The sequence below is a fragment of the Folsomia candida genome, unplaced genomic scaffold (assembly GCF_002217175.1).
Source record: "Folsomia candida strain VU population unplaced genomic scaffold, ASM221717v1 Fcan01_Sc032, whole genome shotgun sequence".
In the NCBI taxonomy this organism is placed as follows: domain Eukaryota; kingdom Metazoa; phylum Arthropoda; class Collembola; order Entomobryomorpha; family Isotomidae; genus Folsomia; species Folsomia candida.
In genome coordinates this window covers 1,293,996-1,582,353 of record NW_019091224.1, presented here as the reverse complement: position 1 = coordinate 1,582,353, position 288,358 = coordinate 1,293,996, and the positions used below count along the sequence as shown (strand labels likewise).

Genomic DNA, 288,358 nt, shown 5'->3' with positions numbered 1-288,358 from the left:
GAGAAAGTAATAATATGAAAAACCTGTCTCATTTGCACATTACAAGTTGATCATCGTGGCTTAAAAGTATATTGAGGACATACTTAAATATTAAGGTTTTCGTTCGTGTGATGAGGTACGGTATGCATTATGAAAAAGCTGAACCCAGATTATGTCATACAGTAAATAAGTAATTTTAAGTCCTATAAAGAATGTATCTCACCTAACCCTTCCGATACGTAATGTGTGATCTTATTAATCAGTGTGGTTGTGGGAAAATGAGAATCGGTTTGGCATAAGCTAAGTGTATAAAGTGCAGTCACAGTGGCACTGTCACACTGCATGCATGAGTATTATTAACCCTGTGCCTCATGCCTATGTACACAAATTGAAATAAAAGAACGGCAAATCCTCGTCAACTTTACTCGTCTTTTTTTTGCGAAGGGAAGAAACGAGTGAGTGATAATCTCTGGGCCTAAAAATAAATGCTACTTTCTGGGTTTATGACGTAGTCGGATCCCGGATCACTTACCACTTTGTAACTTAGTAAGTAGTACACTACAAAGGTATATATATATATTTATTTCGTATAGAGTTGTTCGTATTTGTGCTAGTAGTGAAGGCTTGCTAATGCTAAATGTATCAGCCTGCCAAAGTTTACGGAAAAATTCATGAGGTAATTCCTTTTCTGGACATGGACAAAAATAAATTCGGCAGAACATCTGCTAACCTCCGGAACTAAATACATGCACTACCTCGTAACAATAGAAATTGTCAAGGTGCCCTCAAGAAACAGAATTTGCAAATAACTTATTATTTAGGGTGGCATACTAGTGATCTATTTTTGTGTGTGCTGTGAAGGTTGCGATGCATTTCTTGGCTGCGAATTAACTCAATGATGGGTTAAATGTTGGTCTCCTGCTGCTCTAAGGTCGAATTGCTTATGCAGGGAAAACGGATCATATATTTTTAACTTTCCCCATTCAGTTTTATTTTTGGGCATAGAGATGCACCCGGACATACATCGAATATTTATCTACTAATATTTATCTACTGCGTTAAAAATTTATTCTCGCATGACTTGAAGATATGACCCGTACACACGTATTGACATGATTTCCTGAAGTTTTTAATAAATTATTCGCATAAATTCCTAGAAATGGGATGAAATATGTAATCGAATTTTAAATAATACAATGAATTATGAGATTCCAAAATTTTGCTGAAGTTTTCAAACATTTCCGTGTACACCTATATATGCATAACAAAATTGGCCAATAAATTTTATCCCTCATTTGAGATAGTTAAAGATGAATACCTAACCGTGCTCTGCTCATTTTAATGCAGTAAAAGTTAGTAACACACTTGGTTTAGCATTATTATGCAATGTGTATTACACGAGTTAGTTAACCACACTAAAAAATACGGGGTGACAATGAAGGCAATTATTTTTCCGAATAAACTACCAATTCGCTCCAGGTAAGTTAGCTGCAGCTGACTGGTAGGGCAGTACTATCGAACTCCCCACCAGACCAGAACAACCTCCTCCCCCAGAACGGTTTAAAATTAAAAAATGAGCTAGTTCCTGCCAATCGCACTGACATGAATAGCGAGACTATATTCGTCAATACGATTTTCCAGAACTGCTCATAGATCTACTGAACAATGCCAACTTCATACCCGTACATACCGATTATTATCGAGTCGAATTGTAAGACAATTATTTATTGTTATGTGTTAGTGCAATTTAAGGAAGAATGAATTTTGATACCCGAACCTGAGGTAGATTTCCCCACCGCAGTAGATTCGTCGCGTCGCCAGACCGAGTCCGAGTTGGAGTCCTGAGGAAACGATGCCCCCAGAGGTACGTCCCCTCAGGAAGGTCCAACTGGGGTTGAGCCCCCATGTTACGCGATTTCGATGGTGGTGGGTGGAGAATTAAGGGGTCTCGGGCTATTCTTCCTTATAATATTCCTTTATTTCCATTCCACTTACTGACTACTTATCCTAACTTAACCACAACTAACTAATACCGTGGTCCACACCACACTTATCCTAAACTCATACTATCTTAAATTCTCCTCTCCGTCTCTCTCTTTCTCGTCGTCGTATCAGCCTAATTATAGATCCTTGCATGTCCCACATGTCGACTGCAATAAGCCTTTAGTGCTTGCGCAGCTGACGGTCCTGTCCAACAATGGCAGGATCGTCACCCCACCAATACATACATGTCCCACATGTCGGATCGTTTGGCATAACAACATGGTCGGATAATATCCGATCCGATCCGACGGATCGGATTGGGTCGGATCGGATACATGTTATAGTAAGTGGTCGGATAATCTCGGATAATCCGATCGGATCGGATCGGATCGGATGACCAACTCTAGCTACAATTCTATATGAATGCTTTCTTTCATTTGATACGAATGCAATACAAATAACATTCACACCATAAATACACATTTAGGTCATCGTCAATTATTAGTGACGTAATCCCTATTTATTTATTTTGAACGTATTTTGAACGAATATGTAACACTGTCTCAAAATCTTTATCTGTAAATTGGAAATTTTTGTACTTTTTATAAATCGTACTACCACAGTCAGGCAATGCAAATTCTAGTTCCGCTTCAAGTGGCGAAGGAATTACTTCGATTGGTGAAGGATCGTCTTCGATTATCTTCTCGCCGTCTTGTCCAGAACAATTCTGGAGTCAAAAACATGCAAAGGAAACTTTTGATTAAGGGAATTTTCATGAAATGCAATAAATGTTCATGAACAAGATAAGAGTGCGGTTTAAAAACCCTAATGGTTAGGGTTTTTAAACGTATGACACCATAATCTATTTTTAGGCATGTTTAGTGCACAAAATACAATTTTGGAATACGGTGAAAAATCGGATACAACCCGGTTTTCATAAACCATTGAAGCAAAAACTTACTATGGTAGTATACAGCTGAAAAATAAGATTTCAGGTCAAAACCTGGGCGCCTAGATGTTTTGCCCGGGTAAGATTTTTGGCAAGATCGGGGCCTGCCATAGATTCAAAGAGGGTAGTTTTGAGTTGAAATTACAATTTAACTTATTTTATTTTGATAGTTTATTAAACTCTTCCTAGTTCCGAGGCTGAGCTCCATAGTGACAGAGATGAACCAGACCAAGTGTTCCATAAAAGCATTTTCCATATTTCGCGAAAGAAAGTGTTAAACACGGGTTCTGGTGGGTATCAACTACCATCGCGCGTGAGTGTCGTATCCGTCGCACTTTGTCGCGCTCACCCAATCATGCGTATAATTTAATTAACTATACTGGGTTACTTAAATGTTAGCTTATCAAAATACAAAAAAATTAAATGTTGGTATATCATTAGCCCTCGTTTGTTACGGCACTTGCCGTATAACCCCTTCCCTCAGAAACTTTGACCCCAAAAAACTCCTTGTCCCAGCCATTTGCTTCGGACAACAAAAGCTGAAAATGTAGCTCTTCCCAAGAGGAAAAATCTGGCATCAGGTTGTCAGAAGCAAATGGCTGGGGCAAGGAGTTTTTTGACGATTTCTGTGTACGCAAAAAAACCGCCAATTTTCGAATTTTGAAACTCTTGATGCATCAAAATGTTCGTATTCCAGGGGGAAGTCAAATTGCAAATGCAAGTATAGGTCTAACTCTTGTTCTACAAGATCTATATAGACTTTCTAATTTTTCCAAACTTTCTTTTATTTTTACAGGGGGTGTGGTTGCACGTTATTCAAAAAATTCTATGGGACATTACTCATTGTACCCATAATTTCAGTTACAATTAATTTTATTTAATTCAATGAAATCGATGCGAAAAACTATGGAACATATCCGTCATTTTATCTCTACATCATGCAGCATGTCATAATTTATTTATTAATTAACTTATGTACTTTAATTTAAATAAGCTTTGTCATCTTATATACTAAATTTTACATTAACAAATCTTGATTTGAGTTCTGATTACAATTATTTGCGAAAATTCATGAGCATTACGTTGCTATAATTTTACAAATAAGGGTTAATAAGTTAAATATTATATTATAATTATTGTATAATCAAATATTATATTGTTTTTTATTGATTATTTGACGAAAATTTGTTTTAGGGTAAGTTCGCCATTTCCACAATTTAATTAACGTCAAGCATCATGATCTGCAGCAATAATCTTTCTTTTATAGCTAGATATGTAGGATACTTCATCATTTAATGCATTTTTTATGCTTAAATATTTAAATTACGTTTGCAAAGTTAGGAGGCTAGAATTTTGATTTAATTCTTCCATGAAAATGGTAAAAACAAATTAAATATGTGCTCTTGGAAATCAAAATTATAACCTTTCCAAACCTTAAAACCTTAAAATACCTTAAAATTATTGATGTTTAGATGCAATAAAATCTTCATTTTTTAAAAAACCTTTTAAAAAATGATGATTGATAAGGATATCAATTGATAAGGATTGACAAAAACCCTTAATTTTAAGACTGTCCCCGAGAAATTATCTGCTTGCAGAATTGTTCCCAACAAGTGTCTAAACTCGTTTCAAACGTAAATAAATACTTGCTCACTTACATACATACCTAATTTATAATTAATTGGTCGATAAGGTTACCACAAAATTGTACTACTTCAATGTTTGATAAAATTTTTGTTAATAAAAATATACATTTATAAAATCTCATGATGCAATATGTATACTTACGTTCATCTAATTTACACGTATGCAGACACGGCCAAAATTTAAATCTTCAATCAATGTCGCATCAAATACGTTCCCGTCGCAATGATACGATACGTTCTCACAAAATTCGAAAGGAACCCAGATATGAAAAAAAATCTCATATTTTTTTTAATCTGAAAAACAACTCTACTAACGCATTCCATCTCATCCAAAAACCAATTATTTTTTCTCCCACCTCAGTGACCTCGAGGAATGCATAAATTTCGCCAAGACCTCTGCTTCTGCGGGTGGAGTGAACCTCACGTTCGAAATTTTCTCCAGGGATGGTCAAAATACTTTGTTTGCGTCAGTCATGCAGAAATCGGGATAACTGACTTTTGAATGAATACTAAATTTTTGAACAGGTATGGCAGACTGATAGAACTTTGAAGATGTGGTCCACAAGTTGGTTGGGCATGAACCAGATTGAAACCTTGGCTCTCCTGGGATCTTACGTTGAAATGGAACAGTATGCAATTACACAGGTATTTATTTACATATATAAATATGCGAATTTTACTCTTAAATAACCAAATTTTTGATAAAAACTACGTATGTAATTCTGATCCTCGATTGTTTATATTTTTTAAGAACCACCAAATTGTTCGAAAAATGAATCTCCAATGTCCCTCAGTCTCAAAGGATAACTTGCGCCACAATATTTACTTAAGTATAAAAAAATATATCATTTCGCTCGGAGCCAAGATTAATCCAAGCCTTCATTTCCTTAAAGGTGACCACGGTGCAGCACGTTTATTGACATCTACCACGCCATAATTTTAGAGAGCACGCTGCCATCCACCACTTCATGATTTGCTTTCCGTCTAAACAGTGTCCGCGGAAGGGTGTGGACAGTGGGACAATGTCCCCATGGACGGCTTCCGCGGCCACTGTGTCCAAAACCGATGTCCTTCCACACCGAACTTCCAGTGGTCCGAGACGGGTTTTTTGAATCATTAGAAGACGCCCTTGGTGTGAGTCAATTTTCCAAAAATTTATCTTGGCATTTATCTTGGTTTGCATTTTTCTTGTTTTTGTAGACCGTTTTTTTAGTGTGGGTTTCATAACTTTGACCTATGATGACCTGGTGACTATGTGCACCGAAACCGACTTATCCTATTATTTTACACCAGTTCATTTTATTTTGGCATTCAAATTATTAAATTTGGATAGTTGAATGATTTTCACGCCAAACTAAAATAAACTGGTGTTAAATAAACCGTTACAACGCATGTAACCAAGGGGTGAAAGGAGTGTCATACGTCAATGTGAATATCAAATTGTTCGAAAATTTGTTAAGATTGACACTTCTGACGTGTTTTCGACTTTTGTGTCTTATTTGTGTCAAATTTAACAGTTGATAACCCTTATGTGACCTTTATATGACCTCTGAGGTCAAAATGGAGGTCACCATTGAATTCGGGGTTAAATTTCAGTTGAAATTGAAATAGATATGTCCTATGACCTTTACATGACCTCTGAGGTCAAAATGGAGGTCACCATTGAATTTGACATTGAAAAATAGTTAAAAATGATGTGTCACATGCCAAAACTGACCAGTGACACTTTTTCGTCACCGTGACGATGTCATCGTCACAGGTGACGTCCAAACACAAAATGACATGAATTTTCGAATTCCTCATTGAAAAATAGTTAAAAATGATGTGTCACATGTCAAAACTGACAAGTGACACTTTTTCGTCACTTTTCGTCACCGTGACGATGTCATCGTCACAGGTGACGTCCAACCGCAAAATGACATGAATTTTCGAATTCCTCGTTGAAAATTTTGTGTTTGGACGTCACCTGTGACGATGACATCGTCACAGGTGACGTCCAAACACAAAATGACCTGAATTTTCGAATTCCTCGTTGAAAATTTTGTGTTTGGACGTCACCTGTGACGATGACATCGTCACAGGTGACGTCCAAACACAAAATGACCTGAATTTTCGAATTCCTCGTTGAAAATTAGTTAAAAATGATGTGTCACATGCCAAAACTGACAAGTGACACTTTTTCGTCACTTTTCGTCACTGTGACGTTGTCACAGTGTCCATCTTCGAACTCGTCCTGTCCATTGACGTTAGGAGTTTACGTTCAAAATTTCAAGTGTCTATGTCTTTTCGTTCAAAAGTTATCGGAGCTACGGACAGACAGACGGACGGACGGACGGACGGACGGACGGACGGACATAACGATCTTATAAAGGGCTTTCACCCCTTAATAAAATTATAAAACTTATTCAGTTTACGAACATCCACGTGAAGGAGAAATCTATTTCTCATGATACCCCCAAGTAAAACCCGGGATCCAAACCAACACATTGTAAACCAAACTCATGTTTCATTAACTTGGTTGTTGTATTCTGTTGGAAATTAATTATTATGTATTTCTTTTTGTACAATTCTTGTACTTATCATCATTCGGTAAGCGTACTTATCCCCTCAAACATTGGCACATAAAACTATTAAAAAATTAGCCTGTTTAACTTTCCTTTCCAAATTTTTAACTTAAAATTTCTCCTCATTTAAATCAAAATTCTTAATTAATCAGCTCATCTTCTTTTTTGAAATTGAAGGTTAACCATGACCCACAATTCGCAAGTCTCCAAGTATCAGTCTAACACGACCAGGATGATGTTGGCGTATCAAAAACTCGACTTTTCCCAGTTTGCGGAGCTTCGCAAAGCTGGAGAATTCCGGCGCACGGACGTCGTTCCGTTGCTGGCGAGGTATACTTATCACAATTAATTAATTGCCTGCCTAGTTAGTTAGTTCGTGAACTAATTATGATTATTTTTCTCCAGCCCGGCTGACCTTGAGCGCGAGATGGCCGCGTTTTGTCAAAAGAGAGCGGATTCGATGGCGGTGAAGATAGAGAAATACTTGAGAGAGTGTTTTCTCGACAGGAAATTTAACACTTTTTCCATCGATGAGCTTTTTGTCGCTCTAAAGGAGACGAACGTCCACCCGGAGGCGAGAAAGGTATGATTTTTTGGGGGGCATCGTAGTTCGGAAAGCAGATCAAGTTAAATTGCCAAATTTTGTGAAATTTGTCGGATTTCTTTTGATAAATTTCCTGCTGGAAAAGGATCAGATTTTTATTTTGAGGCAATTGACGCAGGCAGGCAGACTTGTAAAATCGGAAAATCCGTAAATTCTGTAAACTTTTACAAAATTTTACCCATTTTTCTGAAGAAAATTATTCCAAATTATAAACTTGCTCAGATCAATGACGTCTTTTTACAAACTACGAGTTCCGATGCGAAATAAGTCAATTTTGTGTATAATTAAATTCTGATTCTGATTATTTTTTTCCAGATTTTGTTGGACGAAAGTCTTCCCAAACGGCATCCTCGGATCAAGATCGACGCCAAGGGTCGCTTATCGTACATTCCGCCATACAAAATTACTGCCCTCACCGATATGGTGGATATGATTAAAGATATGTCGAGCCGGTTGGAAGGTGCATAATTCATTTTTTAATAAGTTTTAGAAAGAAGCTAGTTTTTGGAAATTTTGTAATAAAAATTCCATCTTTTTCAGGTCTATTCGAAGATGACATTCACGACTCGACCAAGCTGAGCGATTCAATCATTCGGGTAAAAAGATGAACACGTATTTTCAAAAACGAGAAAAATTAACAAATTTATGTGTCCAATTTTAATCGAGCTTCTATCTCTAATGCCAAGAAATAACCAAACTTCCCCACGTTAGAAAAATTCCACCCACAATTTTATATTTTTTATTTTCCTTTTATTTTTCCAAAATCTCCAAAACTATCTCCAAATCTATTAGAAAACACCTATTTTCTACTAATTTTCTCCCATTTTTCCAGGAATTGCACGAATCTCAACAAGTCTTCGCTATAAAGCGTTGGGACAGCAAGGCCACGTTTTTCCACTCAAACGTCCATCCATCCTCCACCACCAGCGATTTGCCCTCAATCAACGTGGAAACGGAACTCGTCAACATTTTCAAATCCATCGACGTCTCCCGACTGGATGCCGAAATTCATATAGAACGTGCCGGACTCAACCCCATCAAATCGGAGAGGAAACTGTTTCTCCAACCCAAGAAAAAGGCCGTGGTCAAGGTAGAAATCAAGAAGAAGGCGAAACCCCTCGTCCTGCGACACAATCAACACATCGAAGCCGGCGTGATGAAGCGTTTCGACGAAAATGGTGTCCAAGACGAGGAGGAGGAAGGTGGCAACGACGATGTCGAATATCTGCCACAGCCGGAAATCAAGAAAAAGAAGAAGTCCGTGACCATGAAAGACAAAACACCCAAAAAGCGTCCCGCATCCGAAAAGGAGGAAATTCCGCCCAAAAACCTTCGCGATCGTCCCGTCCAAGACAAGGAACAAGATCTGCCACAACCGGAAGTTAAGACGAAGAAGAAATCCGTCAAGTGTGAAGGGAAGAACACCGCCCAAAAAACAGCGGGGTCGTCCCCCATCCTGCAAGAAGACGGAGAAGAAGATGGTCAAGAAGAATCTTCTTCTTGACCACCATGTAAATAGAATTTAATGCAATAATTAACATACTAATATGCATAAAAATTTACACTTGAAAAATATCAGGGATAAAAATAAACCGTCACAACGAATGTAACCAAGGGGTGAAAGAAGTGTGTTATCCGAATTTTTTTTCAAATTGTTGCATGTATGCAATTTGACCTTTAAATGACATTTCATGACCTTTTGACCTTGATGGGTGTGACCTACAGTGCCCATCTTCGAACTCGTCCTCTCTATTGACGTTAGGAGTTTACGTTCAAAATTTCAAGTGTCTATGTCTTTTCGTTCAAAAGTTATCGGAGCTACGGACAGACAGACGGACGGACGGACGGACAGACAGACGGACATAACGATCTTATAAAGGGCTTTCACCCCTTAATAATGCATATTAATTTCTACGGAACGGAATATTCCATGAAATTTATTAGTAACAAATTAATTGTCATAAATTGGTTGTTGTAATCCTTTCTAGTTTCAAAAATAAATTGAGCCAAATATTAAAAAAATGTTAAACGCTTGTAGTGGAATTTATTTGTTTAAAAGTTTCAGGACAAATCTACATAAGCTCACTTTGTCAAGAGAAGTCCAAGCACTTACAATGCAAGTCTTTTACGTGTACAACTCAGATCTGGTTGAGGCCAATTTTATTTTATTCACCACAAAAAATAAGCAAACCCATATTTTTTAGTTTTTCATAATGCGCTAATTTGAGCGCGAGGTGCGAATTTTTAAACATTTTTAAGCCAAAACCTCGGTTTTTAAAAATTCTGTAAATTTTCGAATGTTAGTGCGAATCCAAAAATTCGAAAACATGTCTCTTCAGAATGACTTACTTGACTTATACAGGGTTCCGTTTTTCCCGTCAAAATTTACTTCAATTACATTAGCCGAGTCATCCGAATTATCCTATTATTAAGGGGTGAAAGCCCTTTATAAGATCGTTATGTCCGTCTGTCTGTCCGTCCGTCCGTCCGTCCGTCCGTCCGTCCGTCTGTCTGTCCGTAGCTCCGATAACTTTTGAACGAAAAGACATAGACACTTGAAATTTTGAACGTAAACTCCTAACGTCAATGGACAGGACGAGTGCGAAGATGGACACTGTGACATCGTCACAGTGACGAAAAGTGACGAAAAAGTGTCACTTGTCAGTTTTGGCATGTGACACATCATTTTTAACTAATTTTCAACGAGGAATTCGAAAATTCAGGTCATTTTGTGTTTGGACGTCACCTGTGACGATGACATCGTCACAGTGACGAAAAGTGACGAAAAAGTGTCACTTGTCAGTTTTGACATGTGACACATCATTTTTAACTATTTTTCAATGTCAAATTCAATGGTGACCTCCATTTTGACCTCAGAGGTCATGTAAAGGTCATAGGACATATCTATTTCAATTTCAACTGAAATTTAACCCCGAATTCAATGGTGACCTCCATTTTGACCTCAGAGGTCATATAAAGGTCACATAAGGGTTATCAACTGTTAAATTTGACACAAATAAGACACAAAAGTCGAAAACACGTCAGAAGTGTCAATCTTAACAAATTTTCGAACAATTTGATATTCACATTGACGTATGACACTCCTTTCACCCCTTGGTTACATGCGTTGTAACGGTTTATTTAACACCAGTTTATTTTAGTTTGGCGTGAAAATCATTCAACTATCCAAATTTAATAATTTGAATGCCAAAATAAAATGAACTGGTGTAAAATAATAGGATAAGTCGGTTTCGGTGCACATAGTCACCAGGTCATCATAGGTCAAAGTTATGAAACCCACACTAAAAAAAACGGTCTACAAAAACAAGAAAAATGCAAACCAAGATAAATGCCTCGACTGGGGTTCGAACCCTCGACCCCAAAAATTGGAGACTTGCCGTGAAGATCACTGTGCTATATGGGCTGCTTGGGGGGAGGATGGGTAAATAACTCGACTCACAAGCCTCCCATTTAGCTCGTTACATTAAAAAAACCACTCTAGAAACGGTACGGTAATAAATACTTATTTAAACTACTTAAGTAACTCAATAAAAATGGCTGGTGACGGTCCTATCGACCCACCCATCGCGGGCTTCGTGCTCGCCGTCGCATACGCTATTTTTCCCCATCTCAGTGACCTCAAAGCGCGGAATTTCGACGCATCCTATCCAGAGGTCGACACCGACAAATTTTCGGCGGCGGCGGCGCCAGTTTTCGGTGATTTTTCGGCGGCGTCGCAATGTTAAAGGAATAGGAAATCAAATTTTTCGGCGACGACGGCGCGTAAAATACTACCGGCGTTCGGCGGCGTACGATCGGCGGCGTCGACCTCTGATCCTATCCCGACGGAACAGAGCGAATAAACGAGCACGAACACGACGTGCTGACCCGCCTCGATAAAATCCTCTCCTCGCCACGCTGTCTTCTTCCCGAATAAGATGCCATGGTCATCTCGACAAATGCGTGCCAAGACCTATCTCCAGGCCACTCCGAGGTTCCCACCGTTTTTAGAAAAGTACGGCAACTACCTGAAGGCCGTCGAGTTGCAAAGATTTTTGGTGAGAGGGGACGATTCTTTGATGATGAATGAGGTTACGACGATTCTACAAAAGTGCGCTAATCTCTTGGAATTTGCGTTTTTACCATACAAGGCAACCTTCTGGGAAGATCAACAGGTGGGAATTTTCCGCAAAAATAAATTGTACATGTTTCCCGATCATGTTCTTTTTTACGTGCAGCTCATCCCTTTTCTGCAAGCGATGCGGTGGACGCCGACTTTACCTGCGAACGACTTCTCGGCGAATTTGCAACCTCTCAAGGTCACCACGTTAGTGTTGCAAATTTGTCATCCCCGACATCTCGCAGTGGTCATTGCATCCTCGCCAAGTCTGCGAAATCTGACCTTCCTCGCCCCCAAAGCAGAAACGCGGACGGATGCGGAAGTTTTGGCAAACTGGGAAGACTTCCAAGATGTGGTGGGGGGCATGAATCAGATTACAACCTTGGCTCTTCTCTCCAGGATTGGGATCTCATCCCCAACGTTGAAATGGAAAAGTATGCAATTACATACATAAATATGCGAATTTTACTCGAAAGTAATCAAATTTCTGCTAAAAATGACGTATGTAATTCTGATCCCCAATTGTTCTTTGCAGTTTGAGAACGGTCAAACTTTTCGTGCGAGGAATCTCCAACGTCCCCACAGTCTCAGAGGATCACTTACACCACGTGTATCCTCAAGTATAAAAAAATATATCATTTCGATGCGAAACGAGTCCTTAAATTAATCCAAGTCTTCATTTTCTTAAAGGTGACCACGGGCCAGATTTATTTGCGTCTGCCACGCCAGAATTTGAGAGAGAACGTTGCCATCAACCGTTTCTTCAATCCACGACCACCGTCCTTCTTCATTACCACGACGAACTTCCAGTGGTCAGAGCCGGGCGTTATGAATCGTTAGAAAACGCAGTTGAATTGTCCAAAAATATGAGTTTATCCCAAAAAAGAAGTACGTACATATTTACGAAAGAAAACGTCAAAAGCATTCTATGCTCAATTTTTAATCAAATTTTTGATCATATTTATTCGTCTAAAATCGGTGAAATCTTGGTAAAGTTTATGTATTCAAATGTGGCTAAAATACATTTGCACACAATTTTTATAAAATAGTTATATGAAAAAATGTAGTCAAATCGCATCAAAATCTCCACAAGGTTTGACCATTATTCCTCATCAGTTTAAAAACGACTCAACTAATTGTAAGTACTTGGCTTAAATAATTAATTGTATTTTTTTAGCACCTCGGTGGAAGGAAGCGTCGCCTTCTTCAACCCCACGGACTGTCTCGTCAATGAGAATGTCACAAACCTGCAAATCTTCCACGTGCAAATGATCGCATTTAACCGACCGAAAATCGACTGGATACCACTCACAAATTTCCCAAAGGTTTTTTTTCCAAAAGTGAAGATTAATAAGAACGAGTGTTCAACAATATTGTATGCAAATGTAATGTGTATCAATTCTTTCATCGTTTCCCATCCAAATATGATTAAAATGGGAGGCAAATGTTTATGACACGCGTTAAAAAGGGGGTGCAACGTGTTTGCTGACAAGTGGGGAGGGTCTGAAAAATCGGCATTTTTTAGTGACATAATTTATGGACGTTCCCTTAGTTGGAGACTTTTTTAATATACATATTTTTAACCCAAACTATTTACTATTTGGCACTTTCATTTCAAGTAAATGAAAATTTGTCATACAAATTGTATCATTACATAATTGTAATATTTGTAATTTTAATACACTTTCAAATAATAAAGCCTCAATATTCTCGCCTCGCCCGATCCATTGAATTTTGTCAAGCGGGACGATCAAAACGAGGAGTCAGGCACATGTTCAAATTTCCATGCAAAGAGTAAACAAACACAATTAAAATTTTATTTAGCACTAGTCTCCAAAGCCCGCAAGGCGGGCTCCAGCATAGACAGGATTTTAATTCATAAGTCAGAAACGTTTGCTGACAATGGAGGCGCAAACCATGTTCAGCCCAGATAATTTTTTGACCTTATTAGTTTGAAAGAGCAAGTCTTTACAAACAACATTTGGTTCGGCACTTGGGCAGATGCGCAAATTTCAGCACGTTATGGGCGCCGCAAGTTCGCAAAAACGCACAAAGTTGAGCTCGCGCTGGGCATTGTTCGAAAAATCATGCGTTTTTGCGAACTTGCGGCACCCATAACGTGCTGAAATTTGCGCATCTGCCCAAGTGCCGAACCAAATGTTGTTTGTAAAGACTTGCTCTTTCAAACTAATAAGGTCAAAAAATTATCTGGGCTGAACATGGTTTGCGCCTCCATTGTGAATGACATCCATACAAAACAAAGCGCAACAGAACGTGGACCTTTAGCATGTACGATTTGCAAAAATTCCTAGGCCTGAACTAAATTTGTCCAATTAGAGAACTTATGAGTAATAGCGTGGCGGCGGAAGCAGGGGGACAGGGGGACGTTGTTCCCTCAGAAATTTAGCAAAATCGTATCTTGCCCCCCTTCTCCTATCCCAGAATGTTAATGTCCCCACATGTCCACCCAACTTCCGCCGGCATTGAGTAACATAACAATAACCCGGAACAAATCGTTACGTAAGCAGTAAGAGATAAATTGACGACTCTAAGGGGTGTGTCGAGGTTACCTGATGACTTTAGCGTGTGTCCCAAGTTATGTGAGGACTATAAGTCATTTGCCTACATCACAGGTTTAGCAACATTTAAATGCACGTAGGTCACACGTCATGTGATAAATCTATGTAACTGTATTGAGGCCAGAAGTCACCTATGGGTATGGTTAGGTCATAGGTCAGGTGATCCCTCTAAATAATGTGTCCAGGTTATAGGTTCATAAGCCAACCATAGCGAGTTTGCCCAGGTTCAACTGTGGGTCAACTGTGACCATAGGGGGTGTGCACATGTTACGGCTACTGCCGCCTATAGGGAGTGTGCGCACGTTATGGGCCAACTGCTGACTATAGGGAGTGTGCACACGTTATGGGCCAACTGCTGACCAGGCTTCACTCACTCTCTGCCTGGACTTTTCCCATCTCGTTATGTGAGGTTGCCAGCTAACTTCAAATATTTTTGAATGAATGGAGGGGGACATACGCACAGAATGTGGCACTATCTTTGACCAATTATCTCAGTAATTGTCTAACAACAATATGTTAGACACATATCGAAAAAATTAATTTTGAGTTTTGTACTTTTAAGTCCCTTTTTGATGACGCCTTATGTGAACGTCCCCTTGTGACTCGCAGTACGCAGTTCCACATAGTTAAAAGTCTTATGGCATTCTGGTCGGACTGGAGATACAGTGGTCCGGGCAGAGAGTGAAGGCTGCTCCTGACTATAGGTAGTGTGCACACGTTATGGGCCAACTACTGACTATAGGCAGTGTGCACACGTCCCAGGTCCACTATTGACTATAGGCAGTGTGCACACGTAACGGGTCAACTGCCGACTAAAGGAGCAGTTCCCAGGTCACGGACTAAATCTTAGGGGTATACAAATTTTTCTATTAGTGACGTATCCGGTTGTTCTGGGGCCATTCAACGTTTGGACACTGTCGGCGAAAAGCGCCCTCTAGCGGAGAAAATACAACCTAGTACCTAAAAATGTTGATAGGTGGCGCTCGGTGAAAATTTTTAGGACTATGGGGGTAAGGTGATACAGCCATCGAGTGAAGCGCTTGGTTCAAAAGGTAAAGGTAACACACACACACACACACACACACACAACTTTGCACAATTCTTGTTATGATTATTATTATTGTCCTAAGCCAATAAAATGGAAGGGGTAGACGCAGTTCTTCTTGAACCACAGCATCGGTTCTGTCATTCATGTCGGGGGCATGTGTGGGGGACAATTTGTGGGTGTGTCACTCCTCCGTACACTGAATTTAAGAAATATACCACCTTGCCGTACATCGAAAATCAAAAGGTAAACGAATAATTCTTATCTTTCTCTAAGCAAAATTGCGTCACTTTTTTACCGTATTTTTTGCTAGTACACTTTCGGAAGCAAGTACACCTCCAGGGAGGACCAAGGCGAGTTCATCTTTGTCCAGACCAAGAAAAACCCCGGAAATTTGGCCGAAATTACATGTTCAGGGGGAAATTACTGGATCACACCAGCCGGCGTAAGATAAGTGATTAGTTTTATTGCAAAGTAATGGAGTAATAAACATTTTATCATTATATTATTTATTCTTGTAATTTGTTTTAGAAACGAGTTGTTTTTGTCAATGATAACCCGTTGGAGAAAAACTGTCGCACGAGACTCAACTATGGAGACAAGATCGCTTTACTTGGCAAAGTTCGACCGAGACGTGGACCGGGGCTTGCGACTAAACCTGAATCTCTTGATGGATTCTTTGTAATTAAAGTAGGATTTCAATATATTATGGTTTTTATAGGTTAATGATGAGCGAGCGAACTAATTTATTTCTGATGATTAGGAAGGTTATCGCGCTATTGGATGGCAAGAGGGAGAGGATGATTCGTGCACGTCAGAGGACGAGGATCCAAGAATGTCAGATGACGAAAATTCGAACATGTCAGATGACGAGGAGAACGTAGCCGCCTTCAAGGCGTTACTATCTTAATAATATGGAAATTGCAATTATTTTGCAATTTTCAACCAATTGGAAAATTGGGGTCAGAAATCAAGGCAGCGGCCAAACTCTAGTTCAAAATTATTTTAAAAATTATTTCCAGTCATTTTAAACCAAAGGTTCAGTCACAACATGAATATATCAAAATTTGCAAAAAATTCGCACATTTTGGCATTTATCTCGAAAACTGGCTAAGCGCCCCCTATTTTTATTACGGATTATTGATCTACTCAATTTTACGCAACTTTTAAGGTATCTAACTTGAAAATCGTTAGAGCGCGAAAAAAACACTATTTCATTGTATATATCTATCTTAAAAATAGAAAAACGTGCAATTGTCAAAAAATTTTGAATAAAAAATTACACTGTTGAATACACATACTAAGCTGTCCTCTCCATACCCGTCGTCATCATATACCGATTTGTTGATTAGCTTATCGAAATGAACACAACCATTTTATATTTGTAGATTTTAGCCTTATGTAGGAAATCATGAAAATTGTAATTGTGACTACCAACATCGTTATCAACGGAAATTTTATTTTAAAATCATACGTTTAACGAGATTTTTAACCCCTTTTGAACTTATTTATTTAAATAAATATTTTACTCTAAAAAAGGTGAGTCGATATGAGTTGAGTTTGAGTCGTTAACATTTGAGTTGAGTCGAGTTTGAGTTGAGACTAATTTGAGTCGAGTTGAGTTTGAGTCGGTGATTTTTCTTATTGAGTTGAGTTGAGTTAACCCTCAACTCAGCTCAACTCAACTCATTGGCAGTCCTAGGCAAAGGTAAAATTTGCTCCAGTTTGAGTAAAAATCTTTCAAATTTGAATAAGTTTTAACTTTTCTTGGGTAAGTTTTACTCAATAGTTGTGTTAGTGGCAATTATATGTACTCAAAATTGAGTATATCTTAATCAAATTTATTTAGGGTGTACAAATAAAGCCCTCTGTACGTCCAGGTAAACAGGAACCATAGTTTTGTTGGGTCTTGAGATTTTGCATTTATAATTCAAAAAGCCGAAAGGAATCAAAAATCAATGACTTTAAAATACGACGAAAATTATATTTTAGAATAAACCTTGAATGTTCAAATCAGGCACATACATGTTTAGATGGCTTGAAATATTGCAAAAATCCGGAAAGTTATGGTTTTCTTAAAACTTTTGGTTGAAAATTACGAATGCATATATCGCCTTTTGATATTGTGATCCTATTTGAGTAATCAAGAAAGTGCCAAGGCACGCAATGACACGCTGTCATTTCTTTTTTTATCTCATTTCCAAGTTCTAGGAATTTGGTAAGTTCACGTGTGTTAAATATCAAAGCAACCCTGCAAACTGTAATTTTGTGTCATTTTAAGAATAAAACAAGACCACGGTTACATTGAACTAATTAAAGTCTTCATAATCATATCATGTTGATATTTAGGTAATCCGTTTGTTATGGATGTACATACTTATTTTTCCGGGGAATTATGCAGAGGAGGGAGTGTTTCAGAACTAGCTTGACTTTATTGTGAATCTTTCTCCTGTATGGAGAAAGAAACGGTAAAAAGTCGAATAAAACCCGGTTTTCTTAGAAGGTTCCGATTCTGAATCCCCTACATAGAAGCAAAACATTACTACTGCACTAGTAATTTTTAAGCTTTATGCTACCCTGGTAGTATACAGCTTAAAAATAAACTTTCAGGTCAACGCCTGTGACCCTAGACATGGCCTGCTTTAGAATTTTAAAAAATAAAAATGTCATAGAACCACAATCTTATATTGACTGCTACCCTGCAAATTTCTAGCAGATTTTCTATCGAACAATTTATTCTGCTACCCAATGTATAGGAATCGATTACTAATTACAGATAACCCTGATAACCTTGATTTATATATTTCTTAACATAATAAGGATTCACAGTTGCACGCATTAGGCCTACATAAATATTTGGTTGAGTAAAGAAACCCACTGCGAGCGCCAAAGGCGCGAGCGGCTTGGGGCGCCTAAATCTTTTGCCCGGGTAAGATTTTTGGCAAGATCGGGGCCTGCCTATGTGACACATGTTAAAGGGGGAGGGGGGGTCTAGAAAATCCCGATTTTTGCGTGACATAATTTATGGATCTCCCCTAAGTCACCGTCCTATCCCGCTTCCGTCAGCTTGTAAAAATTCGTAGAGGACTTCCTAATCGTCATATTTTGTCAGGGCGGACAAGTCGTCGAGGCCTGTCAAATAAAAATAGAAATTATGAAAAAAATTCAAAATATTATTATGGCAAATAAATATTAACATGGCGTCAATCACAAAAAATTTGATAAACCTCAAAGGAAGAAATTTATCGTGAATTCAATTTACGCTGGTCTTGGTAACATTGTGAAATTCATAAATTCTATAAACTTTCAAATTTTTACAAAATCTTACAACTATCCTCGAGCTTCTAAATTTTTGCAAATTTATTCAGATCAAGGCGTCTCTTTATTTTTCAAACGTTATTTTACAAGACGCACGGATTTTGTAATTGTTTTTGACATTATGCAATTTTATGGTCAAAATTTATGTCAAAATTCCATTTAAAAAAGCAGAGGTGGGCAAGATCATTATCTGAGATAGCAGATCAAGATCAAAGATCAAGATATTATCTTGATCATTGATCTTCCGCCAAAGCTTTTCATCTTGATCTTGATCTTGCACTGTTGGATCTTATATCTTGATCTTGATCTTGTCCTGTTATGGAATGTATAAGAAGATAAATATATGTTTATGTTATGAGGATAAAACCATGCACTGACGCAGAAAAACCCGTCATACCGCGTTTCTTGAATTAGAATGGATATGAGGGTTCTTATTGGTTGTAGTCCAGTCGTCTTATTTTTGCTAATGGATGGATAATTCTATTCTCTTTTTATTTATAAAATAGTCAATCTACTTAATTTCATCATTTTGTTTTGTTGATAAATCGTTAATCACTTACTCATTAGCAGATTTTGGAAAAATTTTAGTTAACCGAGGGTCTCCAATGGGGTAATGTGATACGTCATTTTGTTTGTCTCGGCGAGCTGAACAAGAATATCCAAGCGCGAAAGAGCGGAAACGCCCCGTTCAAAAGTTATGGCGGGGTAAAGTTTGTAATTTTTATTGCATTTCTGGACGTTTCAGAGAATTCTAAGACTTTGTCTCACTTTCCCCCGTGGCGGGAAATTTTTGGGGTACCGTGAGATTTGCGTTTTTTTAGCGGGGCGGGGCCTAACCAACACCTTTTACTAGCTAGCACTGCTAGCTAGCTCTTCTAGGTAGCACTTCTAGGTAACTTTCCTAGGTAGCACTTTCCTCGTATTCTATCTAACCTAACCTAACCCAACCTCGCTTCGCTCGCTTAAATACCAACAATACCCCAATATTGGACATAATTACTAAAAGTGCGGGGCCCCTGCTTTCGCACTTTCTAGGCTCACTTCGCTCGCGGTCTAAAAGTGCGGGGCCCCTGCTTTCGCACTTTCTAGGCTCACTTCGCTCGCGGTCTAAAAGTGCGGGGCCTCCACTATCCAATTTTCTAGGCCCCCTGCGGGGGTTAGGTTAGCTTAGGTAATTTCGCCCCAAAAAAATTCCCGCCATGACGGAAAATGATTACAATTCGATATTCTACAATAAAAACTTGAAATCTCATGTTACCCCAAGAATCTCATTTCGCCCCAAAAAGAGTCCCGCCATGGGGGAAAGTGAGACAAAGTCTTAGAATTCTCTGAAACGTCCAGAAATGCAATAAAAATTACAAACTTTACCCCGCCATAACTTTTGAACGGGGCGTTTCCGCTCTTTCGCGCTTGGATATTCTTGTTCAGCTCGCCGAGACGAACAAAATGACGCATCACATTACCCCATCGGAGACCCTCGGTTAAGTAAAGTCTAGCCGAATTTAAATTGGTTTAAAAACGTTTATTTTAAGTAGAAACAAATTACAATTCCTGATTAAATTTAAATTTATACATTATCATAGATTTTTTGAACAATGCTGACATGGATGGATACAAATAAATAATGATATGAATGTGGAATTAATTTGTTTCATTTAAAATACATAAGTTCATTCCATTTACATGATTCTCAACCATCCATGAAAGCGGGAGCTGAAAGTTGGAGGTGGAAATAAAATTTACACAATAACACATTGCCGAGTTGTTTCTTACATGCAGCAGTCTGCTCTATTCACTATTAATTAATTAATTAATCTAATCACCTAAATAAACGTTGAGTTTATTTGCGATTTATTTATTTTCACCATGTCCTCTTCCTCCCTCCCTCTCGAACGATTTTACATCCATCCTCACAACACTATTTGCCGTTACTTTTCCCGTTCGTTTAACGTGTGGCGGACGCGGTTGAGTTGGATGATAAGGTCAAGATCAGGGTGGGAAGCTGGCCTTAATGATTCGTCCACGGTGAGCGAATGGTTCCAAGATGCGAAGAACGAGTTGCTTGGCGATTACGTGGCGTCAATTTGGGGACTAAAGAAGACTTTGGCGCAAGTCAAGAAGGATTGGGCGGTCGTGATTAGTAAGTAATTAAATTAGGTCACAAGTGTACTTATTTATTTATTGGGGAGAAATTATTAGTTACAAAAATTGCAACGTTAGAAATACTGTTCAAATTACAAAATTTGTAATTTTACACCAATTTTACAGGTAGTCTTCCCCACTACTTGACTCTGGTGGATGGTAAAATGTATCCTGGCCCGTTGGATGGTTCCTGGGTGGCAGATGACCTCGTGGACGTCGCCCTGACCCAGCGGCTCGTTGAGGAGGGAGCAGAAGTAGAAGAAATCGCCATTAAGGAGAAAAATTGGCAGCCAGGTGAACTTTTTTATATAAAAATAAAAAATAATTATTTTGACTACAATTTATGATTATTTATGCAATGTCGCAGGGTCGGAGAATCGTGTAATCAACGTGATCAGCCCCTACTTGTATTGTTACTTAGCAGAGAGGGCGGGGAACGTTTTGAAAGAGCCTTTTATCCCGAAACCACAAAAGGTTTGTGTTTAAAATACTGATATTTTTGTCATTTGATGCATATTTGAACCATAATCATGATACCTAAGCTTACCTTAAAAATCGAACTAGTTGAAATTTTGGTAAAAATTGACGGATTTCAGGATATCTACGATTACAATCACCTCTTACATTTCCACTCCGACAAAGTCGACAACTATGCCTCCAGCCTTGACGTGAGGATGGCAACGGCAGCACAAATGCCCCCGGCTGAGATGACATGGCCAGCCAGGGAATGGGACCCATATTATCAAATACTTCCCGCTGACGTTTCAATCGACTCGGATGGAACGTCACACTTCACGTCGTATGTGAATGGTCTAAATCCATCCGAGCATGGGGACTTGTACGCAACTCTGGAGCAAGTTTTGAGCAAGATGATTCCACTGTTTGAAAAGACGCTGACCGAAATCCGAGTCCAGAGACGGGAGGTTGAACAACCTCGGACGCGCAGTGAGATTGCGAAGCAGGCAAGTCTTCCTCCTGCCGTCACCTTGGGCGGAAGGAAGATCCAAGTCGTGGTTAGGATGGCGACAACAATTTTAACTCCGGACAATCCGAGGCATCCGGGTTAGTGGGAAATATGTTAAGAATTGTGGTGGTATTGCTAAATAAATATGATCACAAATAGTCTTCATGATGATCTGTTAAAAAAATGCAAACAAATGTGTTTCAAAAACCTTTACGTGTAAAATTTTACTTTTTGAAGAATTTTAAAAACTCTGTGTAGGCGGACGGTGGCACATTGAGGGGATGGCGAACGAACAAATCGTCGCCATTGGTCTGCACTACTTCTCCAATGAGAACATTACCAAGTCAAAATTGCGTCTTGCTCCTACTCAGCGGGGATGGGATGGGGTTACGAACGCCTTTGAGGATGGGAACAATTCCTTCGCGATCGAATCGGTGCCGGGGAGGAGCGTTGTATTTAAGAATTCCATCTCTCACCGTGTGGCTCCTTTTGAACTGGATGATCCCAAGAAATCCGGACATCTCAGAATCCTTGCGTTTTTCCTTGTCGATCCAGGTACTAGGATTTTGTCCACAGCTCGCGTCCCATGTCAGCAATGGACGTGGTACATCGCCCAAGTGAAGGATGTCTTGGTGAACTTTTTACCTCCAGAAATGGTCGAGCTCGTGGTCTCATTTCTACCTCCGGGAGGAGATAAGTATTTGGACCCCGAGGATGCGAAATGTTTCCAGGAGCAGATGCGAACTGAGAGGATGGCACGAATGACGGGAGATACGTACTGATCTAGCCTTCCATAAACTTTTTACACGCCGGCAAAATCACCGAGTGGATAGCGGTGACACTATTTTATTAAATTTATTTACTCGTTATTATTGATCAGAATTGCAATACTTATACAATTAGTTGATGTTGAATTTTTTACATGTGTACATAAATATATATATGAACATATGTAAGTATTAGGAATGATGATGTGTAGTTGAATATACAGTTGAAAAAAATTTACTCGTATTTTAGATCACAATTTTTGCCTCGCTTAATACTTTGTCACTTTTTGGCGATTTCGTTGCTCGGTAAATTTGTAACCTGGTCATGTATGTATTCATGATGCAAGAATTAATTGAATTTCTGGTAAATAAAATGGATTAGTAATTGTAATTGATGGTACTATGTAGTAGTCCAAATATGTATGTATGTACATATGCATTTTACTTTGGGTGAGTCATAAGAATTTACTGTAAAGCCGTGAGAGGATAAATATGTACATACTTAATAAGCACCAGAGCTGGCCAAATTACTTGGAAGTCAAATTACAAATTACAATTACAATCTTAACATTGCTTCAATTACAATTACAAATTACAATTACTCAGGAAAACTCAATTACTAATTACAAATTACAATTACTTCTCTAAAAAAAATTCGCTTCAATTACAATTACAAATTACGTAATTGAATTACATCACAAATTACAATTACATTTGAGATTTTTTAATAAAAATTCATCATTTAATAGTCAAATAATTTCAATACTTGTTCACTTTTAACAATGTAAATGCCTTTACCTCAAAATTTCCACCTAGAAAAAATAATTTGCAAAGGCAAATTTTGCAAGTAAAAGCATTTATCAGTATGTGTATTGTTCGAAGTGAACAAGTTGAAATTATTTGAATATTAAATGATGAATGTTAATTAAAAAAATCTCAATTATAATTAGTAATTTGTCTTATAATTCGATTGCGTAATTAGTTGAATTTACTTATTTTCATGAACAAGGCCTTTATGCATGAAAAAGCACACTAGTAATGCATTCTGATGTAATTTTAAAAAATTGCGAATGCGAAAGAATATTTATTTGAAACCAAAAAGTGAAAGGCAGTGAAATATTCACGTATGAAATACGACAAATTTAACAAAAACGTTGAATTTTGATTTGTTCTACTCACGATAGATGGTGATTTAGTAATTGTAATTGAAAAAGTAATTGAATTACAATTACGCCATGCTGAAATGTGCAATTACAAATTATCAATTACACTTAGTTCAATTACAAATTACAATTACATTTCTTGAATGAAGTAATTGAAATTACAAATTACAATTACTAATTTGTAATTTGTAATTGTAATTGTAATTGTCAATTACTAATTTGGCCAGGTCTGATAAGCGCATACACAAATATGTATGTAAGTCTTAAAAAGATCCCATTCAACCTCGATAATCCATTCCATTCAACTTAACAATTACTTATCCTTAAAATTATGCAATTCTCATGCCTACTTGACTAAATCGTCAGGTATATAATACATACTTTTTCAAGTTAACCCCCACCCACTATCTTTCGTACATTCACAAGTTGTGAATCACAACCATTCCGAACGAAGAACAAGTCCAATTTATGTGCATACATGCATAAATTCGAAGTTTGAAGTAAAACTGAACACACGGATTATAAAAAAGTATGTATTTCCTTCAATATTTAGTTTGAAGGATAATAATGATTTCTTACATTATATTGGTTTTTATTATTCCGGAAATAACAATTATATGTACGTATTCATATTTGTTTTTGATTATGTAAAGTGTGTATCACAGTTGCTTGCACGTAAGTTTGTACAGAAGGTACGTATGTAAGTACACGCACAAAATGGTAATACAATTTATACATATGCTTATTATGTAAATGTGTGTGCATTCTTGATTACACGTATGTCAAGGAGCATAAAATTATTTTACAAATTACTTATTTAGATCCGCATAATGAACAAGAGTGGAATGAATGAAAAGAGTCAAAATATTCGGGTTCAAATTTCGTCCACCACTTCCCATACCAAGACCTGTTAAATTTTAATGAAAAAAAAACGTTGTTGGTAAAGGTTTGTTTTAAATTTGTATTGAAAAAATAAGTGAAATCTTGTACAAATATTGTCTTCCGGCGGATTAACATACTGCTCAAAAACGGGAGGATTTTTGATGTACTCCTGTAAACAAAAAAATTAATAAAAGTCGTAGTTACATGTTGAATGAAATAAAGCACTTCAAACTAATGGAAAGATTTGTTTATTGGAGTAAATTTTCAGTGGCGACCGGTTTCATAATCTTTCATCAGGCTGCATACATACAATGTGAAAAAATAGTAAAAAATTAAAATTAAATTATTGTAAAGTTATTGTAAAATTATTGTAAAATATATAAAATGACTTGATACCTTTACAAATTGGTAAATTTGATAAACGAAGATCTCTACTAGATAAAATAGTTCAAGTTCATCCCTAAAAGTATATATGAATTAAATTCTAATCATGACAATGCAAAAATGTATAATAATAAAACGTCGCTACTAAATACAGTAAAATTTACCTGAAACGGAGTTTTTCTTAAAATTATTTATAAAAAAATATTTAGTATTTAGAATCGGAGACTAAAAATCCATGTGATTGTGTCAAAGTAAAAAGACGGAGTAGTTTATTGAGCAGAAGTTGGCGTCCTCGGTGATGATACGTACATACATATACATATTACATACTAAATATTATTACACAGTTGTCTCGTAAGGGAATTTACCTTTCTGTAACTTACTTTAACATTGACAAGGGAACATACCGAGGTGTCCAACGAGTTAAGGGTCGACACCTATACCAAAATGACCACAATACATGACTTATTAAACAAACTGAAGGAATTTCCGTGTAAAATTCACTTTTCGTCAAGTTGTGACGATATTTGTGACGAGCGCATGACCATCGGGTTACCAGCGGGAGAGGTCGGCCGCTGAACGACCAGGTCGAACACAGAGAAGCGTCGTCTTCTCCACATCGTCTTTAGAGATTTCAAATTCTTTCAAATTGTGAAAAAGATTTGAAATTTCTTCAAAATTTCAGAAATTTCCTCAAAATTTCAAAATTTCCTCAAAATTTCAAAATTTCCTCAAAATTTCAAAATTTTCTTAAAATTTCAAAATTTTCTCAAAATTTCAAAATTTTCTCAAAATTGTTTCAAAATTTCGAGATGTTTTCAAAATTTGAAAGAATTTGAAATCTCTGAAGACGACGACGCTTCTCTGTGGTCGACCTGATCGTTCAGCGGCCGACCTCTCCCGCTGGTAACCCGATAGCCACGCGCTCGTCACAAATATCGTCACCACTTGACGAAAAGTGAATTTTACACGGAAATTCCTTCAGTTTGTTTAATAATTCATGTATTGTGGTCATTTTGGTATAGGTGTCGACCCTTAACTCGTTGGACACCTCGGTATGTTCCCTTGTGAGTGTATTTAACATGTGTGTATAAATACGATCACTCTCCTTCATAATAAACTCAATGGTGAGACTATTTAGCGTTGGTAAAGATTTGTAATATGGCATTACAATATAGGATCTATGTAAAATGGAATCATAGAAATACTTAACAATTACGTAATGAGCTGAACCAGACCAAGCGTACTACAAAACTCTTTTCCATATTTAGCAGAAGCAGAGTGAGACTCGGACTCTGGTGGGTATCCACCACCACCGCTGACTGTCGATTTGACAGTGCCGTATGGTGGTCTGTCTCACGTGTCACTTCCTGCAAATTGTTGACCGGAAATATAAATTCAAAAAAGCTTAAGTTTTAAATTTTGGGCGAATTGGTAATTCAGCATCACAAATTTTAATAACTTCAATTATATGTCTCATTTTCTCATGAGTGACAATAGTTTGTTACGGCTCTTGCAAAAATAAGTCCCTCCCCCAGAAACGTTGACCCAAAAAAACTCATGGTTCCCACACTTTGCAGTCTGACAACAAAAGCTTAAAATGTTCGTCTTTCGAAGGAGAAAAATCTGGCATTAGGTTGTCAGACTGCAAAGTGTGGGAACCATGAGTTTTTTGAGGATTTGTATGTATGTAAAAAAACCGCGAATTTTCAAATTTTGAAACTCGTGATGCATAAAAATGTTCGTATTCAAGGGGGAATTAGAATGTCAAATACAAGTCGATGTCTAATTCTTACTGTACGCTGTATACATTGACTTTCTCATTTTTTCAAATTCTATTCCCCCATTTTTGGAGGGGGGTTAGATGCACATATTTCAAAAATCGTTATGTTATATATATCCTTGCACCAGGAATTCAATTTACAATTTTTTAAATTAAATTCGGTGACATCGACGCGAAAAGGATTTGTACAGTACACTTGGTCTTTATCTAATCCTACTTAATCTAATATCTGGACAAACCTTTAAGGGAATTTTCAAGTGAGCATGTTCCGTGCAGTAGGCATAGTTTGGAGCCTTTTCCAATTTTCTGTTGACCGAATTCGCCAACTTTCCACTATCCCGACCCCACTCAAGTTTGGTTAAGTAGTCCCAAAAGTTTTTGGGACCGGAATGCTTCCCACTATCTGAGATGGTCAACTGGGTGAATAAATTGGTGCTCAAATTATGTGCGAGCAAGACCAAAAAAAACTTGGTCTTCGGGGTCATATTTATCCTTCGGACTGGAACAAAAATGTGTAAATGATTACACTTAATTAATTAATTAGTTCCATTTCAGCTTTGTGAGACACGTTTCGAAAATCTCGCAAATTTAGCATAAAGCTGTTCTGATTTTGCAAGATTTCGCAAAAAAATCGTGGAAAGTTATTGGATTTTTGTATCCACACAATGATTATCTCTATATCAGATTATATGTACATTTCGCAAGATTTATTCGCAAATTAGTTGCTGGATGAATTGCTATTTGAAGTACTTGACGTGAGTATGTATGACTAACACTTGAAAGGTTGTCAAAGTTTCCTGAAAATTTTCCTCCAAAATGTGCAAAAAAAACTTACTTTGGCTTATAAGGCGTTGACACGAGAGGGAGAACGCTACCTTCGAGTCTATTGATGTCCGGAGAAAGTCGTATTGTATTGTATTGTAAACCTTTATTCAACTGTCAACAAATATCAGCTAATATAAGCTGGTTTCCAATTCATGACAGAATTGCTATAATTTAAAAGCACTAATCTAATCGTCTATAAATTAATAATAAGTGTAACAATTCTTGTTTCTTGACAAAAGCAATTCTTTACACTGCTGTACGAATTTAGGAAAGGTTACGTTACTTTCCCAGTTACGTGGGAGAGAGTTCCATAATTTTATGGCACAAAAATTAATTGAATTTTTTGCTATAGAAGTGCGAACACTTGGCACTTTAAGGAGTGGGAAACTACGCTGTGACCTTGCAGAACTCTCACTTTCTCTCAGAAATTTAAAAACATATTTAAGTAAATATAAATCTCTACGTTCTAATATTGGGAGAATACCACACTTTTCTCTTAGTTGGACAATATCTATCTTATTTCTTAGCTCTTTATATCTACTTGCCTTTCGCGCACGCTGTTTTTTGGCAATTATTGGAAGGTAGAAGTTTACAAGATATTGATCTATTTTACGTTGTAATCTACCAAGTTGCGAATCTGGGAGAGTGGCCCATATAGTTATACCGTAATCGATTATTGAATGGACATAACAATTAAGTAATATAATCATAACCTTATCTGTTAAATAACGTTTTATACCATACAAAAACCCAATACTACTAGAAACCTTTTTTGGACTTGTTCAAAGTGATCCTTGAAACTTAGCGTGGAATCAAGCTCAATACCTAAGTACTTAAATGAGGAAACTTGCTCAATTTCATAACCATTTTCAAGTAACAAAGGTACGTGTACATACTCTTCTGGGATTTTATCATTCGGTTTGTGAAATATTTGATATTTGGTTTTTGTGTAATTAATGACCATGTTATTTTCAATATACCATTGCTGTATTAGTTTAATCTGAGCTTTCAATATATCAAATATTTCCTCCAAATTATTACCTGATACATACACACACAAATCATCGGCATAAAGCAAGAAGGGAACAGTGATAATTTTTGCTATATCGTCCTGATAAGCTCAGTAAAGCATTGGACAATTGACCCCCCTTGATTCAGACCTGACTCATTACAATAATAGTTAGTTGATAATTTGCCCCCATTGTTAATATTAAATAACGTATTCGTCAAGTAATTATTCAAAGTTTTAACATAAATAGGGTGTAACTTATACTGATCCATTAGTTTTATAATTAATAAGGATCGATCTATACTATTGAACGCTGACTTTGCATCAAAATAAACAACTACACATTTGGCTTTCGTCTGGTCCAAGGCTTTATAAATATAATTGGATAAAATATAGCTTGAAAAAGTAAAAAGTTCTAAGGTGAGGAAGTGCACTAAAAAGTATTAAACAAGCTCCCTCCGCCACCCAGATAATTTTACTTCGCCTGGGCTGTCTATCGCATGCAAAATATCTATTGCAAATAAAAATATGCAGGTCATAAAAAAGTCGCTCATAGGGTTACCTAACAAAAAAACAATGGTGGTCTTGCATTGTATAGTATATAATATCGTTTAATATAATATAATATAACTTAATATAATATAGTTTAAAATATAGTTTAAAATATCGGTTTATCAGTACAACGAGCACGATGTCGAGCTCATACAAATAATTAATAAATATTTAGGGACGGGTGAACCATATGTAATAATAATAAGCTCCAAATTATCATAATTGCTAATAATAATAATGATACCCTTACCACCAAGTAATGTTGATCTGGATATTAACCAATTCAAAAGTTAACTTTGGATCAAGAAATTAATTCTAATTCTTATTTTCTTACGTTACGCCGAAACATTATTGTCGATATTTTGCATGCGATAGACAGCCCAGGCGAAGTAAAATTATCTGGGTGGCGGAGGGAGCTTGTTTAATACTTTTTAGTGCACTTCCTCACCTGAGAACTTTTTACTTTTTCAAGCTATATTTTATTTAACTCTTTTTTAGGTTTGAATTTTAAAAGCAAGTATAGAACATAACCATTATTACACGCTATTTGCAACGAAACATTTACACTGTTAGTCTTACGCATATCGTGGCCAATTTTTTAAAAGTTCCAGTTGATAGGTGTCAGTTCCGATATTCCTAACCGACTCAAATTAGCTCTTCGACTTATCCTTAGAAAACCATTTGTGACAATTTCTAAAAGGTATGGGTGACTTCAAAGGGTCCCTCCACATAAAAATGTTCCCAATTTCAGTTCATATTCTTCCATTAGGTGCGACTAGAAAACGCTGTACCAAATTACAACTCGATTGGATGAGTTTCAAAAATCGGTATGGGTCATCCCAGATGGTCCGTCCAGATGAAAATTTTACAATTTTACTTCATATTACTTCATTAGAAACTATTATCAACCTCTGTACCAAATTTCAGCTTTGTATGATAATTTTGAAATCTAGTGCATAGCACCCCACTCACTTAGATGACCCCTACGGGTCAACCATTTGACCGATTTCTCCCACCATCGAACTCGTTTCCTAGCTTTGTTGGATATGCATATGGTAAAATTGTCGTGTTCACGGACGGACATGACGGTCCCATAAGTCCGGGCACAGGCTAAGACTATAAACTACTCCATAGCGAGGGTGTAACTATATAGTTACTATATAGCAACCACCCGGAAATTTTCGTTATAGGGAAAAGTCGCTGGTTTCTCAACCAATCGACCCAATTCTTGTTTCCGCTTATAGTAAAGTGGGGGCGATCTTTCATAAATTTAGATACCCAGCTATGTAAGTAGTCTCCTTGGTACTTAAATTGAGAAACGCAACAATTCACCACCATCAAAACTTTTTCCTGGGAGGTCATATCGAAAAATCCCTTTCAATAGCACTAGATTATGTCCGTAATTGATTTTTCGGTCTCTTTATTTTTTTCTCTAAAACGCACCCCCTTGGCTGTAGGAGGCGGTCAAGGTTTTCGGAGGGGGGGGGGGGGTGAATGCATACTAAGGTGTAACTGTAACTATAGTTTTTCTTACCTCACCTTAGAATAATTCAACTATTGCAGTATGACAAGACCGATTATTCCTAAAACCATGCTGTTCATTACATAATTTTGCATCTATTCTAGTTTGTAATCTATGGTATAATACCCGTTCAAATATTTTGCAGTAAACAATAATACCACTAATCGGTCTATAATTTGTCGGATTAAATCTTGAACCTTTCCCCTTAAACAATGGGGTTACATTTGTGATCTTAAAAGGCTGCGGAATTACACAATTAACTAATATTAGATTAAACAAAATTGCAAGTTGAAAATCCACAATATCTATACATCGCTTCAACAAAACAAGTGGTACATACAGTAAAGATGGACAGTCTTTTTTTACATCATTAACTGCAGTGTTGACTTCTTCCACCGTGATTAATTGAAATTCTTCAGCCGAGTCAAATGATGGGTACTCTTTTTCGTATTTTGTGATACTGTCTGTTAAAGAATCAATTGGTATTAAATTATCATTACTAATTACAAATTGCGAGGCTAATGAATCATTAATTGTGAGTTCTGTGTCATATAACTCATTTGTTACATTGTCATTTAGTCTTGTGATGTGATTGGGATTCTATTACATTTACGATAACCTGAAAGAAGGTTTACATTTTGCCACAAATTACTCGTATTACTGATGGACTCTACAAAGGATTTCTTAAAATAGTATTTTTCGCGTTTGATAAACAAGTGTTGTATTTGTTTCTCGCTTTAGTATAATTTACAATATCCGAGGGAAATTGCGTCTTATCACGCACGCTCTCTTAACTTATCCCTGTTCTTACGTAATAAGGCTAAATTAGAAGTATACCATTTGTTTAACTTCGGTCTAATCTGCCTTCTCTTAAGTGGAGCGTGTATGTCCAGTAAAGACATAAAGAAGCTGTTATATCTATAAAATTCATGATCAGGATCTGATTCCGGATCAAATGTGAATTTTGAGAGTTCTTCATTAAAAATCTTGAAATCACAGGTTCTATAACATCTATATTCTATAATTCTTGGCTGGAATGTTAGTGAATTACATTTCCTTACTATAAATGTCAAGTCATGGTCAGAGCTGGTTAAGGGAAAGTGACCAGTTAAACATTAATTTTATTACTGGAATAAATGTGATCCAGCAAAGTTTTCCCTTTGCGAGTGGGACCTACCATATGTTGTCTCAAACGAAATTCTCTACAAACATTAAAAAGTGGAGAAGACTCTTTGTGTTTTAATAAGTCAACATTAAAATCTCCTAAAATATAATATTCAGTGTCAAAGGATAAAAGAAAAGTATTAAGTTCACGAAAGAAATCAACTAACTTATTAATTGGAGTGGAAGGGTGGCTATATAAGATTGTAACTAAAATTGGCTTTGAACTTTTCAAGCCAATTTTGATTACTTGAAATTCCGAGTTACGATAAGGCTGGATTTGACAGTCTATCTGTTCGAACACTAGACTTGACTTGATGTAGATAATTATACCTCCACCTTCATTATAAGTACGATCTGACCTTACAAAATTATAACCATCGATAACATACATACCGTCCTTATTCCTACTAGGTTTCAGTTTTGATTCTGTGATTCCGTACAAATCTGGGTTACAATGTGACATAAAACTAACCACATCATCAAATTTGTTATTCAAACTATTTAGATTCTGATGGCAAAATTTTAGACCTTTAGCTTTACTTAATTTGGCAAGTTGAGGACGATCCGGAAGTTAAAGTTGACGTTGAGGACGATCCGGACGATGGAGCGACGAATGTGAAAGTCTTGAGTCGTCGTCGTCTTGTAGTGATAATGTGTCTTCATTTTGTGTCGAAAGACCAGTGAATGGAAGTTGTTGAAGATTCCCTGAGAAGTGAATGGAATTGTCAGGTGCTCCACTATCATTGATGAGTCGTTTTTGTCGCCGTGTCTGCACAGGCATTATTCCATTAATAAAGAATAATACAATGATGAAAATTGGAAAAATAGACCTCGTAAAATCTCGAATGCTCGAGATTTGGCCCTCAAAGAGGCAAGACTTTTTTATCCCAAAGGAAGAGACTGGGAAGAGACTGGAATGTCGACATGACCAGGACAGGTCCGATCCAGTGAGTCGTTTGAAATCTGTCTTAATCCAAAAATCCCCCGAGCACCGTGTGTAGTAGTAGACATTCAGTAGAATTAAAAAAGTACGTAGTATGTTTGAAATGTGCTGTGTTAATGTACTGTGTTAAATTTGTAATGTGTTAAAAGTCACAATTATATAAGATTTCGTCACTCTCTCTTATCTAACCGAGAGATGTGAGAGGGACACTAATTTACAATAAGATGATAAGAGGGTCGTAAAGTGTCAACTTGTGACCAAAATTTATACAATTGGGTCACTAATTATTGTTAAATTATAAAATTTCCAAAAATTATAAAATGGCGGAGCAGAAACAACATGCTCTCAGGGCCGTAGCCCGCCTCTTTTTAGTCGTCATACTCGATTTGCCATTGACGCACGTGGCTATCTTCTGTTTGGGATAATAAGTCAAAAACGTGTGACACATTAATTAGTTATCAATTTAATTAATGCCCACATAAACTCTGTTACCGATTACTGTCTTAATATTTGGGGTCCATCGAGAATCAAGGACTTCTGCGTGATCCAGAAGGTCACAAATAATCTGCTAGCCATGCATTTCTACTCATATATAGCGAAATATAAGAAAAATTTTGAGATTTTGGTGTAATAGAAATTCAGATAATTTGATTGCTGCCAAAAAAGAATGCTTTACAGCCCACAGTAAAATTAAAGTTTGAGTTAGGGAACAGTCTGGGCATCCTAGTGAGCGAGTTGACTTTTTCTCCTCGCCACTTACCAGTAATGTAAATGATTTTTGTCACTAAGACTTCTAATTTGCAGCTAATACAAAATGGATTGATTTCGTTTTGGTGGCAATAAATTCCCAAGTTTGTGCTTTACAATTGCCATGTTGCATAAATTCCATAATAAATCTCGGTGAAAAGTATTGGACTGAAACATGATATGAGTCCATGTTTCAGTTCAATACTTTTCTCTGAGATTTATTATGGAATTTATGCAACATGGCAATTGTAAAGCACAAACTTGGGAATTTATTGCCACCAAAACGAAATCAATCCATTTTGTATTAGCTGCAAATTAGAAGTTTTAGTCGAAATTTTTCTCCTTTTCTGGTTCGCGATGCCCCGTTTGGAGAGTGGGAACGGTCACTCTCAAAACCCAAAGCAACTTTTTACATGCAACTGCCTGCATTGTTTACATGAAAATCAGCTGCTCTCTTCGCCCCGCCCCCCTCATTAGCAAAAAATCTCTCGGCACACAAGGAGACGCAACCGTCGTCTCTGTCTTTTAGTTATGAGATTTTTTCAACGTATATGCATTCTTAATTACTTTGAGCTGATGGAAAAATGATGTAATCTGTTGACCATCACTGAACGGCTTGAGTATTATAGTTTATGGAATATTTTTAAGATTTGAAAATTCGGTTCTAAAGTCGTAGCCATGAATGAACTATTTTCCCCACGCATTAATCACTGTAATATGGTAACACGTAATAGTAGTAACTGTTCTGTAATCACACATAATAGTAAACTCTATGAAAATTCTAATCTGTACTACTCTTCTTCTTCGCTCTGGAATTCCCTCCCCAAAGAAATTGTTGAGTTAGAAAATCCAAATCTGTGTTTTAGCAGAGTGTGCAAAAAGGCGCCTTTTTGGGAAAAAATTCATGCCTTTTTGCCGGTTTGCCCGTTTCAATGCCGAATTGCTGTTTTGCGTGCCTTTTTGCCCGTTTGATGCCTTTTTGCCTTTTTGTGTATGTTTCTATTGGGTATTGCCTGAACCATTTTACAAATTTTTCTATGGACAAAAAAGTGTGACAACAATGTAATTGGCTTTACATTTCGGTTGTTCTAAAACGTTGCCAACCTTACACTTCTGCACAATTAATCCACAACATTACTTCCTTATACACGCAGTCATGGTCATGATAATTTAGAGTATTTGTGAATAATTGTACACCTCAAGATGTGCATAATTTTTTTAGTGGTGTCGACGATCATCTAAATCGGGTTAATAAACATAACTAAATTATTCAGTGCATAATTAAGTTATGATAAATCCTGTGAAAGATTAAAACTCATGGGATCGTATTATCACATTGCCCCGATTTTACCAAAAAGGCAAAAAGGCATTTCGGGCAATCGGGCATGGCCAAAATTCACGTGCCTAATAGGCAAAGAGGCATTTTAGGCACGGCATGCCTTTTTGCCCTTGCACACTCTGTGTTTTAGAGCAGGCCTGAATAGTTGGCTACTTGAGAAGTGGAGCGACGACGACTTTGTTTATTAATTTAAAATATGTAACGAAGAACTTTTTTTATTATTAATTATCTTATTAGACTGTTAGTTTAATTTTATATTGACGGGTCTTGTTTGTCTTCGCGTCGTGTCTCTCCCGGGAGTCCAGTCTTAATTGTACTGTGGGTTTTTTTGACACTTGAATAAACTGGATGGATAACTAACTAACTAACTATTTCCGTGTCGTTTGTCGTAATTCCACCCGAAATACAAAATTTTAAATGTTGTCATGATTTGCATAAAAAGTTGGAAAAGTAGCGAATTTTCTACTCAGAGAGGAACTTCTCGGTCACCATACATAATCGTAGTAAGTGTAGAGCTCGTCACCCGGTAAGATTTTTCTCGGGGGATTGATGATGCGGGCTTGTTGGTAATTTATGTCGTAATTTGTCTATCCTAAGTTAAATACGGAAATTTTAAAAAAAGTAGGAAATTTTCGCATTTATTCATGCTGGGTAATTTTGTAAATTTTGAGTAAAACAATAATTTCTGAAAATTAACTTACCATTGCAATTGGAGGCAATTCTTTCCCATTTCAGATGTGTCGTAGCATGATTTTCTTGGTTACTTGGTGAGCATGAAGTAACGCGTGGGTCGCAGTGATTCCAGTTTCCGGAATGGCCTAATTTTAGTAAATACGAAGCACAAATTTAGTAAAGTCTTTCAATTATTTAATTTGTTTTGTTTACGAAAATGCAGATTTTATAATTTGATTATTTTTATTTAAGTATTTTTTACCTTCTGCGTACATTCAGACGTGCACCATCCACCAAAAGCTTGATACCCGACGGCCCTTGGCGCAATGAAATGGAATGTAGAGAACCTTTTTCCGATGAAAAGCGTCGACAAGTCTTCCGGTCGGGGTTTCTCGGTGTAATAGATACGAATTGCAGAACTGTCAATAACTGCAAATGTAAAAAATTAAAAATCTAAATAGAAATGTAGAAGCTTTGTATACACAAAATTTAAAATTAAGTTAGAATCAACTTCAAATCGCTACAGTTTAAATATGTTTTGTGCACAGTTCTAGCCTGAGAATTATTAATTATTATTATTTACATATGTAGTCTCAAACTGCCTCATTGAAATATTTTAAATTATCCTAGATTCCCGCGGTTAGCCAAAGCTTAAACTTTAAATTTAAATTTCTCTTACACGGAACCAATTCCGGAATGTCATAATGCATCTCCATGAAAAAGTAGGTGGATCCTCTATGCTTTTCACCGAGTGGCATTCCCGTATGTGTTGCGAACATGTCACTATTTAAAAATTTAAATTTATTACTATGAATATTTTGACCGGATTGCACGCATTTTTTCTCACCCTTCCCCTCCAATGGTCCACACAATGGGTTGCGTCCAGCAGTAGGGGCTGCATTCAGGCGGCATGTTGGGCGTGTAGCAGGATTCCACACGGCCCACGTGGCTTTCAAATACGTCACTCGAATTTCCCTCAGGAACGATGCACTCGTACAAAACGATGTGATGCACCACGGGAATGTTTTCTTCTTGAATTATGGGTTTCCACTGAAAATGTCGGAAATTTGAAATTATAAATCAAACTCTAAATAAAATATTATTGCATCTCACACCCCAACGATCTGTGCCTTGTTGTATACACGATTTTGTCATGTTTTACAATGATTGATTTTTTTTCAAGGAAATAAAATTATTACGTTGGTAAAGAAATTGATAAATTGAAAAAAGTCATTAGCAATGCTCAAAACTCTTCAGCAATGTTAAACACTCTTTCGCAACCATAAAAAAATATTTGGCGACATTAAAAAAAAGTCTTTAGCAACGTTAAAAACTGCTTAGCAACAACAACAAAACTCCCTAGCAACATAAAAATGCCTCAGGGGCACGGGAGGTCAAAGCGGTATTAATTTTCGAATTCCATACGCCCCGGAACATAAGAATCGATGGTAAAATTATTACTGAACTTTGACCTTCCCCACACCTCAGATCACAGAACGCTTCAATTCTCCCAACGCAAGGTTCAAAATCCTTCCCCAAGGATTTGATCGCATGTTAAAGTCACCCAGTGCTGCAAACGGACAGACAAGATAGGAGAGGACATGTCAAAGTTCCATTAAGCAATATTTCGACTTGAGCAGACACGAGTGACTGGTGAGCTCAGTCGCCAGTTGCCAACCTCCGACGAGCTAACATCTCCAATTTGAGCTGGTGAGTTTTTTTTATTTTTGCTGGTTTTCCTCTGGGGGTGCCCCAGTGGGTGAGGGTTAAGATTAGGACTTGCATCCTGGGTGGGGGGAAGGGGGTGGGCCCATAGCGCTAGTTGATGGGGTCAAAGGAATACAGACAATATGCGGCCCCCCTCGGTATAGTGGTTTTCCACTTTCACTTGACCACCTGTAAACTGCTAGAATCGTCCGTTTATTGGGTAAGGGGAACGATTACTTTGGACGGCCCGCGGATACTCATGGTTGGAACCCACTACGTACAAATGTATGTGGAAAAGGCAGTGCATCTGCCGATGGTGGGTGGATTGCATGCTTATTCAATCATCAACCGCAGATGTGCGAACAGTTGTCGCATTAGGGGATGGCTATTAGGTAGCCTAATTAGCATTAAATTTACGTCACGGGTGAATGTGTGTATGTTTCTGTGTGTGTGCATGCGAAAGTTTAAAACCCAAAAACCCCCAAGAAAAGTTACAAAACGTCCTCAATCTTTTATTGCATAATAATGGGCCAAATTAATTAGGAAATACATTAGACAAAAACTACATCTTTAGACTTTTTAAATTGGGCGTCCCATTTTATTCCTCTTGGGCTAGATTAAAAAGGCCAAAAACAGACTGGGATATTAGACAGCAAGGTTTTTAACAAGTTTTTCGTTACCTGGGTGATTTTCTTCATACCAGTAAGGCAAATTAAAAGCAGCCCGCCCGGGACACTAGTTAGGCAATTACAGAGGTATTTTTTCATAACTTGGGCCAGTTTCTTTTAATTTTCAGTGAGGCAAGTTCAAAACAGCCCGAAACATTTCAAAACAGCCCGGGAGACTAGGTAAGCTATTATATAAGCATTTTTCTTTACGGGGTGATTGTATTAATTCCCTGAAGGTAAATTCAAAATCGCCAAAACAGCAGCCCTAAATTGCAGGGACATTGCCTAGGTAGTCAGACATATTGGCATTTTATAATTTATTAGGCACCAATTTGACATTTTAATGGCAACGCCACTCTAGATATATTAACATTGTATCAAAGAATATTTGCCTTAATAATAAATTAACATTAATGTTTTGTTTTGATTTTTAGTTATTCGACTTCTACTCTGGTCTCGTCCTACTTCTTCGTTAACTACTCTTCCTCGACAACAATCTTCAACAACAATGGGTGAGCAACATTATTTTATGTTTATATATTAGTATATTTTGCTCCTTTACATTTGTATCACAGACAATTTTATTGTTTCTTTCTCTCTGCCTTGTAGTTCTACCAGTTCGGCGGTTGTTTAAGACAAAGAAGCGACCCTCCCCGGGACCACTCCCAAAGTTTTGAGTTTGAAAAGATTTTCTGTGTCATCGGTGAGACGTCGGAACAGCACTTCTGCACCAACTTTGTCGTCGTCGTCGTCAGGGTCATCGTCAAGTTCCAGCTCTTGTTGGCGCCGCCAAAACCAAAAACCAAAGGAGCTCGGGAAACGGCGACTCAGGAGGTGGACCTAAGTGAAGATGAGGAAGATAATGAGGTAACCCAACCACCACTTCCACCTGGCCCACCCCCCCACCACCACCACGACCAAAAGACTATGCTGAGAGTTTCTTTTTTGAAGCAGCCTTTGGCTCCATGTTGTCCTCGTTGGTGTCGGGTTGTTCCCCGGGTATGAAACGTCAGTTTGACGACGTTTTGAGAGACTTTGGTAAGAAGCAAACCAACCAACCTTTTTTTTACTAACTTCACACCATCGCATTGTTAGTGATTTCGAAGGGGTTAGTATTTTAAGTTTTTTTTAAATAAAAAAATACGTTCCTCATTTTGGAAATTATTTTATTACAGCATCTCTTTTTAACTCGCGTGGCCCTACTTTTGCAAAATTTAACGGTGGAGAAGCAAAACTTTGACGAGTTGTCGCAGACGGGATCCACTATGGGGAAAATTCTCAAAATAAAATTGTAATAATTGACCACAATTTGGCTAAAATTTTTTATGTATTCCAAAATTTACTGAATCTCAAATGATCGGTTTTCCTTCAAAGCAATTCTCATTAAAAGTCTGAAGCTAATTAATAAAATCCGCGATTTAAATGTATCACTTTTACCTGAAAATTCCTTCCCTTCAAGAAAATTCGGAAAATAATTGTACCCCAAAATTGCATCCATATAAAGTAATAAAATCAATCCATTGTGCCAAAAAAAATTCCCCCCAAAAAATGGCACCCTCTAATTATCTCATCGCACTTTTGCATTCACGATTCAATTTCTTACCATTATTTAGGCCGTACATGCAACTAGCGACCCTTAACTCATATACTTTCTTATTTACCGTCATTTTATTTACCGTCATTTGTAATGGGTTCAAATCCTCTCGAAAATCCGACATCTTTGCCAGCGCATTTTTATCATCGCGGACTTTAATTGTAGGAATGTGGTTGAAATTTTGAAATTAGGTACGTTGTCCATGTCAATACAACCAACGTTTCATCAGGGAGCGTCCATAAATCACGTGATCGATTTTTTGACAATTTTGACCCCCTCCCCCCCCCTTGGTGACCAATGGTGATAAATTCATTACCCCCCCCCCCCGCGGTCACGTGACAGCATACCCATTAAACCTATTTTTCGCCAAGTGCGATTTTTTGTGATTTTTTTTCGAAAAAAGCTTTTTCGCCAAACTGACCTATTTCCGACAGGAAAACACATGGCACAAATTAACCCAAAAATAATATTCCTCGGCCATTTCAAATCCGTAGTTAAATTAAATTTTAAAATTATTGAAAGAACTATTTAATACTAATCAGTAAGTATATTGAGTAATTCAACATTCTTACTTCTTAAGGACAACTGCGTAAACTTATTATCTGAAAGAATATTGAGAGTTCTATGAATGTGCACTGAAATTTGGGAGAGTGGTATATATATATGCAAACCAGACCTACATAAGATTATCAAGTAAAAATTTAAAAATATGCCGTATTCGAATTTAAGATAAAAGAGATTAACGATTAAGTAAATACATACTATCAAGTTTAATATTTACATCCGAAGTTAAAAGAAAATTTTTCGTGGCATGTCACGTGACTGCCGGCCATTACCCCCCCCCCCCTTGGTGATAATAGGTGACAAATTTCAGACCCCCTCCCCCCCTCTGATCGATCACGTGATTTATGGACGCTCCCTCACGCTGTTTGTAAGATGATCAGAATTTCCCAAAATATCTTGGGGCAAAGTTACAAAAAATACGGAATTTTTAGCACGGGAAAAGAATTGAAGTTAAGTTTGCTTCCTCCGCGTGGTAAAAATCGCCCATTTTTCAACTTTTTGTCCTCAAATATTTTTTTGCAAATTCTGACCATCGCACAAACTGCACGAAGAAACATGGACCATGTAATTTCAAAATTTCCATCAAATTAGTACACTCTAAATAAAATCATTACCAAATCATTACCAAAATGCACACGTATATGACTCTGCAGAAACGGTAATAATAACCACCAGCTGGTAAAGAAATTGATTGAACCCGAAGTGGTAATAAAGAACACTTTTCGGATAAAATTAATACCGTGATGTATGACAGATGTACTACAACATGTAGTAAAATGTCTACCGCCCGGTAATAATCCATACCACTTTGTACACGGTGTGCTATTCATGCCGGTAATAATGCTTCTTATTACGTATACCCCATTATTACCACATTTTGTGCAGATTTCCACCGAAAAGAATAGATTTTTTTGCTTTTCTTTACAATAATCTTTTAATCAATTATATTTGTTGTAAAATCATTTTGAAACATACTTACATAATTATAAAATTTAAGTATAATGCAAAACTATTGAGTTACACATACATATACATATTTACATATTTATTCTTCTATTCCCCCTTCAAATTCCGATAAATCGTCGATTTTGGATGAGTCCACATCGGTTGACGTCATCAAATAATATGTCCTGTAGATTAAAAATTCACAATTTTTAGAAATTCTCAATACAAGAGCACATTTAAATAATTCACGAAATTTTCACTCACCAGACCCTCCCCTGACTAGAGCATCTCAATGAAGGCAGTAGCTTAATTATTGCAGCTGTAAGTGTTTCTGGTCGGAGGTTGTAGGAGAAACTCTGAAATTTAATTGGTCAAATTAAATATATTATTAAATATTAAGAATGCTTTAGCAACTCAAACTCTAACCTCTATTACATAACTATGCAATAAATGCATTAACTAAAGTTGTCGACGACGGTTTATCGACGCAGTTTTTCTCATTGCACTCTGCTACTAAACGGGAAATTTCGGCGCTCTCAGTCGTTGCAGCGTTTACAATCTTCAAAAATTAAAATTAATTGTATATGATTATTTTCGGATATCTAAGAATATCATTAACTGATTTTAACCCGAGAGAAAATATGAACTTCATTGGAAATTTTGGTTCTTCGGAAACCATTACTGGACATCGGCGACTCATCAGGACGTGCAACTACAAAAATATAGGATATGTTGCAGACTAGAATATTTAATTTACTTAATTTAAGATTAATAAATTACTGACCGTAAATTATTGATGAAATTGGAGAGGCAGGTTCCAATTCTACTTCGGTTTGTATTTCGCCTTTGACAAAGAATTCAATATTTAGGGTGATAAGGTTTTCCGCATGGAGAGGGAATACTTCGTCGTCGATCTTCGCCCCCTGGTCGTCTTGCAGAAAAATCTCTGCTCCGATTTCCAACTCAAATTTTCGTTTCACTGAAAAAATGAACATAAGGTTGTTATTTACTCGTTTGTATTAAGATGGTGCTCGATCACCATCTTGATAAGACACCTACATATGATAATTTTATACTTACCGATTTACAAAAATCCTATTTAATTTGCAGTTTTTATCAGTTTTTCCCAAATGCGTCATGCTCATCAAAGTAAACCAGCCCAATTAAAAAAGTTTCCAAGTGATCATTATAAATACGACGATGAGACGAAACGTATCCACATAATTCAATCTCTTATTAATAGTGACGATTTGTAGAAACAGTTGGTGCAAAATGAAATAAATCTCATCAGTCAACATCTCAATAATTGATTAAAAATACGATTCAGTCATTTTCAACTTCGTCTCACTGCAAGACTCATCGCTATCATTTCAGAATTTCATTATTTAGCAATCTACGCACGACTGGATAAAAAAGACTCTACCCAGAAATTGTCTCACTTTGCCACACAAACCAAGATCGATTTATTTCCTTCTTGGAAATATTCACAATAAAAGTCTCACTTTTCCCAACAAGTCTGTGTACGTCTCAAGTGTATTCACATACATATATGTTCACCTCAATTTCCATGTAATTAATTGGTCAAGAATTTTAGCACAAAATTGTACCACTAGAATTTTTGGATGATTTTGTCTAAAATATATTTTTATTATAAATCCTCATAAATACGGTGACATATATGTTCGCCTCATTTATGCATTTATGTCTAATTTAACCAAAATTGAAATCTTCAAAGTCATAAAATCCGTTCCCTTCAACGCAACGATACGATACGTTCTCACAAAATTCGAAAGGAACCCAGACATGAAAAAAAATCTGACAAGAAACTCTACTCACTCATCCATCCCATCTCACTTCTCAACCAGAAACCAACAGTTTTACATAACTTGATAAAACTATTAAATAATAATGGTTGGTGGGGGTGGTGGTGGTCTACCTGTCGACCCACCAATCGCCGGCTTCGTGTTTACCGTCGCATACTCAATTTTTTCCCACCTGAGCGACCTCGAAGTGCGGAAATTCGAAGATCCGGGTGGAATGATCCTGTCTCTCCGGAACGGAGCCAATAAACGAGCCCACCTCACTATCCTGCCTGAACACGACACGGCTGGCCCGCCTTGACAAACTTCTCTCCGGCACGACCTCGCCACGCTGTCTTCTACCAGAATATGGTGCCATGGTCATCTCAACAATCTGCATGCGTGCCAAGACCTATCTCAAGACCACTCCGATCTTCCCAACGTTTTTAGAAAAGTACAGCATCCATCTGAAGGCCGTCGAGTTGCAGAGATATTTGGCGAGAGGAGGAGATGACTCAATCATGATGAATGAGGTCAAAACCATCTTTCAAGACTGTGTAAATCTAGTGGAATTCGCTTTTTTTTACCATACAAGGCAACCTTCGGGGTAGATCAACACGTGCGAATTTTCCGCAAAAAATAAATTGTACATGTTTTCTGATCATGTTCTTTTGTACTTGTAGCTCATCCCTTTTCTCCAAGCGATGCGGTGGACGCCGACTCTACCTGCGAACGACTTTTCGGCGAATTTGCAACCTCTCAAAATCACGACTTTGGTGTTACAAATGTGACATCTCGCCGTGGTCATTGTTTCCTCCCCAAGTCTGAGAAATTTGACTTTCCTCGCCCCCAATGCGCAAACACGGACGGATCCGGAAGTATTGGCGGACTGGGAGACCTTCCAAGATGTTATAAACGAGTTGGGGGCATGAACCAGGTTGCAACCTTGGCTCTCCAGGACTGTGATCTCATCCCCAACGTTGGAATGGAAAAGTATGCAATTACATACATAAATATGCGAATTTTACTCGAAAATAATCAAATTTCTGATAAAAAATTACCTATCTAATTCTGATGTCCAATTGTTGTTTTTTTCAGTTTGAGAACGGTCAAACTTTTCGAAAGAGGAATCTCCAATGTCCCTCAGCCTCAGAGGATCACTTACACCACCGTGTTTTCTCAAGTAAAAAAATATATCATTTCGATGTGAAACGAGTCCTTAAATTAATCCAAGTCTTCATTTTCCTAAAGGTCACCACAGTCCAGATTTATTTACGTCTGCCACTGGGATAATTTTAGAGAGAACGCTGCCATCCACCGCCTAATGATTCGCTTTCCTTCCAAACAGTGGCCGCGGACAGAGGGACAATGTCCCCACGATTATTCGATGTCCCCATCTTACATATATAAACCCATCCACCCCCTATCCTACAATATTAATGTCTCCACGGCTTCCGCGGCCACTGCGTCCAAAACCACTGTCCTTTTTCACTACCGCACCCAACTTCCAGTCGTCAGAGACGACGGAGTTTTTGAATCATTAGAAGACGCCGTTGGTGTGAGTCAATTATCCAAAAATATAAGTTCATCCCAAAAATAAGTACATATTTACGAAAGATTTTTAAAAGAAAACGTCTAAATATTATTTTGCCAAGGTATTCCGCCCATATTTTTTTAATTAAAATTTTTATCAAATCTTGGCAAAGTTTATGTATACAAATGAGGCTAAAAAAATACGTATATACACAATTTTTAAGTGTAGTCAAATCGCATCACCATCCTCACAAAGTTTTACCATTATTCCTCATCAAGTTAAAAAAACGACTGAACTTACTTAAAGTACTGACAATGCGATGGTGTGAAGTGTAACGCTCCGATTTGGCTGAAATTTTGAAATTATGTGGTCCATGTCAATACAACCAACGTTTCTTAAGGCAGTTTGTGCGATGGTCAGGATTTGGCAAAATATTTCAGGGCAAATTTGGAAAAAACGTGGGATTGCAAACTCAACTTCCATTCTCTTCCCGTGCTAAAAATTGCACATTTTTCCACTTTAACCTCAAATATTTTGCCAAATTCTGACCATCGCACAAACTGCCTCAAGAAACGTTGGTTGTATTGACATGAACCACATAATTTCAAAATTTCAACCAAATCGGAGGGTTACACTGCACACCATCGCATTCTTAATAGTGACGATTTGTAGAAACGGTGCAAAATCAAATAAATTTCATCAGTCAGCATCTCAATAATTGATTAAAAATACGATTCAGTCATTTTCAGCTTCGTCTCACTGCATGCAAGACTCATCGCTATCAGTTCAGTATTTATTTATTTATTTAATTAGGATTAGCAATCTGAGCACGACTGGATAAAAAATACTCTACCGAGAAATTATCTCACCTTGCCTCACAAACCAAGATCGATTTATTTATTCCTTGTAGGAAATATTCCAATAAAAGTCTCACTTTTCCCAACAAGTCTGTGTATGTACATGCTAAACCCGTCTCAAATGTATGCATTTACATGTTCACCTAATTTTCTATGCAATTAATTGGTCAAGAATTTTAGCACAAAATTGTATCACTTGAATTTTTGGATAATTTTGTTAAAAATATTTTTTTATTTCAAATCCTCACAAATGCTCATAAATTTATGTTCGTCTCATTTATGCGAGACACAAATTTAAACAAAATTAAAATCTTCAATGTCATAGAATACGTTCCCTTCAACGCAACGATACAATACGTTCTCACAAAATTCGAAAGGAACCCAGACATGAAAAAAGTCTCATAAAATTTAAAAAATCTGAAAAACAAGTTCACTCATCCCAATCCCCAACTTGATAAACTGTTATAACCAACTGTTTTAAATAACTTGTTAAAACTACTTACAATGCGATGGTGTGAAGTGTAACCCTCCGATGTGGATGAAATTTTGAAATTATGTGGTGCAAGTCAATACAATCAACGTTTCTTTAGGCAGTTTGTGCGATGGTCAGAATTTGGCAAAATATTTGAGCTTAAAGTTGAAAAGTGTGCAATTTTTATTACTGGAAGTTGAGTTAGCTGGCTTACGGATCATGGCCTCCCCCCAATAGCCTCCCCCCAATGGCCTCCCAGTAATAACCTCCGACCAATTGCCTCCTGAGGAAATTGGCCTCCCTTACCAATGGCCTCCTAACCAATATCCTCCCAACCAATCTCCACCCAGGCCAATCGCCTCCCACCCAATATCCTCCCATGATAAATACACCCATTGTTTTTTTAATACTTAACTTATCCAAATCTTAATTGTGTCATCACCACTATTTAGTCATCAGAAAGAGAGCGTTACTCATCAATATGTAACTAGAAATATGCACTTTTACATATTAGTGAAGAAAACAATGTACGCATACGAACCAGTGTAAAAATCTCCAGTTTCTTTGTTCTCGTCACTAATATGTAAAAGTACGTATTTTTATTTACTATCATCCAACATTCATCATTTTACCTGCACGCATGCAAACGACACTGTACTTTTACTCTAGTGAAAGTGGAGAAAGTTAAGTTTCGAATTGCGCGAAAATTCAAAAATTGTAATTTAACAAAAAAAATTCATTTACAACCACTCCCAAATAACCACCCAGGATAATCTCCATCAGACAACCACTTCTACATAATCCCCGTAGACAACCACACATAGATAATCACCGTCTGACGGTGATTTTCTGTGTGGTTGTAATAATAATCACTGTCTGACAACCCCCCAGATAATCTCTCTCGCTGATGACTAAATAGTGATGATGACACAATTAAGATTTGGATAAGTTAAGTATTAAAAAAACAATGGGTGTATTTATCATGGGAGGATATTGGGTGGGAGGCGATTGGCCTGGGTGGAGATTGGTTGGGAGGATATTGGTTAGGAGGCCATTGGTAAGGGAGGCCAATTTCCTCAGGAGGCAATTGGTCGGAGGTTATTACTGGGAGGCCATTGGGGGGAGGCTATTGGGGGGAGGGGATTTTCTGCAATTCGAGTTAGCTTCCTCCGCCTGGTAAAAATCGCCCGTTTTTCAACTTTGACCTCAAATATTTTGCCAAATTCTGACCATCGCATAAACTGCCTGAAGACACGTTGGTTGTATTGACTTGTACCAAATAATTTCGAAATTTCAACTAAATCGGAGGGTTACACTTCACACCATGGCATTGTTAATCTATTTCTCACTTATGTGAGGTTTGGTTCACTTGTAATTCAAATGTAATGGCTAAAATTGGGAATCAATAAAGACGACCTTTTTTTTTTTAATCAAAATAGTCGGTTATTGTGGTGACACTACCGTCGACCCTTCAATCGCGGGCTTCCTGTTCGCCGTAGCATACATACTTGTTCACTTTTATTCATTTGACTAATTATGATACTGCATGAAAATGAATTTCCCGTGGTTTGAATGAAAAGGAGTGAAAGATTCCATCATTTCAGACGTGTGACTATGAATAAAATTATTTTTCACTCCTTTCATTTATGCTTAATACATGGCGCGAAGTAGGAAATGAAGTAAGAAATGAAGTGAAGTGAAATGAAATGAGTTTGAAAGCAAATGAGTGCATGTGAATGAAAATCTTCAGTCAGAAATCGGGATGACTGACTTTTGATTGAAAACTAATTTTTTGAACAGGTATGGTCGCTTTTCTCTATTTTTGCTCACCTAAGAGACCTAGAAATTCGGAAATTTCGACGCATTTCCAAAACCTGCCCTTCTGCCGGTGGAATCATCCTGTCTCTCCGTAACGGAGGGAATAAACTAGCCTACCTCACCTTCGAAGATGAACAGGACGCAACAAATAAAATCGCCCAACTCCTCTCCGGAACGACCTCACCACACTATCTCCTTCCAGACCATGATGCCATGGTCATCTCGACGTAGAGGTGAGCGCGGGTTCATGTTTTGAAATCACGCATTATTGAAGAGTTAACAAAGTACACACTCGTGGGTTTGTTGTCAAGTTAATACCGTGTTTTATTACACTCTGTCTAGAGTTCCGGGAGGTGGGGAATTCAAAAATTAATACCGTTTTGACCTCCCGTGCCCCTGAGGCATCTTTATGTTGCTATGGAGTTTTCTTGTTGTTGCTACGGACTTTTTAACGTTGCTAAAGACTTTTTTTAATGTAGCCAAATATTTTTTATGGTTGCTAAAGAGTGTTTAACATTGCTGAAGAGTTTTGAACATTGCTAATGACTGGTTCCAATTTATCAATTTATTTGCCAACATAATAATTTTATTTCCTTGAAAAAAAATCAATCATTGTAAAACATGACAAACATCGTGTATACAATAAATCAATTTATTTACAAAATCTCATCCAAAAGTTTCGAAATGTCGGCAACTTCAGCCTGCGTCATTTCCAGTCCTTGCGTTTTAATAGCACGTTCCAAGCATTGCTTAATAATTTCCAGGAAATATCCCGCCATTTTCTTGGAGTATGCGTATGTCTGCGCCAGAAGACCTTTATCTTCGTTTGCCTTCCAAGCAGTAAGCGCGGCAGTGTGCGCCTCAATCCAGACACGTTTCGCGGAAAATATGGTCTTCAAAAAGTGAAGCAGTGTCCCAACAAGGGTAAATATCAGTTCAGAAACCGTAACGGCAACCCTGGACGCCCATGTTCCAATGATCGGCAAATGTTCGAGTTTTAGGACCAACGTGTTCCGAATCATGTCTCGAAACATGTCGATAAACTGGGAAATCGCGTCCCAAAACGGGCTTTCTTCACGCAGAGCAGCCCGTGCAGATTGAGCAACGACGAGATCCAAAAACTCATCCTGTTCGGCCTGGGTAAGAGGTGCCGTTTCGGTAGTCGTAGATTGGGCGGCCATGATATTTCTAGAATAATAAAATTAATTTGAATTTTAAAATTAATTAAATTTTAAATAAACTTAATTCAAAATAAACTTAATTAATGTAAACCATTTCGAAATAAACTTCAGCAATAGATATAATAAACTTGTGGAGTGCATTGTGATGCATACACTCTAAATAAAAATAAGCAAAATTTACTCAAGGTTGTGTAACAAAGAGGATGATATAACAAAAAGGTAAAATTTCCCCAGCGTTGTGCAAGATTTGTATAAAATTGTGTAAAATTTTGCTAAAGACTGAATAAATTTGGCACATCGTTGGAGATGGTGTCATTTTTTACTCCGTGCTGAATAAATTTGACTAATTTTAATTTCGAAGAAAAGCTGAAATTTTTCTAGTTTCGACATTTTATAATTTTTATCCTAGTCTACACAGTTACAGTCGAAATGACGGTGATTTTCCTAAATCCCTGCCTTGGATTGTCGAACAGATCAAGACAAATCGAATATTTCTCATAAATCACGTTCCTCTCACAAATCTCTCATTTCTCCCTTAGAATTAAGGTCTCCTATCGTACGCTCTCAAATGTTGACCAAATTAGCGTCAAACCGTCACAAATTTAATTAGGATGAAATTTGCAAAGGAGTTGAAATTTGCTTACAATAGCTATTGATTAGCCTTATTGAGATAAACTGGTGGAGAGAGGGGAAATCTATAAGGTAGTTCTACACCATAGATATAGAGTAGAGTAGATTCGGCTACTTTTGAAAAAAGCGTCTCGGCATGGAGGAGAATTTGGGGATAATTTGGGGATAACGCATGGTTGCACGGTAGCGCATGGAATGCTTAGCACGCTTGCACACCATTAAAAAATTATTATTTGACACCTGTTATTTTTATTTTGGCGTTTAAATCATACGAAATTGAATAATTTAAACGCCAAAATAAAAATAAGTGGTGTCGAATAATAAAATACGGAGTTTAACAAGCTTGGTTTGTAGACACAGGCAGGGTTTAGTCCCACCTCAAAAACATTGCCGAGTTTTTAACATTGACAATATGGAAGAAGCTTGATCTATTCTACTCTATATCTATGTTCTACACCGTGGTTACGGGAACTGGAAATATTGTTGTATTCAATTTGACAACCAAATCTCGACTGGGATTGGAGAGTAAGTACTTTAGGTATTTGATGATAATATTTCTCGTTTCCAATTTTATCAGCAAGTAGATGACTGCAACGAAGTATGTACAAGTTATCGAGTGCATAATCTAACTAAATGCAAATATACGAACGTCGCCCAAATTTATAGCACTTCAGTCATATTTACACATTGTACCTGTGAATTTGAATAATCAAGAAAGCAGGTTGTATGCGCACATTGCACAGTGTGATATTGGGCGAATCAATTATAAGGTCTGAAACAGAGGTCGACGCCGCCGACCATACGCCGCCGACGCCGAAAAATTTGATTTCCTATACCTTCAACATTGCGCCGTCGCGCCACGCCATGCCGCCGAAGCCGCCGAAAAATCACCAAAAACTGGCGCCGCCGCCGCCGCCGAAAATTTGTCGGCGTCGACCTCTGGTCTGAAATTCTCCAACTGATTCAGCTCTACAATAAATCGTACTCTTATCCATAAAATGCGTCCAAGTATGCACACGTTGTCTTGTCTCCGCACTAAATTTACGTCAAACGTATTTTTGCAGACGGCCCTAGTTGCACTTAATTAACGAGGATGAACTGGCTGGTTATCATGGCGTGTCATGAAAGTCAAGTATGCTTTATAAAACACAGTGCATTATGAAACTGGTAAGCATTTACAAACCGTTTGTTATTTAATAGATGAAAGGAGTACGTTTATACGTATACGAACCGAAATATGTGCACCCTAAATAAAAATTTCCCATATTTATTACTAGCTCGCGTATTAGTTTAGTAATTCGCTTAAATTTATATGGCTATTCGTGTCATACAATTTAAACCAGTTTTTGTAAACTGATTTCTATTAACAGTTGAATAAAGGTTTAAATCAAATCAAATTATAATTAACTTTCAATAATGTTTTGTTCAATTCGCAATGGACGTCGAGCAGCTTATGCTCGACGACCCGACTTTGAGCAAAATGTAAGTGTCAATCGATCCTAAATTTAAACTGCACTGCAAAAGACTATCTCCCCATCTGCACGGTTGGCAGAGATATTTACATCCGAAGAAGAGAAAATTTGCCGTACTTTGTCTTCTTTGGATGCAAAAATCTCCGTCAAACTTGCCCATTGCGAGATCATGTCTTTCCTATTAACAGGGCTTTCTAATTAACTAGTGAATTTAATTAATTATCTAATTACATAGCATGTTTAAACTAAGTATTAATTCCTAATTAACCTTAACTAGTAATACATAAGCTAATTTTAATTACTAATTAATTAGAAAATCACTAAAAATCATCCATTAATTTGTCAATATTTTAATTAATTAGCTAATTGACTGGCTTAATTTGTAAGCCGAGTTTAATTACTAACTGCCAATTAATTAGGCAAAATATTTTCCTTATAATTATCAATTATTAATTAATTAGAAATGTAGCTACATATGTAACATGTTAAAGGGTGTGCGATTTTGGCGTTATATAATTTATGAACGGACCCTAAGCACGCGAATATTTTGAATTCCAAGTATTTAATTAAAACAATCACTGCAAGCGAAATGATGAACTCGTACTGCTCAGAATATTGCCGTTTTCCGTCTTCTTAGTTCCCGCTTGACTGTTGCTTGTACCGCCACCAGGGCGGCTACTACTAGGTCCGGCCCCACCCTTACTGCTGGCCCCCGTTGTCGACCCAACTTTCCTTGTCGACATCATATCCGCCGCGGAAAAACTTTGGATAAGCTTCGCCTCGTGGATACTGCTTAGCGTTGCGGTTGCGCTCGCGGCACCGCGCGAACTTGGATTTGCATTTCTTGTCGAACCTGAAGTTAGCCCCACGTGAGTCTGCCCGGATCCAGTAGCTGACGCTTTTAGGGTTGAATTACCTGGGTTATTCTTACTCGTGGTGGAAAGCAGGATATCCTTGTGCACGGTGGACATGGCCTGTTCATAAAAAATCGAAAATTTCCATTTCACTCATCTTCAGATTTCCATTTCACTCATTTTCATCACCAAAATTTTCAAAATCCACATACAGATATTTATAATCATTTCTCCCCTCTGCGAATTTATTTTAAAATTATGAACGACAAATTTGTACTCATCCTCAGTGAGTTTTTTCAGCCAGTTTCGATGAGTTCAAATTTGTCTGAAGATTTCTTAATTTTAAATCTCCTTCAAAAAGTGTCAAAATGCGGAGTGCATATTTATTTTAAATTGGTCGACAAATTCGTCGTCCAGAATTTTGAAATCAATTTCCAGAGCGGAGAAATGGTTCAAAATGTACTGATTTTGACGATTATTTATAGTAATTCAGTCCTAAGGTTAATGACAGAAGCTGTAGCATTTGGGCACGTCCATATATTGCGTCATCAAAAAAAACGTCAATTTTAAGACCACCCACCGCTTCCTTATCCTACTCAAGTTGAGCTTAACACGAGTAAGATAAGCGACCCAAAAGCACTTATCGACATTTTTCATGACGCAATATATGGACGTCTCCAACCCCAAAATCGTCAACCAGCTTACGGATCTTATTCCTTTAGCTGAATCATCCACAACCATCGAGCGAAAAGCATTATTTCCCGTCGCAGTATTTAGGGTCTTTAGGGCACTGACAATCCCCGCATTTCCACCTTTTCCAACTTGAATAAAGTCAAATTTGGAATTCCCGCCCACAATACTTTTTGTCAGTTGGACGATAGAGTTCGCATCGTATTTCGTGGAACAGTTGTCCTCGCCATCCGTGAGCACAAAGATTTTCACGAAACCGTTTTTCAAAACTAAGAACAAAGAATGATAATTTTTCCTAAAAATAACGTATAAAAATCAAAGTGCGGTTATGTATTTACGAAAAATCACCGATTTTCGTATTTGATATTTTTGATAAATGAAACGCCAAAATATTTACCAAACATGCATCAAAAAAGCGATAAAAATTCTTGAATTTTCGCAATTTTTATTTCGTAAATTAATTTCTGTAAGCTTTTTCGAAGTCAAATTTCTTTAAACAAAAAAATTCGCTTTAAATCTTTGAAATATTTATGTAAAATATCTACGTATTTTTGAAAAAATATCTAAAAATATTTCCATATTTTGCAAATATTTATACAGAAATGTCTATAGTTTACGTGCCTAAGAAGCTAGAAATATTTAGCAAGATGTAAAAATATCTTGAAATTTTTGAAATTCTATGAAAACATCCTCATAAAAGGGTTTGACTATTGGTTAGGATAAAATCGGAAACTTGAAAACAGATACATAACCGCCCTCTGATAATAAAAACGGACCAAATTCAAATTACCCGCTTTCGGAATACTAGTCAACATATTGCCCCACGCATCATACAGCGCGGTCATTCCTTTCCGTCCGCACGCCGTTTGAATTTCCGCGATCAGTTTTCCCGTGTTCAATCCAGTTTTTAGCGCCGTCGCGGCTTTCCACGTGGTCGTCGAAAACAACGTGATGTCGAACAGAACATTGTCCGGACAGTCGTCGATGATCCGCTGGAGCGCTTCGCACACTTCGGTCGCCTTGGGACCCGCCATGCTTCCGCTCACGTCGACCGCGGCGTACACGCTCACTTCGCAGTTCCCTTCCGCGCCGCCAGATTCCGACGGCGCGAAGGCTACGGTGCGTGGCGCGGATTCCAATTTGGACCTCGAGGACGTCATAGCAATGCAGATTTATTTTGTGGAAACTAAAAAACAATTTAAGAAAATTATACTGGGACCGTTTATAAATTACGTACTGAAAGAGGGGGAGGCTAGGGGGTCTCAAAGGATATCGCACCTATGCTAAAGGCGGGAGCGTGGGGGGTCTAAAAAATCCTGATTTTTGCGTTACGTAATTTATGGACGGCCCCTATCGGCAATTTGAAAATTTGAGTTATGGATTAATGGAATGCCGATAAGTAATTTGTTTATCTTGGGTATTAATTAATTAACTGGGAAGAGAGGATTCAATTAATTAAATAATGTAGGGGACGGACCATAAATTATGTGACGCGAGAGGGGGCGGGGGGGGGGGGGAAAGGGTGTTCAAGGCTCCAATGATATCGTGCCTATGTGACACATGTTAAAGGGGGGTCAAGAAAATCGCGATTTTTGCGCTCCGTAATTTATGTACGGCCCCTATCTGCAGGATGAAATTTCAAAATTTGTACCCCATGAGTAATGGAATCGCGGTGAGTAATTTATTTGTTATGAATATTAATTAATTAACTGGGAGGTTCAATTAATTAACGATGACTCATCATCAAAATTACCAAATTTTTAATGATTTCTCCCCTCTGGGAATTTATTTTAAAATTATGAACGAAAAATTTGTACTCATCTTCAGTGAGTTGATTGATTAAGTATTTTAAGCGAGTTCCAACTTTTCTGAAGGCTTCTTAAACCTTGAGCTCTCCTCTTTCAAAATTTGTCAAAATACGGGAAACATGTTTTTAAAAAATGTGCACCTCACTACAAATTAGTCGTTCAGAATTTTAAAATCAATTCCCACAGAAATTTTGACTTTGAAAATATAGCGAGTGCGTGCACTGTAAATAATCTGGTAATAAACATTACCGAAAAGCACAAGTATATGACTCTACCAAAGTGGTAATGATAAGTTGTACCGGCTTATTAATAAAGTTTTACCATCATGGTAACGAATTTTTACTACCTGGTAAAATAGTATTACTAAAGTTATTACCGAGAAATCATTACCTGCGTGACCTTACCGGATTATTAAGAGTGTGAGAGATGCAAATTTCATTTACTTTTAGAAAACCTGTGTTAAAACATTACTGGCCAGAGAAATGACAAAAATACTACCAAACTGGTAAAAATTTATTACCAAATCAATCCCAGTACGGAGTATGTCTCCGATTCTTATCCAACAAAAATCCTACACTTTTATCCGTCTCTATTTACGAGTGACCACTAAATTTACTCAGGTTGAATCAAACGTTTAATTTTTTGCGGACGGCCCTAAATAGATTTGATTTAATGCATTTGTTTTATTGCCCTGAATAATTTAATTAATCAGGCTGACTAATTGTTAAGTGGTTATCATGGCATATCATAAAAGCCAGTCTGCCTTATCAAGTATGTAGAATGAATTATGAAACAAATAAATTCCTGCGTATCATAAAAAATATGCAATCTGACAGATGAAAGGCATACATACGTACGACCGAACAGTGGCCGCGGAAGCGGGGGGACAATGTCGCTACGGTTGCATGGCTGTTCATTTTCATTCATGTGACTGATTTTGATACAGAATGAGAGGGAATGAAAATTAATTTCCTGTGATTTGAATGAAAATGGGTGAAAGATTCCGTCATTTCAGATGAGTGAGTGCGAATGAAAGATTTCTCACTCATTTCAGTTCATTTTTCACCCTATGCTTAATACGTGGGGCGAAGTAATAAATGCAGTCAGATGAAGTGAAATGATATGAGTTTGAATGAAAATGACTGAGTGTGAATGGAAATCTTCAGGCAGAAATCGGGATGACTGAACTTTGAATGAAAAAAAGTTTTTTTGAACAGGATGTTCGATGTCCACATGATCATACGAACCACTCATGCCTTGCCTCCCCTACAATATAAATGCCCCCAGAGGTCCACACGGCTTCCGCGGCCATTGCCAACGAAAATATGTGGCTGTGAAGTACAAGGCAAGAGACAACAAGGCCACGTATTTATTCTAAATAGTGATTCAATTGATTCAATCTAAACAACCTGATATATTAATTGTAACGAAATAATGGGGGTATTCATCACGAATTCATATCGCAAGCAGCGTTAAAACAAAGTTGGAACAAAATTTAGGCTTGGAAATAAATTCATTTGCGAACTTGCACATTTCCATGTTTAATCCGCACTTTTTTAAAATTATGTAAATATGTATGTTGCATGCGAACTCGTATATAATGAATACCCCTAATGATCACGTTGAATTCGCAGTTATAAAGCTGGTTGAGCTCTGAAAAAAAGATAGTATAAAAAAAGTATATTTATGACCATCAAATGAAATACTGATAAGACTTACAATGGGTGTGCAAAGCATGTTCAACCCAGATTTTTTAGGGCTTTTAAGCGGGATAAAGTGTACATAATTTCGTAAAAAAATGACAATTGGGAAACAAATCATGTTCAGCCCTGATTATTTTTAGTTATATAGTTTGAAAGAGGAACTCGTTAGAAATGTTTAGCGCCACAATTGCGCAGATGCGACAAATTCAGCAAGTCTTGGGCACCGCAAGTTCGCGAAAATGCTCAATTTCTGCCAGATTCTGCTCGGCAACCGAGCGTTTTCGTAGACTTGCAAGTCCCAATACTTGCTGAATTTCTCGCATATGCGCAAATGCCGGGCTAAACGTTGTTTCTAAAGAATTGTTCTTTCAAACTAACCTGGTCAAAAAATAATCTGGGTCGAACATGGTTTGCGTCCCCATTGTTAGATGAAAATATACATGTACAGGAAAGTCTTATTACAGAATTTGTTAAGAAAAATCGTAAACTTAGGTTAGATTATAAGTAAAATGTAAGTTAGCTTCTTTACTCAATCTATTTTCTTAGTCTTACTTGATGAAAACCAGTCATTAAATTGTACTGATCAAGGAATAACATGTGAATAAATGACTACAAACCAACCAAACCAACAAGGTCACAAAATAATCTGGCTTGAACTTGGTTCGCGTCCCCATTGTGAATCTGTTTGCCAAGGCAGAGGCAGAACGTATGAGCACTGCTTACTTGTTGATGCATAGTTGATTAATTCATTATAAAACCCTTTCAGACATAATTGTCCATAGAGTTACAAAATATTAAAAAATATATAACATCGTTATACTCATTATACTTCTTAAAATTAATGGTTAATTGATTAGTGCACTGGTTAAGTTGGCACTTAATTATAATTAATTACAATAATTTGCTGACCTGTTTTAAATACCTACACCTGCGATGGCTACTGCAAAAAGTAAGAACTTAGCGTTTTTTTTCTAGTTTAATCATACCTGTTCAATTTCATTCATTTGACTGATTGTGTATGATAGTGAATGAAAATGAATTTCCTGTGATTTGAATGAAAACAAGTGAAAGATTCCGTCATTTCAGATGAATAACTGTGAATGAAAGGATTCCTCACTCATTTCATTTTTCACCTTATGCTTAATACAGTAAGAAATGAAGTCAAATGAAGTGAAATGAAATGAGTTTGAAAGGAAATGACGACTGAGTGTAAATGAAAATCTTCAGTCAGAACTCCTGAATTGTGAATGAAAAAAGTTTTTTTGAACAGGTATGATTTTAATACTTTTTTTATCTTTTACCCCCCAGATTCCAGACTTTTGGAGGAAAATAGTATAACCAAATTATTAGGAGCGGGTAGTTTCGGAGCTGTGCTACAAGTTGTGAATCGTCTCGATAAAAGTACTTACGCGATTAAGGTGACCCTCGCTAGTGACGGGGACGCTGAGAGGGAAGTTCAAAACCTGGTTAAGGTGCCATACCACAAAAACCTCGTTCGCTACCACACCTGTTGGAAGGATTCGTTAAGTGCCGCTGCACTCAAAGCGGTGCATGCAAAGATTGGACAAAACTCGTCGGGTGTTCAATTTACGTATGTTGCGTTAACCTCTCCAAAATCATAACCTTGTTTAACCATTTCGTGCCTTTGGGAAATTATTTTAAAATTATGAACAACAAATAATGGAGGTCTCCCAACGTATGCTCACAGATTTAGAGCAAACTAGCGTCAATCGATCACAAAGTATTAAATTTGCAAATGGTACTATCTCCCAATGCTCAAGTTTAGCCAAGATATTTGCATAAAAAGAGGAGAAAACGTACCCCAAGTAGGACTGCCAATGAGTTGAGCTGAGTTAAGGGTGAACTCAACTCATTAAGAAAAATCACCGACTCAAACTCAACTCGACTCAAATTAGTCTCAACTCAAACTCGACTCAACTCAAATGTTAACGACTCAAACTCAACTCATATCATGAGTCCACTCACCTTTTTTAGAGTAAAATATTTATTTACATAAATACGTTCATAGGGGGTTAAAATCTCGTTATACTTTTGATTCTTAAATGAATTTTCCGTTGAGAACGATATCGGTAGCCACCCATTACAATTTTCATGATTTTATACAGAAGATTAAAATCTACAAATATAAAATTGTTGTGATAATTTCAATAAGCTAGTCAACAAATCGGTGTATGATGGCGATGTGTATAGGGAGGACAGTTTAATATGTGTATTTAACATTGTAATTTTTCGTTTAAAAAATCTTTGACAATTGCACATTTGTCCATTTTGTATTTCATCCAGCCCAGCAAATTCAAACTATTTGGAGAGAAAGTGTCTCACATTACATTCACGAGGATTTGAAAGTGAAAAAATCGAAAATGTGAATAATTTTATTCCAAATCGCTAAATATCTCTAGATTTATCAGCTTGCTTTCACCAAGGTGAAAATGTCGAAGTGGACAAACTGGCAGTAAAAAATCCTTAATGAGTTGACTCATGAGTCAACTCGAACTCATTTTTCGTAACTCAACTCAAACTCATTATTTTCTTACTCACTCATTTCAAAGTGAGTCGAGCCATACTCTCGACTCAACTCACTAACTCAATGAGTCATATGAGCTGACTCGAACTCATTGGCAGTCCTAACCCCAAGGCTGACAAATTTTTTGCGCATTTTTCCCGCTTTGCATGCAAATATCTCCGCCAAACTTGCGCATTGGGAGATAGTTCTATTTGCAAATTTCATACTAATTAGATTTGTGATCCATTGACGTTAGTTTGGTCCAACTCTGTGAGCACACATTGGGAGACCTCCATTGTGAGAGTGAGTCAGTTGCTCAAAATACGGAAATATAAGTACCTGTATTAGTGGAATGACCTTGAGCATTTATGTATCTAGTAATACCATATGAATTTTAGCTGAGATATAATGATATACCCAGAAAAGTATACCATCTGTATAGAAATACTCATGAGAAATACCATACAAACACATACCTTAATTCGCAATCTCCCCAATATTTTAAACTAAACTTTGCATCAATTCTATTCAAAATTTGCAGTGTCCCCCCAGGAAAAAGCGCCCTGGATATAATCTGCATTCAGATGGAACTATGTGGTCGCGATCTACGCAGCTGTCTTGCCTCAAGCCGGCTTCCAGACGATCAAAAAGCTATGAATACCTTCATCCAACTTGTCAAAGGGGTCGAACACATCCACAAATACGGAATAATCCATCGAGACCTAAAACCCGAAAATATTTTTACATCATTCTCCGACCCAAAAATCATTAAAATTGGCGACCTTGGAATCGCAACGTCCCATTCCACCTCATTTTCCCTGACCCACACACAAGCCACGGGAACCCGGTTGTACTTCGCGCCCGAACAGGAAGGCCAACGATACGGAAAAAGCGTCGATATTTACGCCCTTGGCATCATCTTCCTCGAGCTGTTACACCCCTCCGCGCAACCTTCGCATAACAATGGCTCCTTCGACAAATTGATAAACCTCGTGATGGAATTAAAATTTAAGAGACAACTTCCATCACTAGTCGGCAGCAAATGGCCTGTCGCAGCTGGAGTCATATTAAGTATGACGGAAGTCGATTCTGATAGAAGATCAACCCCTTCAGAAATATATTCCGCATTTCTAGAAGCGCCACCCGATTCTAGCGCCAAACCTAAATCAAGCGACAGTTCGAATTCATCCGTCCAAAGTTACACAGTTCATTACGGCGTGAGCTGCAAGGGCTGCGGAAACCCGGACATTCATGGAGTGCGCTACAAATGTATCATCTGTTCGGATTATAACCTTTGCCAAAGTTGCGAAGCGAGAACAGGGCTTCATCCCGAGACGCATAATTTCGTCAAAATTAAAACTTCTACTAGTACTTCGCCTCCATCAACGTCAAAAGTTACAGATGGGTTTTCAAAAATTAGCCTGGGTGCGGATAAGAATGTTAATAAAAAGATCAGCGTCAACTTCCAAAATTCAGCGACTGATACACCGTATCATTCTAATACGGCTGCAAGCTATACCGGCACCGGATGCTATAATTGTGGTGGGGATCTTGTTGGACAGGTATTACCACGTGGGGACCGTTCATACAGTATGCAACGCGAGAGGGAGGAGGGGGGTCTAAGGCTCCAATGATATCAGGGTATCAGAGTTGAGTCGGTTATTCGACTTTCGGATAAAATAAATACCTACCTACTAATACATCCATTCAAACTGAAACCGAGTTTTTCGATTCGGTTCGGCAAAACCTTTGGATACGGGTCGGATGGATATTTTTTTCAACCGAAAGGTTCGGATTCGGTTCGGATGCATTAAAAAAAGTGTCGAACCGACTCACCTCTAGTTGGTAAAGGGGGAGGGGGTTTAGAAAATCGCGATTTTTGCGTTATACAATATATGAATGGCTCCTTGACGCGAATATTGCATGTCTAAAAATTGATTGAAATCTTTGCTAGTTCACGATCACTGGAAACAGAAAATGGCACCACCAATGCTTCGTCTGTTGTGTGTGCGGGACTCAGTTGCGCGAGCAAGGGCACTATTGCAAGGATGAAAAATACTATTGCCTGCTTGATTACCTGGATCGTTTCGCCAAAAGATGCACTGGATGCGGGAAAGTTTGCGATAAACAGGTAGGACAGAATTTGGACATCCAAAATCGGTAAAAAACTATAGGTTTCAATTTAGCCAAACCCCGGTTTTGCAATTTAAAAAAACAGTTTTATGATTAAAAGTGTAATGAGTGTAAAAACCGGTTTTTACACACTTGAAAACCGGTTTTCGATTTTTACTGAAAATACACTTTTTCAGACCTAAAATTTAATGTTTTTGTTGTTGTGAAAAGAACTAATTGTATTGGAATACTTTATTCCGAAGTAAATATTTAATTTTTATTGTGCATTAAATCCGGGCTTACTGTACATTTTTTAAATCTGTTTTAAAAATCTGCTTATAGTGCGATTAACATGATTGTACCTATTTTCGAAAAGTGTTTGTATTTTGAAGTGAAAATACATTTTTCTAATTGTAGAATACAAAATACAATTGTCTATATTGGTTAAAAATACAATTGTATTTAAAACATCTATTTTAACCATCCCTGATAATTTCGTATTGTTTCAGGGGGAATATTTTATTTTCTTACATCAGTCTGATTCAAGTGGAACTAACAATGCGATCACGCCAGCGGTCTCGCTCCGATTTTGATGAAACTTGGATAATTATATGTAGCCTTAGCTAAATTATTGAACACATGTTTCGGGATTTTTCATAATGCTCAGTTTAAACAAAGTTATGATGGTATAAGTAGCCGAAAATTCGAATTTTTACGCACACAATTGAATTTTCACGAACACATAATTATTGTGGTTTTATCAAAATCGGAGCGAGACCGCTGGCGTCATCGCATTGTTAGTGCAGGAGAAACGTTACCCAAAAGTTCCCATTCCCTGGGCTTTTTAGGTATGCAAGTTACAGGGAAACGGAACCAACTTGTCGCAGGATTTAGCGGGTGTCGATTCCCCGGTACCCTCTTACACAAAAGTTACGATTCCCCTGAACCCAAGATTCTTCTACTACTCTTTATATATACACATAATAATTGAGTGACGATTCCCCGTACATATTTTTAGCTTGCCGCTCATAAAATTAGTCAGGTATTTCTGATTTTAGGAAACTTTACGTTCTTAATTTGTTAATTTGAGATAACTCAAATTTTCTGCAGAAATTTATCCACTTTAGGAAAAACCCAAGAAAAATCTTGGGTTCAGGGGAATCGTAACTTTTGTGTAATAGGGTACGGGGAATCGACACCCGCTAAATCCTGCGACAATTAGGTTCCGTTTCCCTGTAACTTGAATAAATAAAAAGTCCAGGGGATGGGAACTTTCGGGTGACATTTCCCCTATACTAACAATGGAGGTCTCCCAACGTATGCTCCCAGCTTTGGACCAAACTAGCGTCAATCGATCACAAATTTAATTAGAATGAAACTTGCAAATGACACTATCTCCCAATGCTCAAGTTTAGCACAGATATTTGCATAAAAAAAGGAGAAAACACATCCCCAAGGCTTGCAAATCTTTCATTTTAAAAATTTGCTCCGCATTTTTTCCGCTTTGGATGCAAATATATCCGCCAAACCTGCGCATTGGGAGATAGTGCCATTTGCAAATTTCATTCTAATTAAATTTGTGATCGATTGATGCTAGTTCGGTCCAAAGCTGGGAGCATACGTTGAGAGACCTCCATTGTTAGTTCCAATCCCTCGTCACTTGAACCATACTGACATAATCTAGAGGTTTTTTAAGACTGTTGTGGATGACGCGTTCGCGCGCAATCTCACTCAACCCGTGTTCAATGTCTTTAAATGTAATTTCTAAAATGGCATCAACTTCATGAGTGTTGAGATAAATGGGACTTTTGAAATTTTAATGTAAAGCTAATTTTTTGATACTACAAAACCTAGGTGTTTTCAAAAATTAGAAAATTCATTTTTTGAAAAAATTGGGTGTGCAAAAATAGCAAATGAATTTTCTATTTTTTGAAAACACCAAGGTTTTGTAGTACCAAAAATTAGCTTTACATTTAAATTTCAAAAGTCCCATTTATCTCAACACTCATGAAGTTGATGCCATTTTAGAAATTACATTTAAATACATTGAGCAAGGGTTGAGTGAGACTAAACACTCTATGAAAATGAAATAGAGCCTTAAGTTTCATTATTTTTTCAGCACGCGACTGCAGATGGGGTCGCCTGGCATTATGAATGTTTTGTATGCTGCAAATGCGGAGTACAGTTGCCAACATATAGGAAGAAGGATGGGAAATATTATTGCGTGCCGCATTACCATGAAGCATTCTCTCCTCGGTGTGCAGGATGTGGGAAAGTTTGTGATCAGCGGGTATGAATTTGCAGAAAAATGTGTGCTGAATTAGTATACACATTTTATGACCTGCCCAGCCTAGGGGGCATCCATATATTACGTCATCAAAAATTCTCGATTTTTGGTACCCTTCCACCCAACGTGTAAAATAAAGGATAGGGAATTTTGAGATAAGAAAACCTAAGCCCATCCACCCACTAAAATGATGATGTAATATATGGACGTTCTCTATAAAGGGATAAAGTACTGTTCCTACGATCAATACGGTGTGTCAACGAATCGCTCATTAAGTGCCGTTCATAAATTATGTAACGCGAAAGGGGGGGTCTATGGCTCCGATGAAAATCCAAAAAAATGTTAAAGAGGGCCTAAAAAATCGCGTTACATAATTTATGACCGGCCCCTTGAACAAAGTTAAGGTTAGTACTAACCAGCCTATTACTATATTGGAGGAGACGAACATATATATATGGGATTTCTGCATTTCTCTCTTTATGTAATAGGCAGGGTTAGTGCTACCCACAGGTATGAAAATAGTTCACATAGATCCCCGAACTCTTGAAAAAATCTCAGCATGGAGGACGATTTTGGTATAACGCACATGGACTTTGTTTGGACGGCCGGAGCAGGATTTAGTTTCACTAACTAGGGAACCTTTCGAGATGATAGTCGTGTCCAGGGTACCCACTATCACAACCAAGAATTGTGCAGTGGGTCGTGTCCACAATTGAATTTGGCGCTTGAATATTCGCAGGAGTCTCACATTGCCCCATATTTATTTTAGTTACCGGCCAACGCCACCTAGCGGAACTTTGAGCAACCATTTTGCATTTTTCGGCGCTAGGGGGCGTTCTTCGCCGAAAGTACAAAAACGTTCTCAAAACGTTGCCTACACCAGAACAACCAGTGGCGCCCCGAATTGGACGAGACTTGAAATTCTCACCCGTGGAGTATTTACGTGACCTCTAAGCTCGGCACATTCCTTAAAATTGTTACTCAACCTGGGACCTACACATTAGAGTTGTAACTTAACCTTTGACCTACGCCCTTAGAGTTGTAACTTGACGGTGACATGGAAGGCGCTTCTACCTTATGAAATAAAGCCTCATGTTTGCCTAGAGCCCGCAAAGCGGGCTACGGAGACTAGTGTTTTTAGAATCTACTAGGACCCCATATGAAGGATCCATTCTTATTTCCTTGTAAAACTCATATTTGGCGCCGTAGCGTGGCGCTACATTCGCCAAATTTGAATGTTTTTAATTTTAAAAACGTCATAACTTTTGAAATCCTGGACGGATTTTCAAAATATTTGGCCAAAATCATCACAAAGTGTTCAACTATAGATTTCCATGATGTTTTTGAAATAACGAAAATTTTCAAATTTTTGTAAAATTTCAGAATTATCCTAAACATGGGGATTCGTTGAAAAATCGTCAAAATAACTCAAAAATAAAACAGTTTTTGTTTTTCATTTTGTTCTTAAAATTTAAACTTTTGTGATCATTTTAAACGTAAAATTTTGAAAATCCCACGGAAACTTCAAAAGCTATAAGTTTGAAATTGGTCGAAAATCCAGATTTTTAAGTTTGGCGCCACGCTACGGCGCCAAATATGAGTTTTACAAGGAAATAAGAATGTATCCTTCATCTGGGGTCCTAGTAGATTCTAAAAAACATAGTGGGTACCCTGGACACGACTATCACCTCGAAAGTATCCCTAGTAAGAAAAATCTGTGATCGGAGATCTATGTGACTAAACTCCGTTTCAGCTTGAGTGATCTTACAGCCACACGAATTAACATGGGATTCTCATATTCCTTGCCCATCACTCAAGGTGAAACAGAGTTTATAGTTTGTGCTACCCTCGAATTTTTGTAATGGTCGACTTGTTGATAAAAGCCCGGTCACTGAACGGTGCGCATATGTGACTTCACCAAGTAGTGATAAATCTATCACAAATTGTTACTGGCTAAAGTTAATTTTATTACCATTAGATGAGAAACATTATTTCCTGGTAGTTAAGTCACATATCATGCACACCGTTTGTGACGAGTAATACGAGGTTTTTGCCCACGCATTTCATTGAATACTTTTCTCTTATCTATTGGCAGTACACCACCGTAAAAGGAGCAACCTGGCATCACGAGTGTTTCGTATGTTGTAAATGCGGAGTACAATTACGAACTCATTACAATAAGGATGGGAAATTTTACTGTGTTTCAGACTATCAAAAATATTTCCAATCTTAATTTAACCTAAAATTAACCTTAAAAATTTACATACTTGTGTTTTGAGTGTTGTAAAGCGTTCAGAATTTTATGGTAAAGTTGAAAATAAAATTATCCGAAATTCTGAAAAAATGAATATATAAACAAGGTCCCAAAAAAAGGAAGTCTTACAATGCGAAGACGCCAGCGGTCTCGCTCCGATTTTGATGAAACTTCGATAATTATGTAGCCTTAGGTAAATAATTGAACACGTGTTTCAGTATTTTTCATAATGCTCACTTTAAACAAAGTTATGATGGTATAAGTAGCCGAAAATTCGCATTCTTCTAGTGAAGTTATTTTTTGTTTTTGAGGGAGAAAAATGCGAATTTTCGGCCACTTATACCATCATAACTTTGTTTAAAGTGAGCATTATGAAAAATCCCGAAACACGTGTTTAATTATTTATCTAGGGCGACATAATTATCGAAGCTTCATCAAAATCGGAGCGAGACCGCTGGTGTCATCGCATTGTTAGAAATTTTTGAGTCGAAATTCAAACAGGTGATGAGTTTTGTTTGCAATTATTTAAGAGTTTTTTATATATTTTATTTATATGAATTTATGCATTGCACTAGCGATGCCCTTATACCATCCAGTGCTACAAAAAATGAATTTCTGAACCGATGCAACTTATAATATGGACAAGGAGGATTTGTACATGGTTAGGTTATTAAAGTAGATTTTCAATATTAGGATTTTTTATTGGGTTTATTACCCAAAACCTATTAAAACCCAAAAAACCCATTGGTTGTTCTTTCTTTTTTTAGTAAAACCCTGGATTTTTCCGAACCCTGATTTTAGCCTATAGCTCGCGTAAAAATCAAGCATTCGCTAAGTCGGACCAGATTTCGTTTCTAAATTATGTAACAATGATCGAAGCAAAATTTCATCAAAATCGGTTCGGAAATGACTCAGATGGTCACTTTTTTGGGGTAGGATAAATTCATACTTACAACGCGATGACGCAAGCGGTTTCGCTCGGATTTTCACGAAACCACGATAATTATGTAACCTTTGATAAATAATTGAACACGTGCTTCAGAATTTTTCAAAATGCTGTTCCAATTTTGACCCGATTTCAATCCTCATTTTTACCCTGAAATTTTTCTCGTGAGGGTGAAAATGCTTACGAATTTTGTTACGAACTTTGTTCAAACTGAGCATTATGAAAAAAAATCCTGAAACACGTGTTCAATTATTTATCTAAGGCTGCATAATTATCGTGGTTTCGTCAAAATCGGAGCGAGACCGCTCACGTCATCACATTGTTGGAAGGAAATGGTGGGTAAAAGCCGCAGAAGTAGAAATTACTGGGGACGCTTAGGAGAAAGTTGAACAGAGATGGGTAAAAGCAGCATCTTCTTGGATGCGCTTCGCCACCGGGGCTCTTCGGAGAAAGTTGAGAGATTATGAGTGAAAGGAGTATATAGCGAATATGGGGGCGCTTTGCCACCGCGGCGCTTGGGAGAAAGTAGCTTGGAGAGAAATTGGCTGGACATTGTGGGTGAAAGCAAGAGTATGGCGATTATGGCATTGTTCTCCTTTTCCCCGTTTGTTGGCCGTTGGGATAAAATGATTACGACTTGTAGACAACACATTTTCCACTTTCTCCTCTCCAACCGCACTCCTGTGCACACACATTTTCTTCTTCTCCACCAAAAAATACTGTCAATTTTGTACCGAATTTTTAACCTTTTTGTTTCCAAGAGAATTTAAAAGTTATTATGTATATAATGTCAAATTAAGGTAGTTATTAATGTCATCCAATTGGCAATTATTAATTTTACGAAATTAAAACATGGCCATCCATAATTTAGGGACAAAAATTCCCTCAAAATTTTACGAAATCTCGCAAATTTAGTAAAATTTGACATGCATATGCCCAATTATTTTCTGCATGCATGAGTAGTAAATGTGGCAAATCCCTTAATTTTCTATTAAAAGTTTTGCGAAATCTGGCAAACTTCCCAAAATAAAATTTGGCATGAAGACGCCCCATACTTTTCTGCACGAGTTGCAAATTTACCAAAAAAAACGTATAATTCCCATCAGCAATTAAAATTTGACGTGCCTACGCCCAACATTTTTCTCCACGATACAGCGTCTCACACCATAGAGTAAATTTTTAATGGGGTCATTCACCCCGGACTTTTTTCTCGTCATAAATCCCCCTCATTCCCCAGAGGACCACACCCCCCAAATAATCCCCCTCCTTCCCCCCACACCGTATATGGACAGCCCTCGCCTCCCCGTCTCTGCGGGAAAAGGCTGCCTTTAAAAAATTCTCTCCTGACAGCTCAGCTCAGCCAACTCGTCATCACATTTTGTTAATTGTCGTCAATCCTCCTGCTGTCGTCGTCACCGTCGTCATCCCTCCCGTCCCACTTGATAAGAAGACAGATAAGTGAGTGACGAGCGAGCGAAAAGGTGAGTATCGATCGATAAGCTCTGCTGATGAGAAATAAGTGCAAACTATTTCTTCACTAAAAAAACCGGTGTGATTATTTTAATAAAACTCTTTCTTAGTTTCCAAGCCTCGTCGTCTCATCCCACTTGATAAGAAGACAGATAAGTGACTAGCGAACAGGTGAGTATCGATGGATTGATAAGCTCTGTTTATGAGAAATAACTCTAAACTAATAAATACAATTAAAAACCGGTGTGATTTCGGACTAATTTACTCTTTTGATTCTTTCTTAGTTTGCCAAATCGTGTGGGGGTCGGGTTTTATGTGAATTTTTGCACGTTTTTTTTCCCTCGTGTTGAATGAATTATTAATCTTCTTGCCTGTGTTTGTTATCTGGTTGAGGTTGCAAAATCCGCTTTTCGTCACGTCACTTTTACATTAAAATTGCGAGGAGAAGAAAATAGTTCCAAGTTTTTTTTACCACCCCGTTTGACATTCCAACTTCGAGATGAAGAGTTCCGGTAAGTTTTTGTAATTTGGTATGTAATGCATGGTAATTTGTTGATGTGTGTGTCATATGTATTAATTAATTAACTGGGGAGGAGAGGATTTAATTAATTAATGTAGAACTGGATGACACATCGTCAAAATCAGCACATTTTTAATCATTTCTTCTCCTCTGGGAACTTATTTTAAAATTCTGGACGACGAATTTGTCCTCAGTGAGTTGATTGATGGAATAGCGCTGAGTTTTTTAAGCCGGTTTCGATAAGTTACAATTTTTCTGAAGGTTTCTTAAACTTGAAATCTTCTCCGCCAAAAATTATCAAAATCTGGAGTGTATATTTTCAAAAAATTGAATTCTCCCTGCTCTACAAATTTGTCGGTCAGAATTTTAAAATATAAATTCGAAGAGCGGAGAAGAAATGATTAAAAACGTGTCAATTCTGACGATTTTGGTCATGAGCCTACATTACTACATGGCTCGTGTTGTTTTGTGTCGTGCACTATTAACTAATTAACTGGGATTATTATTAATTTAATTAAATCAATTAATTAATTAATAATTTCCATTTCAGAGTCGTCCAGCATCGGGAACATGAAGGCGTTAATTCTTGTGGGTGGGTACGGGACACGTCTCCGACCTTTGACCCTCTTCCGACCCAAGCCCCTCGTCGAATTTGCCAACAAACCGATCCTCGTCCATCAGCTGGACGCTTTGGTGGCGGCGGGCGTGACGCAGGTCGTCCTCGCCGTGTCCTACCGCGCCCAAGAGATGGAACAAGAACTCAGCTCGTACGCGGAAAAGGTCAGTCACCTCGACCACTCCCAGATTTTTGAGCAAATTAGTGTCAACCGATTACAAATTTAATTAGTATGAAATTTGCAAAAATTTGCAAAAGACACGATCTCACAAAGGGCACGTTTGGCGCAGATATTTGCATCCTAAGAGAAAAAATCGTACAGTAAATTTGCAAAGTGTACAGAATTTGTCAACCTCAAATTGAGGTCCTCAATCCACCTTTTCTCCTCTTCGGATGCAAATATCTCTGCGAAACGAGCCCATTTGGAGATCTCGTCTTTTGCAACCTTTCATACTAATTAAATTCCCCATCAATTAACACAATTTTGCTAAAAATCAGAGACCATACACTGGTCGACGTCCATTGTGAGAGGTCAAATTCCTGGGAAAAAATCGCCCAATTTTCTACCCACGTGGTCAAATTTTTATAAAAAAAGGTTCAAAAACCCCTATTTTTTCCACCTAGGTCGGAATCACTCTGATATTTTCGCACGAGACGGAACCCCTCGGGACCGCGGGACCTTTAGCGCTCGCCCGGGAGATCCTGTCCTCCAATCCGGAACCCTTTTTCGTACTGAATGCCGACATCACGTGCGAGTTTCCGTTCAAGGAGATGGTCCAGTTCCACAAGGGGCACGGGAAGGAGGGCACCATCGTCGTGACGAGGGTGGAGGAGCCGTCGAAATATGGCGTCGTCGTCTGCGCCGAGGACGGAATGATTCAACGCTTCGTCGAAAAACCACAAGAATTCGTGTCCAATAAGATCAATGCGGGGATGTATATTTTCAATCCCTCCATTTTGGACAGGATTGAGGTCAGTTTTTTTCTGAAAGTTTCCGAAAAGTGATGGAAACTTGCTTTTAATATTTCTGAAAAATATGTTTAGGAAAATAATGTATCTACTTTTCGTAGAAACAATAGCCAAAATATTTTGTAAAGTATGAAAAATGGTGGACATTTGATCTTTATTTTCTACAAAAACGATAAAATGTTTACGAAAAGATAGGAATTGTTTCACCAAATTTAGTGTTCAAAATCTTTCCCTTTTTTAGTAGAAATATTAACAAAATTTATATATTTTTGATAAAAGTTACACAAATATTTACGAAAAGTATTATGAATTTTAGTAATCTATTTAAATTATGGATCCACGACAGGCACAAAATTCAGAATCAAAATAAGTACGTATCAAATAATGACTGACCCTTGACCCCTTAGGTGAAGCCGACCTCGATCGAGAAGGAGATCTTCCCTGCGATGGCGGACTCTGGGAACTTGTACGCCTTCGAGCTGCAAGGCTACTGGATGGACATCGGCCAGCCCAAAGACTTCCTCGTCGGCATGTGCCTCCACCTCACCTCCCTCAAAGCAAAGGGCGCAAAACTCGCTACCGGCGACGGCATCGTCGGCAACGTCCTCGTCGTAAGCTCATCATCCCCCCCAGAAAAACATATTTATGGAAAAGTCATACTTTTCTACTAAAAATGGAGCTCTCTTTCAGCGTACGCTCTCAGATTTTGGCGAAATTAGTATCAATCGATTACAGATTTAAATAGTATGAAATTTGCGAAAGACGCGATCTCCCAATGGGCACGTTTGGCAGTGATATTTGCATCCCAAGAGGAGAAAACGCGCAGTAAAGTTTACAAAATTTTACACTTTCCAACTTTACTGAGCGTTTTCTCCTCTTCGGATGCAAATATCACTGCCAAACGTGCCCATTGGGAGATCGCGTGTTTCGCAAATTTCCTACTACTAATTAAATTGTACAGCGATCGGCACTAAATTCGCCAAAATTGGAGAGCGTACGCTGAGAGAGAGCTCCATTCTTAGTTCATCCTCATGAGTATGGAAAGTAATTATTGTGTACTTCTTAATGTGCAGGACCCTACCGCAAAGATCGGGCCGAACTGTCGGATCGGTCCGAACGTGACGATCGGACCAGACGTGATAATCGAGGAGGGCGTTTGCATCAAGAGATCAACAATTATGAAGGGGTCCAAAATCAAGTCACATTCTTGGCTCGATTCCTCCATCGTTGGGTAAGTTACATTTTAACCAATTACTGACAATTACATATTTGGCGTACAATAATCTTCCCAAATTCAGCAGAACAACCCAACTTGCCAAATTTTCCGAAATTTTTTATTCCCAAATTTACCCAACGTTTTTCTATTTCGCAAACACATCTTCTCCATAAAAAGTATAGAAAATTTCGTAGAAACTGAGTCAAAATAGGATAAAAAGATTGTTTTTTTAATCAACATTTTGCAAATCGCAAAATTTTGAACTTACTAAATTTCCAAATAAGATGTCGTCATTAGAATTTTTAACTATGAAATTCGCAAATTCGCAAAGAAACCGGAACTAATTCTGTCTACTTTTTAGTTGGAACTGCGTGATCGGGAAGTGGGTGCGGATGGAGAACGTGACGGTGTTGGGGGAGGACGTCATCGTGTCGGACGAGGTGTACATCAACGGCGGAAAAGTCCTCCCACACAAAGCCATCTCTGCCTCCGTCCCAGAACCACAAATCATCATGTGACCACACCCCCACCAAATTCTTCTCCAGCAAAGTATTCTCGTCTCTTCTTCCAAACAGAAATTCACTCCACGTATTTATTTACTACGTTTGACTTTACTCCTCTCTTCTGCCGGGTCAAAAATATATCGACACCGTTCACGTCAGCTTTCTTCGTAACCTTATAAACTTACCAAAAAACTTTTGACCAACTTCTAGGGTAATTTTTGTCTACGATTTTACTAAAAAAAGTTAGCTACAGATAAAACCCATGTTTTTCCCTGCAGATCTTAGAATTAGAAAACTTTACGGGGTTACGAAAGCTGACGTGAATTGGCTCAATAATTTAAAAAATGCACCAAAGAAAAAAAAATAAGAGAAGCAGCTTCCCAAACAAAATTCTATATTTTTATTGTAACAATGCTCCATTATTATGAATGAATGCAATACATACATACAAAAATCTACAAAGTTTACAAGTTCAAGTCATAATTATTAAGCATCTCCTCGACCGATACACATATTTACACGTGATTTATTTATTTATTTATGCAGATTCATAACAGAGGAATTTTCCGGATTGAAATTTCTCGAAATTTACTGTAATTTAATATTTCTGTTACGATTAAAAAAAAATATTTTCGCGATTTTTTTAAGATGACTAAAATTATGAGGCAGCAATTTTCTAAGAAGAATATCTCTCTTTGGGAAACGCATCTATTTTTTATGGAATTTTAAATATGATTCACATTTTTTGAGCTGAATCACATGAATATTTTTGCATACGGGTTTTCATGAAAATCCAATCCAGCCAATACATTTGTTTAGGCTGCTCTTATTATGTGCACAATTTCATGACGGCGGACGGAAATGCACCATTTTGTACTTTAAAGGACCCCGCATAAAGCATGCTATGCGATGGACTTGGGCGAATGGTTCAGGAATCTCATGGGACTAAGGGTCACCCCTGGAGGTCATGACCCCTGTAAGAAGTTGGCCTCACAAAATGGACCACATCCTTGGCGCAGGGTCTCCCCGCTGCACATGAGATGCACACTCATTTCGTTGGGGTGGGTTAAAAGTGTAATTAATTATGTGTGCATGGAGCAAGATGAGGGGAGTGAGGGAGGAGTCCCCATTAAATTAGCAGAGCGCGGATATATATTTAATTTCAACTTGACGTCCCACGGTCAAACTTTATCCGTAGGTAGTTCCCTAACTCGCATGATTCACAAAAATTTCAAAATATTTCCACATATTTCTACGTTTTCGAACATATAACTATGTTCCTTATTATTTAAAAAAATATATGCGTCTTTTACATGTTTTTTTCCAAAGTATGTAAATCTGTTACATACATATTTTCCAAAAATGCATACTATAGTTTCTAAATATTTCAACGATTTGATGTGACACGATTTTTTTTGCTTAAAGAAATTTGATTATAAAAAATCCACATTCAAAAATGTAAATTTTTGTGGTTCTTATTTTTATGTTCTTTTTTCGAAGATATGCATTTCGTGGACATATTACTTTTTCTGTGAATATTTACTACACATTTTTTCACCCATTTTTCCCAAATACATATCCGCCCTCTGGTCATAATAATCATTACGTTCTTTACGATTACACACGATGATGATGACGGAAAATGTGTCAGCCAGCACGGACTGACTGACAACACATTTTCCGCACAATGAAAACAATTACATATCCATTTACCGGCAACTGCATCTCTCAAAAACTATTTAATCTTGAGTGAACTACATAAATTTAGAAATTTGTTCCCTTTTTCGTCCACCGGAAATTATTCACACCGTTGTCGCGTAAGTATAAGTAAAAACCCTGAAAATAATAATTTATTGTGGTTCGGTTTCTTTATGGTTGCAACCAGTTGCAAGAAATAACGGGGAGAAAGTGGTTTCTTGTAGGGGAACCATCGCTGTAACAGCACGTGGCTAGTGACGCATATTTCTTGCACTTTCTCCCAGTTTCTTGCACCACGCATTTCTTGCTTTCCAGTGCAAGAAATGTAGCAAAACCACAAGAAACGAAACACTGGGTTGTTCTGTATAAAAACGGCAACAACGAGAGGGTATGGGTTGGTTACAATAAGGTTTGCCATACATAGAGGATACCTATTTATGTATACCTCCGTTAGTTAATTGTAATTAGCAAAAAGTAAAACTATTTACTCAAGCGGCACAAGTTCACTATTTACATAAAGATAGGTACAAGAGTCGCATATGTACATATCCTGCCCGATACATAAATCAGCATCATACAGAAATAGTTAATGTACACAGATCGGTTATGTATGTATTTAGTTACCAAAATCGCTGAAATATTTAGAAAAAAAGCCAAAATATTTATGAAAAAATCAGAATAGGGAATAAGAATTTTCCCAAAAAGTTTTAATTTTAATATAATTCTCTAGATTTTTGTGATCTTGGAGGGAAACAATAGTCTCACATCGTTGAAATACTGATAAAATATATGTATTTTTGCAAAACATGAGTAAAAGATTTACGTATTTTTGAAATATTCATAAGTCTGAAAACCTAGAAATATGTGTCAATATGTAAAAATATTTTGGGATATTTTGTGTCATCTATATATTAGAGAATGTTTGACCGTCGGTCGAAAGCAAACGAAAAAATCGAAAATAAATACATATCCGTCCTCTGCTAATGTGGTAACTGACTTGAGTGGTGGTACTGAATGATTATTATTCTACTTATTTTATTTATCCACAACTATTATTCACTCAATTGACTGAAAAATCGGGTGATGATGATAAGACCAGCACAATAACTTATTATCAGAGGACGGATACCCATCCATCCATTCATTCGAAACTTTTCTAATATTAATACTAATCTAACCAACGGAAAAATTTCAATATTTTTTTGACACATTGTCACATATTTCTAGAGTTTCAGACCTATAAAAATTTCCCCTAATATTTCAAAAATACGTAATCTTTTTAACATATTTTTTTTCAAATTATATATATTTATAAAATACATATTCTGTAAATATTTCAACGATGTTAGAGACGAAATTCGAAGAAATTGTACCAAATAGCGTTATAAATATTCAAAAACGCAAATATTCTGCGATTTTTCGTAAATACTCAAAATCGAAAATTTTCCGAAAATTCTTATTTTTCGTAAATACTCTGGCATTCTTTTCGTATAAATATAAAATATGTACATACATTTCAACGATTTTTCGTCTAATAAAAATATATATCGTCGAAAAATCTTATTTTTCCCCTAAATATTTCCTAAATACATATCCGCCCTGCGCCCCTTATCTTATTTGTGAGTACATATGTGTACGATGCGTGGTTTGGTTTGCATATGTAAGTTAGTGAGATAAGCCTGGAATGCATGACCAACCAATCCAACACCACTTTAGTATACTTTGATTACACTCATTTACATATTTATGTATCACACGTACATTACAATAAATGCACATTAATTACTTCATCGTATCCATATTTCCTTCCACTTATCGCTACACCCGACATTAATTGACCATAATTAATTCCTCCAGCCAACTATTAACTGCTGGTGTAAAAAGTTCAGTGCAAAAAAAGTGGAGGAAAAAAGTGTCACAATATTTTTTTGACGTCAAGAAATCCACTAAAATTGAGTAATTAACCGATTTTTACACCATTTTTTTGACATTACAAGATTCACAAATTAGCAGTAAAAACACGTAAACGAGTTTTAAATAAGTTTCCATTTTCTTAACGTCTCGAGAACAATTCTGCACTGGGAATTAAGTAATAACCGATTTTAACCCGATTTTTTAAGAAGTACCAATTCTTTTTTTTTACTTTACAAGATTCGCTAATTTAAATTTGTGAGTAATAGAAATTAAGTAAATAAGTAATCGATTTTTACCCCATTTTTAATAAGTTTTCATTTTTTGACGTTACGAAATTCACTACTTATTCTGTAGTAATGAAATATATGTAATTAACCGATTTAATTTTAAATTAATTACATTTTTACCTTACAAAATTTATTAATTATTCTGAATTTAGGAATAAAAAATAAAATTTAGCATAATTAACCCATTTTTACCCCATTTTAAACAAGTTTCCGTACTTTTTAGGGCTTTTCGTGGGTGCGGTGGACTTGGATGGATTTTTCATACCCGGATGTGAAATTATAAAAATTTCTCCGACCCACAATACCTTTTGTGTTTTACTGTTTGTAAATAAATCCTGAGTGAATTAGCATAAAATACAGAATGAGATACAGAATGAGGCTGTCATTGTCCTGAGTTCGTTGGATGACGCGTAAATAAGGATAAACTCACATTACGCAACTCTATTTTTTAAGGTGAGGCTCTAAAAATTTCCAAAAAAACATTCTTCAAAAGAAAAACCCTCAAAGTTTTCCGTACAAAAAAAATCCACCACATTTTTGTCCACCGATTTTTGTACAAAAAAGTTCCCCAGAATTTTGTACAATTTTTTTTGCACTTAATCAAATAATTTTTTTTACTTATTTACATACTTATATATTTTATTTTGCTAAAAAACACTTGATTTACTCCCATCATAATTCATTTTGGGGCAAAATTTTCTACCAAATTTTCTTTTTAGCCACAAAGTCCAAATTTTTGTCAGTGTACAAAAAAATTCACACAATTTGGATAAATGCAGAATACAAATGAGGTACCGAACATATCTAATTTTGTGTTTCTCTTTTGTACAAAAGTCGTCAGTTTTCAGGCTAAAACTGGGTCAGAAATCTTAATAAATTTCTTGTTTTTTTTAGAAATCGAAAATGTCTCTGTTGAAGAAGATGAAGGAGGCGTTTGGTCGTCGTTCTGGGGAGGAGATCAACATCGGGGCGCCCACGAACGTCAAGCAGAACGTCCACGTCGAGGTCGACTCCAAAACGGGAGAGTACATCGGACTCCCGGAACCATGGATGCGCCTCCTCAACAAAGAACTCGGGTAGGTTACGGGTAACTCGTCGAATCCACTGTCGTCGAACGGACTACTCGTCGAAATCAACTTGTCGAATGGAGAACTCGTCGAATTAAAAAACATTGTTTTCAACCGCTTCTTCTTACGACGAGTTGCCCTTCAGACGAGTCGTGGTCGACGAGTTCTCCTTTCGACGAAAACGTTTTCGACGAGCTGCGCTAGACCCAATAAATCTGAGGTCGACAATTTGACGGAGCCAAGGGTGACGTTTTTTTTGGCGGCGCGACGAGGCGTCGCAATATTGAGCGAATATGTAATCAGATTTATAGGAGGAGGTGCCAATCGTGCCGATTTTTTGGCAGCGTCGGCACCAATTTTGGCAATTTTTGGGGGCACGTGACAATATTGCACGAATATTTAATCAGATTTATCAGCGGCTGCGCCAATTTAGGTGATTTTTTAGCATCATTCGCGTCAATCTTGGTGATTTTTGGGCACAGTCGGCGTCAATTTTACCAATTTTTGACAAGGCGTCAGAATCTTTAATGAATACGTAATCAAATTTATCGGCCGTGGCTATGCACACGTAATATTTTACTGGGGTCGACCTCGGACATACATAAATTTGCCAATTTATCTATTCCCTTATTTGCCAATTTATATTTTTTGTCCATTTTTGCAGTGCGGACGACGTGAAGAAGAACCCGATCGTGGCGGTGCAGGCGTTGAAGGCGTTTCACTACATCCAGCAGCAGCAGCACTTCAAGGCCCCGATGACCAAGGACCAGATCGAGGCCGAGTCCAACGCCATCCAACATGCACTAGGTTCGTACATATAAATTTCCGGCGAAATTCCACTTTCTGGGCAAAGTTTCCGAGAGATCCGAGGGGTTATCTATTCCATTTATGATAAGTTGTCGCATAATAATGGTTCAAGTCCAAAATGTAAATTTATTTCGGTCCTTATTTGTTAAATAATTGCTCAGGTATCGAGTTAAGAATTAAGGGCCACGCCTCGTAAAAATTCTTCCCAACCAAAATTTCCTGCAAAGTTTCCGAGAAAAGTTTCTTAGTAATCTCTCTCCTCGTATTTATAGATTAATTGTATAAAAAAGTTAATGATGGGGTGTTACATATGTAAATGTTTATGATGGTGAATGCAGGTGCACATATGTAAATATAGCCTTGTATTGCATAATTCCACAGGTATTGAATTAAAAAAGGACCACGTGTCCCAAAATTGGGCAGATTTAGCTCATTCATTCCTTTCCAAAGTTTCTGAGCAAAGTTTTCTGGACATCTCTGGATATGCAAATGTGGTGGTGAAGGGCTGATAGTATTGCATAATTGCACAGGTATCGAATTAAAAAGGACCACACCACGTGTCCCAAAATTTGGGCGGATTTAGCGCATTCATAAGTTTCTGAGCAACGTTTTCTCCTGGGGGAGGACCCTCTCTTTCTCTTTCTCTCTGTATTTATAGCCATATTTGCAAGTCTATTCTCGTTATAGGATGATAATAATGATGGGGTGTTGGATATGCAAATGAAAGGCGAGGTATGGCCTGAAGGAGGAGGGAGCGAAAGTCGAGATTTCTCAAGGTTATCCAATTCCCATCTGCATACGGAGGAAAGAGAGAGATCTGGGATAATAATAGAACTGACTTTCTCTTGAGGAGAAAGCATTCCCGTCGGCTCTCGATCCGCTCCACAGGTAGCTCGTCATATTTACCTATGTACGTACCTTCCCCCAGCCAGACCGCCTGCACCCGACACCAAAAGACGCACTCTTAAAAATCACCCATTCATTTCTCCGTATTAAACTTCGTACCGCTTGGTTTGGCAAATACTTCTATTATACCTGTTCAAAAAAATTGTTTTCATTCAAAAGTCAGTCATCCTCATTTCTGGATTTTCATTCAAATTCAGTCATTTTCGTCCAAATTCATTTCATTTCACTTCATCTGACTTCATTTCTTACTTCGCCCCATGTATTAAACATAGGGTGAAAAATGAAATGAGAAATCTTTCATTCACAGTCATTCATCTCAAATGACTGAATCTTTCACTCATTTTCACTCAAATCACAGGAAAATCATTTTCATTCACTCTCACTCACCATCATAATCGCTCGAATGAATGAAAGTGAACAGGTATGACTTCAATTATACAGGATTATAAAACTCTGCTACGGAACTGGCACAATTTTATTACCGAGCTATGTACATATGTATTACTACAGGGTAGTATTACTCAATACCACTCTGGTAGAGTCATACATACATATATCAATACCCCTTGGTGTTAAATTAATACTGGATTTCTAAGGGTGTAGGTCTACCTCTACATCTCTCTCTATCTCTCTTCTTCTGGTGTAGTTCGCAGAAAGCCTGTCATCCATTTGAGGGGGGGGGGGGGGCGTAAGGGTCAAGGGATCCTATCCTTCCTATGCAAATTATAAAATGGCGTATATCCATCAAAATCCTTTATGCACGGCCCCTTAAATCTGGAGGAGACAGGTAGACACAAAAATCACCCTGGTTCATAGATATTCCTCTCGTCCTCCCCATTATTAAAGAGCACGCTCGCCAGCCCCACTTTTTTTAAACGGTAGAGCGATCATCATCCTCATATTTCGCATTGCCAATTAATTTCGCACACTTTCTCGATACAGTAATCCATCCAGACGTGGTGGTGAAGGTATATACTAAAAGTGGTAAAAAAATCCAGTATTTTCAGCTTATTCGAGCATTTCGTCAACAATTTTCATGCAAAGTACGACACAAAATATGCACAAGTTTTCTAAAAACAAGTTTTCTCTGATATTATAAACTAATTCTTTAAAAAAAACTTAGGTGAGGCTTGCTTAAAAGGGGGAAACAAGAGGTTATCATCGTGTAGTAAAATAATATGCTACATCAATGTTCATCTCATGATTTATAATTTAAGGTGAATACAACAACAAATTATATGCGTTTCGGACCATTTGCCTCGCCGTGGGCCTGATTAATTGTTCCATACAAATACATGTATGTATATATATAGTATGTGCACCATATTGATGGTTGTACCTAAATATACATAAGTTGCAATCTTCGTTACTATTCGATTCTGCTTATACTTGATGGCCTACATGAATATATTTCAAAGATAGGTCGAAGTTTTTAAAATTTAGTGTTCTGAAATATAATATTTCATATTGCAAACTAACTCAAACCTCGTACATTACATCATCAATAGATTATGGATAACGAAATTATCTAACTAAATCCTATATCGTTTCATATGAATTATTACTGCATATGTGTATCAAATGCACTGAGCGTTAATAAATTTTCAAGTTATTCTAACTATTTGAATCATAAAATGGCCCACGGCGAGGCAAATGGTCCGAAACGCATATAATTTGTTGTTGTATTCACCTTAAATTATAAATCATGAGATGAACATTGATGTAGCATATTATTTTACTACACGATGATAACCTCTTGTTTCCCCCTTTTAAGCAAGCCTCACCTAAGTTTTTTTTAAAGAATTAGTTTATTTTTTGTTTTTAAGTCTCTTTAAGTTGCCATCAATAATAGATACCAAATTAAATCCTCATTAGCCTGGATGCGTTGCATAATCTGCAATTAATTTTCCAATTGGTGTAGATGCGTGGAACACCAAATTAAATTCCCCTGTCACCCGTGGATTAATAGGCAAGAAATGCATCAACATCATACATATATGTATTTTGTACATGCACACACTTAGAAATCTGGTATAATTGAATTCTCAGTGGTACCTATTGCTTGCAATACGATGACTCCAACGGTCTAGCTCCGATTTTGACGAAAACACGATAATTATGTATCCTTAGATAAATGATTAAACACGTGTTTCAGGATTTTTCGTAATGCTCAATTTAAACAAAGTTATAATGGAAAACGTGAAAGAGAATTTGCATTTTCACATTGAAATTTTTCTCACATGGGAGAAAACGAAACATGATTACGTCAGAGCATTAGTTATGAGTACCATTTTTGTAGTCATTTCTGAATACCGTTTGGTACTTTTTAGCCCGAACTAGGGCTTATGTAATTGTCATGTCCGTCTGTCTGTCTATCCGTCTGTCTTTCGATAGCTCGCGAACGAGTTGACCGATTGACTTGAAATTTTTACCACATGTGTATTGGACAAAGTTAGGAAACGAGTTCGAAGATGGGCCAAATCGGTCAAGTGGTTGACCGGTGGGTGTCATCGGAGTGGGTGGGGTTTGATGCACCAAAATTTCAGAATGGTCGTATAAAGCTGAAATTTGGTACAGAGGTTGCTAATGGCTCCAAATGAAATAATATGAAGTGAAATTGGAAAATTATTCAACCTGAGGTGGCCGAGGGGGTGACCCATACCGATTTTTCAAAATCGTCCAATCGAGCTGAAATTTGGTATAGAGGCTGCTAATGGCCCCTAATGGAATATGAAGTAAAATTGGTAAAATTTTCACATGCCGGGACCAGTTGGGGTGACCCATACCGATTTTCATAACTTGTCGCAAAAAGTTGAAATTCGGAACAGTGATACTTAATGGCTTCTCATGAAATTATATGAAGTCAAAGATGAACAAAAAGTAACCAGAGGGGCACTAAGGGTGCCCATACCGATTTCTAAGAGTTTATATATTCAGCTAAAATTTAGTGAGGAGTCAAAAAATAACTTAGATTAGAATTTAGGACGGTTGAATTTCGAAATTTTTATACGAACAGCTTCCACTGCTCGTGGTATTTGGTGCCAAGCAATACTACCAAGTTACGCTAGTTAATGCAAGAATTAGTGAAAAATAGTACAACATTCTGACAAACATGAGTTTACTAATCAACCCTGGTTCGGGCTAAGCAAAGCTGTACTGATAGGTTATTCAATACTGGATTTCTAAAAGTTCATACATGTACATACATATTTACATGTTTAGATATTTGCATATGTAAGTGCAGAGCTTACATGTTTCTATTGTGCTGGTTGCTAATAGAAATGAGTATTTGTTAAGTAATGAAGAAACATTACAAGTAACGTAACTGGCTGCAGATGCTACCAAGAAAACTTTTTCATTTCTTCTCCGATTTCGCTCGGGTTTGTTTTAAATGACGGGTTATAGATTTTCGCACATTAAAACATGGACGAGTCACAACCTTTGCATGGGAAAAGTGAATTTGCCAGTCGTTTGAAAGTTTAAAATCGATTTAAAATGGGTTAAAATAAGATTGTCAAGTCTCTAGACCTGACGGGCATCATCTACCCAGCAAGGTCTGCACGATTGCCTTTTACACCATTTTGATACGATTAGCCGTTTTGCCACAATCTTGAGTGGAATTTTGGGAGGGGGGGTCTGTTCGCATACTAAGGCTTCGCCGTAACCATGCACTTTTTCATGTGTTCATGGTTACTATGCCTCACCTAAGAAAAACAATATAACAATTCACGCAGTCCTTGGTAACATTGTAAAATTTTACAAAATTTCCGAGGAAAATTAGCTCCCGAATTGTTCTAAACTTCCTCCGTCTCTTTATTTTGCCCCACTTTGCAAGAATTCTCGCCTAATGAGATGCACCCCCAGAAATCCACCCTATTGCAAAAACAGTGCAAACTAAGCTGTAAATTTTTGCAAATATTCTTTTTGCCAGCCCTCCCATCTCTTTAAAAGTCAAGGTCACCCCCAGATTTTTGAGGGGTTGGGAGATTTTGAAGAAATTATTGATTTTGGTGAGGAATCACATGAGCAGACGGAGATGAAAGGACGGCAGAAGAGTCGAATTTCTTCTCCCTTTTACATATCCATCCAGCCAACCATCCATCCAGACCACCAGGCCCCGCGGAAAATCCTCGTGGGGACATATGTAACTTGAAAGTTAAAAATGATAAGTTTTCATGAAAATTGTAGAAAATTTTGGAAAAGCAAAATCCAGCCGATTCTTACAAAATGAATTGCACATTTGAATCAATTATCTTAAAACATTATAAAAAAATTAAACTTACTCACGTCAACTTTGCCATATCTTGCAAATTGAACGAATAAGCAACATAATTTGTGACATTTGCCAAATTTCGCAAAAAGTGTGCTGGATTTTTTGTTCGCAAATTTAGTCAGCAATTCGGCATGCTCTTATTACGCAAACTCATTCTATTTAAGCAAATCCATGGAAACAATGTAGTAAAATAGGGGTTTTATTTAACAGATTGGCGAGATTAGCGAAGTCATATTTTCCACAAATTTTTTGAGCTTTTTAAGTTTCCTAAATGAGTTGCGATGCGGAATAAGACGTTGTCGTGAATACGGTCTTTATTATTTTTCAAGCATTTTTAAGAAGTTTCCAAACATTTTCAGGAAATTTTCAAAGTTTCGAAGAATTTTCAACCATTTTTATGGTCCGTTTTCCCGCAGTAAATCGAACCCACCCTTCAGTCCGACCCTACCACGTGGACGAACACGTGGCATCTCCTCCCTACAAAATTTCCGTGGGGACATTGTCCCCACACTTCCGCGGTCACTGTCCCCACCACCAGGACGACTTTCACTTCCGGTCTAATCAAGGAATCCATATCCCTCTACGAAATTCTCCAACCATTTTCAAAGGCTGTTTGTTTTCCCCACTCGCTTAATTGGACCAGTCCATCGAATCGGAGTCAACAGAGCGCGAAATTTTAATTGGGCTGCGTCAAATCAAAGATTTCGCAAGCATGGCGCTCACATTTTGCAACTTTTCAACTTCTCCAGAAACTCGAAAGCAAAGATCTTGATTTATTTGGATAATGAGCTCCGCTGAGCTGGACGGAAATCAAGGGGAGAGAGGATTTAGTCCAGGGAAGCAATGGCCGCGGAGGAAGTGTGGGGACATCGGGGGACAATGTCCTCCCCACGGGTATTCGATGTCCCATCATCTTATATTTAAACCCGTCCCTCCCCTTTCCTACAATTTTAGCGTCCCCCGATGTCCCCACCGCTTCCGCGGCCACTGAGGATGCATACTTAAAGGGAGAATTCCATTGGCCGTGGAAGCGTGCGGACAATGTTGTCCACATCGGTAGTTTAATGTCCGCATCTTACACCACAATGTCCCCCTCTGTCCCCACATCTTCCGCGGCCCCTGCATGAAAGCAGGATTGATCAGAGAGGTGATCATTTCCTAAGTCGTCTCGTGTCGCTAATTGAATTCCGAGAGATTCCTGATGAATCTCCAAGAGAGAGACCGGATTGCCAATATTTTCGCATTAAGCACGTTTTCATATTTGCAAAGTTGGGTGATTTTCTTCCTCCTTTAATATGCGAAGGGGGATTTGACTAATAGCTTTCAAATTTACGGTTGATAACTAGCAGAGCGCGGTTATGTATTTACTTACGCTAAACTTTTTCATTTCATGCCGAACATATAAATTTCAATTCTTTTTTTTACATATCGTCAAATGTTTGTAAGTTTTCAGTAATATAAATATTTCAAAATATTTCCCATATTTTTTTTCAAAAATACCTACATCTTTCACATATTTTGTCAAAATGTATGCACATTTAAAAAAAAAATATTTCAACAAGGTGAGCGACAATTTTGAAGTCGACCACAAAAAATCTAGGACAAATTATACTCAAAAATGCAAATTTTTTGCAAAAATCCTTGTTTATTTTAGTTTTGCATTTTTTATTAAAAATTAATACAATTTTTCATAAATACATATCCACCCTCTGGTATTACTAACTACGTGACAGAGATTTACACAATTTGTCTTCCCAAATTCCTATCCAATGACAAGTTTACGCTTAATTGTCAATATTTTGGAAAAATATGTATACATACAAACAAAATCCGTGCTTCGAAAATCTGCAAACATCTTGAGCCCGATTGGAATTAATTCCTTCAAAGGAACGGAAATTAAGATGCCGTGGTTTCGCAATACGGAGAGAGATCATCCTCCCCTTAATTAAGACCTTGCTCCATCGTCTCTCAAAAGTTGGGCCGGAATTTATTTCTCCTCATCTCAGAAACATAAATCAAACATCGTAAAATGATTTCTATTGAAAACTTTGGTAGTAAATATTTCCTAAAATTCGACACACTTTGAATTTCAGGCAATTTCTGGTTACCAATTCCAGCCCAAAATTATCCTCAGCGATATATATTTTTACTGAAAATTTGCAAAATTGAGTCAAAATTGAGTCAAATTGAAAACTTGTTACAAAAAATGGGGAACGAATTTGACTTTTTACAAGTATGAAAAAAGTCGCATTTATCTGTAAAATCGTGAAATTTATGGCATTTTAGAAATCTGCAGTTCTAGAGATTGAATTATAATATAATAGTTTATTGAGTCACATTAAAATGTCATAAATTACAAAAATTGCAATGGCCAAACCCCGCACAAGCAGGAAATACTTGGACCATGTTCCGTATTTCATATCAATAATTATAATTGGGGTGGGGTAGTTTGAGATTAGAAACCTGTCCCACATCAAATGTGGAATCTTGCATTGTAAAAAAATACTAAAACCTAATACTTTTTTTGCATTTTCTTAAGATGATAAAACCATTCCGGACACGATTCCTCCTCTTCCTCCGAAAACCACGGAGCATATTAAACACGGAGCAAATCAACAGGTACGCAAATTCACATCTCTTTTTCTCTCTCTCTCGCTCAAATTTGTCTCATATTTATTTTACCACTAGAAAATTAACAGATTTTTGCTAATTTTTTTTCATAAAACAGAAAAACCAGTGGTTTACTATTTTTACCTTAATTTTTTCCATGTTTTACACTAAAATGCACAAAATTCTGTTATTTTTCTAAACAAAATGAAGAATTTGACTGAAAAAGCTCTGATTTCCTTTTAAATTCCCGAAAAATCTTAATTTCAAATTTTTTCGTACTCACGAGTACAAAAGAAATCCGTCATTTTTCTTTCAAATCCTGAAACAAAATTTGCACATGCTTTGTCACCAATCATTTTTCAATCCTAATTGTTAAAAAAATCCTAATATGAAATTTTTATATTCATGAGTGAAAAAAAGAGTTAAAATTGAAATTTCCAAGTAAAATTTCAAATTCTGCCTTAAAACCTTTAAAATCCTGCAAAAAATCCATATTTTTGCACAAATTCCTTGCAAATTTTACCCTTTTATGAAACTAATTTGCAATCTCTTTCAGCCAATCCCAGTTTCCGAACGTGCCGGGGAACCCAAGACGAAGGAACAAGTGAAAGTGGACACTACGACGACGGTCCTCCGCAAACGGGAAAACGAACCCGGCTCCCGACTCTCCGATGAAGCTGTCATGTTCGAAATGAGAAAAATTTGCAATCCAGCCAACCCTCGGGAACGGTTCAAAAAAAGCAAAGAAGTCGGATCGGGGTAAATTTATAGATAAAATCCAGACTAAATATTTTGCACAAATGGCCAACCTTCGCATAAATATTTCGCAAATTCAGTATAACTGCGAAATTTGCTAGATTTCACTAAACTTTTGCTCAGAAACCATGATTTTTTTCCAAATTTACCAGGCAAATGTGCATGTTTTTTCGCGAACGCATCCTCCCAGAGAAATTTCAGAAACTTATAGAAATGAAGTTAAAATACGTGATGTTTCTACAAATAGATTTACCAAATTTGAGAGATCATATTTTGCGAAATCATATTTTAAGAAATTTCCTAACCCCTTCACAACCCAAATTATTATACCTTTTGCGATTTTGCTAAATCAGTTGCGATACAAAACAAGACGTTGTTGTGAGTCCGCCCATCATAGAAAAATACGTATTTTTAGTAGATTTTCGAGATTTGCGAATCCACCCCTCACAACAAAAAAGTTATTTGAGTTTCGCAATTTACCCAAATAATTTTCTATGCCAAATTTTTTCGCGTGCACCCCAATAAAACAAAACTATTTGCACTTTAGCGCTTCTGGGACGGTGTACACGGCGCTGGACGAGTTGACGGGAGACCGCGTGGCGATCAAGGAGATCGACCTGTCCCGCCAGCCGAAGAAGGAGCTCATCCTCAACGAGATCAAGGTCATGAAGGATTTCAACCACAGAAACCTCGTCAACTTCCTCGACTCCTACGTCGTCGATGACCACTTATGGGTGAGCTTTTACCCCACAAAATACCCCATTTTGACCTCACAAGGTTTGCATTTCAAGAAAAGAAGACATTAAAATGGTCCAACAAAAATTCCAAAGATTTAATTTCTTCACGAAACACGGCCATCATTAGAAATTATCCATGTGGTTTCTTATTCATGTACTTAGATTTTTTTACCCATTTTTTTAGTATCTTTTTTGCAAATCTGACTTCAAAATACTATTTTTCCTTCAAGTATAGACGTCAAAAAGGTCACGTTTTGGTTTTATTTTACCGTGTTTTTATTTTTCAAAAATTTTCAGGTGATAATGGAGCTTTTGCACGGGGGTCCGTTGACGGACGTGGTGACGGAGACGATCATGAAGGAGGAGCAGATCGCCGCCGTCTGCAAAGAAATCCTCCAAGCCATCGACTTCCTCCACTCAAAAGTAACGCCACTACATTTCTAATTTCCATTTCATTTCTATGTATCTTAAAGGTGAAAGTTGGTCAAAAAGGGTCGACTCATGTATAAAAATGGTCAGAATTTTGGGCCTAATCCGAATCTGAAAATACTCTTAATCTAAAACATATACATACATATTAAACAGAGTTGTTACCAAGGTGGACGCACCCTTCTTATGAGAAAATCCCCCCCCGTGATATTTGCCCCAAATTTTGATATGTTGTACACCTCGAGGTGCTTATCAAAAAATGTATTGGTCCCTAAGCCCTAAGTGACCTGGTTTGATCGGAAACCGAGGTCAAAGGTCAGTGCACTTTTTCCCTCGAAACCCCACAAACCGTATATTTTTGGAAAGCTACGGACCTCACGAGTCCGAATATACACCATAATATGGTCAAAGGTCAACCCTTGACCTTTGGAGGTCAGCTATTTGGGCAAGGTGACCGTTTATGGACCTTACGGACGCTGCACTCCGGTCAGCCGAGTGCATGGCAACAAGCTTAGTCGACTCTATGGCTGTTGTGTGTGCAACTGTGTTGCAACAGCAACACACATTTGCAACTTTTTGCTTGATCTCGAAAGGTCAAGACTTGACCTTTGACCCTATTATGGTGTTTATTCGGACTCGTGAGGTCCGTAGCTTTCCAAAAATATACGGTTTGTGGGGTTTCGAGGGAAAAAGTGCACTGACCTTTGACCTCGGTTTCCGATCAAACCAGGTCACTTAGGGCTTAGGGACCAATACATTTTTTGATAAGCACCTCGAGGTGTACAACATATCAAAATTTGGGGCAAATATCACGGGGGGGGATTTTCTCATAAGAAGGGTGCGTCCTCCTTTGCGCCATAATCACATACTTATTTCACAAAAATCGCATAAAATCAAATCCCAATATTATTTTCCAAACTGCTGAACTGGCTGAAATAAGTGATGTGATTCTTTTAATTTTGACCTTAATTTTTTCCTGATCTTTACATCAATTTCAAATTTGACCACGTGGATTTCCAATTTTATCCACGTGCCTTTCAAAAGTCTGTCCCGTGCTTTACGCACGCTCCATATTTATCTCTCTACCTACTTGTAAACTTTTCCTAATAAATGTTGCCAAATCCAGGAACGACATAACTTTTTAGTCTTGATTTAAATAAAAATAGAGTAAATAGTTGTACAAAATCCGATGCGAAATAGAAATCCTGCAAAAAACTCGACTTGCTAAATTCAATTTCCAAAGTTATCTAATATTTACGTGTATAGAAATCTTTTAACAAGACGTCGATTGCATAACAGATTTAAATAATGATACAAATTACGTAACGATGATGATGTCGCGTAAAAAGTTATGCAATTTCTCGCCTGAAAAGAAACTTATTTTCACAACGTGCAAAAACTTTGTACAATTTTTTAGCAATTTAAGGAATTTGTTCTATTTTTAAAAAGAACCTTTCGTATTCTTAAATTTCTCAACTTTTTTAAAGTGAATAATTCACACAGTTTTCATGCCTTTATTAATACTTTTCAATTTAAAAAAAATTAAATTCCCCCATTTTTTCCAAAGAATAATCCACATATTTTTTAACTCGCTAAAAAATTGGTACAATTTCACTCTCTCTGTTGTTTCCAATTTTTCGAAATTTATCTACATTTGTATTTTATTTATTTTTTTGCTAAATTTTCCAATTTTATTTATTGCAAGGAATAATCCATACATTTTTTCTATACTAGCAAAAAAGTAGTAAAATTTGTATCTATGTTTCGGAATTTTCCGGAATTTGTTGTATTTACCCATATTTTTCGTTAATATTTAACAAAAATTCCATTTTTTCTCAGGGAATAATTCACCGTGACATAAAATCGGACAATGTCCTCCTTGGTCTGGACGGTTCGGTGAAAGTGACGGATTTCGGATTCTGTGCCTCCGTCCAGGGCGACGAAAAGCGGTCAACCATGGTCGGAACGCCGTACTGGATGGCCCCCGAGGTAACCAATCTAATTTATTTCCCCAGTGGTAATAACATCCCCCACCTCCAACAACATTTCTTCCCCCACTAAAATGATGACGCAATTCACACATTCACTGTAAAATCCGTTAATTCCGCAAACCTAAAAAATCTTACAAAACTTTTCCCATATTTTCAGAAAAATTACCTTTCACATTTTCGTAAAGGGTGTCTCATTAATTTGTAAAAGTTGTAAAATTATGGTACAAAACGTGTCCATTTTACAAAATTACCAATGACTACTTAAATTGCCTCCATACTCGTGTTAATTTTCCGCAGTATTAAAAAATTGATAGTGTACGTTATCGTACGTTTTTGCATGTCTTGTACGTTACATTTTGGAACATTTTTGTCCGTTTTTTCAAAATTCTAGAGCACTCCTTATACAAATAAATTTCCCCTGAGAAAATGATACCTCATCCCGTACCAAAAAATTATAAAATTCCCCACCTCCAAAAACCATGCCCCCATTTGCGCCACATGTTAAAAAAAATCTTTCCGTATTTTTTTCCTCGTCACGTTATTTCTGGAACACGCCTTATATCGAAATTCTCCCCATAACTATTTTTCAGCATCGATTAAAGGAATTAATTTCGCTCGACTGACTTAATTCTTCTTCTTCTCCTCCTCTTGCTGAGTGTGCATATGTTTTGAGTGAAATGTGGGTTTGCTGACGTCCGTCCGAATTTGGGAGCGGTGTGAATTGGGCCGGGGGACTTTGTCGTGATGCGATTTCCCCGAGAGCGCTAAGACTTTGAGGGGAAAGTCCTGTTCACATCGGATCACATTTCACCCATCCGCTCAAAAACCATGATTTATTTCGCATCCATGTACACCAGCAGATTCTCTCCCCTCCAGAGAGAGGAACCAGAGCTGGGCTAAATACTTAGAAAAAATGTTTGCCCTATTTTTACCCCGGTTCTTCCCAGGGTTTGCATTTCCGGAGGTGTTATGCGCAAATAAAGGTCAAAATCTACATCGAGAAGACAAAAAAATTAGCATTTTTAACTTTATCGCTATCAAAATACTGCATTTTTAAGAATTTGTGAAAAAACGAATTTTTACGAGTCCATTTCTTCACAAAATGTGTATTTTTTTCATACGAATGCACATTCTCGTTTTTTGTATAAATTTAATAACCTGCACAAATTCAGAGTCTAAAGAAATTACACAAGTTCAGAAGAAATTCCCTTTTGAGACCCACTTTATTTTAAGAAAATTGTGAAACTAAGGTAAATTTTATATCGATGAAAAGTCAATTTCTTCGGAAAACCCGGATTTTTGCTGCCTTTCCCACGTGGATTTACGACTTTTTGTGGGTGTAACAGCCCCGGAAATCCAAACCCTGGGAAGAAAAGACTCTAAACAGGATACATTTTCACAAAGTATTTAGCCCATCTCTGGAGGATCCTTCGCAGTCGAGTGCCTTTGCCTGTCGTTGGGGTGAAATAAACCCAAGCTCCGAATTCTCCTTAAATCTCGTACAAAACAATTATTGTCGGCAAAATGTGGGACACTAATTGAACAGAAGGGATGATTTTAACCACTCAAAAGACAGATTTTTAGCACCTTTTTGGGGGTTGAAGTTTGGGAAAATGCGTTGCATTTTTATTTTAAAAATACGTCAGATTTTCTTAATCGATTTTCTTAATCAGATTTTCATCGTTTTTTGATAGATTTGCTTCGGATTTTTGTAGAAATTTTGCATGCATTTAAAACCAAATGTTTTTAAGTGAACTTTATAAAAATTACAGATTTTACGCTTTACCAAATTTTGTAAAAGCCTGAGAATTTTTTGTAGTACAAAATGCATTTCCAAATAATTTTTGCAACTATTTTTTTTTACAATTTTTCACCATTTGATTTTTCTACCTAGTTGTACCAACTGTCTTTTCCACAATTAATTTTTGCAGTTAAATTTTGCATTTTTTTGTAACTAATTTGTACATTAAATTTTTAAGTTTTCAAAAATTTATTTTTTGCAAATTTTTTATTTGCAGGTCGTAACTCGTAAACAATACGGCGCCAAAGTGGACGTCTGGTCGTTGGGCATCATGGCGATCGAGATGATTGACGGGGAGCCGCCTTACTTACAGGAGACCCCGCTTCGCGCCCTTTACCTAATCGCGACTACGGGGCGACCCGAGATCCCGTCCTTGTCCAAACTTACCCCCGACTTCCAAGACTTTCTCGACAAATGTCTCCAGGTCAATGTGGACACGCGCTGGGCAGCTGGAGACCTGCTGCGCCATCCGTTCCTCCACAAGTGCGCGCCACTCGCCACGCTCGCGCCCCTTATTAAAGAGGCGCAGAAAATTCTGAGAAAGGAAATTTAAAAAATAAAACAGCGGGAAAATTATTTCACTACTTAATTTGCATGATTTATTTAAGTTATTTTTAAAAAATCAGTATTTATCAGCATCACTGAATTTTGGGGGGGGGGGCATTTTTAGTTGGTTACGCGTTACGGACGAAGTAAAATTTAAAAATTAAAATACCGGGAAATTATTTCCTTTACTTAATCTTCCCGATTTATTTGATTTGTAATTATTTATCGTAAAAATCAGTATTTATCAGCATCACTGAATTAATTTTTTTGGGGGGTGGGGGCATTTTTAGTTCGTAACGCGTTACGGATGAGAGGAAATAAAACAGCGGGAAAATTATTTTCAAATTTTTTCCACGACTTAATTTTCAAATTTGTAATTATGTAGTTATGTTTTACAAAAATCAGTATTTATCAACATCACTGGATTTTTTGGGGGTATTTTAATTTCATGATATGTAACCCGTTACGGACTATTATTCCATGTTATTACTTTTAACATTGAGGGATAAGCCGATGTAATGTGTCACGTGATTTAAGAATGAATAAAATAAATTTAATGCATAATTTTAATTCACAATAAGCTACTATTTGCTCAAAAATTGTAATAATCTTGTACTTCCTACATATGTATCTGGAAATTGTGGAAATTTAATAAAAAGACGTATTTATTTCACGTGTTTCCTGGTTTTTGAAGTTTTTTTATTTACAAATAGAAAATTTGGAAATTTTCACAGAAACCCATTTTCTCAGGAACATATCTCCCAAGTAATTCTCAAGAAACCCATACATTCGTCATGTCGCTTTATTACGTAAAAGCATTCTCTTCCTCCAAACTAGTCTCCACCTTAGTGCACAATTTCTGAGAAAAGGTGCTCAAGAAGAGAAAGTGGAACTCGGTATCAAAGTTGTACCAGATCAGATTTCAAGATTAGTATAATCCGGTATAATTTTAACACGGAGAAATTAATAGCTGCCTCAGTAAACCAGATTTCTCTCAAATTCTCAAAAAACCCACACCTCCCTTCCACATACGTTTTAAGCCTCCTTTTCCTCCCGACTCGTGTCCACCTTTCTCCAAAATTTCTGGGGAAAGCTACTCACCTTTTCACTTTCTCCAGGTTTAGTTCATACACTACGCGCATACATTTCATAATCCCACATATTTCTCCCAACTTTCGAAAAATGTATACACAAATTTGAAAATTTCCACCCATTTTCTCTAGAAATATATCGCCCCCCTCATCATTTCCCAAAATTCTCAAGAAACCCATATCCCCATCTACGTCTCCTCTTCCTCCCGACTCGTTTCCACCTTTCTCCAACCTTTCTAGTGAAAGCAACTCACCTTTTCCAGGAGAGAAAGTGGTCTCCACTTTCTCCAGGTTTCTCTCTCCCCATCGCCTCCTCTTGTCCTCGTCTCGTCCTCGCCTCGCCTGCCTCTCCTCTTCTGCCCCAAAATCCCAGTCTCGCCCCAAAATCTCCCCAGTACGACGTGTACCTTCCTACCGGCCAGACCTTTCTCTCTCCACTTTCTCTCACTTTCTCTTCATCATTTCAAAAAAATCAATCCACTTTTTATCAAAATTAACAAATTTTAAAATTCCACATATTTTCACAATTTTCACAAAATTTTCATTTTCACCGCGAATTAGGTAGCGGCACATTTTTTCGGAAATTTATCTCTAATTCTATTTTCAAAATCTCACATTTTATTTTTTACTCATTTTTTAGGTGTGGTCGTCGTGATACACCGGAGGGGAACGTTTATGCTTATTTTAGACAAAGTTAGACACAGTGTAAAATTTAGTAAAAAAAACGGGGTAATTTGAGACAAACAGAGTTTACAAAAAGATACACTTTATAACAAACATTCTATTCAAAAAATTAGCATACAAAACAAAATTGTAATCTTTATAACAAACTTTTTCTTGAAAAAAAATTTCAAAAATTAGCATATTAAATTTTAATGCGAGTTAAAAATAGTAAATTCTGTACAATATAGGAAGAAATAGGCTAAATATTAACGAAAGTTGCCCAATATAGATCAACTGGTGCTATTAGGTTGCAAATTGTGCAAAAAATTTGATAGTTTCGCGAATTAATTCATTCCAGAGACAGAGATCTATTCTTCCTCTTAGTTTGCAAATTGTGCAAAAAATCAGCTAGCTTTGCAAATTAATTCATTCCAGGGACAGAGATCAACTGTTGCTTAGTTTGCATACAAATTGTCAAAAAAATCTGATAGTTTCGCAAATTAATTAATATCAGGGACAGTTAGTTATCTACTGTTTCTCTTAATTTTGCAAATTGTGCAAAAAAAACCTGATACTTTTTGCAAATTCATATCTTACATCAAATTCACCAGAGATTTACTACATACCAAAAGTCGAGTGACTCAAATCCGGGGGTAATTTGAGAAGACTTTCGTTCCGAAGGAGGAGAAAGTTTTGGTGAAAGCTGGCTCTCTTTGTGGTGAAAGATCCAGATTTTTCGGTCGTAATTTCTTCACTCGAGTCTCACCAACAAATCAGATCCGGTCTGGTCAAAATCTTACCGGTCGAGTTACCAGGAGAAGAACAACAACAAGTAGAAAGCTTAAGAAAGAGGTAAGTTGCAAATATTTTGGCATACTTTTTGCAAATTTTGGAAATGATGTGTGTCTGTTGTTGCTTGTCTTGAAGAAGAATGCGAAAAAGTAAATGCTTTTTTACAAAGGGGAAATAATTGGGGAAAGAATGGTAACAATATTTTGGTAAATTTTAAATAAAATTTTTGCTACCGTTCCCGGTAGACAGATTTTTTACCAAAAATGTTACCAAAATTTATTACAGTTCCCAAATTATTTAATTATTCCCCAAAATCTTGTTACCATCCCAAGATGGTCACAGTTCACCAAAATTTACCATAGTTACCAAATCAAATTTTCGGTACAATTGTAAATTCCAAAGTGACAATTTTACCCGTAAAATTAAAAAGTGAAAGCATTTATTTTTTTTCTGAGAAATGAATTTGTATCGCTTTCTCTGCACCGCTTTTGATATTTGAAACGATTATTATACCCGTAAAAAGTGTGCGTAGTTGCATAACCTGGTAACAAAATTGTTACCGAAAAGTAACTATATTTTGGTAACGAAATACTGACTAAAATAAAAATCCTTATCAATTAAAAAAATTTAGCTATTAACTTATCCCAGACAATTTTGCTTTCTTTCACTTCAAATCGTGCCAAATAAATCGTTATTCCTTCCTCAGTAATAATTTTATTACCACGGCTTACTTCTATTTGCTAGTTAGCCAGTCTAGTAATAAAACTGTTACCGAAGAATTATTATAATTAGATAACAATTCACGACTTTATCAATTTTTTACTTAAAATGACTAAAGTAATCCTCAAAATCTTGCTTTCTCTCACCTCAAATCATTCCCATAAAAATTTCCTCCCCGGTAATAATTTTGTTACCACTGCTTCCTCACCTACTTGAGTGTACGTACCTATTACATAAATGTGTGTCTTGCCATCCCACTAAAAAAGAAGGAGAAAGTAGAGAGAAAGCAAGTAAGTAAGTAGAGTAGGAAAAAAGAAAGAAGTAGAAAAATATTTTCTCTACTTTCCCCACCACTTTTTTTTCAAGGTTGATCCGCTCTCCTACTTTCTCTCTGTCTCACTCACTCTCCGGGGAATAAAAGAGCTTAAAATAAAACAAAACTACTTCCATCTCGTTGGTATTTAAGTAGGTTATGTATTCTCCGTCGGCTCCTTGTTGCTTCTCCCGTGGTATTTTTGCCCCATTGTTTTCCCCAAAGCCTAAAACACCACCGCCACCGCCCGATTGTTTTTTTTCACTCTTTCTCTCTTTCCTCAAAAAATGTCCTCGGACGTTATGTGTTACGTGAAAGTTTTCAGGAGCCAGTTCGTTTTTTCTGGAAAAAAGAACCTGTGGAGAAAGCACTTTAGAAATTTTGGAGAAATAGTTGTGGTTTTCTTCCGGGAACAAATTTTGGTTAGAGATCCAAACAAAACTTTCTACTTTTCTCAACGTAATTATTGGGAGTTAATTAAATCAATGGAGGTAATTTTTTTAGGGTGAAGGTGATGCTTATTTTGGGAATTTTGAGGTTGATAGGCTTGGATTTTTAATTTTTTGTGGAATCATTCGAATTTGTAGGAAATTTATTCTTGTTTTTCTGCATTTATGTGTTTTTTACGTGAAAACTGGGAAAGTTTTCAGGACTCACTTCGTATTTTTTTAATTTTCCCAATTTAACCTTAGTTTTTGCATTTATTTGCCACGCTGTGAAAGTTTTCAGCAACTATTTTTTTCCACGTAACTGAAAAACATGTGGAAAAATCACTTAACACAACAATTCCATAGAAATTGTTGTGGTTTTAATGGAAGAAATTTTGGTTTTCCACTAAATAAAACTTTCTCTTTTTCCCCACAGAATTATTGATGGTTAATTAAATGAATATGCGTAATTATTTTAGGGTGAAAGTGATGAGCACATTTTAAATTTTAAGGTAGATTAATTGAGAATTTTTGCAATTTTTCGGAATTTGTTCTTGTTTTCTGAACCTATTTATTAGGTTGATGTAAAAGTTTTCAGCATCAACTTTCTTCTACGAAACAAAAAACCTGTACAAAAAGCACTTTAGACCAGAGATTTTGTAGAAATAGTTGTGGTTTTGGAAGAGATTTTGGCTGGCCACCATATAAAACTTTCTCTTTTTCTTTACGGAAATCGTAGCTAGCTAACTAGATAAAGCTATGTAATTATTTTAGAGTGAAAGTAATGATAACTTAGAAAATTTTGAGGTAGATTTTTTAAATTTTCAGAATTTTGTATTGTTTTTTTTACATTTATTTTCCGACTTTCTTTCCCGATTAAAATTAAGAAAGGTTTTATTATATAAAATTGGTTTGTTTTTTAGCTATCACCTGATTTTAGGGGACAGAATTTTAATGTTGTTTCGATAATTTATAAATATATTGCATCGTTTTTCCTATTTTTGGACATTCTCAAATTGAGAATCTCAATGAAAGTATTCATAATTTTGATGCAAAATATGGCCAAAATTAGATAAAAAGTCCATGACAACAATTTGCCCCCCGTTTTCCAATTCTCTACCCTTTTATTCACAAATTTTGACATTTTGAGCCTAAAACAATAGTCTAAATATGGTTTTTTAATTAGCTTCCAACCAAAACATTATGTTATTTTGGTCTTTATTTATTGTTAACCCATTCTCCTCTCCCTACAATGGGAAAGCTGTTTAATTGGTTACTATAGAAATTTTACGGTAAATTTTAATTATTCGGAATTTATACTTGTTTTTCTGCTTTAAAGGTTAATAAACCTAAAAATCTGTTTTAGTTCATTTTCTAACTAAAACTTTCACTGGAATTCTGGGAACAGAATTTTCACGTGTTTAAAATATCGCAAAATTGCCAAAATTTCTATAAAAATTTATATTATTCGACCCTCGTTTTTCAATTTTCTCCCCAAACTATGGCTAATTTTTTCGCAAATTTTCACTCTAAAAAACAACTCAATTCGTAAGAAAATAAATTCTTCATATTTTCTCGCTAGAAAACAAAATTCGCTTTCACTGCAAAATTGGTTTAAAAAAATTAATACAATTTTAATTTGAATTTCACACCGCAAAATTCACATTTTTTTTTACAAAAGTCTAACATTTTCCCCCATTTTCCAATTTTCTCCCCGAAACAATCCCCCTTTCATTCGCAAATTTTACCATTTTCCATCTGTAACAATCATCTAAATCTATTTTTTAATTAGTTCCCTGCCAAAACAGGAGGCTATTTCGGTCCATATTTATTTTTAACCCATTCTGCAGGCCACAAAGGGGGAGAGGCTGGTGAAAGCAAGCGGCGTGGTGGTTATGATGACATGAGCGCGGGTGTGCGTTATGCAGGGATTTTGTTGCTCACTTTTGCTTCACTTTTGGTGAAGCAAGGAATTGAAATTTGCTTCATTTCATTTCGTGTGGAGTCCTGGTCCTTTGTGTGGAATGTGCACAATGGGATTCTGCTCCCTCGAATAAGTAGGTTCTTCTCCTCCGCTCCATCCACTCGCTGACGAGGTTCTCCTTACGTTCAGGCACCGCACAATCCGATGGGGACGTTATGGTCTGTCCATTAAAATTATTGGTTTTTTTGTACGTAAAAAAGGGTCTAATTATATAATAGGCTCGTTCCGATAGCAAATTTTGTTAGAAATTTTATTGTTCTTAATTAAACAATTTTACACTCTAGAGAAAATTATACGCTTTTTCATACGTTTCTTATACTAAAAAAGGTCTAATTTTAAAATACTAACCATAGGCTCGTTCCGACAGCAATTTGTTTTAGAAATTTTATTGTTTTTAATTAAACAATTTTACACTCTGGAGACACAAATGTGTTAGAAAAATTTTCCTGTTATGATTCTAAGTGCGTAAAAATAAAGTTGCCCCAGAAAAACGTACAGGGTGAAACCTGTGGAGACTGGGCCGTTTCTGAAATTTGTCTGAAAATTTAATTTAGACCCATATTAGTTCAATAGTGTCGTTTTCTTATCGAGGGCATTAATCTCCTGCTTTATAGATAGGGGCGCTTTACAAGAGCGCGGCGCGTAGGAAAAAGTGCTGAGTGAAAGGAGTAGGTCACTCGCCTCCGCGGCGCTTGGGATAAAGTGAAAGCAGCAACAGTACCAATTATTGGATGCGCTTTGCTACCCGGGCTCTTCGGAGAAAGTTGAGAGATTATGAGTGAAAGCAGCGAATATGAGGGCGCTTTGGCACCGCGGCGCTTGGGAGAAAGTAGCGAGGCGAAATTGGCTGGACAGTGGGTGAAAGCAAGAGTATGGCGATTATGGCATTGTTCTCCTTTTCCCCGTTTGTTGGCCGTAGGGATAAAATGATTACGACTTGTAGACACATTTTCCACTTTCTCCTCTCAAACCGCACTCCTGTGTACACACGTTTTCTCCTTCCAAAAAATCTACTTGACCCCCTCCCCAGAATTGGCACAAGTGCGTATTTTTTTACGTTGCAAAAAGAGTGCTAGATGATCAGCAAGCGGAAATTTTGCTTTGTACTTTTCTCCAAAAATTACAAATATTTACAGTACAAATTTTCTCACAAGGCGAAATATCAAAAATGAATTTAAAAATGCATATAAATATATTTTTAGACGGGAAAAATAACGATTTTTGTAGTTTTAAAATAAATAAAAAATTTATTTGTCATAATTTCTGACAGAAAAAAATGCACAAAACTTTGTAGTTTGACGTTTTTTTCGCAAATTTTGCAAAGTATTTGTACTTTTAAAATTTAAAAATCTCTAGTATTAACAAATTTCGCAAAAATGTTTGCAAAAATTTTTACCTCAATAATAAAATCGATTCCAATCCTTTTTTCCACAATAATCTGCAATTTTTTGCACACGTAAGACTTACTTTTACCAAAATCTCTCAATTTCACAGGTGCATAGATAAAACTGATTTTCCCCAAAATCTCTCATACATAATCCTGATTTCTACCCACTTTCCCTCTCTCTCAGAATAAGGATGCCATCCAATTTAGGTGGTTTTCATATTTGTGGGGGTTTCATATTTCTTGAGTGAATTGTTCTCATATTGTTGGCTGCTTTGTCCTTGGACGATTTCTGACTTTGTCTTCAGCTCAACAAATTCAATGGATGCGCAGTTAATTAATATCGTCTTCGTCTCCCTCACGGACGAGCTGGAGATGGCCACGCAGCAGCAGCGCTAGACTAGATCAGATCAGTGGCCGCTCAGTGGCCGCGGAAGCCGTGGGGACGTCGGGGGACAATGCCCCCCAGAAATTCAGACAAATCCCATCTTTCCCATGTTGACAAGCTTCTACTATCTCGCAATTCGAATGTCCCCCGTGCCCCCCCAACTTACGCGGCCACTGGACACGCTCCTATGAAAAGTAATACTTGGCCGGAGAGAAGAGAAAGGGAAGGAGAGAGATAACTAATATTTTCCATCCTTTGTTCAAAATCAAAGCCTGGAAACTAATAAATATGTGTAAGTCACGCTGCGTGCGGATTTCAAAGTTTGCTCCGGGACGCGTGATTTTAACCGCGCAATCCAATCGGAAGTTAGGGGACCATTATATTTTGGGGTTTTTGATTAAAGTCGTGTGCTTCATATTTAATAAAATTTCTTGTTTTTAAAAAAGTTTTTTTCTAAAAGTGCCATTTTTAAATTCTGGATCGTTTTAAAGTAGTAAAATAGGTACTTTTTGTGCAAATATTTTGTCCTTCGAAAATATTTTGATAATTCTTTTTCTCCTTGTCAATTTTGTGATGCACTGCACACATTTTCAAATTATTAGAAATTTTAGAAATTATTTGATTATATTTACTACAAAAAAAATAAATATAAAAGTTTCTTAATGCCAGATTTGCATTTTTCATACAAAGATATTTTTTAATTGCAAGCCTTATCTTTCAAATTCCAATTCATTCGCTTTTTCAATATTGTCAGGTTTAATGAGGGATCTCAAAGTGAGGAAATTTCAAATATTTCCACCTTTCTCCGCGGTCCCTGACTTTCCATTTGTGCAAAGTCGTGAGTAGTGAAAGTCGGTGAGTAGTGAAAGTCGAAGTTTTCTCGAGAAAAGTTTTCCCATAGAGGGATGATTATAGTTTAACTTTATTGTTATAATTCCCCCTCCCTCCCCCCCAAAGTCAAGCTTGTGGGGGGGGGCGTACGTGTACGAGCGAGGTGGGAATAATTGTAGTTCGAAAGCAGGGTTTTGAAAACCACAGTGTAATTTTATGTGATTTCAGTAAAACATGTGATTTTAGCACGTGGCCAAGTCAGAAATAAATTAGGGTCAAAATTCCCCCCAAAATTATAAAATCCCATCCTTCACGTTAGCAAGGTTCATAACGTTTGCAAAATCAAATTCCAGTTTTTATGATAACAGCACAATTTCATTTTATTCGAAATATTTGAATGATTTCTATGAGGCAAAAAGGGGCATCCTTCTCTCTATATTAAGTCAAGCTTAATATTCGAATTATGCCATAATTTTACCATTTTCATACCCGACTCGCCCTGTTTTGATCAATTTTCATCTTTCACATACAAAAATACAATTCAAAATACAACTTTCTCCGGAAAATTGAATATAAAAATGCTTAGAATTTCGTACTGAATCCTAACCTCAAGTCTGCAGTGTTTCCGGTTTAAGGAAAAAATCGCAAGAAATGGGAGAAAGTGGTTTCTTGCAGGTAAATATCTTGACCTGGGAGAAATGCATGGTGCAAGAAACTTGGCTGTAAATACTTCATACGGCACGCGATTAGATGGCGCACATTTCTCACAGTTTCTTGCACCTCCCATTTCTTGCATTTCTTGTTTTTCCCTGCAACAATTATGGCACACCCGCAAGAAATCAACCACTGTAAGGTAGTTTTTTCCTACAATTAAAAAAAGTAAGTTCACTTTCTCCCAAACAATATCATAAATCACAGAAATCAAAATTCTCGAATAAATCACAGGGTATGAAAATCACAAAAATCACACCCTGCAATTTTCACAGTTTAAACCCTACCCGACTTTCGAGAGTAGTGAGAAAAGAGGTGGCAGCTAAGTCTCGTGGGACCAATTTACGTGGCCGCACAGAAGCCCGAGTTGTGGTTGCGAAGGGAAACAGTTCATGTCTTTTCAGAGTTACTTACTTTCACTTTGGCACTAATTTATCATCCATCGCCACATGTCACGTGCAATTGGACAGTTTCATGGAGTCCATGGATTTTCATGACAAATTTTATGAAAGGATTAACTACATAGACTTGCTTGCTTGCTTAAAAAGCCCGTCTTTCCCTAATCCTTGTTGTCGCACGAGTTCTAAGCTTACTTTCAAAGGCGGGCTTTTACATGCGACTGCTGCCATTATGTGCTATCTCACCCTTTCCGTTAAAAATAACTGCAAAAAATGAGATAGCACCTAATGCACTTTTACTTCGATGTTATTATGGCTTATTTTGAAACTTGTGCTGTTACATATTGTCCTTTGTGCTGGCATTATGTACTATCTCATTTTTTTACGAAATAAATACAACCACTAAGAAATTAGATAGCACCTAATATACGTTCACTTCGATGTTGCTAGTTCCGAGCTTGTTTTGAAGTTTGTGCCCTTATATGTTGTCCTTGCTCATCGCATTATGTGCTATCTCACCATTTTTGTAGAAATAACTCCAAGAAATGAGATAGCACATAATGACTTTCACCTCGATGTTGTCCTCACCACGCGCGCTGTGTGCATCATGCCGACACCTTTTGCAAGAAGAAAGCTTGTGTTGAGTACACCGTAAAAAATGGGATGATCGCACAGAGAAAAATATCGCCACGTGCTGACCACCACGTGGTCGTAACATTAAGTAATACAAATTATCACCATGTGCTTATCACCCACGTGGTCATAATATTTCTTCCTAATTTTATAACCACGTGGTAACTTTTTCATATTACGACCACGTGGCGACATCCACATGACATATTTTCTCCTTTCACGTCGCCACCATTTTTTACCGGGTCCTCCTTCTTACCTAAATGTCGCCTTGTTACCAATTTATTTCCAAATTTATTTCTTTACCAATTTACCAAATTACTTGTCGTAGTTAATCTCTTATCATTACGGTGTAAGTAAAACGTTCGAAAAAAGTGCCTGTGACAATGAATCCGTGACTGTTTTTATATTTACCTTATCGTTACAAACGTATTTATTGATATGGTAGACTAGATACCACGTGTTGCATCGAAACTTTTACGTGTCCGTGTGTCCATTTTGTCCATTTTTTAACAAAAATGTGTGCTCCGAAAATTTAAATATTTACCTTCCCTCCTCCTCATCTCAAGAAGACTAAAATGACTTCGCGCCAATATTCCCTCTTTTCCCTGTCCTCCGCGCGGGCCAAGGCGCGCCGGGAGAAGTTTGCGCAGACGAGAAAATCACTCTCCGCGACGTGGGGGTCGGACAGCGCGGGGTGCATTTTGGAACTCCCCTCGCCCACGATTGGCACCCCGCCCAAACATTTGTACCTCTTGCCCCACGCCATTTCGCCCCTCGCCATCTTCACCACGCGCACCGGCACCGCGACCGCGGTCCATTCGAGTAGCGGCGAGGACTTGTTGGAGGGAGGAGGGGGCCCTTCCTGTTCTTCGGCGGAGGGGGGAAGGTGCTGTTCTGCCGCCGGGGGGAGTGGTCCCCTCCGGAGGAAACCCACCATGATGCCGCCCCCCGTCCTGGCCGGCGGGGTCAGGAGAAAGCATCGCCCTTGTTTTAGAAGGGATGCCCCTAGGGTGAGTGTGCAGGATTTCTTTTGGCCATACAGGGTTAGGAAAAAGGAAGGGTTTTCTATATAAAAAAGGTAAATATGTCGGATTTTATTCGACGTTTTTGAGTTTGAACTGGGTTTTCTTGTGTTTTTGCAAGGATTTTACTGGTGTTTTTGGTGGATTCATTGTGATTTTATAGTGGTTTTATTAGACTTTTTACTGGATTTCTTATGTTTTTGCAAAGGTTTTTGTTAGTATTTTAAATGGGTTTATTGCATTCAGAGTGGGTTTTATTGCACTTTTTCCCTTAGTTTTATTGGGTTTTATTGGGTTTTCTTTTGAATGAACAAGGTTTTTGTTGTGTTTTCAATGGGTTTTATTATGTTTATAGTAGGATTTACCTGAAATTTTTGGAAATTTTATTTTACCATGTGCTATTGGGTTATTAATAACGTGGTGCTACATACGTTTGCGTCGGATTTTTGCCATGTTTTCATATGTAAATCTCAGAAAATTCTTTATCTCATCAAATTTAACCAAACCTAAAACACCAATAAAACCCTGAACAAAATGGTTAAACCCTTCTTTCTTCGTAACCCGTCCGAAAAAGGGGGTAAACCGGGGGATCTGAGTACCCGGGGTAAAGTGGGATTAGAGAGAGAGAGAGAGAAAGCGTATGAATAAAGGATGAGGAGCGAGAGGAGCGAGGAGGAGATGAATAATTGAATTTGTTGAATACTAAGTTGGCCCAGAGAGAAAGTCACTTTCACCCGTGACACCACCGACCGCCTCGCAAATGAAATCCACACGCAACACGTTGCATCCAAAAAAAAAAATGAATAGAATTTTACTCTTTTTAGTCGAATAATTTTACGAATTTTAAACCGATTATTAAATAAATTTGTTCCGGTTTAAATTAAATAATGAATTTTTTGGGAGGAGCAGTTTCTTAAAGGGAGAAAATTTACTAACTTTGTTCAATTTGGAATTTAGCAAGAAAACTTTTTTTAAAGGTAAATGTACTTAAGTTATTCCTTTATAAAGTTATCGGGCTAATTATCTTTAAAAATAGAGGAAAACTAGGAAAATTTATTAAATTTATTCCTTTTAAATCTAACCGGGTATTTTTTCAAATATGGAAGAAAATGAGAAAAATTCAAAAAAAAAAAATTCAAAAAAATTAAGATTTTCATTTAAATTCCAATTTAAACTTCGGTTTAAATTTCCGTTTAAAAATATTTTTGTAAAGAAGCAAAATCAGGAAAACTCAGTAAATTTGCTCGGTTTTAAATTTAACGCGATAATTTTTTAAGATATAAAACTAAGAAAATTTACTAAACTTCTTCTTTCTAAATTTCCCGCCAAATTTAAAGGATATCAAGCTCCTCCCGCACTTTCTCTCTCTTTTTCCAAACCCCCCAAAAAACATTTAAACTTTCGAGAAACTTAATTCCGCTCTCATATTTCCCATCCAGCTCGCGCCAACCAAAGAACAGCCCGCGCATCTCGAAGCGTCCGCATCCACCCCGATAAACCCTTTCTTATCCTCGTCCCTTTCAGAAGATGGCTTTCCCGGACTGCGGGAACGTTCAAAATCCTTTTCAGACTTTTCAAAATCCTGGGAACCATTCATCCCTTTGGGCCAAAATTCAAAAACTTCCAGCCCCCTTCCCGCCAAACGTACCACCCAACCGCCCTCCCGCCTCGACCTTTTTCAAATGCGGAACAGTCTCGATCACCAAAATTGGATTTGCGAAAAATGCGAAGCCGACGCGACCTGCGTTTTAGTCGCGCAAAAAAAACAACAACAAAGTAAAATTTTACCCGCGAAATCCAAAATTTTAAAAGGTCCCGCCACCACCGTTTTCGGGGACGCTTCCCCGCCATTTTTTCGAAAAGCTAATACACTCCCGGAACAAGAGAAGGATTCCAGAATCCTAGTCGCGATGCGAAATGCGGACAAAAGGCGGGAATTTTTTGCTAGAAAGCATACAAATTCGGCGCCAGATCGGTACACGGGGTTTTCTGAGACGGCCACGTCTTCGTCGACGCCGATGGCGGGAACGACGACGATGACGGGGTGGAATGAGAATAGTTTGGCGGAAAATATACTCGACACGACACGTATGTAGATTCATCTGTGAGTTTGATGCATGAGGAAAAAGTGGAAAAGTGAAAGTTACTTTTTATTCTTCTTCTTCTTCTTACTTTCTCTTCTGTCTTCGTCTCTTCTCTTCTGTCTTTCGTCGTCTCTCTATCTTTGTAGATTTAAATAATGTCACGTGTGTAGTGTGGGGTAGTCAAATTTGGATATCTGGTTTCCCGCGGTGTCTCATTTTACCCTGAGCAGAAAATAAAAATAAATAATCCTCTAAGATTATCTGTAAAAACCTGGTGTTTTTCAAAGTAAAGAGCTTATTTCTAAGCTTCATGTTGGTTTCGTTTCTTGGGGTAAAGTGACACATGGCGGGAAACCTTGTGGGTACATTTTAGGCGCCACTGTTAAAAGTATGTCCGTAACGCGGCACAATATCATCAGGTGAAAGTGAAAGTCCCGTCAAAATTTGCATCTCTTTTATCTACTGAAATGTAAATAATAATAAAATATGATTCTTTTTATAGAAACTTATTGTAAAATCTACTTTCTAAATATTTTTAGTTTTGCGTAAAATCTGAAAAATAGTTTAGTTTTAAATATGTCATTGTACAAATTCGTTCCAAGTTTTTATTTAACAATCTTACATAATACTCCTGCGCTTTCACCAAAATCACGCGCTTTTAGGGAAATTAGGACAAAGTAAAGTAAACTTTTACTTAAACTATTAGAGACCAGCTTTTATTATATGATTCATAGTACGCGCTGAGCAATCCATGCTTTCACGAGATTTCAGGAAACTTTTTTTACACACTAATTGCTGTTTTTTTCTCGTCTCGTCTCAATGGAGTGACTTCCTTAAAAATATAATAAAATAAGCCCGCAGTGGTGTGGCTACTTGTGCAGCTTACAAAGTCAACCTGCTTTCACTTTACGCGCCAAAAAAAGAAACACCTTCTAACTAAAAATGCAAATAAACTAGTTTCTCCACGGCGGGAAGTTTGTATCTCGGCTGGTTTTGGACTAGCCGAGGTTGCAAAATTCCCGCGGTGGATAAAGACCGTCTCACATATTTAAGTCTGTCAAACAGTGTCAAGACTTTGACTAAAATTGACTTTAAGAATATATGTGTCATAATTAATCTGTGTCTTTCTCTGTGTTTGTGATCCTACAAATTTCTACAACAACTACATTAAAATTTTATTTTTTACTGTTCCGATACACGATTTTTATAGTTTTCCTTCTTCACAAGCTTTACATTTCTTTTCGTATCAGGGCAGAAATTGGGACCAATTTTTCTGTAAACCTTCAAAATTCTACAAATAAGACTATACACTCGCCAGAATGTAATCTGTGAAATTTATATTTTTCCCGTAATTCTTTATTACACACCTAATACCGTTATTTCATTTGTGGAAAGTTCACATTTTCCTTGAACACGTGGTTATTTTCACCTCTCATAAACACTTTTCGTCTTATTCCACACGAAAATATATATCTGCAGGGATAATTTACATAATTGTATAAATGTACATATTTAGATAACTGTGTGATTATTGTCCTGCTTTCACTACTACTGCGCGCGGCGTGTGCAACTTTTCCACGGGCGGATTTTAGTGGGTGTGGTGGTTTGGGGTAACTTGGTGGTTGTTGGTTTTCAGGTCGAATCTGCGGGAATTGCAGGGAGCCGATAACCAAGTGTTTGGACGGGGTGTTAAGAGTCACGCGCAAAGGGGACACGTCGACCATAACGCCACCATCCGTCGAAGGTCAGTCCAATAAAAATTTGCTCTTTTTTATATGCTAATTTTCTGGTAAAGAAAACTAATTTTTAGAATTTTTACTCGTTCATAATTAACAGACGATAAATTTCCGACTTGTTCTCAATACCATGCAATGTAAAGTCATAATCTGTTGCTATGTTAAATTCTGGAGAATCACGACTCCAAAAATTTGTCCAAAATTTGCAAACTTTCACTGAAATCCACTTTCTCGACAGTGTATAATATAATTCTGAACAAATCATAAATCTGCCTCGCAAAATTAAAATTAAGTGCTATAAATAAATGTGGTAATTAAGTCATCCTAATTTTTGTCCAAATTTTTGGCACCATTTGATTTCCCACATAAAATCAAACTTTTACAGAAAAATCACGGTCTTCCAAGAAATTTAACCTTACGTAACAAAGAATAGTCAATATTTCGCAATAAATTAGCATAACAAAGTCGTCTTTGAATTGATAAAAGTCTGGATATTCATTCACCCAATAAAAAAATGGAGCCATGCAATTATTCCAATTTCAAAAAAATGTATGCATCCCAGCTCCTCGTCTGAAAGGGGAGAACATCTATTTATTTACACTGATTCCATCATGTCCTCGAGCTATTTTTTCTAAAGTTTTTTTTTCAAGACAAAGTTGTTCAATAGGCAACAAATTGTTTTTTGTCCACAAAAAGGAGAAAATCCTGGCATTCAAAAAAATTATCGTGGTGAAAGTGAGACCGGAATATGATCCTTGCAGCAAGGATGTCATTTCATCATAGATTTGAGTAAGAATTGGTAAAAATCTCACTTCCATGGGTATTTGTAACCCCATTTTTACCACTTGCTCAAAATGAAGTAGGAAAAATGAGAAAAAAACTGTAAATTTCCTATTTTTGCCACCATTAAAATAGTTGCAAGGTAGGGAAATGTTATTTCGCCCAATACGCTATAAACTAACGGCTTTAATCACAATCAAATTTCAGATTTTCCACCCAAAATAGTATAGTAAAAACGTGAAAAAGTGTCCATTTCCCATTTTAATTAAAATGGTTGGAAAATGGCAAAAAGCGTTCTTTCATATTTTTCCTCCACGTTCATTTAAAAGCTCTTATCAAAAAGCTACTCGAAAATTATATTTCCCCATTTTTTCCACTGCAAAAAAAACACTTTTTCCCATCCATAAAATGCATTCTGAACGTGAAAGTAACACTCACTATATGGGAACACTGTTAGTTTTATGATATTTCTTTTTTCACTACGTTTTAGATCAACTTCTATCTTACAATGCGATGGTGTGAAGTGTAACCCTCCGATTTGGCTGAAATTTTGAAATTAGGTGGTCCAAGTCAATACAACCTACGTTTCTTCAGCAAGTTTGTGCGATGGTTGGAGTTTCTCAAAATATTTGAGGTCAAAGTTGAAAAAACGGCCGACTTTTTTCAGGCGCAGTGAGAAAACTCCACTTCCATTCTCTTCCCCTCGCATTGATTTTATTCAGGTTTCTCACTCACACATACGCCTTCATACACAAGCATAAGTAGTGATGCAAAATAACAAAAATAAAACATTATTATTACCGCTTAAATAGGAATTAACAGGCCTTATACTCGCGAAATTTAATTCATAATTTAATAAGTGAGCTGTTTACTTCTTTGTATTAAAAATTCAGACAAACATTAATTTATAAATTCATCAACGGGAAATAAACATGGAAAAACTTACTTTCCATTTCGAAAGCGTTGGTTATTCTGATTTCCAATTCATTTGAAAACAAAGACCAAGACGCATGTGCAATGAATAATTAATGTTTTTCTATCATAAATTAAATTAACATTGATGAAATCTATAATTTTTCGGAGTTAAAATCAATGCGAGGGGAAGAGAATGGAAGTGGAGTTTTCTCACTCCGCCTGAAAAAAGTTAGCCGTTTTTTCAACTTTGACCTCAAATATTTTGAGTAACTCCAACCATCGCACAAACTGGCTGAAGAAACGTTAGTTGTATTGACATGGACCACCTAATTTCAAAATTTCAGCCAAATCGGAGGGTTACACTTCACACCATCGCATTGTTAGAAAAGCCCAATTACAGATTTTATTCCACACTAAACAACCATTTTCTCCCCCCAAAAAATCATTTTACCCCAAAAACGAACCACCCATCCCATCATACCTAACATCACAAAAAATCTGCCGCCATCCACCCCGCACGGGCACCGCTGCTTTCTTTCTCCCTTTCTCTCTCTCTCTCCCCGAAAAAAAAGTGAAAGTGGAGTTTTCACTTTCTAATTGGGTGCATGTTCTACTTTGCGACTGGGTTATGGCTGAATTGAATTGAATCGGGTCGTGGGAAGGAATCGGACTGGATTGACTTTCTTCTACTTTCTCCTCCTAAAAGAGAAGAGAAAAAAGCAGGTTGGTTGCAGAAGAGAGAAGAAAATTAATGGATTTATCTTCTCCTTCTTTCGTTTGAGACATTTCTTCTCTTCTTCTTCTCGAACCTCTCTCGTTTCGAGCTGGAGGCTCTTTTCCCCTTCGTCGGTAACATCGGGTGCTACTTATATCTGGATGGATGGATGGATTAATGGGTGAAAGGAGCCAGCCAGAGTATGCTTCGATAGCTGCTTGGATAAAGAAAGACGGAGAAAGTTGATGAATTTCTTCATTTTTATCTCAAATTCGCCCCGCATTCGAATTACACCTGCTTTCTCCGCTCATTTACTAAGTCTTTGGCACTTTCTCTGAATTATCTAAATATTTGAAAGTGTTAATATATGTTTTCTACGAGAAATTTGTCACGTGATTGGGTGCTGCTTATATTTGGATGGATGGATGGATTAATGGGTGAAAGGAGCCAGGGTATGCTTCGAATAGGTGCGTGGAAAAAGAAAGTTGATGAATTTCTTCATTTTTATGTCGAATTTGCCCCGTATTTAAGATACACGTGCTTTCTCTCATTTGCTAAATATTTGCAAATATTAATGAATTTTTTGCAAGAAAATTATCACTTCATTCCGTGCTTATCCACTCAAAATAAGGTGGTAATGAATCATTACAATGCGGAATGACTATGTGTCTCTACCACATCGGTTACGATTTGTCACATGAATGGTAATAATAATTTCAGGGAAATTCAAATTCATTACCAAATATTAAAAGAGTGAATACCATTAAGTATTAAATTTGAATTTCCCTGAACTTATTATTACTATTCATGCGACAAATCGTAACCGATGTGGTAGAGACACATAGTCATTCCGCATTGTAATGATTCATTACCACCTTATTTTAAGTGTCTATATCAGAAAATTACCCAGCATTCATTTAAGTTACACGTGCTTTCTCTCATTTCCCAAATATTTGCAAATATTAATCAATACTTTTCACAAGCAATTTGTACCATCTCTCTGGAGTAACTTATATTTTACAATTAATCGATTAATAACGGGTGAAAGCATACTTTGATGGGTGCGTAGAGAACGAAAGGCGGAGAAATTTGATAGATTTTGCATCTCTGATTTGCCCCATATTCAAATTACGAGTGCTTTCAAACCACTTTCTTCCCGTTACATATTTCTTGCAAGTGGTTACTTTCCCCTGCTTTCTCCCGAGAAAGACTGGACATTCGGAAAATCTGTAACCTGAAATTTCTCCGAGATCTTTCACTACGAAACAGGATTCCATTTGGTCCAGCCCTTTTGAGCGTAATGGTTGGCGACGTCGGAGCCATTACAATAATTATCAACTGTTGACATAAACATTGTGACGAGGAGGAGAAGGAAGCCGCGTCTGAAATGGGAGCAGAAAGCGGATCGTTTTACAACCAGAGACCAAACAACTTTCTAATTTATCCTTCATCTCCATTATTCCCGAGGACAAGCAGGGTTCCCTTGCTGGCGGGATTTTGCCACATTTCTTGCACTGGGAAGCATGGAAACGGAATAAATGCGAGGTGGGAGAAAGTGTCTACACTCAAAATAAGGTAGTAATGAATCATTACCATGCGGAATGACTATGTGGCTCTGCCACGTCGGTTACGATTTGTCGTAGAAATGGTAATAATAATTTCAGGGAAATTCAAATTCATTACCAAATATTAAGCAAGTGAACACCATTATGTATTAAATTTGAATTTCCCTGAACTTATTATTACCATTTCTACGACAAATCGTAACCGACGTGGTAGAGCCACATAGTCATGCCGCATGGTAATGATTCATTACTACCTTATTTTGAGTGTGGGAAGCATGGAAACGGAATAAATGCGAGGTGTTTTCACAGCCCCTGTGATTTATTCAAGACTTGTGATTTTTGTGATATTCAGTATTTCTTTTCTGGCAGGTTTTCTACATTTCTTGCACTAAAAATAAGCCACGTAAAAAACATGAGGTGCAAGAAACTGCAAGAAATAGGCCCCATGTGCGGTATAAAGTGGGTAAATCGGGAGAAAGTAGATTCTTGCACCTTGCATTTCTTGCATGTTCGAATATTTACCTGCAAGAAACCACTTTAATTCTTACAAATGGTCACTTTTTACATACACGCGAAACCCTGCTCGCTTTGGTGGACGAACTTTCTCTCTCGAGTGAAAGTTACGTTGGGCAGATTGTTTCATCCGTCAAGGAGACGATTCAGGCTGCTTCCGTAATTGAACTAATATGCAATTTCGGATCAATATTCATATTCTCACCATCATTTGCGTTGCTCGTCAGGCAGGAAAAATATCCATCAACGGACAAAATTAATCATAGGTGTGCGTAGAAAATGAGGCCAATGGGTTTTTGGACTATAGATTTTTATATAATTTGAATAGACAGGTCTTCATATTTATTTTAACAATTTTCAAAAACTTGTCGGTACAATAATTTAATCAAATTCTACAAATTTGTCGCATTGGAACGTCATTTTCGACAATTTTTACCATCAGATTTTTTTTATAAAATTATAACTTATACAAATTACCAGGTACACGTGGAATTTAAAAGAAGGCAGTAAATTTGCGAAACGTAAAATTCGTCTACTTTAAAACCCATTTTCTCCTCTTTAAATCCAAACATCTCGGCCAAACGTGCCAATTCGGAATTCGTGCCCTTTCAAAAATTTTCATACTAATCAAATTTTTAATCTATGTATGGGCCATAATTTAGTCATAATCCGACACCATACGCTGGGAGACCTCCGTAGTTATCTCTAACCTTTAAAATTTCATACGCATAATAGAATTATTCACCTCATTTCCACATTTTAACCTCTTTCATACTACTGAGTTTTAAATAAAATTTCCCTTCGGTACGATGTTGATTGCATAATTATACCTGTTAGCAACCAATTAAAATTTTCAACCAGTTTCCAATTTTTGAGTTTTTGGACGAAAAACACGAAAATCCACTTTTTAACATTGGTCGGTATAGGGAAAATTCCAAAATTTCAGAAGGAAAATGTCGGAATTAATCCACTTTTCACCATCGAGTTTTCCACAAAATACCGAAGAAATATTCTTTTTTTAAAGAAACTTTGGTGTCAAGGAAATTTTGGCAGTACACACATTTGTGTACTTCGTCGTCAACGGAAAATAAAATTACTACACAAATGTGTGTACTTCGTCGTTAAGAGGTTAAGTCGTATCGCTGAAATTAGGGCATAGTGAGATTTATGCAAAGGAGGTGACACGCACAAATAATTCAACAGTATATAACTTACAACTTTTCCGACCTAACTTGTTGCCGCCCAGCTATACGATTTCCCTACTCTCTTTTCCTTTAGTCTCTCTCTGCAACAGTGTATGTCATACTTATTTAGCCCAAAAAGAAGGGTGTCCTGGAAGGAAACTGCACAATTTACATAACACTTTTCCTCCCATCTTACTTATTTCTTTGGCAAGTAACTTTCCCCAGAAGATGAAGATGAAGAAATGGTAAACAAAGTGGGAAAGCAGAAGGCTGTTTGGGTGGAGATAAGTATTTAGTTTTTGAAGTTGCAATATTTATTCGGTCGGCGGCATCGATCATACAAAATTTAATTTTCCTCTCCTTTCTCCTCCGCCCTTTAATTGGATTGGATTCGGACGAAAATTGTGAAATAATTGTGTAAATGGAGAAACTTTGAGGCTATCTTGCGGCCAGAGAGAGAGAGGAATATGAGAAGTTATTCTTGTAAGAAATATTTGTTCGGAAGTAGAATATTAGAGATACTTTATGAAAATCGGGTTGTCTGTCCGTCCGTCTGTCTGTACTTGGAAAAACTATATCAATGATCTGGTAGGGTTGTTGAACACTTGTAGAAATCTTGTATTTAAATTATGCTAAACAGGATTCATATTTAAGTATTACCGTATGGTAATACAGGTATAGAGAGGCCAAGCAACCCGAGATACTTTATACAGAGATCGATTTGTCCGTCTGTCCGTCCGTTTGTGGGCATACTTTTAATAATCTGGTAGAGTTGTACACTCAAAAATCCTGTATTAAAATAATACTAACATGGTATTCATAAGTAATACCATTATGGTAGTAGCAGGGTATTAAGGTTGATAATTTTAATACCAACCGGTAGCAAATTTAATACGGAGAAATCAACTATACCAGATGTAGTTATGGCCATCATTTTATTACCACATCGAAAACCATTCGCACAAGTTAATCAGATTTAAATAGCCCCCGCAGACTTTATTACCACACAGTGGTACTCATTAGTTCCAACTCTTCTCAATTACTTAAATGTACAGAAAGAGCCATTGGTAATAATGTATTACCAAAATTATCTAGAGTCATTGGAGTATGAAGAATTTTCCCTTTTTGGCTACTTTATTACCTCTGTCTCTCTGAGATTATTATTATATCAAGCCAAACTGCGAGAAAGTAGTAGAAAGTTTGGCAGATTTAGGTGACGAGATTTGGAGAAAGTTGGGTGAAAGTGGTCCCGTCGTCTCGTCGTATGAATACATATAACCAAAGTTTCCCCAATAATGGAACAGATAACTTTCTCCCTGCTTTCCCCCCTTTGAATCCTCCGCAACCTGTACAACAAGTTTTCGAACACGTTTTACGCTAAATTCTGGTCAAAATCTTGTCCACATTTTCATCTTTTTGTTATAATTATTACGCCTTTAAAGTACAATCAAACATAAAATTAAATTACATAGGAGTAGAAAAATATAAAGAACAAAAAATAATTTAACAAATAGGTGCTGAAAATCGAAACAAAAAAATCACTTAAAATCTGAAAAAAAGGCTTCAACTAAAATTTCTAAATTTGTCCGTCTTTATATACGTTGTACTTTTAAAAGGTCAACATTTATAAAAATTTAAATTGCATTAAGTTGAACAAAATATTTGTAATTTCACAAAAAATTTTGAAACTCATAAAAAATGTAGAATTCAGCCATAAATTGGACAAAAAGTCTTAAAAAATTTCAAAACTTGTTCCTATAACTATATTTTTCAAGAATATAACAAAATAACTCTTCATCGAGCATAAATTTAACAAAAAATTCAAAACTGTGTATAATCCAATAAAAAAAAGTGTAAAATTAAAAAACTCTAATTTCAGAAAAAAATATTCAAAATTCTTGGACTTTACATCTTTCCCCAGAAACGAACACGATTTAACTAATAAACTCGAGCCCTGACAAAGTCAACTTGCCCGCAACGTGTGTTTACACGCCTCAAGGAAATCCCTGCATTAATTTAAATGTGGGAAAACATGGCATACAAAAGGCGTTAGGACATGGTTTTGACGAATTCATACTTTAATTGCGGGATGGTTTTTAGTCGTAGAGATTTCTAACTTGTTTTATGTGAAAGCCCATGTCTCAAACTATAGGTAAGCATATCTGGCTTCCGATTTTGTGTACTCTGCGAAATGAGGCAAGGTCAAATTTGGAGAGGTGTCCTTTTTTAGTTTTCCAAACCAGTGTTCTTATAAAATGGCGTTGAACTAAATATTTTTTTCTTAGGTCCTGATGCAAAAATCGTCTTTGCGACTATTTTTAAGGGACTTAGCATGCTTTTCACTATATAAAACCACGTTTGCCTTATGCGTATCTTTTAAGTCCGTTTTGCAGTCTAATTTCATACTTGTCTTAATGGAATGCGCTCTTTAACGCAACTCTTCCACTTTTAAGGCCCCCACATTTTACGACTTTGATGCTAAAAATCCCTAACGTGGTTTTTATCCAAGGTACATATAGTATATTGCACTTGAAGTATTTTTGACAAAATTTTGATAAGTGGTTATACCCCACGGACTGAGTTTTCATCAGACCTTATAAAATTTTTGGAAAAGTTCCCGTCGTTTTCGATGTCGAACTTCAGAAATAATTTAACTAACCAAAACGCAATAATTTTATTATTTTGTCACTTGTACCTTGTAGATAAAATAGTTCTGCAGTGGGGGACACAAAAAGATTAGTAAAATTTATTTTCTAAAAAATTTGACCATTAATTTTCCAAATAAGTTCACGAGTTTTTTAGGATTCCGCGACAGCTGATTAGCTAGGGTCGTTCTCCAAAACTGTTTACACAAAATCTTCACTGTTTAATTTAATATTATTTGGGACACTTAGAGCTTTGCCCTCAATCTTCATTTGACCGAGTGGGTCCGCGTTCAAGGTCAGCAGGTCAATTTTCCTGTGCACGGTCCAATTTATCAATTTTCATGAAAAAGTATCAGCGACGATGGAGGCCCAACATTATGTAATTCATGTAGATTCTTTTATTATTACATGCAATGATTATCTAGGGTTGTAATATTAACAATCATTCACCTCTGACCTCTTAGGTTATCATGCTATATGAGTAATTCAGTTTGGAAAGTGTTTTTTTGGCTCCTTCCAACTCTGGGGGCACTGGAGGGGGCATTTATAAAGCTATCGGCCTAAAATTTTAAATATATCTTTTTGAGAGTATTATCTTACAACTGACCAAAAATCAGTTCAAAATTCAACTCCCCGCCAGAGATATTCACCCGCGAATTCGTCAAAACCATGTCCTAACGCCTTTTGTACATACAGACAGAGAAACTTGGCATTTATTTATTTTTATCGTGGTTTGGTTTTCCCCGTAAATTTGTGGCCTGGTGGCTGGTCGGGGTTGAGTGGTGCATGGGAGCAATTAGTGAATGAAGCCAAGCCAAACAAGACAGACTGGAACTGGATCTTTTGTTTGAGAGCAAACAAAAGTGAAAGATTGGATGAAATGACTCCCTCCTCACTCGCTCACCAACCTCCATCATCATGTTTGTCCGACCTAATAAACAAGGTTTGCATAGTGTTCTCTAGAACAGTGTAACGTTACAAGATAGGGAAGAAGAGGGGAGGAGCTTAATAACATGGTATATCAGTAAGAAAATCTGGTAGATATTTTCATTATAAGTCCCGTATCCACGAAATTTTTGGTATAACATGGGAACTATATATAACATCGGAATACGCGGAGCTTAATAATATTACAAGATAAGGAAAAATGGGAGGAGCTTAATAACATGGAAAGAATATACGAAATTCTATTACATATTTTTATCGACAAATTTACTTAATATCCGTCCAGTGTCCACTAAAATTTGCAAATAGCGTGGGAACCATGTGGTTCAGAATTTCAGATTTAATAACATTATCAGATACGCGTGGGGAGGAGCTTAACAATTAAAATTGAAAGATACCATCTCTCTGGTTTAATAACGTTTAAACTTTAAAACCTCAAAATTTTTCCATGATCCAATTTCCGCTCAAATTTTTCCCAGTATTTAGTTTATACCCTAAAAGTTCTAATTTTCCGCAATTTCCTCTCCCTCTTTGTCCTGTTTCCTCATTCTTTTTGTTCAAAACAGCGTAAAATTTTGCTTTTCTGGTAAACTTTCCGTATTGAAATGTTCTTGAAGTACGAACGTCCCTCGGACTTTCTCTCTCTCTCCGCCTGCAGAGTTATCTATCCATCACAATCACCAAGTGCCTGCGGCTGGCTGGTGGGGTGACAAAAGGCAAAGTTTTCATGATGGGTTTTAAAACGCTCCAGAATTTATTTCATCATATCTCGAATTCTGCTTATCGCTCGTGCCACTGACAGCTCAAGAATGGTGAGAATTTCACCATTCATTCATTCTCCTTCTCTCTCTTCCCCCATATTTTGTTTAGCATTTTCACAAACTTCCCTCTTGTTCAGGGAAAGTTGAAGGAATTTCTAGAATTTTTTTTCCATTCAAAATAATACACTCGAAATAACTGAGCGTAGTAAATTTTTTAGAAAGTTTATTCGCGTTTTTGAGATCGAAAAAAGGAGATTTTAATTTATTGAGCTAAAGTTACACAATTTTTTTTCATTCAAAATGATACACTCGAAATAACCGAGTAGTAATTTTGGGAGGAAGTTTTTACACCAGTTTTTTCGAAAATTTAAATTTATTGGGAGCAAAAGGTTGAAATCCGAATAAAACCTTGCTTTCCCTAGAAATTGATTTTAAAAAGGTGAGAATTTCACAATTCATTCATTCACTTTCTCTCTTCCCCCATATTTTGTTTAGCATTTTCACAAACTTCCCTCTTGGAAGTTGGAGGAAGTTGGAGGAATTTTCAGAATTTTTTTTCCACTCAAAATAATACACTCGAAATAACTGAGCGTAGTAAATTTTTTAGAAAGTTTGCACGCGTTTTTTTTACATCAGAAAAAGGAGTTTTTATATATTTGGTGAAAGTTGAAAGAATTTTTACTATTGTTCCATTCAAATAACAGAGTTGTAAATTTTTTAGCAAGTTTACACAAAATTTTGTTACGCTTTAAACTTATTTATTGAGTAAAAGTTAGAGGAAATTAAAAAAATGTCATTCAAAATAGTACCCTCGAAAAAAAGACGATTTAAATTTACTGGGTGAAAGTGGAAGACATTTTTACAATATTTTCATTCATAATAAATTCGCCATATATAATTTTTTTAGCAAGTTTGCACACATTGGGAGCTAACAACTTTTTTCTGAGGATTTAAATTTATTCGGAACGAAGTGATTCATAGAAATCTAACAGTACTTTCAGTGAAAATAAATACATAAAAAATAGAAAGTAAACAAACCATTTTAATTAATTCAAGTGTAAAACGATTATTTAATCGTTTTACATTTATTTATGTATTGCGAATAAATTTGATTTAAAAGTATAAAAAATATATAATAAAATAGAAACCTCCTAAAAAAGTTGGTCATCAATACGAACAACAGTAAAAATACAAACTTATCAAATCCCCTAGTGAAAATGGAACTAGATATTTTAGTCTAAAGAAAATTGAAAATTGTACCCTAGTTTTGTGGCCATGAATTTTTTTTTGTGACTGATGAAATATTTGGAGATCCAGCAATTTTTAGAATAATGCTGAAAAAATTATTCAGTATGTGCTGTAAATATTCATACGATTGAGCCAGGGTTCTTGTAACACGTGCTTTTCATTTTTTTACCTATTTTATTACACAATTCTGAAAAATTCTAAAAATACTAGACAATTTTTACATCTTAATTTCCCATCAGTTTAAAATCTTATCAAATTTTTCCTCTATTTCATTTATTATTTCCAATCTAATATATCCACTAGATTTAGAAATAAAATTTCCTTAAAATTTTCACATTTCCCAGAGATTCCCATGCACTCTTTAAAGAAACGAACCCTGTATCTCCAGTCTTATACATGTAAATACAAAAAACCCCTAAATATCAACCTATTTGCTTCTTTATACTCTCTTGATTTTGATTTCTCTTCCTCCATTCGTACATACGCAATTTACAAGAAAGAAAGCGAATGAAGACAGAAAAAAGCCGAGATAGCAATAATATTGGCATGTCCTCCCTCCCTCTTTCATTCTCTCCACAAAAAAAGCAAAGTGAATAACCAGTCATGAATAGAGAAGGATAAAAAAAGGAGGAGAGCAGAGACATACCAACAACAGTCAGCAAACAACATTAGCATTTCTTTCTCTTCTTTTCTTTCTTTTCTTGAGGAGGAGAAAGCAAAAGGCGGAATTTCTCTAAAATTTGCTTCTTCTTCTTGAGCTTTCTTTCTTTTCTCTGCCTTTTGTCTTCTTGGAGAAGAAGATGAGGACTTTTTTCTCGGTGAATGTGGATTTGTTGGTTCGAAATTGGGACGGGTTTAATCTGGTGAAAGCGACATACTAAAAAATCCAAGGGCGAAATTCGTACCAAACAAAATACTCCGGCAAAACGAGACACTCTTTTAGCAAAATGGTATTGAATCACTACTGCCAGAAGTACATATTTAACTTCATGGTAATAACGCGGATTACCGTGCAGTAATGTTGTGGTAATGAAAACTTATCCCTTAAAAACTATTTATTACAAATTTAGCCACATTTGGATGTAATTTTTTTGGTTACAAGCTTTCGGAAAATACGATTCCCTTCATCCAGTAAATTTCTAGTAAATATCTATTACCAATCAGATAAAACAGTATTACCAGATCAATACCAGGGTATGCGTAACTTCACTACATCTTTAATAGTATACATATTAATTAAATCGGTCATAATTTTGCACAATATATTTGCACATTCGTAATATATAGGATTCTGTGTCGAGGATTAAGATGCAGATTGCACATCTCTCACAGTCATGTTGCATTATGTAGAAGCTTGGAAATCAATATTTGTCAAAACGGAGCAGTGCAACTGAAGCCTTACATTACATTGCAAAACTACTGCAAAACTCATCTCGTGCAGATTGACTGGTTAACTAAACCCGTAAAATTCCAGTGTTTATTGCGCATCAATATAAATATTTTTTATAATACCGAGCAAGCAATTGTATTCATGCGCAAAAAGTACATAATATTGCAATTATTTCTATCAATTTACCTCTCATTCATATTAGTAAAAGTTTTTAATACTATTTATTTTCAGCCACCAAGTATTTCTCCAGAGTAGTATATAATTTGATCTCGAAAATTCCAGAGATTTTTAAATAATTCAGAATTGCTGATAATCCGTAAGAAATCTATAAAAAAATTAATTAAAGATAATTTCACCTGTAATTATGGCTCTTTCTCCTTAAAAACGTTACAAGGAGCATACATATTCTGCATTGTACCAAATTTTAATTTTCTACAAAATTTTGAGGTCCAAAAATTCATTTTAATTTCTTACTCAACTATTTTTTGGAACAATTCCCTTTCCTAAAAAAAGCTTTACCATTCAGCATTCAAAATTTCTCAAAATTTTCTCTCTCTCTCTCAAAATTCAGTCCCCTCATTATTTACAGTGCACCTCGGCATTTTTAATTTAACGACAAAAGGATCCTGTCAGTGTGACAATTGTGGAGAGAATGAGCACACACTGCAACTCGAGAGATATGCGTCTCCACGGACCACACAAAACTTTTTTGCACAAATTGTCTCTCCCCTATTTTTTGCAAAAAAAGGTGCAAAAAGTGAGATGGAACTTAATAAAGTGAAGGAGACAGATGTATTTTAATTATTTGGGGAGTTTCAAATCTTTTTCGGGAATTTATTCTGTTTGTAAATATTCCCGTGTGGCGTGTAGGGGGGGGAGAAAGGAATTGGGAAATATTTGGTGGTGGTTTGGTTGGGGCAGCTTTATCAATTTATTTATCACGTTTCCCCCGAGTCGATAAGTGGTTTTGTTAGTTTGACAATTGAATTACTACCCTTTTCCAGACGGCCAGAGACCTACAAATCTACGAGCTGAATGAGAGAGTGAGTTGGAAAGAGAAGAGAAAGGCTGAGGAGAAAGTCCTTATGTAACTCAGCGTATGTGTGTCTGTGTATCGTGGGGTGCTGGAATTTTGTAAAATTGGTGTCCAAATCAAATTTTAAGCTTTACTGGTTAACATTTACCAATGGAATTTATAAATTATTTGCCAAATTTAAGACTTACACAACTAGATGGATTTGCGTTTTTGGTGACAATTTTGCAAAACTGGTGATAAAATTCCCACTAAAAATACATTAATAAATCAATCGTCTGTTGTCACAATTTACATACATACAAGATAAATTTGCAAATAAATTTCATCTTCGTAAACAGTGGAAAAGCAAAATTAGAATTTAAAATGATCGAAAAATTCAATAGACCAATGAGTCATAAAAAATAAGAAAGACATTCATGGCACGGGTTATGCGAAGTAGGTAGGCTCACTCATCCTTTTATAATTACTCAATAAGTTATAAAATTACGTGGGATTTAAAATACTCAAAATATACATTCCTTCAAGACGTGATTCCCAAAAAAGACCCAGATGACCCGGGCTCCGCGAAGTATCTCTGCTTCCCTTTTCTTCACACGGAACGCTATTCATCTTGTTTTCTGGCAGAGCGATAGATTCTCTCCCTGCCCTCCTACATACTTACGTACGTACGTGGTATTGATTCGAAATTCGACCAGGACCAGATTTGGGCCTTATTTATGCCAACTTTCCCCCCATTTATTTACTCCTCGGTCAACTTATTTCTCTTCTTCTGGTGGGACAGAAAACAAGAAAAATGTTGGTGTGACAAGTGACATGGAGAAATTGATCGGCTTTCCGCTGTCCTCGCTCCCACGATGCGTGCTTGCTTAATAAGATTGCGAATTAGTGGATTTTCTGACCAATGTGGAATTTTGGTAGCACATTGTGGAGAAAGTGGTTAGTTTTGTGGTCAATGTTACAGTGAAAGTGTGGTATTTTTTTGGTAACGGCGAATATTCTGAGAATTATTAATGCCGTGAATTAGTGGATTTTACTAATAAAAATTTATTGGTTGGTTGGTATCACGTAGTGGAGAGGGTGGCTAATTTAGTAGTGAAAGTTACAGTGAAATGGTGGTATTGTAGAGATTCAGAGAATAATTTTTATGGTAAAAAGGTCGCGGATTAGTGGATTTTGCTCTTTAAAATTTCGTAATCGTAGACATAGTGTTGGTGAAAGCTACAGTGAAAGCGTCGTTTTTTTAATTATATAGAAAATTAAAAAAAAATTAATTGTCTCAAATTAATGGAATTTACTCTTCAAAATTTTAAGGTAGTGGAGAAAGTGGTAAATTTAGTGGTGAAAGTTACAATAAAACTGCGGTATTGTAGCGATTCTGAAAATTATGATGGTAAGTGAAGTTGCGAATTAATGTATTTTAATTTCTTAAGTTAGTATCAAATTTTGGAGAAAATTAAGGCTAACTCAAAGGTGAAAGTTACATTGAAAGTATCGTATTTTGTAACCGTATCGAAAATCCTGCGAATTATTCATGTCACAAATTAGTGGATTTTACCCTTCAAAATTATGTGAAATTGTGGAGAAAGCGGTTAATTTATGAAGTGAAAGTGGTCCCTATTTTGTGCGGGGTGTGGTTAGCCCATCCATTTCTTCTTCGTGTGGATTCTTGGAATTATTTGTGATGATGGATTTGATGCGTTACGAGCGAGCTAAGCAGCGGTCTCGGCGGGGGTTTGGTTTCTCGCATCGTGATTAATTAATTGTGCGTGATACGAATCGGGGCCTAATCGCGGGATAATTGATTGATTGAGGGAAAGGTGACGGCATGCCAAATGCGAGGGGAGGACGGGGCTGACATTTATTAAAAAAACATAGATCGGAGGCCTCAAGTTCAGTGGGTTTCTGGCAAAAAGGAAGGTTTCTGAAAAAAATCGAGGCCTTTATATTCCTGGAAAAATTGAAGCCTTCGAATTTATGGGAAAAATTGAGGTCGCTTGGTTTCTTGAAAAATTGAGGCCTCTTGGTTTCTCAAAAAATAGAGACGTCCCGATTTCCGGTACAAATCGAGACCACCTGGTTTCTAACAATATTCAAGGCCTCTCGGCATTCTTGGAAAATTGAGGCCTCCAGGTTCCTCCAAAAAATCGAGGCCTTCCTATTTTTTTTTTTTTGAATCCAAACACCTGGGTTTTCTAGCTTTCCACATATTTACATTTACTCCGAGACAAAAATTCTACCCGTTTTACCTTCTCGACTTACTACGTTCTACGTAAAATCGGAATTTCGACTTATCTCTGTAACTTCAAATTGTTTCAATTACAGAGATCTTTAACTCCACGAATTTTTAACAAGTCTCAAATCATAAATTTTGAACACGTGTTTTCCCATTAAGTGAAAAACTGTGAATTTATCACATTTGCCAGATCCATGTCCTGCTACACGGGTAAACCTAATTTGAACTCAATTCCGAAAAAATTAGATTTATTTCGTACGAACAGAATTATTTGAACTGCGCCGCCACGCAGGTATCATATCCGTCACACTGACAAACAGTGGCCGCGGAAGGTTGTCGAAATTGTCCCCTTGTCCCCACTATAATTCGATATCCGCATCATCTCCCCATCTTATTTAAACCCATCCCTCCCCTACCCTTCCATATTAATGTCCCCCGATGTCCCCACCCCTTCCGCGGCCCCTGCTCCCTCGCACGACACGACACGAGAGGTTCAAGAGAGACCTGAAATTGAGCCATGATTGACTTTCAGCAGAGTCAAGTGGGCAAAAAGTAGAGTGAAAAATGAGCACGGAATTCAATTTCCAAAATTCGTTTACGTTTTCGTGACCTCTTCGCACTCGTGGAGAAAACACTTTTTTCCTAGGAAATCATTTGTCGCGTTAATATTTCCTAAAATGGGAGCGTTGTATGGTACCAGGGACATGAAAATAATAAAGTTTACTCGAATGTGGGAAGTGAAAGTTTCTAAATAACTGGTATTTTGGAATGAAAATGTAATATTCGCTATTTTCTCATGAAACCAAAATTCTAAAAAGTGTGAAAACACACCCAATATTTTTGTGAAATTAAATTCCCATCAATTTTAAGAAAACCGACATTTTTCTACGAATAAATAAAATAATAACCGTTCTAAATGAAATATTTGTAATTTTTGCCTTAAAGATATAATTCATTCAAAAATTTTAAAATCAACATAGTATCAACATTTTGACCATGAACGCTAAATATTAACCGTTATACAAAATATTCGCCTTTTAATCTAAAATATTTACCATTTCTACTTGGCAAATAAAAGTCCAAAAAATGCTTGACAACAAACCATCACCATTTTGGAGATGCAAATTAAATCCCCACCATTTTTAGCATGAGAACAAACTCATTCTAATCAATCAATGCCTTTCAATAAATTTACTAATTAAATTACTAATTAAATTTACTAAAAAATCCCATGAGCACAATTTGTACTTCTTGATGCACATTTTGCCATTAAAAATTTTAAAAATTAAAAATTTCTGAATTTCATTTTTTCTCTTTGCAGTCTGGGAGAGTGAGATTCGGACGGCTCGTTGCGGAGATGTTGCCGTGACCCATGTGTCCGAGCTGGACTATCCGGACGCAGATCCTCCCTGCCATTTCTGCTGCGAACAAGCCTCCACCGCCATTCATGACGAGTCCAGACTCCAAATCGTCAGCGGAGGTGAGACATCCTCCACTTTCTCCGCACACTTTCTCCCACTTTCTCCTTCTTCAGTAATTACCTCACCGGCAAGAAATATGGCCCGGATTACACGCCACCACTTCCACGACACGCCACCCATCTCAGGCACTCACGTGAGACGAACGGGTGTCTCTCTCCTAAAGTACAACCTCTTAACTTGCACACATTTTTGGGGGGTGTGGGCTTCCCCATTAAGTCAAAAAATAGGGTGTTATTCCCCTTTTTGATCTAAAATGGGTACATTTTTGTGCTAAAGTTACATTTTTTTGGCATAGTTCAATCATTTTATTTCGTAAAATAATTAGTCATTCATGAATCACTCCAAATTCAAATGCCTACCTTTGGCAAATTTTCTGCACAGATTTTCCGGATTTTTATCCATAAAACCCACATTTAGTACATTTTTGTGCTAAAGTCGCGATTTTTTTGGAATAAGCTAACCTGCATTTCTAATTTTTGGATTTTGTCGTTAAACGAAAATATTTTGTCACAAATTTCAATTCTCATAAAATCAGCCAATTTTTGTGCATAAAAACTGTATTTAAAGCGATACGAGCTATGCATAATTATTCATCAACCATGCTGCAGAATAGTCCCGAAAACTGTCCCAGAATTGTGCCAATCTTTCTTCCCAACGTTATTATTAAGACTAATTTACTACATACAATTTTCATACATACAAAACAATTCGGAGGTAAAACACTATGAAATTTTGCAATAAATTTCCACACTTTTGTGTTATTTTTCTTTCGAATTTTGTAACAAAGTATTTTCCGTGTCATGTTTTGGGCGGGGAAAAACACGGTGTTTTACGTAGCGGGGTAGACACTCTTGAGGAGGAAGGAGATTATTAAGGCGAGAAAGCAAAGCCGTTTTGTGATGGGTGGATAAATGGATGGAGGACAAAGAGAGAATTAAGTCGCTCCTCTCTCTCTGGGGGAAACTACTCTCCTGCTTCTCCTTCTTCTTCTGGAGAAAGCAAGCACCAGAAATATCCCACTTCCTCCGCTTCCTTCTCTCATATCGCACAAAATTTCTTCAAAATTGAAAGAATTTTGTAACAAACCTTTCCTTCTGCGATGGAAACTTATCTACTTTAGTATTTATCCTTAATATTGAAAAAATATGATAATAAGAAATTATAATTTTCCAAAATAATGCAATTTTTAACCAAAAATGTACCCATGGTTTCGTCAAAGTTTTTAAAAAATTATGTCCATTCTTCCAAAACTAACTCGAGGGAGAGAAAGCAGACAAGAGAAATATCCCACTTTCTCCTCCTTATTCATCTCATATCTCACAAAATTTTAAAAATTTAAACAACAAAACTCTTTCTTTTTTTGAGAAATGGGAAATTTTCGTAGATAAATATTTCTCCAATAAATTTGAAAAGTGTACCAATAAAATTATCATTTTTCAAATGATTACCTCTTTAACCAAAATGTACCCATGATTTCCTCAAATATTAGTGAAATATACGTGGAGAAAATACACCAAAACTATTTCAGTTTTCAAATTTTTAATGAGATTGTGTTTTCTCTTCGAACCTTTAATTTCATACATAAAAGGCAAGCACTTAAAACTTTGTGGTAAAAAGTACTGTCGGAAATTTCCCAATAACTCGTCCCATTTATGACCAAAATATATTTTCAGAAATATCAAACTCTCCCCTTATCTAACTTTCTCCTTGTAACGTTAATTCCCTACGCAGAATAAATTTCGTTGTCAATTTTTATAAGAAATCGTCCCATTTGTGACTAAAATATTTCCAACAAATGTTAATTTCTCTCTTAATCCAACCCTTCTCTTTATACACGCCTTCACAACAGAATTGAATTTTGTTGCCAATTTTGACCATAAATTTTGCAAAATATTTTCGAAATTCTCCACCATTTCTGACTTTCTCTTTCCTTCCTCTTTCCTTCCTAGGCCTCGTTCGCAGCCGAGATGGGAGTACACGCAGTGGTTCAGCTCCTTACATCAACCTCCCCTCGCCCAACGTGCAAACGGAGGTAAGTAAGAACCCGCCTGTCATACATAAATATCCACGCTTTCTCTTTCTCTCTCTTCCAGTGTTTCTTTTTGTGCCCACGAAATTATTTTTATGCATGCATAGGGCATAAAAATGCACAAAATGCATAAAAACGCATAAAAATGCACGAAAATGCATAAAAATGCATAATAATACATGAAATGCAATTTGTGGTGGGAATTTCATATTTTCAACAAATATTATATTTTTTTACCCTATAAAATGGGGATAAGATTCAGTTATCTAAATGATTTGAAATTTTACCACACTTTCTAACTTGAGTCAAGGCTTACCTATGTATTGAAAAATGAAAAATAGTTTTACACTAAAATACTAAAAAGATGAAGAAAATATCGTAGAATAGCACGAAGGCTTCTCAATTAATCGAATATTTCGAAAAATTGCATTATTCTAATATTATTTACACGTAAATGATTTTCGTGCATTTTCTTGCACTTTTCCGGATTTTTGATGGGTGTTATTAAACGTTTAAAAACATTTTTATGCACTAATTTCGTGCAGGTGTTTTTTAACAGCAGAAACACTGCTCTCTTCCCACCCAAACACCTCGCCCCCCCCAAAAAAAATACTCCTAGTAGACAGTGGCAAAACGTGTCCTTGTCACATGGCGGCGGGTGCGGTGAAAAGTGAAACTTTACCAGCAAAGGGATCAATCTTACTTGACTTTCACTCAATTTTGAGCATCTTTTGCTTAAAGAGAGTGACTGAGCGGGGCGACAAGGGAGACGTCTCGGGGATGGATTGCTCCTCGTGGGGCGACGTGTAGCTCCCCAACCAAAATGTCCTCCACATGTTGTAATAAAGAGCAACTCGGAAGAAATTGGCTTTCTCTGGAAACTTATAAATTTTCTGGGAAACATGTGGCATCAGAAAATATTTAGTGTATGCATGTGACCATCCTCTCAAATTCAAAAGTTTTGAGCCGTGATTCTCCACAATTTAATACATAGAAGGATTACGATTTTATATTGTGTGGTATTGAGAAAAAATCGAAAACTAAAAAGGATTTCTTCGAAAATTTCCACTTTTGAATCCTGACTGTCCACCATTTATCACACACAACAGACGTTGTTCAGTGTTATGAATAAATCTAAAACTAAAATAAATTTCCATGAAAATTTCTAAATTTTTGTCAAAATTTTTGAGTCCTCCAGAATTTAACACAGCGGTACATTACGATTTTACATTGTTTGGTATTGGGAAGAGATCGAAAATCTTGACTCTCGATCGTATATTAATTTTGAACTAATTTGGAGGATGAGTATAGTGATTCTTTGAATTGACAAATTATTAGTTTTCCAGGATTTTGTATGCATGAGTTCTATGAAAATTTGATTTGAATTTATTTGAGTGAAAGCATAACAAAAATGATAAAACATGGTCCAAGTCCATCATGCCATGCCAGACTCGTTTTTTTCACCGAGTGTCGTCTGCATTTTGGATGTGCCACAGTCTGGCGGATAGCAACTTTTTTCGGTCCAAGTCTGTTTCTCTCGTAAAATTGACTTGTAGAGTTTCACTCAATATTATTTGGTCACTCGAGGCAGAGATAATAGATTGAAACCAAGTCAAGTTCTGCATAGTGGATTCTGTCCCATTTTTGGCCCATTTCTGGTCAGAGGGAAAGCACGATACGAGTAAAAGACAGAAGGGTGCGACGATAACGTGTCGATTGGGATGGTGCTTTCTCCTCCTCTTATCTTCTCTCTCCCCCTTCACGGCGACAAAGTGGATTCAATTTCCTGCCCTGACATTCAAATCGGCCCATGCTTTCTCCCACCAGCAACAGTGTTTACCGAGCTAAAAACACTTGTGGTGTAAAGTACTGCTGGAAATTGTGCCATAATTTCTTGCACTAGACCAAGAAATGAAAGAAATAAGCGGAAAATGCAAGTGTACCTACAACTGAGAATGGAGGTTTCCCAGTGTATGCTGTCCGATTTTGGGCGAAATTAGTATCAATCGATCACAATTTGATCAGTGTGAAATTTATAAAAGACCAATGGGCACGTTTCGCAGAGATATTTTCTTCCCAAGAGGAAAAAACGTGCAGTAAATTTGTAAAGTGCAAAATTTAGAACGCGTTTTCTCTTTTTTTGATGCAAATGTCTCTGCCAAACGTTCCCATTGGGATGTCGTGTCCTTTGCAAATTTTATGTTAGTTAATTAAATGTTCGATTTGTCCAAAAGCTGAGATCATCTGCTGGGAGTGCTCCATTGTTGGTGTCTATTTCCAACAATTTCTTGCACAAAAACTGTAGTAAAAGCCCTACAATTCAAACCCTGTCGGCTTTTCCATGCCATATTTCGCAATCATTCTCACCTATCTTGTACTAAACTCCGCCCTTCCCTATCTCTCAATATAATCATCCATCCCCGCCTTCTCCAGTTCATGAATTCACTTCATTTCTATTCATAAATACATTTTCACTTTCATCACTCACGTTCACAATCTGGGGGAATAATTCGATTTTATTTTTACTCCTTTCTCCTTTCTCTCACCTTTTTGTCAGGTAATTACTGCTCTGCTTTCTCTTCTTCTTCTTTCTTTCACGAGGGGAAGTTTGATTCGATAAAAAATCAATTTCCGAGCTCTTGTTAATCAAAAAAGGGACCACTTTCTCCTCTCACACACGTTCCTTTTCATACAGCCATCCACATTTTGCCATTGTGCCATTATTACTTACCGCCGGTAAAGGCTGCAAAGGCGGCGGGCTGTCTGCTTATGTCACCATTAATGATGATTGAGATGGCCAGGAAGGAACCCAGAGTTGCACGTGGAGGCATGTCCTGGTCTTTTTTTTGGAAGGGGAAAATTCCCCAGAAATTTGTACTATGACACTAAAATTAGTCAGAGATTTTTAGTTAGAGATTTTTTAAAAAAATGTTAAAATTCCCTGAATTTTTATCATGCTGGAATTTGCCAGCCGTTTATATTTATAGCAACAAAATAAGGCTAAAATTAAAATTCCAGGCATTTATTATTTACATATCGGAGATACTTGCCCTGTTTTTAAATTAATGCCCAGAATGCCCTAATTTAGCCAGTGTCCAAAGCCTTGCATTATTTGTCCTATTTTCACGCCACTTAAATTTATTCCCACACAAGGCCAATGCCCCGACATATAATTTAAGGCTTCTTAAAAATCCCCGTATTTATTTTCACATCTGGAAAATTTAGATATTTCTGCCATGTCAAATTTGCCTTATTTGCCCTTAATTGAAATTAATTAGAGCCAATCTCATAATAAATGAGGATATATTTATGCCATAAATGCCCTCCATTTCCTTTCCCCATCTTGTTGCTCACACAACAACTCTATCGGAGAAAGTGGTGCTCAAACTTTCTCGTAAAATGGAAATGATCTCGTCGTTTTTTTCTGGGTTTATTTATACGCCCAAAAAGCGGATTAATTTGTACGAGCAAAGTTTCGGATTATTTTTAGCATGGCAAATTAGATTTGTGTCTCTATGACGTACGTACGTACATGGATTTTTTATGCCTCACTTACTCAGTCAGTCCAGGCAAACGACTACTTTCTCCGTGTACCGTCCGTTTTTTGATTTCTAAAGGTAGTTTTTTCCCCCCGAGAGGGACGATAACATTGAAAGATAAGAAGAGGGGAGGAGCCTAAGAGTATGGGAAGGATATGGAATTCATATTCATTTCCTTAGAAGCTCCAGAATTTAAAGTGAGATGCACTTTCTTTTTAATCGCTGCTGTGTGGCCGTCTGTGTTTTTTTCATTTTTAACAACGTGTTTTTGGCTGTGGAGCACGATAACATTGAAAGATAGGGAAATGGGAGGAGCCTAATAGTACAGGAGGGATAGGAAACTTTCCTCTGTTCCTTTGAACCTCGAAAGTTTGGCATAGTTTAAAAAAATCCGAAATACTTTCTTTTTATCCTCCGTTTTTTTAAAAATTGCTAAACCTTCTTCTTGTTACCGTGGATCACCATAACATTGAAAGATAGGGAAAGGGGAGGAGCCTAATAGCATGTGAAGGATAGGACGCTCCCTTTGATTGTGTTCCTTTGAACCTCTAAAGTTTGTGGGGTTAGGTTAACAAATCCGAAATACTTTCTTTTCATCTTTCCTTTTTTTTAATTGCTAAACCTTCTTTTTTAAACCATGGATCACGATAACATTGTAAGATAGAGAAATCCGAGTATTACAAAGATGTCCCCGTGTTCCTTCCTTTGAACCTCTCCAAACTTTGGCATAGTTGAGGAAATAATTTTGTTCTCCAGCTTTGTCAACTTTGTTTCAGTGAAATTAATTAAAAAATTCCGAAGGATGACAGAGTGAAAGCGACATCCCTTTGTTTTAGGGTCGTCCTCGTGGCTCCCGAATATCGTGGTTTGGTTTTTCGGGATGAGACAAAGTCAAGTTTCGAGCAGAAAGAGAAAGTCAAAGTTGTTCTAAAAGGACAAAATTATGTCATGTTTTTCCTACAAAATTCAAACTATGTTAATACGTTTTTTCCGGAATGTGGAAATTTATTTCGAGAAAACCGTGAAAATCCGTTTTTTCAACAAAATTTTGAGCTATAATTTTCCAAAATTCATGTTCTTCCTACAAAATTCAAACTATGTTAATACGTTTTTTCCGGAATATAAAAATTTATTAAGAGAAAACCGTAGAAACAAACCGTGAAAATTCCGCTTTTTCAACAAAATTGTGAGCCCTAATTTTCCACAATTTAACACAGCACTTGATTAGGACTTTACATTGAGGGTTATTCCAAAAAAGTCGAAATATTTAAAATCAATTTCAGTGAAAATGTTCTAATGTTTCCAAAATCTTGGAGTCGTGATTTTCCACAATTTAACACAGCAATAGATTGCGTCCTTACATTGCGTGGTATTAACAAAAGGTTGAAACTAAAATCGTATTTCGTGACAATTTTCAAATTTTGAACAAATTTGTGAATAGTGATTCTCCAGAATTTAACACACCCCTAGATTCCGACTTTACATTGTGTGCTATTGAGAAAAACTCTAAAACTAAAATCCGTATCGGTGAAAATTTTTCCTATTTTTCAAACATTTTTGAATCGGCCTTCTCCACAATTAAACACGCTGCTAGATTACAACTTTATATTGCGTGGTATTCAATAAAACTCAAATTAGAAACATATCGAAAACTCGTCTTTCGGAAACAAATCGTTAAAATTTTTGCAAATTTTTGCCTTACATAACTCGAAATTCGTTCGAGACGACCTTGTAAATGAAGAGGCCATGTCTCGTACGTCATCCCAACATTTAAATACTCGGGATGTCATGTTATGTCACTTATCTGTCCAGATAAGGTGACGCCTTGCATATCTATTTTCACCTGAAATCTCACACAAATCTCGAGTTTATTAAGCACTGTCAAATTATGCAGGGCTGTCAGATTCAGATATGCAAATTTCCACCACCACTTCATTATATCCCTTCCTACAGCGTATTTTACATGAATAAATCGTTATAAACTTATAGTTCCGTTATAAAATTGCGATGATTTTTATGTAAATGATAAGTCATTTCGCAAAAAAATATGTGCAAATCAGACTTTGACAAGTTGCATAACTCCAATTTCACTCGAAAGGTTGCAATTTTGGGGGAAAGAATCGTTCAAAATTTGCATAAAGAGAAGAATATGACAAATAAATTTAGCAGAATTTGACAAGTTTTGCGAAATTTTAGCCAATCATTTTTGTTCCCTAGTTCACACAGAGAAAATTATGCCTTTATTTCGCGAAATCGTTTCGTAACTTATTTTGTATACACAAAATGCAATATACATATGTTTGCAATTTTGGCGAAAAAATTGTTCTAAAATTTGCATATAAATTAATACAGTTAATTTAGCAGATCAACAGAATTTTTTCGAATTTTTAGCTAGTCATTTTTGTTCCCCAAAAATTACGCAGAAAATTATATGTTAATTCGCGACAATATTCCGCAATATATTTTCCTATAGTCGAAATACATTGAAATGTTGCCATTTTGGCGAAAAAATTTGCATACAAAGAACTCGACAAATGCAAAAAATAAATTTAACAGGTCAACACACATTTTGCGAAATTTTATATAATAATTTTTGTTCCCCAGTTTACACAGAAACAAATGATGTTTTTATTTCGCAACTTTATTTCGCACCATATTTTGCAACACACGAGGTCCGACGCGTAAATGGAATGTTGACGTTCGGTGTGTAAAATGGGTTTAAAACTTTTCCAACGTAAAATAAGTTTCCAAACTTTTGCGACAAAACGATACTTTTGATCCGTTTAACTTTCTAATCCGTTTGTAAGCCGATTTCACGTGTAAATTTTTACACAATTTCGGAAACATTTATGGATTTCGGGGAATTTACGATGTTACAAAGTCCTCTTGGGCGCATTCACGTCACACACACACACATTTCGCACAAAACATAGTTTGCAAAATAAAATAAAAACATGGCAATTTCTCGGAAATTTGCGAACTAAAATCCCATCATGTTAGCTTTCACAAATTTCGCAAAACTTGTCAAATCATGTACATACATGATGTAAATTGTGCGAAATTTTATGTGTATGTAACCTCATCATTTTTGCACTCTGATATCGCACCTTATTTACTTTGCGAAATAATTTCTTCAAATAAAAAAAACATTGGGAACATTCTTCGAAATTTTCGAACTAAAATCAGATCATTTTACACTTCACAAATTTCGCAAAAACTCGTCAAGTCATGTAACATTTTGCGGTCTGACACCATTATCACATAAATTTGCGAATTGTGCGAAATTCTATGTGTGCCTAACCCCATCATTTTTGCGGTCTGACACAGCACTTACTTCAGTTTGCGAAATAATCTCACAAAATAAAAACATGTCCACTTCCTGGAAATTTGCCAACTAAAATCCCATCATTTTAAACCTAAAGCTTTCACCAATTTTGCAAAAACTTGTCAAGTCATGTACACATGTAAATTTTGTGACATTTACATATCCCTAAGTGCATCATTTTTGCGGTCTGATCCCATTATTCTAAAGTTTTCGCAAAACCCATCAGATGCAAAGTGTGCGAAATTTTCCATCATTTTTGCGGTTTGATGCCATTACATGTTCAAAAACACTTTTAAAAATAGGAGTTTAAAAGGTTTCCTAAATTTATGGGTGAGTCAATTTGTCCTGAAAAACAAAACAATTATGTAAATGAGGTCTTCCTCGAAAAACAAGTAAATTGCGTTTTTTTTGCAACAACAATTTGCTTGTTTTTCGCACAAAATGTGTTCTTTTTTGGGAATAATTTGCCCGAGGTGGTGCTCATCACACGTGCCTCCCCTTCCCCATAAAAAGGATGCGATTCTCTCGAATTTCCACTCAATTTTCATCCAGAAAAAGGTACATAAATAGGATTCCGGGAAACTTAGGACATCCTTTTTCTCCCTTTTGTACAAAAAAGTGCAGAAATTCGGACAAAACAAACGTCCCAAAATAGGAAAATTCAATCTTTTCTTAGAAAAGCTTACACGTGGCGATAAATAAATAGCATCAACTTTCTCCCGGAATGAGGGAAATTGTGGAGTAAAACCAAATCCCGGAAATTTTATAATAATATTTCCCTTGTTGAAATTTGTGGCGATTTTATGTAGAAATTTGGCACAATATTCTGCCGAAAAACTGCAGGAACAGCGATTTGTGCAAAAAAACAAGGGAAAATTTTGCACATACATCTCTCCAGAATAAAACTGGTAGAAATTTTCTGCAGGATTTTGCAAAAAATATGTAAAATCCAATTCTCATCCAGCTTTTCTCAATTACTGCAAAATTCGACACATTCATTTCCACTCGGGCAATTCCCTCATATATTTAAAAGTGGTGTAAAAAAGGCAAATTTGCTTCGCCATAAATGCCTGCAACCTAAGAAAAGTACACCTGCTTTTAAAAGCCCAAGTCTCCTGCTTTCACTTTCCGCAAAGTGAAAGTCCATCCTCGCAAAATTCAATTTCCTCCTTTATTTTAGCTTAACTTACCTGGATGGAAAAGTGAATAATGTTTTTCTTTTCCACCACGACCAAGAAATATACGGAGGAGAAAGCAGGCAGGGTGAAAGCAACGTGAAATTTGTGGAGGAAAATGAAATGAAAGCCGAGCGAGGTGAGGCAACCTCAGTTTCAAATATCAAATTATGAAGCGCGTCAATGTGAAAGTGAGTGAGTGAAAGTTGGCAGAGGCAGAAACAGTGGCCGCGGAAACGTGGGGACACGGTGGGACAATGTCTTCCCCACGGGTATTCGGTGTCCTCATCATCTTATATAAACCCTTCCCTATACTTTCCAATTGTTCATGTCCCCTCTGTCCCCACAGCTTCCGCGGCCACTGAGAATGCATACGTCAAGGGAGGATGCACAGTGATCGCGGAAGTGTAGGGGACCATATCCCATTCGCTAGCATCTCCCCATGTTACACAAACCCCTCCATTCCCCAATCCTACAATGTTTAACTGTTCCCCGATGTCCCCACGGCTTCCGCGGCGCCTGCAGAGAGAGAGACATCCCTGTGCTGCATTTTTGTCCAAAGGTGAGAGCACTAAGCGAAAGTAAATACTTGGGGAATTTACAACAAGGAAGCTTTCTCCTTTTTCTCCTCTCTCCATCCATTGCATTTATTTTGCAGAAAGGCATTCATTATTTCCTCATGGAAACGACGCTTTTTTTACCCGGTTAAAACTGGGAATAAATGTGAAGTGGGAGAAATCGTGGGATAAATCGAGTTTTTAATCTTTTATGCAAGATTTTTAAGATTTCTTGCAGAAATCTCCACAAATTTTTAAAATATACATAAATCGGGAAACCATTTTTTTCAATTTGCGTCGAATTTGGCAACAATCTGGATGAAAATTTTGTTGAAATTTTAGCATCCAGTTTTTGCACAAATTTTGGTGCACGATTTTTTTCAGTTTTTACTACAAATATGATTTCATTTTCAGAAATCTACAACCAATTATTACCACAAATCTGACACCAATTGTACACATTTTTGCACAAATTTTTGCACAAATCCCATCTACACATTTTTCTCCCAGGAAATTTCCCCAAAACAAATTTCCCGTTTTTCCCACCCATTTCTGGCACCCTGTCCTCCTGTTTTCGAACAGTAATGGAAGTATCGTTAGTCGCAAATATTTTGTGTTTGATGGAAAGTTGTGGTTTTGTGGTGGAACGTAATGCAAATCCAGGAAGGAGATCAGCAGGACATCGGAGGAGGCACAATGGGGGAGAAACTACGTTGTCCCGAATCCTACTACCCGGGCAGTGTAATTTACCCAGCAATGCGGGAGACAGGTAGTGCAGCGTTCGGCCAGGAGCAGAGCAATCACTCAGCCAAACTTCCCCCAAAATGGAATTAGTTACGGCCAGAAAAGCCCCAAAAACAGATTTATCTACGACGCCCATTGTTCCTAAAAGCGGATAGACTTTCCTTTCTCCCACCACCCAAAACCCAGGCCAAACTTGGAAGGGCCACGTCACACTTGTCCCTCCCGGATTTTGTTTTGCAAAATTCCACAGATTTACAATTTTTAGCTCAAAACTCGGCCCAAACAACCCATGGTTTTACCTACACGAAACTTTTAAGGGCTATGTCAATCTTGTTCCTCGCAGAATTTTTTTGCAAAATTCCACAGATTTAAAATTTTTAACTCAAAACTCGACCCAAACAACGCATTGTTTTAACTACGCGAAATTTACAAGGGCAACGTCAATCTTATTCCTCGCAAATTCTTTTTGCCAAATTCCACTAATTAAATACAAGCAACGCAAATATTTAACTAAACACAAACAATGTTTACCCCAAAACTTAGCCCAATACGTAAAAAAACCGATGTTTTGAACTTTAAAATAAAAAACGCTCCATTTTGGTGAAGGTTGATCGAATTTAAAAAGTTGATAAGAATTCTTGTGAGTTTCCTACATTTCTTGAAGGGTTTGGCAAAATATAGGGGTTTCAAAACATAAAATGAAAATCCCTCATTTTAAAATTACAAAGTGCTTTTACCGAAATACAAACTACTTTTCGTTAAAGGGAAGAAAGCTAAAAATACAAAAAGCGTATTTAAAATACATTTCAAACTACAAAATACTATTGCAAAATTTAACCATGAAAAGTACAAGAAAAGTAAAAAAAATGTTCAAAAATTCAGAAATTGAGAGTGCAATAAATATGCGCCATCTCGCCGCGCGCCGTATGAAGTATAGCGGCGGATCGTAATTTCTCGCGCGTTGCATTTCCTACAGGTCAAAATATTTACCTGTAAAAAAAGCACTTTCTTCCGTCATTTCCTGCACGTGGTTATACTTTCACCCGGAACACTGCCCGTGTTATTACTCTGTGGGAAATCTGTTCGAGTTTGAAAGGTATTTACTGCGAAAAGGTATGAAAATGTTTGGGTTTAATCGAACAAGGGACAAAATACAGGATACACCCTTCCAATCCAATGATAAGCTTCTTCTTCCCACATAATAGAAACGGCCCAAACACCATTTCAATCCCATTCATTTCACGTGGAATCGTGTTACACTACAAAAAAATGTAGCAATCTTTACAAAACTTTGCATTATTATTATTGTATGCTAAGTGATTTTTTCCCCGCCAAAAAAGTGATACAGATCGTGGGAAATAAATTATGCAATTCAAAGATAAAAATAGTATCGAGATCATGGGCAAAAATTTTATGATTCAAATCTAAAAAAAATATGTACGTATGGTTTGTTCAGAATTAGTAGACGATAAATAACCAAAATTTTAGACTTTTTTATAATACCATGCAAAATAAAGTCGTAATATATTTATGTGTTAAATTCGGGAAAATCATGATTTGAAATGTTTCTCAAAAGTTGGAAAATATTCATTTTCAGAACACATTTTTAGTTTCCCATTCTTTCTGAATACCAAGCAATATAAAGTCGTAATCTATTCCTGTGTTAAATTTTCGATAATATATACCTTCTCCAAGCTTTGTTTAACATTTGGAAATTTTCATAAAACCAATCATAATCATAGAGTTATTCTGAATACCACGCAATATAAAGTCCCAATCTATTCCTATGTTAAATTCTGGATAATCACGATTCCCAACTTCCTTCATTTTCGTATTTTCTGTCGAACAAACATATTTTTCTGATCTCAATTTTTCAACAATATCCAAAACAAAGCCTAAATTTCTCCATTTTCTCCACATTTCTCCGATCATCTATTAATTCCTAGACAAACCATAACTTTTTCAGGTGTGCTTTTCTTAAATAAATTTAAACTGTTACGTGGTGGTGGTGGTGGTGGGGTTGGCGGTGGTGAGGCCATTAGCGGGATGGATATTGGTGGAATGATTAATGTGCTTTCATACACCGCGACAGTTTTCCTACTTTCACCGCTTTTTGACTGACTGACTGACTCCCATCTTCTCCCCGTCCCCTCCACCGCCACCGCTGCCGTCGTGGTGAAACTAAATCTCACAAACTTTCCACAAACCTGTCGCTCACTTACGTGCATAATCTCGCTTCAAACTTCTCAAACTTGGAGAAACTTTGACCAAAAGTGTGCTACCTTAGATTTACATAATTTCCTTTTTTACCACAAATATTGGCTACGTAAACATGATCGTCCCGGGCAAAAAAAATTGTTTGTTCGTGCGATGTTGTCCAATTCAGCAAAAGGAGAGGTCCAATTTTCCGTTTTTGATAGTTTTTACCGGAGCACGTGGCATTGAAAAAAATATGTTTTTCTACAAAAAATATCCTCCAAACACGTGTAAAATATGCAAACGTTTTCCTACCCGGTGTTTCGTTTTTTGCAAGCTTTCTTAATTTTTTTGCACTAGAATGAAAAATTCGCAAAAAATGTAAGGAATTGCAAAAACGTGCTAGAAATGTGCCACACGCCGAATTAACTGTAAATAGCGGCCGTAGTTCGCTGTTCTAACGTTATTCTCGGTACTAATTCTCGGTCGGATTCTTGCCCAGTGTTTAGTTTACAATTACATTTTCCTAAATTTATTACCGCAAAGAAGAGCAGGAGATTCCTTGCGCTATTTATGCTTATTTATAGCCCACAACCGACTCTCCTTTTTAAACGGTGGAGTGATCTCGCTTTCTCTTCTCTGGGTGAAAGTGGGTCGGAAAACAAACCCGGATTTGGCCATGTTATGTAACAACGTCGTCGTCGTCGTCGTGTCACTTATCTATTGCGTCGTAGTTCGAATAACATATGTACACACACACACGAGAGACTACAATGTAATCACACTCATATGTCCTGGACCCGTATGCAGGCCCCGATCTAGCCCAAAATCTTACCCGGGCAAAGAAATTAGGCGCCCCAAGCCGCTTGGGCCTTCGGCGCTCGTATGTGTCTTTTTTCTCAATAAAATATTTTCGCAAAATACTCTTACCCAGGCCTTATTAGAATGGAGGTATACTTGCAATGAGATAGCTAACTTTTTGCGGTCCCATTGCTTTAATGTATACCTGTTTAACCTCTGCGCAAATTGAGCAGATCAATATTCCGCAATACAGGTAATATTGGGGGTACGCTTAGCAAATTTTCAAGATACATGCCAAAATGTGCAACTTTTTTGGAAAGCTTCCCAATCCTGATTTTTTGACTCAAAATCGTGTACATAAATTAAATAAAGTATCACTTAAACAATTTCACAAATTTATTTTGGACTACTATTTTGCCGCTGCCCGATTTTTGACTTTAATTTTGTAATTTGTGTAGTTCTGTAAACTTATACCATTTACCCTACAGGTTTTTACACGCTCGAAATATGGGATTTTAGCACGATAGAATGGATTTAGTCCGTTAGGTTTTCCGAATTTTGTAAACAAAAGGATATTTCGTTAATTATTTGCAATTTTGTTACATAATTACGCAGCAACTTGCATAACTAAATAAACTGCAGCAACGCAGTGTACACAAGTAGCGCAATAATGCTGAGAATGCGATACAAAATAAAGAAACTATAGATTGCCGAATCTGAATAATTTAAAAATAATAAAATAATTTAAATTTCCTCAATAACACGTAGCCACTCTGACAAATCATACATCTTACATGTTTTACTGCTTTATCAATCTTAATTAATCAATCTTACTGTTTTACATATCCTATATGCTAGATTCAATTTTTATAAAAATCTCAATTTGCCCCAACCACACCCCCTGGCGCCCGGGGGGTGTGGCATAATTCGGGGACACTTAATTTAACTCTGTTTCATCCATAGATTCAATTTTTGTAAAAATCTCATTTTGCCCCGACCACACCCCCTGGCGCCCGGGGGGTGTGGCACAACTCGGAAACACCTAATTTTACTCTACTTCATCTGTAGATTAAATTGCACTAAAAATCTCATTTTGCCCCGACCACACCCACTGGTGCCCGGGGGGTGTGGTCCGGCCGCCCCAAAAAGCTTAGGGGATCCTCCCCCTGGGGTCATACGTATGATACTGCAAACCGATTTCGATTATCTCGATCCGTTCTCCTGTTATCGTGTTGACGGACGGACGGACAGACAGACAGACTAACTAATCCTAAGTCATCGCATTAAGTAGCTTGCGCTACTTAATAAATACCTATTTGTGTTTATTTTCTTACTATTAGCAAATACTTTAATCTAGCCAATCAGGGTTAACTATTAAGTTCCAATACATTGGGTTCCAGAATAAATTGTAAGATAAACACCTGCTCTATCTCAAATTGCTCACAATACCAACTTATAAATCTGTTGAGTTGTGAAAGAATGCCAGAAACGAACGAAAGAACCCAGAAAAATTGTGGTTGGATGCCGTTCCTGTTTTTGCGAAGTCTACAAAACGACATAGTCCACAGGTTTAACTTAAAAGCTTATTGATCAAATACCACTCGTACATTTAGGCCTCCGCGGATTTATTTTGAGTTAAAACCCAAACTCATACTTAACAGTTTCATACCTTGAATACTTCCCTACGACATTTTTAGGCCAAGTTGGGAATTTTTGAATGAATTTAATCCCGGAAAGTTAATAATTGCAGTTATGGAAGGATGAAATCACTAAAGTTCGCCTTAGATACCCACCCAAAAGCTAACGTGTCACCAAAATCACTCTAAAGTCTTTCCATATTAAATCAAAATTTCGAAAATTCGACAAAAACGTGAGCTTAAAAATTGTTAATATAAATTTTCAAAATTTAAAACTTTAGAATTCTTATAAAGTAGATTATGAGGATTTAAATAGCGTTTAAATAGGTGAAATTAAATTTTACGTTTCTAGGTATTAAGCTCCTTTACATATTTATTCGTGATTATTGTTAAAATTGGGGACAAATTTTGATACCGCGATGGGTTAAAAAAACTTACAATGTGGATCATTTATGTACACATACGTGTAATACCCAGATTTCCATAGACCAATTTTATTTTGTTAACCACAAAAAATGAATGTGTCCCCGTATTTTTGTATTTTTCGTAATGCGCTAATCTAAGCGAGAATTTTAAGTTGGTTTCCAGCCAAAGCCTGGGGTTTTCAAAATTCTGGAAATTTTATAATTTTAACGCGAATTAAAAAATTTCAAAAACTTTCTGTTCAGAATGCCTTACTTCATTTATAAAAAATTTACATATTATTTGAAAATTTGAACGAGTTTATAATTTTCATGAATTTAAAATACTGGCAACGTATTCTGAACTTGGCAACGTATTCTGAACTCAACTGCAGACCTTTGGTTGTTTTATAAGTACGTAAATCATTCTGGTGGAACAATTTTTGAATTTTTTGATTCAAGCAAAAATTCGGCAATTCCGGTTCGGCTGGAAAATTGTTTACAATGGTTCAAAGTAGCGCATTGCGAAAAATGCAAAAGCACGGTAATGTTAATTTTGTGTGGTGAACCATAGCAAATTGATCGCATGGTGATTTTAGTTTTACTTCTAAAAGTTCTGCATAGTGAGTCCTCTTTGACAATTCTCAAAAATCGAAATGATATACATACATAGAACCACAATTTTTCTGGGCTACCATCAGGTATCTTTCAAGATGCTGTGCAACCAATATGAGATACAATAGTTTTTATATCAATTTTTATAACAATTTATTTTGCTCCCCAGCGTACACTCTAAATGTATTTCCAGGCATATTATTTAAAATTTAGGCTTGAGAGAATTTACATGAGCAAAATAGAGGTGAACACAACAATTGGATGACATTTGTTTAATCACTTCGCTAACGGTTGGATAATTTTTTACAACCATGGAATAAATTTTACCAAACAATCGTGTCGCCGTCTATTTTACTCAACCTTGAGTTGGTTTAATTATTTTATTTAGAGTTGGGGTGAAAATTTAGAAATTGCGTGTTTAAAAATTGCAGTGGGGATCAAGACATTAGAATTGTCCCCATGAGTTGTCCAAACTTGACAAAAATAAAAACTCCTAACAAAAGATTTTCAAGATTTACAATTCAATTATATCTAGTGTAAACCGGGGCGCCTGGCGGCGCCCCTCCGGAGTTTGGCCCCCGGGCCGCCGCCCGGGTTGCCCGCCCCTAAATCGGGGCCTGCCCGTATGGATTCTTTGTGGGGGCTGATTTTCTCCATCTTTTTGATGGAATTGTTCCCCATTTCATTCGTTTTTTTTCATTCAGCGTCTCGTATCTTGTGGGTTTGCTACATATCTTGCCATGGAAAACAATAAACTGCAAGAAGTGCGAGGTGAAGAAAAGTGCGGGAACCGGGCGCCATTTAGCCATACGCCGTATGAAGTATTTTTTTCGGCGGGACGACGTTTCTTACACCTTATATTTCTTACAGGCGAAAACATTTGGAACCATTTTCTCCACATAAGTTTAACGCGAAACACTTTTCGCAATTTCACAATTTCGAAAACCGTCTCGTCCAAGCAAATAACAATGTAATTTTTCGAATACCCGTATGTATTTTATGGGTAGGATGATCTGTTCCACCCGAAAGTCAAGGAGAAATAAGCGAAAAACCGGTCCAACACAGTCTTATCCGGACTATTGAGCACCTACATACATACATATGTACAAACCTTTTAAATCCATTGGGCACTAAATTATCCAGATATTTGGCTTCAAAATGTTCCGAGGGAAGATTTCCTTCCTGTATCGTTTAACCACAACGACAGAAAAATATGTGTCTTTAGAGAAATTCGCAAATTTCATGGCAGAATGTGCCCTTTATGTAAGTACTTGTAGATACCTGCATATTTCCAGTGTGCAAAAATCCCTCAAATTCGCAACTCACCTTCAGGCTTATTTCTGCATTTGAGTATCTAAAAAGCCGTTCCAAAAATATGAATTTAAACTGCACCACAAAATTTAAATCTCTGGCCACAAAATAGTGCAAAATTGACATCTCAAAATCTACCCGACTTTTTCCCCGGTTTAAAAAACCACATACATAGCGCTATTTATACTCTAGAGACTTTTCTTGAGCGCGTGTCCCAAGCTGTCCCGCGGTCATACATACATCCCTGGTCCAATTTGTTTAATGCGTCCTCCCCAAAAGGTCACCTTTATTTTGAACCGTGTCAGCCACCCAATCCGGATCAGGAAGAATCGATTCGCAGACTCCTCACCACCGCCACCGGGCATTAGTCCTTCTGATAGATTCCTGCCTTATTATTAATGAAGCCTGAGGAGATGACTGGCCAAGTGCGTAATACGTTCGAAAAGCTCGTTCTGGACAGGGGATTTTTTTCTTACTAATATTTCCACCAGGGTTTCACCCTCTTCATAAAACAATCGGAAAAATGAAATCACACACACTCTAAAAAAATTTGATTAAAATTTACTCAATTTTGAGTAAAATTGCCACCAAAGCAACTATTGAGTAAAATTTACCCAGAGAAAGGCAAAATTTACTCAAGGTTGAAAGATTTTTGCTCAACTTTGAGTAAATTTTACCTTTGTCAGGGTAAATTTTACCAATAGTTGCTTTGGTGGCAATTTTACTCAATTTTATTTACAGTGCAAGAAAACCACACTCAAAATAAAAATTTGTCGAGTCAACACCGCCGGTGTCAATATATGACTTAACCGCCTTGGTTACAATGTTGAATCCGAGCTATGATGATTTTGATACCGGTCGTTATAATGTTATGACCGGACGGAAAAAATTCGTTACTACTCGGAATCATAATTGTAACCAAGGCGGTTAAGTCATATATTGACACCGTTTTGTTTTGAGTGCAGTGTTTCCTTTCTTGCGAGATTTTGCTATATTTCTGGCACTACGAAACAAAAAACGGGAGAAATGCGAGGTGCAGGAAAGTGGGAGAAAGTGCAAGAAATATGGGCCACCTTTGATCCATTTTTGGAAAATTTATTTCCGACTGAAATACATAATTCGGAAAGAAATGTGTTCATAAATTTCCTTAAAGAATAAAATTTTGGGGAACCCTGGTCATCATATTTTCCGATTCTATAGTTATCATATGGCTTATCATCACACATCGGATATGTATTCATTATTTAAAACCTTTTCATTCCATGACGACCAATGGCAAAAAATAGATTGCAAAACTTTCAAAATATGTTTCCATATTTCTAAATTTTCTAATACATTACTCTTTTCAATGCTATTGCCACTGCTATTTTTTGTTATTCTTTTCATATTTATTTAAAAATATGTACATATTTTCTAAATATTTCAACAATATGAAACCCGAACTTTTTTTCGTCAAAACCACAAAAAATTCACAGAATCATTATAAACATTCAAAAGAAAAAAATTCGCGAAAATTTTCATTTTTTGTGCATAATTTCGTAAATATTTGTCGTTTTCGCAAACATTCCACCCATTTTTAACCTTAAATGGATACATATCCGTCCCCCGTTTTTTAATAAGTGGCAGGACGGAAACCTATTTCTCCTGGTGGGATGGATGGCTTCTTCTACGAAGGAGAAAGTACGAGAGAAAGTTGGTCGATACATATTTTGTTGGTCCGGAAAGAGGGATGACGAAGCCCCTAAAAGGTTTTCGACACAAGTCCCATTGTTATCCTCCTCCTCCTCTTCTTTTGCTCAATAGGATCCAAAATGAGCTACATGTCAAAATTCTGGGCCGATTAAGTCCCATCAAGGTCTATCTACTTAGTCTGACTCCTCTTCTATTTGTAACGATATATGTATAAAATAATAAAATGGGGCCAGAATTGGCAATATTGTGTCGTGGAAAATGGCACAGACAAATAAAATATTATACTAATAATAACTGATGTACCTTGCTGACGCACTATAAATAATCCCCTATTTTGCGTAATTATTAAGAATACCTTTCGAAAAATCAGTCAAAAGTCATGAACTGAACGTGATTTTATGAAGATTTTACACAAAAACCGTTAATTTGTATGTTAGCCATAAAGTTAGGAGGGTAAAATTTTGATTTTTTTAATCTTCAATTTTAAAGAAACACAGGTGTCAAAATCGAATGAAAAATATAAATCAAAATCGAGATGAACAGGTGTCAAAATCGCTACTTGAATATAAGGAAGAAGGGAAAGTTGAGACACAAAAATTTAAATTCAAAACCCGCCTACAAGTGGACCTTAAGAAGCACGAAATTTAGTCCACATTCTACTAATTCATAACGTGCAAACTGACGGATTTTTGTTCGTTTTTTTTACTTTCAGGGGGCCCAACCACCCTTCGGCAGCTTGGAGTTGTCCCCCTCCATGTCTCAGAACCTGCTCCTAAGCCCGGGCAGCCACCATCACCACATGTTGGCGGGGGCCAGCGGGCTCCCCTGTCCCCACAGGTTGTCCGGCGTGTCGGCCGCGTCCTCCCTCGGCGGCGGCGGCATTGGCGCAGCGGGGACGAGTTGCGGGGGGAATACGGTCCCCTCCTCGCGCGGGGGGTCGATCGTGTCGTCCTCGTGCGTGGAGGAGCTCCCCCTCGTGGGCCCGCCCGCCTCCGCACTCACCCGAAGACCCGCCCTCGTCCCGCCCAAACTTATCCCGGACCACGACTATGATGGAGATGGGGATGGCAAGGATGGCAAGAGTTGGGGGTAAGGGGAGAATTATCTTTCGAATAATATTTTTGGCGGGAAAATTAACTGACTTTTTGAGTTTTAAGTGTTCATTTTGAATTAAGATTTTTTGAAATTTTTGAACTAATAAGACACTAACATTTTGATGGGTAGTATTTTGAGAAAATTGTTATTAAAATGTAATAATAGTTTGGAATGAATTTGTTAATTTTAAGTGTTTTTGAACCTTTCTTTTCATTTTACAAATTTTTCTGGATTTTTTTTAATTTTTGGAGTAATGAGAGACTTTACTTTAGTAGAAAAATATTCTTTTATTGCTAAAATATGCTAGTTTGCATGGATTTTTCTATTTTATAGATTTTATAAAAGGTTTAGAATTTATTGATAAGCATGCATATCTAATTTATATCTTTTTATAGAATTTTTAAATTTATTTAGCAATTTTGTGAAAATTTAAAAATCAAAATAAATAATTTTTTTGTAGGCGCTGCAGCAGCGACGATTTGAGCACGAGTCCGCGAAACCGGCGGAGTTCGATCGTGGTGATTCCACCCATGCAAATCTGTCCCGGCGACCTCCTCGTCTACGGAAAAGTCCTCAGCCAACGCAAATCCCTCCTGGGTAAGCAATTTCGCAATTTCACCTAAAAATTGGTTTGCAAAATTATTCGCAAATTCTCCCAAATTAATCGAACTTTCAACAAATATATCGTGGTGAATACCCCGAACTAGAAGTTTCCCCACCTAATTTAAAATCTTGCAAATTAATTTGCAAACGTCCAAAACAATTCACAAGATCCAAAAATACATCGTAATGAACACCCCGAATTAGATATTTCGCAATTTCAGTTAGACCTTGCAATATAATTTGCAAACTCGCAAATTCCCCCAGTTCCCAAAAATTCATGTATCTTAATGAATTACAAATTTCCCAATTTCGTTTAAAAATTGCATTCCAACATAATTTGCCATCTCCAAAAAATTCGCACTTTCCAAAAATACATCGTATTTATACTTCGAATTCAATTGCTTCCCAAACTTCTGAATGTTCCGTGGGGACCAAGAGTTTTGCGAATTTACGACTTTCTGCCACATTGCGTATCAAACTTGGAACATCAAAAAAAAAATGTTTCGGAAACTCAGACAATTTGATTTCCAAATAATCTTCCCCAATTTACACAAATGGGCAAACTTTCCCAGAAAGAAAAGGTCATTCCTTTTTATTCCCAGAAATTGGGATCACGTTAAAGAATCCGATTTGCGAATCAGATTTGCGACAATGGCAAAAATAGATTTTGCACGACTCACAGAGCGCATCTGAATAGAGAGAAAGTTCATGAAATTACCGATATAATTCGTTACCAAAATTATCACCGGCTTGGTGACGACCTGCTACAATCGTTTCTTTACTTTTAACAGCGTAAAATGATAAAACATACGATTTGCGAATCGGATTTGCGACAATGGCAAAAATAGATGTTGCAAAAGGTTTCGCACGAATCAGAAAGGGCACCTGACTAAAGAGAAAGTTCACGAAATTATCTACATAATTTAATCGTCACCGGGCTGGTAACGAACGAACCACTCAAAGGTCCCGCCTCCACTTGAGGGGAAAGCTACTTGTAGATTTTACTTGTGCAATTTTTTTGCATTTTTTTGCACGTAACAATTCTCCATTGAATTAACCCTACAAAATATGCAACCCGATTAATTACATTACGTCGCTCATACTGAATAAGTATATTTTGATACACAATAATTAGTGCAAAACAATCATGTAATTAAAGAAAAAGCTACACTTCCCTTGCAAATTTTACTAGTTCTAATTCTGGCATTTTTTGTTTGCACGTGCAAATATATAAAAGAAACAGTTGACAATGTAAAAAATCATTAATGAGAAACCGACAAATTCCTTGCAAATTCCTTGAAATGCATATGCAAATTTTACTGTACAAATCCTCCCCGTTTTTTGCACATATGTACAGCAACTCACACTGAATTAACTCTACCAAATATGCAACATGATCGATTACACTAGGTCATTCATACCAAATAATAATTTGATTCCATCCCAAAACGAAATCACCGCAAATAAAAAATCACTGCAAAAAAACCCATACCCAAAATAAACCACGTGGTACATATGTAAATCCAAGGTACATACGTATACATTCCTGGGAAATGGTTTAGCTTTGATTTATGCCGACCTGTGCGGTGAGATGACAGATATTGAGAAATTCCGAAATTTATGTTATGTCATGTTCTCCCTCCGCCTCTCTTTCTCCTCTCCGTTCGCTAATGCAGTCTCGCTTCTCGATGGCCGTCAGAAATATGCTCCTGGAATTTAATTACGTTATGAAATGAAATGAAATGAACAATTCGATCGGCTGGACGGAGAAGAAAATTCGATTACGCCGCGGCGCCAAATCCAATCCATTCCGCGCACTTGACTCTCTCCCTCCCTCATTCCACTTTTCAATGCATAAGTACACTCTTAATAATTGGCACGCAAAAATAAACCCCACCCGCGGAGGGACTCTTATTAATCCTCGTTTTTTAATAAGGATCAGAAGGCGGATATGTATTCATTTGCGAAAAATGGATTCAATACTTACGATAATAAGCTAAATATATATATATGTACGAAATAAATATGTTCGGAAAAATAAGAGTTTTAGCAAAATTAGCATTTTTTAGTACACTAATTGTCTTAATTTTCCATTATCCAATTCCTTTGAGCTAAAAAACGTTCGTTAAAATATTTAAAAAATACATATGCATTTTGTTAAATATCGCAAAAAGAGTTTCCATAATAGACAAATATTTGCATATATCTCAAAACCTATAGAAATTTGTAAAAATATGTAAAAATATTTTGAAATTTTTGTACTCTATGCCAGTTAGGCGACGCACCCACAAAATTTGATCGTCCTCAAATCAAAAAGTTGGAAATAAATACCTATCCGCTCTCTGATCATGACCCAAAAATATGAGAATATTTCTAGCACCTCCGCGGGTGACTCTTTCGTCTCCCGGGTTATTTAGGGTGCAGGTACATTTCCGAGATTTCTCCCCGGTTGCATAATAACCTTTACAACATTATTTTATGACGTGACAAGTGTGCTCATGTTATGTAATGCGGAACGGGGACAGTTTTTGCGGAAGACAAAGTATCACATGCAAATGCCAAAATCAAAATTGCGAATTGAATTTTTACCTACAATTTATTTTTGCGGAGCAGTCTAATAATTTATTTAAGTCGATTTTTAATTTCAATACATAATACAATTCTGGGAAAATTTCTATGAGAAAATTCAATTTCTTGAAAAACTCGGAGATAATTTTCAAATTCAAATAAATAAATAAAAATAAATCAAATAAATAATCCAAATAAATAAATAAAAATAAATATGAACCAATTAAATTTTTTGTTACCAATTATGGTAACAAATTTGACCTTTGCAAATTTTTGGCAACTAATTCTTCCATAAAAAGAAAAATAAAAGTCTATAACCTGTCAGATTTAATTTATCCGCACTTTTTTAACGAATAGACGACAATAGAAAGAAATCGTTATTTTTGTCGTGTTTCCAATTAATCTAAATTTTACCTATCCAAGTTTTCGTACTTATTTTTTGCTCAACCAACAAAGTTCTCGTACTTTTAATAACTCGAGAAATCATTAAATCTAAATCAGTCCAAATCCGATTCTGCAACTTGTTAAAAAAAGAGGTGAAATTGATCCCAAACAAAAATATTTTCGTCTCCGGGCGTCCCAAAAGTTGTGAACTCGCAATGAGAGGAGCGTAAACCATGTTCAACCCAGATTTTTTTCAACCATTCTAATTTGAAAGAGTAATTCTTAAAAACATCATTTAGTGCAATACTTGTACAGATTCTCAAAATTCAGCAAGTTCTGCGCCCTACAAGTTAGCGAAAACGCTTAACTATTCCACTCAAAGACCGAACGTTTTCGCCTAATTGTGGCGCCTACAGGTTGCTGAATTTTTCGAGTAAGTGCAACACTAACAGAGGAACCTATTTTCTACCTACACCGGGATTATATAACGAGCCATATCAAAAAATCGAGCCAAAAATGAGGAATCACATGGCGCTTATCAATCCGTTGAATGGCCCCTTTGAAGAAAAATATTGCCAGCAAAGTAGTCACGAACGCCTTAGTTTCCACCTAGCTGAGGAAAAAGGGGAGAGAAAATTTAGTAAAAAATTGAACTTTTCTACCAAAATCTTTCTTTAAATGACCTATTTAACGGAATAATAATCGCCACGTGATTCCTAATTTTTGGGTCGATTTTTTGACATAACTCGTTACACAATCCCGGTCAGTATAGCTTGAAAAAAGGTTCCATTGTCAATATTGTTTCTAAAAGGTTGATACTGAACTTCTCGAAAAAATATCCGGGTTGAACACGGTTTTTCCTCCCATTTGTGAAAGTGCAAGTGTATATTTAGCAGTGGAGAGAGAAAGTTGGTCTGCTGGGTGGTTGATCAAAAGGACGGATTCCGCTGTGAAATTGAATTTCACTCCGACCAACCGGCCTGCTCAATCCATCCAAAGATTTTCATGTCAACTTTCTCCCTCCCTCCCGATAAGCAAAATGTCCACGCTTCTCTCTGTATTTATTTAGAAATCAATAAATACTTGAGGATACTTTTTTGTCCCCATATTTTCATCATTCTTCACAAATAAATGCCCCTTTTTTGCTTGTTTTGGGCGCACTCAAGTCAAAAATTTTTGCACATATGTATTTCTTCCAAAATTTAGCAAGAAAAATCTAAACCTAACTTTCTATCTTTCACAAAATGATCACATTTCTGTCCTTATTTCTAAATTAATAAATTTTTGAGGGCACCTTTTCCCTATATTTTTATCATTTTGAAGCTATTCTACTCAGGATAAAATGTGCATTTTTTGCTTTGGCGTCAAAATTTTTATTATTTTGCATAGAAATTTATGGCGTACAGAGTTTTATCAAATTTGGAAATGAAAACGTACAGATTTTAATCCCAACGTTCTCTCTCTCTCTCTCTAGATAAGCAAAATGTCCCTTTTTCTGCATATTTATTTAATTTAGACATCATAAAATACTTCAAGATACTTTCCCATTTTTACTATATTTCACAATAAAATATTTGTTTTGTTTTCATTTTTGGCGTTAAAAATATTGTACCGTAATAATTTATTAAACAAGTTTCCAAACTTATTTTACCAAAATCCTATCATTTTAATGTCAACTTTCTTCTTTTAAATTCTCAAAATGTTTACATTCTGTATTTATTTAATAAATATCTGAAGATCACAATTTTTCAGATTATTCTGCACAAACAAACCTGATTTTATTTATTTAGGCATACTCACGTCAAAACTATGTTACAAAAAATCTATCACAGAGTAATTTCATCTTAAAAAATCTTTACAAACTATTTTAAAAATCGACTACAAATTTATAAACTATTTTATTTTTTTGCAGGGACGCCGATCGAGTCTCCGTCCCCCATCCCGACGATATTTGACTCGGATTCGAACCAAAGCCGGAAAGGGAAGGTTACCTGGTCCCTTCTCAAACTCGTAAGCAAAACTTCTCCACTTTCTCCGCATTTCCTTCCTCCACTTTCTCCACTTTCTCCCCACTGAAAATGCAGTGACGCACATGGAGAAAGCGGGTGAGCGAGACAGGCAGATTGATCCCGTGTTTTGTGACGGATATAAATGAAGGTGGCAAGATGATGTGCATTTCTCAATGTCCGCACCATGCACCAACAGAAAGCAGGGGAGAGGAGGCCCCTCTTTTTTTAAACCGGACGGGGGCTAAGTACATACAAGCCTTATTACTCAGAGTGAGAGTGAAACCGAACCCGAGAAACACGACGAGATTCGGGAGAGTACTGGAAATTTTGGGGGATTATAAAAAAATAAGATTTTAAAATAATAATTTACCATTTGAAAAAAAAAATTGGAAAATTTAAGATTTTCAGAAGGAAAGAATAAATTAGGAAAAATTTTAGACTTGAAGAAATAAGTAAAATTTTGGGTTTGAAAAAAGAAAACAGGTAAAATGTATGCTTTTAAATAAATTATGGAAAATTTAAGATTTGATAAATAAAATTTATGAGTTGAAAACCAATACTGAAAAATTTTAGACTTAAAAAAATGAGTGAAATATAAGATTTGAATAGATCGTAGAAAATTTAAAGTTCCAAAAACAGATTTAGTAAAATTTAGGATTTTAAAAACAAATCGAATTAAAACTTAAGATTTGAAAAAATAGAAAATGTAAGATTATATCTGATCAATAATTTTTTGACGATATTGTTACCGGCAGAGGTACTATGCAATTCTACCGCTCAGGTAATAATTTATCACCGAAGGGTAGCATATAGACAAAGGCTAAATCCTGCGCAGCCCCCAATATCAACGCTCAGGTAATAAAAATATTACCGATTCCGGAGCCAATTTCTTACCCTCAGAAGGCAATTTGTTACTATAGTGTTACCACGGGGTAGAGTTGTATAGTATCTCCGGCGGTAACAATTTTGTCAAAAAATTATTGAGAGCGTACAAATATTTGAAAAAAATCAAGCTAAATTTAGGATTTTTAGTCCAATCGACGCTTTTCCTAGTCCGGATAGCAAACTTTCACCCGTCGACACAAAAACCGAACCGGGTAATGTTTGTCGGGTTGGTAATAAAGCAAAGTGGGGCTCAGAGAGGTAACCCTGACCTGGATTAGGAAAAATAAGCCTTCGCTGGCAGACTCCTCACAGAGTAGAGAGAATTTTAAAAAATGAGCATTTCCGAAAAATCGAAACTTTACACACTTTCCTAAATTTTCCACCCATTCTTTACGAAACCGAAGAATAATAAAATGTGTGCAAGTCAAGGATTCTTCTGCAAGAAATTAATTCTTGAGAACAGGAAATTGTGAGATTGTTCTTAGTTCAAGGGGTTTCAGAAATTTTGACTTTTTTATTCCTGAAAAAAACTGCAAAAACAAATTACATAAAAAACATAAAAACCAATGTATTTATATTTTTAGACACCCATTTTATTTAAAATCCTGAGAATTCCAAGGATTTCATAAATTTAATTTAGTCTTTTTTCTCTAAATTATGAGTAGAATTTCGCCTGTTTTTGCCAGAAGGGTTTACAAATTTAGACTTTTTAATTTCTAAAATGCACTCCGTAACAAAAAACAAATTGCATAAAAGTATTTACAAAACATCTTTTTCTATTTTGAGACAGTCATTTTATTTGCAACTATACAAAAAACTGGCAACATTTTCTAATAAACTTTACTAATTATAAGGACGCAAAAATCTCAATTATAAAATTGTCATTAATTAAAATCTTCAGAATTTAAAGCATTCCATAAAATTAATTTGAGTATTTTTCCTTTGAATTATCAGTGAAATTTCACCTTTTTTAGTTCCAGGGGTTTACAAATTTGGATTTTTTGTGATACACGCTGGTCCAAAAACAAATCAAAATCTTTCCATTTTCCAATTGTTGCAAAAAAGTTAGTTATTTTCTCTAACAAACTTTATTAATTATATGTACCAAGGATTACTCTGGGATCCATTTTATTTATAAAAAATGCGAAATTATCATTCAATTTTCAAAACTGCACACTCAAAACAAAACGGTGTCAATATATGACTTAACCACCTTGGTTACAATTGTAATTCCGAGTAGTATTGAAATTTTTCCGGTCGGTCATAACATTATAACGACCGGTATCAAAATCATCATAACTCGGATTCAACATTGTAACCAAGGCGGTTAAGTCATATATTGACACCGGCGCGCGGTGTTGATTCGACAAATTTTTATTTTTAGTGTGCAGGTATTCTATAAAACTAATTTAGAAATACATAAAATAGCAATTTTTCTACGAATTACGAACCGAATTCCATTTTATTAAAAACAAAATGTCAAATTATCATTCCATTTTCAAAGGTGAAAGTATTCCACAAAATTAATTTAGAAATAACCAAAAATAGCAATTTGTCTACGAATCTGCCATCCAAATTTCGTCTCTTACTTCTTCGCCCAGCAAATTGAGACATTTTTCCCGTCTTGCCTTTAAGTGATATCTTTCTCCTCCATAAAGGTGTCATTGGACGAAAGAGAGATCCGGGATCGTGCCTTTCGAGTCGAGAGTGCCGGATTTTAGTGGGAGTGAAAGCTTTACTTTATTTTATGTGGGTTGTAAATTGCCAATGTAATTTTATGGTTATGGTTATTCTCACCCTGCACACATTCCGCCTTCCAACGTCGTAAATAAGTTCGCAACAAGTAAATCACCTCGACGTGATCCTCACCCCCTTATGCACACACTTACCTTCTAGCAGACATCAAGAGCAAAATGGAAATTACCACATTACCAGAACAATGTTAGCAAAAATCCTATACTTTCACTCGAAAAGTGAAGAATTGGATTTTGTGGGTGATAAAATAAAGGCAGATTAGTACTATTTTTGCACACTTTTTATGTATTAATTCGTGAATAGGATTTTGCAAAAATTTTGCCAATTTTGAAAAAAAGAATATCAATTTTTACCCCAAAGGCGAATTTTTTTAAATCAAAATTTGTGTACAGATATAGGGCAAAAGTTGGATAATATTATCGCAAAAATATCTTGTTCAAATGTCCTTGCTAATTTTCTTAAAATCAAAAATCCCTTGAAATTTTGAGTACTTTATAAAATTTCAGAATTTCTAAAATCTCACTTAAATACTAATTTCTACATTAATTCATTTTTATTTAATTCTTAATAAATCATATTTTTCAACTGGCTCAAACTTCTTCCAGCTACAAGTTTTTTTAAACTAGGAGGTAATTATTATTTTCAAAAAACTGGTTAAAATTCTCCCTGAAATTCGTTCATAAAAAAATTCAAAAATTATTCACAAAATATTATTTTCCAATGAAATTTACCATTTCCAAACTTCACCTTCCAAATTTCACTTTTCCCCCTTCATCTAAATATGAAAAGAAAACGGCCCAATAAATAATTTCCAACCGGAGCAACGTCGTCGCACACCTAAAATTGCCCCAAATTGAATCAGGTTTCACCTTCTTTGTGGGAACCAAATTTACAACTTTCTCCTTGAAGAAAGTCGTCTTGGGTGAAAGTGAGAAGGAATGAAATGAAATGAAAAGTGAGCAACAGGAGGTGAATTGAACTAACAAGGTGCGGTCGTCACCAGCAGGGCTCCCCACATTTCTTGCACTGCGAAGCAAGCCACGCAAGTAATGCGAAGTGCCAGAAACTGGGAGAAAGTGCAAAAAATAAGCGCTATCTAGCCACGTGCCGTTTAAAGCAAAGCAGCGAAAAATTAGTTTTTTGCGCGTGAATTTCTGGCAGGTCACAATATTCCCCTGTAAGAAACCATACATACCTGTTCAAAAAAACTTTTTTCATTCAAAGTTCAGTCATCCGGATTTCTGACTGCAGATTTTCATTCACACTCACTCATTTTCTTTCAAACTCATTTCACTTCACTTCATCTGACTTCATTTCTTACTTCGCCCCATGTATTAAGCATAGGGTGAAAAATGAAATGAGTGAGAAATCTTTCATTCACAGTCATTCATCTGAAATGACGGAATCCTTCAATCATTTTCACTCAAATAACAGAAAATTCATTTTCATTCACCATCACTCACCATCATAATAAATCAAATGAATGAAAGTGAACAGGTATGTAAGAACCCACGTGCTTGCAGTTATTTCTAACAAGTGTTTCATTTTATGCGGGTTTGTCCCATTTCTTGCACTGCGAAGCAAGCCACGCAAGAAATGCGGGGTGCAAGAAATGCATGCCATTTAGCTGTATGAAGTATAGCGTGGTTTCAAGCTCCTTGCGTTTCTTATAAATCAAAATGCTTAACCACTTTCTTCCCGATATTTCTTGCAAGTGGTTACTCCTATCCGAAACACTGATCAAGAGTCGTCCCCTTATGCGTAGTTGGATAATAAGATTGTCATGACAACTACCCGCCACATTACTTTCTCTTCAAAAATATGCGATTCATACACCTCACAATCGATACTTCCCAGCGTATGCTCTCCGACTTTGGGCAAATTAGTGTCGCTCGATGACAAACTTAATTAGTCTGAAATTTGCGAAAGACACGATCTTCCAATGGGCACCATTGACAGGGATATTTGCATCCCAAGAGGAGAAAACGCTATTAAATTTTCACTTTCCAAATTTACCCCTTTTCGGATGTACCGCACTTTCTCACCTTTCTCCTCATAATCTCCCAGCGTATGGTCACCAATTTTTACCAAATTAATCTCAACGGATCACAAACTAAATTAATACCAAATTTTGCAAATTACTCCATCCTCAATTTCTCCCTTTTCACAGATATTTGCATCCAAAAAAGAAAAAGTAAACATTAATTTCAGAAGATATCAAATTCACCAACTTTACTTCCCGTCTTCCCCACCATCAGATCCAAATCTCTCAAAATGCCCATTTGGAGATCACCCTAATTAAATTTGTCATCGAGTACGACTAATTTCTACAAAGTCCGAGAGCATACTCTGCCTGATTATTAGTGGGGTACCTATGTAGAAGGGTCCATATCGCTTATTTCTTAAGATAAACTTTAGTGGAACCGAAAAAGAGAAATTTTCCAAAGTCTAAAACTTATCCCCTATACTACCCGCTTTCTCCTCTTCAGATCCAAATATCCCTGCCTAATCCTCCATCATATCCTTCTTCAACGTCCCCCTGATTAAATTTGTCATCGATTGAGACTAATTTCCCCAAAATCCGAGCTCCACCAACCAACCATACGCTGACAGGGCTGGCTCCATTGTGTGGGACAACTTTTTCTCCCTCAGATAAAAAAGGGTTTATCCACATCAAGAGAAAGTTGTTCAACAAGTAAATATCCATGATAATAATGAGGACATCTCGCCGCTATGCTTTCTCCCCAAGAAGATCGAAATCTTCCCTCTTCTTCTTCTGGTGGAGAAAGCCAATCTCATTTATTTTTAATGAGGTCGTCTCTTTCTCGCTTGCTCGCTCGCTCGCATAATCATGCACAAATTGAAAAGCTGTTGAAGCAAGGGATGACACAGAGAGGGGCCAATGACCGCGGAAGCTGGGGGACAATATCCCCACAGAAAGGGTCAAATTTATAGTGCCCAACCAAAAGAAATAATTTTCGCAACTTCAAAATTTCCAACCAATCGATTCTTTTTATCCAACCAAAATCTAAAATAATACAACCAAACAATTCAATATTTAAATACAGAAATTTCGTTATGGGTTCGAACAATGCATCAATTTGTGAAGCTCAAGTACAAAACTTAGATACCCTGCCGGATAACCTCTCAGATTTATTTATCTCAATTTTTTTTTCACCCAACTTTAGTCCCATTCAAACATAGAATTCAACTTGTAACACGAAAAAAATTGTAAAAGTTGGATTGTCTTAAATTTTCATGAAAATTTTGTATTTTTATCACTTTTTAATTATCAGATCGCACTCTTATAATTTCTTGAACTTGAAAATTAAGCACGGATAATTTGTCCCGTCCCGGTTTTTCGAATTTACCCCCAGCGTCCAAATTATCTTGCGCGGTCAATGCGAGGTGCCGTTCCTTATTACTCCGACTACGTCTGCTTCTTTTATACTTTTGACCGACTGGAGCGGAGCAAAGCGGACGAATTCTTAGCGTACATAATCCGTGCTAAGAGGAGGAAGAGAAAGTTGAGTGAAAGCAGGAGAAAGTTGAGAGAAAATCCAGTAGAAAATCGAGAGAAAGACAACCTGTTGAAGATGTTTTTTCTTCTTCTTGCCAAAGAGAAAGTTGTGAAAGGAAGGAAAACCCCGCTTTCTCCTACTTATGCCAAATGTGCAGGGTTTCAATTTTATCGGGACGGAGATTTCCTCAAGTAGCCTCTTCTTCTTTTTACGATGTCGCCTAATCCCCAAATTCCGAAAAATGAATGCTATTTTCAGCCCAGGGTTTAGATTTCCTTAAGAAGTCGACAATCTACCAGAAAATACTCGTGTTGTAAAGAAATTTACATACATTTTTTATGGGGGGAAAAATACCAACTTTTAGGAAACAATGCCGCTAATTTTGGCACCATTAAGAAACCAACGTCTTTATCTTTTCGTATTTCCAACAACCAAAATAAATTAAAATTAATTAAAACTAATTAATTTCATAATTAATTAAAATGTAGCAATTTTCGCAAACTATTTATGACTCTACTCCCAAGAAAAAATTGGCAACTTCAGGTTTCCCGAAAGTTCAACTTTCCAAAAACACAAAGTTGAAACCATCCTTGAGCAATTTTTAAAATTTCCGATTTCACAAATTTCCCCCCTGAAAAAAATCCCCCTTCTCTTCTTTCCTCACCCTGTTTACTTCATTCTATCAAACGTTTTTTTTTATTTTACCTCAATAAAAAAAGTCACCAAACTGCCAATTTATTTCTGAAAGAAGGAAGGAAGGAAACAAAAAAGAGAAAGTAAACATTTCCTAAAAAAGAAGAAAAGTTGAATTGAAATTCCCTTCTTTTTTATCCCTAGTTTGAACGGAGCAGTCGATCGAAAGGCGGACCTAGTGGGACTCTTGAAGAAATTATGAACCTGATCCAACCCTGCGACTTTAGCGACCCGAAACTTTCCCGTTTCAAGGGCATGGTCTGGTCCGACTTTGTCGCGCACGTGTGCAACCAAAAGACCAAAAAGTCTGGAAGCGTGGTCTCCTCGGGATCTTCCTCAGGACCGTCGACATCCTCGTCCGTCAATGATTTCAAGTATGGCGCAGCGGGGTGAGTTGCATGAGAAATAGGACACAACTTAGTTACAGACACACGACTAAAATTGATAGTTTAGGTGAAAAATAAAGTATAGCTACATTCATAGTTCGTGATTTGGTGATGCTTTGACAGGTTCATGATTTCAGTATGTTAATCACCATAACAATCAAAATATCGACCAATCAGAAAATCGGAATAAAATAATTTTTTGAAAATTATGAAGTATCAGTTAGGATGCGAGAAACCATCAAATCACTACGAAATCATGAATAAATCACAGATTACACTCTTAGAAACTTGGTATTGAAAAAAAACCTAACGGTATTGATACGTGACTCTACCGTTTTGGTATTAAACGGTTATACCATATGGGTATCGAACCGGTATTGAAATTATACCTCATGGTAATAATTTTAATACTAATTGGTATTACATTTTTTACCACGTAGTATTAATTCAATACCGGATCAATACCACGCGGTAGAGTCACGTATCAATACCAACGGTTATTGATTTTTTTAAGAGTGTATGGATACAGCTTATAGCGCTAAAAATCTTGTAAAGTCACACAGATACTCCGTGCTGGTATTGATTTGGTAATAATTTCCTACCGGATTGGTCGTAAGTGGTAAATTTTTCATTACCACTACATTACTGAACGGTAATTCTCGTTAACACCAGTCCCGGTAGAGTCACATACATATGTACTCCGGTCGATAATGATTTAATACCAGTTTTCTAAGAGTGTGGATATATCGTTTCGGGCAGAATTTTCGCGTAGAGACAAAAATAAAATTGACGATGAGATGAAAAAGTATTCATCCGGTAGAAACGGAAATGACGATGGGATCATGTCGGGATAAAAATAGGAACTTTTTCAATCGTGAAAGTATGACGAAGGTTACCATGACGAGACAATTGATATTTGCCAGATGAACTTTTTCCAGCTGCAAGAATTGTGATGATCGGACCTGTTTTTTCATCATTTTAATCTTGTTTCGTAATTCTAAATAGCTGTTGTTCTAAAATATCGATATTTTATAAATATTAAAAAGACGTCAATATTTCGAGCATGTGAATTTCAATTTCCCTCCAAAATTTCCATTGACAAAAAATTTGGGCATACTCACCTCAACGGTTTTTGGATAAATTTTAGATAAATTTGTTCTCAAACATTCCATACTTCTCCAAGCAAAATAATTTGTCAAATGTTATAAATTCCGCAAATTATGTTGATCTACTCAATTAGCAAATTATCAATTTTTCGAAAACCCAACTAAATTTTCTCTCACAGTCCATCCTCCGCCGTGGCGGGACCTTCCACATCTTCCTCGACATCACCCCCAACCGCGCTGAAAGTCTCCATGACAACATCCGGCGCCATGGCGACGGTAATGTCCTCACCGACAAAAACCGTCAACCCGGCCCCGTCGAAACCTCTCGTCAGGAAGCGAATGGGGCTCATGCGCACCATGAGTGACCGCTGTCTCGAGCGCCGCATTACGCCCGCCCTCTTCCGCGCGCAGGGTTTCCTCATGAGTGAAAAATTAGTGGAGGGAAAAGAGCCAGAGAGCGGGGGGCCGAGTGGGGCGTGCGGAGGGGGAGAGTCTTCACCACCCCCGGTTCCCGCCATCCCAGATCCTGCCGCGACCGCGACCAATCTTGCCGCGGCGGGACCATCCACCTCGCGCAAGAGTTCGAGCGACGAAACGGATCCGGAGCAGAGGCAGAAGCTGAGGCAGAAAGAAGCCCTCTGGGACCTCTTTCAGAGCGAGTGCTCCTTTCTCTATGATCATCTCATGGTCCTCAAAAATGTGAGTGGGTGGCGGGAACTTTGAATTTTTTTAGCGGGAGGGAAAAGAAATTAGACAAAATTGCAAGGTTTTCCCATAAAAATGGAGAATGTTTTAGATTGAACTTTTTAAATTTACCGCGTAAATCTAGGGGTAATTTGAACCCCATCATTAACCGCGAAGATTTAAATGTAACAGCTGCAGGAGAAAAAATAGAGAAAATTAGATTTTCTTAAAGAAAAATTTGGTTAAAATTCTACCCCATATTTTATTTAAGCGGTGAATGGTTCAAATTGGGGGATTATGATATTTTACCAAGCTAATCAGTATCAACTTTAGCGGGAGAAAGTATTAATATCCCGATTATCAACTTCCACCACTCTTAAACATTATGGGATTTTTTTTAGATAAAAGCTTTATTAAATTTCTGAAACTTTCTCCCGCTTTCTCTCCCAATTTCCGGAATTTCCCTGATTCCCGAGTTCTTTTTTCAACCTTGTAGGTATTCATGGAACCCTTGAAGCGCATTCAGGTCGAAGGATTTGCCATGTATGCCGAACCAGAACTACTTTTTGGCAACTTGGACGAGCTGTGCGCCGTGACGTATGCGTTTTGCAAGGAATTTATCCACCTGCTTCTCACCCTCACGGATTTGGCGGGATCACTGCCGACGATGCAGGTGTTGGCGAAACTCTTTGAGCCGAGCAGCAAGGCGAGAGCAATGTCGCAAGCCTACCATCGCTACGCACTCAACTACATCAATGCTCTCAACTATTTGGAAACGTTGCGGAGACACGTGGAATTCTGCGATTTCGAAAAGGTAAAAATTATTTTCGGGAACTTTTTTTTTTGAGAAATTTGGAACAAGAAGATAACAAAAACTTGAATTTCTTAGGACGTGGGAATTGTGGGGAGACAAATCGGCGATCTAGTTAATATTTGACCCCGTTATATTCACATTTATGAGCAAAGGACAAAATACTTAGGATAAAAAAACGTACAAAATTTATTTTTCATTTATTTATTTTCTGGCTAAATCGTATTTTTTAAGATTTAATTGAATTGAGATTCAATATTTCGGCGCAGTTTGGAAAGAAAGTACAAAGTATTTGTGACGAAAATATGCAAAAAGACATGTATTTTTTGTCCAATTTTTTACCAAATTTTTTGCAAAAAAATCGCATTTTTTTACCAATTTGTCTCTTTGATTCAAGCATAATTTTTTCCACACTCCTTTTTTTAATTTCACAGTGTCCTAATATTTGTTACACATTTTAGAAAAAAGTGAAATACATGAATTGTCAAATTAACTAATCATAAAAATTATTTGGACACATTTTACCAAATAAAATCTTGAAAATATATGAAAACGAATATTTACTATTTATCCACAAATTTAAAAGTTGCTCAGAAAAACTATTTTTGCAGCCCAAATTTAATAACTTGTGGCTATAAATAAAATAAGGTGAAAATGAGCTTTAAAGAAAAGAGTTTTCCTAAAGATTTTCCAGAAATATAAAAAAGTCATGATTTTTTTGGGGTTTCAGCTTTGCATGAAGGATCCGCGGTGTAAGAAGTTGCAGTTGACGGACCTCCTCGTGTCGCCGGTGCAGCACTTGATGAAGGTCCCCCTCATTCTCAAGGACATTCAAGGACGCACCGCCGAACCCCAGGAAAAAGCACTCATCGTCCAAATACTCGAAATACAGGAAAACTCCATTCGTAAGTTAACTTCAAAATTTGTACTTTTTGTAAAGGCAGTTCTTATAATTTAAGAAAAGTCATGAAATTATTTTTAAATGCATCGAATTATTTCTAAATTTATGCTAAACTTTACAACTTTAAAGAATTATTTTTTAATTTATAAACATATGTATGGAGCATTATTTTTTTTTAATTTTGATCATTATTTTAGAATTTATTAATATGATTAATTAATAATTAATATAAAGTTTAAAAATTGTATTTAAATTTATACAAAATTTGGAGAATTGTTTGTAAATTTATGAAAATTTTGACAAATTTAGAGATTTTTAAATGTTAATAATTGTTTAATAACTTATACAAACTTTGAACAATCATTTCTTAAAAAGACAATTTTACAAGTATTTTTAAGTTCGTCAACATTTTCACAAATCTAAAAAACTATTACGATGAAAAAATCATACTTTCTCAAAAATTTCGATAAACTAAATAGATATATTTTTTAAATTCTGAAATTCATAATTCCACGTTTCGCTGAATAAAATTTATTCAGCAGAAATCGGGAGAAGTCAATAAAGCAAAATTTCTCACTTTTCCCATTTTTTCTTTGCAAAAGGTGAACTAGACGATAAGATGCGTTGGCTGAAGAACTTTGAGCGTCTCCTGGAGATCCAGAGAAACATTGTGTGGCCCTCGATTCTGGAAATGGAGCCCAAGGTGAGTCCCATCCTGAAATCGGAGAGAAAAAAGTGAAAGTGAGGAAAGGTGACAGCTTTCCTTTTTGACGGACAAGTTTGACCCGGGGTCATGACATTTCCACATTTCTTTCCTTATCACCCAGAAAATGGGCTTATTTCCCAGTCAAGATGTCTGTCCAGTCAGGCGTGTCGTAGTAAATATTGATCCTGATTAAGGTTACATTGGGTGACGATTTGATGTGGTTATAGATTTTTAATCTCACTCTACCCCTGTTTAATCTCTTTATACATATATATGCCAATTTGTAAAATGGCATGAATTTCACGAGTTTTGAGACTAATGAAGCTTATCATTCAAAGGTGGCAGCATTCTTCTCACGCATAGATTTGACCCGGGGTCATGAAATTTCCATATTTCTTTCCTTTAATACTACTCAGAAAATTGGTCCATCTCGCCATCCACGCATCTGTCCAGTCGTAATTTTTTTTGGGATCTAATTTTCTTAACAGAAATAGTTTCGTATATACGTAACATCGTCCACATGCTCACAATATATGCGTATTTTTTACAAAGTAGGCTAAATATGCACACCATAGTGTGCAATTTAGGACAAATATATTGCAATTTTATTTGCAATTTTGCAATTTGTTTTTTCATTTTTTTGCAATCTATGACATCGGGGAGAAAGTTGGGTACAAGTTCCCACTTGCAAGAAATAACGGGAAGAAGTGGTTTCTTGCAGGGAATATTTTGGCCTGTAAGAAATGCACGGCGCAAGAAACGACGCCACGCCGCTTAAATACGACATACAGCGCGTGGCCATTCCTTGCACTTTCTCCCAGTTTCTTGCACCTAACATTTCTTCCTTTGCTTTCTTTTCTCGTGCAAAAAATCTAGCAAACCTGCCAGAAACGAGACCCTATTTCCCACCAAACCTCCAATCCTTCATTAAAAATCATACCAAACTCTAACCTCACTTCACAAACCAACCTATTTATTCCTCTCAAAACCCATGCCCCACAAAATTTCCCAGAAAATAAAAACGTGCCAATGAAAACTGACACTTCACTAAAATATGTGTCCCACGAGGGTGATCCAACCTTTCCAGATAAAAATATCTACGTGGCTCGGGCAACCTGAAGTGTAGATAACTTCACCTTTGACGAGTATGCGGTGGACGTGGATGTGTTCATCCCGTAATCCGAGTTTTAGGGAAATGTCAACAGAAAGGATGATGATTCTGACGGGAGTGGAATTTCGTGATCCAATTTTACCCGACTTTTTAAAACCTGCTGCCCGGATTCTGCCCCCATTCCACCGAATTTATGGGATGATTGGGCCAGCCACCTTTTTTATCAGGAAGAACGGCTGGTGTTCGTGAGCAGGGAGCCAAACAAGGCACTGACGGAACAGATTAGCGGAAGCCCAGATAGAGATGTGTTTATTTAGCTCCAGGCGGCCAGACAGACAGACAGACGGACAGACAGACACGGGTGAAATCGAGAGGGAAAAGGATTATCAAAAATTACAGGGTTTCGTTTCCTCAATTTTGCGAGAAAGTCCGATTTTTTTGCCCATTATATATATATTTCTCATTACTTTATAAGTAGATATCCCCATTTTTCACACTAATTTGTCCCATGTTTATCACTGGGTAGTCCGATTCTTCCCCTTAAGTTCATACTTCTATTTGTTTAGTCCCATTTTTCCCACTAATTAGTCCATTTTCAACTTCCGTTTTAGTATTTTTAAGCCAATTTTTCCCGTCATGGGCATCCCATATAGATTTCCCATTATAGATCCTCATCCAATTATACCAGACAAAATTTATCAGATATTCCGATTTTGCCCAGTACATACATACATATTTCTTTTTAACACATCCCCCTTTTTCCCACTCGCCTTTCGCTCATAGAATTTGCAACCCTGTTTATGAAAACGGCCGGTTTTTAGCACCACTACCACCATGATGACTAGACGATTCGCAACCATTAAATTTTTGGCAAGGCAGTTTCCTCTTTTTCGTCCTTTTTGCCTGAGAAATATTTCTGGTTTTCAACTAAACATCCCCATTTTTCACTCTAATTTCTCTCAAAATATTTAATGAAACCTAACGCAACCCTATTTTTCCAATGAAAATGGGCTGTTTTTAGCACCACGATGATAGCTAGACAATTCGCAAACCACTAATTTTTTTTGCGAGAGAGAGAGAGCGCATCTTCTCGTGGGAGTTGAGGGCTCTCAATCATGATGAGGGCGGATTACGTGTCCTCCTCCTCTCATGTCAAGCAAGCCACCGTCCAAGCGGTACTAATTGTGCTCTGGGGTCGGACTTGCCAAGGTGTCACACCATTCTCCGCTCCGCCAACTTCTCAACATGTTTGTCCTCCTCTCACCTGTTGGCTGATTGCACATTATGTAATCCTCCCTCCCGTATCGTCGTAATACACACGCTATTTTTAACACCTCGATATAAAACCGAAAAGTGCACAATTTCCCATTTTTTAAATGAGAAAACATCCCCAGAATGTGGCGGATTTTTCGTAAAATTTTGACAAAATAGTTGAAATTTTATACTATGTAGTTTTCTTGTATTATTTTCATCATTATGGAAAAGTGGGAAACTACCCCAATTTTTTTAAGAGAAAGCATACACAGAATTAAAATTTGAAGAATTTTTATTCAAATTAATGGAAATTAATGGGGTGGACAAAATAATGGAAATTTTAATGTTCTTGTATCCTCATAATACATTTTAGATGTGATGCTTCTACTTCAAAATTAATTTACATGTTTTGAAACTTTGTACATAGAAAGTATCCAGAATCAAATGTGCAAACTTTTTTCAAAGCCAAAATGCTCCAAAACTGACAATTTTTTGGACTGAAAACATCCCCAGAATTGAAATCTACTTCTGTAAAATTTAATCTGCAGAGAAAATTCAACACAGAGAAATTCTGCTTCAGTAAAAACAAAATTCGAAAATTTTCACCACGTGGGTTTTCCTAATTTCACTTTTTTCACCAGAAAAGACACTATAGATAAATTCCAAAAGGTGGGAAATTTTTCACCACGTGGATTTCCATGCTTTCACTTTTTCCAACATTTTTCACCACATGCAAAAAAAATTAATTTCATTTAATTTCTTCTTCATTTTTCTAGACTTGGGTCCCCGACTTTCTGCGCGTGGCGTTGGGGCGACAACCGTGCGACTCGATAATTGTGTCGCCACGTCGTCAGATAATTTACGAGGGGCTGCTGCAACTGTGGGACACTGGGAAGTCCTCCGAGTGTTACGTCATCCTCTTCGATGACATGCTTCTCATCACCAGGAGGAAAAAAGGGCTCAGCAAAAAGGTCAGCCAACTGAAATTTATTAAATTTAGTGGGGGAATAGTATTTCTTAATCTACTTAAATTGGAATTTTTCTAATATAATTAGAAATTGAGTGCAACTAAAATTAGAAATACTAATTACAAATTTGTATTGGCAGGAACAGTGTCAATAGTCTAGAAAACACTATTTTTCCTTAATTTGAATTTTAAAAGTTCCAATTCGTTTTAAAGTAAATTCCCGAGAATAATGGTAACTTCTTGGGAATAATTAAAATCGTTCCGATAGAAATTTTGTTACAAAAAAATCCGTAACCATTTACTGACGAGAACTAGACAATGCCGCACTATTAAAATTCTGTCAAATTAGAATTTTTGTTCTGACAAAGTAGTTCAAAAAATGTTCCCCCAATAAACACTAACTTTTCTGATTTTCTGTGTAGAAATCGTCTCTGACTGAGAACTGGCAGAGCGCGTGTGGAAAGAGTGGTCCGGTGGTGGGGGGCGAGGGGTCGGGGCCGAACCATCGCTACATCGTGTACCGCCAGCCGATCTCGCTGGACCGTTTTTTCATCCACGACATCGCGGACGGGGAGACGAACTCGACGAAGCTGGATTCCTCCTTCGTCCTCGTCAGCTTGAACAGATTCCAACAAATCATTGCCGTCCACACTTTCCAAGCCCCGTCGGACCAGATCAAGGTTAATTACACCACTCCCCTCAAGGGAGATCCCTCAGCGGACGCTCTCAGATTTTGAGAAAAGTTATCACTAATTTAATTGATACGAAATTTGGAAATTAAATGGACACATTTGACCCGAGATATTTGCATCCGATGAGGAGAAAACGTCCAGTAAATCTGAAAAACATAAAAATCTGTTAACTTCAAGGCGCGTTTTCTTCTCCTATGATGCAAATATCTCGACCAAACGTGTCAATCATTTCCTTCGAAAATTTGGTACCAATTAAATTTACCATCATTTGAGACTAATTTTCTCAAAATCTGGTAGTATCTGCTGAGAGGTCTCCATTTTGAGTGACAGGAATTTGAATCCTAATTTTAAAAACGTTTTTAATGCAAAAGTACATACATCTTTTTTCAATATTTTTATAAGTACAAAAAAATTTGGACTTTAGTTACATGTGAAAAAATTTCGAGTTACAAAAAACGTTCATAGATTTTTTCATTTTTTTTTGTGAATAACTTAAAATTTTAATTTCAGAAGTAGAAATAATTGTTTCATTCAGAAATGTAAATTCTTTTTTGTCTCACTTTTCTCTCTTAGAACACGTGGCTGATCAAGCTGAAGTCGACGCAGGACAAGTGGAAGCGGACTCTGCAGACGACCGTATTTCGAGGCGTGAGGTCATCCACGGACTCGGGCCAGAGCAACGTCGCCTCCTCCATTCTCGGACTCGCCCACAACAAATCCTTCCTCCATCGACACAACACCTGCGAATCCTCCAACTAAACCACAAGAGAGCAAAGCGTAAATATTTATTTATTTAGCAATGTCTTAGTTTAGCAAACGTCTCGTCTTACCCCAAATTCTTAATATCGTCACGGGATATCTTTACCCAAAAATTTAAACACATTTTTTCCGGGTTTTCTTAATTTTCTGATGGTCCGCTGTACGTCATGTTCACCTAATTATTCAATTTAACCTCGTGTATTTAAACCCACGTGCTCACCACGTGTTTCTGAAAGATGAGGCAAAAATGAGATTGCAATTTTGCGTTTTTATGACGGGTATCGTTGACCCGTTAATTCAATTTAACGACGTGGTCATCACGTGCTTTTATGATGGACTGCTCTTTTATTCACCTATGTCATATGTATTTAATTTAACCACGTGCATTTAAACCCACGTGTTCACCACGTATTTTTCCGGGGAAGATGAGAATGCCGGAAAAATTGAGATTTAAATTTTGAGTAAAGATATTTTGAGACGATATTATTCTACGTACGTAAGTGCATAATATTTTACTCAATATGTGTATAAAAATAAATAAATACGTGTCAAACCAGAGAGAAAGTCGGAAACTCTCTCTGCATACAATCAAAATGTCCTCCATGGAAAAAAATCGGAAAATTTATATTTATTTTCCTCTCCCTAAAATTTCTGAGATGGGAAAAATACTTTGTCAAAATAGAATATTTTTAGAGTCAGTTCTTTCCGGATTTTTATTTCCAGACGGTTACAACCATAAAAAGATATGAAGCTACAGAGATAAACAGCTGTAAAAACAGCTGTACCTAAACACGTGTTTAGGAAAAAACTAACTTTTTATCACTTTTCAAACTACTTAAATTTTTTTAACCGTGAAAACAATGCATTTTGACTTTCTTAGAATATTTCTTCATACAAAATTCATTCATTATTCTTTCCTTAGAAATTTAAAAACATTATTCAGTTATTCAAAATTAGAAAAAAATCATTATTTATTTATTTATTAATTTAAAATTAAAAAATGTGATATTTATCCATTCAAAAATTTTGAAACAATTATCAATTCATTTTTCATTCATTTACTTATCCTCTATGAACGAGCAAATGAACGTGAACAGGTTATTTCTCGATGTACAGATACATAGATTGTGGCTGTAAAACACCCCTGAAAATCTAAACCCTGGAAAAACAGAGCTAAAAAAATTCCCCATTTTCACCCAGTATTTCACCCATCTCTGCCAAGTCATACATAATTCTACAAAAATTTCCGATAAGCCCTCTGTATTACCGATAAGTAAATATATCTAATTCAATCTACCCTTATTCCTTGACCACATTTACCATTGACTGAGCGTCACAGAAATATTCTAGAAAAATTCTAACCGTACCAAAAAACCAATCAAAAACCTGAAATTATTAAGAAAAAATATAAAATTCGATATCAAAACGAATCAAACAATCAGAAAGGAAGTAAAAGACTTGAAAAATTTCCAAAATTTAATCAGTATTTACATAAATAAAAAAAATATCCGTATTATTATTAACAAAAAATCAAGCGTAAAATTAAGCATAATTAATTAATTAATTAAGTACATGTGATACTTTTACTTCCCTTAGAAAAAAATATAGAATTTTCATGTTTTTTTTTTGGTGGGGAAAGTTGGGACGAAAACCAGATTTTAATATAGAAATATCTAAATCTTGATGTAATATTGTACGAATTACTAAATGTTGTTACCTAACTAAATGTTTAAGAAAATAAGAAATATCATTACCGACTTGGTAGTGGGTAGAGAAAAAGGGAGAAAAAGGAGAGAAATTGTAGCATTGTTTAGAGTTAGACTCGGACAAAAAGAGTGGAGAAGTTTACGCTTGCAGAGATTAACTAAAACCAGATTAAAACCTACTTTTCAAACAATGACTCAAAGTTATAAGAGGATTAAAAACAGGGACGGATTTTACGGCCAGAGCGCGGATATGTAGTTATTTCCCATTTTTTTCATTTCGTAACAACCGACAGCGAAATTTTGAGGGTGTGTTCCTTAGTTTTTATAAATTACACAAATTTCCAAATATTTTCACTACATATTTATTGTTAAATTTGTCTAGATTTTCAGAAACATAAAAATTTACAAATATTTCCCCTATTATTAAAAAAATATATACTTTTTGCAAATATTTCAATCATGTGTGATACGAAATTTTTTGCTTAAAGAAATTCGACCACAAAAAATTCAGAACATTAAATTCAAAAATAGAAACGAATTTCTAAAAAAAATACATTTTTCGTATAAATTTCGTAATATTTTGGTGAATTTTAGTAAGTATTTTGATCATTTTTCGTAAACATGTCGGCCATTTTTTTTATATATTTTGGTCATTTTTCGTAAATATTTTGTCGTTTCTTCCCATATTTCAGCCATTTTTCGTAAATAAATACATATCTGCCCTCTGCCCGTAACATACCGCATTGGGAGAGCAGCTTAATACGCCGGGAATCAAATCATTGTTGTTTGGTATACGCTGATTACGTAAATTCTTACTTAAAAAATTCTTGCTGTTCAAATAAAAAATACAGAAATTATCTAATTAATTAATTAATTAATTAACACTTCTTAGCGTTAAGATAAAAAAAAGTTGGGTCAGGATTTACGAGGGAAAAGAGTTGGAGGGAAAAGAAAGCTAAAAATGTCTAATTTTCTAGCGTTATTTTATTACGTGCATGAAACAGGTTACAAACACGTGGGTCGGAATCGGAACGCGAAACTCGGAAGGGAACTCTCTCAGCGGATGCGCTCCGATTTTGAGGAAATTAGTGGAAATCGATTGCAAATTTAATTAGTATGAAATTTGCGAAGACCCGATCTCCCAAATTGGCACGTTTCGCAGGGATATTTGCATCCAAAGAGGAGAAAACCTAACAAGTAAATTTGAAAAGTGTAAAATTTGTCAACTTTTTAAACCACAGATTTAAAATTGACATAGATTATAGATTTTGAGTGAAACTAAATCCTGCTCGTGTTTCTATCGAACCAAAAAAATGGGGCAGAGTGAGACCTATCAAAACCTATGCACATCCAGGGCAATGTGAAATCCAGCGCCAAATTCAAATCGTCAGACACACCCACCAAAATTCTCATTTTCTCCTCTTCGAATGCAAATACCTCCGCCAGACTCGCCAATTTGAAGATCTATTCTTCCCAAATTTCTGCTCGATTCCCCCTAAAATTTCCTCAAAATCGGATCGCATCCCCTGCGAAAGTTCCCTTGTCAATAAGGAAACAAAAAATTGGTGCTGTTTGACAGAAGACAAAAAGAAATCCTCTATTTTGACTCGATCAAAAAAAAGTATACAGAAAAAAATTATTTAGTCGTCCGTGTGTAGAACTTTATTAGCGAGTATGTAAATCTATGTATATGTAAATGAGCCGATGCGTCTGTACCATAATATCGGCGTGGGGGGAGGAGGGGGGTAAAAGTAGGAAAAAATAGTCGTCGTCCCATCCGTGTCGTGATCTCGTCGTCGTCTTCTCTTCTTCTTCTCGTTGTTGTCTAATCGTCATGTTGTCATAATAAAAACGTGTCTAAAAAGTAAGTTCTCATTTGCATGAGGTCCAATTACTTATTTCCATCCCATATGTGCAAAGCCAGGGTTTCGCTGCGTAAAAAGGACCAAATGGACTAATGGAAAAAGTGGGAGAAATGCAAGCTTTTTTAAATATCAAACTGAAATAAGTGCAAAATAATGGAAAAATCTGGGAAAAAAGCCACATTTTTTTACAATTTCTCATCCAACGTAGGAAAATTTGAAAAAATCTGTGGAAAAGCCACATTTTTCTACAATTTCTTGTTCAAAATTGGTGACAAATTGAAAAACGAAAAAAAGTGAGAATAGAAAAATGCACTTTTTTATACCAAAAACATTTTCACTTTTTTATCAAAATGTTCACAAATTTGTGGAGATGACGGATATCAAGTCCTCAAATATTGATTATTTAACAAATCAACTATGTAAATAAGACCGTCATATTTTCCCCGGTAAAACCCATTTATCCCCCTTTTTCCTGGTCAAATTGGCCCTTAAAACCCGGAACCCTGGGAATACATACCTAGATCTGCAGCATCTGAGGTTGTGGCGTGGTGTTTGGTTACTTACTAACGTGGTAATTGAGCTCATCATGATCTGCATCGAGAAATCTCCTCTTCCCGCAGCAAAACCCAAGCTTTTAGCCTAATGAAAAAACTTGCTGCATATGTACAACCAAGGAAGGAAGGGGGCTCATCAGGAGGACGCCGTCCTCGTTGGAGAAAGCAGTCTCTCGAGGCAAACCACTTACTCACACTTTCTCCTCTCCAAAACCAAACCACGTCTTTCTACTCACTCACTTCTCTTCCTCTACCTTCCCATTCTACTAAATAAGATTCTACCTTCCACCTCCAAGATTTCAAGGGAGGAAGTAACCCACAAAAAAATTTGCATAGAAAAGAATACAGTTTCTGCATCGTTTTTGCATTGTTTGTTTATCACGGAATTATCTATCTAACTGCAATTATTTTGACATATTAGTAAACTTGGGATTTTTTTGTGAATTAAGCGACAATTATTTAGCACCATAATTTTTAAATTTGAACGATTTTTTTCTTTCCTTCATTTACACACTTTCTTTCTTCGCTCTAAATATCTGGCTAAAACTACTATTTGATTTATTTATTTATTTATTTACTTATGAAAATACGTTCCCCTTTACAAAGTTTCTTCTTCTCTTCTTGCCTATCTGGAAGACTTCAAGGAAGGAAACCAGATTCCATTATTTATTTATTACGGAGTTACGTCACAATTAATTAGCGGTGTATGCAAATTTGGATAATTTTTTGCACACTTTGACTCAAAATAGATATTCAATCAGAAAACCTACGACTTTTTACTTGCATTCTTCCCCAAAGTTTCTGAACCTTGCCAGGAAAAATAAAAATTAATTTTGCATTTTACCATACAAATAAAACCCCAATTTAACAATCCATTTCGTAATAATACTACTATATATTTATTTATCACAGAGTTAAATGACAATTGCATAGATATTTACCAGTATATATAAATTTGCATGATTTTACATAATTTTTCCACCAGAGAGAGAAATAAAAACCGGCAGATTTTTTAAATCTCACATTAGTTATCACAGAATTAAAGAAACTTGGAATTTGGCTGATTCGTTTTTCATAACATTTTCCCACGTGGTTTTTTACATGACTTATTTTTTCACAATATTTTCCACGTGGTTTTTAGACGATTTTATAAACAGACTTGGAATTTGGCTGATTTTTCTTTCATAATATTTCCCCACGTGTTTTTTAGACGATTTGTTTTTCATAATATTTCCACGTGCTTTTTCCACGTGCTTTTTTCCATCCACGTGCTCCCTCCGTTACACATCCACCCTGAATAACTGCTCCTCCTCGTCCAAATTCCTTTTCAGGGATGCCAACACATTGCGAAACTCTTGCTTATCTTGCGGCGACACGAGAAAGGATCCAATAACTTTTTCATCCTTGTCCCCCCCACTTCCACCCCCCTTCACGTGCGGGGAGATGAATAACGTTTGCATGGAGCCCGCTCCCATTCCCGGCGGCGGGATGACGACATGATTCGCATTCTTGATGAGCGGGTTGGTCGACGAGTTGCTTCCTCCGAAGGCGGTGTACATTTGCGTCGAGGTGGACGCCACGTCTGACCGTGTTTCGAGGAAGGGGAGCTCTTCACTCGGTTCGGGGGAAGAGGGGACGACGAGCAGGTCGAAAGTGTCGCGAGGCGGCTGTGGCGGCGATAAGAGCGTGGTCGTCGAGGATTCCACCGGTGTGAATGGGGCGCCATGTCGGGACGGGGTGGATAAGACGTCTTCCCCCAGAGGAACGATCTTCTTAGCGGAGGAGGACGACGTCACGAAGGAGATGAGACGTTCCGTCGCGAAGCTGGATTCGTCCTGAGGAAAAATAAAGAAAAATTGGTTTAAAATTTTTCAAAAAAGGAAATACATTTTTGCTAAAAATTAACTAGTTTTTTTAACACAAATGTTTGCATAAAACACATCCGTATAGAAAGTAGACAAATTTCCCCCATTCCATCTTCCCAAGGAAGAACACACGTGTTTTCCTTCAGAGAAAAATAATAATCTTTGTATTTTCCACAAAAAATTGATAAATCTCCGATTTTCATTCCTCCTCCAAAAAAAACAAGGATTTTACAAGACACGTGTTTTCCTCAAGAAGAAAAAAATACAAAATTTATCGCACAATTTGTCCCTCTTTTTCCAAAAACGTATACATTTTAGTTGGTGGGTTGACTTACGGTGTGTTTGAGTGGGACGGTTTTGATCTGGAGGAGGGTGCGGTCCTCGTCCTCGTTGTTTTCTTGGCAGGAGAGGAGCGAGAGGGGAAAGTGAGATATCGACATGTCCTCGTTCACATCAATCAAGTACAAATTCTGCAAAGAAAAATTACGAAATTATTCTCCAAAAATGCACATAAAATACGGTAATATTTTGATCTCCCAGAGCTGACAAACACACGAGAATCTACATATTTAGAAGGCATACCAAAATACGGAACAAATTAAACTTTTTATCCTTCTCAAAGTACTGCATTTTTGCGAAATCGCGACATTTTTTCATAAAAACATTGGAAAAGTAAATTTCATCGCAAAATGCGCATTTTCATTCCTTCGCAGACATTCGATGTACATAGATTCTCGTCTTTTTGTCCCCCTCAAAAAATAAGTCAAAATTTTGTGTGTTTCCAACTGACCAGATTGGAAAGTAGGAGAGAGACAGCTTTATACCCCCCTCGGTTCCCTGTCCCCCCATCCCCGCTATCCTGCGAGGCATCCACCAGTAGAAGAAACCGCTCCGTGTCGTCGTCCCCCGTCGTGGTGGTGGCGCGGGCGTCGACGAGGGCGAATTGGTACTTCACCAGCGAATTCACCCGGCTCCAAACGTCCTCCACCACCGGATCACCTTTAGCCTGCAAAATTGCAAAAAACAACAAAATTTTACACTCTTTCATATATTTTTGTTTGCAAAATCCTGCCGAAAATTTCTACAGAACTTTATGCACATAATTCTACACAGATTTCAGCAAAAATCGCTCTGCATAGAGCTTTTCTGCAAAAAAATTGGCCAAATTTCGCAAAAAACTAAGGCCGAACTTCTCCAATCGAAATTTCTCCAGAAAATCGCTCTACATTTTTGCATATACGTGGGTGTTTTATTATTAATTTTCAAAAGGTATGTTCCGCACTGTTTCTGACCAAACTTTTGATGAAATAACAAACTTCAAATACTTTTAGGATGCTGTGATTTTTTTCAGTTCTGTAGGTTAACATTAACACTAGCAATAACTCATTAAAATTTACCTCGAAAATATGCCAAAATTTACGACTTGATTTCATTATCATCCGAAAACCGTTTTCCCCTGATGTTTTTCTTTAAGTTTCGAAACGAATAATAATCACTAAGGGACAAGTCTGGACTGCACGGGGCGTGGTTTGTGCAGGTAAAGCGATTTTCGTCTGCACTAACCCTCGCAAAAAGCCAGGTATTAGGTGGCGCGTTGTCGTCTAAAAAAAGGCCAACTCTTTATTTTGACCCCACGTTTCTTTTCAACCGGAGGACGCAGCTCCTTCGGGGTTCCTGCATACACGGCCCCATTTATTGCAGTATTTCCAGCAATAAATTTTATAAGGAGGGGACCTTTGGTATCCTTGAAAATGGTCATCATCAATTTTTTTGTCAGATTTTTGCACTTTTCAATTCACGGGCGGTGGCAACCCCTCGTGCTTCCAATGAGGGAATTATTATTTGGTCACCGGGTCATAATAGTAAACCCAAGTACCATATGCAGCCAATAAAATATTGAGCAGGTTCCAGTTTTCATTTAATAGGTTAAAATTTGCATTGCAAAAGTTGACTCGATCCTGTTTATGAGATGCCGAAAGCAATTTTGGTACCCAACGGACGGAAACCATTTTCATACCTAAGTCTTCAGTTAACATGGAACAAATTGCTGGTTTTGGAACACCCATCTCATCTGCTATATAGGACAGTTTCAATCGCGGATCTCTCATTATTGGTTCCTCTAGTTTCCGGAGCCTTTCTGTGGAAGAAGCGGATTTTGAGCGTCCTTGCGACTTTTTGCCCGAGACCTCGTTTCGCCATAATTAAAAATTATTGACCCAATTGAATTTGTGTTTCGTGTTGGGCAGTTTTCATTGTACATTTTAAGCATTCAACCATAAATCTGCGACACGTATTGCCTATCCAGCATTAAAAATTAAATCACACTACGATATTTAATTTGCAAATCTAGCATTTTTTCCGTCGAGGTAAAGTTTGCCGATTTATTGCTAGTGTTGACGTTAACCTTAAGAACTGAAAAAAATCACAGCCTCCTAAATGTATTTGAAGTTTGTTATTTCATCACAATTTTGGTCAGAAACAGTGCGGAACATACCTTTTGAAAATTAATAATAAAACACCTACGTAGCTTTTGTGCAGAAAATCGTGCCAAAATTCTCCATAAAAGCTTCTCCCCGAAAATCAGGCCAACTGTCTGCTTCAAAGCCGTTCCTATTTTTGTCCCCATTTCGCAATTAATTAAGTGCATATGTACACATTATGTAGGTAGGCATGTGTTTCATGTGTCCTTCGATCCGTTCCAAGAAGGACTTAATTAACATTCATTCTTAATTAGAGGAGTATTTATTTGTGGATTGTGCAACGTCTGAGCAGGTGGAGGACATGTTTACCCACCAGCCTGCCTAACCGGGTAAACATGTCCTCCTCCTATTTATACTAATCTCCCCAAAGTGCTCCCTCACCGAGAAAAACCCCACCCGACAAACACCACGTCCCCGACAAATTACGCCATTTGCAACTTTAACCAAGTAAATTTTCCCATTTGTTTAAAAGAAACCTTCCCCAAAAAATGTGTTACGCACACACCTGTTCACTTTCATTCATTTGAGTGATTATGATGGTGAGTGATACTGAATGAAAATGAATTTCCTGTGATTTGAGTGAAAATGATTGAAAAATTTCGTCATTTCAGATGAATGACTGTGAATGAAAGGATTTCTCACCCCTTTCATTTTTCACGCTATGCTTAATACATGGGACGAAGTAAGAGATGAAGTGAAATGAAATGAATTTGAAAGAAAATGATTGAAGGTGAATGAAAATCTTCAGTCAGAAATAGGGATGACTGAACTTTGAATGAAAGCTAAGTTATTGAACAGGTATGGTTACGCAATCCGTGTTTCGCGTGCGAGTACTTAACCACGTGTAAGAAATAATGGGAAGAAAGTGGTTTTTTCCAGGTAAATATTTTGACATGCAAGAAATGCAGGGCGCAAGATACTCCACTGACTAAAGTGCATACAGAATTTTAAAATAGGTTCCTAGAAGCGAGAAATTACTAAAAATGTCCTGATTATGATGATTACTCATCGAGTCGTACATACATTAAAGCTCATAGAACGAGCCATTGCCATTTTTTAAAACGTACAATTTTGACCCTTATTATCGGAGAAGATCTAAAGTTTAAGAAGCCTTCAGAATAACCGGACCTCATCGAAACCGGATCAAAAAACTCAATCAACCAACTCACTTCCTACAAATTTGTCGTCCAGAATTTTAAAATAAGTTCCCAGATGCGATAAATGATTAAAAATGTACGGATTTTTACAGCGATTTGTCATCCTGCCTACGTTAACGTGGTCTTTTCCGCTTTCCCCATGTTGGTCGGGACGGCTAGCTGGCTGGGTGAGGTAAATATAAGAGTAAACAGGAGAAAGCGTGGTCTGGTGGAAATAATAAATCCGCTCGTCCTCCAATCCCGACTAAGCCCCCACCACCGCCATCCCGCTCCGCTGCACCCTCTCTCTTCCACCCTGATTCATTCCCAGCCATCAAAGAAAACCTCCCAGACGGACGGATCAAGGGGGGACGGATGATCAGACGGGGGGGGAAGAGACCTCAAGCACATTGATATCGAGACCACCATCATCGCATCACTTTCACCACTCTGCCCACTCCCGAAAAGGCAAACACACACGTACATAAGAGTATTTAGTTTCTACTTTTTCCACAGATTGCATCCATACATGTGTAGATCAGACAGACAGACATGAACAGACGCAACCAAGTAGCGAAACCCAAATGAATTGGGACGCGGTCGAGATTTAGATTCTAAAGAAATTTGAACATCCTGCCGCATTTGAGGTCCACAATCAGAATCAGGGTAAAAATTGCGAATGGTGTCTGGTCATTTTTATTCTGCTACATTCACCTACTGTAGTTTCGCTATTTTTGGTTATATAAAAAATTCGGGGATTTTGAAAAATTGACATATTTCTACAATCATCTGTAAGAAAGAATGATACTGGACTAAATACAAATCTTCTAGATTCAACCAATCTGAATGTCTCGCCGCATTTTGCTCTCTACAATCAGAACTTGAGTAAAAAAATAGACCTATACACTCAACCTCTCGAATATTATGGAAAAGCGTACTCCGTACGCCTTTCTCGAATCGAACCCACTTTTTTTTTGCAAAATCTCACTCACTCTCGAGCAACAAGTGGGGCGAGATTCTTTCTCAGTAAAAAGAACCCACCGACCTGGAGGAGAGAGAGAGAGACGAGTGTGAAGATCAATTATGAGATTATGTGCACACCCATCAAAAAGCATAGTGCGTCCCCCGACACAAATTCAGAGACGCGTCTCTCTCTGAAAAAAGAGAGGTGTGCATTAAGGAAATTGCGAAAATGTGAGATCAGTCTAATCATGACGAGAGTGGTCTATATACAGATTCCATTCCACAGTATTTAGGACACCCCCAATATCCCCACCCTTTCAATTTAGACCCAAAAGCACGGAATTCTTCTCATTTTCATGCACAAATTCAAGTTTTCGCCACGATTTTGATACCACGAATAGTAAAGTACACACCCTTCGAAATTGTGCTATATAAAGATATGCAAATCATCAAGATAAGATTTACTAGAAACCGATAATACCCACGTGGCGGCGCGACATGTGCCCAAATTTTAGATAAGCCTTTTATACAACATGTGCTTTTCCCCTTTGCAGAATATAGTGGATTTTTTGTGGAAAACACGGATTTGGATTATTTCAAAAATAAATTAACTCGACACTTTTGTCCGTTCAATTTTACAAAATTAGAATTTTAGGAAACTTTGACATTTGAACGCTCCCGAGTTAATTTCATTTTTCAAATAACCAAATTTTTTAGGTGGATTTCTTCCCCAGAAAAATCTTATAGATATTTCCTAAAAAAAATAACACGTGTCAAAAACTTCTCCACGATTTGGCCACCACGTGGTCGCCGCCACCACAAAAGAAACTTCTTTGTAGAATTATGCCGAACAAAATACACCCATTTGAAAATCTACTTGCCAAAAATCAGCACACTTTTCTCCACAAAAAAAATATGCAAATTTTTCCCTCTCCCATTTTCACATTGACTTTTTTTAAAAATTAGCTCACCTTAAACTGCGGTGTCCATCCCGCACTTCTGAGCACGCCTTGTCCCGTCATCGCGACTAGCTCCACGATGCCTCCGATGGGGCGCGTGACCATGCCCACCACGCCGCGAGACACGCCCTGCAACACGGCCATCGGTGGCGACGTCTCTCCTGAAATCACGTTCTGTATCGGATGATGCGCTAACCCACCGACCGCGCCTGCAAAACAAGAACAAATAGGAACACAATTTTAAATCCAATTTCAACTTTTAAAAACCTTGTAAATAAATATGCAGATTACGGAAAATTCAAATTGGGAAACTTGTCAGAAAAAGAAGAACAAAATCGTATTATAAATGTCACGCCATCGTTTTATTATGGGTGTCGCCAACAGAGAAAGTTTTTTTCTGAGTGGAAAATGCGACGGAGAGAGATTTGCTTGCACGCATTTGCAAAAATGGAGGTAAATATAACGTGATTAATCCGACAGATTGAGTTTCACCCGATAAACAGTAACCTTGGCCGGATTACGGATTTTTCAATTTTTTTAAGCCGGCACAAGTTTAAGGTCGAATATAACACCGTCATACATTTTAAACCTCACTTTCCACCCATCCACAATTCAATCGCTTTAAATGCAAATTCCAAAAATGCCACAAATTTCACGAGTTTTCAGAGAAATACAACTTTTCATTTGGTAATGAAAAAAATTAGGTATTGGTACTGCAAAACCATCAATTAAAAAAATAGCAAATTCATTTTTGAAGAAATCTATTATGAAAAATGGCAAATGAATTAGAAATTTTTATCAAATCATCCTGATTGATTTTTTGTGAAGCAAGCTCGTCTTTTGCAGGACGTCCGACACATTTTCGCCACGTGTGCTTATCGGGACGTTTTATATTTGCGCCATGTGCTTATCGGGACGTTTTTTTCTTCCTCTCTTTGAAGTGGATGGTGTAAAGTGGAATTAAGTATGCAAAGAAAATGCTTAATTTATTCGCTCATGTCCTCGAGTGCAATAAGGTGAGAGTGGATTCGACACGCGACCTTCCATCCAACGTCCCTTAAGGTGACCTTGGACTAAATTTAAAAGAGCACAATTATTCTGGGGTTATTTTCGTAATTGCAATCTCTCCCAGGGTTTTTCTCTGGAAAAAAACGTCACACTTTCAATGTGAATCTGCGAATTCGGGTTTCCCTATTTTTAATTTCTCGTAATTTTTTTTATCCCAGCTGAAAATCCGTTTTGAAAATTGTTCATATCTCGCAAATTGAGAAACATAACTTGCCAAGTTTTACGAAATTTTGGCTGGAAAACTATCATTTTTTTCGCAAATTTACCCAGCAAATGGGCAAATTATTTCGCCAATTCATCCTCACCATCACCACCGAGAGAAATTACAGAAATCCATGAAAACCACGTCAAAATAGGTATTTTTAGTAGATTTCTAAAGTCATATTTTACAAATCCCTACATTTTTCGAGCTTGACAAGCTTGCTAAATGCGAAATAAGACATTCTCCTCCTGACTATGCTCACTATTTTTCCGCAGGATACCTAAACACTCCAACATCTTTTTTTACAAATTTATGCCTAAATCTTCCTCAAGTTTGGCCTAATCCCGTTTAAAAAAGTGAGTTTCAAAGCCTTTTAATCTTGGTGAAAATGTGGAACGAAAATTAGCCAAAAAGTGGAATCGCCCAGTTTGTCACCTATGTACTACGACGCAGAAATCTCCGTCACTTTCACCGCTTTCTTTCTTTCTCCACCACCACGTTCCTTTACACATACGTACATTTGAAGGTGGAACACTTTCCTGGAGTGGTGGGTGTCTCTCTTCGTCTATGTAAATACAGCCAGAGCTATTTTTACCCACAAAAAAAATCCCTCCAACAATATTATTCTTTCCGAGACACAAACCACCTACTCAACCAACGCGCCGAGTTCATGTGGGACAATTTCCAGAGCTGGGAAAAATCCGGGGTCTAAATAACTACACTACTTTGTGTCCCGTTAACCTTCCCAGGGTTTCCATTTCCGAGGCTGTTACACCCCCCACAGAAAGTCACAAATCTACGTTAAGAATTGTAGGAGAGAATACGTGGAATTTGGTAGTTGTAAAAGAGAGTGATAGATGTGAAGAAGGGCGGTTAGCCTAGTGGTAAAGGTGTCCGTCCGGGAAACGGGAGACGCGGGGTTCGATTCCTCGCACCACTCTTCAAAACATATTTTTGCTCTCTTTCGCGTATTACAACTACCAAAAATCCCACATGTGGTGGAACAGCTGTTCGATCTCGATCCCTCTCAAAGTTAAACGGAAGCCCAACCCCCAAAAATCCCCAAACCCCAATTTCCGTCCATGCAGTGAGCTCCTCGCGCAGGGCATGAGACGCCATCCCCTTTCTGTCCACCACCGCTAGATCAGCATGCGTTGCCTCAGCTGAGCAGTCGGTGGTGCAAGTATATTCTCTCCCATATATCCCCTTATAGAGTGGGGACCACTCTAAACTATTTCCAGGCAACTGTAGGAGAGAATACGTGGAATTTGGTAGTTGTAAAAGAGAGTGATAGATGTGAAGAAGGGCGGTTAGCCTAGTGGTAAAGGTGTCCGTCCGGGAAACGGGAGACGCGGGGTTCGATTCCTAGCACCACTCTTCAAAACATATTTTTGCTCTCTTTCGCGTATTACAACTACCAAAAATCCCACAGAATGCAACAGTCACAAGAAAATTCCGAAGAAATTTACTTTTTATCCCTGCAAAAATACTTCATTTCTTCAAAAATCGTGAAAACAATTAATTTTTCCATTAATAAAAAGTAAAATTCTTCGGAAAACCTGCAACTTCGTTGTATTTTCCACGTAGATTTTCGTCTTTTTGTGGGTGTCACACCCCTAGAAATGCAAACCCTGGGAAGAATGACCTAGTATTTTACCCAGTTCTGAACATTTCCCCCGAAAAATAGAGCATTTTCCCATTAATCGTCTCAAATCGTATTGTCCCCATCACGTCTTTCACAACCTCTGCTAGACAAAAAAAGAGTCGTCTACTTTCCCCACCCTGTGCAACAAGTCTGCTCACCCGAATTCATTCCTCTCACACAAAAAATCCTTCACTCTCTCAACCCACCGTCTTCCTCATCTCGCAATAATGGGCCTACTCACCACAACTTTTACGTAACAGCGTAATTTGCGAAATTTCCCTCATTTCTAAAAACCTTTACTGATATTTTTGTTGGAAAATTTATCCACGAATTACTACTCTCCATGTTTTTACATATTTCGCAAACTTCCAATAAAAATTAGAGATAATTCATGAAAACCATTTCTAAATACATAACAAGCTTATTTCTACACCTTTGCGAAATCATACTTTGCCAATCCCCTCAAATTTTTTGCAACCAACTATTGGCAAAATGAGTTGCAAATCTGCATGTTGAGTAAGGTGTTGTCGTGAGTATGCCCATTGTTATCGTCTCACGTGCAACAAATCTCCACTCACTCGAATTTATCACATTTTTCAAGAGTTTTCATGATTCTCTTGTATGATTTCTCAGGATATTTTTCTCAGGATTTTTCATGACGCTTATTTCATGATTTCTTATGATATTTTTCCTAATTAGTTTTCATGACGCTTTTCATGATGTTGCATGATTTTTTTCCATAGTTTTTCATGATTCTCTTCATGATTTTTTCCCCACGACAACTTTCATGATTTTCATGACGCTTGTAATGATTTTTCATGATTTTTCCCCCAAGATTTTTCATGATTTTTACCATCTCACGTGCAACAAGTCTCCAACCATTCAAATTTTCATGAATTTTCATGAATTTTCTCACCTAAGAGTCTAATCCCGAATCCGGTGAGGCCTTGGATGAGTCCGTCCGCCCATCCGGCGAGCGCCACGCGACGGTTCGTTTCCGACAAGAACTGCTCCTCCTCGTCCAACGTCAAGCGGTCAATGTTCCGCGACACGCTCCACGCAAAGTTCGTGATGGAGGTTAACGTGCCTGCAAAAAACGGGAATTATCAATGCAAACAGAAAAATGGAGAGTAAATATTAAACACAAATCCACTGTTTATTCTCCTCTCTCAAATCAAATTATTTTAATGGAGTCCAAAATACGTACGAAAAAGAGTTGTGCAATGGGCAATAAAATGAGATACATTCTTTTTTTGCACAGGGACAAATTTTTGCACAACGTTTTGCCAAAATTGGTCAACGGGAATGAAATGCGACACAGTTTTTGCATAAACTTTTGCGATAATTCTGCTAACATTCTTGCTTGAAAAGGAGGGATTTTTTACAATTGCCATCAAAACATGAAAAATTGGATATACTCACAAAAAATTTCGCAATTTCTGAAAATTATTTACGTAGAGTAACATAATTTCTCAAATTTTATAAAAATCACGCATACATTGAAACTCGATACTTTCCTCTGCAAATTTACCCCGTAAATAAGTAATTGATGTTTTAAATTCGGGAAAATTATTCCGTAAAAATTTCACATAACCGAAATGTTCCACATTTTTTTAAATCTTTTCCTTGCAAAAAAAGTGCAGACTTTGTCCCCAATAACTAATTCCATTTCACAAACTATTTCCAAATCGCATCCGAAATTGACGTGAATCCCCTAAATCTACCCACCATATCATTGCCATGTTTTTATTTCGCAACCTATTTCCAAATTATCCTCCGAAATTCGCACAAAATTCAAATTCGAACCAAACCATTCGCAAAAAAATACCCTCTCTCCTCGACATGTCCGTCCCGCACAACTCTGGGAGCCCGGAATTCGTCCAGATTTAATAAAACAAGTTCTCCTCGAGAGTTGCTATTATTTTTTGAACAGAAAAAAGTGGGGAATCCAATTTCTGAGGAGAGTGGTGTATGTACAGGGAACATTAAGAAGGAAGGGACACAGTCAAGTGGACGGGATGGATTTTGAGGAGAACAAAGCGAGCGAGGACAGGAATAAAACGGTAATATGTAATTTCCCTCGCTTCAGTGGCTCACCGAGATCAAAGCGTCTCCTCCAAAACCTCCCCAATAAACTACTAAAACACATGTAACAAAGTAGCGGATGCATTTTCCAGGAAAATTTGACATTTAACAAGTTTAGACATTTTACATATGACCTTTGACATCGTTTACAAGGTCGAAATGATGTTGCTTTTTGAAATCCCTGCCCTAAAACTGCATCTAAAATGGTTAAAACTTTAACATTTTAGAAATTTCAACCTCACTAAAGTTGATTCATTTCGAGATAATGGCGATTTTTTAAATCCCTCCTAAAATAGTTAAAATTTTGACGTTTTACGAATTTCGACCTCAGATACGAATGGCGATTTCTGAAATACCTGCCAAAAACTACGTCTATATTCGAAAACAGAGCTAAAAAAAATTGTATTCTTTCGAAAGTTCTCATGTTGAGGACGGACGGACGGACGGACGAATGGCTCGCAATAAGTAGGCTTCTCTTAGTTCTCTACTCGTTACTAATGTGAAATGGAGAAAGTGATCCAAACAAGGACCCTCAACTAAAAGGAGGAGACCTTGTCACACACAGAATCACACATTTCCCTCCCCTTTTTCAAAAATTCTCCAAAATATACGCAACAAATTTCCCAAAATACTCGAAAAAAGCTCTGAATGCGGAAAAACAAGATGGGTAGGAATTTCAAACCATGAAATGAAACCGTCCTCCACTTTTACTACTACAAATCTTTATAAATTAATCAAAATCTGTAACTCCGTCAGTGACAAGTTTTCCTCCACCAGAAAGGACTTTCTCTCTTCATCTGGGGGAACATACTTATATTTATTTCTGGCCAGACGAACGAGTAAATATGTGGCATTTAGGTGCCTCAAATGGCTCAAATTGGGTCAAGGATGCCAACTCCGTCTTAACAGGAGTACTGACAAAAAGGGAAGTAAGTAAGTGCACTTGAAAATTTAAAAAAATTATGCACTCCACCAACAAAAACTCATTTCGTCCCTGCACCACTCGAATTAAGTGTTTACCCCATTTTACTACCCTTTAATGCACAATGCTTACAAAATCGAGTTGTCAAAGTTTCAAAAAATTTCAAAAACTTAAACCCCCTCGGATTCAAGAAAAATGAAACAAAATTTTGACCCCGGATTCTCCACAATTTAACACACCAACAGATTACGACTTTACATGGCGTGATATCCAGAAAAAGTCAAAAATTAGAGTGGGTTACATTGATAATTTCCTAAAAACCGAACAAAATTCTGACCCCTGATTCCCCACAATTTAACACACCAACAGATTACGACTTTATATTGTATGGTATTCAGAAAAAACTAGAAATCTACGTGAAATGGGTTTCTGAAAAAATTTCAAAATTTGTAACAAAATTTCTATTCCTGATGAATTCATCACAATTTAATACACCAACAGATTACAACTTTACATGGCGTGATATCCAGAAAAAGTCGAAAATTAGAATGGGTTACACTGCGAATTTCCTAAAACCCAGCAAAATTTTTGACCCCTGATTCCCCACAATTTGACAGATCATGACTTTATATTGTGTACTATTCAGAAACAAAACTCTCCTCATTAACTTGCGCCATAGATAATTAAGTTACAACAATGGCGCAAGTTCCCCAGTATAAACCAACTTTTACACCTATCACACACCATATTTTTAAACAAATATTCCAGAAAATGTGTGCCAAACCTACTCTGGCAAATTAAACGGCTTAATTAATGGAATTCCCATCTTCTCGGAATTTTTCAAGAGACAACAACGCGGAAAAGTTGGATAATCAAAATTTAATGAAAACTCAAACTTCTCCCAAGAAAACAAAGGAGGCGTCGTCATCGTCGACGACGCTATTGTGATTTTCATCATCTTCTCCAAAGCGCGGATATGTATTTGCCTTCAACTTTTTCATTTAATGACGACCGACAGTAAAACTTTGTCAAAATTTGTCCTTAACTTTTATAAATCACAAAAATTTTATAATCTTTTTTTACACATTTCTACGCTTTCAAAAATATAAATATTTCCCCTATTATTTAAAAAATACGGAAATCTTTTATATTTTTTTCCAAAAGTACGGATATATTTTGTAAATATTTCGATAATTTGGAGCCCAAATTTTTTTGCTCAGAGAAATTCGACCACAAAAAATCTACATGTTCAAACATACAAATTTTCCCAAAATACTAATTTTTCGTACATACTTCGCAAATATTTGTGCGATTTTTTCCTTGACTTTAAATAGAAATTTCATCCATTTTTTGTAAATACATATCCGCCCGAAATACGCAGTCTTTTGGATACTTTTTCAAAATTACGTATGTATTTTGTAAGTCTTTTAACGATATGAGAGACGAATTTTTTTATGCTCAAAGAAATTCAACTAAAATAAATTTAGAAAATTGTATTCAAAAATTCAAATTTTACCAAAATACTTATTTTTTTGTACCTATTTCGCAAATATTTTTTCCCCTAAATACTAATCCCCAACCCCTAAATACAAATTCCAGTCGTTTTTTTTTCTAAATACCTATCCGCCCTGTGATGATCACCTCACTTCAAAAGTTTGTTTTCTCGCTTGCCCGACTTTTCTTTTTTTACGAGGAAATTAATGCTCCCAAATTTCACGAGTTTTCTTCTTTCTTAATCTCCTCATTTAAAAATGAAAAGTTTTTTTCTCTCTCTTTCCGTTCAAATCGTGAAAGTTTTCCACTTTTATTAGTCGTCGACTTCTTCTCCTCAAGACAAAAGGGTCCTGCTCCACCCAGTTAATTAGAAAGGCCACAGGACACACGAGGCCAACAGACAAACAAGAAAGCCAGAAGCACAATCAAATCACTCCTTTTTCCATCCTCACTTTCGACACGTGGACAAAATTTGGATCCACAAACAAGTCGTATGCACAAATAATTTTTAAAAAATGCTACGAAAGTTTTTCTCCTGTTATAAAATACCTGCGCAAAATGAGTGCACAAAAATGGTTTTAAACGTTTCCAATACCCAGCAAAAATTCGGAAAAGTGCATGAAAATGCATACAAACCATTTATAAGCAAATAAGCATTGCAATTTTGCCAAATATTTGAATAATTAAGAAACTAGTTGAAGAAATTAATTTAAAAAAGTGTGCTATTTTACACATCATTTCAGTTTTTAATATGACAAAATGAACTAAAGTTTTTAAACCCGGGTGGAATTATAACTCGAAATTATAAGATAAGAAATCTTGCCCCGATTTGATTGAGAACATAGGAAAGTATAAATTTCTTTAAAATATGAAATCCCCTACATGAATTGCATTTCATGAATTTTTCTGCATTTTATACATAAAAATATGTAAATTCCTCTCACCTGACGTGATACTCTGCGCCAGAGACCCGACTCCATGTCCCAACCCCGTCAAGAACCCGGTCGGCCCTTGGAAGATGCCCTGATACGGGTAGACCACAAAGTCCTTCAGACCACTTCCCACACGCTCCACAAGACTCCCCGGCGACCCTAGCAACTCCAACGAACCGATCAACCTATGAAAAACGATAACCTCATCAGTTTCAATAAAAATTTGCACAAATTTCATACTCACAATGGCCCCTTTTTTCAAGCTAGACCACGATCGTGTAACGAGTTATATCAAAAAATCAAGCCAAAAATTAGGAATCACATATGACACTTCTACTTCCGTTGAATGGCCCCTTTGAAGAAAAATATTGGGGGGCAAAGTACCCACGAGAGCGCCTTGGTTTTCGCCACGTGGAGGGAAAGGGAGAGAAAATTTACTAAAAAATTGAACTTTGCCGCCAATATCGTTCTTCAAAAAGGGGCCCTTCAACAGAACGATAAGCGCCACGTGATTCCTAATTTTTGGCTCGAGTTTTTGTGATATAAATCGCCAGTAAATCCCGATGTAGCTTGAAAAAAAAAGTCAATTTTTGCCAGACTTTCCTGCCTACCTGACCGGATTTCCGACCTGGAACAGCGCCCCGGACGTGTAATGGGTCGACAAGGCGGCGCCCAAATGGTAACTCGTCGTCGTCACGGAGCAGGCCGTGAAGTTTGGCACATTCACGTGCGACTGGTCCACCGCGAGATAGAAGGGCTTCGCGATCCGCAACGTGACCCAGAAGGAGAGCGGGGAAATTGAGATGGTCGAGAACAGCAGGGGTGGCGCGAAGGACGTGAGCAGCGACCAGATCGCGGCCGGCGTGGGGGTCATGTTAGCCACGTGGAGGGCGTCCAGGTCGAGCGGATCGAGGGCCGCGGATGCGGGGCGCGAGGACAAATTGGTCGCGAGGGCGAATTCTTCCCGCGCGAGGGTGGCGATGCGCAGGATGGCGGGATACACGACGTCCAGCAGGCGGTCTTCGACGTTGAGGTAGAAGGGCTTCGTCGTCATGGAGACGGACGAGATGGACGAGTACGTCAGCGACGATTGCGAATACGTCAGCGTCAGAGAAAACATGGGGGCAAAGTCTGAAAAAAGAGGGAGATGCCCATTTTTTTAATAAATTGCGAATATTTTGCAAATATTTAGCAACGCGACATTTTCGAGGCGATTCACGCAGTCTTAAATCCGTGCACTTTGTATCATAATTTCATAAAATAAAGAGACGACGTTCGTCATCTGAGCAAGTTTACAAAAATTCCTTCTAAATACGAGTAAAATTTTGGAAGTTTCGAAATTTACGGAGTTTATAATGTTACGCGTGAATTGCCTCAATATCTTAAAAGCAAAAAATGTTGCAGAAAAAAGTAGAGAACTAGAAGATATTATTTCCGGATTTTAAAAATAATGAACATTTTTTTAAGACCATAAATTTGTCATTTTCGTCTCACCTGGACAATGGAGTTCGCGAAAGAGTTTGTACTGCCTCCAGCTCGCGACTTGTGGTCCGCAGGGTTCGTAGTCGTCGCGCTGTGTGAGGATGACGGGGAAGTCGCAGGCGTGCTCCGTCGGGCAGGACGGGCTGTCCAACTGAATGTTCGAAACCTGCAGCGACAGAGTGTACGATTCTCGCCGTCTGCAAAACAAAATACGATGTTTTTATCAATTTGCGCCAGTGTTAATAATCATTTAACTATGGCGCAAGTTAGCGCAATATAATCAAGTAAAAATATAATTCGTCGCAAATGAAAGAACATTAGAAGAAGAATCTGTTTTTTACCATCAATTTTACCAATTTGCGCCAATGTTATAAAAAAATTATCATAATTATCAAATTCAATTTGCGCCAATCTTTTAAATAATTAAACTATAATTAAATAATAATTAAAAAGTTAAATAAAAATATAATTCTCGCGCAAATGAAAGACATATTTTGTTCATTATCGTCTTCAAATTTACCATAATGCGCCAATCTTATAAATAATGGCGCAAGTTAATTAAAATTATGATACGCAAAATTAAAATATGTAAATAAACCATTTTTTCCTCTTATTTTACTAACTTGCGCCAATCTTATGGCGCAAATCGACATCTTCCACTTACGCGAATTTTCCCGTGCCGCGGTCGAACAGGGCGCGGTATCGTTTTTCATCCTGTACGGGAATCTGTTCGAGGAGGACGTCCTCCATGGTGAGGCAGACGAGTTGGCGTCGCTGCGTCGCCGCGGTCCCGTCCTCCGTCACGATGACGACCATCTTGGGGAAGTAGCAGTGCAGGCGGAAGGGTGGGGGCGGAAATGTCGTCGTCGAAATCGCGTCGCGCAAAGTGTCTCTCAGCGGAGAGGAGAGCGCGACGAGGGTCGAGTCCACAAGCGCGAGGTGGTGTGCGGGAGACGAGTCTGCGGGCGGCGCGGGACACGATGGCGAATTCGTACCGATCCGACGACGCACGTCTTTCGCCGCAACTTCAATCCCGGACATGTTTTCTGTAATTAAATACAATTAATTATTAATTTAGTGATTAACTTTTCTCACTAATTAACTAATTAATCAATTACTTTGGCAATTAGTTAGTAACATATTTTCCACAATTAATAAACCATTTAACTAATTACTAATTATACGGCGAACTATTTTTGACTTCCCAAATGTTCCAAAACTTTGGTAAATCAGTAAAATTTCAAAATACTTTTCTACAAAATTTCCCGTAATTAATTCACCCATTGTTTAAAAAAAATTGCAAATATTCCCCTCATTCTTAATTTTGCAAATAATTTCATAAGTTTGTATCCAAAAACTTTCCTAAAAAATTCTAGATTCTTAAAAGTTTCTCAAAACTTGTACCAATTTCATAAACCTTATTAAAGAAATATTTCTCCAATTAATTAACGAACTAATTACCAATTACCAACGAAAATCAATTACTCAATCAATCAATTAATTACTAATTAATTACCAATGAAAACATAGTAACAAAAGCCGATCCTTTCAATGGAAATCTTCGCATCGACATATTCCCCGAGACAGAAATACTGGGACACCTCGCCATCCACGTGAAGCACTTTGCTCCACGAAATCCCCGACCCGGGCAGCAACATGGTTCCGCACGGGTGCGCTTCTTCCTCCCCAGAATTTAGCCTCTCTTCATCCCCCTCTTGACTCCCCAAACTCGCCCGCGCTTTCTTCCTTGCGCGATACTTGCGCAGATGGGAGCGCAACTGGTCGCGGAAGTCGTGCTGCTCTTGAATCGATTCCGTCGACGAGTCGGGCGACAAGGGAAACGCGGCCATGAAGTCGCGAATGTCTTGCGGCAACTTGGTGAGAAGGAGGGGCGCGAGTGGGGGCGGGGTTGAGCATCCCGCGAGTAAGGAATTCCCCCCATTTTTGGGGGGGAGGAGGGTGTAGAAGCCTTTGCAGTTGGGCGGCAGGACGAGGTACTGTTGGAAGTGGTCCGTCTGCTGGAGTGGTGTCGGTGGCGACGAGGTCGACGACGACGCCATGGCGCCGGAAGTTGCTTGGACGTAGAGGAGGGGGAACTGGGTCGAGTTGTGGAGGACGAGTTGGGGGCAGGGGTCGAGGTTCAGGGAAATCCAGACCTGGCCGTCCTTCGAGGTCCACGCGATCACCAGGGGCAAGGTCACCGATTCGAATTCGGCTTCTTCCAACATTCGTCTGAAAATTTGAAGGGAAATCTGGTTCAGTATTTTTTATGTTTAAGGAAATTTTGAATAAATTGGAACTTTGTTATTTAACAAAAGTGATTAATAATTTTAGAAAAGAGATTAATACAATTAGCCAAATTTTGCAAAATTTAAGAAACATTTTGACAAATTTTAACTCAATTTGTGTTCACACATAATGCAAAACAGGTAGAAAATAGTACTAGAAAATGTTAATTTAGTCAAATTTCGAAAAACTTTTGCTACAAAATGATCCCATTTTTAGTCGCAAATTTACCCACGAAATAATTCTTAACCAATTTCGCTACACTATTTTCCAAACTATTTTCTAAAATCCCCTTTTGATTTTCTCTTTTCACTCAATTTCCTGAACACAACTAGCCAAATTTTACAAAATTTGAAAAATTTTGACAAGCTTTAACTGAATTTTTGTCCATAAATAATTTCACTCACGTGTTGGATTTCGTATAAGCAGCGCCCTTCTTTGGCAGATTGACCGCGACGGAAGCCGCGAGGAGGCCCTGGTTGGAGTCCATGTTGTCAAAAATGAGTCTGAAGTCCATGAGCTGGACGAACCACCAGGGGCCGCCGGGACACGCGAGCGCCAAGTACTTCACACTCCGGTCGTGCGGCGCGTAGTCCGTGGGCGACGAGTCCGTGATGAAGCGCAGCAGCGGCACCGCGATCGGCGTGGGCGTCGTCGTCGTCGCCATTGTGTCGTCATTCTTTTGGAGGAGGGAGTACGCGTAGGAGGACAGCTTCTCTTCACCCCACGCGCCGCGCGCCTGCTGCGACGGGGAGGAAATCGCGATGCTCTGCGCGAACAGAGCGACGCCAGAGTTGTTGATGACGGAAAAGGTGGGGCGCAGGACGAGGAGCAGCATCTTCTCCGTGCAACATGTCTCGATCGTGATGTAACCAATCTGAGGACAAAAATTGGGAAATTATTTTAGCCGTTATTGTTAATTTGTACAAAAATAATTTTTCTATATTTCCAGATTTTTGCACATATTTATAAATATTTCAGCTATTTTATCAAAAATAGGTTAATTTAAAAAAAAAATATATAAAAAACAACACATTTTGACCAAAAACCACCTCAAAATCCATATTTTATCGTAAAATTCCTTAAATAACGTGTTATTCTGCAAAAAATTCTTTAAAATTCCCCATTAAAAAAATTATTTTGACCTGAAAAACCCCCCAAATCCAACCTTCTTTTGGCAAATATTCACCCCGAAATGTTGCAATTTTTACCTGGTGCTGCCCCGTTTGCGAGACGAGGTCCAATCTACTGAAGCTATTGAGAGGGAGGACGTTATCCAAGTTGACGTGGTGGATATCCGTCCGTCTCTGCTCCTCAGATAAGCGCAATTTCTCCGAAAGCAGGAGCTCCCCGCCTAATTCGACCCCGAGGCGGAATCTGCCCTCGGAAAAGGACATCTTTGTGGGGGAGAAGACCGTCTTGGGCGGGATGGTGAAGGACGCCTCGGTCCCCTCAACCGCGGGGGACAACCACTGACCAAAGTACACCTCCTCCGACGTCAAGTTCACGATCAGCGCCCACGGCTTGAACTGCAGACGCACCGTGGGCAGGCCCGGAATCCAGGGGGTGAACTCAACCTGTAATTTATTGAGACAAAATTTCATGAAAAATTCGAGGTAGTAAATTTCTGAGGAATTTCAACAATTTGTGTCAACTTTAGACCCCTAAATTAATAATTTTTCATTAATTTTGGACGAGTTTTGACTTTTAAAACAATCATTTTTCTACAATTTTGATTGATTTCGACCAGTTTAAACTTAAAAACGAACATTTTTCCAGATTTGATTTTAAAAAGATGATTTTTGATTGACTTTGACGAATTATGACCTCTAAAACGATCATTTAAAAAAAAATTTACAAATTTAACTAATTTTTTGACTCTTAACAGGCCCAAGTTTTGACTAATTTCTCAAATTCTGAAGAAAGTAGTGGACCCACCTCTAACTCTGTTTTAGGCTGATCGCCCACATTCCACTCGTCGAGGGGGAGGTTTTCTTTGACGAAGGGCCAGCGTAAGGGGACATCCGCCTCGTCACGTGGTTTGACGCAGGAGCCGAAGTTGGTGGCAGAGATGGTGGAGATGATTTGGTCGATGGAAGGCGGCGGCGGGTTGTTCGGCGTCATGGTCAGGATTGGACCTTCCGGAAGCAGCGGGATCGACGGCGTCGAAGCGGTACTCGTCCGGCTACAAATATTTCACAATAAGTAAGAAATTTATAAATGCCACGTGGTCTCAGAGCCCCTTGTGACCTGATTTTCTCCTTTATTTCCATAATTTTGCCCTTCTCTGATTTTACCTAAACAAAATTTCAAGTTTTGCCCCAAAATATCCCTACTTTTGTTTCATACTTTTTTACAAATTGATCTCTAATTCTCCCAATTTTCACACAAATTTATTAAAGTTTGTCTCAATTTATTTAAAATTGCCCTACTTTTATTCCAAATTTTCCTCCTATCGCTCCCTAAAAATCTGCCTAATTTTACCTCCAAATTTCCCTAATTTTGTCCCAAATTTCCCTCCTTTTGCTGGAACAATTCCCCCAATTTTGGCACGTGTTTACAAATTTGGATGTGTAAATTATACCGAAAATAGATCAAATTAAATTAATTAGAGTAATTAAATTAATTGGGTTTTCACCTAGTTTGTAGAGTGAGATGGTGTGCGACGTCGTGTCCCTGGGTGAAGGGGATCTCGAGCTCCTGTCCCATTCCGGGGAGGAGGCAGTCGCCGATGACGGAGCGCGGCCCGCCCACCTGCTTCGGCGACACGTTCACCCACGTCGACGTGGGCAGGAAGGACTGCACGCGGAAGTACGGACACAGCACCATCTACAACAAAGAAACAAGGGAAATTTATTTTGGTCAAATAAAAATGTGGCAAAATTTCCATAATTTTTATGTCCACAAAAAAATGTGGTTCAAAATTTTGATAATTTTATTTCTTCTGTACCAAAGATCGTTCCGCCTCCTCCAACATTTCCGTGATGAGGGAAACCCACACGCAAAATGTTACCAGAGCGCCGTCAATTTCTTCAAATACTGTAAAAAACAAGACAACAAAATTTCGCATGTTATTTTGCATTGCGAAAAAATGTGCAAAACTGAAAGTTTCTTTTGGATAATTTTCCTCTTTTCACAGCAAAGTTTACAAATTTTTATAAGAGCATTTACAAATATTTCAAATTATTCCGCAACAAAAACTAATTTCATTCATTTCATTTCATTCAAACTGCTGAATTTTGAAGTAAAAAATTTAAATAAAAATATCGCTAAATTCCAAACAATTTTCCCCTGAACATTTCAAAACTTAACGAATTTTTGCAAATTTTGCAAATTATGTTGAAAAAAAGTTCCCCACTCACATGCCAAGGGCACCCTGGTCTTCGCCCTGAGCTGTTCCGGCGTCACAATCCCGCTCCACGGCTGTTGTCCGTCCTCCTCCCGCACAATTCTAAACCGGAAGTGGTCGATTTCCCCCAAATTGAAGAGCTGCGTCGATCCATATCCGCCATTCGGGGGGAGCGTCCACCCCGTCTCGACACTCTTGTTGGTCGGCAGTACCGCGACTTGGATCCGCTTCGACAGCGCGTTCGCCGTCAGCAGCGCGCCGGACACGGTCACCACGCGCTGCATCCCGGAAAAGGGGCGGATCTGGAGGAATAAGTTGTGTTGCGAGGACCCCACGCGCCGCACCAGCGCTCCATCCCGCTTCAGGTCGAAGGGCGCGGAAAACGTCCAGTTCTTCGCGTCCGTTACTAACTTGACGGCCAGCTTGCAGACTGGTTTTGATCTGGTGGTTGCCCAGTGGAAGGGCGCCACGGAGCCGGGCGCGATGTAGAGCGAGCTGTCTGTTGCACACTGGTGGAAACGCAGCTCCGTCGGCAGAGTGTTCAAGACCAAGACGGGCGACACGTTGACCGATTCCCTGACAGGATAAAAGAGGAAATTAGTAAGTTGGGGATTGTGTGAGGAAGAAATTGTTGACCACGATAAAATTATGTTGACCACGTGGATAAAATTTTTGTTGACCACGTGGATAACATTTTTTAGCGTGGATTATTGTTTAAATTGTGGGAAACAATCCATCGTCGACGTCAATCAGTTAACTAACTAACTGCTCACATCATTTTCGTATCTCTGAGCTGGATGCGTCGTCCATCCCAGGCGGCCAAGAGTTGTGTCCAGACCGTTCCCGCTGTCGAGATTGTGTGGAGTGCGGAGGCGCCGACGCGGATTTCGACCTCGCGCCAGAAGAGCTCCACCTCTGAGTGGACTTTGGTCGAGTGGGGCGCCTCGAAGAGGGAGAGGCTCGTGTGCAGCAGGGCGGGCGACAGGACGCGCGCCATCGTCAGGAATTCGGTGTCGAGGACGTGCAAATCCACGAACGCCGTCACGTCCACGGTCGCATGTTTCGCCCAGATGGAGAGCAACATCGAGTTGGATTCGAGGCACAGCGTGGCGAAAGTCTGGTCGCACTGGGAGGAAGATAAGCCAATCGAGGCGCGACTGTATGCCGGAAGGAGGGACGAGGCACCTTAAAAAAGGGAGAAAAAATTGTTAAAATACGTTCCCAGTCTCACAATGGAGGCGCAAACCATGTTCAGCCCAGATAATTTTTTGACCATGTTAGTTTGAAAGAGCAAGTCCTTACAAACAATATTTGGTTCGGCACTTGGGTAGATGCGCAAATTTCAGCACGTTATGGGCGCCACAAGTTCGCAAAAACGCACGATTTTTCGGGCAATGCCCAGCGCGAGCTCAACTTCGTGCGTTTTTCCGAACTTGCGGCGCCCATAACGTGCTGAAATTTGCGCATCTACCCAAGTGCCGAACCAAATATTGTTTGTAAGGACTTGCTCTTTCAAACTAACATGGTCAAAAAATTATCTGGGCTGAACATGGTTTGCGCCTCCATTGTCAGTGAAGTATCTATAAAATTCCGAAATATGTAAAAATAGGGGCACAAATTGTAAAATATGTTCCCATTAATAGAATTTTAACACGAAAACCTTAAAAATAAGCAGGAAAATATGTAAAATACGCAAGATATGCATGTTCACCTTGTCCCGAGAAGTAGAAATTGTTGACAAAGTGGAGATTGATTCTTGGCACTTCGAGGAAGACCTTCAACCTCGACGTCAAGCTCGAGTCGTGGATCGAGTCCACCTTCACGCACGCCGCCAACATTTCCGGACGAACGGGTTCCGAACAGTCAGAACTAGAACAAACATAAAACAAACACCACAAATTATCACCAACTTGCGCCAATCTTATAAATTTAACTAGGGCGCAAGTTACCTCCCAAAAAATAACAAAACTTGTCTAAAAATATTCCCTCTCGTATCGAATTTACACATTATTAATTATCAATCACGACAAAATTACATCACTTATAATCAACTTGCGCCACAGTTATAACTTTAACTATGGCGCAAGTTACCTCCCCACGAATAAAAACTTCTCTAAAAATATTCACGCTCATTTACACATTACCAAAGGGAGGGCGGCCTGGTGGATACGAATTTGACCTTGAATAACCCCGGAACGGTTTGTCGTAGCGGGTCAAAATTTTGAACAGACGAGCATGTTATCCTCAGATAGTTGTGTGCAAAATTTCAGCCTTCTACTTTGAAAAATGCCTGCCCCACAGCCCCCAGAAGCTGAGACAGTCATTTCAAATAGTTCCAGAAAAAATCTCGCCCGTGTTTGCAAAAAATTTTATTTGAATATTCTGTTGAGGAATAGAAGTGAGCTATTGGTGACAATTGACGAAGAACTATTTTCCCTACAAGTTACTAATTGGGTTCGAAGAGCTTACTACACGACAAATGCCGAAAAAAAATTCAAGAAATTTGGTGCTTTTCAGTGAGGAGAACTTTTTTAAACAGTTGATGGTCGTGGGTGCAATGTCCTGTCGTGGTGTCCTCCCACTTATCAAAGTCCCCCAAAAAGTGAAGGAATCTTCGAAGTATTATGTGGACCTTGTACTGAAACCACTTTTAGAATACAATTTTCCTAATTTGCACGGTAAAATAATAATTAAGGTGATTTTTCATCATGACGGAGCGTCCTTCCAGACGGCAAAGTTGACCCAAGATTATGCAAATGACCTTGAACCTAGATTGGGGATAAAAATCATTTGGAATAGTGAAATACCTATACAATCCCCTGATATAAGTCAAATCGACTTGTTTGAGTTCGGATAGATGAAAAGAAAATCTTTCTGTGGGGACCGAATTTTTTAGACGGAGTTTGGAAAAAGTTGAAACGAGTGTCTCAACTTCTGGGGGCTGTGGGGGAGGCATTTTTGAAAGTAGAGAGTTGAATTTTTGCACACAACTATCTGAGGATAACATGCTCTTCTGTTCAAAATTTTGACCCGCTACGACAAACCGTTCCGGGGTTATTCAAGGCCAAATTCGTATCCACCAGGCTGCCCTCCCTTTAGTACTTATCATCAATTATAAATCCCTCATTATCAACTTGCGCCCACTCTCACAACTTTAACTATGGCGCAAATTACTCACTCTCGAACCGCCGTCAATATTTTAATCCTCCAAACCGCCGCGCTATAAATGTGTAGTTTCTCCCGCGCCGGAATTGTGCACCGCGCTCCGGCCACTTCTGACAGCGTGAGCGCTCCAAAATAACGATAGTCGCACATCGCTTCGTCCCAATATTCGACGATGCAGTCCAATTCGACGACCTCGGGTGGCGTGGTTGGCGTCGTCGCGGTCGTCGTCTCAGCGGGGACCGAACTATGATCCGGCAGTGGAACGGGGGAGGCTTGTACACACGTGAGCACGCGATGTTGTGGGTAGCGCCACGTCAACGTGCGCGCTTTTTGGCAGCAAAGGATCTCATAAGGGCGCGGAAGCGCGTAGGAGACGGGATGGCGGACGAGGTGGAAGGAACCCGCGCGCAGGTCGTCTTCGTACGAGTCGCATATCATTTTGCATCCAGTCGGCTCGTAGTGCTCCATTATGTCGATTATCTCCTCTTCCACGAGCGTTATTTCCTACAAGAAGATAAGGTCAGAGGTCAGATTGTATACTATTTTGAGGTCCGTTCTTTCCAGGGGGTTAATTTCGGGGGGTGTTAGACCCACAAAAAGACAAAAATCGCCATCTAGACGGCAACAGTCGTAAGAAAATACACATTTTCAGAAGAAATAAACTTGGCAAAGTTCATTTTTTCACAAATTCTTGATAAAAATGTAGTATTTTTACAACGATAAAAAGTTAATTTCTTAAAAAAAGGTATAGTTTGGCAGATTTTAGGCTTTTTGTAGCTCTAACACCCCCCATAAATTCAAACACTCGGCACAAAATACATATTTTGATCAGTATTTTATAATCTTAATTAATTAACATGTCGCTAATCGAATAGTAAAAGGAGGACCACTCACGTCGAAATATTCTTGAAAGACGGCGTGGACTTGTTGGACGCAGAGGATGTTTTGTGGTCCGACGAAGATGGAGATGGGGTCCAGCTGCACGTTCATCGTCGTGATCGGGTAATCCAGACCCGAAGTCCAGCCTAATTTTACGTCCAAAGTCGTGCTAAACGCTGTCACCACGGGAGACGTTCTGCAAACGGTCATAAACACACATATTTATTATCACCACCACCTTTTTCACACGTGTGCATGACCACGTGGAGACTTTTCACCCATGTGGATGCAATTTTTCATTGCAAACGGAATTTTTTGCGCGTTCGTTGCACAATTTCCCGTAAAAAAAGACCTCCAATTTTTTGCACATTTTTGCACCCTCCTCCTTCATTCACCCACCTTTCGCTCAATCTACTGCTCACAGTCACCGACTCCACGACAATTATGGCTGCCACGTTCTCAGCTTCAATGGTGGTTGTCGTCGCTGCTATTGGCGCCGTCGCCGTCGTACTCGTCGTGGCCGCTGGTTTGCGCTGCACGCTCGCATTGACACGAGCCGATCCGATGGAGAAAGTGAGGGCGGCAGGTTCTTCAACCAAGACAAGAACGAGTTGTGACGCCGTGAAGGTGGCGGTTCCCACGTGGCCCAGGAGTTGTCTCAGCTCCGTCTGGTAGCGACGGTTCTGCTCGACCAGTTCGGACGGGTGGATCAGCTTCACCTGCGCGTCCGTGCGGTGCAGTGGCGCCCCGCTGTCCAGCAGGTAGGGCAAAATTCGCAGCAAGTTGGTCAGTTTCGCGTGCCCCATTTCGACACGGATCGGGCGCCGGATGTCGCATAAAATGGTGCCTGCAAGAGAAACAGAGGGTTATAAGTCTATTTTTTGGGGGGGAAGAGGGGGGATTATTTAATTAAGATACATAACGTTGCACTTACAAGGGTGCGATAAAAAGTCGGATATTTTAAAGTTGAGGAGTGGCGGAACGATGCCCGTCTTCGGATCCCGCACGCCACGGATCGATTCAAAAAGACGGTGCGGAAAATGTGACCGGCTCGGGATCCAGGTCGAATCTACAAAATCATACAGGCATTTTAACATTTAATTAATTAATTAATTAATTGGGCGGATAATTACAGCTATAAAAAGAAGAGAATTTGCAACAATCATACCAAAATACGCATTTTGTCAAGAAATTAACTTTTTTCGCTGTAAAACTATTGCATTTCTTAAAAATTTGTATAAAAAAATGTATTTTGATAATGGATTTCTAAACAAAATGTGCATTTTCGTCTTTTTTTCACTATAAAACCCCCCAAAATTCACCCCTTGACAACAATTGACCTCAAAACACTGCAATTAATTAATTTACTAATTAACTGCTTACCAATCTCCTCCGCTCCCAGCTTCACGCTCAACTCGAACAAGGAGACCTCAAACTTTTGGCAGTGTTGGGAGACGGAGAGGACGACGTGCGGCTGCATGGCGACCATCGACACGAGCGGCAACACCTTCTCCACCGCGTTGACCACGTTGTACTGCAAGTCGTACATCGTCACGTGGATGACCCCCGACGACAGGAGGAAGTCGAACGGCGTTATCGTGGCTGACTTATTGTTACTCGACTTGCTCGTCGATATTGATTCCTTCGACCTCGTGGTGCGCGGCGAGCACGTGGACTGCTTTTTGAACAAGGTTTCCACAGAGGGGATCAGCTTCACCGTGTGGCTCTGCAATTATGTAAATTAGCAATAGGTAATTATTTACCCGAGGTGACGACAAAAAGTAGGGCATTTTAAGCTCCGTTTTTTTTCAAGGGGGTGGATTTCTAGGGGTTATTACACCCACAAAAAAAAACGAGAATCTGCAACAGTCGTACGAGAACACGTGTTTTGTGTAGAAAGAAACTAACTTTTTATCGCTGTCAAAACACTTGTTTTCACGATTTCTTAAAAAAAGACGCAGCATTTTGAAAGTTAATTTCTTCACAATGCGAAGATTTTATTTCGACTCTTGTGAAAATTTAGCTTTCATCGCTGTCAAAATTCCATAATTTAAAAAAAATTGTGAGAACACTGTCTTGGCAGCGATAAAAATTTATTTTCTCCACAAAACACGTGCTTTCATTCCCAAGTTGCCTTCTTCTCATTTAATTTATAACCGTGGGGAAATCAACTCCCTCAAAATTACTTAATCCCTAAACAATTAACTAATCCTACTAACCAATCCGGAATCCAGACTCCCTTCCTGACTCGACTCTATAAAGACGACATCCATCGACCTACTCAACCCCATCACAGACGCCGAACTAATCCCATCATCATCCCTTTCCTCATCCCTCTTCGTCACATAACTCGTCCCCTTTTTACCCCCCACTTGAAGATTTCCAATTTGTTCCCCAATCTGCTTCCAGGACTCGATCTGGTCCACGTTCAGCGTCACAACGACGTCGGAGAGGAGGTTCAGCTGCGCCGCGTGGCCCGCGATCAGGTGCGACGACTTCGTTGACGCGACATCCCTCGCGTACACCATGGCCGGCGCGAGCGCGAGGGTGACGTCGAGAGGCGCGAGGAGCGGGCAGGTCGACACGTCCGGTCCCGTCGTGTCCATCGTGCGAATGTTCCACTCCAGGGCGGGATTTTCGCCTTGCGTCTTGAGCTGCAGGGAGGACCGGACCACGTGTTTGGTCGACTTGGCGGCAACCTCCGCCCAAAACCCGGTGGACGCCGTGACCCCCGAAAGGAGGACTTGGTACTGCCGGTCTTCCACGGGGGAGCCCGGGATTTCCAGGATCCGGGCTTTCTGTCCGAGGTGGAAGAGTAGTGGCGAAATGAGGGTGCGGTTCAGGGGGTAGTCGTTCTAGAGAAAAAATGCAAATTTTACTTGTAAATTTAAAAACTTTTTTAGATTTATGTGCGCAATTGTTGTTCCTAAATTTACTCAGGAAATTATGAACGTACTTTTATTTGGCGAGATTATTTCGCAAACTATTTGCTAAAAGAGTTGCGATACGAAATAAGATAATGAGATTACTCATAAAAAATTAGTCATGAAAAATAATTTCACAAACTTCCAACACATTTCGCTAAACCTTTCTTTTGAGAAATCTCCCAAATTATGTTTCTATGCCCAATTTGCGAGATACATATGCGAATATCCCACCTTTGCACTGTCATATCTGTATTTTGCAAATTCTATAATTTCGCAACATTTTAGAAATATACAAGTGAGATAACGTCAAACAAAACACCGTTTTAAAAAAATAAAACACGTGCAAAAAACCTTACATGCGAATCCACCCTTATCCCGGCACACTCGAGTAGAAAGAAGTCCGGCAAATGAGACTTGTACCGGTCTCGATTATTCTTCGTCGCGCCCTGCACAAAAACCCGGATATTCTCCGTGACCAGGTAGAAGAGCGGGACCGTGTTATTATTCAGCCCGGGAATCACATCCTTCTTCTTATCCCCCTCTTCATCCCCCTCTTCCGTCTTCGTCACCACCCCCACGAAATCATCCACCATGTCCGTAAACCCCGCAAAAACACCCGGGTTAAACACCACATCCACCGTCCTCACCGAAACATCAATCTCCGCCAGAAACCGGGCATCTTCTCCGTCCACTGGGGCCAAATCTTGACTCGAAAGTCCCGTCGCCCCCGTCGCCGCAAACTTATCCAGCGTCGCGATCCATTTCGCATACGGCGACGTTGTCAGGCCCGCCTTCGCGTGACAATTGGACGCCAAAACGCGGGTATAATTCACAGAAAATGCGGCCTGTCCCGTTCCCGGTTCCGCCATCGTCTTCTTTTGCGGGGGCGGGGTCACGCTCGGATTGGAAATGCGCGCTGTGAACATTTCCCCCTCTTTTCTCTTATTGAAGGAGTCTTCCATCGGGGAAATGTCCCGGGTCAGGTCGTCGTCGGCCGAAGTGAGAATGATTCCCTGACAGGGACCCGCTTTCCAGCCGCCGGCCGTGGTCACGTCTGGCACGTGGTTCAGGATGCGGAAATGACCCGTTTTATGGCTCAGTTTTAAGTACACGTCCCGCACGGTGACCGAGGTCGAAAGGTCACTCAGTTCAAGGGTCAGTTTCGTGGGAGAGGAGGAGGACGAGCACGTGATGGAGGTTGAGATCGAGGAGATGTTAGTTTGTAGAGAGAAGCACGTGGTCATTGGAAGCACGTGGTGGGCACGTGGTAATGGTGGTGGTAGTGGTGGTGGTGGGGGAGGTTCGGACGAGATGGAAAAGTTGTCGAGATCGGAGGAACTGTGGGGGCGGCCGGTGTGTCGCGGTGGCGCGTGTGGCGCGGTTGAATGAGTGCTCCGTTCAGATTTCGCTTCGTCGCCGAGATGTTCGCTGCCGGTGGTGGTGGCGGCGCCGGCGGCGGTGGAATAGTAATCGTCGGGCGGGATGCGAGGAAAGATGGGGAAGACGGAGGGGTACAAGGTTGTAGAGAGGAGGGCTTGGTCCACTAATTTGGTTAATGTGGCGACCTACGTGAAATGCAAATTAATTAGAGGAAGTGCAACTCACAATGGAGCTCTCTTATTAGCGTATGCTTTAAGATTGTGGCCAAATTAGCGTGAATCGGTGACAAATTTAATTAGCATGAAATTTGCAAAAGACGGGATCTCCGAAATACTCCAAATGGGCACGTTCGACCGAGAAATTTGCATCCGAAGAGGAGAAAATGGGCAGTAAATTTGGAAAGTGTACAATTTATCAATTTTAAGCTGCTTTTCTCCTCTTGGGATGCAAATATCCCTGCAAAACGTGCCCATTCGGAGGTCGTGCCCTTCACAAATTGCATACTCCTTAGATTTGTCATCGATTCACACTAATTTGCATACACTCGTGTATTTTAATTATATGTAAACGATATTAATTAATTATGGACGCACGTGTTCTTCCGAGAGAGAAACGGTGACGTTGTCGACGTCGCAGGTCACGTGGACCGTGGTGACGGTGGCCTCATTGTCTTCCCTCCGTTTGGACAGGGTGAGGCCGACGGAGGCGGAAAACTTGGCGCAGCAGAGGTCGCTCTCACCCGAAATGGCGGAGGGGGACGTCGTCGTCGCGAAATACATGTCATCCAGCGACAAGTGGATCGGCAAGATGGTCGCTTGGACTGGGAAATGAGAGAGAAAATCAATTACTTTATTTTTAATTGGACGATTTGTTAAATACACAATCTATAAGTTCACGCAGTCATTGGTAACTTTACAAACTTTTACAAAGTAAAAAGGCGCCCGTTATCAGAATTAGTTTACAAAAATTTGTACCCTAATTTTCCTTCGAAATATGAGTAAAGTTTTGTAAAAGTTTATAAAACTTTGCGGATTTTACAACATTACCAAGGCCTACGTGAATTGCCTCACGTTATTTAGGGCTCTGTTCTTCCCAGAGGGTGAATTTCCGGGGGTATTACACTCACAAAAAGACGAAAATCTACATAAAATCATGCGAAAATACATGTTTTGTGAAGAAGAAGATAATTTTTTATCGTTGTTAAAATACTGTATTTTTTAAAATCATGAAAACAATGCATTTTCCAACAATAAGAAGTTAACTTCTTCAAAAACACGCATTTTCATACGACTGCTACCTTCTCCACCTAAATCCTCGTCTTTTCATGGCTACAATACCCCCCAAAAACCTACCCCCTTTGTCACACCAAACCTCAAAATATTATTCATACCCACCTCCACTCGTCACCTTCACCGGCAACTCAACACTTCCCCAATCCACCGTCTCCACCCCACTCTCACTCTTCTTTCCGCCACGTTTCCCCCGGATAATTCTGGGCGTCCCGAGCACCACCCATTTTTCACCCCCCACCGGAAACCAGACTTCCCCCACGGCCACGGATATCGAAATCGTGGCGTTCTTCAAATGCGTCAGGAACGTCGTGACGTAGGCCTCCATCCATTCCACCGCCGCATCCTCCTCTGTTGTTGCTGTTGCCTGGTTGAGGAGGAGTGGCTGTCTTGTCGTCAGCTGATACCCGGGTAGCGAAGAGGACGTCGTCGAACCACCCGAAGGTCGTGACGATGCTGCTCCGCGCAACTCCTCCGCGATGTCGGATTGACGACTGAACGATTTCCGGGATGACGTGTCTCCTCCACGAGACGAAGAATTGCACGAGTTCGGACGAAGTGGCACCTGGAAACACGTGGAAACATGGTAAGTAACGTGATTCGTTACTTACCATTCGTGAAAAACAGCACCTTTTTAATTATTTCTCCCCTCTGGGAATCTATTTTAAAATTCGGAACGACAAATTTGTGGAGCAGGGAGTTGCCAATTTTTTGAAAATTAACGATTTTGGCAGTTTTTGGCGGAGAAAACTTCAAGTTTAAGAAGCCTTCAGAAAAATTGAAACTCACCGAAACTGGCTCAAAAAACTCAACACCTTTCCATCAATCAATTCACTAACGGTCGTCCAGAATTTTAAAATAAGTTCCCACAGCGAAAAAATGCTTAACAATGTGCCGATTTTGACCATGAATTATAAAGTCTTTAATCATTCTAATCAATTAATTAATTAACTCCAACTACCTTGATCTCTCTCGCCATCCTGACCTCTTGAGTAATCATGGAGGGTACGATTCGTGGCGAGTACTGCAACCACGTGAAGATTCTGTTGTCCAAGGTGGCCTTCCAGGGCGCCACGTGCACCACAAGAACCGGGCAAAGGACCGGCGGCAACGGGGAGGATGGTCGAATTCGGTGCACGATGCCCAAGTGGGGTCGCACCGCCACGTGGTCGTGCTCATCTCCGTGCGCCACGTGCTTCTTCATCCTCGGATATTGCGCCACCGCGAGCAGAAAACTGTCCTCCTTGTTGATCGGCGCCACGAAAATGGGCATCTCGTCGTCCAGCAAGATTTCGACACTGGTGACGACGGCGCGCTGCGAGGCGTAGGATTTTGTCACCGCGTGGCTGCAGGCCAGGCCGCGCATCGTTACGGAGAGGCGGGAAGAACGGTGCTCTTCCGCGACGAGGTCCGAGAGCAGCGTCGACGTCGTCAAGTGTTCCGAGTAGCGTTCCACGTTTTGTAGGGTGGACGTCACTATCACGTGACACAGGGTCAACTCAATAAACGAGGTGGACATGTGGAACGAATCTGTAATTTAAAAAAACACAATTTTCACAATTTTAACCTTTATAATCCTGTTTCAATTCAAAATTTCCTGTAAAACGCAGCCCAAAAATATCCACGAGGATCAAGTCACGTGGTATGCAAATTAATTAATGACTAATTAAGTAGTACCACAAGAGAAGGCTTCTTCACTGAGGGTGACGTCGTCCTCCGCGTAAACGTCCCTTCTGTCCAGGGTCTTCTGCGAGATGGAGAAATTCGACGGGGACACGATTTCCGTCACCTCCTCCGCCCCGATCGTCACGTCCAGGCGCACCTTGTCAACCTTACATAAATAACAACTCAATTAAGTAAATATTCTAATTAATTAAGCAATGCGAGGTATGCAAATGTTGACGTGACTAGGGTAGGTTACCTAAATTGGCAATCAAAAACTCCACCCTTTTCCAACAAAAGTTACCCGAAATCTTGCAAATTTCGCAAGTTACTATACTCAATTTGCGAAAATTGACGTGAATACGCTTTATTCAAATTAACTACCTGCATGGTTCTCGCCCTCTTTAAGACTAGGAGCACATCCCGCAGTAACCTCGGCGTGGAGATGGAACCCTCAATCGCTCTGGCGACCAGGGCTCGAACCCGGGTATTCGGTTCGGTCCTGGACATGGTCACCTGTTCCGCGGAAATGGTCAGTTTCGGCCAGTTGGGCATCACTTGTGAGAAGGGCGTCGTCGTGCGGATCCGTCGCCGCTGACGGAGGTGCGCTTCTCGCGACTCAAAGTCGTACTCGGGATGGTCCGCGGCCCAAAGTTGGACGGAGGGTGAGAGGATCGTCACTTCATACGAGTCCGTCGCGATGGGGGCGTGGCGATATAGCGCGTAATCCAGCGGGGCAGTCGTCGCGAGACGAGGACTGCTGTAGTCGACAGGCTGCGGCGACGCGGCGCCACCAGTCGGAGATGAAGTCACTGCAGGAGAACAAAGCACAAATTTAGTTCTATTAACGGGGTGAATAACTTTTTTCAATCCCAATTCAACATTTTTGAGGAAACTTATTGCGAAAAAAACAGAAAATGAAAAATTCAAAGTTTTAGAAATTATGATAATATCTGATAATATTAACCTAACGTATAGATTTTGCTATATTTTTGCTACACCTTTTGATAAGAAACCCTTATACAGATTAACGATATTTTATAAATTAGGAAACTGTCCTAAAGTAATTAAAATTAACTTTATGAGTTAAAAGTAATCAAAATTGTAACATTTTAAGAGACAAGAAGATGAACGGAGATGTTGAGAAGACGTCGCCTCAATATTTTTATAAGAATGATATGTAATTGGTGTTTTAATTGGAATTAATTCGTGCGTTGTTTCTAAAAAATTTGGAAATATTCACTAAATATTAGTTCATTTTACGAATAAGTGGTGACTCACTGAGTCGATGGATCTCGCCGTAGGGTTCGTACGAGTAATTGTCGATGGCGTAGGAGATGAGTTTGAGGCGGTGCAGCAGCCCCGACGACACGGACAACGTCGACTCCCCCAGCACCAGCCGAACCAGCAGCTTCGTCCGACTGCAAAATTTAACATAGCGTCAAAAATTAACATAATCTAATTTATGCAAAGTTTTATCATCCCTTACGCCAAATCAACGTAATCCGCGGCTGCGTCCCCGGGTTCACTGGGACGACGAGCGTACAGATAATCGATCGCGATCGCGGGAGTGCGCTCCAGCATGGCGTCAGCTACAAGAACACAAATTTGCATAATTAAAACATCAAAACACACAAATTTGCATAATTAAAACATTATTAATGTCTTATTTTGCAAGTCATATTTGCGAAATAAAATCATGCAATTTGGGAACAAAAACTTAATCATTTCCCAGAAATACGTTTACGAAATAAATACCTAATCAAATTTCGCAACATTTGGCAAGTTATACATATGATTTGTCAAGAGTTAACTTAATTTGTGTACTCATTTGCGAAATAATCCCTCCAAATAAAATATTTTTTGCCTAAAAATTCCACCCTTTCCCATTTTCCATTCTGTTCTACAAAATTCGCTCAAATTTCGCAAAATTTTTGCACTCACTGTCATAATTTTCGACATGCTTATCCAGTTTAAAATTGTAGTTGAAGTTGGAGCCGAATCCGTCGGTGACTAGGAACATGGAGTCTTTGGCGTAGTCGGGGTTTCTCTGCCCGACGGTGAGGTACTGATTGATTGGCGGTGGTGGTGGTGGCGGCTCGGCGTCGTCCGGCGTCGCGATGGGCGGAGGCGGAGGAGGAGGAACAGCAGCCGCCGCGGAATCGCCGTCCACACTGCTCGCTTCCGAAGACTCTTTAGGACTCGCGTCCCCGTCCACGATCCCGCACGGACAGAAACCCAGCGGAATTAGGCAGCACTACGTACATATGCAAATTAGCGACAATATTTACATATATAATGCGCCAAGGTTATTATACTTTTTTAACTATGCAGACTTTCCCACGTGGTTACCTTAAGTGGAACATTTTCACCAAAAAAAACACTCACAAAATGCCATTTGGGGACAAAATACATCAAAAACTCGATAACAATTAACAATTCGAGATAAAAAAATTCGGCAAAATTTGATAATAATTAGCAATTTGGGGGACACACTTTGATAATAATTAGCATTTTTGAGGACAAAACTCGATAACAATTAACATTTTGAAGGACAACGTCGTAAAAATAAGCCCAAACTTGTGAGAAAGTCTGCCATCACCACGTGGATAAAACTAAATCTCACATAAGCCGCCCCCATTTGATGGTTGGCCTCCTCCCCGCGGAAAACCATGTCGACAATGACCCCCTGAAAGTGCAGCTTCATAAACGGAATGAATTTCACGCGCCCAGGTCGCCCCGTGTGCTGCGGTCGCGTCGGGCGCTCCAACGCCTTGAACTTGACGTTGATCTCGTTGACGAAGAAGCCGTAGTGGTGCACGCGGCGGGAGGGGTGGTCTTCGTCCTCCTCGTCGTAGTAGTCGTCGTCATCCTCGGCGCCCCCATCGTTGCTCCCCCCATTTTGTGGGGACAGGAGGAGGGAAGAGGACGACTGGTGGGGGGTCAGGGAGGTGGACGAGGACTCCTCCGAAACGTCGCCGTCTTCGTACTCGTCGCCCAAAAAGGTGGAAATTGGCGGCAGCCACGACATCGCCCATGCCGTCCAGCCTGGCGCAGAAGACGAGGAACTAGAGTCTACTTCTTCATCTTCTGATTCTGGAAAAAAAACAGGTCAAAGGTCAACATTTGTACGGATTTGGTTGCATTTTAATACTTAAAAGTGACACAAACTTAACAAAATTTGTTCTAAAGACATGATTTGTTTATAAAAATTTGTCAAATTCTGGGAATTTTTGGCTAATGCTAAATGTTAAAACGTATGCAAATCATAAAAAAGGTCAAAGTTATTAAAGAAGTGATAACAAATTCATAAAATATGCAACAAAAACGATTTTTTGTGTAAAATCCTGGCAATTTTTAGCTTGAATAACGGAATTCATCCCTAGAAACGCTCCTTCATTTCCAAATTTCCATAATCTTTTGTAACCAATTTTTACACAAAAATTGCTAAAAAATCAAATTTCCCACGTACGGCGCTGATTTGCATAGTTTTGTGGTCGGAATGGGAACATGTTTTGCTGTTGGCGAGGTTTTTTCGCTCCATGTGACCGCCTCCGCCGCCGCGAGGACGACCCCGTCACTTCGAGAGGGACGGAAGTCAGCGGAACTTGAAGCAGCGACTGGAGCAGAATGTACAATCGGATCAACATCGGCACCTGCAATTCAATTAATTAATCACAATTAATTATAATTACAATTAAATACTTATTGTGGAGGAAGTGACTTCACACCTGTTCGTCGGTGATGGAGAAGAGCATGTGGTCAAAGTGGAAGTCCATGCGGGTGAAGGCGGCCGTTTTGGAGAAGGCACTCTTGAACATTTGAAATATCCGGATCTCAAAGGCACAGCGGTACAGGAACGGCTCCTGAAAATAAGCACCCGCAGTTAGTTAAACAATGGTTAATTTAAATATGGCGAATATCTAATGTTCAAATATTTCTACAATGTTTACTCCCAATACATTAAAATATTTAACAAATAGCTGTAAGTTTTGATTCGGTGTAATCAAATTAAACAAAGCAGTAAGCATGCAAATTAGATAAATTAGAAGAATAAATTTCCTTGCCGACCTGATAAGTCTCAATCTCTCCGGTCGTGTTTGCCTGGTCCAGACAAATGGTCAAGTCTTGAAATTGAAATTTCTTCCGAAGGATAAAATCCGGCGCTGTCAAATCTATAACAAAATCAAAAACTTCAACTTCCATTTCCACCCAATGTTTTATTAGCTTCCTCCACTCGTCTTCCTTATCACCAACTTGCGCCAATGTTAACCATTAGCTTAACTATGGCGCAAGTTATCAAGTACTTATATAAATATACATCTCATGAAAATCAGATTTCTGATAAATTTAAATTAGATTCAAATTTCGTCAAAGTTTAACTTCTTCCTTATCACCAACTTGCGCCCATGTTAACCATACTTTAACTATGGCGCAAGTTATCTCCTTACCTACGAAAGCACCCTCCCAATTGTCATCCACCGTGGCGTAGGTGGCTTTTTTAATGTTTAAACTGAGCACGATGTCCTCCTCGATGTATTTCACGATCACGTTTTCGAACGTCACGTGCACATTGTTCAGGATTTTGGCGATCAAGCCCTGCATGTAGCCGGACGGAGGGGCGGACGGTGTTGGTGGGGGCGGCTGCTCTTGCGGCGTCAGTCCGGGCGACACCACGGTCGCGGGGGTCGTCGTATCCTCACCCGATGTGGGCATCGCCACCCCGTCGAGGCGCTTCAGGCGCAGGGTCACTTCTAAAATAAGGGCAAAAAAATACGATATTTTAGTCAAATTGGGTACAAAATGTTCATTTTTTTATGAATTTTTTCAAATTTTAAGGAATAGATTGACGAAAAATCAACTTTTTGGTAAATATTTCCCTTCACGACTCAATAACTCATCGTCAAAATCGTCACATTTTTAATCATTTCTCGCCTCTGGGAACTTATTTTTAAATTCTGGACGACAATGAGTTGATTAATGGAATGGCGGTGAGAGGTTTTCAGCATTTTCGATGAATTCCAATGTTTCTGAAAACTTGTTGAACTTCAGATCTCCTCCTTCAGAAAGTTTCAAATCTATCTAAACCTAAATCTCATTTTTCAAAATTGATTGGCACCTCCCTACTCTGCAAGTTTGTCGGTCAGAATTTTAAAATAAATTCCCAGAGGAGAGAAACGATTAAAAATGTGCTGAGGTTGACCATGAGAAATCGAGTCCTACAATAATTATCATTTTTTCACGTATTATTTCCAATATTTTAAGCTTTTCTTATACATTTTAAAAGAGTATTTTGACTGAAAATAGCAAATGTTTAGCAAATTATCTTTTTTTCACGGCTTTTTTGAACGAACCGATGGTGTTGACATGGACTTGGATAGGTTCTGAGGTGACCTTGGTCCAGGGGACGGTGATTTTGAGGCCGTGGATGTGACCGGAAATGAAGGACACGGGCAGATTCAGCTCCTCGTCTAGCACCTGCAGGTCCAAATTCAGATTTTGAAACAGCGCTCCTCCGCCCCATAAGGACATCTAAATTGGAAAATAGCTCCATAAAAATCACAATTTTTCATCAATTTGCCTCCTCACGAACAACGACAACTTTCCAAAAAGTTTGCAAAAATCTTGCCAAGTTTTGTTTCCGAAATTTGTAAAACAACTGACAGATTCATATTCCCAAAATTTCTATTTCTCAAGATTATTCTTTTGCAAACTATTTGCTAAACCAGTTCCGATTCGAAATATTCAAGTATTAATTAATTAATAGACTCATTAATTTTTAATAATGAATGAAATTAAAACTCGCCTGGAAATCGGCCGGATCGAAATTTTTGAAGTATTTTCCCAAATACGCGAGAATATAGGGAGTTACGTACGACTCCAGCTTGAACATCGTGACGACGTCGAGGACCCTTCGGCCCTTAATAACTTTTCCTTCACAAGGGGACTAGAAAGCAACACTGGAAATTTGTCCAAATTTTCAAGGCATCACAAACTTGACGACGTGTCTGAAAGAATGAAATGAAAACTAATCTCAAATCAGCTGCTCCACCAGAAAATACTCATTCCGTCCGTTGCCATCGTTACGGATTATGATAATTAATTTAAAACCTCAATTATAAATCAAACTACAATTAAACTACCTAACTTACTCTCAAATTAAAAACTACTCTATAAAAATTGCCAACTAATTATGATAAACTTTTTCCAATTTGAAAACCTCACTACCAATTAAATACCATATCAAACTTAATTTACACAATTAAAATCTTACCTAAAAATCAAACTACTACAATTAAACAATTAAATTTCAAAAACCCTACTCAACAAAAATTACCAACTAATTATGCCAAATCTTTTCCCAAATTAATTAAATATCTGCCTACTGATTCATTATTAATCATTATATACCTTTTTTGAGCTGGTTCTAACTTGTTTTCACAATTAATTTAAAAACTTCCACGAATAAATATTTAGTTAACTAATTAATTAATCACCTAATTGGAATGTGGGGGGTGGGGGTTAGTTCATTTTAATTACTGAATATCAAAATGTTGCTGATTCATTACCTTTTTTGAGCCGGTTCTATCTAATTTTCTTATCACAATTAATTTAAAAACTTCCACGAATAAATATTTAGTTAACTACTTAATTAATCACCTAATTGGAATGTGGGGGGGGGCTAGTTAGTTAATTTTAATTACTGATTGATTATCAAAATGTGCAGAATTGTTGACAGCAGGAAGAGAAGAAGAGTGAAAAAGTGAGGAAGGTTTCGTGTTGGAGGAGCTGAGATGATGGTTCAATGTTTGTGCAGGGAAGGGTCATCCACGGACTGGGTGGAGGTCGAGGTCACCCCTTTTAAGGGTCAAAGGTCACTCGGAAGGAGGGACAGGTCAGGGTACGCTTGACCTCATGGAGGGTGGATGGCCCTTCGCGACTGGCGGGTTTTTCAGCCAATGGTGAGGCCTTGTCGGATTGCATGGCCTCATCATCGGAGGAAGGGACACGTGATCATGACGATGAGATGATGGACATTTTATTTCCATGAAAAAGTTTCCATGACAACGGTGAAAGTTTTCATGGACAAAAAAACCGAATATCGATTCTGACGGTCGTCAAAAAGTATGATACGATTTGTTAGGTGACATTTCCATGAAAAAATCTCCATGACAACGGTGAAATAATTATAAATCCTCAATCTCCATGGCAACTAAAATAATTTCTATAAATTCCAGGCAAGCAGAACGGGAAAACTGGAAAAATTGATGATTCGAATGAATATATTTTCAGTTTTGTACACATACATTTCCAACCAGGGTTCGGAAAACCCCGGGGTTTTTGTAGAAAAACCCAACCCCGGGGGTTTTTCCGGGGTTTTTGGGGTTTTTGTGGGTTTTTGGGTTTTTGTGGGTTTTTGTGGGTTTTTGTAGATTTTGGGGCAGGTTGAACCAGAATTCCTAAAATTATATATTAGAGATAAACTAATTTAGTATACAATTTTAACATGCAATTTTAACCGTTATCATTGATTTGGGCTTTTACATCGAAAATTCATGTTTGACATGTAAACCTGACAATATGCAATGATATTTGGAAATTTAAGTCGCAATTGAAAATTCTCAAAATTTCAAGATGAAGCAGAAAAGTTAATTAGCATTGATCTACGTTGTAGTTTAAGGGATTTTATTTCAATCTGCCTCAAAATCCTACAAAAACCCCGGAAAAACCCACAAAAACCCACAAAAACCCGCAAAAACCCCATTAAGCATTAGGGTTTTTCCGGAGATTTGATACCCCAAAAACCCACAAAAACCCGGGGTAGCGAACCCTGTTTCCAACCTCAGTCGTCTCATAGCAACGCAATTTTACGAAGTTTACCCGAGAAAAGAATGGATTTCATCCGTGTGGAAAACTTTACGGAAATATAATTCTGACGGTCGCCAAAAATTGTGAAACGAAAATTGAAATTTTATTAGACGACATTTCCATGAAAAAATCTCCATGACAACGGTAAGAGTTTTCATGTACAAACACTGAAATATTAATTCTGTCTGACGTCGATCACGATTCCGACAAAATTTATAACTCTACAACAAATCATATTTTATTAGGTGACATTTTATTTCCATGAAAAAGTAACCATGGAAACGGTTTCATACAAAAAAATGAAATATTAATTCTGACCCTCGCACAGTGGGCCAGATTTAATAAATTTTGGCCAAAAATACATAGGAGCCGAATTTGGAGAAAAAAGAATTAGATTTTGGTGGGCAACAATAATCTAAGGCATATATTATATGTGGAAGTTTTTAATAGTCACATGACACACCCCCAGTGGGTGTGGCTCTCGGCGACTTTTCGGTTTCAACGATACCATGTCATGTGATATATCATTTTTTTCAGCTCGACGAGGGGACCTCGACAGAAGCAATACAATTTTGACACCACACCCCCAGTGGGTGTGGCTCTAAGCAAATTGTCGATTTTAACGAAAACATGTCATGTGACACATAATTTTTCTCAGCTCGACAAGGGGGTATCGGCGAAATACCTAAAATTGGGAAACCTCACCCCCAGTGGGCGTGGTTCTAATCACGTTGTCGATCTTAACGAAATTATATAATGTGATATATCATTTTTCTCAGCTCGACAAAGGGGTTTCGACTGAATACCTAAAATCAACGTTCAGCTACTTTTCGATTATAATTAAACCATGTCATGTCATGTACTACATCATTTCTCTTAACTAAGGGGATTTGGACAAAATAATTTGAATTGCATTACGTAAGCTATGAAAACCCCTTTTTCACAATTTTTTGCTGCATGTTTCAAAATTACGAAATAGCATACAAAGTTTTTAATTTTTAGAAACGAATTTTTATAATTTTATTTTAAGTAATTTTTGAGAAAAAATGTTTTTGTTCTTTCGTTTCTGATCTAGCGTTACAATTATAAAACAGAATTTTTTGACAAATCTAAATTGGATAAACCTGACAATGCACTCAAAACCGCCACAACCATGAGCATTCATTGAAACAAAAAATACTAGTGGTGCTATTTCGGTGTGGGGGAAATATAAAATTCGAAAAATACAACTTTAGGTCGCTGAACACCACACCAACTGGGGGCGTGGTTTCAAAATCTAATAATTCTGTCGAAATCCCCTCGTCTAGTTGAGAAAAATTATATAACACATGAAGTAAAATTGAAAAGTCGCCGAGGGCCACACCCACAGGGGGCGTGGTTTATAAATTTTAAATATTGTCTCAGGATGCCTTCGCCGAGCTGAGAAAAATGATATATCACATGATATCGTTTCGTTAAGATCGACAATTGGCTCAGAACCACACCCATTGGGGGGTGCGGTTTCCAAAGTTTAAGAATTCCGTCGAAACCACCTCATCGAGCTGACAAAAATGATACATCACATGACATGGTTAGGGTAAAATCTAAACGTCGCCGATGGCCACACCCACTGGGGGTGTGGCATGTGACCATCTGAACATTGCTGGTAGTGCCCACGGTGTCGAGGTGATTTTTCGACATGAAGTTCAATTTGTAGTGTTTGAAATTTAGCGATATGCATTAATTATATTTTATAATTTCTTTCACCTTGTGACCTTAATTTCGAGGGGGCGTGGTCGAATTCAAAAAATCTGGAAATATATATTTCGCCCATTGACCTTAGGTTTCCAAAACAGTCACAAATTTGAAAATCGGTGAACAATTTGGAAAGTAACCCGAATTTCAACTGTCAATGTTGTTAAGCATGACACGATCGGCCGTTAAGCCTTTCAGCAAGGAATGTCTTTAATTTATATGCCTCTACAATAGTGGGTGTGGTTTTTACAGCCAAAATACTTTCCTGGTACCACCTGAGTTTGCTGAGAAAGTCAAATAACTGAGTATACTTAATGTTTACTTGAGTAAAAATAAGTAAACTTAAATTTGACTTTTTTAACTTTAATGAATAAAAGTGGGTGTGGTTGGAATAAGGCTTGATGGTCGCAGCTGGTCGCAGCAGTGTATCATCCCAACACTATTACCTAATTAATGACGCCAGTAGTTAGTCATAGATGCACGGGAATAGGCGGGAATGTAAGAAGATGTAAAATCCCTATCTCCGTAATGTATTAGGCATATTTTAACCCCTTCGTTTATCCGATTGGCTTGAACTTGTGCCTTAATATTTCACACCAAGGTCAAGTTGGTTATAAAGGGTAAGATGACATACTAGTTAAGCCAAATCGCAGCACTGCCTTAACGGCCACTTTTTTAAATTCCTGGCCCACTGTGCCTCGTCAAAAATTTCTATCCCAAAAATCACATCTTATTAGGTGACATTCTATCCCCGTACTTCGGCTTTGCACCTCATTTGCATAAATCTGCTCGCACAAGTTCTTGTAGCCGTCGCCCACACTATTTTGAATGACGCGTGCGGGAACTGGTGTAAACATGTGGTTTTTAGTAAACATGCACAACGAAATAATTTGTACATTATAAAATTGTAAAAATTTAAATACGTAATTGCAAATAGTAATACTGTCACCATGAGCATTAGGAGAGTAACAAGAGTTAATAAACCGTCAAAAAATATATCTGGAGTAGTAAAAAACGTGCACGAGTTTGTGCAAACTTTACAAAATTACTTTAAATACAATGTGAAAGTGTTAAACCAGTTCAAGCTAGAAAATGTAGCAAAAAAAGTGGCAGGGTTGTGTAACGTTTCAAAACGAACAGTGCACACAATTATGAAGAACGCGAGTAATAAAGAGAATAACAAAGAAATTCAAACTGATAATACACCAAGGAAACCACTTTATCAATGTGATGAGTTTTCGACCTCAATGATTCGTCGTGTTACTCAAGACTTCTATTCACGTAAAGAATATCCAAGTGCGAACTCCCTCTGGCAAACATGTCGCAATAATGAATATTTTCCTAAAATTAGCGAATCATTGTTTCGAAAGTGGCTGGTGACAAAATGTAGCTTCAAATATCGACTAATAAATAAAAAACCTGTTTATCTTGAACGTACGGACATAGTTGCCCAAAGAGAAAACTACCTTAGGAAAATTCGGCAATATAGAGCAGAAAATAGAAAAATTTATTTCTCCGACGAGACGTGGGCTTCTCCCGATAATACGAGAAAATATTGCTGGGAAATGCTGCTAACAAACCGTGAACGGCAAGAAATGGACCAGTTTTGGAGTGGCATGATTTTGCAGGACATGAATAACTGGACAGGTCTGATCTTTATTTCATTGTACTAAAGAAAACCTCGTGTTAGCAGAATCTAACTATAACATATTTAAACGTTTTTATTCAGGAGGATTTCTGGTAAAATCTGGAAACGGCAGAGTCATCATTAACCACATAGGATCCGAGGATGGGTTTCTGACGGATGGGGACGATATTTTTATTTCAAAAAAGGACGTTAAAGATTATCACGGTAATATGGACCATGTCAGATATTTGACGTGGTTTGAAAAGATCCTGAGTCTCGTGCCACCAAAATCCGTCTTAGTTCTAGATCAGGCTCCCTACCACCGCAAAAGGGTACATTTTGAATTCAATGTTGTAATTTCAAAATCGTAGTAAGATTGTTTTACTATAGGTTGAAGGAACGCTAATGCCGAACATGGCCTGGCTGAAGCAGAAAATTGTTGATTGGGTTGTTCAACATGACATTCGTCTGCCCGAAGGAGTTGAAAGTTTCCATAAACTTACCAAATCATCACTAATCGAACTGGCAAAATCAAAACCCGTGAAACCCAAATTTATCGTGGAGAAACTTGCAGAAGAAAGCAACAAGGATATAAAAATACTCTGGCTTCCACCTGCTCACTGCGAGTTTAACCCGATTGAATTAATCTGGGCAATTGTCAAGGGCTATATCGCTAAACATAATCCAGGCAATAATTTGAACGGAATATATGAATTGTCGAAGAAAGCGGTATCAAATATAACACCTGAAATGTGGAGGAATTGCGTCCATCATTCTATAAAATATGAAGACAAAATGTGGGAAAGGGATAGATTGATGGACAATTTCTTAGATTCACCTGCAACGAACTTGATGACGCCCATAATTATTCCTATTCGTGAAGATGACTCATCAGACTCAGAATATCATACTGAATCTGATGATTTGGAAAGCGAGGACGGGGACTTAGAATTTTTCGATAGCTAATTTCAATATGTAAGTCACTAGCTCACCACCAACATTATTCACTACAAAAATATTAGTAATAATCTATTACCCAATATTAATTGATGATGTACATATGTAGGTGAAGGAAGATACGAAACAGTTGCAAATCGTGGCCAATTATCATTCTTACAGTGCTACTTCCTTTCGCATCACTCTCTGGGAAGGCGATGGTGGTCAATTATAGTTGACAGTAATGTCATTTAGTTAAATAAGTTTAATGATTAAATTTTGCTGGACACGTGCAATTTGCTTCCATGGTGGTGCTCATGATCTGAAAAAGTCTTAGGTAACTAATTAAAGTATAATATGAACATATCGTGTTTTGATTTCTAAATATTTAATCCCTGATGATGACACGAGTGCAGTATCGAAAACTTGGGAAATAAATTCAATTTCTTCCTTCAATCATGTCATCTTCTCTTTAAATTATAATACGAATGTGTTTATCTCTTCTCTTGTAAATTATCTGCATTTAATATGATACATATCCATATATCCGTCATCGTTTTACTAAATAGCTTACCATATTTGATACGTGCATTCCGTAGTTAAAAATCTTACATTTCATGTACACATTCGTGGAAGTCATAGAGTCTCACTTGTCCCCATCTCGGGCGACGGCTACAAGAACTTGTGCGAGCAGATTTATGCAAATGAGGTGCAAAGCCGAAGTACGGGGATAGTACATTTCCATGAAAAATTTGAATGAAAAATGTCCATAAAAAAAATAATAATCCTCAAAATTTCACATTTTTTCATACAAAACCCCAAATAATAAAATTATGACACGAAAAAAGACTTTTTATTAGGTGAAATGCCCATGAAAATTTGCAAACATATATGAAAAAATTTCCATGCCAAATAACTCTCCTCAAAACATTCACTTTTTCATACAAAACCCGAAATAATTTATTCCCGACCATGCACTCCAACGTTCCGAATTTCATAAATAAATAAATAATTAACAATTTCTTCAGAAACTTTTAACTGCGATCATTTCTCCCATCACTTCCTTAAATGCTTATCTAATTAAATATTTAATTAACTACTTATCACTCCTGGCTCGTATTAGAACTCGACTTCTTGACCTTATCTTTCTTACTCCCCTTATTCGCCTTCTTCCCCCCACCCCCACTTTTATTCCCCCCTTTCGCCTTCTTAATCGGCAACTTCAATTTGGACATGGCCCCCTGCGCGGTGCGCATCAAGTTCACGCGCAGATTCCCGGACCGCAGCAGCTTCACGACTTCCATGGAGATGTGCGCGGCCATCTTGGTTTGTCGCCGCGCCTCCACGTTCATGGGGTGATTGGGGTCATTGTTGGCGCCGGATTGCTGTTGGTTCTTGTTCTTCTTGTTCTTGCTGTCCTTGCTTTTGGGGATGGAGATTTCGACGTCCTGTCCGTAGGCGCGGTCGAGGGTGAAGCGCTGCAGGAAAACGACGCCGTGGCGCTCCATCAACAGAAGCTCCGCCTCCAGCTCGGGAATCGTGGCCTTCACGTTCTTCTCCATGGGCTCGATCGAGTCATTTATCACCACGTGGATTGGACCCACCAGCAGTCTGGAAATTATTGGAACGAGTTATTCCCCATTTTTTTAAAATGTGATAAGACTAATTTTTTAACGTCCCTAATTTGCATAGAGCACTAAAATTTTATATTTTCAAAAATTATGAGGGAATCCTTAAGTTTGTAACCTACGTAACTGTGGTGAGTTGACATTTTTTAGTAAAAAAAAGTCTCATAAAGCGTAACCCATAGCAACCCTGATTTCAACTCTCAAATACTCGACTTATTTACAAACTTTTTTTTATGAACCACTAATATTGAATTAACCAACAACAACGGACTTTTTGCACATTTTTCACAAAAATTTCTAACATATTCTGACAATTTTTTGTAGAAATGTATGCAATTTTGGTCGACATTTCGACTATTTTATATGAATAAAAACAAAAAAATGCGGATATTAAATTGGCAAAAAAATTCCTAACCTAACTTAATTCTGTCACGTTTTTTCATAAATATTTCGCAAATTTGCGAAATAACATATTTATATTAAAAATACGCCCCTTAATTAGCATAAATCCGAAATTTACCTGGCCGTGATGACGGCACTTCTCGCATCGACAGAGACGGAAACATCGCTGGCTCTGCGGATCCTGCCCAAACCGGAGAGTTCCGCGTTGGGCTTGGCTGGAATGGCGGGTGGTCCACCGGGCGGGTAGAAACCCCCGTTCGGGCGTTTCCCTCCCCCCGTCCCCGCTTCCGGGGGGCCGTCAAACTCCTCGTCGTCGTGGTGCGAGTCGTCCCTCAGCTCGGGCTCGTCATCCTCGTCGTCGTCGTCCTCCTCCGAGTCCTTGTCCGTGGGCGGCTTCTTCGTCTTCTTCTTGTTCCCACTGCTCTTCGTCCCCTTACGTTCTTTGGCAGATTTCTGCAAAATTTAATTTGCATATAATTCGCAATAAGTAATCAAACACTATTAAATCAGTGCTCACTAAACGATCATGATAAAATTCGCATATAATTCGCAATAAGTATTAAATCAGTGCTCAATTTCATTAAACGATCATAATAAAATAGCACTATTTTCAGCAATTTAAATTTCTACCAGCAATATAATTCGCACATGTACAATTCGCAAAACTACGCACATTTTAATTTGTTACCACAAAACAGCGCTGTTTTCAGCAAATTCAATTCTACATATGAAATACGGACGCAATAAAATTTGCATATAGATAATTCGCAAAACAGCCTTAACACAGAATCGTTCTGGGCAAATTTTAATTTTGCATACTAAAAAAACACCCCTATTTTCACCGAGTATTTCTGCCCTGCAAAAATTCCGTACAGCTTTATCCATATTTCGCACATGTCTAATTAGCATAATAATTAAACCAGCGCCACATTTTACCCCCCAGTTTCTCCATAATTACAGTAATCCTCTCACCTTATCGTCCCCCTTTTCGGCGGAAGTGGGCTCATCGTCGGAGGCCGGGTCGATGACGACGGGTTTGGCGGCGCCCTTCTTCTTTCCGGCGTACTTGTCCTTGGTCTTAGAGTTTTTGGACTGGTAGTGCTGGATGAGCGAGTCCACGTCGGGGTTCCCCTTGTCCTCCGACACCTGCTCCTCCTCCACCTCCTCCGACGGACTCTCCTTCTTCTGCCCCCCACAAAAACATACAAAATCTCAGATAAATTAATTACAATGGAACTCTCTGACCACGTGGCCTCCGATTTTGATTGCGAAACTTGTCTCAATCGATCACAGATTTAAATTTAATTTATTATGATGAAATTTGCAAGAGGTACGATCTCCCAATTTTTCCCGACATATTTGCATCCGAAGAGGAAAAAACGCTCAGTAAATTTCCAAAGTGTAAAATTTGTCGCTTAAAAAATGTAAAATTTGCGCATTGGGAGATCCGTCCTTTGCAAATTTCATACTATAGTTTGGTCATTTGAATTAGAGACTGTTTTGGTAAATTTTCAAATTTTCTGGTAACTAAGAAAAATATTTAAAAAATCTAAAAAGAGCTGTTCACAAATTGTATGCCAATTAAAAAATACAAATTGTTATCAAAAATTCATTGCATAAGTCTACGAACGACTCTTCGCGATTTTTAATTTTAATTAGTTTTGCTATCCTGGGAAAAATTGCAAAATGCAAAAAAGTCTCTAATTCAAATGACCAAACTGTAATTAAATCTGTGACCGATTTTCTCTCAAAATCTGGGAGTATTTCTTAATTGTCTGCACACTGACCTCCTTTTTCTTGGGGGCCGTGTCGTCCTCCTCTTCCTCCTCGGGTTCTGGGAAGAACTCGTCGCTGCGTGGCTTCATGAAGGTGTCCTCCTCCGATGATCCCCGCTCCTCCGACGAGATCGAGATGGACGGAAGTGCGTCCGTCCCCGCGTCGCTGCCTTCCGACGCCGCGGACGACGCCGTGGAAGAGACTGCCGCCGTCGTCGTCGTCGTCGCCGCAGAAGTCGTTTCTACATAGAAAAAAATTAACATATTTTCCGCACTTCAAATAAAAGTTAATAAAATTTGCCAAATTTTTTAGCAAAATAGAGCATAATTTACATAATTCTGGAAAAATGTTCTACAATTTTGTATAAATTTTTGTCATCAAATTTCTGGTGTCATTTTACTCAAAATTTGGCAAATTTTACTCATTTTTATTTTCGAGTGTGTCTCACCGAGCAGCTCTTTTTCATCATCATCCCCCGACGAGTCCACGACGATGGGACCTTTACTGATTTTCCCGGCACCGCGAAATCCCGCATCGCCCGAAGCGTCGGGTCGGGCCGTGTCGCCGAATCGGGTTTCCGGTGGGAGGACGCCGGCACGAGCGGTTTTCCTCTTCTTCAAAGTGGTCGGACCCTGACCCACAGGAGACGTCGATCTAAACAAAGAAGAGAAAACCTTATACAACTCCTTAATGATGACGAATCACAAAAATTGTGAAATCCGCAAACTTTTAATCATTTCTCGCCTCGCAAAAAAATCTTAAAATACTTTCGACTAGTTTTAATTTTTCTCAAGGCTGCGCAAGCTTGAGATCTCCCTCATCAAAAGTGTCAAAATATGGAGCTTATATTTTTTTAATTTGACAACTTCCTGCTCTACAAATTTGTCGTCCAGAATTTTAGAATAAGTTCCCAGAACCGAGAAAGTATTGAAAGTGTGTTAATTTTGACAATTTTGGTGAGGAGTGATCATTACGAGGACGGGTATTCACTACGAGTTTGCATAGTTCTCAATTCGCAACGGAGCAAATTTTGCAACTTTGCAAAAAATTAGCTTGGAAATTAATTTGCGAACTTGCCCAGATAATATTTAGTTCACAACTTTTTTTTAAAAATTAAGTTGCGAATCGAACCTGCCAATCGCAACACGACACGAACGATATTTACACATGGTGAAATAAATTAATCAAATTCCGCACCTGTACAACGCCGCTCCCGGTCTTCGGAACGGTCTCTTCTGCAAATACCCGGGTACCCTGACTGGTCCGGGAGGCGTGGGCCGAATAACGACATACATGGGGTCCAACTCTTTGCGGACGAGGTCCCCCTCCAATTTGCGAATGAGGTCGTCCACCACGCGGTTGTAGATCTCCACGACGCCGTTGGGCGCCAGGATGGGGAGTTTGGCGGGTAGTTGCTGCGTGTCGTAGGACCCGTCGCCATCCGCCATGGGGGGAATGGGGTCCACATGGTCCGAGTACGGGTCACCGCGGGAGGGTTCGCCCCCCGGGGGACCACCACCACCGGGCGGACCTCCCGGCGGGGGACGGGCGAACGGACGTGGTGGAGGTTTCCCATAGGGCGGAGGAGGCCCACCACCCCCACCTCCGGGGGGAGGAGCGTTTTGATGGTGGGGGCGAGAGGGGGGGCCTATGTTCGATGTGGCGCCCCAGTTCACTGCAAGTAAAAGTACACAAAAGATAAGTCTGGCGTGGAGATAAACAGTGGCCGCGGAAGGGTAAGGACATGTCCCCGCGGTTGATCGATTTCCCCATCATCTTATGCAAACCCCTCCCTCCCCTATCTCTCAATGTTAATGTCCCCACATGTCCCCACAGCTTCCGCGAGCACTGGGGATAAAGCTGGCCCCGAATCCGGTTTTTCGAATTTTTTAACCCTCCTTGTGATACTTTTGAGTAGCAAAACCAATCAAAAAATCGGATTTGGAGCAGGACAGCGTGCAGACGAAGGAGATGACGCTAGGACTTACGTGATCCGAACTGTGCCCGGGCCACACCCACGACTGCCCCGAGGAGAAGGAGGACGTGACACAAGTTCATCTTCTGCATGGCGACGGCGGAGATTGCTGCGGAAATACGAGTGCGGCCGTGGCGGAGACAACCTTTCGACTGAAGGGAGGAATGCGTCGGGCGGGGACGGGTGGTGGCAATATCGTCCCCTCCGCTGAAATAATCCACTAAGATAATCCGACGCTATGCAAATTATGCGGCATCCATAAATCGGGAGACGACAGGTAGTCGAGATACATAGAGAGGTGCAGATTTTGCCATTTTTCTGCATGTTACGTCCTCCTGCTTCTTGGGGTAGTTTATCCTCGACATGTCAGGAGATACGAGGCAGGAGAAAGAGAGAGCCAATTCCCGGTTCATCAAACCGTAGAGGAAGAGCAAAACCGGTTTTCTGCCGTAAAAGCGGAGAGGAAAAAGAAGAGAGATGACCTTCTAACTGTTCTTTGCACTTATTTATTAGCAATGTCGTCCCATCTTTATTGGCGAGACACGAGCTACAACAATCTCCACCACCACCACGGGCTCCCAGTCCTCCTCCTAATAAGTGTAACAATGGGTATTTAACAATGAAAAAATGACAAGTCAACTAGTGTACGTACGTATGCATAGCTTATGAAAATGACGACGCTTCTCTCAGAAACGGGTTATGCTTTGTTTGTTGTGCAACAAATTGTACAAAAAAGTCGAGTATGTAGAGCAATCATGATGATTACGACGGACGGACGGAGGATGGATTCTCACCCACGACAATAAATTCTCGGCACGATTTGCTGATCTAGTTTCCATCCTATCAATTAGCGATCATTATTTTATTGCTTGTACAAATAAATACCAGCCTTGTACCACGATCGATACCCGTGGGTGAAAATAAAGTGCAAATCTAACCTTTACTTGTAGGCAGGCACAAATTTAAATTCGAGACGAGCAGGCGTCGTCATGGGAACAAGTAAATATTTATACAATTCTAATGGAGAGGTCTCCGATTTTTTAGCAAATTTCGATGACAAGTTTAATTAGCGTGAAATTTGCGAAAGACACGACCTCCCACGTTTGGCCGAGATGATATTTGCACCTTTTCATACTAATTAAATTTGTCATCGGTTGAGACTAATGTGCTCAAAAGCTATGAAAAAGATTTATAGATTTTGAGGAAAAGTATGCGCTCCATTGTTAGATAAGTAGTAAAAAAAGTGATGATGACAAGTTGGAAATGCGTTTTGGTGGTTTTTCATAGAAGAAAGGTGTACATAATTTATTAAATTTAAATTTATTTTTATTTAAATGATGACAAGAATATTTTTGGGCACGGAACCTTTTCTGATAAGCGGTGTAGATAAGCTAACGATACTGCTGCTCTTTAGTCCCAGTCGTCGTTCTCGACCTCATCTTCGGATTCGTCGCCACCCTCGTCGTCGTCGTCGTCCTCCTTGGACGGGATGATGCTCGAGAGTCGGGTCATGATGTCCCCCACGCCCCCGCCGACTGACTTCCCACCTCCTCCGCCTCCACCACGAGGTTCCACACGAATTCCGGAAATACCCTGGTTTTTGGGAAACAAACAAAAATCAATTATTTACTACGTAGACATTACCAAAATACTTGTCAAAATACAGAAAAAGGGTTGCTACGTACGCATTGTGCTAAAAAATTGGCATGCCAAAATTAGCACAACTTTTTGGCGTGCTCAAAAATTGGCATGCCAAAATTAGCACAACTTTTTGGCATGCTCAAAAATTGGCATGCCAAAATTAGCACAACTTTTTGGCATGCTAAAAATGGCATGCCATAATTAGCACAACTTTGGCGTGCTAAAAATCTGTTCCCCATTTCACCCACCTTTCTCCTCATGGCCAACGAGTTCTTAAGATCCGCCATAAGATCGAGCCCCTGTGGTTTCCCTCCACCACCCGTTCCTCCGGTCGCGTCGCCGGCTGCTTCTGCTGCGGCGGCCGCTGCTGCCGCGGCGTCTTCCTTCTTCTTCTTCTTGGCGTCGTACTTCCTCTCCTGCGCGGAACGAAGGGTGGCCTTCTCCGCCCCGCCAGCCGCACGGATCGCCGCCATCAGCGAGGAACGTCCGTCATCTCCGCCGCCTCCTCCTCCACCCACGGACTTTGGGGGAGGGGGAGCTTGCGTCGGTGGGGGCGGGGGTGGTGGCGGTGCGGCGGCAGAGGGTGGCGGAATGCTGGTGGGAGCGATGGTCTTACTTGGTGAAGAAGTGGTCGCGGTGGGCGCGGGCGCGGTGGGTGGAGCGGGTGGTGGTTCTACGGTCGTGGGGGTCGGACTGAAGGAGAAAAATCCCAAGCCAGCCTCATTTTCATTCAGAGAAGGGAAGTAATCCAGGTGATCCACGATGCCTAGTTTTCAAAATAAGCAAAATAAACAGAAAAAAGTTAGTTTTTCGGAGGGGTACGAGTTTGTAAAATAAGTTTTTTTTCCCGAGGTGAGGAATCGTAACCAAGGGCAACCCTCCTCACGACGAAAAAGAAGGCCAATAAGCCGACTGCTCGTTCAAAATCAATGCGATGAAAAGTTCTCAAAATTTGTTAAAAGTCGAAAATGACCCAAGTTGCTAGTTGCCATTGACAACGATGTAATTATCCATATTTATTCTACTGTTTTTAAATCAAAATCAGTTGGAAAATAATGTGATCTTAAAAATTAATGAAAGATGTTTTACTGTCTACTTATTAATTTTGAATGAATAGTAAAATAGGCAGAGACTGGCGGATTAAAGATATTGGGATTAAGGATTGAGACTGAGGATTAAATTTAAAATCTTGGGATTGAGATTAGGGATTAAGGATTAATTTTTCAAATTTTGGGATTAAGGATTGGGATTAGGGATTGAATTTAATCTGAGATTAGGATTGACACGGGATTAAATTTAATCTGGTTTTCGGATTAACACGAGACTAAATTTAGGGTTTACCTGGTATGGAAATTAATTTACATAGTCGTGGATTAATTGTTTGCATTAAAGTGCATGCCAGACTTATAAAATTAATTAAATAAATCTCTGAACTTCTGAAATTGAAATGTTTTGAACATTTTGCATGCAAAATTAGATCGCTTGTGAATACAATTTCTAAGTCGCAATTAAATATTTTTTGTGCTAAAAATTACATAGGGGAAGAATTCTAATTTTTTTCTTGGTACTATTTTAACGAAGAGTTTTGATCATAGTTTGGTCAGAGTACTCACATCTCGTTATAAGCTCACACAAAATTTGAACATTGTGCATTGAGGATACCGCGATACCAGTAGTTTTGCAAAATATTGTAAAGTATTTTTATATGTTTGATAAAAATGAACGAAATGCAATCAATTTTCGAAAGGGGAGCGATCTCAAGAGAAGTTTGCTTTTCGAGTTTTTAGTCAATTCAAATTTAATCCCATTTCAATCCCACTTTTGGATTAAAGTTGACAGTTGGATTGGGGATTAGGGATTGAGGATTAAAATTCAAAAACTCGGGATTAAGGATTGAGATTAAGGATTAATTAATCCCCAATCCCAATCTCAATCCCCAATCCTTAATCCGGGATTGACCAGTCTCTGAAAATAGGAAGGGTTAGATTTAGTGAAAAATTCTTGAAAAACAAAAATCAGACAATTACGAAATCTACTTTCTCTTTCTTCATCTTTCTCGGTATTACAAGGATTTTATGGTCTTTGAAACTTACTAAAATAAACCGGAAATTCAGTTTCACCAGACAATCATAAATTGATGCAAACAGGTGATTTTAGTATTTGAGACAAATCAGAGAAAAATCGGTGGACAAGTGAGAAACTTTTCATGGAGCTAGCTGGTTGCCATTGGTAACCAATTGGGACAAATTTGGTATTTATAAAATTTTGAAAAATAAAATAAATATTAATTTAAATTTTTAACCCAATTATCTTTCCCTTTCTACATGTTTAACTAAATCCTGTAAGTCTGTAAGATAAATCCAATTAGTTTTTATGATGTGATAAATTGTGATAATACGGAATTTTACGTATAGCTTTTCCCATATTTTTGATACGCCGTTTGATAAAAAACCTTGTAATATATTGATTAATGATATTTTATGAATTATGAAACTGTCCTAAAATAACCGAAAATTGTAACAATTTAAGAGCCTAGAAGATACAGGTGGCTTAATCCATGACGGCCAAAATTTGCAAAGTCTTGTCGAGAAGACGTCGCCTCAATATTTTTATAATAAATGATATGTAATTGGTGATTTAATTTGAATATTTGGAATAAATTCGTGCGTTATGTTAATTTTTAAAAAAATCCGAGAAAAATGGGTGGACAAATGAGAAACTTTTCATGACTGGTTGCCATTGGTAACCAAGAATAAAATTTCCATATCGAGCATATATGAATCAACTCCAGCTGTAAAATCTACACTCATTTCGGGCCGCGGCGACCCAAAAGTTGGGAAACGTTAAATTTTGAAGTTTGTTCAATGCTCTCGTTTCAAAGTTTTGTACTCACACCCTCGCCTCACTGAAAAAAGATTTTTAATTTTAACGTAGTTTTTTTAGCACGCCAAAAGTTGTGCTAATTTAAGAATGCCAATTTTTTAGCACGCCAAAATTGTGCTAATTTTGGCATGCCAATTTTTTAGCACGCCAAAATTGTGCTGATTTTGGCATGCCAATTTTTTAGCACGCCAAAATTGTGCTGATTTTGTGCCAACTTTTAGCACTCTTCCAATTTTCTGTCAAGAGAAAGAGACTTTCCCGATTAAATTCAACCCCTTAAAGATTCACAAATTCACAAATGTCAATTTTTTCATAATTTTTTTGAACAATTTTTTATCGAATTTTGCACTTTATTATTCCTACCTTCCAAGTCTGGCAGCTGGTCGGGAACGTCGATATCCGGAATGCTCAGGGTTGACGGGGAGTAGTAAAAATCGTCCAGTTTGCTCGCCTTTGGTGGCGACGAGGTCTCCGGTGGTCGCGGCGACGGCGTCGTCGTCGTCTCCAGAAAATTGTCGTCTCTCCTTAAATGCTGATGCTTATTGCTGATTCTACCCGCTTTTCCGGGTAGGCGATAGTGCCGATACGGGTTCTCCGTCGTGTTGAAGAGGAGGAACGAGTCGACATGGCGCAGCGACGGGGGCGCGTGATCCAACCCGGTTTCCGCCAAGGCCACCCCGAGCGGCGACACGGCGACGTCACGGACATGAAAACAGGCCAGCAGGTCGTCCGGGTGTTGAATCGGGGCGTCGAAGCGGGTAGGCAGGCTGGTCCGGGGGCCAGAAATTGTGGGGGACCACGTGTCACTCCTCGTCGGAATAATCGTCATCGGCTTGAGGTGCGATTTCATGTCGTCGTCTTCCTCGGAGGGAAACTTGGCCGTGGAAATTATCCGGATCGCTTTCGCCGAACCTCGAACCTGGGAAAACAAAATGCATAAAATTTTTAATTAATTAATCAAATTAATTCCAAATTAATATGATCAAACAAAACTTAATTAGTTGAAGTAACCCATGTTTAAATTTCTCAAGCTCCATTCTCTTTAATGTAAATTTATAAAATATTTATTTAAATAATTGACACCGTTTCTATGGCAACGCGCCATGGAAACGGTCAACGTAACTTAATCCTGGCCATTGCCGGTGATGACAATCATTCATTATCATCATTATTTTATTAATCACTGTCAATATATTTTGTAATAATTCATGAAATTATTTAATTCACAATGGCAACGGAACATACTTTTTTTAACGTCGCCTAGCAACGAATTTTTTCCGGTCTCCCAACGTTCACTCACATCACAGATTTTGACGAAATTAGTGTCAATCGAGCACAAATTTGGTTAGTGTAAAATTTGCAAATGGCACGATCTCCCAATGCGCAAGTTTGGCAGAGATATTTGCATAAATTTCTCCTCTTTTTAATAAAAAGTTTTTATGCAAATATCTCTGCCAAACTTGCGCATTGGGAGATCGTGCCATTTGCAAATTTCACACTAACCAAATTTGTGATCGATTGACACTAATTTCGTCAAAATCTGTGAGCATACGTTGGGAGACCTCCATCATTAGTGAATTTTAGGACCTTCAAATTTCTAAAATCGATCATATTTTAGATAAGATACCTTATTACTTATTCACTTAGCTAATCAATAATAAATTATACTTTGTAATTAAATAAATAAAACAAAACTGTGTATAAACAAATGAAATCGTCAAACTTAATTGTATTTACTCCAAATTTCTCAGATTCAAATGAACTGCTCTTATCTTCGATAAGCATAATTTCTTCTTTTACTTTTACCTGTTCGACCCTCTCCGCGGCGACGTTGACCCTGCCATCGAGCGCGGCGAGATGATTGCGCTGCTCGTCCAGCCGGCCCTTGATGGAGGAGAAGATGTCCGCCGAAATCGTCGCCAACGTGTCGATCGCCGTGATCATGTCCAACAACGTCTCCTCCCTCGACTGGTTCGGGTTGATAAGCCGGATCGTCGCCTTGCCGTGAGAGATCGGTGTGTCCACCAACATTTTCTTGATAAGTTCACTTATCTTGAGCAGTAGTGGACCGCTTGGACAATTAAATGAGGACGATAAAAGAACTGTAAAGTTGTACAAAAATGGAGTGAAATTAATTGACTATAATTGATTATCTACACGATAAGATGACTCATCTTAATACGCCAATTTCTCCTAATTTTTTAGCACATCAGTTTTTTCAAAATTTTTAACAATGTAATTTTTTAATCTCTTTTTCTTAATAGCATGTCAGGTTTTTTTTCAGTTTTTTAGTGCATCATAATTTCTTAGAATTTAGCTTGCTAAAAACTTGGAGAAATTTGCATACTTGGTAAATATTGCCTCATTTAAGAAAAGCTAAAAATTGACCAAAATTGCCATGTAAATAAAGTTTCAGAAATTTACGTTCTAACAAATTTACATTTGTAAGTAAATGACAGAAATTCACGGTCTAAAAAATTTACAGAAATTAACGCAGTAAGAAACAGTCGGATGGGCAGTACGCCAATTTATGCCAATTTTTAGCATGCCAAAATTTGTGACAATTTGGGCCAAAATTTGTGCCAATCTCTGCCAATCTATGCCAATTTTTTAGCACACCAAATTTAGGCATGCCAATTCGTGCCAATTTTTCTTAGGTGAGACACTCAATTTCTATCAATTTCTTAAAAAATTAATTTCTCTCAATTTCTCTCAATCTCTTACCAGTCTAGGAGGGCAGATACTTTAATTTAATTTAACGATGGATTAATTAATTTTAATTTAAACTGCCCAGCCAACTTTAACTTTGGCTGGCCGGGAAGTTAAGAAACCCGAACGACGGAATTCGGTTGATCGGGTGACACAATGCACCAGCCGATTTTCCATCCAACTTCTTCTGCCTGCCAGCCTACAAAAAGTCGGATTTTCTAGCGAATACGAGTGAAACTGACACATCACTCATTTGAATATTGATCATCTGTCATTTAATTTCCTAACCCGTCCGGTTCCAATTAAGTTTCCACATTTCACACTAAATTCCCCCCCCCCACACAAAATGGTATCATTTCCAGCTCCAAAGTCCTCCTCCTCCTAGGTCGGCCAGGAGAAAAAGTGAAAATCAAAACAAAACAATTCAATTGTAAGTAATTAATACTTAATATTTAATTGTGATTACAACATATTCGAAAGTTCTATAACAATTAATAACAACAATTTTGTTGAGAAATTAACTAATAATTTCTATTTTTTCCACTTGACAGGAAAAATTGGTTGTGAACTCGAATTAATTAACTTAGCTTTATAAGTAATTCAAACCAGTACAAAAAAAATTGGTAATCATTGTCCCGATTGTTCGCCTCGTCCCCTGAAGCGATAAGTAAGTATTGACCTTATCGTGGTTAACATGCCAGAAAACAGTGATTTGAACTAAGTGACACCACGAAAAAATTGTTATAAATCCGCCCGTCGAAAAGATGGGCGACGCGGCGACGGAAAAGTTAATCTTCGCGTTGCAAAATGACTTGAAAACGTTGAGTTTGGAGACGAAGAAGAAGCACGGATTCGTCAAGGATGCCTGCGAAGAGGCCATCGCCAAGATTCGTGCGGCACAAAATTCCCCCAATTCCATGGCCTACATTACCAACCAGGCCCTCTACCCCGTCATTCAAGGGTGTGACACCAAGGACCCCAAAATCGTCAAGGTTCGTTCCTCATAATTAATAATTCAGGATTCATTATTGTGCAAAAATAGTGTGTTAAAATGTACAGTATTTTTGAGCACCGTTCTTCACATTCCCGGGGATTTTACACCCACAAAAAGATGCTAATCTGCACCGAGCAGGTCACAGTCATTCGAAAATACAATGTTTTATGACAAACCGAACTTTTTATCAGTGTCAAAATACTCTAGTTTTTTTAAAAAATCGTTAAAACAAAGTATTTTTCCAGCCATAAAAAGTTAATTTCTTCACAAAACCCCCCTATTTTCGTGTGACTCCCTTCTCCACGTAAATTTTCGTCTTTTTATGGCTTTCACAGCTCAAAATACTATATTTTTCCCTCATATTAACCAATTTTTTCTTATCCAGCTCTGCCTGCACTCCATCCAAAAGCTGATCACGGGCGGTCACGTGGACGCGAAGGGGGCGCGGAGTGTGTACGAGACGGCCGTGTCCCTCCTGGAAGTGGGGATGGAGGAGATCAAAGTGCTCCAAACCGTGACCCTCCTCCTCACCACGAACGACACGGTGAAGGGCGACCTCCTCGCAAAAAACCTCGTCCTCTGCTTCAGACTCCACTGCTCCAAAGACGTCACCACGTCCCACGCCGCCGGCGCCACGGTCCGACAACTCGTCTCCCTCGTCTTCGAAAGGATCGACAAGGACGAAGTCGTCACGGAAGGTAATTAATTTTAATTGGGAGTGATTAAAGTAATTAATTAATCAATTAATTAATTAATAGAATTATCACCGGAAGGGAGTGACGCCTACTTACTGTTTCAAGACCTTATCCTCCTCGTCAACGGGGAACAGCCGACATGGTTGGTCGGCATTTCAGAAATGTTCCGAACTTTTGGACTAGAATTGCTCGAAACGGTCTTGGCCAGATTTCCATTCGTATTTGAAAAGGTAGTAGATACAAATATGACTCATAATTAATTTACGACTCGTCCCCAATTTTTAATCATTTCTCGCCCTCTGGAAATTTATTTTAAAATTCTGGCCCGACAAATTTGTAAAGCACGTCGTTGCCAAATTGTTTAAAATGTTTAAAACTCCAGATTTTAACACTACTTTTTATGGAGGAAATCTCAAGTTTAAGAAGCATTCAAAAAAATTAGAAACTCGCTGAAAACTAGGGAATTCAAAACCGGACCCTTTTCTGAAAACCGGTTTTCGGGTTTTCCGGTTTTCAACCCACCAAAACCGGTGAAAAACCGGTTTTTCACCGTTTTTTGAAAGTAATATTTTGTGCACTAGATTGTTAGGCAAATTAAGTAGGTGGGTATCGTAGGTTTAAAAGCCCTAACCTTGAGAACAACGGCCTGGCGGAAAGATTTACGAAAAACGTCAAACTAATTACAAAATATATCTTCTCTAATTCTTTGAGGAAATAAATATGCTAACTTAATAGATTATCTGTTAAGGTGGTAATATTAAGATGCCAATTAATTGTAAATATATAACCGAAGCCTAGTTTTATTCTAAAAATTACAGGAAAGCACTATCTACTTCAATATCTAATCCAGAAGAAAATACTACATTCGTAGGAAAGTAGATAAAAAAGAGACCAGTGTGTCATCGTTAAGATTTTACCCATTTGTAAGGTTGCCCATTTTTGGCTAACATTTGCACTGGGTTTTGACCGGAGAAATTTGTTTCTATTCATGGACAAGATAAGCATTTTCTTAAATGCAGTGCATTTAATGCACAAGTCGGACCGCACATACATACAATTTTCAAGCAAAACTTAAAGCTGTTAAAATGCTATAACTTCAGGTTTTTGCACATGTTTCTATGTTAGAACCACCTTCGCAGTTTATTCGAAAATATAATTTGTGCAAATACTTACTTAGAAATTTGAAGTTCCGAGTATTAATTTATGAATGAAATACGGAATCGCTTTAAAGTATAAAGGGGTTAAAAAGCCGTTATCGCAGTTGGATACGAAACCTAGACTACTTGCTAATAATTTATGCAGTTTTTCAAAATCACTGCTATTAATTTTGTTGACTGTTTTTGCAACTTTTTAAATTGTGTTATTCCAAACAACTAGCAAAAGTCTTAAAAATTATCAAATAGTTTTTTAAAATAATTGCAGGCCTTAATTTTAAGCATGAATGTTATCGATTTTGTTTAAATAGCGTCAAAATTCGAAAAATAATACCGTTTAAAAATTTAAAATTTTGACGAAAAACCGGTTTTTAGAATTGGCAAAACCGGTTTTCGGTGAAACCGAAAACCGGTTTTTCTCCGGTTTTTCAGGTTTTGAAAAACCGGTGTTGAATCCCCTACTGAAAACTCACCCCCATTTAATCAATCAACTCACCCTGAGAGCAAATTTGTCGTCCAGAATTTTAAAATAAGTTCCCAGAGCGGAGAAGAAATGATTAAAAATGTGCTAATTTTGGTGATGAGTCACATTAACTACATTAATTAATTAACTAACTAATTAATTCCCCCCTCATTTAGTACGACCAATTCAGCCTCCTCCTAAAGGAACGCGTTTGCGCCATGGTTATCAAGTTATTTTCGCCGAACGCCAAATTCAAGGCGAACCACCAATCCCATCATTACCATCAAGGCGGCGGCGGCGGCGGTGGTGGGGGCGGCGGGGGAAGTGACCTCCTCCTCGACAAACCGTTCTACCCCACGTCCGTTCGACTCTTGAGAATCGTCGACATCCTGATTTCCAAATATTACACGCTTCTCGTCACCGAATGCGAAATATTCCTCTCCCTCCTCGTCCGATTTCTGGACCCGGACAAACCCACGTGGCAGCGGTGCCTGGCCCTCGAAGTCCTCCACAAGCTCATCACGTCCCCCCAACATTTGTCCAAATTTTGCAAGTCATACGATCTTAAACCACACGCTACGAATATTTGTAAGGTGAGAGAGAAAGAGAGAGAGAGAGAGAGAGAGAGAGGACTTAATTAAGTAATTAATATTATGCTAATTATTTTGCAAATTTGTGGAGCTCTAAAAATTCGCAAAGGTATAAAAATACCGGTATAAAAATGTGTTTTTGTTTGGTTTCCTTGAAGTGGATTTTTTCAAATTTCTACTATAACTTAGTTACGATTAGTCGGAAGTTGCGAAATAATTTTGCGAAATTGGGAGATCGTGGCTTTCCCAAATTTCATACTAGCTAAATTTGTACTCAATTGACACCAATTTCCTCAAAATCTGATCATTTTTTGGCCAACCTGCATTCTTAGTTTGCTAATTAACTAATTACTTAATTGCCTCTGTGCAGGACATGGTGAACGCCTTGGGAGCCTATGTCCAGTCCGTCTTTGCGAATCCAATCATGGCGGGGATGGGAGGCGGCGGTGGGGGCGGTGGCGTTGGTCCGGGGGGCAGTGGTGGAGGGGGCGGAGGTCAGCAGCTTCACGGGGGCGGGATGCAGGGTAGCAGTTTGGGCGGTGTGACGAACGGACATCATCTCGGGGGTCCGGGCGGTGGGGGCGTGGGGAGCGGGGGTTTGGGCGGCAGTGGGGGCGGATCAGTGGGCAGTGACGGGTCCATGATGGGCTTCTACTTCAGGGGCAGTTTGGTCCCCTTGATCCACGTTTATCAACCTTCCACCCCAAAACCCCAGCTGTGAGTCGGCAAAATAACCACATTTTTAATAATCATTTCTCGCCTCTGGGAACTTATTTTAAAATTCTGAACGCGACTAATTTGTCCTCAGTGAGTTGATTAATAGAATGGCTGTGAGAGTTTTTGAAATTTTTCAAAATTTTCTCAAGGCTTGGGAAACTTAAGATTTCTTCTTAAACAGTCAAAATCTGGAGTGTACATTTTTTTAAATTGGCAACTCTCTGTTCTACAATTGGTCGTACATAATTTTAAAATAAACTCCAAGAGGCGAGAAATGATTAAAAATGTGTTGATTTTGTCCATTTTTGTGACTCGTCATCAAATCCTTCGTTAACTTTTACCTCCAATTAATTAATTAATTACTTCCTTAATCACTCAATTATTTTTCCCCAGGATGGAGCTCACTGATAAACAAGAACCCCCCGCTTTTGCCACCTGTGAGTCTTACGGAGTTGCAATTTCCTTCGCCTGCCTCTCCGACTTTGTCCTCAGTTTGGTCCAAATCGAGCGAGACGTGGAAGAAGGACAGGTCGAAAGTGAGTCAGATTTTACGCATTCATTTTCACACGTGCGAAAAAAAAATCAGGACAAATTTACATAATTCTTCTTTTACAGACGCCGCAGTTTTGAAACAATTGCTCACCTCAAGTTGGCCCGGACTTCTGGCCGCGCTCAATCTTTTATTGGAAGCTAGGTTTGCAAACAATAAATTAACAAATTCACGCAGGTCTTGGTAACTTTGTAAAATCCCCAAATTCTCTAAACTTTTAGAAATATATCCAAGTAAAATTAGCTTACAGATTTTTTGTCACCTTGTAAATTCAAATCTCTTAATTTTGTAAAAATCTCGTAAAATTATTTTACAGAATTTACGGATTTTACAAATTTACCAATGACTGCGTGACCTCAATTTCCATATTTTATTTCTCCCCTTTCAGCATTGACGACGGGATAACGGAGTCGATTTGCGAGCGTTTAGTGGACCTGGCGACGTTGAGCGGGAAGGCGGGGCTGCAGCAGTGTCGCGAGTCGACCGTCTTGTCCCTCTGCGTCGCCACACTCCCTCCCCACTATGGTTACGCCGTCCTCAAGGGAACCATTGGTGAGTGGTTATCTTCTTGTGCTTATCATATATAATCATGCACCCTTTTATCAAGTTGGATTATTTATCTCAGGTCATGGCGAATCCCCGCATCCCATCAGCTACTCGGAAATGGATAATGGCAAACAACAAGTCGTCGTCGTGGGGACCAGCGTCGTCCCCTCGCTAGCTTTACCACCCAGTAAGTCCACAAAATGGAAATTGGGTCACTCTTCTTCTTCTTTTGGAAATTTTCAATTCTTTTGAAAACATTTTTTCGTAACAAATTCCACTATAAAAATCTTGAGCAGGGAGTTAACTAACAATTTCCCAGAAAAAGTTTCCAATAATTCTTCGTAAATAAATATTAAATATAAATTTCCATGAAAACATTGCTCTGATATGTACTTATCCACGTGTGTTTTCCCAGCCCTGCAGTCCACACCGGTCATGCTGACGAAGAAGAATTTGCTGGTGACGCATTCCGTGTTGCGGTTGTGCCTGGAGTCTGGCCCCATCCTGCTGACCTCGTGGCTGACCGTGTTGACAACGCTGCAACACCTCTGCTGGGTCTGCGGCATCGTCGCCAAGTCCTCCGCCGACTTTATCTCCAACCAGGTCGCGCGCCTCGGCATCGACTCCAAGCAAACCAGCTCGCTCGCCAGCAGTGTCAACAGTATTACAAACTCCTCGGGAGAATCGGGGTGAGAAATGAGTGGATTCCATTGCAAATCTGGATTTTGTGTCAAAAAATGAAGATTTTCAAATCAGATTTTTTGATTTTTTTAAATGCCCAATTTCATTCCTAAAAATGAGATTCTAAAATGAGATTCGTTATTAAATGACGAACTTTTTTAAAAGAAAATACCTAAAAACTGAATCCTCTTTCTTATTTTATATTTCTTAAAAAATCGAAAAATTGCACATAATTTTATTTTTTCTACAAATTAAACTTTCTTCTTCAAAAATTCCTCACTGCTTTTTTTTACAAAATCATTTCAATTTTGAGAAATCTAATCCACGTGCATAAATGAAATACAATATCTGAATTAATAATCTTTTTTTTCTTTATACATTTAGCTACTCGACCTCCTCGTCGACCGGATGGGGTTCGACCGGTCCGCAGATGACGTCCGGGATCACGGCGGGCGTTTCCGAGCTCAGCATCGCGTCCTCCACGAAGGGCGTCATGAAGTCTGCGCAGACGTCGAAATTGAACGGGTCGTCAGCCCTCTTGGGAGGACCCGGCTCTCGGTCCGGTTCCGCCGGGGGGGTCGGCGTCATGGGCGTCGTCGTCGACTTTGTCAGCTGTCTTTCCGGCGGCGTCATGCGTCTCATCGAGACCTCCGTCGTCCTCGATGACGTCTCCCTCCACCACGTCATCAACGCCCTCACCAATCTGAGCCAGGAAGCCATGGAAATCGCTTATTCTAATCGGGTCAGAAATTTATCAAAATTCTTAAGAGGAAAAATATCGTTCAGATTTTTAACGTTGCATTAATCGCGGGTTTTGAGTCTCAATTTTATTTATTTGTGATTTTATCCATTTTATAATTTATTTTGACTCATTCTTTTATTTAACAAATCGTACGAATTTATTCAAATTAATCAGCAATTACATATCATTTATTAAATAATTTTATTTAGCTCAACTTTCCCGAGTTAAGATAAAATAAAAGTAAAGTGAAAATCCTAGAAAACCTTTTTAATTTGTTTTTCGGACCAATTTCACTCCTTAAAATCCCAACATTTCCATAAAAAATCATGCAATAATCCTAACTTAACTCCCCTCATTCCAGGAACCCTCCCTCTTCGCGGTGGCGAAACTGTTGGAAATCGGTCTTGTGAACCTGGACCGGGTAGAAATCTACTGGCGGCCTTTGACGAACCACCTCCTGGAAGTGTGTCGTCACCCGCACATCCGAATGCGGGAGTGGGGCTCGGAAGCCATCACCTTCCTCGTCCGCTCCGCCCTGCTGCACGAGGAGAGCGAGGAGGACAAAGTGGCCGGCCTGCTCCTCAGCCCCCTCTGCGAACTCTCCTCCGTCCCCCACAACGACGTTCGCAACAAGCAGCTCATGGCCCTCTCCCAGATCCTCCACTGCAAGGGCGACAAGCTCCGGAGCAGCTGGCCCCTCGCCATCAGCATCCTCGGAGACATTTACGACAATCACAGGTAAAAATGGAACCTTTTTCAAGCCACGTCTCCGGATCTTTTAACGAGTTATAGCAAAAAATCGAGCCAAAAATTAGAAATCTCATGGCACTGATCTTTCCCTTGAATGACCCCTTATTCAAGAAAAATAATGGCGACAAAGTTCCCACGTAGGCCTGCGTTTTGGAGGAAAAAGGGAGAGAAAATTTACTCTAAAATGGAATTTTGTCCCAATATTTTTCTGCAAAGGGACCCCTCAACGGAAAGATAAGTTCCACGTGAGTCCTAATTTTTGGCTCGATTTTTTTACACAACTTACCCCACAAACCCGGCGTCTATTAAAAGAAAGATACGAGTTACACGTCGTAATGACGCCTGTTGTACGTCTAAATGTCCGCGAAATTGAGATCCATAAGACGTCGTCCAATTGGACACGTCTTAAAGACATCCATTTTACGGATATTTAGAAATCCTAATAAGCCCGTGCAACTCGTCAGTGGCTGATTGGGATGGAATTGTCCTTATTTTGTCCTCTTTTTGCAGCGAGGGTCTGATCCGGTCCGCCTTCCAATGTTTGCAACTCGTGGTGACGGACTACCTGCCGGTGCTGCCGTACGGCTGCATCCCCCCCTCCATCGACACCGTCGCCAAGTTCGCCCGGCAAAAGCAAGAGCTTAACGTCGCCCTCAGCGCCATCGGACTCATGGTCAGCTCAACTTAATCCTCATTCATGCTCTCTCTTTTTCACTATAATTAAATAATCATCCTCTTGCAGTGGAACATTGCCGACTTCCTGTACCAAAACCGGATCAAAATGTTGGACAATTTAACCCCCGAGGTCGCCGTGTTCCCCGATTTCCCCGGAGTCTCCGAAATCCCCCAGTTTGACCGACTCTGGTTAGGAATTTATCAACGATTAGGTGCGCCATAAAATTTCCTGCATTTCTCTTTTCACACACAAAGTTTAGTAACAAATTATTATTCTTTAAATTATTCAAATCAGGCGAGCTTTGTGTGGATGAGCGTCCCGCGGTTCGGAAGTCGTCCGGCCAAACGCTATTCTCCACGATTGCGGCGCACTCCAACATTTTAAGCAAATATTCATGGGACTCCGTCATGTGGCAGGTCAGAGGGTTTCCCAATTTTTGAAGATTCCTACCTCAATTTCTGACAAAATTCCCAAGTGTCCTCAAAATATTTTTACGTATTTATCATAATCACAATTATTTCAAAAAATGTGTCCATATTTGGACTAAATATTTGCCACAAATGAATATTCTCTGATAATTAAACTCTCTCATTTTTTTTGGTGCAGGTGCTATTTCCACTTTTGGAGCAGGTCGAAAAATCGTCCAAGAGTGCGAGCAGTGAAAAAGTCGACGGGCAGAACACCCTTCTCATCCACCACTCGAGAAATACGGAGCAAAAACAGTGGTCAGAGACGCAGGTGAGAATAACATGCAATTAATTAATTAATGCCACCTGATTATTCGGGGCTGAATAAATAATTCTTTTTTCCTTCTTAGGTCCTCGTGTTGTCCGGGATCTCGAAAATCTTCAGCACGAAGCGGTCGAACCTCTTGGAGATTGCCGACTTTCAAAAAGCCTGGTTCTTCTTCCTCCAATTCATGCAGAACTGGGCGATGAGCAGTAACGACGAGGTGTCCCTCGCCGCGCTCAAGTCGCTCCAGGAATCCCTCTACATTCCCGGTGGCTGCGATGTCACAGATTATGTCGGTCAGTACAAAAAAAACACTCGATTTTATTAATATATTTCCTTCCAGAATATTGCTGGTTTTGCGAAATTTTAATAAAAACGGCAACTACTTATTTATATTTGGGGCTTGTTCTTACAATGGAGGCGCAAACCATGTTCAGCCCAGATTATTTTTTGACCATGTTAGGTTTGAAGAGCAAGTCTTTAGAAACAACATTTGGTTCGGCACTTGCGCAGATGTGCAAAATTCAGCAAGTTATGGGCGCCACAAGTTCGCAAAAAGTGGTCGAGAGTGAGCTCGCTCTGGACTTTGTGGTGAACCAAATGTTGTTTCTAGAGACTTGCTCTTCCAACCTAACATGGTCAAAAAATAATCTGGGCTGAACATGGTTTGCGCCTCCATTGTTAGTAAAGTTTGTAACCTTTCAGAGCCGGAGGAGATCAGCAAGCGGAGTTGGATCGTGTACTTGGACATTGGGGAGAAAGTGGTCATCGAGCGGGGCGCCCATCAACATTTCCTCACTGCCTACGTCACCATTTTCCAGTATCTCTTCCCTCCCCTCAAAAACAGGTCGGTCAAAAGGACACCTCAAAAAAATTACAATTTATATCTTTTTTTGGAAATTGTGACGTCCTAAATTTCTATTTTCCTTTCAGACTGACGATAAAGGACTTGACGAAGCTGAATGCAATAATTGGCAAGAGTTTGGTCATCCCTTTGTCGGCCGAGGGTGCGTCCACGATACTCTTTTCCTCCTCCGACAGTGGCATGACGCCGCTGCAGGATCAAATCTATCAAGCCTACGACATCATCATTAAGGTCCGCATAAACTTGCGCCATAGTTAAACCATAATCTTGGCGAATTGATTTCATATCTTGTTTTTTTTCCTTCAGGAGTCCCTGCAAACGCCCAAACTGAAAGTCCTCCTGCCCTGCGTGATCCTCCAACTGATCGACTTTGGCGCCTATGCTGTCCGCAATACCACCTGCGCCAAGGGAATCCCACTCGTGAGTGGATTGCGACGACTTCACTTCACTTATCTGTCCAGATAAGACGACTAATTTAAATGATTTCTTTCATTTACAGGAAGGCGTCATCCCGAACTGTATGGAATTCGGGGTCAAATGTTTAAAACTCTCCGTCTCCATTTTGTCCAACATCTGCACCGAGAAGAGCGTCGTGGAGGACGACTTCTTCCAACAGGCCATGACCGTAAGAAACCCGCAAAATTACCAGAGCCCGGTTATCTATTTATTTTCAACTATTTCATTTAATGTCAAAACGCATTTTCTTTGTCGGTGTGTTAACCTTAGCACAAATTTCAATCTTTTATTTCACATATTTCCACATTTTTTCAGACATAAATTCTTCCTCTCTTATTTAAAAAAAATGCGTAAATCTTGTCCACATTTTTAGTAAATTTACTCAATATTATTATTTATTTATATTATCATTATCTATTTTATTTATGTACATAACCGCCCTCTGGTAATAATTGATAATTGATTGTAACAAATTTATCCTTTGTTTTTTGTATCCCCCTTCAAAATTTCAAATTCTTCTCCTGATTTTCTTACATATTTCGTAAATATTTTGACACTTTTTCGTAAATTCATACATATCCACCCTCTGGTTCCTAAAAAATTCATCTCTTTTTCAGAATTTCCGTCCCATCCTGGCCTCCCGTTTCCTCAACTCGGAGGGCGCGTGGAGAGAGTGCGCGGCGCAGTTTTTCCTCTCCGTCCCGCTCATGGTGGACCAGCGACCTTCGAGCGCCGCCTTTTGGATGGAGCTGGCCCACTGCGCGTCCGAGTTCCTCTTTTTCTCGTCCGGCTCAGGGGACTGGATGACGAAGAAGGGGTGGAAGGACGAGAAGATGGACGTCCGCATGGTCGGCCTCCTCAAGGACCTCGTCTTCCGGAACGAACCCGTCCTCTCCGCCCAGTTCCTCATCCAAGTCGTCAAAATCTTCCATCGCGGCTCCTGCATCAACGAGTATGGTGGGTGCAAAATAATCTCTCAGACATACCTGTTCACTTTCATTCATTTGACTCATTATGATAGTGAATGAAAATGAATTTCTTGTCATTTGAGTGAAAGATTCCGTCATTTCAGATGAATGACTGTGGGTTTCTCACTCATTTCATTTTTCATCTACAAATTCATAAATGAAGTAAGATGAAGTGAAATGAAATGAATTTTAAAGAATATCATTGAAAATATCAATCAGAAATGACGGACTTTTGAATGAAAACTCAATTTTTGAACATGTATGCTCTCAGATTTTGCAAAGTTGTCTTAATCCATTACAAATTTGATTAGTATGAAAAAGCCACGATCTTTCAATGCGCACTTTTACCCGAGATATTTGCATCCGAAGAGGAGAAAACGAGCCAAAAAAGTCGAAAAACTGTACACTTTCCAACCTTGTTGCGTGTCTTTTGCAAATTTCATCCTAATTAATTTTCCTGAGACTAATTTGCTCTTGAATCTCTGCTCTGAAAATGTGTGACGTACATTGTGCAAGCATTTTTTTTTAACTTCTTTTCTTTTTTGCAGACGGAATCAACGTTTCCGAGCGTGAGGAATTTGTCCGTTTCTGTTTCTCCTCCTTGCTCGAGTTCGTCCTGAAGGGGCCGACGAACGTGTCGGCCATCGTGGAAATGCAGAGTGGCGAAGACGGCAAGAAAATCGCCGTCCTCGCGCTCCTCCAACGATTCCAAAATATTTTGCTAAACTACAAAGAATACGTCAATCATAATTCGCACATTCCAATCCAACGGTATATAAAACTCTATTGTTTTTGCACTCCGTTGGTCAAAATCATTCATTGAATTCAGTATTCCAGGTTTACATATTACGCCCACAAAAAGAGGAGAATCTGCATGGAAGATGCAACAAGTTTTGGGAATAAAGTAATCTTGTATCCCTCTCAAAACACAGTATTTTCACGAGTTTTTAGTATTTTGACTGCGATAAAAACCCAATTTCTTTACAAAGCACGTCTATCTATTTTCGCAGGATTGCCGTAATTACTGTGCATATGCAGATTCTCCTCTTTTTCTGGGTGTAACCTAACCAGCCCTTAGAAATCTAAACCTTGCGGCTCAAAATTTATTTCGACCAATGATCTTGTTCTCATTTTACGCTAATTAATTAATTATTATGCTAATTAAGGAATTATTTTGTGCAGCCACCGCCTGGCCGAGATGAACTTTGTCCTTCGTGCGATCACTTCGCTGATTGAGAATTTGAAGACGGCGGATCCTAGTCGAGGTAAAGGTCGAGGCGTGATTTTTCCCTCACGCATCAAAATTCCGTCTTTCCAATCTTGTAAAACCGGGTTTCAGTTTTTGTTTTTATATAAAAGTTCTTATAATCTAGAAGATACTTTAAATTTTACTGGATCACATCACATTTGGTAAATTTCAAAAACTGGGAAACCCAGTTTTCCAACCTCTTCCCCCCAAAATTTGTGGGTTTCTTAACTAACGCTACTTTATGTAGTTACAGGAGGAACATGGGAGCACATAATCGGGATTTACCCCGACCTCGTGGCCATCGTGGGGCTGCCCGGCGTCGACACGTCCATCTCCATCGCCCTCCGCGACGCCCTCCTCGCCTACAAAGACCTCCTCCGCCTCCCCGACCGCAGGTGAAGAAAATCCAAAAATTACCACCAACCAACCCGGTGTGTGGACCAAGTGATAATAATTCCAACTTAATTACAGGTTTAATTAGCTAATTAATTAATTAATCATGATGCCAACCAAGCATTGTACATATGTATTTACGTGAACATGTCTCAATTCGGGTCTAGTTTTCTTCTAAATTTCTCCACTTTCTTCCCCCCACACAGAAAAAAAGTATGCGTGCGTGCGTCGAGTAGTATGAAAATAAGGCTGAAGTTACATAATTGTGCAATTATTTATACAATTTTAATAAATATTTGATAAAAATTTGAATAAAAACAAATTAAAGTCAAGTAGTAAATTCATGAATACATCTTCTTTATTAGCTCACCCTGCGTAGCACGAGAGCTATTGAATTACTCTTGTCCGTCCGTCCGTCCGTCTGTATGTTAACGGCCTTTTTGCATCAATTGATGCTAATTAAAATGTCCCTGCTCCAATATTAAAGGACTAAGGAGCACCAGTGGTATCAAACAATCGTTGACGCAAATGGTGCAAGTTAATTCATCAAATAGATCGAGATAGGACTATAATTTTGCTTGGTTTTGAATTTAAATTTCGAACGAACGTCATTTTTACTTCCACATGAGCAGAACTTTACACGAGGTCAACGGGGCAGTAGTTTTGATGATGCACGACGAGAAACTTCTGGAAGTAGATTTTAACATTTTCTCATCAAGTTTTCCAGAAATTGTTTTAGCCCCGGATTTGTTATCTTCATTGTATTTTAACGCGGTTACAATGCTGCAAGTTTTGAAGCCCAACTTATTGGCTTTCATCTTGCGAAGATAGGTTTTTCAAATTTTTAGTTGTCTGGGTGCAACCCTTACCGATCTATTGAGGTTTTCTGCAACAGTTTTTTCAAGCTTCTCGTCAGTGTTTTGGTCTGCTGGCGGACAGGTCGACAAGGCCAAATTTTATATTTTGCATTGTCACGATCCTTATATCTGTATAGTGTATGATGAATTTTGTCCGGTGCATCCCTTGAAAAATGGGATTGTCAGGAGCCTTTTTCCGATTCCAGAAAACCACTTTTTTCACCGAGTGGCGAACTAATTTTTGCTTTCCCTCTAAATTTTGTGCTGTCATTTTTTAACGAAACGAGATAATCAAATTCTGTTTTCAGTTTTAGAAAGCTTATCAAATTTGCAAATTTTTATGCTTTTTACATATCCAAAATCAGTTTAGTGCTTGAGAAAGTAGGGGGAACCTTGACACTTTCAATCAGTGACCAGTCCATAGTACGAAAATAAGGCTGAAGTTACATACATAATTATTTATACAATTTTAATAAATATTTGATAAAAATTGGAATACAAATAAATTAAAGTCAAGTAGTAAATTCATGAATACATCTTCTTTATTTCTTCCTTCGGAATTCATTCAGTTTAAAAATTAACCATTCATTTAAAAAAATTTGATTAAATTTGCTACATTCTCGTCGGCGGTCGGTAACCAAGGAGAAGAATCATAATCCACCCTGGATCCATTTATTTCTCTAAAGTTGTGTTGTAAACAAAGCAAAATTGTGCGATTGTCGACTTGAAATTTAAAATTTACGGGTTTTGTGAGCATAAAACCATATCTAAATTTTCTTTTTAAAGGTTATGACCTTTTTTCGACACTTGACCTTACTAAAATTCGGTGTAAACCTAACCCAACAATGGAGGTCTCCCAACGCAGGCTCACAGATTTGGACCAAACTAGTCTCAATCTATCATAAATTTAACTAGTATGAAATCTGGAAATGACACTATCTCCCCATGCGAAGGTTTGGCAGAGATATTTGCATAAAAGAGGATGAATTTACGTTTCTACGGCAACGGTCACTTCCCTGCCGGTGGTGACAATCATTCTCATCATTATTTTAATCACTACCAATTATTTTGTAAGAATTAATGCAATTATTTAATTCACCATGGCAACGGAACATGAATACGAATAGCAATACTTGTTTCCATCCCTCATTCCTATCAAAGTATGAAAATAGATGCCTAACCAAACCTTAAAATGGCCTTATTAACGTCGTCTAGCAACGAAATTTTTCCTAAAAAAAATAATCCCAAACTCGTCCCATGCGCTCGGCCACAAAAATTTACCATCAAATGGGCTAAATTTATATACATAGCATGCCCAGGCTAACTGGGAGTGAAATGAAACGCCATAGCGTCAACAGTTTTTGTTACAAATTTCTAGTAAATTTCAATGGAAAGCCAGTTAATTTCTAAGTAGAAAACAATTTTTGGTTTCCGAAATTTCCTCCCCCAACATTAATGCAGCGCTGAAGACGCTGCTTCCAGTCCTCGATTGGAGCACGCACTAAATCCGTGGACAAATTGTATCGTTCTGTGGTCAAAGATTTTTTTAAAGCTTCCACACGTCTGTGAGGCTTAGAACACACCTTTGGCCCTAACTTTTACCATTTTTCATAATCCGGAGATCTAAATCCAGCCAGGAGGATTGTCATTCCGATGTGGAGATGAAGTCCGGAATTTAGTTTTTTAGCCACGCTTGGATCATTTTTTGCACTATTTGCTGGTGCTGAGTCATGCTGGGAGGTCCAATAGATTCCATTGAGTTGGGTGTCGCTTAGGGGATGCACCACTAACTTGAAAACATATTTCTAGAAATTTGATCCCCCAACCTTCCCCCCATTTTCAGCAAAATAAGAGGAATTACCCCAATTAGCTACAAGCTGCCAAAACCATGACAAAACTTGGAAAATGTGACTTTTTGACCTTCTGTCTATATTGGGGGATGACTTTGATCGATTTGGCATAGATTAGGTAAACTCGTTTGTTAAAAGGTTTTTCCGATGTGAAAATCTCCTCATCTGTAAAAAGAATCCTCTTAAGTTTTTTGGAGCGTACCGCTTGAAGAGAGCCCTTCATTTATTTAGTGTGGCTTTATTTAAGGGTTTGATCAGGATGTAGCAAGTACCACGTTTCAAAGCCCTAAGCCTAAGGTTCAGTTTGAGCACTCGTTGGATAATGTGCATCGACAATGTCAGCTGTGAGGATATTTTCCATTGAAATTTCGAGAATTTCTTCGGATTCTATCCTTCAGCGCCTTCACGATGGGTGTGGTCCTTGGAGGTTTTCAAAAAAATTTCCTCGACCGTCTTTAGTCAATCCGGTCCCCGTGAACGTTTTTATAGTCCGTTGGACTCAATTCACGTACACGTTCGATTCCTCTCATAGTTTTCAAACTCGCCAATTCTCTTCCCATTTTTTTGGTGAAAAATTATTGTTGCCTCCGTCCTTTCTAGATTTTCGATGGCGATATGCTTTGCAAGCAGTTAAAAACTGCTTAACAGTATTTAGTCAAAATCGCACGAGGAATCCTACACACTTATCAGATTTTCATTATCTCCAACAGTTTCGGCGTAAAGAGCTACTACCAGTTACCTTGGGCATGCTATGTATAGAAACGTATTTAACTACATACATGCATAATTTAATCCTCTTTTTATGCAAATATCTCTGCCAAACTTGTGCATTGGGAGATCGTGCCATTTGAAACTTTTGCACTAATCAAATTTGCGATCGATTGACACCAGTTTGGTCAAAATCTGTGATGTGAGCAAACGTTGGGAGACCGGAAAAAATTCGTTGCTAGGCGACGTTAGTTAATAAGGCGGCTATTGGAATGTTCGGTTACGTATCTACATATTTTCATACTTTGTAGGGATGAGAGATGGAAAAAAGTATGTTCCGTTGCCATGGTGATTTAAATAATTTCATGAATTATTACAAAAAATATTGATAATGATTAAAATAATGATGGTGATGAATGATTGTCATCACCGGCAATGACCACGATTAATTTCCAGTTGACCGTTTCCATGGCTCGTTGTCATAGGAACGGTGTCAATTATTTTAACAACTATTTTATAAATTTACATTAAAGAGAGTGGAGCTTGAGAAATTTAAACATGAGTTACTTCAAATAATTAAGTTTTGTTTGGTTACACATTGTAATTTCCAATTAATTTGAATAATTAATTATATGTTGTTAAATATGAGCAATTTGAAGTTCATTAAGATTTGAGAAACTGCTAATTATTTAATTACAAGATTTAATTTACAATTAATTTGAATAATCAATTAATTAAATATTCTATTTTGTTTTCCCAGGTACGCGGTTCGGCGAAAGCGATCCGGATAATTTCCACGGCCAAGTTTCCCTCCGAGGAAGACGACGACATGAAGTCCTACCTCAAGCCGATGACGATTATTCCGACGAGGAGTGACACATCGTCCACGCCCCCCGCATTTTCTGGCCCCCGGACCAGCCTTCCGACCCGGTTCGACGCCCCCATTCAACACCCGGACGACCTGCTGGCTTGTTTTCATGTCCGCGACGTCGCCGTGTCGCCGCTCGGGGTGGCCTTGGCGGAAACCGGGTTGGACCACGCGCCCTCGTCGCTGCGCCATGTCGACTCGTTCCTCCTCTTCAACACGACGGAAAACTCGTATCGGCACTATCGCCTACCTGGAAAAGCGGGTAGAATCAATGATAAGCATCATCATTTAAGGCAAACTGGACGATTTTTATTATTCTCCGTCAACCTTGACCATTCCGGATATCGACGTTCCCGACCAGCTCCCGGACTTGGAAGGTAGGAATAATAAAGTGCAAAATTAGATTAAAAATTGTCCAAACAAATTATGAAAAAATTGAGATTTGTGAATTTGTGAATCTCCAAGGGGTTGAATTTAGTCGGGAAAGTCTTTCTCTTGATAGAAAATTGGAAGAATGCTAAAAATTGGCATGCCAAAATTAGCACAACTTTGGCACAACTTTGGCATGCTAAAAATTGGCATGCCAAAATTAGCACAACTTTGGCACAATTTTGGCACAATTTTGGCGTGCTAAAAATTGGCACAATTTTGGAAAATTTTAAAACAGGTGTGGCGGACGTAAATGTGGCCATGGAGTCAAACCACTTCAGGGTTTTAGTACACTCATAGGACCCTACCACATATCCAAAGGGCATCGAGATCTGTGAAGGGCAGGTGGTGAAGCTCCCCTCCTAAGTCGCTGCAATGAGGTGGACATGTGACATTCGCCTTAAGGTAAGGCATCCATTGGAATCATTGAGACACTTTTCATTTTTGGCGGAAAAGTTGTCAAAAAATAGGAAAAACTTACATCCGTTGGAAATGGAAAGGTGGGTGCGGCGGGTTTTTTACGACGTAATTTACGGACGTTCCCATATGGCAGCTACGAGTCAATGGCCTACGTGAAGACCATATGCCTCCACTCACCTCAGGCACATTCTCTACCCTTTCTTCCTGAAAATACACTGTTTGAGATTTCTAACAAGGGAACATACCGAGGTGTCCAACGAGTTAAGGGTCGACACCTATACCAAAATGCCCACCATACATGACTTATTAAACAAACTGAAGGAATTTCCGTGTAAAATTCACTTTTCGTCACGTTGCGACGATATTTGTGACGAGCGCATGACCATCAGGTTGCCAGAGAGGGAGAGGTCGGCCGCTGAACGATTAGGTCGGCCACAGAGAAGCGTCGTCGTCTTCACGTCGTCTTCAGAGATTTCAAATTCTTTCCAATTTTGAAACCATTTTGAAATTTTGAAGAAATTTTGAAGAAATTTTGAAATTTCGAAAACAATTTGAAATTTTGAAAAAGTTTTGAAATTTTGAAAAAATTTTGAAATTTTGAAAAAGTTTTGAAATTTTGAAAAAGTTTTGAAATTTTGAAACAATTATGAAATTTTGAAAAAATTAGAGGTTTGTAAGTTATTTGAAATCTCTAAAGACAACATTTGGTCGACCTGACCATTGAGTGGTCGACCTATCCCTGGCTGGCAACCTGATGGTCATGTGCTCGTCAGAAATATCGTCACAACGTGACGAAAAGTGAATTTTACACGGAAATTCCTTCAGTTTGTTTAATAAGTCATATACTGTGGTCATTTTGGTATAGGTGTCGACCCTTAAGTCGCTGGACACCTCGGTATGTTCCCTTGTAAGACAAAACCCTTAAGCTGAAGTTTAGCTTTAGACTTTCAAGTTGTTGCACAGTTTGGAAACCTCGTCACCATTACGCCATTGATTCGTTTAAAAACGGAGGAAATCAGGCATCTCTTCTGGGGAAGACGAATTTAACCAAATCATTAAGAACCATACTCATTATCAAAGTGAAGTTCGGGTTAATTTGTTAAATTATGGGTGGGCAAGAAAATGGGTGGGGATGTTCCACGTGCTCAAAAACCTGCACTACTAAATGCAACTTAAAGCTTCATATGCTAACGCATGACCCCGACGCAAAGGTCAAATGTGAGGTAATTTATACACAAAATCTCTAAATCTAAATATATGCACTTGAACTAAAAATACGTAAAATTTGCTCAAAGTTGAGTAAAATCGAGAATGACAGGGTTTACCAAACTCTTGTGCCATCCTCTATTATACTTTTCCCTGAGTAAATTTTACATCATTCTATTTGGACCGTAACATTGAAGCTAATTTTAGAATGCAACCAAATATATACATCATTTTTTGATTTGTTTTCTAGATCTGCGGGAAAATTTCTAAAAATCCAAAACTCCTATCGGCACATATAAGAATGCTTCACACTGACCGGGACCGACCAAGTTGTGACATTTGCCACCGTTTATTTAGTACCGATGCAAAGTTAAGGAGACACGTTAATATCGTTCATAGCACGACCAAACGACCCCGTTTGCCATGTGGATTTCCGGGATGTGGGAAAACCTACTTGAACAGGCATAGTGTGTCTTACCACATTAAAGCTGATCATTCCGAGAATCCGACGCGATTTCCATGCACTCTTTGCGGTAAAGAATTCAAGATCCGAAGAATCCTTGAGGCACACATTTCCACCCACACGACGGAAAAGACGCACATTTGCTCCACTTGTGGGCGGGGTTTCCGTTTCGGCCAACTCACGGTCATGAAATATCACGAGGTGCAAATAAATATGCATTCATAATAAATATTTGGTTGGGTATATTTAATTCATACTTATGTATTGTTACAATTCATAAATATGTGTTTATATGTCTACTAGCCTATAAGCCCGTCTTTAAGACGGGCAATATTTCAAAATTTACAAGAACATGTCGTGTAAAAAGTATTTTTCTATGTTGCTAAGTATTTTTTTACGTTGCTAAGGAAATTTTTTTTACGCTACTAAGCATTTTTTTATGTTGCCAAGGAATTTTTTTTATGTTGCTAAGGACTTTTGTTATGTTGATAAGGAGTTAGCTTTACGTTGCTAAGGAAATTTTTTTACGTTGCTAAGGAATTTTTTTTATCAGAGGACTCATCCGTGTTTATTTTGCGACAAAAGATTCTCGACATTGGGCAATATGAGGCGTCACGTGGAGGCGAGACATCCCGAGAATAAGGAGAAGATCCATTCCTGCAATGAATGTGAGTACAGGACACACTCGAAATTAAATTTAGCCCAACACGCGAGGCGTCACAACCCTGTGAATCGACGAGAATGTTATTTTTGACAGAAGCAGTTTTTCTACTTTTCAGGATTGTTGAAACCCTGTCGCCGTCACACTCTTGAACTGTTATAAATGAGGAAATTTGTTGCTGGTCTTGTATGATTTTATTGTTGGGTCGGCAATGATTTTCTTGCGATATCCTTTAAAATTTATAGATTTGGCAAATATTTCCAAAACATTGCTCACAAATAATCTCTGCAATCTGTTAGAAGCTTCCCAAAAATGATATTCTTGCATGCATATGATGATTGCTGTAATTTTTCTCGAATTTCTTGAATAAAGCGGGGTAGTTAATTAGTTCGTTTAATTTTTATAGCTATTAATATTTTTAACATGCACCCACTTGTCTGGAAATGTACGTATTCTTAGATTTGCGTTTACATAGGTATATAAAACGTGCTTACCCTAACCAAAAATATTGGAATGTCAGTTGTCATTTTGAGTAGAAAATTGACTCTAAATTCTAAATTAAGTAAACTACACAAAATCCAGAGTAACCCAAACTCTTTATCAAGATAAAGTTACTCTGGATTGGGTATTGTACATATACTTCATTGAGAATTTTGTTTGCACTTGTGACATACTTTTCATAATGACATATCTGTAACATTATTTTTGAGAACCTTTTTAGCCATATCATTTCTACCATGCAAAAATGTGGATCACCGCGGAGGCCGCAAAAACTATTCGAATTTACGAAAACTTATCAGTTAAAAAATTGAAATTCTCTATGTTTATAGTTTTTATGGCGGAAAATTCAGTACGAAAAGGAAAATCTTTGGAAACAACATTGAATTACTTTATCTCATAATACTTGATGGGTCTTGTTGCTATTTCCCATCGAGGAGGAATGGTAGGCTGGGGAAATGAATGCGTCTACTGTAACGAGGGTTGGTTTAGTTGGCTAAAATTTTGTACAAATATCGCCTGCACAGTTCATACATACTACACTCGCCCCCCGGCTTTAACGAAATTTTTGATTGCCTATGTAAGCATGTTTCTTAATCTCAAGGAAGTGGATGTCTTAAGACTGTTGTGGATGACGCGTTCACGCGCAATCTCACTCAACCCGTGCTCAATGTATTTAAATGTAATTTCTAAAATGGCATCAACTTCATGAGTATTGAGATAAATGGAACTTTTGATATTTTAATGTAAAGCTAATTTTTGGCACTACAAAACCTTGGTATTTTGAAAAATTAGAAAATTCATTTGCTATTTTTGCACACTAATTTTTTTCAAAAATGAATTTTCTAATTTTTCAAAACACCAAGGTTTTGTAGTGCCAAAAATTAGCTTTACATTAAAATATCAAAAGTCCCATTTATCTCAATACTCATGAAGTTGATACCATTTTAGAAATTACATTTAAATACATTGAGCACGGGTTGAGTGAGACTAAACACTCGATGAAAATGAAGTAGAGCCTTAAATGGTGGCAAGAATTTTGCCGCAAGGTACCCTTACGTGCAACAAGCCACTAAAATTCCACCTTCACCAGCATCTTCACTCGCCTGAGGACTTCCATCAACCTTCTTTACCCTTCACGGTCTAAAAATACACTTGGTCTGAAATTTAAACGAAAAAAGGTTAAACAAGCTTCGTTTTAGACTTTAAAGGATGCAAACTTCGTCAATAATACGATATTAGCTCATTGAAATGTGGAGAGAATTGTCATATGCATGCAATAGTGCATTCTACGATTCAGTGGATAAAACTGGAAAATTTATAACCATATCATTACGCAAAAGTGTAGTTCTGGAGTAAAAATTTTTCCCCCGTAACCCCAAAATATTTCAAATGGATCCACGGGAAGGAAATAGATTAACTTGTTCCACTTGCCTAAAAATATTCAGCTCGAAAACATGCTTGAAACGTCACATGGTCACGCATGACGCCGATGCGAAGGTGAAATGTAAGGTAATCGACTAAACTTATTTATGACATTGAAAGTGACTCCAGAAGGCCTATCAAAGCACATAAAACTGCTTCACACCAACCGGAACCGACCCAATTGCGAAATATGTCACCGTGTATTTTTCACACGTCAAACTTTCCTAAAACACATTGAAGTCATGCACAATACGAGGAAACGACCCTTGCGAATTTCCTGGATGTGAGAAAACCTACTTGAACCGCGAAACTGTATCGCAACACGTAAAAACTGAACATGTCGAGAATCCGACCAGATTTCCGTGCACACTTTGCGGTAAAGAATTCAAGAATAGATAAAGACTTGGCACGCACATTTCCACCCACACGACGGAGAAAGCGTACACTTGTTCAACTTGTGGAAGGAGCTTCTCACATGAGAGAAGTTTAAAAAGGCACCAGGTATAAATGAATGTCGTCGTACTAATTCATAAAAGACCTAAGTGCAGTCGATGCTTAATTCATAAAAGACCTAAGTGCAGTCAATTCTTAATTCAGAAAAGACCTAAGTGTACAGAAAAAAAGTAAAAAAAGACCTACATACATATGTGCAAGTATGAATTTACTTATGGCTAAATCGCGCGATATATATGAAAAATCGTTTTGGCAAGATATAGCCATAAGTATTTAAATACATACTTCCACATAGGTCTTTTTTGCTTTCGTTCTGTGCACTTAGGTTTTTTCTGGATTAAGCATCGACTGCACTTAGGTCTTTTATGAATTAGTACGACGATGTGCTTCGTAAATGTTTTGGTGGAAAAAATTAAAAAAAACAATAAACCGATTCATATGGAAATGTTTATTTATTTTAGGCAACACATTTGGAAAAATTGACGCGAAGGATTTTCAAGTGTGAAGTTTGTCCTCAGATCTCCTTAAGTAGAGCGAACTTGCAAATACATGTCCAAATTGTGCATGAAAATCAGAGGAATCATCTGTGCACATTTTGTAACAACAGATTCTTGACATCAGCCCATTTGAGACGTCACGTGGAGGCGAGACATAGTGGAAATACGGAGATTCATTCCTGCAACAAATGCGAGTACAAGAGTCACTCGAAAGGCAATTTAGCTCAACACGAAAGGCGTCACAATCCTGCGAATCGACGAGAATGTTACTTCTGCCAGAAGCAGTTTGTGAATTTTTGAGAATTGGTGGCCCACCATACTCTGGAATATTGATAATCCAGGAAACTTGTTATTGCTCTTGTATGATTTTGTTACATATTTGGCCGGCCATTTGTACATGCTTACTTTGCATTCAAGTAAAATTTAAAAACTCGACAAATATTCCTCAAACGTTGATTATAAATTAATAACCGTCTGATGGGATGAAATTATGTTTTTCAAAATGTTATGTAAATACGAATAAAACGAAGCGGTTAATTACTGCAAATATTCCAACCTCAATTTCCCACATGCAAGCCGCTGGTGTCATAAATATGCATAAAATTGAAATTGGATTTAAGTGGTTGGCCGTAGAAACTGAGACTAATGCTAAGTACATAAAAATGACAAATTGCGGATTAACTACATACCAAAAATGTATGAAGCACCGTTCCATTCCAATATGTTATTAAGATAGATATATACAATGAAATAGTGTTTTTGTCGGCCTCCAACGATTTTCGAGTTTGATGGCTTAAAATTTGCGTAATATTTAGATCAAAAATCCGTAATAAAATTGGGGGGGGGGTACGCCCGCAGTTTTCGAGATCTGAGCCAAAATGTGCGAATTTTATGTTAATTTCTAGGTTTGTCTCAAACTTGTCAAAATAGGGTCCGATATGATTAGAAAAAATGCATAAATTTATTTGTCATGCTTTTAGGTAAAATGATATTCAGCAGGTTTATGTACGATAGGATTGACGGAGTTGTAAAATATGTGCGACTACACAATCGTGATAAAGGTCGACAGCCGGCAGACATGAAGAGATCGACAATCGACATGGTTAGATAAACACGAACACATGTACATAAATACAATTACGTGGACAAGATGATGAGCAATTTATTAATTTACAAACCAAATAAATAATATCCCACCCCTAATAACGTAAATGGCGATAATATAGCGTGTCCTTATGTATTAAGATATTTATTCCCTACTGAAATTATTGGAAAAATGTGGACCTCATTTAGAACATTTCTTTGACGTGACACCCAGTTTTTGATCTTGTTTTTGCTGTTTTGTTCAATAGAAGGATTTTGGTACATTTATTGCTAAAGGGTGTTGATTTAATTTCTCCCCAGTCATTTTTTACTACACGGTCGACGACAAATACAGTTAAATTCCTGTACCTGTTAATGTTTATTTTTGAAAATTTTACCATGAGTAGTCCAATACTAAAGGTCGATGGTGACCATCGTAGAGATTCGATAAAAACTTCAGTTTCGCAGCAATTAAAAATATAAGAAAAATCGGAGAAATTATGACGTGGCGGGAAAACGTTAAGGCCACGGACCAGCCGAATTTTTTTCAAATACAAAAAATGGTCTGAACGACCTAGGAGGATGTCACTTACTACTAGGAATGGGTTCGGATCGGATCGGGTCGGATTTTGGGTTCCTCGGATCAATCCGACTCGGATTATGCCGGGTATCGGATTGATCCGAGGCGGATTGACCGACCAATCCGATCCGATTCGGATCAATCCGACGGATTTCGGATCGGATTACTAAACCGGTTATATCGATATAAAATCCAATACTTGCAATAATTACATACATACAGTCAATGGAAAAAGTATTGGCAACCCCCACGCCAGCTAAATAAAATTGGCTATAACCATGGAATGCATCATACAATTGGCATGAAAATTTGTACCCATTTAGCAAATATAATGTAGTTTTCGATTATAATCATGATTTATTAATTAAAATTAGATAAACACAGTTTTTAAATAATTTGCTGGAAAATTTGCAAAATTTACCCGCAAAAAGTATTGGCAACCCTTAACTTAAAAAATCATAAATCAAAGAAACGCCAATTTTGTTATGACAAACTGCTTCTAGTATTACGTAGCACCTCCCCTCGACGCAATACGAGCAAAAATAGGTCGTGGAATTGATTGAACAAGTTTCTTTATAACGCTTTTTGATCTGGCTGCGCACACTTCCTTCGAACTTTTGACAAGCTCGTTTTTCGAAGAGTGGTTTCTCACCAGTCCCTCTTTTCTCAATCCGAACAATCAGAATCACATCGGGAGACTGTGCAATCAACGAAAGAATCCTAACCTTTTCAATCTCCAAAACCTTGCATCGTTAAATTGGCTACATGTTTGGGGTCACTGAATTTTCGGAATATAAAATTCTTTAATAGGTCAGATTTTTATCAAATAATATCAAATTATCGTTTAGAATGATTATTTGGACCTCATTGGTCATTATTCCATCGAGGATGACCAGCTACCTACGCCACAACCTAGTCATTTAACCCCAAACCATAATCGCTCGTCTTCTGTGTTTAGCTGTCATAGGAACATATTCGTTTTTGTGAGCCTATTATGGCATCCGCCAGACTTGAACCATTCAATTGGCTCCGAATAAGTAAAATATGCTTATGTCAGACCAGCAGAACCTTTTTCATTCATTGGAAGTCTATTCAGGGTGGTATTTAGTCCATTCCAATTTATTGAGTTGGTTCGTTTCGGGGACCCTCGCGTCAGTTGGGCTTCTGGACCCTGAAACCCCATGGCATGATTTTTGATTGATCACAATATTGCATGACATGTTGACGCCACAGTTGGTTCTCAAATTCAACATGGCTTCGGGAGTTGAAATCTTCCGATCTCGAGTGATAATTTGCTTGATTCATCAGTGGCTCGTTGGCGTAGTTGACTTTTTTCTTCCGCACCATGGAAAAGTAGAAACTGAGATTGTCATTTTATATTTCTTGCCTACGTTTTAAATAGTAAATATGTAAAAGTATGTTTTCTCTTTGAATTTGCGATAAGAAAGTTTTTTTGTGAAAGAGACATGATTATTTCTCGCGGCGCCAATACAGCTCGTTTGGTGTCGCCATTTTGGCTCCAGACAACACAACTGTAGACTTAAAATGTCGCTAACGTCATATTTGGTCACCTTGTTAACTTACCGTAATGAAATGTGGTAGCTGATTAAGAAAATTGTTTCGCGTAATTAATTTGGCCACATGTTGCCAATACTTTTTGCGGGTAAATTTTGCAAATTTGACTATAATCGAAAACTACATTATATTTGCTAAAGGCCTACAAATTTTCATGCCAATTGTATAATGCATTCCAACGTTACAGCCAATTTTATTTAGCTGGCGTGGGGTTGCCAATACTTTTTCCATTGACTGTATGTAATACAGTGTCGGACAGATGTCTACGTCCACATAGTCGCGTCAATTTCATTTTCAAATTGTCACTGAACTACTGAACCAATTTTCATCATTGATATATCAAATTCTCACAAATTTAACGTAATTTCATAGCACATTATTAGTTTTCCGCTAAAAAATTTATTTTAGGCCAGAGATGTATTTTAATTCAAAATGAAAACAATTGGATGGACAAAAGTCAACGTCCAGTCAGAGAAAACATACAAAAAAAACTGTAATTTATAAGGAATGTTATAACAATTAATTTTTAATATTTGGTTGGGCCTCCGTTCGCTTTAAGGACGGCTTCAAGGCGTCGAGTCATTGAGTTTACCAAATTCTTGGTCACATCTTCAGAAATGGTTTCCCAAACTTCACGAATTCTGGATTTAAGGCCCGGAATTCCTGAAAAAGATTGTTTTCTTATTTCTCTTTCAATGTGGTCGCACAGATGCTCAATGGGATTCAAGTCTGGAGATTGGGGAGGCCATTCTAGCTTCGGAATTTTTTTTTCTTGAAGTATTCCATGGTGGACTTGGCAGAGTGTTTCGGATCGTTGTCTTGTTGGAAGGCAAATCGTCGTCCAAGTCCAAGTTTTCGAACAGATTCCTGGATATTACGGTCAAGTATTCCCTGGTACTTGTATTGGTCCATAATTCCGTCAATAAATTCCATTTTTCCTGCCCCACTTGAAGCCATGCATCCCCACACCATTACCGACCCGCCGCCGTGCTTAACTGTGGGGTTGAGATTTTTTGGATTCAAAGCTTCTTTTGGATATCTCCACACTCTACGACGCCCATCTGACCCAAAGACATTGAACTTTGACTCGTCAGTCCATAAAATATGTCCCAGAATGTTTGTGGCTTGGAAATGTGGTCTCTGGCAAACTTCACTCGTTTGGTTGCATTCCTCGGTACAATAAGAGGCTTCCGGACTGCTCTGTGGGATTTCAAATTTCCCTTATTCAGTGTTCTTTGGATGGTCATAGGACTAACCTGTTTGCCGAACATCTCCTTGATCTCGGTAGATAGCTTTGGAGCACTAAGTGAGGGTGTAACGTTGACTTTGTTGAGCACGTGGCGTACTTCTCGGTGAGCCAAAATGGGTTTTCGACCACTTCTGACCTTGTTTTGGACTGAACCATTAGCTTTAAAGTTCTTAATGATTGTCTGGATGGTTGTCCTTGCTAATTTATACTTGGTCCATATTTGTCTCTGCGACAGCCCCCTTTTTGTCCACCCTTCCAGTCCTGAATGACAAGATCTCGAATAGCGATAGGAATTTCCTTGCGTGTCGACGCCATCATATTTTTCTGGAAGAAAATTATTTAAAAATTAATGCGGCATATGTTATTGATAGATTTATTAAGTTACCTGATTTTATAAATTGGAGAGATTTTTGTTGTTGACAATTAAAGTGAAGTGGACGTAGACTTTTGTCCGCTCAAATTTCATCCTCTCTCGCTCTGCACTATGATTCTCAGTTTTCCCAGAATTTTCAGAAATAACTCATATGTTTTATGAAATTACGTTAAATTTGTGAGAATTTGATATATCAATGATGAAAATTGGTTCAGTAGTTCAGTGACAATTTGAAAATGAAATTGACGCGACTATGTGGACGTAGACATCTGTCCGACACTGTACATATTATGTATACCTACTCAAGAGAGGATAATGATACTCACCAATATGCATTATATATATATATAAACAAGGTTCAATAATTAATTATTAGTATATGGTTAATACTAAAAACCGACAGCAATCTAATTTAGATTGCTGATTGCTGTAAGGTGAAATTTAGATTATCTAAATTTCACCTTACATATTGAATAGACAATAGTTAATAGTGGGGGCAAATTAAATTGCATGATGGATAAACTTTTCTATCTCACACAATGGCCACGATAACAGCTTGAAAATTTTCAGGGTGGTAGCCCAGAAATATTGGGGTTGGATGCCGTTCCCGAATTTGAAAACAAAGGTCACAATTTTTGACCCAAAAGGTCAAGTTTCATGACGATATGTTTCTTTAGAGGCTTTATTTTTATCGATAGCGCAGCGAAATGTGAACTCCCGTGCGATTTTTTGAACAAAGTAGCGAATTTGTTAATAAGGCGAGTTTTGACAAATTGTTAAAATTCGTCTTACTAAAAAATTCACTACTTCAAAAAATCGTCCTGAAATGTGCAAGATATCAATATGTTCACATCCAGTTGAGCTATGTATATATTTGTCAAGAAATACAGCCCCAAAGGAAAGCAAGTCATCGCGAGAGTTGAGAAGTGCGCTTCTTAGTCAAAAATAGTGACTTACGTTTTTTGAAATTTTTCAAAAATAGGGACGTGATCCAATCACATTATTTCTGAGATTGCAGTTGATTGCACCCTGCAAATTTTCAAGCTATGATCGTGGCCATCGTTTGAAATACAACACAGTTTATCCATCCTACACTTTAATTTTCTTCACTGTAATTAATAATTAGTTACCGTTCACCCAATATTATAAGCTTGAAAGAATCTAAAATGCTTCATGACAGATTATTTCGTAGTGTTTTCGAACGACCAAATAACCTCTTAGAAAATTTATCAAGGAATTGCGACTATTAATACTAGCTTAACAAGAGTTTTTGACTTTGCCCACTCAATTTTAGACGCATGTGTTGACAAATTATGTTAGGTAGGAGAGAGAGATGGAGAGAGAGATTGCTTTTGAAATCTGTCGTAATTTGTCAAATTTGTGGGTGAAAAACTGTGGGGTGAATAGAAGAAGCAAGCTGGATTGACCCAAATAATATAATCCGAAATCCGATCCGAAATCCGATGGAAAGCCTCGGAATGATCCGATCGGATTTTTGAACCAATCCGATCCGACCGGATCGGCTTCGGATTAGAAAAAACCTTAATCCGATCCGACATAATCCGACGGATTAGGATCGGATCGGATTTCTTCGGATCGGATTACCCATTCCTACTTACTACAGCCACAACAATTCTGCCCAAGATTCATCGAGAACAGGAAGTTCGGTACTAATTTCTGCAAAAGAGTGAAATGGGCCAAAACGCATCAAAACTATTAACACGTATATTTACCATACTGCAATACCGAAGTTTGAAAAATTGACGAATTGGAGTCACACAACTCATAAACTAAGTCAGGAAAGCTTACTATCTCTAAAGAACAACACTAATACCGGCCTAAAATTTGGAAAAATATTCCAAAAAAGTGGCGATTTTCTTGAAAAAAGGCAAGGTCAAAAACCATGGCGTCATATCTGGGGCATGTAATATCGATATCGTTTTCGATATTTCGATATTTCGATATTTGAATACCGAAATATCGATATTTCGATATTGAAATATCGAAATTGGAATCTTGCAATTTATGAATTACTTTAATTAATTTATTTCTTGTGCCAAGAATTCAATTTTGGGAACTTTGAGGGTGTTACTTAACCAAATATCAATTTCAGAAACTTTTAGAAATGAGTGTAACCGAGTGAAAAATCACTTGGGGAACTTTGGGGGTTAACCAATTCAAAATTTAATTTTGGGAACTTTGGCGGGTGTAACCAATGCAAAATTCAATTTTGGGAACTTTGGGGGTGTAACCAATGCAAAATTCAATTTTGGGAACTTTGGGGGTGTAACCAATTCAAAATTAAATGTTGGGAACTTTGGGGGGTGTAACCAATTCAAAATATAACTTTGGGAACTTTGGGGGGTGTAACCAAGCCAAAATTAAATTTTGGGTGTAACCAATTCAAAATAGAACTTTGGGAACTTCGGGGGGTGTAACCAAGCCCAAATTAAATGATGGGAACTTTGGGGGTGTAACCAAGTCAAAATACAACTTTGGGAACTTTGGGGGGTGTGACCAAGGCAAAATTCAATTTTGGAAACTTTGGGGGTGTAACCAATTCAAAATTCAATCTTGGGAACTTTGGGGGTGTAACCATGACCAATTTCAATTTTTTTTAAATTTTGAGTGTGGAACCAAGTCTAAAGTCAATTTTCGAAAATATGGGGGTGTAACCAACCCAAAATGCATTTTTGGATAGTTGGAGGGTATGGTGTGACCAAGGCAAAAGTAAATTTTGAGAACTTGTGGGGTGCTATGAGGTAAAAATTCAATTATTGGAACTGTGGGATTTATTTGGTGACCAGGTAAAAATTCGATATTACAATATCGAAATTTCGATATTTCGATACCGAAAATTCGATATTGGAATATCGAAATATCGATATTTCGATATCTCGAAATATCGAGATTACATGCCCTAGTACTGGGCATGGAAGCCGGACAATAAAACTCCATAATGTCAGAGTCAGACTATAAAAATAATTCAGTGCACTATTGTCCAATCATTTGTGGTACAAAAAATCAAAAATGTGTTAATTAACTCAAAATAAAGCGAAATGTGGTTACTCAAAATTCTTACCTTCACTGGAAATGATTGGAAATTTGTAGATAGAAAGAAAGTTATAGTAATTCATCAGTTGTGCTAATTATAATTGTTCTAAATTACAGTAATGAAGATTTCAGTTGCCAAATATATGTACATATTTAATTGCAACTGCAACTTATTTATATCTCTCTCACCATATCATTTTCTACCTCTTTCAACAAGATACCTATACTGGTGGATTTAGCGATTGATTAATTAGATCATAAACCCCTTTTAGCATAATTGCCCAAGAGTTACATATTATGTAAATATCAGCGACATGTGAAAGTTGGAGTTCCATCTCAAAGATATTTACCTACATGAATAAACACTAGCATTGATATTCACATCCAGCCTCTCATTCAACAGCTAATGTCATAAAATTTTATTATTCCTGGAATCTAGAAAGTAAACCTTACAATTTGGCAATTCACGCCTGAGAAGAATACAATTTACAACACTGAAACATTGCGTAAAAATAAATATAGGAAGGTACACAGAACATAAGAAAATATACGTAAAGAACTGACTTAATCTTAATATTGCTTCTTAAATACCGAAGTCCTCTTTCTGGGGCATTGTAGTTGTACCCACTGTGTGGGGTGGGTCTTGGGGTTGGGTAATTGTAACCGTTTTGAGTGGGTGGAGGATAATTGTAACCAGATTGTGTAGGTTGTGGCTGCTGGGGTTGAGCAGCGACTTGGGTTCGACTTTCCCCACCGTGACCTCCCGATTTTAAGAAATTTTTCACCCACATTTAGGGAATATGTCGTAAACAATTAGTTATGCTATAGTGGATCATCAAATTGACGTTTTACAAAAATAAACTTACTGCAATTGCTTGATCATCGTGAGTTATTACTTAATTATTGAATTGAGTACATGTAATCAGACATGAAAGAACTTCCCTCAACCTAAAACTTGTGTATATTTCATTCTTACTCCATCATATATACGCGCATAATTCGAATTTATTGGATAAAGATGCAGGCCAAGCATATTTACAGAACTTACTCGATACCTATTTGAAGCAAGTTTCAGTTACATTAATATGTAAAGTAAATGTTGCACAAAATCAGGATGACTATATGCGTCGTCAGCGTTAATAATTAAATGTGGATGCACACTTTGCACAAAGAAGAGATGGAAATCCAACCATTACACAAGCTAAGAGGGGGGATAAGTAATTCAATTATGGATAAACATGCAATTGTTTACTTTACGTGATGTGAAGATGTATAATTTGAGTTCTCGTTTCTCAAATCGAGCTATTAAATCCCAGGACTAATGTCTATTTGCAAAGTTAAGTTATCGCTACAGATTCAATATCTAGTGTCCGAATGTTAACGATTTTTCGGAATTCAATGTTGACTTTATTACATTTATACATGTTGCGAAATCGGGAGCGATATTACTCATTCGTGCTTTGTCGCTGGAACATAAGAGGCACACTATTGTTTCTCACGAAAACGGATAGTAGTAGGTGAACAAATGCTTGGCAGAATTGTGGTTGGCTGTGCCTTACTCCTAGGTAATGTTTTATAATTTTCAAATAATTAGTTACTAAAGCGATCCATAAACCGGACGATTTCGAATTGGTCGTCTGTCTTGTTAGACACGGGTTTATATCTAGGAATATTTTAATAATATTGGAAACTATCTTGCCAGTGCCATTCATGATTATATATTTCACCGTTTGTTCACTTTGTTGGGCATGGTTCGGCATTATTTTGCTAATAAAATTTGACCAAATTCCAGCGGTTGGAGCCTCTCCTTGTGAAGCGCTAACATGCAAGGAATGTCTTTCCGTCGGATGCTTCGTGATTATGAACCAAGGAAATCCTTCGTGCACGATGCCACCGTTCCCGTCAGGAATGAACATCAGTATCATTCCTCCGACAGGTCGTTGGCCCTGGAATTCCATTCCCGTTCCCCCGCGGACAACTTCCCCTCCTCGAATCAATACCATCGCAACCAGCACCATCGATCTTTCGACAACCGAATACATCTCTCCGGACTCTCCTAGCTCGGTTACATCCAAAACCAACACTATGACCCCTACGATCCATCCTTTACCCACGCCACATCCGTCCTCCGCGACAATTCCTGTTGAAAATTCATCCAACAATATGACAATCATGCGTAAGTAATAAGCGTTTCAAATCAAATAGAAATGAGTAAAACAAAATTCCTTTATTCCCTAGTTACTGTCGGGTTAGCTTTGATAGTAGTTACTATCTCCTGTATTTTGGTGTATCGCGGAGGATACATTAAAAATCCAAAGACCGAAGTTAGGATTAGGTATCGTTCACGCGATTCCATCAAAATGTATCGTATGGACGATGGTGAATCAGCATCCGAATAATGATTTTTCTGGTTTTCCTACATATCAGTAGAATAATATACATTTTATTATTTTATTATCTCGAATGTTAATGAGAACTACGGTGCCAAACTAAGCTGAAAAGGACATAATTATAAACGTATGTTTGGGGGTGATTAACATTACTGCCGAGCACCACCACCCGACTGACATTTCAGGGGGAAAAGATATGGATTACACCCACCCGTATTCCCGAATGGAATAAATTTCCATTACCTCTTACAACACCAACCGATTCTACCCCCACCACAGGACCAACCATTACTCATCCCACCACAGGACCAACCATTCCTGCTCCCACCAAAAGACCAATCATTACTCCCACGATCCGGAGTAGATTGATGACCTCAGATTCAAAGACTAAACGGAGGTCTCCAGAAGCCAGTCTTGCAACTGCACTATCCAATTAGTTATTTTAATTTATATCCAAATCAATTAGTTTTATGGACAAGACTCGTGATGCTGTTGTTTCCGTGCTGCGCTTTTAATGGAAAAACTCGTGCTCAGAATTATCCGGTCCACCCGGTGTCCAATTACACAGAAACGGAAGTTTAACCTTCAGAAACCAAACTCCAATTTTTAATTAAAAGCATGACAAAATTATAGGTCAAGTGCCAGGAAGACTACGATGACGACTTTTTAAATACTAGCTTTGATTTTTCATTGCTTTCACTTTATCCATTACCCAAATCGGTTAGATTTATAATAATTTCTTGAAACGAGATAAAAAGCGTGCAAAACTATAATTAATTTTTTTCAAAAAAGTGACGATATATTTGAGATATTTTTTTTCGTTTTTTTCACTTTTCATATGAAATTTGTGATGCGGTTTCTTGAAGTATTTATTTCATATTTAACAAAGTTGATTTAGTTTGCAATATAAATGAAAACCTAAACTGGTTTTAGTAGTTTTCTAATTTCATGTCCAGACCTTCTTGTTTTTCTGCTTCTTCTCCACAATTGAATAGCAATTGCAATTGCTATAATTTAAAAAAATGTGTCCACACGAACTTCCTACCATCATAAATAGTCAATTTAACTTTACTTTTACATGTTTTGTCGTAAGTTACGACAAAAACAGGAATGAACTTGCAGATTACTTTACTGAAAATTATAGGATATTTATCCCAGAATCACGTGATATGCTATCAATAATGCATTATCAAGTGTAAAACAAAGTGAGTTATGAACATGTTATGTAAAAATTGTGAGCACTTAACGAGTTATGAAAGTGTTTTTATCATCTAATGAATCAATATCATGCACCACAAGCATTTATTCATGCATAAGTCAAACATTTGGAAAACTAAACACTGCATATGCCACGTTCCTGGTGGACATGACCATCATTGATGTGATTTATATTAGTTGAATTGTCAGGTAAATGTCATTTCATGGCTTTTGCTTCGTTGCCAAGCAGATAAACCGGTGGAATCGTGCTGTGGGGTCTAAACAATTTGAAACAAATGCCAATATAAATAGAAACATTTTAATCAGTGTAGTTACGTTCGAGTAAATGTAATAATAATAATCACGATGAAGCAATAAACGAGAATTTCAAGTAGTTCCATCTCGTCGGACATTTGAACTGAATTTCACATCTAAATTTCACAACTTAATTAGAATTTGTAATGTGTAGATAATTAATGTTTCTTTATTGCAAGACTTAACAGTTATGTTTATTATCTACTAACAATTTATCCAAACTCTTAAGAGTTCAATAATTATCTGAGATTTCTTTCTCCAATTCTGAAATTTCGATTGACGGCACCTCATTCGTTACTTGAAAAGCAATAACAAATGCAGTCGTAAATTTGAGAGATTTCAAGATTCAACATTCTTGGAACCTAATAAAAAGTATCGACTCTTAATTTTTCTCGTCAGTTAAACAATACTTTTTAAGATAATAATTTGAGAGCAAAATGGATAGCAAACGCAAAGTTTCAGACAGCCCAAAACGACAAATTAAAAAACCAACTATTCATGAAAATATAAATACTGAAGAAGAAAGTGACTACGAAAGAAGAGTAAAACGTCACATAATCAAAGCCTTCATTTCTCAGCCACATCCAAAGAAAATGTCGCAGGATCAGTGAAGATGTCGAACAAGAAACAAGTTCATAATCAACAGTTAAGAGATAATCTTGTTACCTCAATTGTTCATGTGGGGGTTTCAATGACCGAGTCACATTACAGATACATGGCGCTAGGTCTATGCGAGGGTCAAGGATACTCTGAGTTTAACGACGCATATACAAGACCAATTTTATATGGGAAGCAACAAATCCCGAAGCATACGTCTTGATGTTTCAAAAAACAAAAGACGTTGGTGTAAGCCCTTCGAAGGTAACCTTCGAAGCCCTTCGCAAAAGGTTTCCATTGAAAGCTCACCAGTTATGAATCAGGTAATATTTTTGTTGTTACCGTAACAGTAACGCAAACATAAGAACTTATATATTTCATATTTTATTTATGTGATTGTTACTGATATATACTAACTATTATCAACCCATTTATTAGATTGTATAAATTAGGGAACACAAATCCAACCAGTGTGACAAATCCGTCTCAAATCAGCCTCAAATAGCAACCTACCAGGTTCAAAAAAAAGATACACTAATCCGGAAGGTTTTACAAGATGATAATATAGATACGGCTTCAGTTCAAAACATGAACAAGGTGCACAACCCTACTCAAAAGTTTAAGCCGACAGGTAAATAAAACATTGTATTTTTATGAGAAGATAAACTGATATTTTTTTATTTTATTCAATCGTAGATTCTAAAAAAAACCAAACCCATCAGTTGGGTAATCCTCTTCTATGCGTTGTGTCACTGAATATGAATAAACTAAAAGTGTCTGCAACTTCAGCAAATTGTAGTCCGGACAAATTGTGATGTTCTTTCGTTGTGCGAAACACATCGCGGACCACACGGACCACATAACAAGATATTACGTGATCTATTGACGGTACTGCTTTCACCAGACTGGTCAATGCATCATACACCTTGTCCTTGTTACATCAACAAATATTATGGGCATAGCATGGCCATATTTTACAAAACAAAATTATCTCCCAAATTCGGAACGGTCAGGATCAAGGGTTTAGACACAAACGACCATAGACAGATAACTGCAAATCTTCAAATACAAATGGGTAACACAACTTTTCCAGGCAAATTAGTCATGGTCCACTATAAGACTGGTCAATATAGTGGCCGGTTGGGAAATGCCTACAAACGTCTCCAATTAGATGCCACTACGAAATTCCTTTCGGAATAAGACCCCAATGCAATATTAGTTGCACTGGGCGATATGACCGCACATCCAACATGGCCAATTTTTGGGGAATTCTTGACGAAATTTGGCTCCGTAGGGATGCATCCTGCAAGTTATGAGCAAGTTTATGGACCAAGTGACTCTCTCCATCGCCATCACACACACGTCACATACAAAGATGTGATTAGTGGGAAGGCTGAAAATGATGAAGATATGGATGGCGATAGTGAAGATGCATGGACTGAGGATGATGAAGATGCATGGAATGAAGATGATGAAGATGTCAACTTTTCACACAACTTTTCAGAATTCGAAATTTGGAATTTCTAAAAATACTATCATCCTAAAATATAAAATTTTTTACACTCACCACTGGAAATTTCATTCCGATTATCTATTAATTATTACTAAATTCCTTCCAATAAATATAAATCAACACTAATTTCCGCTTCACCTGAGTAGCCCAACACTTCCCAACAAAAACTGACTCCACGACCCCTGCACTCAAACCCCTTTTAAACCTTTGTCAATAAAACAACTAACTCAAGTCCACCCACTCTTTTCAAACACAATTCTTTATTAACCACCAAGTAAACGTTGGGATATCTTTGTCCTCCCGTTTCTGATTCATTGAATACCAATCCATACAAAAATATGTATAACATGGGCCGACGACGACGATGGTGATGATAACACCAAAACATTGACCCATTCTTCTTGCTCAGTTCTGCATGGTGTTAATGTGTTCAATATAATGATGCAAACTTGTGTAGCATGTAATTTGGAAACGCTGCATCTACGAATTCTATAATAATTTAACATTTATAGATAATAACCTAATCATAAGGATGAACGTAGGATTTGTTGACGAGTTCCTTGAATTAATGGTGCTATTCAGCATTCTTTACAAAAGTCCAACACATCCAAATCCTACGTACATATGTACATACACACTTTTGGATACAGATGATAAAGGAGGCTACCCATGATTACTTGAAGTAGTCGTTCGTACTTCAAGTAGTCGTTCGTAAGGATGATACGATGATTGCATTATTAGCGTCACTGTATTTAAATAGGTAGAACCAGTCTTTGGTATAATTTGCAGAGTTGCATTATTTAATGCATAATGTGCATATTCATTCACCTTCATGGAATCTCATCATTTTCTGGAATAATAATAAGTCTCATAACGTAACCACGAATGGAATCTTGCACATTATGGATTGCATAAAAAAGGCAATACACATGCATAAAAAATAAGTAATATATGTAACTAGTCTGGTCAACTTTATCCATATCTGCTCCGATCGCAATAACTCAATAATTCTTGTTAGATATACAAAGCAAGCAAGTGACGCAAAATGTAGGTCGTTCAAGGTTAAATCTCATATGCATACGAGACCAATTTAATTTTTTTCGAAAACATAAGCATACCCAGATATGTACATATATTTATTTTGCTTTTCAGAATGAGCTAATTTGAGCATTTGCATTTCAAATTATTTAAAGACAAAATTGGTTTTTTAAATTCTAGATCTTTTCGATTTCGATAAATTCAAAAACATATTAGAAACAATCGTGATCATTATGACTTGTTTCACTTACTGAAAATCCATGGCCAATAATTTTTGAACATTTATACGTTGGCCGGAGTTTGCTGTCTCAACGTTCAAACCCACAGGGCTTGGGCAGGGTCGGTCTTTTGAGTCGAGCTTTTGAGTGGGGCTTGGGCCGGCTGGGTTTTGGAAATTTTAGGCCTGACTCACCTCTAACCAATCAAAGGAGACTTGTTGTCGTGGAGTTGGGCATCGCTAGGCGTGTCTTTCTAATCTGCAGCTTTACGTCGACACATGGTCACCGTTCACAGCACAATCGAACGACCTCGTCTTCCATGTGAATTTCCCAGATGTGGAAAAACCTACTTAAACAGTGTAAGCGTACAGAAACATGTAACAACTGAACATTCCGAGAATCCGACCAGACTTCCGTGCACACTTTGCGGTAAAGAATTTAAAACGAGGCGAAACCTGGAGACGCACATTTCCAGCCACACGACGGAGAAGGCATTCAGTTGTTCCACTTGTCACAAGTGACTTGTGGACGGACTTTCGCCCAAGTCTCAGGCATGAAATGTCACGAGGTACAAATAAATTTAGTTAGGTGGACATTCTAAAATCCTAAAATCGATGCCACTTAGCATGCAGATTTTGTAGCATGCATGCAGGCATAAGAAGGCATGCTAGTAACTATTCTTAGTGGCCGATGCCACTTCCACTCAACATTGGCCATTCTACAGGCCGTGTTAGAGTACTCTCCTGCATGTTATTTTTCCACTGTCCCTCATGAAATAGCTCCTCCCTATAGGGCGGATTTGTCCTCTGACTCTCTTTAGAGAGTCACGGATTCATCTGACTAAAATAAATTAACCAATATCTCTGTTGACAAAATGGAGGACAAATCTAGCGTTTCCTGAATATTTATTCATTTTGCAGGCTACACATTTAGAAACATCTGCCCGAAGGATTTTCAAGTGTGAACATTGTCCTCAAACTTTCTTCTACAGTCTTACTTTACAAAGGCATGTCCAGTTTGTGCATGAAAACCGGACGAACCACCCGTGCACATTTTGTGACAAAAGATTCTGGTCATCATTCGATATGTGACGTCACGTGGAGGGCAGACATCCCGTTAATAAGAAGATCCATTCCTGCGACAAATACGAATTCAGGAGCCGTTCGAAAAAAAGTTTTGCCAATCATGCGAGGCGTCACAATCCTGCAAATCGACGAGAGTGCTACTTCTGCAAGAAGCAGTTTTTGTACTTTTCAAGTTTAGAGACACACTATCGTAGACACACTCGAGAACAAGGGAACTGAAGAAATTTATTTTTGATCTGGTCTGATTTAAATTAGGCCGCATGATTTAAATTTAGTTATTATTTCAAAAATAATCAGAAATCTGTCAACAGCTTCTGAAGATCGATAATGATTGCATCTATTTCCTGTGTATTGAGAGAGGAATATGTACAAATAAATACGAGGGGAGGTCGGAAAGTATCTAGCTTGACTGCTTGACCATAGTGCCTGAATAAGTTTGACATATTTATCATATCACTTTTAAATATAATTCCCTACGAGCTCAATATATGTACTTGATCCACTTAGATTTTACAAACTCTATCCTGATTTTATACCTAAAAGATTGAATGTTATTGGTCGAAAAACGCCAAGACTGGTTTCACCGTCAAAATCTCTTCCCCAGGAGGAAATTTTTATATCGAAATAGGTAGTAGTTACTAGTGGCCAACTGCAAAAGACTTAAATTTTGGAAGATTTTACAAGTTGTAAATTACAGCTGAAAAATTGATGAAATATTAATGCAAGCACAAACACTTACCTTCCAAGAATTGCATGGACTTCATTCATAAGTACATAATCCTGAGAAAAAATACTAGGGACCCATTAAGGTATTTTGAATTAGAGGCACGCCGACTGATTTATTTTATACCATAATATTTGAATGGCCCAATCTATATTGAAGAACTTTGTCAGAAAGGAAAGTGCCCTCGATTTCATAGCATTAACCTGCACCCACCTCGAAGGTATTTTGTCAGGCAGAGTGCATCCCTGACCCTTCACTCGCTAAAAATATATTTATCGTTCAGGTGGAGAGAGTGTCAAGTCTATGAATAAGTCACCATTCCACGTACAAAAAATAAAATCAGACCTTGCTGTCCACTTCCTTCTTAGTTTTAAAATTCTAGGAGAAGAATCAAGTCAGTATTCGGATAATAGAGAAACTTTGAAGCAGTGATTAATAAATAGTGCGTAATCTAGCAAAAAGTGCAGTTATGTTTAGAATTTCATAAATTCCTACACTCTAAATAATTGAGAGGTAAATTTTCACCTGCCGAGGTGGTATGTGTAGTGCTCAGTTTTTAAAATTAAAATTCGCTAAATTTGTAATGTTCTATTTTTGAGTAATGATTAAACAAACGTTTTGTCACCAGCGGAAAATAAGTCAAATACTCATGTGCCCAACAGGTGTGACGTCGCTATTTTCAAAATCAATACTTTCATGTAAAACAAAAATTTATTTATATTGAGAGAAAAATTTTATGTGATTTAATTAAAAAAACGACGTTACTTCTGTGTCGTATGAATTTTTGACCTATTGTTAGATATTTTTCGTTGGTGACAAAACGTATTGTTTTAGCGGTAAATCATACGGTTTTCCCGTGCGACAATTTGTCTCCAAGTTTAACAAGGGTTTAGACCTATGTACAGTCAATCCAAGAAGTATTGGCAACCCTGGTACAAGCTACATAAAATTGGATATAACATTGGCATACATCATCAAATTACCATGAAATTTCGCACACATTTTGCAAATTTCATGTAGTATTCGATTATAATCATGTTTTATTGATTTCAATTTCATGAACAGGTTTTTTCAATCATTTGTTGGAAAACTTGCAAAACTAATCCACAAAAAGTATTGGCACCTTTCAATCAAAAAATCATAAATTAAAGAAACTCCAATTCTATTTCGACAAACTGCTTCTCGTATCACGTAGCAACTCCCCTCGATGCAATTAGAGCAGAAACACGCCATGGAATTGACTCCACAAGTTTCGTTCCGATATGACTTCCCACTGGTCTCTCAAAACTTTGACCAGCTTGATTCTTGACGAATGGTTTTCTACCAGACAGTGCCAAATGCTCTTTTCTCAACCGAAACAATCGGATTTATGTCGGGAGACTGTGCAGGCCACGGAAGAAGCGTCATAATCCTGCGAATAGTTGAGAGTGTTACTTCTGCCAGAAGCAGTTTTTCTATTTTGCGGAAATGGTGTCTCACTTCCGTCGTAACACTCTGGAATATTAACCACCCTGCAAATTTGTTATTGCTCATATTTTATTTTATCATTAGGCGTACATATCGAGATTTGTCTGAACCTATTTAGTTATATATGTATTTTAGTACGCCCAGTTAAAATTTAGAAGGTGTTTCCAAAGCGGTGGATGATAATAAATCATCGTCCGATGTCTATTAACAGCTTGATAAACATTAAACAAAATACAAATCGTGTTTTTCTTGTCATTTACATACATAGGTTCCGTCCGTAAGTTATGTTACAGGTGAGGGGGGAGAAGGGGTCTCCAAGGGTCCAATGATATCGTGTCCAGGCCATCTGACACTTATTAATGGCAGTCAAGAAATTCGTCATTTTTGCGTGACATAACTTATGGAAGTTCCCATAGAGAGGGTTTTTATGAGTTGATCTATGTATGTACATACATTTGCATTTATCGTGATAGTAAACTAATTTTCATATTTCAAAGACCTTGCGAGGTCCATATTCTAGAGTGTTTTAAAAATATTCTGAAACTTAACATTTATGCAGGTTTGGAAAAGTTTTGGAACAGAACAATTTTTTCGTATGCATATATCTCTGGCACCATTTAGACTAGCGAATTGAAATTTACGTGTCATATCGTTACATTTTGTGTCAAAACCACACCTCCCATGAGCTTGGTTTTTAAATTTCGAATAATCTGCCGAGATTGACTCATTGACCTGAGGAAAAAGATATATATATTTGACACCATGTTTCATTTAGTTGAATATATCTGCCGAGAACCACAGGAAGGTTTAGTTTTTGAATTTCATATTTTGTGTCAATACTAAGCTAGTTGAGCCAAACTTGGCGTTTCAGCTTATAGTGTGATTTTAATTTAGTAATTAACGCTTCATAATTTTAAAATTGCACTTAGGTCTTTGTAGAATTTTTTTGTGTAGTTACGTCTTCTTAAAATGTAGCATAGACTGCAGCTCGGTCTTTCTAAAATTAGTACGACGATATGTGATTCAGGGTTCGGAAAACCCCGGGGTTTTTCTAGAAAAACCCAACCCCGCGGGTTTTTCCGGGGTTTTTGGGGTTTTTGTGGGTTTTTGGGTTTTTGTGGGTTTTTGTGGGTTTTTGTAGATTTTGGGGCAGGTTGAACCAAAATTCTTTAAATTATATATTAGATAAAAAGTAATTTAATATACGATTTTGACATGCAATTTTAAGCGTTATCATTGAGTTGGACTGTTAAATCGAAAATTCATATTTCGCATGCAAACTTGGAAATATGCAATAAAACTTGGAAATTCAAGTCGCACATGAAAATTCTCAAAATTTCATGATGAATCCGTCAATTTAATTAGCATTGATTTAAGTTGTAGTTTAAGGGATTTTGTTTCAATCTGTCCCAAAATCTTACAAAAACCCCGGAAAAACCCACAAAAACCCACAAAAACCCGCAAAAACCCCATTAAGCATTAGGGTTTTTCCGGAGATTTGATACCCCAAAAACCCACAAAAACCCCAAAAACCCCAACCCACAAAAACCCGGGGTAGCGAACCCTGATGTGATTGCAATTGAGTGGATACACATATATGTACACTCAACTAAACTCACGTCGGGGCATTGACGAGTCTTTAAAGTTAAACATGTTAAGGACTTGGTTCAGAATCTCCCGTGGTAACACTGTCATTTTTATGTCACTTTTATGCAACTTTGCCCCAGCTTTGCATAAGATGGGCTGCGTGTAAAAAATTTGGGTCTGGTGCATTAATTAGCAAAACTACTCAATAAATTTATAAAATGAAAATATTAGTCCCAAACCGCACATGTTTCTGGAGGTGCACAACATAGCAACATATAATCTGTAGTGGATTTTTGAATTTAGATCAAGAGTCCTGACTAACCTTATGTATGTATGGGGAATATTTTAATTTTTAAATGAAGCCAAGACCTCAATCTAGACGAGGAGATCATTTGGATAATTTATCAATTTGATAGAAGGTGTATATAGCGCTTTGTTTATTGGCGACACTGGTTTTGCCTTACATTTTGTATGTTAAATAACCTCCTGGACTTTCATAAATTATCTAAAATAGTTGGTGCACTAAACAACATATTTATCCAGCTTCTGGCAAAAACCGAAACTAATTTTGCTCGCTAGTTTTTTCACAAACGTTGATCTTAACAAAAATGAATATTCCCTGGGAAAACCAAGATTACACGAGACGGGTGTGGTTTGGGGTCAATAACTTTTCTTTATAAATTTTCCGAATAGTTTTAGCAGTTAATAAACCAGAGTCAAAAATTTTAGATTTGCGGATGATGCCACCCGATCAATCGCACACCATCAATCGCACCCCACCATTGCCACCCCTAGGATGATGCTACCCCCGATCATTCGCACCCGAGCAATCGCACCCCTGTATATGCCACCCCTTATCAATCGCACCCCTAGGAGTATCCCACCCCCGATTTTGTGAGATTTTGACAAATTTTCGGGCACAAATAAATGCCTGTAAATATGCGATATGTTGCTGAATTTATTGGGGCTATAAAACAATGCTAGGATTGTCTCATAAGTGAGATTCTGAGTTACCGCCCTACTAGCACATTGCCAGTGCCGATTTTGTACCGGTATGCCACATTTCTCGGTACCGATTGTATAACGATTTCTTGTTGGTACAGGGAAATCGGTACCTTACAGTTTAGGAACAAATTTTGGGTACCGGGACTGTACCTGCAACACTATACAAAAATGGTATCGGTACTATATGTACGGTTCCACCTGTACCAAAACTGTGCCGGTAAGATACCGATTTCCTTGTACCAGCACGAAATCGGTATACAATTCAATGGGGCACATTGGCACAAAATCGGCGCTGGCAACATGTACCGGAACCCGACAGGTTGTGCTGGTAGGGCGTCATCGTTTTTACATAATGGACACAATCCTTATGAAGGATTTACACATTAATCCTGCTACTAGTAAAAATAAAGCAAACGTGTACGTGTGTATGTACATATTACTTTCTTAATGCTTCCCTAAGGCGTGTAATTTATTCAAATATCATCAGGCTTAATAAATTAAATTCATATTTCGACAAAAAATCTATAAAAAATTAAATCTCCGTAAAAATTGAAACACATAAGTCAATATCAACGAAAATAAATCTCAGTAAAAATTCAAATATCGTCAAAATATAAACAATTAGGTCTAAAAATTAATCAGTTCAGCTTTATTTTTACTAGTAATAGGATTAATGTGTAAATCCTTCATGAATTCTTAGGATTATGTCCATTATTTAAAAACGATGACGGTAACTCAAAATCTCACTTATGAGATAATCCTAGCATTGTTTTATAACCCCAATAAATTCAGCAACATATCGCATATTTACACTCATTTATTTGTGCCCGAAAATTTGTCACAATCTCACAAAATCGGGGGTGGGATACTCCTAGGGGTGCGATTGATAAGGGGTGGCCAGGCCCCGTTCTAACAAATGTGGCGCCCTAGGCAAAAAGATAATCGCGCCCCTACGTGCTCGCACCGTCGGTGCACGAAAACACTTTTACTACACCTTACAATATAATCGTGCGCAAATTTTGCATAACGCAAATTTAAGAAAAATGCAATTTGAATTTTCCACTAATTTCATTTGCATAAATGACCTTCTTGAAATAAGTTGAGTTCCAAATTTTTAATTCCTCAAAAAATAATTTAATTTAATTATGGCACAGGCGCCTGATTAAGATTTCTCACTTTTTGAAGCTTTGCTGATTCAAAATTAAAATTATACTAAAGATGGAGAGGTGTAAGGTGGCTATCTCCGAGTTCTAAACTTTAAGTTGTTCATGCTCAGAAATAAGGGGCACACATTTTTTCGGTTTGTAGGATGTGTGGATAGCAATTGTGGGGGAATTTATGACTAAAATGACAGTTAAGATCTGAATATTTTGTTTTCAAAACGCTGTTAATTTTCCAATTTGCCTGATTTACTTAGCCGAAATTATAAAAATTAATTTTTCAAAGTTTTGAAACGTTTGTATTTTTATGATACGAGCTTTTCTGAATCTTTAAAGACGCAAAAAGCGTTGAATTTTTTAAATTTATAGTTAAAAAAAACGAATTTTTATAATTTGAGAAAAGCAATTCTGAGTAAAAATTGTGCATAATTTTTTAAGTTGGAATTTATCAAAACATTGATAAGGCCGAGAGTATTAAAAAATCCAGATTTTGGCTGAAAATTTATTTAGAAATTCCGCCACAGACGAAAACATGCGCATTCTAGAAAGCGCAGAAAGTATTGATCTGTTTACATATTTCTAAGCGCGAACAATTTAAGATTGGTCCGGCCAAACTCGGAGATAACCACCCAGAGTTCGGAAAAACCCGGGGTTTTACCTTGAAAACAACAACCCCGGGGTTTTACTGGGTTTTACTTGGTTTTACTCAATGTTTGGGGTGAACTGTTGAAAATTACAATGCTACACTAATTTGTTAAATTAATGTATTTTTTCAAGAACTACAATAAAACTTCATTGCAAAATGCCAGGAACACCCCGAAAAACACTTAATGTGTTTTATATGATCAAACTCTAACAATGCAAGTCTTTTACGTGTACAACTCAGATCTGGCTGGGACCAATTTTATTTTATTCACTACAAAAAATAAGCATACCCGTATTTTTTAATTTTTCATAATGCGCTAATTTGAGCGCGAGGGGCGAATTTTAAAACGTTTTTCAGCCAAAACCTCGCTTTTTAAAAATTCCGTAAATTTTCGAATTTTAGCGCGAATCCAAAAATTCGAAAACATGTCTCTTCAGAATGACTTACTTGACTTATAAAAAATCCACATGCATTATTTTTTGAAAAATTAAAAATTTCAAAGAGTTTATAATTTTAATGAATTTCAAAAACTGGCAAAAAATTTTGAAAATTAAATTTCGAGACAATTGGATTTTTAATAAGTCAGGTAGGTCATTCTGAAGAGACATGTTTTCGAATTTTATGATTCGCGCTAAAATTTGAAAATTTACGGAATTTTTAAAAAGCGAGGTTTTGGCTGAAAAACGTTTTAAAATTCGCCCCTCGCGCTCAAATTAGCGCATTATGAAAAATGTAAAAATACGGGTATGCTTATTTTTTGTGGTGAACAAGAGTTCCTCTTTGGCATCCAACCGTGCACGACGTGTCTCTCTCTCGCTCTGCAACTGGATTCTCTTCCATCTGGGTCGCGGGTGTGCCAGGGCTAGTAAAGTGTGTCCCAAGGCCATTTCGCCATGTGAGCCTCGTCCACTCACACCCCCCACCTGCGTGCCTGGTAACACCCCCTGCCACACCCGTTCCAGCAACGACAAGCTGAGCCATCAGGCGAAGACGGATCTCGCCGGACTCAGTGCACGGGAGGATCTACGCCAGGAGGACTCCCCCAGGTAGGTCATTGTTTGATATGTCGGGGTGGTGACCATGGGGGGTGGTTGGTGGAAGAGTGGGAGCGGGGTCGTGCATGGCGGTGGGCAGCGTAGTCGGGGCTACGGGGGTCCCATGACCCGGTTGTGCTGTAAGGGATGAAGGGGCAAGTGGGTAGTGTCGATCGGCCCCGGCTGAGGCCATATGGGGACACTTAGCCCGAGCCCGAAAGGGCGCTAGGGTATTTTGTGGTCCGTGGACGCCCCGCCCAATAACCTTCATTCGTCTTTCTTCCGCCTTCACGGTGCCGTCCTCATTTGGATATCACCACTCTCCCGTGAGATCTGCCTATGATCTCTATCACTCATTTGTCCTACCTGGGTGTCTCTGTAGTCAGAGCCGAATGGACCTCTGGGCCACATTCCCAGAGGTGATAGTGGTTTTCCTAGCTCTCCATCCTAGCTAGGTTTTCCCACTATTCCTCTGACTACTCTCTACATTACATTTACGATTACATTCACATTTACATATCTAACTCTGTAATATTTAAAGTTGATGAGGGCTGCTGGCCATATATCAATAAATACTATACTATATACTATATTTTTTGTGGTGAACAAAATAAAATTGGTCCCAGCCAGATCTGAGTTGTACACGTAAAAGACTTGCATTGTAAGTACTTCAAGTTAAGTTGTAAATTGGGATTTTTGGATTATAAAGGAAAATTCTGAATAAATATAGAAACTTACAGAATATTAATCAGAGTATGTACTTAATTCGAGTTAAATATGTACTTGGAAATTGTTTCTATTGATTTATCTATTTGAATTTTACATAAAACTTAGTAAAACCCCAGTAAAACCCAGTAAAACCCGGGTTAAACCCCTTCAACATAGTAAAACTCGCTGGGTTTACCGATTTACGACCAGTAATACCCCAAAACCCCAACCTAGTACCATCCCGGGGTCGGGATACCCTGTAACAACCTCCCACTTCTGTAAGTGTTAAGAACAAATTGCAACTTATTATTAAAATAGAAAATTCATCTGGCGAGATTCTCAAGTTGAAATTTGACAACAATACTTACGAATATAGTTTCACAGATTTAAGACTTCAGTGAAAGTCAGTTTTTATATTCCTTTCCACGACCAATTATAAAATTCCACCAAGCTGTTTTTATCTAGTGCATAGGGGCGCCTACCGGCGCCCCCTGAGTTTCTGGCGCCCTAGGCCGTTGCCTAGCTCGCCTATACCTAAAACGGGGCCTGGGGGTGGCATCTACAGGGGTGCGATTGCTCGGGTGCGAATGATCGGGGGTGGCATCATCCTAGGGGTGGCAATGGTGGGGTGCGTTAGCCGGGGTGCGATTGATGGGGTGCGATTGATCGGGTGGCATCATCCGCACACCAAAATTTTACATACAGCTCATCCTATGCAAACCTGGGACAAAGTTACATAAAAATGGCCTAGTGTTACCACGGGGGATTCTGAACCAAGTCCTTAACCATTTTAGGTAAATATAAGGGAAGGGATGCCTTGAAGGGTGTTCAACATTTGGCTGCTCCGAGTCACTGCCCTTGCGTGCAGTCAGTCGCCTGAGGGCTTCTACGAACATTCTCTACCAGTCCCTTCTTTGAAATAGAATTGGCCTGCCATTCCTCAGATAAAAAGACTTGTAGAAGTTTAGTTTTAAACTTTCAGGTGGGCGAAGGAAATAAACTTGGTCACTATTCCGGCATTCATTAAGATATGTATACGTAGAAAATAAAGTATTACTGGTTTAGACCAATTTTTACCAAATCATTACGAAAAAGTGTAGTTGGAGTTTATTTGCTAATTTTTTTTCGGATAAGATTTCGAATGGACCCACGTGCAGGGAGTGGATTTTCATGCTCTACGTGCTTAAAAACGCTCACCAGTAAGGCTGGTTTAAAGTATCACATGTTCACCCATGACGTCAATGCGAAGGTCAAATGCAAGGTAATCGTATCATCATAAATAATTTAAAAATTCAGTAAACCAAATACAGTTACATGTTTGTTCCACTTATCTCATTTGCGTATTTTGAATGATTCGTGAGAGTTTAATCAATATACAAGGCCCAAAAATGGGCACAATGAAATGAAGTGACATGCGAATAGAAACATTCAACTGTACATCAGTTTTTCTCTTATTATTTAGATCTGCGGGAAAGTTTCGAAAAATCCTCTGGCTTTATCCGTCCACATAAGAATGCTTCACACCAGCCGAGACCGACCCAGTTACGACATTTGTCACCGTGTATTTTACACATCTACAGATTTACGAAGACACATTGGTGCCGTTCACAGCACGATCGAACGGCCTCGGTTTCAGTGCGGGTTTCCTGACTGTGATAAATCTTACCCAGTGAAAGACGATGTTTCGAAACACACAAAACGTGAGCATACCGAGAATCCTACCCGATTCCCGTGCGCACTTTGCGGAAAAGAATTTAAAACCAGGCGTGTACTTTTGACGCACATTACCACCCACACGACGGAGAAGGCCTACATTTGTTCCGTTTGTGGGAGGAGGTTCCCAGGCGCAGGCAATTTAAAAAGCCACGAGGTACAAATAATGTTGGGTTAAATGAAGTAAAAGTTCAGCTAAGTATTCATAAATTCATATCCCCTTATGTTCAGGTTACACATTTGGAAAAATCTACCCGAAGAATTTTCAAGTGTGAACGTTGTCCCCAGATGTGCTCACGTAGGTCCGACTTGCAAAAGCATGTCAAAGTTGTGCATGAAAATCAGAGGAATCATTCGTGCACATTTTGTGACAAAACGTGTTCAACATCAGGCAACTTGAGGCGTCACGTGGAGGCGAGACATTCCGCTAATCGGGATAAGATTCACTCGTGCGATAAATGTGACTACGTTACCCACTCGAAAGTTTATTTGGCTCAACACGTGAGGCGCCACAATCCTGCGAATCGACCAGAGTGCTACTTCTGCAGGAAGAAGTTTTGTAACTTTTCGAGATTGGTAACACACTGCCGTCGTCATACTCTTGAATGACTGTAATTTAGGAAATTTCTCGTGTTTTTTTCTACGTACATATATGTATATCCTTATACGCCGACGAGACACAGATAAATATATGTACATATCTTCATTATTGCACCCGATTAGAACTTCGATGACGAAATGAATCGACACATAATAGGTATTCCCAAATAGTTAGCCGTAATATTTGAATAAACATCTTAAATTTGATAAAAGTTAAAAGCCTCAGAAACAATGTTATTTTCCTATGCGTTTCCTGTGCTTTTGGAGTGCTTCGCGACTGTTTTTAGCTACCTTTTTTGAGATTTTCGGCCTCGTTTGATAAAATAGTTCAAATTTTTGGCTGACGTTTCTAGATTACAATATTATTTCCTGGATAAAGGCTAAAATTGAAATTTGGGAACGTTATATTAATTGCATTTTATCCGTTTTCAGGTGAAGCGAAATATTTTTGGTTAGAATTATTTACTGGTTCTGCTTGAACGGTTTTTTGTAGCTAGGAGAGTTTTGCTATGTTCAAATAAAATAAATTTGATAATTTCGGCAGTAAATCGTACATGACAACAAATTTTGATTACTTCAAGTCGCACCATTTTTCTGTCATCTTGCTTGCTACTTTTACTCTCCACTGTATTTATAAGTTTATAAAACCTTGTAGGATTTGATGCCTAACTTATAACCTATAAGTTAGGTTAATAAAACTCATACTTGTTGCCAAGAAGAATGGGGAACACATTGAGAACACCAAAGCAATTCAAACTCGTCGTGTTCATGACCTACAAGGTAATTCAGCCTGTCCACATAATCTACGGACACCCTCTGTAGGTATGCGTACATAAATAGGTCACCGTTTTACTTTTAATCTGCTCAATAAAGGAAAATTTAAGCGTACAAATTTTCCAGACTTTCTTAGATGCTGTATAAAACTAATATTTTCAAGACTTAAATAGCTTAAAAATTGACGTGACATTAGTTGACTAAAATGTAATTTGTGGTAGGGTTGCCGCGGGTAGCGAAAATGATACCCGTTACTCGACCCGCTTCCCGCAGCACAACTACCCGTGCGGGTACCCGTTACCCGCTACCCGTTATGAGAATTAGGTTAAACACTAACCAAACTTCAGAATAAATTTGATTTGATCAATTAATTGTTCATTTGGGTTGATATGTACTTTGAGATAATGCTATGCAAGTAACGCATGCCCTAATTTACTCGTAGATGTTACCCGTTATTTTTGAAACCAAAGTTTTTGGCTGGCATTCACACATTGGATCGTTTTTCAAGCAATACCGATTTATGTATATCAAAAAATTAAGCCAAAAAATAGGAATTACATGACACTTATTTCTCCGTTGAATGACCCGCTTAAAGGAAACTATTGGTGGACAGAGTTCAAAGTCCTCTATGGATTTCGTCCAGTAGAGGAAAAAGATACAGAACAATTACTTAAAAATTAAACGTTGCCGCCATATTTTTCTTCGAAGGAGCCATTTAGCGGAAAGATAAGTATCTCGCGATTTCTAATTTTTGGCCTGACTTTTTGATATACTCGCTTGGCAATCTTGGTATATTTAGCTTGAAAAAGGTTCAATTTTTAGTTCAATTTTCAAATTTTGCTTTAAATCAACTTTTCATAAAAGAAATTGTCTACATATAAATTTCTTGGTTTCAATCGGATTCATGGTTTTCATCTTCAAAGCACAAATTAAAATCTCGTCAGTCTTACATAAATAGACACAAATACAAGTCAAATTATTACTGATATTTTAGGCAACTTATACTTGAGAAACAATAATTTCTCCACATTTTCTGGTCGTGAAATGTATATGAGGCTGGCATAGGCTTCTGTGGTTTCCGAAAGAGACGCTCGTTATAAACGCTAGTTACTGGCAAATGACAAATTTTGAAATGGAAAAATAATAAATTGACGCTTTTGTTGGTAAATGGGTTAACTTGCTGCTAACTTTCTTCGTGAACTGAGTTATGAGGATAATTAAATAAAAACTGAACTATCCGTTACCCGTGCGGGTAGTTCTCGCTACCCGCAGATAACGGGTACCCGCAAGAATCGTGCGGGTATGCGGGTAACGGGTACCCGACCCGTTACCCCCGGCAACCCTAATTTGGGGCATGCATAAGGGTTTAAAAACTCGTTCGATTATATTCCAAAGTTTTACTACTTTTCCTGGAAATTTAACCCGAGGAGATAATTACCTATGAGGAAAAGATGATTGCCTGTCTAATGCCATAATATTTGAACGGTCCCATCGCCAGGAGATTGGATAGACTGCGGTCTACCCATACATGCGTACATATAAATACGTACATACCTAGTCGGGTACGAAATTCTTTGATAAACGTTTTCGAATGCAGAAAAATTACGGGTAAGCATTTTTAATTAAAATTCTCCACACGGATGCATAATATACCTGTGTATAATATAAAAATACTAAATATTCAAATTTCCTCTTCTGGAGCACACACACTTACAAAATCTGATGGTAAACTGATCGCTTGGATTACGCACACTTCTCGATACACTTCTCGACTTCTTCGATAAGTTTCCTGTGGAAACTTATCCTAAGCTTTGCGCAAATTTAACAAGGAAAATTAAAGAATTTGCACTAAGCAAAAATCATACATACCCCTGGCAAATAGAAAACGTCGAAGATCTCATCCCCCGAAGTCTTTGATGGTTTGGATTTGAATTAATCTGCTGGAGAAAGCGAAACCCTGTTTTTCTCTAGAAAGGGTTACCGCGCAAGCCAAGAATTACATTACCAAAGTTGCAAAACTTAGTGTAAAACCTTTGAAGTCCGGCCTAGTGAAAAATAGAAACTGAATTTCTTAAAAGGTCACGGCTCACCCATATGGTGCAAAAATTGTCCAAAATTGACTATGAGCTCATTTCATCGATTTAATTTAGTCACAAAAATGCCATCGGTAATAGCAGACCTTAATCATTTGGATTATGACTTGGGGCTTAAAATTGAGACCATGACCTGCTCTAAAACTTCCACTGGTGCAGAAGTTCTCAAATTTTGTTTCTCAACGCTTGTGACCATTTTCCGGTAGAAACCGCGCGTGCTCCAAGCGACCGGCCGTCCATCAGATTTCTCAAGCGTGTGTACTCCAGGAGAGGAAATTTGGAAAGGTAGTATTTTTATATTATACACATGTATATTATGCATCCATATAGAAAATTTTAATTAAAAATTCTTACCCATTATTTTTCTGCAGTAAAAAACGTTTATCAAAGAATTTCGTACCCGACTAGGTATGTACATGTGTGCTCATAATATAATTTCACTGAAATTATATAAGTAGCTGAAATTATTTCAGCTACTTATGCTGAAATTATATTGAGTGGATATAAATATGTCTGACAATCACCTGCGGTCTCCTTGAAGCTTTAACGAAGCCTAATTGTACCATGTACCTAAAGTCAGGGGACGGAAGGGGAGCTTTAAAGGCTGTTCAACATGTACTGCAAATACAAATGATCTGCACGGAAGGGTATCTACAGATGCCCTTCCGTGCAGACCATTTATGTACCTTCACCCTTCTACTAACTTTCTAATCCCTTCTCTTCCTAAAAATACACTTGGGCTGAAAGCCATACAAAACCTTGGGGAACTTTACGTTTAGACTTTAAAATTGCCTGTGGATGTAAACCTTGTCATTCCTTTCGCTAAATTACTAACAAATAATTACATATGCTCATGTGTACATATTTATGTACACATTGTCGATTACGAGCGTAAGGGTGGAAAAATTTTAACCAAGTGCAGTTTAAGCGTATTTCCAAAATAGATTTTCCGGATAAGGTTTCGAATGGATCCACGTGCAAGAAGTAGATTGGCATGTTCCACGTGCCCAAAAACGTTCAAAACTAAGGCAGCCTTGAAGTATCACAAGTTCACGCATGGCGCCGATGCGAAGGTGAAATGCGAGGTAATAGTTTAAATTTATTCATGCGAAATACGAATATGAATTTGCAAAATTTATAAATGTTTGAGCAAAATACACAATATCCGATAAATTTTACCACATTATTTCACTTAAACTTTAACTTGAGCAAACTTTCCTACTTATGATTGACCAAGTTTTAGAATTTAAGATTGACTTAGGTGACTCATCGTCTCAAAAAATCTCATGGCAAAAAACAGCGCGAAAGCATTTTATCTGGTATTTCTTGTTCACCAGAACATATGTTTTGTGTTTTGTTTTGTTTTGGAAGGGGCGTCCATTCACTACGTATTGTATATCTAAATCTTCTAAGATCATTTTTATCGTGTTTTTATTCAATTCATTCAAATCTAATATAATACGCAGTAGGTGGATCGTCCATTGGTGGTGGATTTACACATACGCGTATACCTACCCACGTTATAGTTACTCTCCAGGAACCATAATTTCAAAATTGTTTTCTGGGACAATTAAGTCGAGTATAGACAATCAAAGCAATTAAGTTGATAAATAGGATGACGATGAGTTTTTTAAATTACGATAAGCCAATTTTTTTTAAATGGAATCCTCTTTAACAGGAGGTCTTATGTCCTTTCACTTTTTTTGCAAAAACTGCAAAAACTCCTTCAAAAACTGTCAAAATCTGGAGTGTATATTTTTAATAAATGCGCAAAGGCTTGTTCTACAAACTTGTCGCTTTATATGTTTGAATGAAATACTAAAGCCGAGAAATGATTAAAAATGTGCTAATTTTTAGGCCTGTGACGTCACAGGCGATGAGTCACCTAAGTCTACGTTAAGTTAAATTGTCAAATCTTTTCCAAATAGGGGGACTTGGGCACAATATTATGTTTAACCTATCAACGACGAAAGTACTCACATTTGTGTGGTTATTACCCTGACAACAAAATTTCGTTAAAAAAATTATTTCTATGGTATTTTGTGGAAAACTCGATGGTAAAAGTGGATCTTTTTCGACATTTTTCTTCTAAAATTTTGGTATTTTCCCCATCCCGACAAATGTTAAAAAGTTTTTCGTGTTTTTCATATTAAGAAATTTATAAATTGGAAACTGCATGAAAATTTTAATTGGTTGCTATCAGGTATAATTATGCAATCAACAGCGCACTGATGTGAAATTTTATTTAAAAATCAGTAGTACGAAAGAGGTTAAGAACCGCTCTTTACAAGAAATATGTAAATATATAAGTATAAAAAATATATAAATAAATATTATCCATTGATGGAACTCTCGTCAATATTTGTGTATTCTTGTGTACATCTTATACTAAAATTCCACCCGTAAAGTTGGAGTGAAAGAATTTGGGTCCACGCTAAAACACTAAATGTCAGGCTTACATGGAAATATGAACTGATTAAATTTATCTTAATCTAAAAAAAATTAGTGCTTACGTATATATTTATGGCTTAGCAAGCAGCCCTTTGTTATGTATGTACATACTGAAGCCGTCAAAAAATTAACACAAATTATCATCATCGGTTTTTTATTCCATTACGAAACTTTTCATTCATTCACTGTAAATAAAGTTGAGTAAAATTACCACTAACACAACTATTGTGTTAAATTTACCCTGACAAAGGGAAAATTTACTTAGGGTTGGGCAATCTTTCAAAGTTGAACAAACTTTAAGTTTTATTGGATAACTTTTACACTATAGTTGTGTTAGTGGCAATTTTACTCAAAATCGAGTAAATTTTAATCAAATTTATTTAGAGTGTTACATATATGAGCATCTGTACAAACACATTTATAGAATATCTACTTCACCCCCTTTGTTTTCAGACTTACATAAACACGTCAGTGTTTTGCCTTTTCATAAGCTAATTACATATTTTCTAATTTATTCAAAGTAGCTGGACACGAACTGCTTTTTATCCTTATCGCACGCTCCGGTCCACGCAAAGCTCAACTGCGTAGAAGTCTCTACCTATTTTTATGCATAAATTTCAACCTCATGCAATTATGCTAATTAAAATATACTAATACCATCTTGGTATTCACCTTAAATATTTTAGTGAAACCATTGTCTTAGCTTTTAAATAAAAGCAGGCTACTCTCCTATCGTTTTTTTTGGCTCCCTAGGGCTTTATTTTGCACTGGTCCCAAATTCGACACGACAAACGATACATATGTAGTTATCTGGAATAAATTATGCTTTGACACAGTTCGTTTGTATTTTGGTATCATATCAAACGGCGGATATATCTAGTTTATATAAGTTTAATCAAAATGAAATATACAAATATTCATCAAGGTGCTCCATTACAACTCTAGGTTGGTCAATAACAAATTAAAGGTGATTATGGAACATATGTAATTTTGTTCTCTGATTGGCACGTCTTAAACCATATATTAAGTTCTATATAATAATTTAGAAACTATGTACACAATTTATATCGGAATTATGTATGTACGCTAGCTCCAAATACTTAAATAATCCATGGTGCTCCTCGTTAAAATAGTTTTTACACATCCTCAAATAGAATTTATTTGGTTACATTTCAAAATTTAGTAACCACAAGCAATCTAGATTGCAACCTTACTCATCAAAATCCCATTCAAGTAGCCCAGCAAAATGAATTATCGCTTTATCCTCATAATTATCCTGACCTACCAATCGATCCAAGCTGCGTGGAATTTCAACAATTTATTCCGTGGTTGCGACCTCCAATTCCTCACGAATAATCACACATCTCAAATATCTCCCATTCTGCAGGAAGTGATGATCCGCCATGACAACTTCGCACCACATCTAATCGGACCATTAGGGTTAAACCTATCCTCCGATAATCTTGTTAACCTTGACGTCACCACAATCCCACAATTTCACAGATTTCGAACCCTCCTCATCTTCGTGGATCTGATCGAATCAGCAAAATTGCAGGGTTGGCCAAGATATTTTGTTGCAAAGATACAAGATACAAGATACAAAATATTTTGAACGAAACCCAAGATACAAGATACTAAATACAAATAATTAGAGTTACACAAGATACAAGATAAATTTTATCTGCTGTGATCCCAGATACAAGATATTTATTTGAAATAATTTTTTCAAGATACAAGATAAATTATTCGGAGCTTGCAAAAAAAACATGAAATAACGAAGCACCACTTGATTTTTTGTATTGTAGCCGAGTAACTTGTTAATAATGATAGTATACGACAATACGACTCATAACTGGCATTGTAATTTATAATGCAAGTCCCTGTTTACAATTTATAAACAAAGATGAGGATTTCATCTGTGGTGACCCATACTGATTTTTTAAAATTATTCTATGGAACTGAAATTATTATTACTAGTATATTCAGTTGAAATTTGGAATAATTGCTCTAATGGTGGTACAAATTTGGAATATAATGCAAATTACAAAATTTGCCAACGTGCGAGGGTTTATTTACTGTGGATAAATAAATATTACGACGTTATACAACAGAACCTTGCATCCGGCTCGGCAAAGCTGTACACTGAGGTTTTTAAATCTTCATAATTCCAAGTTTTAATACTACCAAATATGCAAGTTTCCCGGGTTTTCACTAAAAAAAGTATCTTGTATCTTGACTAGTATTTCAAATAAAATATGATTGAAATAAATTCTCCAGATACAAGATACAAGATACCAAATACTTTTGCGAAACGTTCAGATACAAGATACAGTGTCGGACAGATGTCTACGTCCACATAGTCGCGTCAATTTCATTTTCAAATTGTCACTGAACTACTGAACCAATTTTCATCATTG

General features: G+C 37.9%; 17 protein-coding genes and 3 long non-coding RNA genes across 38 annotated transcripts in view; 14 read left to right on the top strand and 6 right to left on the bottom strand.

The window, feature by feature from the left end:
• LOC118439229 overlaps positions 1-367 on the top strand; it is an 8,252-nt gene extending 7,885 nt beyond the window's left edge. For all 3 annotated transcript variants that reach the window (XR_004837293.1, XR_004837294.1, XR_004837292.1), the window contains one exon: positions 1-367. This exon is cut by the window's left edge. This is a non-coding gene — a long non-coding RNA (uncharacterized LOC118439229).
• Positions 368-7,032: 6,665 nt separating this feature from the next.
• LOC118439266 lies at positions 7,033-9,348 on the top strand. Its single transcript, XM_035860426.1, has 6 exons — positions 7,033-7,146; positions 7,299-7,451; positions 7,527-7,704; positions 8,041-8,185; positions 8,266-8,321; positions 8,558-9,348. The coding sequence occupies exons 2-6, from the start codon at positions 7,306-7,308 to the stop codon at positions 9,227-9,229; spliced, it is 1,197 nt and encodes a 398-aa protein (XP_035716319.1). The 5' UTR covers positions 7,033-7,146; positions 7,299-7,305; the 3' UTR covers positions 9,230-9,348.
• A 2,315-nt stretch (positions 9,349-11,663) lies between these two features.
• On the top strand, positions 11,664-13,330 carry LOC118439224. Its single transcript, XM_035860343.1, has 5 exons — positions 11,664-11,913; positions 11,964-12,279; positions 12,381-12,465; positions 12,536-12,733; positions 13,023-13,330. The coding sequence occupies exons 1-4, from the start codon at positions 11,664-11,666 to the stop codon at positions 12,683-12,685; spliced, it is 801 nt and encodes a 266-aa protein (XP_035716236.1). The 3' UTR covers positions 12,686-12,733; positions 13,023-13,330.
• A 2,222-nt stretch (positions 13,331-15,552) lies between these two features.
• Positions 15,553-16,767, top strand: LOC118439252. The gene is made up of 4 exons (XM_035860393.1): positions 15,553-15,715; positions 15,783-15,914; positions 16,001-16,159; positions 16,233-16,767. The coding sequence occupies exons 1-4, from the start codon at positions 15,563-15,565 to the stop codon at positions 16,377-16,379; spliced, it is 591 nt and encodes a 196-aa protein (XP_035716286.1). The 5' UTR covers positions 15,553-15,562; the 3' UTR covers positions 16,380-16,767.
• Positions 16,768-20,504: 3,737 nt separating this feature from the next.
• Positions 20,505-23,051, top strand: LOC110860451. The gene is made up of 5 exons (XM_022109489.2): positions 20,505-20,927; positions 21,056-21,223; positions 21,297-21,403; positions 21,526-21,991; positions 22,152-23,051. Exons 1-5 carry the CDS (start codon positions 20,654-20,656, stop codon positions 22,673-22,675), a joined length of 1,539 nt encoding a protein of 512 aa, XP_021965181.2. The 5' UTR covers positions 20,505-20,653; the 3' UTR covers positions 22,676-23,051.
• A 1,102-nt stretch (positions 23,052-24,153) lies between these two features.
• On the bottom strand, positions 24,154-25,458 carry LOC118439251. 2 transcript variants are annotated; one of them, XR_004837311.1, is made up of 5 exons: positions 25,254-25,458; positions 25,102-25,165; positions 24,931-25,003; positions 24,814-24,874; positions 24,154-24,730 (listed from the first exon to the last, which is right to left on the bottom strand). It is a non-coding gene; the product is annotated as an uncharacterized LOC118439251 (long non-coding RNA). The 2 variants fall into 2 exon arrangements; XR_004837310.1 differs by having other exon boundaries at positions 24,814-25,003.
• Positions 25,459-48,150: 22,692 nt separating this feature from the next.
• Positions 48,151-49,997, bottom strand: LOC110860454. Of its 6 annotated transcripts, none has more exons than XM_022109498.2 (3): positions 49,852-49,997; positions 49,429-49,479; positions 48,151-48,791 (listed from the first exon to the last, which is right to left on the bottom strand). In XM_022109498.2, the coding sequence occupies exon 3, from the start codon at positions 48,782-48,784 to the stop codon at positions 48,260-48,262; it is 525 nt and encodes a 174-aa protein (XP_021965190.1). In that variant the 5' UTR covers positions 48,785-48,791; positions 49,429-49,479; positions 49,852-49,997; the 3' UTR covers positions 48,151-48,259. The 6 variants fall into 6 exon arrangements, with proteins under 6 accessions (XP_021965190.1, XP_021965186.1, XP_021965192.1 ...); XM_022109494.2 differs by having other exon boundaries at positions 49,429-49,492; positions 49,852-49,995; XM_022109500.2 differs by having other exon boundaries at positions 49,870-49,995.
• Positions 49,998-50,654: 657 nt separating this feature from the next.
• Positions 50,655-54,886, bottom strand: LOC110860461. 3 transcript variants are annotated; one of them, XM_022109508.2, is made up of 4 exons: positions 54,759-54,886; positions 53,221-53,616; positions 52,446-52,699; positions 50,655-51,860 (listed from the first exon to the last, which is right to left on the bottom strand). In XM_022109508.2, the coding sequence occupies exons 2-4, from the start codon at positions 53,588-53,590 to the stop codon at positions 51,462-51,464; spliced, it is 1,023 nt and encodes a 340-aa protein (XP_021965200.1). In that variant the 5' UTR covers positions 53,591-53,616; positions 54,759-54,886; the 3' UTR covers positions 50,655-51,461. The 3 variants fall into 3 exon arrangements, with proteins under 3 accessions (XP_021965200.1, XP_021965199.1, XP_035716287.1); XM_022109507.2 differs by having other exon boundaries at positions 54,629-54,878; XM_035860394.1 differs by having other exon boundaries at positions 54,643-54,878.
• A 1,801-nt stretch (positions 54,887-56,687) lies between these two features.
• LOC110860428 (ribosomal protein S6 kinase alpha-5) lies at positions 56,688-65,183 on the top strand. The gene is made up of 6 exons (XM_035860423.1): positions 56,688-56,890; positions 57,250-57,532; positions 59,007-60,027; positions 60,420-60,596; positions 62,697-62,867; positions 64,960-65,183. Exons 1-6 carry the CDS (start codon positions 56,875-56,877, stop codon positions 65,095-65,097), a joined length of 1,806 nt encoding a protein of 601 aa, XP_035716316.1. The 5' UTR covers positions 56,688-56,874; the 3' UTR covers positions 65,098-65,183.
• A 2,223-nt stretch (positions 65,184-67,406) lies between these two features.
• Positions 67,407-71,731, top strand: LOC110860432 (mannose-1-phosphate guanyltransferase beta). 2 transcript variants are annotated; one of them, XM_035860369.1, is made up of 8 exons: positions 67,407-67,545; positions 67,645-67,705; positions 67,819-68,046; positions 68,605-68,834; positions 69,295-69,642; positions 70,047-70,250; positions 70,713-70,870; positions 71,217-71,731. In XM_035860369.1, the coding sequence occupies exons 3-8, from the start codon at positions 68,034-68,036 to the stop codon at positions 71,371-71,373; spliced, it is 1,110 nt and encodes a 369-aa protein (XP_035716262.1). In that variant the 5' UTR covers positions 67,407-67,545; positions 67,645-67,705; positions 67,819-68,033; the 3' UTR covers positions 71,374-71,731. The 2 variants fall into 2 exon arrangements, with proteins under 2 accessions (XP_035716262.1, XP_021965159.1); XM_022109467.2 differs by lacking the exon at positions 67,819-68,046.
• Positions 71,732-73,023: 1,292 nt separating this feature from the next.
• Positions 73,024-91,859, top strand: LOC110860431 (serine/threonine-protein kinase PAK 2). Of its 4 annotated transcripts, none has more exons than XM_022109460.2 (11): positions 73,024-73,175; positions 75,481-75,710; positions 75,977-76,048; positions 76,152-76,333; positions 76,989-77,131; positions 84,850-84,929; positions 85,477-85,679; positions 86,224-86,410; positions 86,711-86,836; positions 88,682-88,831; positions 90,852-91,859. In XM_022109460.2, the coding sequence occupies exons 3-11, from the start codon at positions 76,031-76,033 to the stop codon at positions 91,185-91,187; spliced, it is 1,425 nt and encodes a 474-aa protein (XP_021965152.1). In that variant the 5' UTR covers positions 73,024-73,175; positions 75,481-75,710; positions 75,977-76,030; the 3' UTR covers positions 91,188-91,859. The 4 variants fall into 4 exon arrangements, with proteins under 4 accessions (XP_021965152.1, XP_021965154.1, XP_021965153.1 ...); XM_022109462.2 differs by lacking the exon at positions 73,024-73,175 and adding an exon at positions 74,783-75,012; XM_022109461.2 differs by lacking the exon at positions 73,024-73,175 and adding an exon at positions 74,783-75,145.
• A 930-nt stretch (positions 91,860-92,789) lies between these two features.
• Positions 92,790-168,460, top strand: LOC110860427. The gene is made up of 16 exons (XM_035860384.1): positions 92,790-92,832; positions 92,912-93,786; positions 106,259-106,366; positions 123,610-123,768; positions 125,719-125,801; positions 144,504-144,880; positions 145,347-145,483; positions 150,354-150,451; positions 157,449-157,693; positions 158,976-159,495; positions 159,977-160,294; positions 161,022-161,196; positions 161,795-161,895; positions 165,040-165,234; positions 165,653-165,910; positions 166,496-168,460. The coding sequence occupies exons 6-16, from the start codon at positions 144,546-144,548 to the stop codon at positions 166,679-166,681; spliced, it is 2,568 nt and encodes an 855-aa protein (XP_035716277.1). The 5' UTR covers positions 92,790-92,832; positions 92,912-93,786; positions 106,259-106,366; positions 123,610-123,768; positions 125,719-125,801; positions 144,504-144,545; the 3' UTR covers positions 166,682-168,460.
• A 3,221-nt stretch (positions 168,461-171,681) lies between these two features.
• On the bottom strand, positions 171,682-211,769 carry LOC110860426 (vacuolar protein sorting-associated protein 13B). The gene is made up of 41 exons (XM_022109456.2): positions 211,546-211,769; positions 210,783-210,984; positions 210,331-210,508; positions 209,428-209,730; positions 209,048-209,151; positions 208,708-208,842; positions 208,449-208,632; positions 207,603-208,072; positions 206,921-207,233; positions 206,466-206,568; positions 206,258-206,397; positions 205,361-205,788; positions 204,992-205,145; positions 204,276-204,844; positions 203,420-203,879; positions 202,619-202,845; positions 201,002-202,210; positions 199,938-200,573; positions 199,102-199,444; positions 198,653-198,787; positions 198,118-198,565; positions 197,734-197,914; positions 196,853-197,343; positions 195,386-195,543; positions 194,448-194,859; positions 193,688-194,250; positions 193,276-193,364; positions 192,964-193,154; positions 192,264-192,510; positions 191,537-191,902; positions 190,733-191,202; positions 189,556-190,271; positions 188,704-189,085; positions 188,052-188,236; positions 187,169-187,688; positions 186,570-186,742; positions 182,041-182,211; positions 178,222-178,418; positions 173,462-173,677; positions 173,007-173,141; positions 171,682-172,641 (listed from the first exon to the last, which is right to left on the bottom strand). The coding sequence occupies exons 2-41, from the start codon at positions 210,867-210,869 to the stop codon at positions 172,087-172,089; spliced, it is 13,044 nt and encodes a 4,347-aa protein (XP_021965148.2). The 5' UTR covers positions 210,870-210,984; positions 211,546-211,769; the 3' UTR covers positions 171,682-172,086.
• A 2,685-nt stretch (positions 211,770-214,454) lies between these two features.
• LOC110860466 lies at positions 214,455-217,598 on the top strand. Its single transcript, XM_022109513.2, has 4 exons — positions 214,455-216,226; positions 216,309-216,538; positions 216,597-217,181; positions 217,273-217,598. Exons 1-3 carry the CDS (start codon positions 215,530-215,532, stop codon positions 217,170-217,172), a joined length of 1,503 nt encoding a protein of 500 aa, XP_021965205.2. The 5' UTR covers positions 214,455-215,529; the 3' UTR covers positions 217,173-217,181; positions 217,273-217,598.
• Positions 217,599-218,072: 474 nt separating this feature from the next.
• Positions 218,073-223,155, bottom strand: LOC110860473. Its single transcript, XM_022109519.2, has 7 exons — positions 222,937-223,155; positions 222,146-222,623; positions 221,397-221,602; positions 220,960-221,189; positions 220,145-220,357; positions 219,291-219,625; positions 218,073-218,753 (listed from the first exon to the last, which is right to left on the bottom strand). Exons 1-7 carry the CDS (start codon positions 223,013-223,015, stop codon positions 218,246-218,248), a joined length of 2,049 nt encoding a protein of 682 aa, XP_021965211.1. The 5' UTR covers positions 223,016-223,155; the 3' UTR covers positions 218,073-218,245.
• Positions 223,156-224,187: 1,032 nt separating this feature from the next.
• LOC110860438 (WASH complex subunit 1) lies at positions 224,188-229,910 on the bottom strand. The gene is made up of 5 exons (XM_035860326.1): positions 229,888-229,910; positions 229,254-229,549; positions 227,811-228,366; positions 224,813-225,330; positions 224,188-224,516 (listed from the first exon to the last, which is right to left on the bottom strand). The coding sequence occupies exons 2-5, from the start codon at positions 229,476-229,478 to the stop codon at positions 224,334-224,336; spliced, it is 1,482 nt and encodes a 493-aa protein (XP_035716219.1). The 5' UTR covers positions 229,479-229,549; positions 229,888-229,910; the 3' UTR covers positions 224,188-224,333.
• A 420-nt stretch (positions 229,911-230,330) lies between these two features.
• Positions 230,331-243,717, top strand: LOC110860425 (protein MON2 homolog). The gene is made up of 26 exons (XM_035860342.1): positions 230,331-230,586; positions 230,708-231,148; positions 231,536-231,848; positions 231,909-232,075; positions 233,639-234,055; positions 234,423-234,769; positions 235,163-235,305; positions 235,385-235,463; positions 235,708-235,871; positions 235,945-236,052; positions 236,281-236,554; positions 236,931-237,288; positions 237,650-238,026; positions 238,549-238,711; positions 238,781-238,925; positions 239,009-239,130; positions 239,321-239,452; positions 239,532-239,742; positions 240,152-240,293; positions 240,380-240,542; positions 240,618-240,731; positions 240,811-240,936; positions 241,385-241,724; positions 242,284-242,506; positions 242,918-243,000; positions 243,232-243,717. The coding sequence occupies exons 2-26, from the start codon at positions 230,921-230,923 to the stop codon at positions 243,381-243,383; spliced, it is 5,091 nt and encodes a 1,696-aa protein (XP_035716235.1). The 5' UTR covers positions 230,331-230,586; positions 230,708-230,920; the 3' UTR covers positions 243,384-243,717.
• A 5,662-nt stretch (positions 243,718-249,379) lies between these two features.
• LOC118439239 (gastrula zinc finger protein XlCGF62.1-like) lies at positions 249,380-251,210 on the top strand. 4 transcript variants are annotated; one of them, XM_035860376.1, is made up of 4 exons: positions 249,380-249,732; positions 249,966-250,379; positions 250,764-250,846; positions 250,958-251,210. In XM_035860376.1, the coding sequence occupies exons 1-3, from the start codon at positions 249,616-249,618 to the stop codon at positions 250,818-250,820; spliced, it is 588 nt and encodes a 195-aa protein (XP_035716269.1). In that variant the 5' UTR covers positions 249,380-249,615; the 3' UTR covers positions 250,821-250,846; positions 250,958-251,210. The 4 variants fall into 4 exon arrangements, with proteins under 4 accessions (XP_035716269.1, XP_035716268.1, XP_035716266.1 ...); XM_035860374.1 differs by having other exon boundaries at positions 249,383-249,732; positions 250,732-250,846; XM_035860375.1 differs by having other exon boundaries at positions 250,764-251,210.
• A 1,334-nt stretch (positions 251,211-252,544) lies between these two features.
• On the top strand, positions 252,545-254,267 carry LOC118439213. Its single transcript, XR_004837288.1, has 2 exons — positions 252,545-253,263; positions 253,677-254,267. It is a non-coding gene; the product is annotated as an uncharacterized LOC118439213 (long non-coding RNA).
• A 16,775-nt stretch (positions 254,268-271,042) lies between these two features.
• On the top strand, positions 271,043-281,176 carry LOC118439263 (PR domain zinc finger protein 5-like). 2 transcript variants are annotated; one of them, XM_035860418.1, is made up of 4 exons: positions 271,043-271,216; positions 279,445-279,571; positions 279,773-280,180; positions 280,255-281,176. In XM_035860418.1, the coding sequence occupies exons 2-4, from the start codon at positions 279,452-279,454 to the stop codon at positions 280,630-280,632; spliced, it is 906 nt and encodes a 301-aa protein (XP_035716311.1). In that variant the 5' UTR covers positions 271,043-271,216; positions 279,445-279,451; the 3' UTR covers positions 280,633-281,176. The 2 variants fall into 2 exon arrangements, with proteins under 2 accessions (XP_035716311.1, XP_035716312.1); XM_035860419.1 differs by lacking the exon at positions 279,445-279,571.
• Positions 281,177-288,358: the final 7,182 nt, after the last annotated feature.

What these genes read in the sequence shown, in the direction of transcription:
- LOC118439266 (XM_035860426.1), top strand. Translation starts at nt 7,306, where the DNA reads ATGACCCACAATTCGCAAGTCTCCAAGTATCAGTCTAACACGACCAGG. An exon ending in GTCGTTCCGTTGCTGGCGAG is followed by an intron (nt 7,452 to 7,526) that starts GTATACTTATCA and finishes ATTTTTCTCCAG; the next exon opens with CCCGGCTGACCTTGAGCGCG. An exon ending in TCCACCCGGAGGCGAGAAAG is followed by an intron (nt 7,705 to 8,040) that starts GTATGATTTTTT and finishes ATTTTTTTCCAG; the next exon opens with ATTTTGTTGGACGAAAGTCT.
- LOC118439224 (XM_035860343.1), top strand. Translation starts at nt 11,664, where the DNA reads ATGCCATGGTCATCTCGACAAATGCGTGCCAAGACCTATCTCCAGGCC. An exon ending in TCAACAGGTGGGAATTTTCC is followed by an intron (nt 11,914 to 11,963) that starts GCAAAAATAAAT and finishes TTTTACGTGCAG; the next exon opens with CTCATCCCTTTTCTGCAAGC. An exon ending in TACACCACGTGTATCCTCAA is followed by an intron (nt 12,466 to 12,535) that starts GTATAAAAAAAT and finishes ATTTTCTTAAAG; the next exon opens with GTGACCACGGGCCAGATTTA.
- LOC118439252 (XM_035860393.1), top strand. Translation starts at nt 15,563, where the DNA reads ATGGAAGGGGTAGACGCAGTTCTTCTTGAACCACAGCATCGGTTCTGT. An exon ending in ACTGGATCACACCAGCCGGC is followed by an intron (nt 15,915 to 16,000) that starts GTAAGATAAGTG and finishes AATTTGTTTTAG; the next exon opens with AAACGAGTTGTTTTTGTCAA. An exon ending in ATGGATTCTTTGTAATTAAA is followed by an intron (nt 16,160 to 16,232) that starts GTAGGATTTCAA and finishes TCTGATGATTAG; the next exon opens with GAAGGTTATCGCGCTATTGG.
- LOC110860451 (XM_022109489.2), top strand. Translation starts at nt 20,654, where the DNA reads ATGTCCTCTTCCTCCCTCCCTCTCGAACGATTTTACATCCATCCTCAC. An exon ending in GGATTGGGCGGTCGTGATTA is followed by an intron (nt 20,928 to 21,055) that starts GTAAGTAATTAA and finishes CCAATTTTACAG; the next exon opens with GTAGTCTTCCCCACTACTTG. An exon ending in GGACAATCCGAGGCATCCGG is followed by an intron (nt 21,992 to 22,151) that starts GTTAGTGGGAAA and finishes AACTCTGTGTAG; the next exon opens with GCGGACGGTGGCACATTGAG.
- LOC110860454 (XM_022109498.2), bottom strand. Translation starts at nt 48,784, where the DNA reads ATGGCCGCCCAATCTACGACTACCGAAACGGCACCTCTTACCCAGGCC.
- LOC110860461 (XM_022109508.2), bottom strand. Translation starts at nt 53,590, where the DNA reads ATGACGTCCTCGAGGTCCAAATTGGAATCCGCGCCACGCACCGTAGCC. An exon ending in GACTAGTATTCCGAAAGCGG is followed by an intron (nt 52,700 to 53,220) that starts GTAATTTGAATT and finishes CTTTGTTCTTAG; the next exon opens with TTTTGAAAAACGGTTTCGTG. An exon ending in CAGCTAAAGGAATAAGATCC is followed by an intron (nt 51,861 to 52,445) that starts GTAAGCTGGTTG and finishes TTTTATGAACAG; the next exon opens with GCCATGTCCACCGTGCACAA.
- LOC110860428 (XM_035860423.1), top strand. An exon ending in GGAAAGTTTGCGATAAACAG is followed by an intron (nt 60,597 to 62,696) that starts GTAGGACAGAAT and finishes TTATTTTTTCAG; the next exon opens with CACGCGACTGCAGATGGGGT. An exon ending in GGAAAGTTTGTGATCAGCGG is followed by an intron (nt 62,868 to 64,959) that starts GTATGAATTTGC and finishes ATCTATTGGCAG; the next exon opens with TACACCACCGTAAAAGGAGC.
- LOC110860432 (XM_035860369.1), top strand. An exon ending in TCGTCGGCAACGTCCTCGTC is followed by an intron (nt 70,251 to 70,712) that starts GTAAGCTCATCA and finishes CTTAATGTGCAG; the next exon opens with GACCCTACCGCAAAGATCGG. An exon ending in CTCGATTCCTCCATCGTTGG is followed by an intron (nt 70,871 to 71,216) that starts GTAAGTTACATT and finishes TCTACTTTTTAG; the next exon opens with TTGGAACTGCGTGATCGGGA.
- LOC110860431 (XM_022109460.2), top strand. An exon ending in CTCCTCAACAAAGAACTCGG is followed by an intron (nt 76,334 to 76,988) that starts GTAGGTTACGGG and finishes CCATTTTTGCAG; the next exon opens with TGCGGACGACGTGAAGAAGA. An exon ending in CGCCATCCAACATGCACTAG is followed by an intron (nt 77,132 to 84,849) that starts GTTCGTACATAT and finishes CATTTTCTTAAG; the next exon opens with ATGATAAAACCATTCCGGAC.
- LOC110860427 (XM_035860384.1), top strand. Translation starts at nt 144,546, where the DNA reads ATGTCTCAGAACCTGCTCCTAAGCCCGGGCAGCCACCATCACCACATG. An exon ending in TTCAAGTATGGCGCAGCGGG is followed by an intron (nt 157,694 to 158,975) that starts GTGAGTTGCATG and finishes TTTCTCTCACAG; the next exon opens with TCCATCCTCCGCCGTGGCGG. An exon ending in AATACAGGAAAACTCCATTC is followed by an intron (nt 161,197 to 161,794) that starts GTAAGTTAACTT and finishes TCTTTGCAAAAG; the next exon opens with GTGAACTAGACGATAAGATG.
- LOC110860426 (XM_022109456.2), bottom strand. Translation starts at nt 210,869, where the DNA reads ATGTTCAAGCTGGAGTCGTACGTAACTCCCTATATTCTCGCGTATTTG. An exon ending in CGACTTTTTATCGCACCCTT is followed by an intron (nt 198,566 to 198,652) that starts GTAAGTGCAACG and finishes TTTCTCTTGCAG; the next exon opens with GCACCATTTTATGCGACATC. An exon ending in TTTCTACTTCTCGGGACAAG is followed by an intron (nt 194,860 to 195,385) that starts GTGAACATGCAT and finishes CCCTTTTTTAAG; the next exon opens with GTGCCTCGTCCCTCCTTCCG.
- LOC110860466 (XM_022109513.2), top strand. Translation starts at nt 215,530, where the DNA reads ATGAGCATTAGGAGAGTAACAAGAGTTAATAAACCGTCAAAAAATATA. An exon ending in GGACATGAATAACTGGACAG is followed by an intron (nt 216,227 to 216,308) that starts GTCTGATCTTTA and finishes GTTTTTATTCAG; the next exon opens with GAGGATTTCTGGTAAAATCT. An exon ending in CTCCCTACCACCGCAAAAGG is followed by an intron (nt 216,539 to 216,596) that starts GTACATTTTGAA and finishes GTTTTACTATAG; the next exon opens with GTTGAAGGAACGCTAATGCC.
- LOC110860473 (XM_022109519.2), bottom strand. Translation starts at nt 223,015, where the DNA reads ATGCAGAAGATGAACTTGTGTCACGTCCTCCTTCTCCTCGGGGCAGTC. An exon ending in TGATGAAAAAGAGCTGCTCG is followed by an intron (nt 221,190 to 221,396) that starts GTGAGACACACT and finishes TTTTCTATGTAG; the next exon opens with AAACGACTTCTGCGGCGACG. An exon ending in AGTGCCGTCATCACGGCCAG is followed by an intron (nt 218,754 to 219,290) that starts GTAAATTTCGGA and finishes AATAATTTCCAG; the next exon opens with ACTGCTGGTGGGTCCAATCC.
- LOC110860438 (XM_035860326.1), bottom strand. Translation starts at nt 229,478, where the DNA reads ATGTTGGTGGACACACCGATCTCTCACGGCAAGGCGACGATCCGGCTT. An exon ending in CCAGCTGCCAGACTTGGAAG is followed by an intron (nt 225,331 to 227,810) that starts GTAGGAATAATA and finishes TTTGAAAACTAG; the next exon opens with GCATCGTGGATCACCTGGAT. An exon ending in CGTTGGCCATGAGGAGAAAG is followed by an intron (nt 224,517 to 224,812) that starts GTGGGTGAAATG and finishes CCCAAAAACCAG; the next exon opens with GGTATTTCCGGAATTCGTGT.
- LOC110860425 (XM_035860342.1), top strand. Translation starts at nt 230,921, where the DNA reads ATGGGCGACGCGGCGACGGAAAAGTTAATCTTCGCGTTGCAAAATGAC. An exon ending in AATCTTTTATTGGAAGCTAG is followed by an intron (nt 235,464 to 235,707) that starts GTTTGCAAACAA and finishes CTCCCCTTTCAG; the next exon opens with CATTGACGACGGGATAACGG. An exon ending in AACAGTGGTCAGAGACGCAG is followed by an intron (nt 239,453 to 239,531) that starts GTGAGAATAACA and finishes TTTCCTTCTTAG; the next exon opens with GTCCTCGTGTTGTCCGGGAT.
- LOC118439239 (XM_035860373.1), top strand. Translation starts at nt 249,616, where the DNA reads ATGGGTGGGCAAGAAAATGGGTGGGGATGTTCCACGTGCTCAAAAACC. An exon ending in ACGCAAAGGTCAAATGTGAG is followed by an intron (nt 249,733 to 249,965) that starts GTAATTTATACA and finishes TTTGTTTTCTAG; the next exon opens with ATCTGCGGGAAAATTTCTAA. An exon ending in CGGTCATGAAATATCACGAG is followed by an intron (nt 250,380 to 250,731) that starts GTGCAAATAAAT and finishes TTTTTTTATCAG; the next exon opens with AGGACTCATCCGTGTTTATT.
- LOC118439263 (XM_035860418.1), top strand. Translation starts at nt 279,452, where the DNA reads ATGGACCCACGTGCAGGGAGTGGATTTTCATGCTCTACGTGCTTAAAA. An exon ending in ATGCGAAGGTCAAATGCAAG is followed by an intron (nt 279,572 to 279,772) that starts GTAATCGTATCA and finishes CTTATTATTTAG; the next exon opens with ATCTGCGGGAAAGTTTCGAA. An exon ending in GCAATTTAAAAAGCCACGAG is followed by an intron (nt 280,181 to 280,254) that starts GTACAAATAATG and finishes CCTTATGTTCAG; the next exon opens with GTTACACATTTGGAAAAATC.